Genomic DNA, 236180 nt, shown 5'->3' with positions numbered 1-236180 from the left:
CACTGTCTTATACTTCCACTTATTAAAAGGCTATACTGGCATCCTTGTGGGAAACAAGACTAGTCCAAAGTCTGAGCAATTCAAGCCTGATGAACTGCTGCTAGATCCTAGGAAGCCAAACTGAAAGAAGGGTCATGCCCTGCCAGGCCCTCAAAAGCTAGGACCTACTTAGCAAATTGACATTTTTGGAAGAAGCCACATCTGTGTTAATAATCATAAAGATTGTCTGACCATGAATAACTACAACACTATGACTGTGGAAGACTGGAATGTTGTAGGTTTAATTATTTTGGGCTATCTTAGACTTTTTTTTTAACGATTTCAATCTTTTAATCTGACCTAACAGCCCCATGACTGTTAGGTAAAAACACTTGGATTTTATTAACAAAATTAACATACCTCTAGCCTCACTAACCCTGCAATACTAAGAATTAATGCTATAATATAACATATGAAACTTATAGAAACCTTTCACTTACTCTTTTCTAGTTCACTAAACCAATGCCCCCAACAACATGTTGACTTGTTACTTTTTTCCCTTTGTATCTATGAAAGTTCATGTAACATCTTTGATTATAGAACATGCATTAAAGACAGTGGAATCCATGTTCTTGGATCCTAATAACTCATATTTAGGACATAATGAACATATTATTATTTATTGTAATGTTAATGGTTATCTTATGTTACCAGTTAGGAATTTAACAGCCAGGAGACGTGACTGATGAAAATTATCTATAAGGTAGAAGCGTTTAAGAACTGGAGCTGGAAACAATCATAGCTGAAATCAAGAAGACAGAGGAAGAAGCTGACATGTTAAAGGAGCTGCAGAACAAAACATAATGAATAAAAGTTCAACTTCCCACAGTGCTGGTCCAGTAACTACACCCACTGTAGAAAAGATGAATGCTGGAATGGATTATATCTGTATTGTCAATGTGAACAATATCAGGAAACACTTTCTTTTTTCATACAATATATGCTAATTATCGTTTCCCCACTCTTAACTCTTCCCTGATCCTACCCACTTCCCTTCCCATCTGATTCCATACCTTTTTTGTCTCTGTCTCATTAGAAAACAAACAGATATCTTAATAATAATAATAATAAATAATAATAATAATAATAATGTAAAATAATAACAAACAAACAGAATAGGACAAAATAAACAAACAGAAGAAAATGAGCCAAAGAAAAATCACAAGAAACACAAAGACACACATATTTGAACACACAGAAATTTCATAAAAACACAAAATCAAAATCCATAATATATATGTAAAAGATCTGAAAGGTTTAAAAGAAGAAAAGAAAAAAGAACCTCCAAAATTGCCATTGGGTTTAATTTGTGTCAACCATCTACTACTGGGCATGGTACCTATCCTTAAGAGTAGTTTACATACCCAGTGAGACTCTGTTGGAAAAAATTAATTTTTCCATTGTGAGCAGTTATGAATTGGTGATAGCTTCTGGGTTAGGGATAATGGCTTGTGTCCACTTCCCTTCTAAGTGCTTGGACCCCATCCGGTTTAATGCAGACTCTATGCATGCTGCCCCAGTCTCTGTGAATTCATAGGAGTCCTATTATATTTAGAAGTCCTTGTTTCCTTGGTGTCCTCCATCCCTTCTGGTTTGTACAGTCTTTCTGCCTCCTCTTCCATAAAGTTCCCTGAGCCCTGATGGGAGAGATTTGATGGAAACAACCCATTTGGGACTTAGTGCTCCAAGGTCCCATACTCTCTGCACATTGTCCTGTTATGGGACTCTGTTTGTACTGAGGTACTATAAGAGGAAGCTTCTCTGATGATGACTGAGCAAGGCACTCATCTATGAATATAGCAGAATGTCAGTAAGAGTGATTTTATTGCTTGTGGTGATACTTTATTTGTGCATTAATAAATAAAGCTTGGCTGGAGATCAGGGGGAAAAGGCCAGCCATTTTAAGTAAACAAAGAATACAGGCAGCAGAAGCCCTTAATTCCTTAGCAGGCAGGAACTCTATGTGTCAAGGCCACACTAGGGAACAGAGTAAAGCGTGGTGACACACTCCTTTAATCCCAGTACCAACCATGGAGACCTGGATGTCTATATAGACAGACAGAAAGTGACAGAGCTATGTAGGAAGAGGAAGTGAGGTAGCTGGGCTAAGATAGCCAATGAGAGGGCAGAACAGCAAGGCAATAAAGGCGTGAGTAGACAGGAAGTAACTCTCAATTTGGAAGAGTTGGTGAGGTAAAGTTGGCTGGTGGCTTTCCATATTTCCCTGATCTCTCAAAGGCTTTAACCCAAATTTCTGGCTCCACGTTTTTTATTTAATAAGATCATTTAGAAATTCATCTACAATTGCTATGTTAATTTAATGGAAGAGTAGCATCTGTTTTTCCCCTCAACCTCTGGCCTATCTAGTCAGAGGTTCTTGGCCACATGAGCAGTGTTGCGGATGTCTTCCTTCTCATGGAGCAGGCCTTAAATCCAATCAGATATTGGCTACTTACTGCCATAAGCTTTGTGTAACTATTGAACCAGAATATCTTGTAGGCAAGTCACCATTGTAGATCAAAGGGTTTGTAGTTGGTCTGGTTTTCACTTTTCTACTTTGGTAGCATGCAGAGGACCTTCTAGTACCATGAGCATTAGCCCATATGGGTGAAGACACTAAGTAAACAGCAGCTTGACTTCTCCAAGTTCAAAGAGTTGTATAGTTATCTTCAACAAGAGGATCTTACTATCAGTTTGTGGAGGGCAACTAATAGCCTTGGCAGTAGCCTATAATGTTTTGGGCTTTACCTGGGATGCCAATAACTTTGGCCAATAACTCAATGAAATATAATCCATTCCTAGAACTGGAGGTTTTATTTGGTGACAAGAGATGTCTAGTTGGGGTTCATCTCCCTCATTATTTGGCAAGCATATTTAAATTTCTTTCATATATGTGTATATTTTAGGAAGCTTCTATTGTATTAGGTTTCTATAGGACTCCTCTAATGGCCCTTAATTTTAGCTGTCCATGCTCATATTACCTCTCTCCCCTGTTTGCCCTATCCATTTGATCCTCCTCTTCCATTCCCCACTACACACATCCATCTCTAATTCTCTAATCTAGTTCATCTTCCTAGGAAGATCCATCAATCTCCACCTAGTACCTTATGCTATACTCAACTTCTGTTGTTATACTAATTGTAACTTGCTTATCAAATATTTAACAGCTAACATCCACATAGAAAGGAATTTATACATTATTTGTTTGGGGGGATCTGAGTAACCATGCTCAGGATGATTTTTTTCTAGGTGAATTTACCTGTGAATGTCATGATTTTTATCTTTTAACAGCTGAGTAATATTTCACTGTGTAAATGCTCTTTATTTTCTTTGTCCATTCTTCAGTGGACGGGCATCTAGGTGTTGAAGTATGCTTTTAATGGCTCAGTTAAACACATTACCACAACCTATGAAAATTTTAGTGGCTCTATCAAAGTATTTGTATATAACAGAATTCACAGTGAGGATTCCCTTGACCTTAGACGAGTCCTCATTTAAAGGAATAACAGTCAAGGTGATCTTGTGAGCTGACTAGCATGCCAGTACCACCTATCTGCTATAGCTTCTTAAATCTTTAGTAGTTTTATCAGAAAGTTCTAGACTCACACACAAAAGAGCTGGGCTAGTGTTCCATCAATATAATTTTCCCATTGAAAATAGTATTCTATTAGTATGTCTTAGGAGAAGAAAACAGAAGAATAGTAAACAAAAGAAAACGAAAACAAACAACAATAAAAACAGGCAGGAGGTGGTGGCACATGTCTTTAGTCCCAGCACTAGGGAGGCAGAGGTAGGTGGATCTCTATGAGTTTAAGGCCAGCCTGGTATACAGAGTAAGTTTCAGGATAGCCAGAGCTATGCTACACAATGAAATCCTGTCTCAAAAAATGACAGAATATGGAAAAATAAGAACCTCCACAGACAAACTTGTATATTGAAATTAATTCTTAAAAGTCTCTTAAAATGCTAAAATATTGAACCTGCATCAATTATTGTGTTTTTTTTTCAGCAAAGTAAAAACCTACTCAATATTTTAAATGATGAACTTGATTAATTTTGCATTATGTGCCTCTTGAGAAAATTCCTGGCACATACTAGGTTGTGTGAAAATAGCTTTTAATTCTTGAAAGGTTTTGTGCATCAAGAGAGGTCAACAGAAGTGACATACATATACTATTTAGTAGATGGACTAATAAAATCTACAAAGCTACATTTCAGAGGTTTCAGTCATGTCTTTATTAATTACCTATGACATATATGACCTTGAAAAAAGTTATTATAATCACTATGATTTTTTTCTCATCTGTAAAATAAATAAATACACTCATGCACATTAAGGGAAATAATAACTGAGCACATAGTTAAGTTCTCTTTCTGTTAAATTATTCTAGTACTTAGAAGGAAGAATATCACAAAGTAAATTTTTAATAAATGTCTCTTCTTGTTACAGTTCATTCTGTAAGACAACTTGATGAAGGCCTTTAATTTTGATCTGACCACACAATTCAATTACTCTTCCCATAGTATTATCACTTTTGTGTCCACATCCCTGAGTTGATTTGCTTCCTGTGACAGAGGCTACTTTAAGCAACCTTGCAGACATATTTTTCTGAGCATGACCACTGCCTTATGGCAAGCACTGGAAAATAGGTGACTAAGGAGTATGATGTTGGGGAGGAGACAATAGTACTGTTACTTATATGCTAGTGTTTGTGCTATTTTAATCTCCCTTATTCCAAAACTGAAGTTTATAGGAAGAAAAATAGGCCGAATTATTCTGCCCTGCAAATAAGTAAGAATGTTATCACTTTTGGTCTATTGGAAAATACAATTTACTTTACAGCTTTGGTTGTAATGTTTAAAAATACAAAAGTTTGAATAATCTGTTTGAAATAAGTATTCTACTTTTTTTATTTTATTTATTTTATTTTATTTTACAATACGACTCAGTTCTACATATCAACCACAGATTCCCTTGTTCTCCCCCCTCCTGCCTCCTCCCCTTCCCCCCAGCACACCCCCCATTCCCACCTCCTCCAGGGCAAAGCCTCCCCCGAGGACTGAGATCAACCTGTGCTCATTGCATGAGTTGGCTGTTTGAAACCTGGGGCTTATGCAGGGTCACTTGGCTCGGCCTGGGAGGAGGGGATTGGACCTGCCTGGACTAAACTACCAGGTATTCTACTTTTAAATGACATGCCTAGCAGGCCTCTTGTGATTCATTAGATAATATGCAAGGGTTTTCAACAATAACCCTCCATTTTCAAAGATACAAGAGAAGGATTCCTTTCTTTGTATGATTTGCATAGCTAAGTTAGTCTAAACTTCAGAAAACTTTGTTGTTTATACATCGATCCATGTTATTATAAATAACTACAGGGGTTCAGAGTGAAATTAAGGTAACTGGGGGCATTTTCTCAGTGACTTACAAAATAGTCATACTTCTCTGTGGAGGAGACATATCTAGAAAAGCAAGTATAAACAGGTTTAGAAAATCTTTCAACAATATCTAATCAATACCTCTACTTTATGTCTTCACTGTCAGCAATTCACAGGAGCAACTGTTAGCATTTTCTCAATTTCAAGATGGATCTTTCCAACCTCTAATTCCATCCAGTTTTCCATTGGGTGCAAACAATTTGTGCCTTGTGGACTAAAAGGATGAAACACTGTTGAGTACGGCTAGGTACCGAAAAGCCCATTGTAAAAGAGAGAACTCTCACCAAAGAAAATTTTAGTTCGTACTTTTCTGCATTTGAATAACTAAAAGACAATAGAAAGCTTACTTTAGATTTCCCATGCTTAGGTTCCTCTTCTGTACAACAGAAATAACCTTGCATGCTCTACTTCATTAAAGGAGTTGCTATGAAAATAAACTGAGCACACCAGTTGGTTGTCTAGTATGAAATGGTCAGCCCTGTAAACATACACACATGCAACATTATATAAACTTAGCATATTATATTTAGATATATACCTGAATATAATCTGCTAAGTTATACATATAAGAATATACACATATGCATGAAACAATGAAAGAAAGGGCAATAAATTTTAAGAAGAACAGGGAGGGGCATATCAAAGGTTTAGAGGGAGGAAAGAGAAGAGAGAAATGTTATTATGTTAAAATTTCAATAAAAGAATTTAGTAATGGAGTTCTATAATCTAACAAATGATAAAGGCTCAGATGATTTAAATTATAATTTTCTTATGTTCAGTCAATGTGGGGTCCTGCCCCACCAGGAACTTAGGTCCCCCAAGAAGAGAGACCTGGAACCCAGGAATGGTAAGTGCAGGAGACAATCCAACACAGCAGGGAGCCAAGTCAGGCAAGGACTCATTTATTTAAAAAAAAATGACAAGCTCCTTTTAAAGCATAAAGAAAACAAGACCCGGTGGGGCAAATGCCCTAATGGGCTGATTAGCTTAAAGGTTATCCAATCACACGCCTCGTCTACAGTATTTACAGCGTTGTCTATGAGGGAATCATGCACTGACATCATCTTTCTTGACCTGACGCTGCAATCATATTTTTTTGTAAGCAGCTTGGATTGCACCCTCTACACTCTTCCTTGGGGCCAGCTTTACTAGCACCTGGCTCCATAGGCCCTTCCCCCACAGTCAAGATCTAGACCTTCAACCAATATTAAACTGAGCTAATTAGCAAAAAAATGAAAAAAAGACTGACATATTATATGTGAATATTTTTATGAACTGCATTGCTTTATACAAAGTTTATGTGGTATTTCATGCTGCCAAGAATCAAAGAGGCAAAGATCAGGTGAACGTATCCCCTTTTTCTTAGTTCAGGGGGAGAATATAGATATAATAGCAGCTTGAAATCTATTGGGAGATACTGCTGCTGTGACAGATAGAGGTAGTCCTATTTGAATTTTTGGGCCTCTGTCTAATGTCCTTAGACTAATTCATTGTTTTCAAAGAATGTTTATTATAAATAATTTTGAATTGAATTTTTTTAATTTTTTTAATTCTTTTTCTCCTTCTAACCCGTCTCATGACATCTTTACCAACCTTTCCCATGCATGCTCTGGTTCCCTCTCAAGTTCATGAACTTTTCCCTTTGAATATCGTTACTGTATATATATACAACCTGATGAGTTCATTTAGTGTGTCTTATGTGTATATTATTTTATGACTGACCACTTTGTGTTGGATAACCAGTTAGGGAGATCACCCCTAAGATACACTATTATTCCCTTTTTCAGTAGTTATTAGTTGCCTTCTTACTTTGTCTAGAAATTAGACCCCATAAGACTTCCCTCTTCTTCATTATCAAGTCTATTCATATCTCCATGGTTGACATCTTGTTTAGACAGCTGTATTCTTGAGGTATCATAGATGTATGTTTCCCATGATTTCTAGGAGACAATCTCACAACAGAATTCCTGGTATTCTGGCTCTTACACTCTTTCTATTTCCACATCTATAACATTCCCTGAGCCATAGGTGCAAAAGCTGTGTTATGAATATATCCATTGAGCTGAGTTCTCCACCACTTGTAGATTTCTGAATTATTACCACTTGTGGTTTTCTATAATAACCTCTATTTACTGTAGATTATCTTACAAATATCCTAGCACTAGGCATAAGAAACTTCCTTTTGCCAGGTGGTGGTGGCGCACACCTTTAATCCAAGCACTCGGGAGGTAGAGGCAGGCGGTTCTCTGTGAGTTTGAGGCCAGCCTGGTCTCCAAAGCAAGTTCCAGGAAAGGCGCAAAGCTACACAGAGAAACCTTGTCTCGAAAAAAAAAAAAAAAAAAAAAAAACAAAAACAAAAAAAAAAAAAGAAAAAAGAAAAAGAAAGAAAGAAAGAAACTTCCTTTCAAGTTGTTAGTCAGGTTAGTAAAAGTGACTCTCAAGACCATTCCAGGCTATTGCTGTTGCTCTTGATTGCCTGTCAAAGGATGAAGATAAGTCCCTATTGCTGAAGACACCATGCACATCACAGGACTGAGACGATCAATGCTGGATCTAACCTCAAAGCCTCCTCCCAGAGGACTAGATTTCATAATTGCAGAAGGTGCCATGCAAGTTGCCAAGAAAGAAACACAATCAATAACCCTAACCATATGTGACACTTATGTACTATAACAATGACCAGCATGGTAGGAAATCACTAAAGGTGTAATAGTGTCATTCATCTTGGTGGTGTCCAACAGCTGTCTTATTAGACTTAACACACACTGAGTAGAAGGGAAATCCAAAGCTCTTCTCTTCACTATACCCCCATCCACGGTTCCTTTTGACTTTCCTGGTTTCTTGTTTACTCCATATTATGTGTTCATATTTGAAAACTTGGAGCTAAGAATCGCAAATGAGAGAGACTATGTAGCATTGGTTTCCCTGGGTCTGAGTTACCTCACTTAATATGTTTTCTAGTTCTATTTACTAAAAATTTTTATATCTTCATTTTACTTTACATGTGAATAGTATTCCATTGTGTATTTGTACTGTGGTTTCATTATCTACTCATAAATTGAAGGAATTTGTTTCCATTTGCCAAATATTTCAAAGAGAGTTCCAATTAATATGGCTGAACAAACATCTGTGGAATAGGATGTTGCATCCTTTGGACATATGACAAGGAGTGGTATAGCTGGATCATTTGGTATATTATTTTTTTAAATTTTGTGGATTCTCCATACTTTATTTACAGAATGACTGTACCACACTCACCCCACCTAGAGTGAAGAGAGGTTTTCCTTTCCTCATTAAGTTGTCATTTGTATTTTTGATCATATCTATTTTGACTTAGGGTGAGATGAAAACTCAAGATTATTTTATTTTATAATTAATTAACTTCCAAAGACAATGGACACTTTTTACGATATTTTAAGCAATGCTTATAACTTCTTTTGATATATTTCTGTTAGATACACAGACTTTTTTTTTAATTTTAGTCATTTGTTTTCTGGACTCTAGATTTTTAGTTTTTTTGTATATTTGTGATACTGATCCACTGTGAGATGAATAGCTGGCAAAGATTCTCTTCATTCCTTTGGCTTCCGCTTAATGTGATGAGTTGTTACATTTGTCATACAAAAGTTATATTTTAATCTTAGGAAGCCCCAGTTACAATTGTTATTCATTTTTTGAACATCAAATTTTCTTTTCTATCTTTTCTATTCTTTTCTCATACATTATATGCTGACCCCAGTTTCCCCTTTCTCCACTCCTCCCAGTGCCCCCCACCTAACTCCCTTCTCCTTGATATAAGGTTTTGTGCCTACTCTGATGGATGATGTCATTCTGTATGCTGTGAATATGTGTTGCTCTGATTGGTATTTATTGATAAATAAAGATGTTTGGCCAATGGTGAGGCAGAATAAGGTTAAGTGGAACATTTCAACTAGGGAGAGAGGAAGGAGAAAGAGAATAAGCAGAGGAGACACTGCTAGTTGCTGCCAGGAGAAGCAAGATGTAAAAGTACTGGTAAGCCACAAGCCATGTGGCAAAATACAGATTTATAGAAGTGGGTTAATTTAAGATGTAAGAGCTAGCTAGTGAAAAGTTTGCCATGGCCATAGTTTAAAAACAATATAAGCTTCTGTGTGTTTATTTGGGTCTGAGCGGTTGCAGGACCAGGTGGAACACAGGAATTTTATAAGTAGATGTGTGACCTTGGTGCCAGGCAAGCACAGAAAAATTTTCAACTCAACTACTCAATTATTATTCTTAATTCTTGGATAAATTGTGTCCTACTCAGTAAGTTCTTCCCTCCACCTGTATCTGGAAGGGTGTTACCATTTTTTTCAGTTACACATCTAGGTATTTGATCCAGTTTGGAGTTAAATTTTATGGAGGGTGATAGATTTAGATCTATTTTCATTCTTATATATGTAGACATCCAGTTTTCCAAGAACTGATTGTTGAAGATGCTGATTTTTCTCCAGTTTATGTTTTGGCATCATAGTCAAATATCAGATGGCTGTAGTTATAAGCACTTACATTTGGATTTTCTATTTTATTTCATTGTTTTACATTTCTATTTTGTATCAATATATTTATGCTTTTATTGCTATACTTCTGTGATATATTGGTATATGGAATAGCCATTGCTCCAGCATTATTCCTTTTTTTTTTAGAATTATTTAGGCTGTAAAATATATTTCTTTCTTCTATTTTTCTTTTCTTTTTCTATTCCTGTGAAGAATACTTTGGTAATTGTGATTGGGATAACACTGAATCTGAAGATTGCTTTTGGTAGTATGGTCAATTTACAATATTAATTCTATCAATCCATGATCATGGGAGATCATTCCATTTTTTAGTGTCTTCTTCAATATCTTCCTTCTCAGATTTAAATTTTCAATTTTAGAGGTCTTTTGTCTGTTTTGTTATGTTTATTCATGATATTTTATTTTATTTTATGCTATTGTGAATGCAAACGTTTCCATAACCTAGTGTACTTGTTGATGATGTATAGAAAGGCAGATTTTTGTAAGTAGATTTTGTATCTTGTCACATTGCTGAAACTGTTGATCATTTATTCAAGTTTTCTTGTGGAATTTGGAGGATTTCTTATGCATAAAAATCATATCATCTTGTGTATTAGCGATTTGACTTATTTTCCTATTTGTATACCTTTGATTTCCTTCTCTTGTCTTACAGCTGCTGCTTCAAACACTGTTTTGAAAATGAGTGGAGATAATGGACAATTCTGTGTAGTTCCTAAATTTAATTGAGATTGTTTTGAGATTTTAGGATGATGTTGGTTGTGGGTTTGTCACATATAGCCTTCCTTGTAGCTAGAGTTTTCCTGCCTTGCCCACAGTCAGGACAAATCTTTGTCACCCACCAGTCCCACAACCGCTCAGACCCAAACAAGTAAACACAGAGACTTATTTTGGTTACAAACAGTATGGCTGTGGCAGGCTTCTTGCTAACTGTTCTTATAGCTTAAATTAATCCATTTCCACAAATCTATACCCTGCCACGTGGCTTGTGGCTTACTGGAGTCTTCACATGCTGCTGGTCATGGTGGTGGCTGGCAGGCAGTGTGTCCTTCTGCCTTCCTATTCTTTTATTTCTCCTCTCTGTTAGTCCCGCCTATACTTCCTGCCTAGCCATGGCCAATCAGGTTTTATTTATTGACCAATCAGAGCAGCACATTTGCCATACAGACCTCCCCCAAGCACAGCCAAGTGCAGACCATGTCAGACACCTGCACTCAGGCCCGTGGTCCTAATCATCCTCCATGTGTACCTGCTGGGTAAAGCCACGAGGAACCCAAGAACGAGCTCCCACAGGACGTACAGAACATCCCCACAGCACTTCTTTATGTTGAGGTATTTTCCTTCCAATCTTATTCTCTCTAGGACTTTTGTTATGAAGGCATGAGGATTTTTTTTTTGTCAAAGGTCTTTTCTGCATCTATTGAGTAGATGTGATTTTTGCTTTTAAATCCTTTGTATGACTTATCACACTTTAAAATTAGGTATAATGAAGCATCTTCAAATTTCTGGAATAAACCTAAAGATGCTGTTGGATAATCTATTTTACATATGCCTTGAAATTTATATATATATATATATATATATATATATATATATATATATATATATATATGTGTGTGTGTGTGTGTGTGTGTGTGTGTGTGTGTGTGTGTGTGTGTGTGTGTTTTAAGGCAGGGTTTCTCAGTGTAACTACCCTGGATGTCATGGAACTCACTTTGTAGATCATGCTGGCCTTGAACTCACAGAGATCCACCTGTCTCTGCCTCCTGAGATCTGGGAATAAAGGTATGTGCCACCACACCTGGCTCACTTTGAAAATATTTTATTGAGGAGTTTTATATCTATGTTCATCAGATACATTTATTTGTACTTTTTCTTTGTTGGTAGTAGTGTTTTGTTTACTTGGTTTGGGTATTATAGTAATACTGGCTTCTTGAAGTGACTTTGAAAGTATTCCATCTGTTTCTAGGTTTTGGAGTAATTTAAGAAGCATTGGTAGTAGATCTTCATTGAATGTCTAATAGAATTCTTTGGAGAATCCATCTGAGTCTGGGCCATTTAATTAGTAGAATTGTTTTTATTACTGTTTCAGTGTTATATTTGTTATGGGTCTACTTATATTGTTGAGTTTTTCTTGGTGACTTACTGCTTTAGATGAATTGTGATATTTGTCCATTTCTTTTAGACTTTATAATTTAATGTTCTATAGGTTTTTAGACTATCCTGTTATACTAGTGTTGTGTGATATTTTATTTGTGTTCTGATGAATAAAGCTTGCCTAGAGATCAGAGGGCATAGGGTGTCACCAGTTAATCATAGAGACCAGGCAGTGGTGGCTCACACCTTTAACCCCAGCACTTAGGAGACTCACACCTTTGATCCTAGCTCTAGTGAGGTAGAGATACCCTATGCCCTCTAGGGTAGACTTGTTATTATGTACACCTTTATATTGGAGAAATATGAGACTGGGTAGGGATGAGGAGGGGGTCTTGTTGAAAGTTCTAACTATTGACTCCTCCTTCAGATTTAGAAATCATTTAAATGGAATTTACACTTTGAATCCCATTATTATCACAAGCATGTGAACTTGAGGTCAAATATCCTTACATAGTTTATAGAGTAAACATTTTATAGACAATACCAGTAAACAACAGCTTGCTAATGCATAAAAGGCAACGTGACATTTTGTTTGTGTCAGGCAAACTCAACTTCAAACTCCAGTGCTGCCTCATCATTATCATCTTTAAATGGAAAATTGGCTAGGTGGAAGCTCAGCAGTAGAGCACTTGGATAGTGTACATGAGGCCCTTGTGTCCATCCATAGCACAGAAAAAAAGAATCAAAATGAGCAATCCTATTTCCCTTAGAGGGTTGTTAAGGACTTCAAAAAATACATCATCACCTAATCAATAAGCTTTTCTAACAATCGTTATTATACATTTGATTTACATTCATTATTAGTTCTGTTTTCATAAAAAACGATCAAGATGAAAGTTATTGTTAACACTATTTTACTAGCAAAGTAAAACAGGTGCAAAATGATTAAGACATTAAATCAAAAGTCATACAAAATATTAAGATAAATTGAAATTATCTTTTTTTCATCTAATATAAGACTAAAATTCTATTTCAAAATGAATGCCTTGTTGAACTAAACATTCCATAACACCTTTGCTCATGTACAGTCTGCATGTAATTAATGGACAAGCTTCAGAGAGGCTGCTAAAGTATAGAGATTAAAAGATCAGTGTATATTAATGAAATGTGTAAGTTCATAGGTCTGACCCTGTCTTTTATAAATTTTTTGATCTTGTGTAAATTACTTAACATTTCCAAGCCTTATCTGTGTCTTCTATACAAATGAATAATAGTTACTCATCCAATGTCATATGTAAAACAAGTCATATTTAATGCCCTGTAATGCCTGTGTAATGTAACATAATAGATTTGTAGTGAGTTATTATTAGTGGCCAAACACCTGAGGTGTGGTTAAAGTTATCTGTTTTCCTTTTTACAGTTTTGTAATTTAATGCTTTATACCTTTATTTTGGTTAAATGGAACATTTAGAACTCTTAGTCCTAGTGCCTGCCCAAGTACCTGGCACAAACAATTTCCACTTATATTCTGAACAAGCAAAATGTGAATAAATGACATTAACTACAAATGGAGGAATACTACCTAGTTGAATAGAAAGATCTATATCTATGAAATTAGGATAATTATCTGATTTTGTTAAGTATCTTAAAAGAGATAAAAAGAAAGTATCACATAAATGAACTGTGCTTCAAAAATCTATAAAGCTTACCAGATAACTCATTGATTGAACTGTGTTGTAAAAAGTGAGTTACATTTGTTCATGAAGGAAAAGATGACTAAATTGTTCAGAAAAAGAGAACAGTATGGCATAAAGATAGTCAGGTCTGAGCAAATAATGTATGTCCATAGAAAGCTCAAGGAGTATGATGTGACTGACAAGAGAAAGAAGTGGAAAAAGTGGCGGCAGAAAGAGATTGGAGTCTAACTGTGGTGGATGTTTAAGGTTAGAACTGTAGAATTTGGACTTGAACCTGAAGGTCAGAGAGTTAAAGATTTGCAGTCCATAACTGACTTTTGTCCACAGGTATTCCTCAGCTTTGCATGATGATTTTTTTGTTTTGGTTTGTTTTTTCAAGACAGGGTTTCTCTGTGTGTCCCTGGCTGTCCTGGAGGTCGATTTGTAGACCAGGTGGGCCTTGAACTCACAGAGATCCACCTGTCTCTGCCTCCCAAGTGCTGGGATTAAAGGTGTGCGCCACCATCCAACTGCATGATGATTTTAAGCTACCTGAACTAGTAGTCAAGAAATTTTTTAAATTAGGAGATAACACATTTTTAAAATTGGGAATAATTCTGTTCTTGAAAATAATGGAATGTCTGGAACATTGAAGTCATATTTCTGTCTGACAACAAACTCAAATCAAGTATCTGCTCCCTACCTAAACAGCCAGTCTCTACTACAACCCTTTGAATTTTGACATCAGACTTTCTTCAATACGTTTTGTTAAGAAGAACTTGAAAACCCTAGTTTAAGCAATTAAATATTATAGAGTAGAGAAATTATGTGATCATATTTGTTATTTTGAAAAAAACTTCGGTTCTAATTTTTCTGAAAAGAGCTTGTAACAGGGCAATGATTAGACAGGTCTGATTTGAAGTTCTCAGAGGGATAATACAAGAGGTAGGTTCTAATACTGAAAAACTGGGAGAAAATATTATGTTGCTGCTCTTTATGAGGACAAAATAGTATGTGTTCTCACATCAAAAGAAATGTTGACTTCTGAGGACTGTTTTTGTAAGTTTAAATCCTTATCTCCAGCCCAAGTCAAATTTAGTTATTTAAGTGGCTCTTCATATTCTTTCCTAGACCCACACTATCCTATTCAGTGGTGAGTCCCAAGTATCTAGCACTGAGCCTGTCAAATAATAATTACTTAATAAATATTTGTTAATGAATGCATTAGAGGGATTCTCTGCTTTGCTTGCAACTTGATAAAAAAGACTTTTGATTGTTTGTTTTTCTAATCCAAACCAAACTCCAAGTTTTGGAACAGAATTTAACATGTATGAAAACAATTTATTTACTCACTCAGTAGATATTTATTACTTACAATTATTATTTGAATATGAAGTATGGCTCACTCTGAAAAGCTCATGGGAAACAGAAAAATTAAAATGGTGTGCATGAGTTTCAGATGTAAATGAGGAATATATTGTGAACTAGATCCCATTTATGCTACACACTGGTGAATGTGTCTACATTTCATTTATATAATGAAGCTTGTTAAAATGTTGAATTTAAATGTGTGATGAAGTTTGAAGTCAGTGCAACATTAAAGCTATAGCATGTTTTCTTTTTTGCTTATTTCTAAATTTATTTCTTTTTTAATACCTGTGTATGATGTGGGTAGGCACACAGATGCAATGTTGCATATGCAGAGGTCAGGGTACAACTTTTGGGAGTTAGTTCTCTCTTTCTACATCAGGTGGTTATACTTATAAGACCAGTATATTTATATACTGAGCCACGATGATGGTACTCTTGCTTCTTTTGGCTAGGCTTACAGTGATACATGGGAGTAAAAATCAGAGCAAAATGTTTTGAAAATCTTTCATTTTGACAAAAAAAATAGAGTATAAAGTTGAGGCTAAGAAAACCATGGTTTCTGAAGGCATCAGTCTTATTACAAAAAGTCAAGCATTTTGCATCAAAAACTTAAGAAAAATGCCTTAGTGGCATTACAGGAATTGATCAGGCCACATCCATCAAGGCTCAAGAGTCTGAAAGAGTGAACTTGTTTTTAAATATTTTTTTCTTGAGCTGGGAACAGCTCTGGGACACTGTGGTAGTACAGGGATGCCTAGAAATTTGGTGTGTGTGTGTGTGTGTGTGTGTGTGTGTGTGTGTGTGTGTGTGTGTGTGTTTCGGAAATTGTTTCACCATGCTCAACTGCCTAGGAACTCATAGGCTATATCAGAGCTATAGTCCAAGGTCTCTAGTTACTCTTAAAACCAATAGAAGACTACTGCTGTCCATGCAATGGTGACTTTGCAGGTATGTAGAATGCAAGTGTCACAGGATCATGAATGCCTCCACCTAGATTTCCATATCAAAATTCTTGGAAATTAGCCAATATGTGATAGGATTAGGATGTCTGCAGACAGTCCATGAGAAAAGTATTTGTAATGCTGCAACAGTAGCATCAATGATGTAAGAGAGATCTTAAGATTTGGAGATGCTAAGAATTTGGAATGTTTGCAAAGGTAAATCATATAAAATGCTTACAGTCAGCCCAGTAGGTTTGTCATGTGGCTTCCAACTATAATGAAATGTAGGTGCTAGACTCCCATGGCCTTTAGACTTCACATAAAGCCACCATGTGTCTCATATGTTGAACATAAACTGTGAGATCTGGTTTTGCTATAATCTGATCCTTGCTTTCTAGCACCCTATCCTTCTCTCTGGAAATGGAAACTCTTGTCCTGCGCCTCTGTATGATGGGGCTATGTATTCTCTTTAATTTTCTGAAGGTTTACAGCTATATTTTTGCTTTGAGTCCCAAAGAATACTTTGAATGTGAATGTTTAAAGACTGCTGAAACAAGAATGCTGTAAAGGCTCTGAGCGATGAATAATTGAATGGATTTTGCATTGTGAGTTAGGAATGAACATTTTTGAAGCCGTTGCAATTTGAATGAAAATGGGCCCATAGGTTCATATTACTGAATACTTAGTCCCCACTTGGTGAAACTTTGTGAAGAATTAGGAAGTAAGGTCTTGTTGGAGGTGGTATGTTACATGGGGAGCAGGCAGGTTTAAGGTTTCAAAAGATGCCTGCCATTCCCAATCTCTCTCAATATCTGTGTGTCCCTGTATGTGTGTCTCTCTGTCTCTCCCTCTCCTCTGTCTGTGTCTTTTTCTCTCTCTCTCCTTGATGGTTATGTCTTAAAATGTGAGTTCTCAACTACTGAACCAGCGCCATGCCTGTCTGCCTGGTAACATGATCCTGCCATGATGGTTATGGACTGCTCTTAAGGGTGCTGTAAAGAAAGACATACTCTACAGATAACTGAATATATATATATATATATATATATATTTAACTCAAATTAGATTATATATTTAAATGTAATACTGAAATAATGTATCTCCAATAAAAACACAGAGATGGAATATTTGTAATCTCAAGTTAAAAAAGTATTTACTTGATTTGATACCAAAAACATAACTGAAAAGGGAACAAATAAATATAAGGGATTTCATCATAATTTAAAATGTTTAGTCTTTAAGAGACATGGTTTTTCTTATTTGTTTTCAATTTTTTTGATTTTTCGTTTTTGTTAGAGAGATAGGATCTGAGTGGGTAAGAAGGTAGAGAGGATCTGGAAAAAGGGAAAGAATATGATCAGAATAAATTATAAGAAAAAATTAAACAAACAGACACTTGTTTAAAACACACTAAAATAAATAGAATCAGCCTATCAATCAACTAATAAATAAAGGAAATATAGTATTATTATGAGAAATCCACATGAGTCTGTTTAAGGGGGTAATAAGGATTTATTAAAGAAATAAAGGGGAAGATACACTCACGAATACAGAACCAAATGAACAACCACTGTCCATTCTGCCAGGAACAAATGGATCCAGCCTTCTGAATCCACTCCAAGAAGAAGTACCCTGCCCCCCCTCTCCTTTAAAGCGATCACATACTCAGATCAGAAGCCACACTATAAAGGTTTATACCTAAAAGCTAATTGGTGGAACAAATTCCCACTATAGAGTATAAATACATAAAGGAGTTTTATTCAGCCATAACAAAAAATGAAATTATGTCATTTGAAGTAAACTGGGTGGAATTGGAGATTACTATGTGATTAAAATAAGCCTAACTTAAAAAGATAGATATCATAACTCTTCCCTTTTATGCAGAAGCTAGACAAAGGAAAATGAAAGAAAGAAACCCACAAAATTAGAAGGATAACTGGGAAGAAGGGCCAATAGTGGGTGAGAGAGAGTAATGGGGAATAGATAGAACATGTTCAAAATACATGATATGCAAATATTAAAATGTCAGAGTGGGGTCCATTAGTTTATACAATCAGTATGCACTAATAAAAACAAACACCCAAGGAATATGTAAGATTGAAAGAAAAAAGGAAACTATTTTGGAAAGGAAAGTAGAGTAGTTGAAACAAAATAAGATGGGGAAATGAGGGGCAGGGACATAAGTGATCAAATTCTGTGATATACACAAAATTGAAAGTGTTAAAATGAAACACGTTATTTTATAAAATGCATGTATGCTAATAAAATATTAGAAAAGAGGCACAGATAAGACAGTGAAAAAAACTATAGATTGAGTAAAACACCGTTAACTCTTTTATCTAATATAGTACTTGTTTCCATAGTGCACAAATAGTTTTTAAAATTCCGTAATTAAAATAGTAAGTAGCCATATTTAAAAATGATAAAAATCTTAAATCTACAAATAAACAAACAAAGATAATCAAATACAAAATAAGAAATATAAGTGATCAGGGTCTATCCCTGGTGAATGAGCTGGCTTTCTGGATCCCTTTACCTATGGTGGGACACATTGCTCACCCTTGATGCAGAGGGGAGGGGCTTGGTCCTGCCTGAGCTGAATGTACCAGGCTTTGCTGTGCCCCCAATGGGAGAACTTACTCTTTTGGAGGAAGGGATGGGAAGTGGGTTGTGGGAGGGGGGAAGGCAGGGGTGGGGGAGAGGGAGGAGGAATGAGAGGGGGATCTGTGGTTGGTATGTAAAAATGAATAAAAAAATTTTAAAGACAAAATCTTTACCAGCTATCCAACAGAAGATTAATACCAAGAATGTATCCAACTCAAGATTAATATCAAGAATGTACAAACAACTCAAAATAAAAGAATAAAAAAAATGACCCATTCAAAATAGTGATCTGGAAAGAGTTCTTAAAAGAAGATATTCAAATGGCTAATAAATATCTTTAGAAGTGTTAAATATCCTTAGCAATTAGGAAAATGCAAATTAAAATTACTTAGCCATTTCGTCTTACCCTAGTCAAAATGACCAAGATCAAGAAAACAATTGTCGCTGGGCAGTGGTGGTGCATGCCTTTAATCCCAGCACTCAGGAGGTAGAGACAGGCAGATCTTAGTGAGTTCAAGGCCAGCCTGGTCTACAGATTGAGATCCAGGAAAGGCACCAAAACTACACGATGAAACCCTGTCTCGAAAAACAAAAACAAAAAATTGTCAACAAATGCTGGCTGGTAGAGATGCAGAGAACAGTGACTCTTTATTTGCAGTTGGTAGGATTACAAACTGTTACAGCCACTATTAAAATCAGTGTGTAGAATTCTCAAAATACCAAAGTATATCTACTACATGCTCCAGCTATACAAATCCTTGGCATAAGCCCAAAGGACTCAATATCTTACTCCACAAATACTTGGTCAACCATGTTCATTGATGTTGTACTCACAATTACTAGAAAATGGAAACAACCTAAGTATCTTTCAGTTGATGAATTGATAATGAAAACGTGATACACATACACAATGGAACACTATTCAGATGTAAAGAAAAATGGAATCGTGAAATTTGCAGGTAAATGGATGGACTTAGAAAAATTATAGTAAGCGATATAATTCAAACCCAGGAAGACAAATGATGCATGCTTTCTCTTATATACGGATCATATTTCATAATCTTTAGATGAGAGTATATAACTTGGAACATACCCAGAAATTAAGAATTGGTCATAGTGGTGGAGGAAAAATTAGCTCTAGAGCAGTAGTTCTGAAGCTTCCAATGCTATGACCCTTTAATCCAGTTCCTCATGTTGTAGTGACCCCTGACCATAAAATTATTTTGTTACTACTTCATAATTGTAATCTTGCTACTGTTATGAAACATAACATAAATATTTTTTAATTTATATGTAAATAATGCTCACTTCAAGAACCATAGATTATCTTACATTTCCAGGCATGGAAAACATCCCTTTGAGTTGTTGGCCAGGAGAGTCCAAGAGAACCCTAAAACAATATTTGGTTATTACTGTTACCCTTGGTTACCTCCTAGAACTTGAAATTAAGACCTCATTGCTGAAGTTACCATACAGTTTTTGGACATATAACTTGGGGGAATTGACCTAGAAATGACTTGGGAATCTCCTATCTGAAAAATAGCTCTCAGTATCTGAGGAGGCTGTCTAAGGGAGAAGAGCCATCAATAATCCTTCAAATCTGTGAAGCCTAAGAACCACAACAATGACCAGAATGACAAGATAATCTTATTGTTGCAAAAACGGCACTTATATCTTAAGAGTAACCAACATCAATCAATCAATTGGTCTTAAGGCCCACTCAATAAGAGAGAACTTATGCCTGGTGTTGTAGATCTTTTCAGCTACTCTATAAAAACAATGCAGATCACAACTGACCATGGGATACTCAGTGATAACTGATGTATCACCACACAACCTCTACACCTAAGGCTCAAGGGTCATTATGAGAGAAGAGATAGAAAGATTATAAGAGCCAGAAGACCATGAAATCTGCTACAAAAAAGTTGTACCCATGAAATCTCAACAAATGGTGCCCTAGACAAGACCTATACAATGACAGCATCAATTAACATGACATTATGAATGGAGGAAATTTTATAAGGCCTCATCCTTGGATGAAGAACTATATGTATTTAATGGCTGCTGAAAAAGACAGAGAAAATCAGTCTTTTCCAGAACAATCTAAATGACAGGTTAGCCAATTCCAAGTGGTCAGTCCTACACATATACACATATATGCAACATTAAATTGACTCAACAGGTTTCATATATCTGTCTGTCTGTCTGTCTGTCTGTCTGTGTAGATAAAAACAATAATTACAAAAGAAGTCATAAATTTGGTAGGAAGTTGAGAGATATACAGGAAAAGTCGAAGAGGAAGAGGGAGGGATAGAAACCATGATAATAGAATATTCATGTATGTAATTCTCAAAAAAAATAAATAAAATGGAGCAAAATAAACAAAATATTGGAGAAATTTTCATCTAAATAATAAACAAATTCCACCATCACAACCTTAGTTATATCTTTCCATGCTGACCATTGTTTTGGTCTACAGGTAGTTAGGACTACTGATGGCTTCCCTTCCTTGGCAGCTTTAATAATACCTTCTGGCACTATGAAAGTTAGTTCTCAGGGAGGAGGTTTTCAGGTGAGATTCAGATTGTATCTTCTGAGTCCTGCGTCTAAAGTGCATGGTATCTTCAGCAATAGGGATTTACCTTAAACCTCTGGTAAGCAACCTCAAACAAGAGCAAAAGCTTACATTGTTTTGAGAATCTCTTAGACTTATAACAACCAATGGTTCCAAAATTGGACTTATGGCCCACTCAACAAGAGGAAAAAAATGTCTGGCACTGGAAACCTAACCAACCACCAAAGCATAGTGAGGTCATGGATTTTAGAGAACATACTACCACTTCTCTACTAAGCTAGCATAATTCCTAACTATATTTATACTACTTATCCACATAAATGTAGCTCACACCCCTCAACTAAGAAACTTCTCTTAGTAGCAGATGAAGAGCATTATAGAAAGCCACAACTGGTAAAAATATAGAGAATAATTGACTGTGGGGTGCCCAATGACTACATGCACACAACTGTTGCACCTGAGGTTTAGAGAACATAATGGAAGAAGCAACAGAAAAACAAACAACAAAAAACACAGAGGTCCAAGAAATATACTGTGAGATTTTGCCTTTTAAAATAACCAAGAAGCTACACTCATGATACTTCAACAATACAGCTTCCTAAACATGATGCAGACAACTACAACACTAATAGACATGCTAAAATGCTTTTTTTGTTGTTGTTGTTGTTTATTTTTGTTTTGGTTTTGGTTTTTCAAGATAGGGTTTCTCTGTGTAGCTTTGGCGCCTTTCCTGGATCTCACTCTGTAGATCAGGCTGGCCTCGAACTCACAGAGATATGCCTGCCTCTGCCTCCCGAGTGCTAGGATGAAACACATGTGCCACCACCTCCTGGCAAAGAAATCTCAAGGGGTCTCACCTCTTGACAAACATATACAGATACCTAACAATACTGAGAAAACAATCTTCCCCAGAGCCTTCTATTTATTTATCTAGTATCAAGTGGTCTAAAATTGTGTATATCCAAATCACATGAAGTAGACTAGGCAGGTTGTATTTGTATGTTTATGAACATTATATATATATATATATATATATATATATATATATATATATATATGTGTGTGTGTGTGTGTGTGTGTGTGTGTGTGTGTGTGTGTGTGTATTACAATCATAATTAAAGAAAGAGGCTATATATTTGAAAGTGAATAAAAGTGCAATGGGGGTTTGGAAGAAGTAAAGGAAAGAAATCATATAATTATATTTCAATTAAAATAAAAATGAATAAATGAAGCATAAGCAAATATAAAACCTTATTCATAACTATTCATTGGACAAATGCAAATTCAGTCAGAATCCTTCATTCACCTGACTAAAATGTTAATATTAAACATATGTTGGCCATATCAAGTGTTGGTAAAATTTTTATATGCAAACTGGTGTAACTATTTCAGAACACCTTGGCCTTTTGTTACAAAAGTAAACATATAACTGCCCTGTGACTCACCCAATCAAATTCTGAGTTTTTATTTATGTAAGCAAAGTTAAATCATATGTTCAAAAAAGATCTTTTTATTAATGTTCATAGTATATTTACTAGTAATGGCCCCATCCTGAAAGAATATATGTCTTTGTGAAAAGTGAGTAGATAAATAATTATGATACAGGAACACAATGGAAAACTACTTAGCAATAAAGAAGAAATAATTATGTAGTAATCCATATAAGAGTTTGGATGGATATCAAAACATTAGGCTTAGTGAAGACAAAAAAGTACATATTTTATGATTCCATTGCTTTAAATTCTGGGTTAAAAAGGCAAACTAATCTATATTGACAGATCACTCATCAGCTGCCTGAGTGGGAGGCAAGGGAGAAGAAGCTCAAGGAAGCACAAAAGAATGCTTTCATATACATCAGTCTGGTGTCTTGAAAGGAAATATTATTATCTGTAGATGTATATATTGACAAGTTTCAAAAATTAGCAATTTGTACAACTTTAAATGTATGTGGTCCATTGCATGTAAGTTCTATCTTTATAAAGCTACATATATAATCCATTTGCCTGATCAATGAAGGATTGATTGGCAAAGAAAGAGCTGTCCAGATAGGAAATAAGAGTGTCTTGAACTGTATTGAAAGCAGCCAGATTAAGAGAAGTAAACAGATTTGTGAATTATGTCAGCATATACTCCTAAGACTATGCAAATACCCACCATGTTTCGAAGGTTAACTTGTTCTAGTTTTCCAGAGCAAAGGCTAGGGAAAATTTCATTCTAAAAGCCCCCTGAATTTGTTAGAGATACTTACTATGAACTGAAATGACCTGGGAGAACACCATGGATTCTATTCAACAGCTAAAAATATTTCAAAGGAAAAAAAAAGAGTGGGAGGAAGCAAGAGAAAAACATTGTGTAAGTACTAATTTCTGTCATATTCTTCAGCAGTTGTCTCTTGATCGTAAAAACAAAAGTGGGAAAACAAGATTTGAGAAGGGGATTAGAGTACAAAGTTCAAATAATGGATATGCCCATAGTGAGATCACAGTAGTTAACTTTCTCCATCATGATAATTGGTGAGAGTTTGTTTCACTTTAGAAGTTTTTAAAAAAAAGATTGGGAAGACAGCTCAATCTGGAGAGGTCCTGTGTGGCAATCATGAGGGCCTGACTTGATCCCTAGCACACATATAAACAAAAAGCCAGGGAATGGAACTGCACACTTTGAACCCCAACACCGCTGAGGCAGAGACAAGTAGATTCCCTTAGACTCACTGACCAACCTGCTTAGCCTATTTAATGAGTTCTAGGACAGTGAAAGACCTTGTAAAAAGAAACATGTTGGGTGCCTTCTCAGGAACAACATGCAGGCATCCGCTGTAGTCCTTTGGCCTTTATCCATAAGTGTGTGTGTGTGTGTGTGTGTGTGTGTGTGTGTGTGTGTGTGTGTGTGTGTGTGTGTGTCTGTGTGTGTGTGTGTCTGTGTGTGTGTATGTGTATGTGTAAAAGGACATCCTTCAAACTTTCAGAATGCTTCCCTATTTACAAATCTCTTTTATACATTGTATCTCTTTTATCTGTTGCAGCAGCCTTCTGAGGGGAGGTATTTTCGCTTCCATTTTCTGTGAGGAAATCTGTTAAAACAACTTGAATGCTGTGGAAGCAGCATAAACTTCAGACTATTTCATTCTTTGGTTGGAATATTTATTGTGCTTTCACTTTTTGAAAGATGAATTATTTCTCACATTAATTTTTCCTGGTCTCTTTTCTACATACGTCCTTCTTTTCTTTTGACATTGCTCATTCACTTCGATCAGTGGCAGCTTCCACTGTCAATCTATAGCCAAATAGTTCTCCTGGCTCTGAGACATACTCATTCTGTTCTGCTGTCTTGCAAGTTGATTCAATTCCCTTTGACTAGAATAGTGAAAAAGCTTTGATAGATGTGAAGTTGTAATGACCATTTCTCAAGAGATGTGGAGCTGATGAGAGTACAATTAATGTATCAACAGAATGGCAAGCTGCTTTCCATTCTGTTAATATAGAGAGTACAGCGATACCCTCGATTCGATTGTTCATTTGTGAAATAGAGTTGATCTATAGCCTTCTCTTCCCCATTGAGGTCTGAGCTCACTCCTTTGGCCAGGGGAAATTCTCAGTACACAGTTTAAAGCTTTCCCCCTCACTGTAGAGGCCTGTACACACGTGGAAATACCAGGTGTGATGGCATAGTCCACCAGCCCCAGGATTTGGGAAGCTGACTCAGGAGATTCATGAGTTCAAGACTTGTCTGCTGTACAAAACAAATGTTGCCCTGCCTCAAGAGGAAGATAAAACCCTAACAAAAGAATTTAAAAATAAAAACAAATATTTACAACGTGAGTCTCACAAAACAAACTTCGTGTGTCTTTTGGAACAGAGACCTTCCACAGATCCAGATGCATAAGCTATTTATGAGTGAGAGGGTGGTTCTACAGCCTTTCTGCAAGGAAACCTGTGTGGGTCTGCCCTCCACTCTCTGTTGCTCACTTGCTTTCACTCCTACCTGTCCATCAGAAGAAAGAACAACCCTCCATAGTAATTCCTCTATGTAGGATAGGAGTATTCAAGAGCAAACAATTTTGAAATCTCAAGGCATCTATATACAAACAAACCTTTGGACAAAACCAAGGGTCCATTTGCTCAGGACCAGCGTTTCTGTCATTTGTGTTTGCACACTTGTCTAAGCGATATTTATCTTTTTCTTTTCCTTTTTTTTTCTTTTTTTGCCTTTGAAAGTCTGGAGAAGTGAAAAGAGTCAGTTACAGGTAATCCTCAACAGGAAGAAAGGCAGGAAATATGGTAGAAATGACCTCTGATTTCTCGGGCCCAGAAATCCCAGGGCAAATGGCATGGTGTCAAGATTTCCTGTCTACCGTATTGGAGAATCTCAAAGGTTTCTGCAAGAGTTGGCATGGCTGCAGCTTGTTCTTTAATTTGTTGGGACTCCCCCTTCTGCTTGTACTGGTGGACCCTGGAAAGAACCCCTAACAGCTACTGGTAGCTGGTACTTCTAGTGCCCCTTCCACCCTCTTCCACCTCCAAAACTGTTTTGGGATTGGGTTTAGAAATGAAATCGGGCCTGTGCTCGCCTTCTGGAGAGCCGGTAGACTTGTCTGTTAAAAATCACTCCAAATTAAAGCTTCTAGTCTGGAGCCCAAAACCTGGTTCCGGAAAACAGGGGTATTTGGGGAAGAAGGGTCCTCAAAGGCTACAACGAGTCACTCCAGCTTTCACCCACACTACGCCAGCACTTCGTTCTTTAAAGCCACCCTGCGCTGGCTTGTGGTGAGAGGAGGGGAGAAAAGGAAAAGGGAGGGGAGGGGAGGGGAGAGAGAAAGGAGGTGGGAAGGCAGGGAGGCCGGCCCGCGGGGGCGGGACCGACTCACAAACTGTTGCATTTGCTTTCCACCTCCCAGCGCCCCCTCGGAGATCCCTGGGAGCCAGCCTGCTGGGAAAGCCAGAGGGTCCGGAGCAAATCTGGAGGCTGAGAGGGCATCAGAGGGGAAAAGACTGAGCTAACCACTCCAGTGCCATACGGAAGCTAAAGGGACAGACCACGCCAGCCGGAGCTCAGCTACAGCCGACGCCTGTTGCAGCGCGGCGGCTTCGAAGCCGCCGCCCCGGAGCTGCCCTTTCCTCTTCGGTGAAGTTTCTAAAAGCTGCGGGAGACTCAGAGGAAGCGAGGAAAGTGTCCGGTAGGACTACAGCTGCCTTTGTCATCCTCCCCTCTACCCCCTACCCCCTCCCAGGTCCCCTCTCTGGGAGCTGACTAGGCAGGCTTCCTGGCCAACCCTCTCCCCTACACCCCCAGCTCTGCCAGCCAGTTTGCACAGAGGTAACTCCCTTTGGCTGAGAGCAGGCGAGCTTGTTGCAAAGAAGGCTTTTGAGAGCACAGAGACTGAGGAGCAACAGCACCCCTGGAAAGCCCCTGATTCCAGGTTCTCCCCCTGCACCTCCACCTGCCGGCCCCTCACCCTGTGTGTGGAGCTAGAAATCAAAAGATGAAAAGGCAGTCAGAGCTTCAGTAGTCGAAAGCAAAACAAAAGCTAAAAGAAAACAAAAGGAAAATAGCCCAATTCTTATTTGCACCTGCTCCAGTGGACATTGCATGTGGAAGGCAGAGGATTTTCCTTTCCCCCCACGTCAAGCTTTGAGCATCTTTTAATCTGTTCTTCAAGTATTTAGGGACAGACCGTGGAACTAGCAGGGCAGATCCTGTCTAGTGCGTGCCTTCCTTTACAGGAGACTTTGAGGCTATCTGGGCGCTTTTTTTTTTTTTCCTCCTGCAAGTTTTCTTCCCCGGAGCTTCCCGCAGGTGGGCAGCTAGCTGCAGCTACTACATCATCAGTCAGTTGAACTCTTCAGAGCAAGAGACAAGGAGACAGGATAAGGGAATTCAGTGAAAGATACAGACAAGCTCAAGGATGGAGGTGCAGTTAGGGCTGGGAAGGGTCTACCCACGGCCCCCGTCCAAAACCTATCGAGGAGCTTTCCAGAATCTGTTCCAGAGCGTGCGCGAAGCAATCCAGAACCCGGGCCCCAGGCACCCTGAGGCCGCTAGCATAGCACCTCCCGGCGCCTGTTTGCAGCAGCGGCAGGAGACTAGCCCCCGGCGGCGGCGGCAGCAGCACGGCGAGGATGGCTCTCCCCAAGCCCACATCAGAGGCCCCACAGGCTACCTGGCCCTGGAGGAGGAACAGCAACCTTCACAGCAGCAGTCAGCCTCCGAGGGCCACCCTGAGAGCGGCTGCCTCCCAGAGCCTGGGACTGCCACAGCTCCTGGCAAGGGGCTGCCGCAGCAGCCACCAGCTCCTCCAGATGAGAATGACTCAGCTGCCCCATCCACGTTGTCCCTGCTGGGCCCCACTTTCCCAGGCTTAAGCAGCTGCTCCACCGACATTAAAGACATCCTGAGTGAGGCCGGCACCATGCAACTTCTTCAGCAGCAGCAGCAACAGCAGCAGCAGCAACAGCAGCAGGAGGTAATATCCGAAGGCAGTGGCAGCAGCGCCAGAGCAAGGGAGGCCACTGGGGCTCCCTCTTCCTCCAAAGATAGTTACCTAGGGGGCAGTTCGACCATATCTGACAGTGCCAAGGAGTTGTGTAAAGCAGTGTCTGTGTCCATGGGATTGGGTGTGGAAGCATTGGAACATCTGAGTCCAGGGGAACAGCTTCGGGGAGATTGCATGTACGCGTCGCTCCTGGGAGGTCCACCCGCGGTGCGTCCCGCTCCCTGTGCGCCACTGGCCGAATGCAAAGGTCTTCCCCTGGAAGAGGGCCCGGGCAAAGGCACGGAAGAGACTGCTGAGTATTCCCCTTTCAAGGGAGGTTATGCCAAAGGGCTGGAAAGCGAGAGCCTGGGCTGCTCTGGCAGCAGTGAAGCAGGTAGCTCTGGGACACTTGAGATCCCGTCCACTCTGTCTCTGTATAAATCCGGAGCAGTGGATGAGGCAGCAGCCTACCAGAATCGCGACTACTACAACTTTCCGCTGGCTCTAACCGGGCCGCCGCACCCCCAACCCCCTATCCATCCACACGCCCGCATCAAGCTGGAGAACCCTCTGGACTACACCAGCCCCTGGGCTGCGGCCGCGGCGCAATGCCGCTATGGGGACTTGGCTAGCCTACATGGAGGGAGTGCAGCCGGACCCAGCACTGGATCGCCCCCAGCCACCGCCTCTTCTTCCTGGCACACTCTCTTCACAGCAGAAGAAGGCCAATTATATGGGCCAGGCGGCGGGGGCGGCAGCAGCAGCCCGAGCGAGGCCGGGCCTGTAGCCCCCTATGGCTACACTCGCCCCCCTCAGGGGCTGGCGAGCCAGGAGGGTGACTTCTCTGCCTCTGAAGTGTGGTACCCCAGTGGAGTGGTGAACAGAGTACCCTATCCCAGTCCTAGTTGCATCAAAAGTGAGATGGGACCTTGGATGGAGAACTACTCCGGACCTTATGGAGACATGCGGTAAGTTTCTCCTAAAAATGCCGCCTTTTAATCAAGGGCACAGAGCAGCAGTTTGCGTTTTGGGGGATCTAAGCAATCCCGCCCAAGAGAACATTCCGAGGGATCCTAAAACAGCTCAGTCAGTTCCATAGGCAGGACTGTCCTACATCTGGAGCCCTCCTGGGGACTGTCCTCTTGTGAAGAGTTCCACCTAAGCCCAGGAATCTTTGCTGCGCTCCCGGTGCTAATTGGTGCCCTTTGAGACTTCCCCACACTTCTCCCAGACACCTAAAATCCCCCCATTAACATCTTTCTGATATTCCAAGTACTAAGGGTTCCAAGTACTAAAGTTAAATCCAATTGCATGGGCCATTTTCAGAAATGACGCTCATAAACCCTTCACTATTTTTTCCTCTTCTTTCCTCAAAGTCCTAGAAACACGATCAGAAACGTGGGCAGTTTCTTATCTATGGGTTTGTTAACATTCACCTCTCTGTCCGTGCATGGTCTTGGCATAATAAAAGGAAAATAAAAGTAAAAACCTGATTTCGGCCCGTATCCTTCAAAGAGAGATAATAGAATTTCTCAATTCTCAAAGAGAAGCCGCGTCTAGTCGCTGAGGGCCCCGGTGTGAAGAAGTGCAGTTTCTTCCCAGGAAGCAACCAGGGACTTGCTCTCTGGTTGGAGGTCAGCCTAGAGAATCCAACAGGGCACATTTAGAGCAGGTAGATGGGGTAGCTTTCATGGTAAACACCAGGGAAACTTTGCTCTCACGGATTTCTCAGCATTGGTTCACTGTTGGGAGTAATTATATGGGCCAGTTTTCTCTTGAAATGTGCTTATTTTCTGTGTAGATGAGAACACATCAGAATTCTCTATTTTGGGCTTGAATTAGACCTGAAAAGAAAAGAATGTACTGTAAACGAACAATTTAAGCAGGTTTGGTTTTGACTCACAAGTGTTGCAAACAAAACAAAACTGTAAAACATGTCCTGCTACTTGAGTGTGGTCAGAAATTTATACTGGGGAGGGAGGAGTAAGGCACCTCATTACATTTTTCGTTTTAAGGACATATATTTTAAAACATGAGTTTCTCGTGATAACAAATTGAGTAAGAACTGTCAGTGACCTATGAACCATAATGTTGTTCCACGGTTCTAATTAGGACAGGAGAAAAGTAGTGGTCAATTTCGCCATATTAAAAGTATTTACTACTGCTTCGTGAACCTCCTAGAGACTAGTTGAAAAGTTTTCCCCACTAAGTTAAGATAATCTTTTCATCTGATAAGATGAGTATTGACTGAGTAATTAATGCCTAGGCTTGGTTTTCCTGAGGTGCTCATGCTCCCCATGAATTTGTCAGTTTCTCAAACAGTTTTCTTTTATTTGTGACACCCCCCCAATCTCTTTGTTAGATATACTATAATTTTGATGACTTGATTCTAACAATTTCTAATATTTTATTGTTCTTGGTTGTTAGGACAGTGTCCAAAAATTAAAAAAAAAAAAAGAGGATAGATTTTCAAAAAAAAAAAAAAAAAACGCTTTTTCTGAGTTGTTGAAGAAACAGTTTCTTATCACGGCTTATATTCTACTTGGTTTTGAAGGTTTGTCTTACAGGATTTTCAAAGATTCATTTGATATCAGATCTTTTCCAGTTAAGTTAGAGTGTTTATTTTTGTGATGGTTTTTACTGTGGGATAAAAGGTCTTCATTTTATGAGAATAGTTTTACTCAGTATGGTTAATTTTTTCTAGGGTTGTCAACTAGAGAACAGAATCCCTCTTTTACTACAAACTTTTCTTTGGGTGGAACTATCTAAAGTGCCTCCTAAACTAGCATAATGCTAAGACTAGCCACCTAAGCCATCTGGCCTTCTGGATACCCCACCCCAACTTGTTCACTTAACAAGAAGGAAAGCAGCAGTTCTCTGTGTTGGTTTAAGATGTAGTTTTGAAAATTCAGTCTGAATTTCCAGCCAGTGAATAAAAATACTTTCTAGCACTTATATAGTAAGTATTCTGATTTTATCTCAGTTCTTAATGGGAGGGGTACCTTCTCTATTAGGATGAGTATTATACTTTGAAGCTTCACTGACACTCTTTAAATTATTGAGCTCAGCTAGTGAGAATGTACTAGAGTCAATGAAGTTCTGACTAAGTGAGTTGACAAACTCCATTTCTAAGGTCTAGAAAAATCATTTGAATCATTTTCTTGAAAAGTATTCACCTGATCTAATCTGCATGCCAACAACCTCTAAAATGGAAATATTTCCTTACTTTCTATTGTTTCCGCTTACTTTACAGGCATAACTGGATGAAAGGCAAAGGCTTTTTAAAGGCAAGCCCAGAGCTCTTTCCCTCTAGGTGGCATGCACTGTATGCTGATTTTGAGTTTAAAACCTCAAAATTCTGGAAGCTTCTCATAACTTGTTGGGTTCCTCCTTTTTTCACTTGTGTGTTATCATGAACATTAATTATATGAGGGAGACTTCTTTAGCTTTGCTAACTGAAGCATTAACTGTGTCATACATCAGCAGCGTTTCTACTGAGAAGAAGGCAGAAGCTGAAGATAGCCCTATTCTTTTTTTCCTTAGTTTAGCATATGTTTTGAACAGAAGGAAAAATAAAAGTAATGGGTCTTGTTTACAAGCCTGATGCTATTTTATGGCGCTGTTTTCTCTTGGTGATGAAACAAGACTGCAACTTTGCAGCATAATACTGTGGTAAACATTGATTCTTACAAATTAGAGCCCTAAAGAGCCCATGCAAGAATTTGAATTCAGGTTTAGAGAAATTACTTAGAAGCAGAGTAAAAAATTACTATTTTTTTTATTTGTTTGTTCCAGAATCCATGATAGGAATTATTTGAATAGTGCGTTGGCATTGGAAAGTCTTGCCTATTATTATGTTTTCCTAAGTACGGCATTTTATCAGTTCTCATTTCATCTCCATTTTCCTTCCTAGTTACAAAGAAGATTTTTTTCCGGCTATCATATTCTATACAGTTTGTCTTGTTAAGCAAAATTTTGCTTTAGGATCAATGAATGATTTCTGACTCTAGGGTTTCAGAATCAGTAATATTGAGAAGGAGTGTCCGTCCTCTGTAGTCAGTGAGTTCTTCCTGGGTCCCAGTCCTTAGAACCCAATGTCAAATAGCCAAATCAGTTGGCACCCCATTTGTAAGTAGCCCCAAGATGCATTCATGGAAGGACCCTCTTATGTAGGCAATCTCTCTCAGCTTGGTATCATTTTTTTTAAGCAGCTTGGAGTTTTTCAGTTGTAGGGTTGGTTTGGGGTGCTTTCCTGGCAGTGCTAATTTTACTTCATCAGAGTTTCATTCATGGAGCTGATACTTGGAAATAATATATTGAATTTATTGACATGTTAAATTTTCTTTGTTGATTTTTTTCCTCACTGTTTTAATTTTTCATCTGGTTTACATAAATGTTTATAAAACAAAGGATTCTTTCATCTCTTTATTTGCAAACAAACAGTGGCCATTCTTGGTGGTATCCTGTGAGTTGAACATGGACAATTTATTATTATTATTATTATTATTATTACTTATGATGATATTATGACAATTTAGTTTCATTTGGAGCTCTCTTTAAGCAAGGAAGAGAATGCAGACTAGGTGGGACAAAGAAAGAGGCTTAATTTATTATCATATCTGAACTCATGATATTGAAAAATAATAATAACAAAAAGCAAACAAAAAATTGCATTGTGTGATGTTGGTAAGGGAGTGAAAAGGAAATCTTACCCCAACCCCCAACTCCTCCATTTTGTCTTTGTCTGCAGCTTCCTCAAATGCTGCCTATGCCTGGTTTGCGTTTATTTCACTCCTAACATGCCTTTGACATTGAAATATAAACTCTACTTCTCAGAATGTTTTTTCTCATTACACCTGTGGCATGCTCTTTAATTAATTAATTAATCCTTTTAATGAAAATCTGACAGGTATAAGATAAGATGAATCAAGTACAGATCATAAGAAGGAACTGTAAAATGAATAGCCTCACAGGAGGACATTTTTACCTTGAGGTTAGAGACAGGTTCAGCAGTTGCTGAGAAAGTTGTGGGAGATAGCTTGCATAAGTTGAAGATTTAGTGAAGTATTTTGCCCCCATCCCAGATAAGTGTATGTTTGTATCTGTGTCTGTCTATAGTATGTACGTATATATGTATGTATGTATATGTGTATATGTATGTGTATGTATGTATTGTCATGCAGTACTGGGGTTTGAATCCAGGGCCCTCTGAACTGAGCTGTCTACACAGCTTATCTCAACCTCTGTTCTTTTCCCTCTTCTAGCCCTTTTGATAAACTCTAAGACACCGAGAATAATCATACTCTCCCTTTCCCAAAAACTCTGTCTGGATCAGTATTTATTCCCCTATTCTGTATGTCTAGGTCAGTGCTAGTCTTCACATGAGGGTGCTCAGGCGACATGCAAATGATTATTGGTAAACAAAGAAAAAAGTAAGGAAATCACTCTCCTTCAGTTACCCCGTCAGCACTTCATTTATACTGAGTTATCCTCATCCTAAACACAGAATTGACTTTTAAATAATGACTTGTGAATTACCATATGATTACCACCATATGCTGTCCTTTGTGGCATATAAGATAATTGTACATTTTTAGACGTATCCAGTACTTTCCAGTTTATTCACTAACACTCAAATACCTTCCAGTAGGCCAGTAAGGGTTAATGTTCTGTTAACTCCCTCGCTAGCAGTCAGAATATTAGAAAGTTACATTTCGTATACATGATGACCATTTGAGGAAACCTCTCTGAAGCAGAACACAAAGCTTCTGGAAGCGTCTCTCCTGATTCTAATGTTTTAGATTGTTACTCAGTAAGGGCTGCATTTAGTGTCTGCATCACAGAGCTGAGAGGGCACCAATTATGGTTTGCAAACTCATGAATGATGCCACTCTTCTCTCTCATACTGATTGCTGCCAATCTGCCAGACACATCAGGCTTGAGAATAGCTCACTCGGACAAATTTATAGCATTAAAGTGCTGTTGGTCAGTAGAGAATGTTGCCAATTTAGATCATGTAGTATCAGAGTTCTATTTGTCAGCAACAGCTTAATTGAGACATAATTCACAATCCATATAATTCACCTACGTAAAGTGCATATTTCAGTGCTTTATAGTAGTACATCCTGAGTTATGGATCTATTATCATAGTCAATTTTAGAACATTTTATTCAGCGCCCCCAAAATCCTATGTGCTTTGTAGCAGTCACCCCTCTATCCGACTGCCAACGCTGATCTACCACTAATCTGCTCTTAGTCTCTATGGATTTACTCATTCTGCCATTTCATCTAAATAGAACCATATAATACTAGTTCTTTTGTGACTAGGTTCGTTCTTATAGAATAATGCTTCCTAGGTTCATTCATGTCAAATCACATAGTCAATGCTTTGTTATTTTCACAGGTGAATAATTTTGTTTATTTTGTAGATTATGCCACATTTTGTCAGTTTTGGAAATTATTATCACTAGCTAACAATATTATTACTAATATTATTGCTGCAAACAATAAACATGCACATTTATTTAAACTTATATTTATTTATATTATTTTATATGTGTGAATGTTTTGCCTACATGTTTGAATGTGCACCACATGCATGCCTGGGGCATCTTGTTCCTTGGAAATGGAATTTTGGGCTGGGCGGTGGTAGCACATGCCTTTAATCCCAGCACTCAGGAGGCAGAGCCAGGCAGATCTCTGTGAGTTCGAGGCCAGCCTGGGCTACCAAGTGAGTTCCAGTAGAGGCGCAAAGCTACGCAGAGAAAACCTGTCTCGAAAAAAAAGGAAATGGAATTTTGGGTAGTTGTGAGCCACCATGTGGGTACTGGAAACCAAACCAGGATCCTCTGCAAGAGTAACAAGTGCTTTTACACTTGGAGCCATCTCTCCAGCTCCTATGTACAACATTTGTGTGTGTGTGTGTGTGTGTGTGTGTGTGTGTGTGTGTGTGTGTGCGCAAATATGGTTTTAAATCTCTTGGTAGGTAATTAGTAAGAGAAATAATATGTCATATCATACCTGTGTTTTTAATCTTATAAGAATATGCCAAGCTGTTTCAAAAGGGTCCACATTATTTTAGAACTCTTGCAGCATTCTATGAACATGCCATTTTCTGCATTTTTTTTTTGAGACAGGATTTCTCTGTGTAGCTTTGTGCCTTTCCTGGAATTCACTCTGTAGCCCAGGCTGGCCTTGAACTCACAGAGATCCTCCTGCCTCTGCCTCCCAAGTGCTGAGATTAAAGGTGTGAGCCACCACTGCCTGGTCATTTTCTGCATATCTTGCTAACACATTATTATCACATTTTATTTGATTTGATTATGTATATATGTGTCTGTGTGTGCATATATGCACAGGTGTGGGTACCCATGGAGGCCAGAAGAGGGCATTATATCATCTGGAAGAAAGTTGTGAGCCACCTGATATAAGTGCTGAACCAGAGATCCTCTGGAAGCACAGCAAGTGTTCTTTAGAACTTAAATGTCTCTCCAGACTCATTGTATTATTATTATTGTTGTTGTTGTTGATATTGCTATCTAGTGGTTGTGAAGCAGTATCTCATTGTCATCTTAATGTGTACATTTTTAATGACAATATTCAATATATTTTCATATGTTTTTGTCTGTTTTTATCTTTTTTGTCAAAATGTCTATGCATATTCTTTGCTCATGGATTGTCTTTTTGACATTGAATTATGAGTCCTTTAAAATATATGTTTTGATAAAAGTCCTTTAATGGATTATGGTTTGTGAATATTTGTAATTTTAAATTTTGATAAAATTCAGTTTATCCACTTTTTTCTTTTTGAACTATAATTTTAGTATTACATTTTAAGAGGCTTTCCCTAATTCTATGAGTTTTCCAGTTTTAGCTAATTATATTTAGGTCCGTGATCATCATTGATTTAATGTTTATATATGATGTGAAATAGTGGTCCAGTCCATTTTTGTGCATGTAGATATCCACTAGTTGAGCCCTTTCCCATTTAACTGTCTCAGAATTCTTTGTACAAATCCATTAACCATGGATGTGATGTATTTTTTGGCATTCAACTGTATTCACTGATCTATATATCTTTACTCCCCAACCCATTTCTATGTTGTTTGGATTGCTATACATTTTTATTAAGTTTTGAAATTAAGTATGAGTGTTCCAACTTTGTTTTCATTATTGTCCTAGCTGTTTGAGGTCCCTTGAACTTTCATATTTGGTGTAATATCATCAGGTCCTACACAGAACCACCTAGCATTTTGATAGAGATTGTGTCCAATATGTAGATCATTTTGGGAATTATTGCCGCCAAGTTTTCTGATGAATGAATTTGCATACCTCTTATGCCTTTATTCAAAAACTGTTTTCTTGATCTTCAGAATATAAAATTTGCATTTCATTTTATCAGATTTGTTCCTCAGTATTATATATTATTATAAACATAATTGTCTTTTGGTTTTCTTGTCAAATTGTTCATTGCCAGTGCTAAGAAATATAGGAGATTTTAAAATATAATGTTATACCTTGCAATTTTGCTTTATGTGCCAGAAATGTGAATGCTTTAGATGTTTAAATAGCAAGAGTTTCTTTTAGTGCACTGATAAAACATACTTCATTTCATCTTATCTAGGTGAAGGACCATAAATTTTATCCAGCTTAACTGTCAATTTGAACTAATAATGTCATCCATTTTGAGGATAAAAAGAGTATTTGTAAATAACAGATAATAGTTCTTTGTATTACATTTTGGAGTGAATAATTATTAAGAAGTGAGTAAGGAACAATTTTGACTGCTAAATACAAAATTATCATGAAAAGGTAACAAAATTAAACTAGTCTGGAAAAGGCACCGGTTATATTTGGGTTATTTTTATATTTGTGAAAATAGCTGAAGTCACAATATTATGGTTTCTTATATTGTCTTTTGGAGAAAGTAAATGCTTTTTCTCCTCATGATATGTATGCATTTCTAGGTGAGGAAGTGGTATATTTATATGCATATAAAGTAGCTTCCCTTTCAGTGATATATACCACATCCAAGAAACTTTGGCCTCATTAACATGCTATTGTAAGGGTCATACATAGTCAACTTCAGCTTCTGTACCCTAATAGTGGTCACTGAATTGGTAGCAACCCAGAAAAAAAATGGTCCTGTTTGATCAAATAGCTGGCTTTAGGAGATTATCACCAATAAAGTCACTTTTTAAAAAAGAATTCATCAGATTGGGAATTTAGCTCAATGAGAAGCTTCTTGGCTAGTAAGTAGGAGGTCCTAGAGTCTGTTCCCAGGACAAAACCAAGCCTCTGTTAATCAACCACTTTTCATTAAGCACCTGCTATATTGCCAGCACATGTCAGAAGGATGTACAGTTTTTCAAAAGGCGATCCAACTGAGAGATAGTTCTGTAGTCACAGCTTTCAAAGAACTTCAAAACAAAAGAAAAGTAACATCATGATACTGATAAATAGATACAGGGTATACATAAAGTTTTAAATGTAAGTAGTAAAAAAGACCTGAGTCAGTGTAGGCTGAAGGGATCAGTAATATTTACTACCTGTGGGTGCCTTTAATCCTTATAAAATAGATGGAGACATGACTGAAATCAATCAATGGATTATAGGTCTTGATAGATATTTCAAGCAAGAGAATATAGTACTTCTGAAAAGACAATGAAGCCAGAGTTTGCAGTCTATTTCTATTTATTCAACATTACTACTCCAGTCATATTAATTACTAGTTTCTTCCACAGTTTCTTGACTATGTCATTGCATTTGCTGAGAATATGTTTTTTGACATCTTTGACTGGAGAAGCCTGCAATGATATAAGTAATGAATTAAATTCAAAGTAATTAATGAGTCTTAGTGTGGTGTCAGAGTCCAAAAAGGCACCCAGTGTGGTGGTCAGATCAAGAGGAATTCTCAGGCAAGGGATGGGGCCCAGAAATGGGTCCTAGAGCAGTGTGGGAGAATGAAGAGGGAGATACCATGATGAATGAAGACTCCAGGGAATAGGAAGAAGCAGAGTGCTAGAGAGGTCCCCAGAAATCCTCAAAGATACCTCTACTATAGACTACTGGCAATTTTCGAGAGAGTGCCTGAGCTGACCTGCTCTGGTAATCAGATGGCCAAACACCCTGTCATGATAGAACTCTCATCCAGTGTCTGATGGAAGAGGATGCAGAGATCCAAGGCCAAGCCCCAGGTGGAGCTCCAGGAGTCCAATCGGCCAGAGAGAGGAAGGATTATATGAGCAAGAGATGTTGAGACCATGGTTGGAAAAAGCACAGGGACAAATACCCAAACTAGTGGAAACTCATGAACTGTGAACCATAGCTGAGGAGCCTCCATGGAACTGGACCAGGCCCTCTGGATAAGTAAAACAGTTGATTAGCTTGAACTGTTTGGGAGGCCCCCAGGCAGTGGAACCAGGACCTGTCCTTGGTTCATGGGCTGACTTTTTGGAGCCTGGGGCCTATGCTGAGATACTTTGCTCACCCTTGGTCTAGGGAGGAGGGGACTGGACCTGCCTTGACTGAGTCTCCCAGGCTGGGCTGACTCCCCAGGGGAGACCTTGCCTTAGAGGAGGTGAGAGTAGGGGGCGTTGTGGGGGGAAGGCTGGGGGGTGGGAAGAGGGAGGATGGGGGAATCCATGGCTGATATGTGAAATTAAGTTAATTATAAATTAAAAATACTATATAAAAAAAGAGGAATTCTCCTGCTCTGAAAGTTTCAATTGACACAGAGGATTGTTTTGAGCCTCTAAATAAATGAGTGTTTTTCCACATGGAAGGAAGAGATAAACACAAGTGAAATGATTCAAGGAATAAGAGAAAAAAGTAATGGGTCCACTATTGTACCATTAAGAATATTTTACTGGCTAGTCACTGTTGTGGTTCAAAAGTTTTACAGCTGGGTAGGAATATTGAATGTTTTTCTGTCTTTGAAGCTTGCATAGCACCTTTGGATACTATGAATGCTATTCCCCAGGGAGGCTTCCAGCTCATTTCCTTCAAGTCCTGTGTCCAAAGTGTGTGGTATCTTCAATAATAAGCTCTTACCTTAGGGTTCAGGGAGGTAATCAAGGGCAGTAGCAATAGTCTACATTGCCTTGGGAGTCTCTTGGACTTCCATCATGAACTACTCAAGGAGAAATTTCCTTTGGTCAGTCTATGGTTCTTGAGGTGAACATTATCTATATAATTTATATCACTATCTATATTAATATTTATTCATATATTTGTTTTTAAGTAAGCTGATGAAATACTACATTTCCCTATGTCATTTTCAAATTTCGTCGGTATCACTCCTTCCTCAATGGTACCCTTCCTTCCTGCTCTCCAGTTGAAGTAACCACACTCATTTTTCACATTTTTCCCTTTCGTAGTACACATGTCCTGCTATTCTGCTATCCTCTCTCTCTCTCTCTCTCTCTCTCTCTCTCTCTCTCTCTCTCTCTCTCTCTCTCTCTCCTCTCTCTCTCTCTCTCTTTCCTTCTCAGCAGTTCTCAACCTGTGGGTCACTACTCCTTGGGGGTTGAACAACCCTTTCACATAGGTCACCTACGACCATCAAAAAACACATATATTTACATTCTGATTCAAAACAGTAGCAAAATTAGAGTTATGATGTGACAATGAAAATAATTTTATGATTGGGGGTCACCATAACATGAGAAACTATATTAAATGGTCTTAGAATTAAAAACTTTAGAGCATTTCCTCTCCCTTCAGTCAATGTCCCTTTTTCACATTCCTGACTTCTGGGGTTACTTCAGGATACATACTCAAATCTAAAAATTCAGAGCTAGAATTCACTTTCAATTACTCTTGTATCAAAACCAGGTAAAGATACACCAGCAAAAGAAAACTACAGGATAATATCCCTGACGAACATAAACTCAAAAATTCTCACTAAAAATACTTCCAAACTGAATTCAGACATATAACAAAAATCCAAAATTTCTTCATTATAAAAGTTCTAGAAAGAATAGCTCTGGAAAAAGCACACCTCAACGGCTAAAATCATCCTAATGGAGAAAAAATTAAAAACAATCACATTAAAATTAGGGACAAGATAGGGCTTTCCATCATACCCGTTCCTTTTCAACACAGTGTTTGAAGAACTAGCTAGAGGAGAAAATCTAGAAGGAAATTTAAGGAATAGAAATAGAAAATGAATAAGACTACTTTTCCTTATTTCCAGGTGATAAAGTATTATACATAAGAGGTTCCAGAGACTCCACTAGAAAGCTTCCAGAAATGATGACCACTTTTGAGCAAAGTGAGAGGATATAAAATCAATTTACAAAAAATGGTAACCTTTCTATACACCAACAATAAGCAGGATGGGAAAAATAATCACATACTCTCATCCACAATAGCCTTGAAAAAATTAAAATGTCTAGGAATAAATATAATATAAGGAAGTGAAAGACTTCAACAATACTGGAATCTTTCAAATCTCTGACTAAAGATACTAAGAAAGATACTATAAGATGTAAAGGCCTCCCATACTCATAGATTAGAAGAATTAATATTGTGAAAATAAACATTCTGCTCAAGCAATTTATATATTCAATGCAATCCCCATCAAATTCCCATGATGTTTTATTTTTTAACAGAAATACAAAACAAACAAACCAAAGAACTCCTAGCATTCATATGCAAGAACAAAACAAACAAACAAACAAACAAAAAACACTGGATAGCTAAAGCAATCCTGAACATAAGAAAAATACTGGAGAGATTACAATACCAGATTTCAAGTTTTATTTTCATTTTACCTTGTACAAATAGTATAGACTGAAACTATTATAATAATGCTCATGAATTCGTTCAGGAAAGTTAGGTAAGTGCAGTCAACCAGCTTCAAAGGAGGCAAACAGGAATTTCAGTTTTACTCTTATTTCCGTCATTTGCCACTGATTTTGTTCCATAGTTCTTTTACTTTATAGATAGGAATGGTCAAATTCAGAGATACAAAGAAACACAGCTAATGTCAAGAATAGAAACTGGTGAAGCTCTTAAGGCATCTATGTTTCTATCCACTGACTAAACCAATAGATTGGTTATGTGTGATTTTTAGGTATCAATAACCTTGCTATTCTCTCTTACAGAGTACATTTGTCAAACTAATATTTATTGAGCATTTACCACATGACTAATTCTATACTATCAACAAAAGTCCATGAGAGAATTGCACCCTGGAACTGACAGTCTGATGAGGGCATGGAGAACATGACAAAGAATAAGTGTCATGAAGACCAGATTAGCAGACAGAGGAGGGTCGGTATTAATGGTGTGAAGTCACAGTTTATATTTGTTGGTCATCTTAGGTCTTGCTAAGAATGTAATACTTAAAAAGAGACCTGGAGGATATGAAGTGAAGCACATGACTATCTAAGATTAAATAATTTCAGGCACAAAGAGCCTAAAGAAGGGGCACACTAGATATGACAAAAGACACAAAAGATGGAGGCCAATATGGCTAATGTGCCTAAGTAAGGAGTGATAAAACACAACACCATTGTCAAGGTGGATATCCTAAGTATTTTTTAATGACTTTGGGATTTACTTTGAGAACATAAGCAGCACAATATAATCTGGTTTATATTTTAGAATTCTTCTTCATAGCACCTGTTACATTTGGATACATGATACATATGTTTGGCAACTCATCTCTGTGAAAAGGGGACTATGGAATAAATGGGAAGCAGGGATCTGAGTCTACTACAGGTTCCAAAAGGGAGATAGTGGTAGTTCAGACTAAGGTAGCCAAAGATTAAGAAGTGGCTGGATTGGGATGTTTTGATGAGTCAGTAGCACTTATTGACAGATGGTATATTCATTGTGAAAAAAAGAAATATGACAAAGATGATTAGCAAAATGTTGGCCTAGATAACTGGAAAAGCACAACTCATTTTATTTATTTTTTCTTTATTTCATTTTACATACCAATCAGAGTTTTGCCTCCCTCCTCTCCTCTGGCTCCCTCCCCCACCTCCCTTCTACCAATTCCCCATTCACTGCTCCTCACTCTCCATTCAAATGGTGTAAAGTCACCCTTGGGAATCCACAGAGCATGGCACATTAAGTTAAGGAAAGACCAAGCTTCTCCCCGCTGCATCAAGGCTCAACAAGGCATCCCACCATGAGGAATAGGTTCCAAAGAGCCAGCTCATGCATCAGGGACAGGTCCTGGTCCCACTGCTAGGGGCCCCACAAAAGACCAAGTTACACAACTGTCACTCAGATGCAGAGAGCCTAGGTCGGTCCCATGCCGGCTCCCTAGCTGTCCATCCAGAGTCTGTGAGCTCCCACAAGCTCAGGTCAGCTGTCTCTGTGGGTTTTCCCATAATGATCTTGATGCCCCCTTGATCATATAATCCCTTCACCCTCTCTTCAACTGGGCTCCCAGAGTTTGGCCCAGTGCTTGGCTGTGGATTTCTGCCTTTGCTTCTGTCAGTTACTGGATGAAGACTCTATGATGACAATTAGTGTAGCCACCAATCTATTTACAGAGGAAAGCCAGGTCAGACACCCTCTCCACTATAGCTAGAAGTCTTAGCTGTGGACAACCTTATGGTTTCCTCAGAGTTGTGCTGACACCAGGTTTCTCCCCAACCCCTTAATGGCTCCCTCTATCAAGATAACTCTTTTATTACTCTTCCCCTCTGTCCCACCCCCAACTTGACCATTCTGATCCCTCATGTTCCCATCCCCCACTCCCTCCCCTCTACTTCCCACCCCCAGTTTATCCAGGACATCTCATCTATTTCCTCTTCCCCAGGAGATCCATGTGTACCTCTTAGGGTCCTCCTTGTTACCTATCTTCGCTGGGGCTGATGATTGTCTTGTGACAATTCACTTTTTAAAATGATGAAAAGTGTATGTAGAAAATGAGCAAGACATAGAAATCACAAGATTAATAAATTTCATGTCTTCTGGTGAACTTCTTAGCTTTTTCCTCAGATTTTGTGTACAGATTTCAACTTTCCTGTTTTTTAGGGAGATTAAAAATGATCTTCCAGAGCACCCTGGCTGTCTGTTTTCTCTCCTCACTCTTCCCCCAATTTTTATTTTATAGAAACCTTAAAAAGGGATGGAGATGGATGGAGATTTTCTTTTGGATTCCAAGTCCAATTGTTAATGTGTGATTTTAAGGTCTTATTTAAGGGAAAGGGTGAGCCTTTTATGCTTTCCCAAACTTTAAACAAGTAATTAAATTAAATAATAGGAAACCATACAAAGTGACTGCTACACCCAATCGAGCGAATATATATTTTGGGTATAATAGCAAAATAGTTCAATTCTGAAAAGCATGGGTTTTAATTAAAGCTGGAACCTATAGGAAAGCTGAACAGAAATTGCCTGAAATCCTAGACTATTAGAGTTAGTAGTTACTTTATGGATGAGGTGCCTGAGGCCATATATAGAAGACTTGGCCAAGATCACACAACAAACTTAGTGTCTACTCCTTTTCAGAATCTATTCTGAAACTAAACTGTATTTTATTTTATTAGAAAATTCTACATTGGAACTCAATTTTCAGAACAAATAATTACAATAGTAGCAATCACAGTAAGAGCACATGCAAAACTTGGACATTTTCATGGGTTAATCAATTTAATTTTTACATCAACTTTCAGAACTAGGCCCTGGATTGTTATATAACTTGCCTCCATGTCACAGAGGTAGGAGTCAGAGAATCTGTGTCCCTCAGGAAGTTTGGCTTCTAACTGTAAAACAGCTTTTAACCTTCTAGTGCTGCCCATATGCACATGGATGTGGGGTTGTCTACTGGAACATGAGAAACCAACCCACAGGCATGACCTCAAAGAAAAATGACTCTTCCTTCTCTAGTAGCTATCAGCTGATGGTAGCTCCTCAGCCAAGATGTTAACCTCTGTACTACACCAGGAGTTTCATGCATTGCCTAATTGGTTCCCTTTCCTATCCCCAAAGACAAGTGACTATGGTGATTTTGTTGTGCACTTCTCTGTTATATAACCCAGCGCTGTGAATGAGGCAGCTCAGTGGCCTGGATGTTAGAGTAAGGTTTGTGGGATGGAAAGGGATTATGAATAGTGGATAATTTATGGTAGGGGTTAGAAAACAGGATGGTAGAAATTATTGAAAATAGATCAGAAATCTTATGGTGACTGAACTTGGAAGTCAACTACCACCGTGTACAATTGCATGCCTGCTTAAACAGGAGAGCAATTAATGATTAAAGAGAAATGTTCCCATTTCATGTGATTCATAATAATCTCATGACATAGGTGTGTATTCCCATGTTACAGGTGAAGAAACTGCCATGCAGGACTTAAATAACCTGCTTAAGCTGACTGAATATGTAAGCAAAAAAAGCCTGTGTCAGAATTCACTACATCTATGCAAATGGATGCTATTCATATTACAGAAAGTTTGTAAATATAAAACCATTCTATCTGATCTTCAAACATTAAACATTTTTAGCTTAACATAAGCCAGTTTTTTTTTTAAATAAGGGCTCTGATGAAGTAAGACATCTAAAGTCATATGGTAAGTAACAAAGTCAAATCTTAAACTTGAAACTCCTAGCTACTAGTTTGCTTTCTTCTCTATCACTCTGGCTCCCTTTTCACAATCATTTGTCACCTTTTATCCCTCCTCCTTACTTTCTTCATTGCTAGTAAAACACAAATAAATGACCCTATCAACAACATTAGACATACAGGTAGTTGAGTAAGTGGAGTACATCCCTTTTCAGAGAGTAATAAAGTGAAATAAAACTCTGGAAAAGACAGCAGTTTATGTAACTAATATTAAATACAAAGTAAAATTTCTTAGTATTATGCAATGTTATCTGCATCCCTCTAGCTCCAAACTGGTGGCACAGAATCCCTTAAATCATGAACATAGATGTCACATAGCGTATTTGTTACTGTAGAAGTGGAAGCAGGCTGCAAAAATCTGCCTTGCTCAATGTTTTCTTTGAAAGAAGGTACAATCTTTCTGCTCATGCAATTGATAACCACTTAGCTAGTTTTTTTTTTAAATTGGCAGTGCCTGAGTGAAAGTATCTTTCCAAACTTGCCATATTGTGCCCCAGCTCTGAAGCATTGTCTAACTTCTAATTAGACAAAGAAAGCACATAAACTCAGAGTTGACAGTAAAGATGGAAACATTTGGTGTTCAATATTTGGATGTAAAAAGGTTTCTAAACACGTTATATGTCTGTTTATTCTGACTGTATATCTTCTTTCATCTTCGCTTAAAAAAAAACCAAGGTTAGCAACTTGTGGTCTGTAGGAGTTTCCAGTTGTTCATATGAAATCTGTTTGATCAGCCTTTTAAATAAAAAGGACAAAGTTAGACTGAGATATTTTTCTTAGCAATTATCTAATAATAGAACAAAAATCTTAGCCATGCTCATGTTTTTGGATGGTATGTTGTTTGCTTTAGATGCTTGCTGAACCTCAGTGAGGTACTAGGTTGACTCAAAGTATGTCAGGTCAGATGTGGAAATGAACAGAGTGGTCTCTTCTCTAAGGGATCTCTCCCCTTCCAAGTTCAGCATTTTCCATCAGAGATGACCTCAGAGTTTCTGGGAAAAGAAGAGATGGAGTTTTTCAGAATTACAGTGATAAAAGAAAATGTTTCCCAAAGCACTCTCAATCAGTCCATCTACCCGAATTCAAATTCTTATCCCTTCTACTGTGTTGGGAGGCGATCTCAAGTTTCTTCTCTCCTACTCTCTCTGCTGATTTTTCATTTACACTGTATTCATACCACAAAATGGTACTAAAGTTCAGCTAAAATCTTTTTAGAATCCTATTTTAAGTATCCCTGAGAAGGTAAACTCTTTGACGATTGGACCTTTATGCGAATTATCTCCCTATTCATAGCGTTTGTCACAAGGAAGCTTTATTGAATAATTATGTAATGCAGGATTAAAATTTCAGTTCCTTGAGCTAGGATAATAAAGTACTTGCCTAGCATAGGCAACACCATGGGTTCTAACCTCAAGGGTACACATCCACTACACAACCTCCACATAAAATCAGCTCCTCTGCACTGGCTTGTAAGTTCAAGTCCAAATTTATTTAAATCTGATGTTCATGTCTGCTTATGATCTGGCTTATTTTTCCAGCTTGAATTCCCTCAGCTCTCTCTCTTTTTTCTTTCTTTCTTTTTTTAACAATCTAGCCAAATGGACCTAGTCGCTGTCACTTGAAATCATCCCAACTCCTTTGTTCTTTGAACTTATTTGAACTTCTTATTTTTCCTATTATACCTTTGGCCTTGAAAACTATCCCAGTTTCAATACTGTCTGCACTTCTAGTCTTAGCTCAAATACAGCTTCCTACAGGATGAATTTTCTCATTTTCCAGCCCAAGAAAAAGTCATCTCTAACATGATATTGTTGAAAAATTTTGACTGTAGTTACCTCATCTATAATCCAGGGCTAGAAATTTCTAGTTTGTGAGATTTTGAGAAAAGACTATCAGATGGCAGGATGAATGCTTCATACAAGTTAAGAATCAATTTATGCTTACCTTTTTATTCCTTATTAATCAATACACATAATACTTAGTCCCTAAATCATAATACATGTATGCAAATCATTTTGCTACATATATTCCTCTAAACTCTTTTAGAACAAATATTGCTTCTTGGATATTTATAAAATTTCCAAAATGCATAGCTTCTATTGTGATATATAGTGAATGGATAGTCCATATGTACTAAGTGATTCTGAGTTAATAACATTGACTGCCACAAACAACTGGTGAGGTCAGAAGTCCTGTTTCTAGAAATGCATAACAACTCAGAATAAAAAATTTTACCTTGCTCTTATAAATCTAATGCTTGCAGTATGTTATTCAACCCCACCATTCATGTGACAGTATGTTTTGTAAAGCATGGAGGAGCTGAAACACTGGGTATTATATGATAAGGGAGGCAGGGAGCAGTAGACTGTTCCCTCCATACATCTGAAGGATTGCCCTCACATAAATATGTTCAATTTTTTTTTTCTGTAGTACCACAAAGGGAAAAACCAATGAGGGCAGGTTACAGTTTAGTAAAAGAGAAAAGTTGTCCACTAGAACCAGTTATGTTTTGCCTACCCTAAACAGTGTGTCTATGTATGTATTCATTTAATTACTGTCAATATTTTTTTTTTTTTTTTTTTTTTTTGGTTTTTCGAGACAGGGTTTCTCTGTGTAGCTTTGCGCCTTTCCTGGAGCTCACTTGGTAGCCCAGGCTGGCCTCGAACTCACAAAGATCCGCCTGCCTCTGCCTCCCAAGTGCTGGGATTAAAGGCGTGCGCCACCACCGCCCGGCTAATTACTGTCAATATTTTCAATGGAAATTCAGCTTTCTACTTTTGGGTATGAAGATCTAGCAATATAGTTATTCATTCCTACCTGGCAAATGACAGGAGGAGGTGAAAAGCTGCTCCTCCTCCAGATGGTACCCATGCTTCTCAGTTTGCCTAGGGACCCTTGAACTGCTTCAGTCACATAAGTTATTTACTTGGCCCATTATAGGTATTTGAAACTGCCAACGTAGAGAGATCAATGACCTGGGCAAATCATAAGATCCTTTCTCACTAAGAGAGCCTTTGTTCCTTATGAAGGAGGAGCTAAAAAAAAAAGAGTACAAGGGGCCTCACAAATTATCAGACCTAACTTTCAATTGTGACACAATTGTTTACCAGTGGTATCACCTCAAGTGAGTAACTTACCATATTTGATTATCAAGTTCTTTATCTATGGAATACTGTCTTTACAGTGTTATTAATGTAAAGTCTAAACAGAGTGTCTTAACCAAAGAGCATCACATTTAAGTAAGTGCTAAAATGTTAATCCCCTTTTTATTTATCACATCCTGTGTGTCTATTGGCATGGTGGCATAAGTAGTAATTTCACCTCACTAAAGATATTCAGAAAGAGATAGAACCTTTTGGAAATCATGGATGAGGCACAGATTTGGATTTAAAATACATAATGCTCATAGTCAGTTTGTAACCACTGTAAAACCTCTATATGAGTTCAAAACGTCCATCTGGATGATTTTAGGGAGACCCTGTGAAGTTAGAGATTTCTAATAAGTAACAAAGAAGCTGAAAGCCCTCGAGTAAAAAACCAGGATCAGGGCTAAAGTACATGAGTTGGCTGGCATACATTTTGACACATAACAGCCCTTGGGTTAAATCTTTGACTCTTAATAGCTATGAATTTTGAGTAACTTCATTCATTCAAGTTTATTTTCTTACTGATCTTTTTCTCATTGTGTTTTTATGTTAGTGAGTAAAATAATAAATAGAAAACATTTAGCCCAATGCCTGCCTTATAGTAAAAACTTGGTATTCAGTACCATAGTACCTATCATCATCATCATTACTACCATTGTTGTTGTCATCATCATCATCATCAGACCAGACAAATGGAGATTAGCAATACAATTATAGTTGAAGGGAATAGGTTTTTTTTTCCCAGGCTATTCCTGCCTGGTTTTCTCTCGCACAAAGCTTCCTGCTTCTAAAATGCCTTGGCCGGACTCTAAGTGTGAGGTCATTGAAGATAACAGGGACCCTGACTTGCTTTGGTGATTCAAGTTATTAAGTTACTTTCCTCATTCCAGCTGAAATCTTTTACTAGCTGATGCCTTCAGAATACAAGACTGAGCTGGTCCAAGGAGAAACAGAGAGTGAGAAGAACCTTGTTTTCGGCCAGAGGTCATGGTCCTCCACAGAGAACAGAATGAGCCAGTGCAAAGTCTGGGCCCTTGATTATAGTTGGAAGTTTTCCTGTGTCCTGGCCGTCCAGTGGTTGGGACAAATCTCTACAGCTTGCATCCCCCAAGCAAACACACAGAAGCTTATATTAAGTATAACTGCTTGGCCATTAGCTCAGGCTTATTACTGACTAGCTCTTATAATTTAAATTAACCCATAATTCTTATTTATGTTTAGCCACATGGCTTGGTACCTTTTCTCAGTTCTGCCTTGTCATCTTGCTTCTTCTGTGTCTGGCTGGAGACTCCCTGACTCAGCCCTTCTTCTTCCCATAATTCTCCTCATCTGCTTACCCCACCTATACTTCCTGCCTGGCTAGTGGCCAATCAGTGTTGCATTTATCAACCAATCAGAGCAACACATATTCACAGCATACAGAATGATGTCTCATGGCACTCGGTTACTTCATTGTACATGACAAGCCACTTTGCCCATAGAATTACAGAGCAGGAATTTCCTCACTCCTTTGATAGCCTAGAACAACCCCACTTCTCCTGTGATTCACTCAACTGGCAAGCAGCAGGTGACAAAACAAAAGCAAGACATTTAGCATAAAGAGAGGAGGTTCACAGCAGTACTGAATTTTCTAGGGAAACTCATTTTAATGATGGATCTTCCTGACCACTTTGGCCAAAGAGATTGAAATGGTTTTTGTTAATGGCAAGCTGTGTCTCAGAGCAGATCCTTGCCTGGATATATTTAAAGATCTGCTGAGTCATTTGGAAGCAGCCTGAGAAATTGCAAGATGCAAGGGCCAATCCCAAGTCCACAGAGGTAGGCAAATAAGAGATGAATTCTACTTAGTTATCATTCATTGGAACCAGTGACATAGCCTGCTTCTAGCCCCTACTACTTCTCAATTCTAGAGAATACCTTTTAATTTCTCTTTTAAAAATTATTCTGTTTGACAGTTTCATATGTTTATAGAATGAATTTTATTAGCTTACACCCTCATTTTCTTTCTCTCACCTCCCTTCCTCTTCTGTTAGACCTCTGCTTCTCAACAAGCCCCCTCCCCCATCTTCATGTCATTTCCTCCTTACTTTTCCTCCATCCAATCCCTGCCATGTAACCTTCCTTACTCTCTTTAGAAACTATGGCCTCTTTCTCTTTAACTGTTGATTGTACACACATATAAGTATGTGCATACATGCTCCTAAATTCATAAGAACAACCTGATCAGTCAACATAACGTTACTTAAATACACACACACACACACAGACACACAGACACACAGACACACACACACACACACACACACACACACACACACACACAGGGATGTGGCCTGTTATTGGAATTGTTCAGGTCTTCTTTAAGAAGTTATGTTGTTGGGATTTTCATGCATGTAGCTTCCCTGTCATATGTAGAAGGCACAATATCACAGCAGACTCCTAGTCCTCTGGCTCCTACAGTATTTCTGCTCCTCTTCTTTGATGTTCACTGAGGCTTACATATAGGAGGTGTGTTGAATCAAATGGACCTTAGAATCCCATGATTTGCTTTTTGAACAGTTGTAGGTTTTTGTAGTGATCTTCTTCTGAAAACGACTTCTTATTTTATCACATTTGAACTCTTCAGTTTATAAAAGTAAGAGTGTGAAAGAGAGGGAGCTCTTGTACAAGTGGGCATCCTGTCTTGAATTATAAATGCTCTTGCTGTTTAAGGGTGAGAGTAACACGAAAGTATCATATTGATGTGTTCCTTTTCCATTTTCTTTTCAGCCTCTGGTCTCAGGTATTTTTATTATGGTGTGAGTAGATATACATATATTTTATGTATATATTTTCACATTATTCTCCATTGCCATTCAGAATTAGTATAAAAGTCAACAGAAAGTTTTAATTGGGTGTTCTCAGAGCCAAATGTGTTCACTATTTTTGCCTTATAAATCCTAAGTCCTGAATTGGGGTGGGGGGGCAAACAGTGATTCTTGGTATGGGATTCTTTGATATTTCATTGTCCTTAGTCTTCTTTACTGTCAAGTCATCTGTTCCTCTCTTCTGTTACCCATTCCACTTTGTTTCATGTCCTCTTCCTGTCTCACTCCTCTCAGGTTGTGATGCATTCCTGACATTCCTGACACAGTAGTTCCCTGCTCCCTTTACATCATGATGCCTTCTCCCTATTAACTGCTAACCAAACCTACCTCACTGTGCTTGCTTTGGCTAAAACCATTGCTGGACAGTGAGCCCCCAAAGGATGATTCTTTTATGACTTTAAACTTTGATATTAATAAGTGTTAGCAGTGGTAACACCAGTTTATCCAGGCATTCTGAGGACCTAAATGAAATCAGGCAAACTAAGAGTTGCTTGGACCTGACAGAAGATACAGTTCTCACTGTCCTTTTCATGTGGATTTTAGATGTTTTTTTTTTTCAAGGGACCTAGTGCTTAGCTTTGGTAAAGCCAGTCAAAATGATAAATGAAGGAGGACTGGAAAATGGGACTGGAGCCATTGGACGTTTGCGATTGAATTATTACATTCTCTAAGAAGTATAATGTGCCTGAAAGTCCACCAAGTACTTTCAAGTACATTCTCTTGTTTTTCAAAACCAGTTGGGATGTAGGCAAAGGGATCAACATATTTTTATTCACACATGAGAAAACTAAAACTGGAGATAATTAAAGCACATTCGCAAGGCTAGGAAGACAATGTGTAGAAGTGGGATATGAACTATGAACATCTAATTATAGATCAATAGGTTTTAAGCTTACTGACCAGATTTGCTACTTTAAGTCATTCTGGAACTAGGACTTATATGTTAAGCGAGCACTCTACTACTGACCTATACTTCAACCCTGAAGATATATTATCAAATGAATTAATGAACAAGTATATATAAGTTATTTGGAACCATTCTCATTTCTTTGTTAAGGATTTCTTCAAGTCCTTATGTAGGATCATTTCAATTATTCAGCAATCTCAATTTGATTAAATGATGAAATTATATTGTTCTCATTCATCAATACATTTCCTTAATGCCGACTTTATACCTGTCTTTGATCCTAAGGATAGAAAACCTTTTAATTGATCCCAAGGATAGAAAGAGGAATAAAGAAGGAATTTGTTCAAGACTCAAGATTCTACTCACTGGGCATACATCTTACTAATAAATTAGAAATTTGAAATGTCAAAACAAATAAGCAAAATCTTACATTTTATTCTACCTAGCCAAGTGAGCATGGCATCATAAAATGGGGGTGACTTTTTATTTTGAGTATATGAAGATGAAACCTTATGAGTGATTACATTTTGATCTAATCTTGACTTCTGAAGAACAGGAGTGAAATGATTCAGCCTCTGTGAATTCATATGTGTGGAGGAGGGAGTCTTGAGTACGTGATACTGAATAGGAGCTGGGATTTTGCTAAATAGGAACTGTAGGTGGTGTTCTTCTAAGTTCAAACCCTTTATGTATTTGCTGTGTATATATTGAGGTTAGAGGCGAGAGTGGCAAAGATTATTATATGAGCTGAATTTCTAGTTTTTTCAAATATATGGTCAATGGTATTAAAGCATCATCATTATATTTGCTTTGAAAATCTGGCGCTCGAGGATCTCTCCTCTGTGGGTAAACTGTTTCTGGTCAAATACTACATTTTCTTGAGTATTTTTCTCTTTACTGTTAAGTGCTACTACATTTTAATTTTTATTTTCTTGTTTACTATGTACTCTGATTCTAAGTGGTTATTATTAGTTCTACTTTATGAATAAAGAATCAAACTTCACAGAGGTCAACGACTTATTCAAAGACACACAGTGAGTACCTTAGTGGATTTGGGATTTGAATTTTGATTTCTCAATTTTTTTTGTCCTCTGGCCTCAATGCTATTTTCACAATTCCAAACCACTTTAGCTTTATTTTTCATAGAGGCCATTAAATCTACCCTCCATTAGCCAAACCCTCTTGCCTCCCTTCAACATAGCTCTTTTCTAGTATGTTCTTAGTAATCATCTGAAAATGTTTTACAGCCTTTCTGGGTACTGTGGTCCAGAGTCTTAATCCAGGCACTTAAGTGCCTTGGTTAACTGTAAAATGGAAAATCAAAGTCACAGCTAATTCAGGAAAAATGAGTTTGGGATGTGAATTTCCTGGGCAATGTGTCATCTCTTTTTTTTTTATTTCCTTAGCTTCATAAACTTACCCACAATGTTCCCTGAGGACTAGGAGTAATAAAGATGATGGAGAAATGCTTCCTTCTCTTCCATTCCAAGTCTCCATCAGCAGAGTGTCACACCTCCTCCTGCTACCCCATTCTGTGTGCAGAGATGGAGGTGGGTGATAGATAAGTGTCCCCTACTACTCACGCCTAGGCTTTCTTTCCCTCTTGGCTGGACTGAGGTAGGAAGAAAAGTTGAATGGCTAGCAAGAGGACTGGAAGTGAAAAATTGGGCTCCTTCAAAGATTAGTGGACCTACACTTAAAACATCCAGATTTATGTCCACATTTTGTGGGCTGCTATCCATGTTTTCTCATCTGTGTACGGTAATATAAATTCTAACTTTATAGGTGAAAACTTAAGTCTAAAAGTGTATTGTCAATTCAGAAATGACTTCTAGATTTATAGTGTAGCTGTTTTATTATCACAAATAAATGTTATACTTTAGCTAAGAAACCTTATCCATTTTTTCTAAAACCTGAGCATGGAGGAAAGAACTGAGTCTTGTGCCCATATAATGCACTTTACGGTTACATTTCCTCCTCTGTGCATGGAGCAGCTCCTCCAAATGTTTTTTGAGGAATAATTGTGACTTTCCTCTAGATGTGACATTAAAAGAGTAGGTTGAAAGGAGGCAAGCTTAAACAAAAACAAAAACAAAATCAGATGGTGAGAATTTAGAAAATACCCTAAAACTCAATTCTTTTTGTCTGGATTAGGCAAGTCAAAACAGACAGAAAAGGGGGATTATACCAAGTTTACAAAGGACATCTTTTGCATAATTAGATCACAAATGATTGTTCCTGATCCTGAGTCTTTACTGGGAGCCCTCTTTAAGTCAAAAGATCTCTACATACAATGATTTTGATTGTTTCTACTGGAGGACATGGGATCAGCAGTCCAAAGCTCTGAAAACTAAAGTGAGCATTTATGTCCACATAATCTTTCTTTGGTCCTGTTGGCCTATAAATAAGAGGGAATACAATCTCCCCACACAGCTTGGGTTTCCTTACCTGCTTCTTCCCCTGCCCACAACTTACTATGCTCAGGAGAAAGTTTTATCACCTTATATTTGCAAAGCTCTTTTTCCATTAGGTGTTGAAAGCAGTGTGGTTCCTAAAAAGTTATCTAAGTCAAAGTCTGTCCCCAAGCTGCTAGAGAATGTCTTTAGAAAGGATTTTGTACAGACACCAGAGGAATAAATGTTCCTGAAACAAGTGAGAGATTCAGGGGAACTGCTTTGCAAACCAAGCCTGTTGAACTAAATTCAGACCCTGGAACTCATGAAAAAAAGCCATGCGATAGCATGCATTTGTCATCTCAGTACACCTACAGCAAGTTAGATGACAGAGACAGGAGAGTCTCACAGAGCAGCATCAGAAACAAGAGAGACCCTGCATCAAACTAACTGGAGGGTAGGCTGTAGGCTGCAATCTTGGCATTATCTATTAGAAATCTAAACCAATTTTCTTGGTTTTCTCTTTTGGCATATAGCAATTTGGGGCAGTCTACATTGTGAGTGGGGGTATGGAGGGGTTACCAATATAGTGATAAATAATTTAAAATAATAAAATTTAAATTAAAAAATTGTATGTACTGATTGTAATGTTAAGAAATAGTATATACAATGTAAATCTTTTCATGATCATTTCATTGTTATTGAATTAAGTGTGAAACTTTATGTTCTGATATCATGTGATTATAGAAATTCAGAATATTGATGGTAGAGACTACATTTCTTTTACCGTGAAGTCTCATTTATATTGTTCATTGCCAGTTGGAGGAGTAACTTCTCTGATTTGTTTGGCTATTTGCTTTGAAGAGTTATCACAGATATATCTTATAGGATATGGGACTTGTAGGTTGACTTATAGAAACAGAATACAGAAATAAATGACAGAAATGACAATCTTCTTTACTTGTGTGGCATTAGCTAGGTCCAAAGAAGAATTTCACAGGAAATAGAGATATATAAATGTCCTGGAGAGAAGCTTCCAGAGCTCCATGCTTCTATGTCAGGGGCTACTGTGGCCATCCAAGGAAAGTAGTAAGAGAGGGGTAAAAATGAGGAGGAAGCCAACTGTCACTTTTCTTTCTGGTGAAAGTTACCCCTTGTAAAAATTGTTTGTTTGTTTGTTTGTTTGTTTTTTTCTTTTGGTTGATATGAACTTCACTTGATATGTCCTTTTCTATTTCTGCCATGGAAAGAAAGAAATTCTAAATGTGGTTTGCTTATTTCTTAAGTTTGTTTCTTTGTAAAGTATTAAAAATAGATTAACTAGTGTCAATATAACTACCATAAAATCCAGTCATCTGATATGGGCAGGGATCCTTTGTGCCAGAGATACATTCACAAGGTATGTCTGATGCTTACTATGGACAGCCATAAATTTTATTATGACAGCTTGTATTCAATTAATTGTTCAATATATATGTAGCATTTTAGGTATACATTTTCTTCAGAATTCTGACCTGAGAAAAGAAACCATCACTAAGGTATACAGTTGTAAGAAATCAGTTTGCTACTAAGTTTAAAGGCTCCATTTCTCCATGCAAAGTTTGATTGAATCTGCCTTTAAGATTATAGGGGGTATATTTAGCATATTGAAAACCATAATATATTCACAAATTCTCTAGACATACTATTTACATACAATTGAAAGAGCTTACTCTTTGTATCATTTATAAAAGCAAACTTTCTTAGCTTCATTTGAATAATTGATTATTAAAACAATGCAAAAAAACAAGCCCAGATGGTTGAGGCTGGGGAAATCTACCTTATCTTGCAACTTAAGCAGTTTTGGGTTTATTATTATTATTATTATTATTATTATTATTATTATTATTATTATTTTGTTATATTGATTTAAATTCAGGGAAACCTGTGATTTTGGATTCAAACCAGGAGATGGAGGTTTGTAGGTTTGTTCTGTGTTTTCAGCAGACTTTTGAATCTCAAATCTCACCAATTTCGAATCTCAGTTTCCTTTTGTATATAATAGTAACAATTAAATCTATCTCAGTTGCTACCTCAAATTTCTCACTTAGTTAAAGGAAAAAAATAAGAAAAATTATCACCAGAGTGAATTTTGCACAATGCAAAATACCCAGTTACAATATTAAAAGACTTTCTTTTTTTTCCTTTTATTTTATTTTACAATACCATTCAGTTCTACATATCAGCCACAGATTCCCTTGTTCTCCCCACTCCTGACGTCAAGGCAGAAATAGACTTTCTTTTGCAATAAGTCTCAGCCATTTATTTTGTTTATGTCAAAGGCATTTCTCAGGCTTTATACTGCCTTTTCTAGAGAGCGAAGGTGAGTATTGTGCTGAGGATGAGAGGACACATTTCTGAGATGATGTATCCATGGTGAAAGCCAGTGATAATCTATACACATGGCATAAAGTATTTTGTCTTATCCATCAATAAATACTTAAGTTGTAACTATCATGAGTTCCATATTTTCTTTGTCTGTAGTAACTCTCATATTTTCTCTTAATTTGACTGTGAAAAATAAAATCAAAATCATTATGTCTGCTAAAAATCTCATTAAAACATTGAGATACTTTTAATATTCTCTGAGTAGTGGTCCTAGTGTTGCCCCTCATATTGATGGAGCATTAGATTTAAAAATTCTATAAAAGAAAAGAGAGCTTCTTGGATTTTTTTTTTTTTTTTTGGATTTTTGAAACAAGGTTTCTCTGTGTAGCTTTTCGCCTTTCCTGGAACTCACTTGGTAGCCCAGGCTGGCCTTGAACTCACAGAGATCCGCCTGGCTCTGCCTCCCGAATGCTGGGATTAAAGGCGTGCGCCACCACCGCCCGGCAGCTTCTTGGATTTTATGGTATTTTTTTGTGAATTACCATTTTTTTCTGTTTTACTGCTATGTGAAATTAAGGATTTGGAGTTGTAAGCAGATCACTAGACTGTAAGACAAGCCTTAATGAAGCAAAGTAATCCAACCGGTCTATCAAATAATCACTTCCCTGGCATGAAAACCTGCAATGTATTTGCTTAACACAATATACTAGTTAAAAACAATAAAACATGCAAATCATCATTCTCAAAATTTTGCTATTGTGATTAAAGTGCTTTTTAGAACTACCCTAGCTTCTTTATGGAAAAGCTATTCATCCACACACAAAGTACTCTGATGTTTTCATACTCACAACAGTCCAGGGTGCTGCTACCAAGAGGTAGCAATCTTTAAAAACTTAATTTTATAGAAGAAGAAATTGAGACCCAGAGAGATGAATTAATTTGATTAGAGTACTGCCACTAGAATGTAAAAGAATGAGAGTTACACAGAATCAACTAACCTGGGCTCATAGGGGCTTACAGTGTCTGAACTGTGACAACCAGGGAGCTTGCATAGGACTAACTTTGTCACTCTGCATATACCATACAGTTGTGTGGCTTGGTCTACTTGTGGGACTCCTAACAAGAGGAACAAGAGCTGTTTCAGATTCTTTTACTGTCTTTTGGGATCCTACTTCTCAAACTGGGTTGCCTTGCCCTGCCTTAATACATGGGAAGGTGCTTAGTCTTACTGCAACATGATATGCCAGAGGAGATAGGGGGTGGGACTGGGAGGAGAGAAGGGAGGGGAAACTGTGATTGGGATGTAAAATAAATAGTTGATAGATAGATAGATAGATAGATAGATAGATAGATAGATAGATAGGTAGGTAGGTAGGTAGGTAGGTAGATAGATAGATAGATAGATAGATAGATAGATAGATAGATAGATAGATAGATAGATAGATAGATAGATTTAAAAAAGAGTGAGAGCTAGAGCCTAGCACATCATTGTCTTCCTTCAGTTATTGGTTATATGATTTATGTAAGTCTCATGATGAACCTTAGACTCTGCTTTCTGATATTACCTATTCTACAAATCAAAAAATAGAAAGTCATTCAACTCAAGTGTCTATACTTCCAGAGAACAATACTCAAGCTAAAGAAAAGCAAACAGAAACAAGTAAAATGCTTCAAATAAAGTACTTCAGAAAGTACTTGTGAAACTTTTACCATTAGATAATTTGGCTTTGAGTTAACAAGGTGGAATAAAACAGATGAACCGGTTTTTTTTCTGTGTCGATGTTTATTTATCTTGTTCTTCTGACATCTAGGTCAACAGTAATATTTGTTCTGAATGTCTTCATGTTTCTCCATTTGAGGACAGCAGATGTGGCATAAATGGATGGGTTATCTAAAGCATTATACAGAGTTTGACACTGATTGACTTTTAAAGTTCCCTTTCAACTCCAGACTTTGGACATTTTCTTAGGATCTTCTGAATCCTTTCATTTGTTATACAATTTCTGTTTTCTTTCTAATCAGCAGAAGTAAGCAAGCAGTCTGGCATGGTGGAACATACCTGTGGTAATCACAGCATGGGGGAAGGGAAGGAGGCTGAGGCAAGATACTTTCAAATTTAAAGCCAATCTGGGTTACCTAGTTATATCCTGTTGCAAAAACAGCTGCAAGATTGGGTATGCAGCCCGAGGGTCCTTTTCTGCTTTCCTTCATGGTATTCAACACTCTTCATACATAGGGATTGTTGAGGTCCAGATAGGAAGAGAGACCTTCTCAGTGTCACAGAGATATTGTCAGATTATCAGGTTTTAAAATAACAATGTAATAGTTTCTTTGGAAAGTTCTGGAAATGATAATTCATTAAATCTAGAACTTCTGATGATTAATGTAAGTACATAACTCTTCTAATTTACTGCAGAGTCACTTAAACACACATTTCCTAACTAGGTCAGCATTGCTCTGAATCTTATGGCTATTGAGGAGGTATACAAAATCACTTACATGTTCTGAACTCCATTTCTTACCATTTGAGAGAGATGATTAAAATGTAGGGAAGATGGGAGCTGAAGATATCTAAGTTCCCTGCCAAAAGATTAGGACGTTATTATTCTAAATGGTAGCTTACTTCACTTTAGCTGTGGAAGTCCTGTGAGACACCACCCATAGAGGGTAGTCTAAAAATACTAATGACTAAGTTTGTTTCTTTTCTGGTGTATCTTCTCAAAATTTATGTCTCTGACTTTTACTGGGAATTACATTTGGCTCTCTTTTCCCTTTTTGTCCCAATCTCCCAAATAACAAAGACATTTATATATTTTTCCTAAGATGTATATTCCTGAAAATACATTTTTGTCAAAATGGAAAGCTGCACAAGTGTCCTAATGTTCTGTTAGGTTAGTTTGAAAATATACATGTACTATGTTCTCAGTTTTGGCTTACATCCACTCTTTAATTTGCTAAATCCATTTATGTCAAATAGCCATGCAGTCCAAGGAAATGATCATCATCATATTTTAGTCCACCAACTCTCAGATTTGTAGTAAAAGTTTAGTCTGCGATCCCATTAATTTTGGCAACAGTGTTGAGTCAAAGAAAGCTTGAATCAAATGTAGCACTTAGATTTCTTCCAATTGCTCAGTCTTCATAAGACAAATTCTAGAGAAGTAATATAGCTGATTCAAGTAAAGGAAGAGACTGCAATTAGGCTTTTCTTCTTCAGTTGGACAAGACAATTTCTGCCTTGTATCATTAAGAAACATAAAGAAAAGTGATTGATTTTTTTATCTGAAACATTTGGATAGAAAATGTATTATCTGCTAAACGCACTTAAAGTATTTTTATGGACTTTGGTACAATATGTGGAGGAGAAAGACAGGACATCTAAGGGTGTAAAAAGTGGGCCAAGAATGAACACATTTTCAAGGTTGATAATGAAACAATGTGCAATGAAGGGGACAATGTAGGAATAGTGAAGTATTCATTATTTACTTCAACTGGTTGTCCAGTGTCAAACAGTCAGCTCTGAGAACATACATAAAAACAACATTATAGGTTATATTTGAAAGTATGTGTATATACAAACACATATATATTTATGCAATAACAATTGATGAAAAAAGAGACCATGAATTTGGAAGGGAGCAGGGAGGAAGGGTTTGGAGACAGGAAAGTGAAGAGAGAAATGTTATAGTTATACTATAATCTAAAAAAAGGAATAAGAAACAAAAATGTAGAAACAGAAAGGTTGAATAGTTCATCTATTGAAAAGAAACACTGAAAGAGGTCAAAAAAGTTTTTCTTAACTTCTTATAAGTAATAAGTAGTTGTTCGTTGGTTGTTTTACTCTCTACACATTGTCTGATATGATGGACACAGTTCAAACATCTTTTTATTACATTTAATTAGCTAATAAATGAGTGAGTCTTCATAAGTCTTCTTCATACATCTTTAGCATTGTTTAATCATGCCCCCTTTGTGATCTTTTCCTCTATTTCTTGTGGCCATCCCCTTGTAAGCTCCCAGTATGCCCGCCCCCATTCTTTCATATCACCATTCTATCCCCTTACTATACTTATTACTTGGGTTGCAAGATCTTAAATTTCCATGTGTCTTCTTCATGAACACTTTATTTTGGTTAACTCCTCTCATATCACCTGATTTCCCCACTTCTGTCACACCACTACCTGCTTGAACCTTTTTACCTCATCCCCACGGTATTTCCTTTATTTTCATTTATCCTCACTCCCTTAATTCATTCTCCATGCAGTGTTCCTTTTCTAGATTCCTGGCTTCCACGTGTATTCCAGGTGAAACACATAAAGCAACAGATTTGAAGCTATCACTCACATATGAGAGAGAATTTAACATTTCTATTTGGGGATCTGCAGGTCCTCACTGTCATATTATTTTCCAGATCCCCACATTAACATAAAAATGTTATGATTTCATCCCTTTCACATATCAGTAATATTCCACTGTATGTATGTACCACATTTAAATTTTTTATTTATTTTATGAGAATTTCATATATGAGTACCGTATTTATATCATTTCCCTCACTCTCTCCTTTCCTTTCAATTCCTCTCCTGTCCCCATCCTCTTTCATTTGGCAATTCTTCATCTCTTATTTTTTAATTATTATTATTATTACAAATAAATAAATATACACACTTATACACAAACATATATATGTATATACTTATGCAACAAGCTTAGTCCATTGAATATTGTTCATATATATTTAGGGTTGACCACTTGGGATTAGAAAACAAACTAGGAGGCTTATCCCCGGAGAAGATGGCTTCTACCTCTCTCAATGGTCATTAACTGTCTTAGCTCAGCATTTAAAGGTGGAGCCTTGTGAGTATCTCATCATGCATATTGGCATATCACCTGGTGTGGTCATTGTTCAAGTCTTGTTTAGCCAGCAATATTGTTGAGATTTCATGGGTGCAACTTCTCTGTCATATACAGAAAACACTGTCACTTTCAAGTACTCTAGCTCTTACAATGTTTCTACCCCCTCTTTCACAATATTCCCCAAGGCTTTATCATAGTGGTTGTGTTGTAGATGTATCAACTGAAGTTGGGTACCCACAGGTCAGTTGTTCTCTGCTTTTTCCAGTTGTGGATCCCTGTAATGATTTTCATGTGCTACAAAAAGAAACTTCTCTGATGAGGTGCGAGAACCTCATAAATCTGTGGGTAAAATGAAAAATACTTAGAATGCGGTTAGGAATTACACTGGTTTAGAAACATGGGAGTAATCTGTTCTTTAATATTCTTAGCCTCACTGGCCAAGAGTAATGATCTAGGGTTACCATATCAGTTAAATTCCCTCTTATTGAGTGAGTAGCCAGGATACCAGTACTATGTTGCACTTTTCAGAATATCTTGCCATTCTAGTCATTGTTATGATTCTTAGGCATCACAGCTGCATAGGTCTACCGATTGTTTTTACCCTTGGCAGCTTGCATAATTCCTTCTGGTATTATAAATGCTAGTCTTTGGGAAGAAGTCTTCAAGGTGAGTTCCAACTGAATTCCTCCAAGTCTTATATCTCAATTGTGTGGTGTCTTCCATTTTTATAATCTATTCATTAGTCAATAGACATACAGATTTATTCCGTTTCATAGCTACTGTGAATACAGCTCCAGTGAATATGGATGTACAGGTATTTATATAGTAAGAACTAAAGTCCACTAGGTATATGCCTAGGAGTAGCACATGGCAGGTTCATTTATAGTTTTTCTGTGAAATTCCCGCTCTGATTTCAAAGTAGCCACTCTCGTTTACACTTCCACTAACAGTGCATAAGAATTTCCGTTTGCCCCACACTCACAGCAGCATTGTTTAATTTTTACTCCTGATATTGACAATTCTGACTGGAGTCAGATGGAATCTGAAGGTAGTTTTAATCTGTTTCCCTGGTGGCTAAAGATGTGGGACACATTTTAAGTTTGTATTAAATATTTATGATTCTGCTTTTGAGAGATTTCTGCTCAGTTCCACAGCTCATTTTTAATTGGGTTGCTTTCTTGGTTTTTGTTTTGTTTTGCTTTCAGTTCTTCATATATTGAAGACATTAATTTCCTTTCAGCAGTAGAGCTCTCCTGATCTTTGGTCTGTCTCTTCACTCAAGTGACACTTTCCTCTGTTAGAAAAAAAAAAATCTTTTAGTTTCACAAGATCCCATTTGTAAATTGCCTTAGTTCCTGCTCTATCTCATAGCCATTCCAAATGTCCTTATCTACACCCATAAGTTGGAATATTATCTAGACTTTTCCCACCAAATGTTTTATAGCATTGGGTTTTACAATTCACTTGTAATTGAGCTATATATGCAGTTTGAGAGGTAAGGATCCAGTTTCATTCTAATGCATGTTGAAATGAAGTTTCTAGGCATTTGTTGAAGATATTGTCCTTTCACCAACACATAGTTTTGGCATCTGTGTCAAAGATTGGGTAGCTGTAATTGTGTAGAGTTATATCTGAGTTCTCCATACTGGAGATTGATTTTGTGTGGCATTGCTTTTGCGCCATGCTGGTTTTATTACTGTGGCTCTATAGTATAATTTGAAATAAGATATGATGATACCTTATATAGCATTTAGGTTTTGGTCAGGATTGCATTGATTTCTTTACTCTTTTGTGTTCTCATATAAAATTTGAGATTTTTTCCTATGAATGTTAAGAAATTTGTATGACTGTGAACAAATGCTATCAAGTATTTTTGTTGGTCTTGAATTGTATCTATAGATTTATTTGGTATGGTGGCCCTTTTCCAACACTAATTCTTAAAATCAATGAGCATGAGATGATTTACCTCTTTAGTGCCTTAAGTTTTCAGTGAAGTAGGTCATTTTCTTTGTTAAGTTTATCCTCAAGTATTGTTTTGGTGTGTATATATCTATTGTGGATACTTGGATACTTCGTTTTTGTTGTTTTGGTACAGAGACCAAACCCAGGGCATCAGGTATACTAGGTAAGTAACTGCAACAGTACAATAGTGATGTTTTTGTTTGTTTTATGCTTGTTTTTGGTTTTGTTGAGGCATGAACTCACTTGATTGCCCAAGTTGACTTTGAACTTATAGAAATTTTCCCTCAGCTTCCAAAATTCTGAGATTATAGTAATGAGCCACCACTCCTAGTTCAATGGTGATATTTTTTATGCAATGGTTGTGGTTGAATGGTTATGAAGGAAATCATTAAAGACTTTCAGAGATTCTGACTATATGTACTATATTGATACACTTGAGCAAGTCTAAAAGAATATGACCTTAACAATATAAAAGAACCACCATATTTCCACTAAAAATTAGACTTAAGAGAATAAGGAAACTCACATTGCATCTCAGAATTATAGTGATTTCTGATGTTATTTACACTTGTAGTAACTCTGAGGTATACTGCATTGCTAGTCAGGTTTATGTTTGTCTGCACATTAAACTATTGTACAGTCTATTTTGGTAATAATAATATTATCTCTCCTAAAAATTATTAGTTTAAGTTTTACATGGAGAACACAAAATATAGCAAAGAATGAGAAAAAATTTCTCCAGAAACAGAATAATGGAAAGAGAGTCAAGGAAACAATGGAAATACTAGAAAACTTGTATGAGTTGTTTCTATTACACAGAAAATATACATTTTAGCTGGTCCACAGACAGTAGAGCCTAGAGACATATTATACATGTTACAAAAGTATTTCTTTGGACTGCATACCATGGAGTTCTCAAAGATCTAGAATATGGATATTTTGGAATGTATAGTTTGGCTGGGCTTTTGCTTTAGGCCCTCCATGTACCTTTGGATTTTTCTCACCCTATGAATGTGAGTAACAACAGTTTCTTTCAAACAACCATTTCTTGTATGGTTTCATTATAGAGTCATCAAATATTTAATTACTGTCTAATGTCTAATGTATGTGTTTTCTCCTGTGCCTATGGAAGAGCTGCCACACTGAGTGTGCACATAGACAAGGCCACAGAACAGTGTCCAAGAGTCAACAACTTGTGCCTTGAGAGCTACTGCTGTCTGTCATTTCTTTCATTTAATAAAAAAAATTGCTTTGAAAGAAAACCACAGAAAAGAAGAAACACAAGCTGATATATCTTTACGTGTTTAGAAATCTTGACCTTTGCCGCAGAGTTTATATTTACAGCCATTAAGAGCAGATATTTTATTTTTTTGAGTTTAGTCATTGAGGCTGATAAGCTAAGAGAAGCAGACAGGGTTCAACCAACTGTGCTGAAGTTGCAAGTGGAAATGACAAAGGGACTTTTTATTGCTCTGCTCTCTTCTTACACATACAGGGTATATGCCCGGTGTTTTCTCATCTTCTTTTCTCTACTTCGAAAAACACTGATGATAAGGTTTCATAGTTATATTGAAAGGTATGCTGGCTTTCTTACAGTTGTGTGGACATAACATTCATGTAACGAAAGTTGCCAATTTAAGATGCCCAATCAAATGTTTCTTCTGCGTATTCATGTAGTAGTTCAAACATTTTCAAAATCAGTTTTAGAACATTTCCATTACCTCACAGAGGTAGCTTTTTTCCTCATCAGATACCTCTAATCCCCAGCTTCTCCATGTCCTCCTGTCTTAGGCAATCATGAATCCCCTTGCTCTCTCCATGTTTCTTCCTATTTTAAACAATGACCAGGAAGACAATGGTTCTTCCTCTCCCAGAATCTATCCACAGCCATTAATTTATAGAGTTAGAGAGCATGAGCCCCTATTCCATCCGTGAATTATTATTGACAGGGATAGTCTTATGCAGGCTCAGGGCAAGTAATTCTGGCTGCTGTGAGTACATGTCTATTGGATGACGTTTTGTAGCCATTCTCTTTACCCTTCAGATCTCACATAATTCCCACTCCCTCTTCTACAATGTCCCCTAAACCTTAGAGGGGGTGACATAAATGTCTTGTTTGAGGCTAAGCCCTCAACTGTCACTTATTCTCAATATCTGGGGGCAGCCATAAGTCTCTGCATCCTCCTACATTCACTGCAAAGAGAACATTCTCTCAAGGTTGGAAGTATCCTTTGTCTATGGCTATAAACATAAATAAAATGAATTTTGATGCTATCTCAATTTAATTAAACAACAATAGTAAGATGCTGCCCCCCCCATTGGGTCTGTGACCTCTCTGGGAGTTTGACCAGGCTTAGAGGATCAGGCATGGGTTTCCTCCTATGGAATAGGCCTCAAATCCAGTCAGAGGATGGTTGGTCTACCTCTCAAAGAATCCTGCATCTTTTGCACTAGTGGGCACAGCTTACCTGGCACCTTGTTTTTGATTTTCAAAGGAATCACAGCTGGGTAAGACCGTTAACGTTTCTCCCTGAGCAGTCAGCTCCAGTACATTGAAAGCTAGTTAACAGAAAGGAAGTTTCCAGCTCAGTTTCTAGCATGTTTGTTGTATATCCTGAAGTTGAGATGTGTGGTGTCCTTGCCAATAGGATCTTGTTCTCTAGTTCAGAAGACTGACAAGAGCATGTATTATTTTGGAGTCCTGTGGGGTCTCCCCGACTAACAACTATTATAGAGATATTCTCCATCTGGCAATGGAAATTTTCCTTAGGGAAAAAAAAAGTTCCCCTAGTAGCAGAATAATCTAGCCATGCAGGATATCTTTCTTCAATATATTTTTAATTAGTCTACAATATAGTAAGTTTTCACATGGCTTTTTCATAGCTCTGTTTTGTTTCTACCTCCTTCCATTTGCCACTCCTCTCTCCAAATCCCCTACTCCCTCTCTCATTGCCCCCAAGTATTCTTCCTCTCTGTTTTACTTTTACCTATGATCTACCCTTCTTCCTCCCTTAAGATGACTCCCTCCTGCAATGTTGTCATTTCATGGCTTCCACAGCTACTCCAACTTAAATAAACAAAAACTTAATGAATTGAAGCAAAAATCCCTATATGAGAAAGAATATGCATGTTTTGTACTTCTGGGCCTGGATAAATTTACCAAGTATATTTTTTCTAATTTCATTCATTTATTTGCATATTTCATAATTTTACTTTTTTGCAACTGAACAAAATCCCATTGTGTACATGTATCTCATTTCCATTGTTTTCTGTTAGCTGACAGACATCTAGGCTGTTTATATTTCTTAGTTATTATGAATAGAGCAGCAATGAACATGGATGTGCAAGTATACAGGCTGAAGAATGCAAAGTTTCGGTAATATGCTACAGAGTGGTACAGCTGGGTCATATGGTAGTTCTGTTTCTAGTTTTTCTAAAGAGGGTGCATTAACTTATACTTGTATTTTTCTCATGATTCTTACCTTATTTTCAACTGTGTTGGCTTTTAATTATTAAATTAGAAACTTTCTCCTTTGTTTTGGATGTTTGTCTTTTAAGGGTGATACCTTAAAATTATACATTGTTTTTTAAGCGAGCATTTGTGTTGCCCTACTAAAGTTACATTTTAGATGCATTGGCTACTTTGCTAGATATGAGTGCGTACAGAATCCGAGTGACCTTGGCTTCCCTGCTGAGCATGCAGCCCAGGCCCAGAAATTAATCATAAATGTTTCAAAAAATTACCATTTGATTCACTGTCCCCATGATATTCTGGAACATGGAGAATTCACGTGCAAAAGTTGATATTTTCAGCTGTGATATTTTACTTTATCTTATCTGGGTCAGAGACCTTTGCTTTGAGTCTTGTCTTATACAAACAAGTCACAGGCAAGGAAAACAGGAGATATGCAATTATGAATATGTGTTGTTCAAATTGGCATACATACTCATTACAGTCTGTAGGATGGGTCACTTGGGGAGAAATGCATTGCTTTTTTCCATTACTCATATAAAATTTACTTATTTACGTATTTCGTGTGTGTGTGTGTGTGTGTGTGTGTGTGTGTGTGTGTGTGTGTGTGTGTGCATAATCTGTGCTTGTACGCAGGATATATGTGTGTGGACATGATCATGTCAAGGTGTACCTGTGGAGGTAAGAGGACAACTTGAAAGATTCAGTTCTCTTCTCCCACCATGTAAGTCCTATAAATTGAACTCAGGTCTTCAGACTTGGCAACAAACACCTTTTTCCCATTAAGCCATTTTTCCCGTAACAAAAACCTGTCATTTTTAAGCTTTTGGATACTCTGAAGTATTCACAAGGTTCCAATTAGAAAGTAGCTGATTATTCCCATAATATTTGTGCCACTCTTATACTAATGGGCGTATCTTGTCAGGTCTGTCATTTTTGTAGCTATTAGGGGTTCGCAGCTGGGTAAATTGTTAATTTCTTTTTTTTTTTGATACAATGCATAGAACTTTCTAGAACTATTAAATCTACTCAGTAGGAATGAAGCTTCCATGTTTGTACCAGCTTGATTTCTCTATTCCTATGACTCAAATATGTGGTGTCTTTAGCACTGGGGTCATGCCAACAAGTTCTAGAGGGTGTAATCCAAGAGGAATCGCAATAGCTTGTAACGTGGTGATGGTATATGGGACTCCAATGAACAAACACTTGAAAGAGATAACCCATATATAGTACTGGCCTTTTATTTTATAGTGTATGGAGTCTAAGAGGGTCAGTGTCCCTCCATTATAGGGCAATTCAATTTAAAGTGATTTTATTTATGTACAAGTACATATCTTAAGAAGCTTCTACAGTAGTAGGTTTCCATGTGGCATTTCCAAGAATCATTAGTGTTAGTTATCCTTTCTCATATTCTTTTTCTACCCTACCCTCCTATTCCTCACCTATTAACCCTATCTTTTATACTATTTTTCTTTCCCTCTTCATACCACCCATGTTTTATCACCTTTTCCTTGAAATCTCCACCCCATTGCCTATTACTCCTTTCCTGACTTTTATTAGTACTCCAATTTAAACACATTCAAATCTAGCATCCACATATGAAAGAGAACACGTAGTATTTTACCTAATTCAGAATGACCTCCCACTCTGTCCATTTACCTACAAGTTTCAAACTTCCATTTCTTCCCTTTTTGTTAAATTTTGAGACAAGATTTCTCTGTGTAACAGCCCTGACTGTCCTGGAACTCGCTTTGTATTCCAGGCTCTCCACAAGCAAAACATCCACTTGCCTCTGTCTCCTGACAGCTGGGATTAAAGGTGTGCACCACCACGCCTGGCACAAATTTCTAGTTTTCATGCCTCATTTTCATTATCAGTTCCTCAGTTGAACATCTACCCTGTTTCAGTTCCTAGATATTGTGATAGAAAAGCAATGAACACAGATGAGCAAATACCTCTGTAGTATGCCCAAGAGTGGTATAGCTGGACCATGTAGCAGATCTATTTCTAGTTTTTGAGGGTCGAGCCCCAACCCTGATTTCCAAATTCCCACCAACAGTGAATACATTTTCCTCTTTTCTGACACTCATGCCAGCATTTGTAGTAATTTGTTTTGTTGGTCTTAGCTATTTAGACTTGGTTAAGATAAAATCTCAAAATAGTTTAAATTTGCATTTCTATGATGGCTAAAGTTATTTAGCATTCTTGAAACCTCTCATTCATTTGTATTCTTTTGGGAATTTTTTGTTTAGTTCTATACCTATTATTTTGTTAGTATTTTTTTTTTGATGTTTAGATTTTGAGGTCTTTGTATATTCTAAATACTAACTCTCTGTCAAGTGAATAAATGGTAGATTTTCTCATATTCTGTAGGCTGCTTCTTCACTCAAATGATGGTGTCCTTCACTTCACAGAATCTTTTAAATTTCACGAGTTCCCATTTGACTCTTGTAGGTAGGTCTCAATGCCTGCGCTACTGGGGTCCTTTTCAGAAAACCCTTACTTGTGCTGGTAAGATGAAATACATTACCTACTTTGTTCTCTAAAAGACTCAAGGTATTAAGTCTCCTGTAGTGGTCCTTGATCCATTTGGAGCTGTTCTGTTCAGGGTGAAAGACAAAGATCTACTTAATTATTCAACATGAAATTATCAAGTGATTCTGACTTCACTTTGCTCAAGATTCTTTCTCTTCTCCACTATATATTTTTGACCTCTTTGTCAAGCATCAGGAGGCTGTATAACCATGTGCTTATATCTGGGTCCTCAGCTCTATTCTGTTGAAAAATGTGTTTGTTTTGTGCCCGTACCATACTGTTTACATTACTATGGCTCTGTAATGTGACTTAAAATCAAGAGTGCTGATACCACTAACAGTGTTTTTATTGTTCAGTATTGTTGTGGCTATTCAGAATATTTTTGCATTCCCATGTGAATTTTAAGTTTTTTTCCATTCTTTTGTGATTAATTGGCTTGGAATTTTTAACGGGAATTTTGTTGAACCTGTACAATGGTCATTGATACAATATTAACTCTAATAATCCATAAGTACAGGAGTTCTTTACATTTTCTGGTATCATTTTAAATTTATTTTTTCAGTGTCTTAAAATTTTCCTTGTACAAGTATTTCCCTTCCTTTTGTTAAATTTATTCCAAGATATTTTGATATTGTGATTGCATCATTTTCTTTCTTTCTTTCTTTGATGTGTCTATCATTTGTATATTGGAAGGTTGCTTATTTCCTATGTTAATGTTATGTCATGACACTTTGCTGAATGTATTTATTAGCTATGGAAATATTCTAATGAGGTCTCTAACTTTATATATATGGTGTTAGTTATTCCTTAAATCTCTGGTAATATTCTGTACTAAATTCATCTAGTCCTGTCCATTTTTTAGTTGATATGTTGTTTTTTCTCTAAGTTTTTATACAATCTGTAGTTTGCATTGCTGTTGATCTCTAGCTTTATTCCTTTATTCCATTATGGCAATAAAAACATAAAATGTTATTTCAGTTTATATATATAATGTATAATAAAGGATACTTTGACTTCTTCTCTTCCTATTTGTATTCCTTTTATCTACTTCTCTTGTCTTATTACTTGAACAGAGACTTCAAGCACTATATTGAACCCAAGAAGAAAGAATGGACATCCTTTGCCTGGTTGCTGGTGATAGAGGAAATGCTTTAGGTTCTTCTCCATTTATCATTACAAAGGCTATGGTCTTGTTTTTATTGCTATCATTATGTTGAAATGTGTCTCCTATATCATGGAAAGGTGTTGATTTTCTCAAAATACTTTCAGCATCTAATAAACATGAGGTTTCTTTCATTGATGTGGTGGATTACCATTATGGATTTATGTATGTTGGACCATTCCTGTATCTCTTAGATGAAGTTGACTTGATCAGGATGAATAATTTTTTTAAAAAAAAAATATGTTCTTGATTCGGTTTGTAAGTAATTATGATGAAGGTTTGCATCTTGTTCATTGGTGATATTTTCCTATAATTTGCCAGCTTTCTTGGGCCTTTCTCTGGTTTTGGTACCAAGGCAAAACTGGTTTGTAAACAGCATTTGTAATGGTTCCTTCCTTTTTTAGTTTACAGATTCGTTTGAGGAGTATTGGTGTTAGTTATTCCTTAAAGCTCTGGTAGTATTCTGTACTAAATTCATCTAGTCCTGACATTTTTTAGTTGATATGTTGTTTTTTCTCTAAGTTTGTATACAATCTGTAGTTTGTGTTGCTGTTGACTCTAGCTTTATTCCTTTATTCCATTGTGGCAATAAAAACATAAAATGTTATTTCAGGTTTTGTATATGTGTCCAGATTTGTTTTGTCTCCTATTATGCAGACAGTTTTGGACGAAGTTCTACTGGTTGCTGAGAAAAATGTGCTCCTTTAGTAGTAAAGTAGCATATCTGTAGATGTCTTTTAGGTTAGTTTGACTTATTTTATCATTTAACTCCATTGTTCCTTTGTTTAGATTTTGTTCAGATGATATGTCTATTTATGAGTGATGGGTATTCCTCAGGGAGCAGAATTCCAGATCAATTCCATCAGGTCATGTGTCTGAAATGTATGGTACCTTCATCAATTGGGTATTATATTCATGTTATGGGAGGCAACCAAGAGAAATGACAATAGCTTATGTTGTTTTGAGAGTTTCTTGGACTTCCCTAACCCAGCTACTTGAACAGGAGTTTCTTGTGCAAGGCACTGGGTTTTTCCTTTAGATAATCTCAGCCTCTTGAAAGACACATCATCATCTCTAGTGATACAATTTCATTTAATCTATCTACCTATCTATCTGTATGTCTGTCTATCATCTATCTATGTATCTATGTATCTATCTATCTATCTATCATCATCATCATCTATCTATATCTATTTTATATATATTTGTGTTACTATGGATATATATAGACAATTACTGTGGGTAACCAAGGGCAATGGCAGTATTCTGTGTTGTCTTTAAGAACTGTTGAGCCTCTGTGACTAATAAGCAGTAGGAAATCCCTATACCTTATATGACACTTTTCACTGACTAATCCACATCTTCTGGGAACACTATCATTCAGAGTAATTTCATTTGAACTTTTGCGTTTTAAGTTGCATTTTGAAATTAGCTTCCTAAGTAATGGGTTTCTATAGAAATTTTTTCATACAACCTTAGTTTTGGTTAACTCACCCATAACTATCTCCTCTCCCTCATTCCTCCATACCTATCACTGTCAGTATCCCCTTAGGTTGTGAGGTTGTCAGTTTCTATATGACTGATTATATACCCTTCCTCCTTGATTTCCTTTGTTCTCCCACACTCATCGCTGCTTAAGCTTCTCCACTTGCCTATGTTCTTTCTCTGTGCTTTTGATGCTACTACAATTTTCTACTCCCCCCTCTCTTCACATGGTAAACCCCAAACTTTCGTTTCTATTTTACTGGATTCCACTTATGTTACAAGTTAAATATACAAAACAGATCCACATATGAGAGAGAACCTGTGGCCTTTGTCTTTCTTGGCCTGAGTCACCCCATTAAGTTTTATTTTTCTCCCAGTTTTAACCATTTAACCTGCAGATTTCATTATTTAACTATTCCTTACAGCTGAGTGATATTTCATAGTGTACATGTGCTGCATTTTTCTTATTCATTCATCTGTCACTGGATATATAGCTTGATTTCCTGTCCTAGATATTGGAAATAGAGCATTAATGAACACAATTGTGTCTCTATAGGGTATAGATACAGAAGTATAGCTTGGTCATAGGGCCATTTTACTTCAAATATTTGAGAAATGTCCAGAAGTATTTCAAGTGGTAGCACTACCTTACACTCCCACTAACAGTGTTGGAGTGTTTTCTTTTCACCATGTCTGTGTAAACACTTTGTTCTTTGTATTCCTGATGATGCCCATCTGACCAAAATGAAGTAGAATCTTAAAGTAAATGTGACTTGCATTTCCCTGATACCTAAAAATGTTGAATACTTTTAAAAGTCTTTCTTAGTCATTTGCATTTCTTCTTTTGAAAATTTTCTATTCAGTTCTATGGTCAATTTTTAAATTTCTTGTTCATTAATGTTTAGGGTTTTTGTTTTTGTTTTTGTTTGTTTGTCGTTTAGCTCTTTGTATAGACACCAATCCTCTATCAGATAAGTAGTGGCAGAGATTTGTCCTCACTCTATGGGCTGCTTCTTTGCTCACTTCACAAGGTTTACTTGCTTGTTGCTTTTGCTGTACAGAAGCTTCACAGTTTCATGGGATTCCATCTATTGATGGTTGGTCTCATTTTTTTTGTGCTACCAGACTCTTATTCAGAAAATCACTATGTGTGCTTTTAAGTTGAAATGTGTTCCTTATACTTTCCTCTCATAATTTTAGAGTTTTTGTTTCTATGTTCAAGTCCTTGATTAATTTGCATTTGAATTTTGTGCAGAAGGAGAGATAATGGTCTAATTATGCTATTCTGCATGTTAAAATCCATTTTTTCCAGCACCATATGTTAAATGTTGTTTTTCTGTTTTGTTAGCTGCGACCATGTACAAGGTATTATGCTTCTCTGGATCATCATTTCTTTATTGTTAACATATATAAAGACCTATTTCCTCCAATTCTTGTGATTACAAAATAAAGTAATGAACATAAAAGTGTCTGCCACATAATAAAAGTGCAATATGTAATTACTATTTTTGTATTTGAAGATAGGAGGAAGTGGGCTTACAAAACTATATTTATTAAACAGTTATGTTCTACAGGGGTACTAGAGTCTACAGAGAAGTGTAGCCTGGGAAAAATGAAAGGAATAAAGCATTTATTTTCTTCTCTATGTAGGCCTAAGGCTTTTTAATTACTAATAATCATTTTATCTTGATTATTACATTTAAAGTTTCTGTTGAAATCTGTTACAAGTAAAACAACCAATTACATTTATTTACAAGTTTTGCCTTTAGAAAATCTTTTAAAACTCTTTTGTTTACTATTTATAAATGTCTTATGAAATAGATATATATTGAATATCTGTTCTATTTTTCAGATCCAATAGCTTAAGCACAAAAATATTTACTGAACTGTCTGAATTCACATTCCTAATTTAGTGATTGAGTCTGAAATAGAGCAAAGACATTATCTGACAATGTAACTTTTTCTATTATATTATGTCAATCATTTTTAAAACATTTATAATATATCATAATTATAGATGAACATATATTATTCTTCTCTTTGTTACTCTTTCTTTTTAGGATATAACGTATTTTTAATTTATTTTTATTTTTTGAGAATTTCATAGATGAGGACTATATTTACATTATTTAAACAGCTTCCACTTCCTTTCCTGCTCCTCCCATGCCTCCTCACTCCCTCACAAATTAAAAACCTCTCCTTCTTTAATTTCCTCCATCCATGTTTGCATGTCAACCAGTGTCATTATGTAGGTCTTATTTAGGAAACCATATTTTTGAGATTTCATGTGTACAGCTTCCCTGTTATGTCTAGAAGATACTGTCTTGTAGTAGGTATCCCAGTCCTCTGAATCTTACAGTATTTCTGCTACCCCTTCTTCATGATGGCTCCTGAGACTTAGGCATAGACATTATATTATAGATGTGTACTCTGGAGTTAGGCATTCCATAGTCATTTAGTTTCTTCATTTTGACTAAATGCCATTCAACTAGTGAATGGATAATGGGACTGTGGTCTGCATAAAGAAAAATAAAATCATGAAATTTCAGGTAAATGAATGGAACTGAATGAATGAATGAAATCTGTTATACTGAGTAAGATAACCCAGACCCAGAAAGAAAAACATCATATTTATGTTCTCTCTTATTTGGGAACCCTGTCTCTAAATCTTTAGATTGAGATACATAACCTGATGTAAACGCAGACATCAGAAAGAAAAAGGGACCATGTTAAGATGAGGTACAATGGGAGCTCTAGAGAGGATGATAGTTGGACACAGGTGCAATGAATGGGAAAATGGGAAGGAGGACTTTAGGGAGGGAGGAGGAATGGTACTATGAAAGGAGAAAAGGGAAGGAAGGATAAGTAACACTAAGAATGTTTGAGAAACCCATAGGGAAACATTATTTTATGTTTACTTAAAAATACAAGTATAATATTAATGTGTACACACATGCATATAGAAAATGATGTCATGACAACAAAGGATGATAATGCCTCCCTCCACAAGAACCATAGATAGTTGGCCGGGCATTAGTGGCACACGCCTTTAATCCCAGCACTCGGGAGGCAGAGCCAGACAGATCTCTGTGAGTTCGAGGCCAGCCTGGGCTACCAAGTGAGTCCCAGGAAAGGCGCAAAGCTACACAGAGAAACCCTGTCTCGAAAAACCAAAAAAAAAAAAAAAAAAAAAAAAGAAGAAGAACCATAGATAGTTGTCAAAAACTCCAGCTCCATATATGGGAAAACTCCCTTTTAATTGTTAGGGGGACCTAAGAGACTCTGAAAAAATAAAGGCATGGCCATTGCTCTTAGTTGATTCCCAACTAACTTGAAGGTAAGACCCTGTTGATGTATACACCATATATAGCTCATACAAAAGACTTAGAGGAAATCAATGGGAACTGATCTGGAAATTTCATGCCTGAGGACTAGCTCTCAAAGTACCAGAAGTCGCTACTCAAGCCCCCAAAAGAAAATAGCAAAGGAAAATTCTACCCAGCTGTAAAGTCTATAAGCCATAACAATGACTGGCTCACCAAGAAAGGTCAAAGGCTGCAATAGTGGCGCTTTTGTCTCGTAGGTCACCAGTACCTGTCTAATTGTACTTCTAAGGCCTACTCAATAGGAAGGTATGTATGCCTGGTATTTTAAATCTAGTCAACTATCCATAGATGGAGAAGTCATAGATCCTAGAGAAGAATCTACTTCTGCCATTTTCCTAAACAAGTTTTATTTCTAACTAAATTCTAAATACTTATTTTTTTGCTTACTTCCTTGTTTTTTAATTACTACAGTTTTATGAGATTATAATATAATTACCTACTTTCTGCCTTCTGTTTCCTCCCTCCAAACCCTTTCACATACCTCTCCTTGCTTTGTTTCAAATTCATGGCCTCTTTTTTTTCATTAATTGTTGTTGCATACATATAAGTATATGCACATATTCCTAAATATTTAATATACCCTGCTCAGTTAGGTAATGTTACTTGTATATGTTTTCAGGCATGGCATTAGGAATGGATAACCAAGTTCCCTGAGGGGGACTATTTTTTCTGCTCTCAGCATTCCCTAATTGTCTGTAGACCTTCCGTGGGTTGAGGTCTTGTGGTCTCCCACACACATGTCCGCTTTAGCTTTAGCATGCCTATTGTTGTTCTAATGGCACACACCTTTGATCCCAGAAATTAGGAGGCAGACAAGGTGGATCTCTATGTGTCTGAGGCCAGCCTGGTCTACATAGTGAGCTCCAGTCCAGACAAGGGTTATATAATGTGACAGTTGGATGCTGTTGCAGAAAGCCAAGGCTTATCAAGATGTAGAGAATCATGCTTTTAATTTTAATTTTACCAGTTTTTCTTATCTAAGTTATTTCAAATATTTTTCTTCATTTTCCTTTTTTTTTTCTGAGACAGGGTTTTGCTTTGTTGCCTAGTTTGACTTCAAACTCATGATCCCCCTGCCTCAGTCTCCCAAGTGATAGAAATTACAGGCATGCAAGTCTATACATAAGATTTTGAAGTCCTCTTATTCATTTACTTTTGGCAACATTTGTCATTGTCCCATGCTTTTTAGTGTGTTTACCTCATTGTCATTGAATGTCATAACCTTCTTTGTGGTCCTGGTAAGAAGTTTTTATTTCAGAAGGATCCTGGATATTGGGGAAATAGAGAAAACTGAATAGGCAGATAGAAAACATTTTCCATGGCAGATGACATTTTATTGAAACCATTTTAAAAGTTACTTGCATTTATAAAGGCATTACTTCAGAAGAATGCTATAAGAACAAATTATGCACTTTGGATAGGGTAAGTGATGTAAGTATCTCTGGAAATTGTAGTGGTAATAAGCTTTTCTTATTTTCATAAATATCAAACAAGTAGTCCTTGGATTACTAATTTCAGTAAAAATTGAAGATACTGTTACAGATTTCCAGCACAATCATAAATTCGTGGTAGTATAATGTGCTAGACACCTTGAGAGAAATTTGTGAGCCTATTTTATCTGCTCACTCTGTCATCATACCTTATGCCCTTTCTCACAATCTTTCCTTTTTAGTTTGCATTAAAACACTGCATCGTTTTCCTTTAGTGTACAAGGACAAATACTTAGACTGTTGTTAGGGATTATACTGGTTTAGTAAAGTAGTGGTTGTATGTTCTCCCACAATAACCATGACTTCACTAGAATGGAGTAACTTGCTAGACTTCCCGTACCAGCCATGACTTCCCTTTTGTTGCGTGAGTCTGAACCACAATGAAAGAGCCACCAATGTATGCCACTACTGTACCCTTAGCATTATCCTGCCATGCTGATCATTGATGTGGTTCATAGGCATCATAACTAGGTAGAACTGTTAGTTGCCACCATCCTTTGGAACCTTGCATGACTCCTGGTACTATGAAAGCTATTCCTCAGGGAGGAGGTTTTCAGGTCAGTTCCAGCTCAGTGGGCTATGAGTTTTCTGTGAGATTGTGTCTCCTAGTAATATCAGAAGCTACATCCATAAAGTCTCACTTACATGACTGCTCAAATTGCGCTGAACAAAGATGACACCAATACACATGCCAAAATGGACAGGGAAAAAACCCATACAGCCTCAAACTTACACTAAGTATTATAGGCAACTGAGGAAACCTAGGAATAGAAGAGGTGGTCTGCCCCAGGGAAGAGCACACCAATTGGTTTTCCAGTGACAAATGGTCAGCCCTGAAACCACACACACACAAGTAACATTATACAGACTAAACAGGTTATATTTGAGAATATATGTATAATATATGCACACAAACATATGCATGCAAGAACAATTAGTGAAAAGAAGAGTTCATTACTTTGAAGAAGAGCAGGAAAGAGGTAAATGGTAGTGTTCAGAGAGAAGAAGAGAAATGAAGAAATAGAAATATACTATAATCTCAAAAATAAAAGTAAATGATCTGAGCTGTTTCCCTTTGTAAGAGGCACCATAGTTTGTCAATTATTTATTCCTCTTTCTTAGAGTTGGCTCATGACTATATACCTCGTGTGTGTGTGTGTGTGTGTGTGTGTGTGTGTGTGTGTGTGTGTGTGTGTGTGTATTTACTGTTCTTCAGTTACCATTCATTTTTAAAGCTACCACTAATTTTTTTTCACAGTGATTTATCAAAAATTTCTTCTCCAACTTCACAAGCTGAGTCATTTTAAGCAGATGGCTAGTTACTCTTTTTCCTTTAAAGATATTTAAGGTAGAAAGATCTCCCAGAAAAAGTACCATGTTTCTTCCCAAGCAATCACCAAAATAGGTTTTATTTTCATTTGTCCCATATCATGTATATTGGGTAGAGGCACAAATACGGTAATAATTATTGTATTGTACATAATGGTGTCTACATGTATTTTATCTTTTGTTAAAAGTATTTTGAGTGTAATATTTTGTTGTTATAATGATTAAACTATAGTTTAAAACTTATTGGAGCTATTTTCAAAATATTTGGGTATACTTATACTGGTAAGTACTGATATTGTAATAATTAAATATTCTAATATAGAAACATATTCTGGGCAAGAGATGGAGAATATTTCTTTAATCACTGATATATATATATATATATATATATATATATATATATTCTGAATTTTCAATGTATATTCTATTGAAATTAAAGGTATCTTTTGCCATTTTTTTTAATCTTTAGATTTCAACTTACAAGCCCTTTCCTCATATAGGTCTTCCTTGACCATTGTATTTGAAGTTAATAGTCTCATTACTCACTAACAAAACACGATGGTTGTTTCTGTCAAGTACTTACTCCATTTGTCATTAACAGATAATGTGTCTGTTCTCTTGTTTATTATTCACTTCCCCCACTGGATTGTCTACTGTATGAAGCAAGAAGCTTGTTAACTGTTTTTTATGCATCCCTAGCACTGTAAGAGTGTCATATACACAGAAGATATTTAGTAAATACTTGTTTAGTGAATTTATCATTAAAGAGTATTCATGTTTTAAACACTGAGGAGATTCCTCAGTCTTGGATGCACAAGGGAATCACTAAGGGAGCTGTAAAACAATGCCAAAGCATTTCTGTGAAATTGACAATGATGATTATCATCACACTAATATTTAGTGAATATTAATGCTGACTATGTTACTATACATTTGACATATGATAATTAATGTAAGCAACATAAGCAATACTGTGAATTATCATTTTTATTTTTTCATGAGAATACTGAAGGCAAAGAAAAATTATTTATCTAATATCATCTAGGCCCTAAGTTGATTCTACCCCATATAAGCTTTGTTTTGGGGTCCTAGATATACAATAGAATCACGTACAGTTTTTAAATCTTCATGCTAGTGTTTAGATCCATTGACTGTGAAGTATAGAATTTAAAATCACCAAAATATATACTTCCAGATAAGTCTATGAAAGGGTTTTCAGAAATGCTTAACATATCATGGAAGTATTATGAATGTGTCATCCTCCCATGAAAAAAGACCCTATGCCTGAACAAAGAGGAGAAAAGGAGGTGAACACTAGCACTTGTCTCTTGATGCTTCCTGAATGCAGACACAATGTGACCACCTCCCTGCCTACATGCCTTCCCTGTCATGATGAAGCACATGCTCAATCTGTGAACCAAAACAAACAACTCCTTAAGTTGCAATGAGGAAAGGAATTTTTACAATTAGTAGTAATCAAGGAGAATTAATCTGCTCCCTCTCCCCTCACACCTCTAATTCTTCTGTTTTCCCTTCTTTTCTTTCCTATCTGTTCTTGTAATTTTGAGATTAGTGTAGCTCAAGATGGTACTATTCATTTCATAAATGTATTCTTTGGCATTTAACACAGAAAATCAGCAAAATTTCACTTAAGGCTTTAGGTACTTCTTATAGAGTTTAAGTTTTCAAGAGTATAAGTTTTCTTATATCATTCATTATAAGACACTTCAATGTAGAAAAAGTCATTACTGAATATTCATAAAGTTTCAAATAAAAATTACATTATATCCAAAAATAAGAAGTTATGTACTATTAAGTTCTTGTTTCCAGAATGTGGTTCACAGACATTATACTGTCATCTTTGTAAGAACAGGATTGCTGTTATTGTCATTGACTTAGAAACACATAATAACTGTACCAGTTATAATTGTTTGGGACTGCATACATACCAGCCACTGTGGGGGTTATTTTGTAGCAACCCTCACAATAAATCTTCAACATATGAAATCATGCCCATTTAATAAGTGAGGAAAATTATGTCAGGGATAAGTGATTACATAGGCTGCACATAGCTAAGCCTAGACTAAGACAAGGATAAAGATGAGAGGGGAAAAAAAGCAGACAATATCAGAACTAATAGACAGGATTTGAATTGGTACAAAATTGTTATAAAACTCTAGCAATGTAAAATGTGAAAGATATAGTTATCAAATAACATAGTGAGTGAAAATGTCAATACTTGGGGTTCCTTGGGGCTTAGATTACTAGATTTAACATCTTTGCTACTTAAAATATTTGATTAAACTTGTTCTTGACAATTACATATATATATCATTCTGATTGCTGCCACTCTCTCTTGTCTTCCCTCTATACTTATTACCACCCCCTTCTCCTTACAGGTCATTTTCCTCATTCATCCCTTTTGTTATGTTTTGTAAGCATTGAGTTTCAACAGACTCAGTGTGACCATGAGTTTGAAACTATTCATTGAAGCCTTGTGGATTATCATCAGGTATAAAACTAAAGCTAATTACTGCTCCTCCCTCAGAATCCATCTGTAGCCCATATTTCTGCAGGGAGGAGTAGGACTGTATGGGTTCGTGTGCAATCTATGTTTAACTATCAACAGGCCCAGTCTTGTGCAGTCAACCGCTGCTGCTGTGAGAACATGATTGCATCAATTATGTCATATGCAGGAGATTCCTCTTCACAAATCATCTCCCTATGCTCCAGTTCTTACATTCTTTCCACCCTCTCTTTTACAGTGTTTCCTCACCCTTACAGAAGGTACTACAAATATCTTATTTAGGGATGAGCACGTGATCATCACTTATTCTCAGTAACTTGAACAAGATATGTATCCCTTCATCTTCCACCATCCATTGCAAAAAGAAGTTACTTTGACTAAATTAGACAGTAGCACTTTTCTATGGATTTAAACATAAGAACTCAGAAGAAAACATGACATTGTTTCAGTTTTGCTAAATAATAGTAGTAAGTTCCCCTTTCAGGCATAAAATATCTTCAGCCATGAGGTTTTTGTTTTTGTTTTTGTTTTCTATGACAAAACCAGGCATAATTTCCCTCTTGTGGGATGGGCCTCAAAACCAAACAGAGACTAAACATATTGGTGTGTGTAAGCACAAATATTTAGAATGTTATTAGAGACTTTGTTGTTTTAGTACAGTGGTGATTGTAGGTTCTTCTCCAATATTCATGATTTAACTAATGCTGTGTAAATAGCTGAGTTTCCAGTAATGAACATGGTTTCCTTCCTATTGAACAGGTCTTAAGGTCAATGAGAGTTATTGGTTACTACAAAGGTATTTGTGCCACTATTACACCCTTAGGGTGAACAAGGAGGACATCAATAGATACACAAAAGTGATTGGGGAAAAATGATAATACCTCAGCCCCACACAAAGAACTATAGGAAATTAAGGAATGCTGAGAGCAGGAGAAATACTCCTCCCCAGGGAAGAACATACCAAATGGTTATTAAATAACAAGTGACCATCCCTGAAAACATACATATAAGTGCCATTATAAAACTTAGCATGTTATATTTAGGAATATATATACATATATGCATATAACAGCAAATAATGAAAAAAGATTCCATAATTTGAAAGAGACCAAGAAGGGTATATGTGAGGGTTTGAAAGGAGGAAAAAGAAGGCAGAAATGTTATAATTATAATACATTCTTAAAAGAAACCGTACATTACTACAAATATAGTGATAAAATAAGCTATACTTGGTGAGTTGATTTCTTATGTAAAGCTCATTTTTTCCTTATGATAATATTAAAAATAAGAAATGGACCCTGATTCCATTTTTCCAAGTAAGGCAACATGTTCTTTACCATAGACAAAGAGAGAAAACATGTAAGATAATTATCATTGTTGGATAACAAGTAAATGATAGCTGTGATGAAAATTCAGATCTTTCTCCCCATAATTCATTGATAATGCCATTGCTAGTTGACTACTAAGAATGCACAAACTGTGTCCTTGTTATGGTACTAATAACATTCCTGTATTTTATATATCCAAAATTCAAAAAACAGCAAACAGAGAACATCCAATTGCCTTCATAAGTCTTAGCACTAGTATCCTGGTATGTACATCTTGCTCGATCTTATTTTCTTTTTAAAGCTACCATTCATGAGAATGTATTTCCAACTTTGAGAATTATGACAGTGTCAAAATAGATTTAATTAAAATTTGATGTCCTTGAAATACTTTAGAATCACATCTGTCACATCTGTTTTTTTTTTGCAAATTTATGGTGATAAATGTATGCACACATAAATACATAGCATGTATTCCTAATCTGGCTTTGATTTTTCTCTGTGGAGAAAAGTTCCAACATACTACCAATCCCAAGACTGACTTTCTTTATCTTTGTTTCTGCTCCTTTTGGCTGATGACCAAAGTAGCACCACATAGCCTTCTTTTGTTGAACCATTATCTCTTCATCACACTGATCGGGAGACCTGGCATCTCCAGAGTCCTGGCATAGGAGGATGTTGGTTATCAGGAAAGATCAGGTGATTTTTTTCACAATAGATAGAGGGTACTTGATACATGTCAGCTTTGGCAGAGGAAATTTTATGGACTCAATCCTAAGTATACAGAATGACATTTGACCTAAACTGTTTCAGTCATTGTTCTTGCCTAGATAGTCCTCAAGGAGAGTGATGTCTTAAGCCATTGCATCTATTTTTGTGCCTTTTGTACAAAGCTGAAAGTGTTATTTCTCACATCAATTTATTTCAAAACCTCCTAGAGAATCATAGACCTGAACCTTGCAATCCTCTTGTCTTAGCCTCCTAAAAACTGGGATTACAATCCATACCACTACATATGGCTTTAAAACAGTTCTTATTCTCAGAAATTTTGATTCATTTGCTGTTGCATAAAGGTCAGGAATCTGTATATTTAAATTACACTAAAGTAACTTTGCTTGGTGGTACATGCATTTGGGAGGCTGGAACAGGAGAATCATTAAGTTTGAGGCTAATCTGCACAATATAGTAAAACCTTGGAATTTTCCTCCTTCCACTTAAACATGTCTTTTTGTAGCCATTTCTAGGACAGACTGTTCCACAGCAGACTTCCTGGCATTCTTACTCATTAAAATCCTTCTGTCTTCTCTTCTGTGATACTCCTTGAACCACAGACGCAGAGCTGTGATATAGATGTATCCACTGAGGATGGGCTTCCCACACTCTTATGACTTCTCCATTGTGTCCAGTTGAGATTTTCTGTGATGGTCTCAGTTTGCTGTAAAGAGTGACATCTTTCATGAGGGCTGGTAGCTGCAAATATCTGCGAGTATAAGGATAAGATTCTGAATGTAGAAAGGAGTTATGCTGGCCTAGCAAAGTGGCAGTAGTAGATTCTTTTCTAAGATCCATGACCTCACTAGCCCTGGGAAACTGGCTAGGTTTCTAGTACTAGGCAAGATTTCCCTTCTGATGAGTGAGCTTAATTCCAATTAGACAGCTGCTGGCTACCACCAATGTGAGTGCTATTTACTGCACTTATATTGATATTTTTGCCATATTGGCCATTACTGTTGTTCCTAGGTGTTTCATTTGGATAGGACTATTTAATTGCTTCCTCCCTTGGCAGCTTGAAATTTGTATTTTATGGTACTCTGGAAGCTAGACTACAAGAAGGAGGTTGGCATGTTAGTTTCAGCATGAATCATTGTGTGTCCTAAGTATGCAACATCTTCATCAATGGGAGCCCTCCTTCACCCCCTCGCTCAACCTCTGAAAGACAACCAAGGGCTATATGGATAGTCTATATTATTGAGGAAGTCACTTGGACTACCCTGACCAACTATTTAAAAGGAGGTTTCTCATGCCTTATACTAGTGTTTTTTGTTAATTAATGATTTTTGTGGGGAGCACTATCAGCCCATGTGGCATAACTTCCTTTAAGATATGTATATAGTGCATGTGTATAAATAATTCTAGGTAAATATAAAATAATATGATTCATCAATGCTTTATCAAACAACCTTGGTGATATTTATCCCTTGTTTCTCCTCCTTCTTCAGTGACCTCCTTCCTCCCCAGTTGGAGACCCCCTCATATTTTTCATTCATTTTCTTGTGTAAGCATTTGGTCTAAGTGTGATAGTTTGTGATGCCATGTGCTGAGGAAATACTGGGATGGAAAAAAATTAATATCATTGCTTGACTGTTGCCTAATGGTGTGCCTTCATAATCTGGGAAAACCACTGATAACATTTTCCCAATTATGAAGTTCTCAGAATAGAGATTTAGGGAAATGTATCACACTAAAAAACATAGCCCTAATTTTATCACATCGTCTTTCAACTCTTCCAGACTTTTATGTTTGAAATTCTGTCCCATCAAACTCTTTTCGGGGTAGTGAAGGTCCTATTCCATTTTGTTGTTGAGAGTCAAACTGAACAACATTTCTCTGTTATAATTCCAGTTCTCTGCAAAGTTCATTCCAAGGAGCTTTATTGAACTCACTTCAGATGAATTATTTCTTACATAAAATATGTGAGAGTTGGGGCTGGGGAAATGGCTCAGTAGGTAAAGTGTTTGCTGTGCAAATATGAGGACCGAAGTTCAAATTTTCAGACTCCATAGAAAGCTGAGTGGTAGCTTGTGCCTGTAATCTCAGTGTTCCTGCAGTCAAATGGGTGGCAGATACAGGAGACTCTTCATAAAGCCATGAGACAGCTAGCCTTATGTGTGCAGTGTTCCACACCAAAGAGACCCAGTGTTAATCAAGGTAGAAAGTGCAGATTAACACAATCTGATTTCCACAAGCACCCAATGGCCTGCATGAACCTATTCTTAGACACATGAATTCACACAGTCATCCATGTATAGACATCATAACACACACATACACATACAACATAGACAAAACACAAAAATATTTGATAGAAAATAAATATATCAGAGCCTCAGAATTGTTTTTGTTATGTAATATTAGCCTGATTATCTACAACAGTAAGCTATATGGATTGAATTTCTGAGAAATAGGACAATAAAATGGGTTATGGTGTGATATATTTGTCATTTGGTTTCCTTTCCAGCTGTTATAAACAATGTTAGATCTGTCAATTACTTGGTAGTCTATGCTAACCCATAATGTAACTAATGCTACTCAAATGTCTGTCCAATCGATGGCTTGTCCACTTAAGGATTATCTCTACAGTGAGAATTCTGAAGTTACCATTTGGGTTGTAGTCAATCCAGCTCTTTGAATTATGCCTGAAACAACTCATTTCCTTTTTGCTCTACAATCAGAGCCTAGTTCTGCTATCAGTAGGGAACTTTAGAAATCAATTACCAGGATCTGTTTCAAGTTTTTGGAAGATGGGAGGAGGGAGAGTTGAGAATGGAACAAGTTATCACATTAGCAGTGATTAACCTTCAGCTCAGCCAGTGGGCTATGTTGTACCCGAAGTACATGAATTACCAAATATACCGTTTAAAATCTGTAAGTCTGCACCAACCCTTGCCTTCTGCAAAAAAACTTAGTAATATTTGGTATCTACTCATTTCAACTTTTCTTTCCAGACTTTTCTTTCCTTTGCATACTTCTTGAGGCATTATAGAGGTACACAGTTGTTTTTAATATTGAGTTCAGAGCAAGTAAAAGCCTATACTAGACCTACTTATTCTAGAGTTGATGCGAGCTATATTACTTCTCTTTAAAGACCGTTTAAAATGATACTTCTCGAGGCAGGGGAGCAGTGGGGTAAAGAGATGGCTCAATGGTTAAGAGTGCCTGCTGCTCTTGCAGAGGACCCAGGTTCAGTTCCCTGAACCTGTAACTCCAGAACCAGGGGATCCAATATCCTTTTTCTGCTCCCACAAGCACCTGTATGCATGTGGTACACATATAAAGTAGGAGACACATGCACATAAAATAAATAAAATTCTATTTTTCTACTTTTTGACATGTCACAAAAAGGATTCCTCACTGTCAATTTCATCATATTGTTGATTCCTTTGGCTTGCCTGAAAATTCAAATATTTCCTTTTGCTTGGGCTTTGTAACTTACAAGATCTTTCTTTGATACTCAGAACAGGCATTTTTATTTTTAAAATGAGAGAACTAACTCAGTTGTGTGAAGTTGGTTGTTTTGGGTAATAGAGCTGGGAATTAGGAGCAGTAGGAATTGAAGCAAGGTCTTCCCAGGTCCCAGTCCACTGCTTTCCCTACTAAGAAACACTAGGTCAACAATTAGGCAGTGCAGAGCACTTTCCGTATGTGCTATTGGTCTAAACGTGAACAGGCTCCCTGGAAGACAGGCATGATTTATGATACATAAGTATTCTGTAATGTTCCTTTCATTTCTTCAGATATTCATATACTTTCCAGGGGAAGGCAAGCTATGGCAAGTTCAAATAAACAGCCATAAAGTTCGAGTGCTTGTTTCCAAAGCTGGTTTGACTGCTTTAAAATACCCATTTGGTAATAGAAGATTGCTCCTACATAGATTTTATTCATTAGTACAGTAATATAGATGGATTTTTTGCTGAAAATACTTGAGAGTCTGGAATACTCTCTGACTTAAACACACTCTTTGAATCAGAAAGACACCACCACATTGTGCATATTAGAGAATTCTACTGGAATGTTTGTAGAACAGCCACTTGATATAATGGGAGGGAAAGAATTATCTTTGAAATTGGTTAGACATGGGGTTATGGTCACCTAGAGTATGATTCCAGGAAAATGATTTAACTGCTCTGAACTTTGATGTTCTTATCCCTTAAGGTAGAATTTTGAAATGCCACCTTGTACATTTGTTAAAAGAATGGAGATGAGGGGAAGGGCGGTGGTGGTGCATGTCATTAATCCCAGCCCTTGTGAGTTCGAGGCCAGCCTGGACTAAAGAGTGAGTTCCAGGAAAGGCTCCAAAGCTACACAGAGAAACTCTGTCTCAAAAAAGCCAAAAAAAAAGAATGGAGATGAGATCAAGCACTAAGCAAATAGGAGACACTTGGCTTATATCCCTCCTCTCTTTCACCCCACTTCAGGCTGTGCCCCCCAGCCAGAGTTGGAAATCTTTTTACTGCTTGGTCCTTGCTGAGATGCACAGATCCTGTAAGGACTGATTAGTTTTCATTCTTCCAAGGCTCTGTGTGTTCTGCCCCACCCTCCCAGTTCTGGGGGCTTCCAAAGTGGACAGGTACAGGATGTTCTGTGATGCACCAGAAGCTGATACTCAATCTCCTGGCCAGCAATCTCAGTTGCTCTTTGCACACATTCCATATGAAGGCACACTCTAGCTCTTGGTGCCCATTTTTGTGTCACTACTTCTTGTACCCAAATCCGTTTCAGATTTGAAAAAAACTAAGCTCAGGCTTGCCCTGGGAGAGATTTCCCAAGTTTTCCTTGCTCTCACACTATTTGATTAAAAGAACACACTTTGAATTTGTTGGACTATCTATATACTAGAATCAAGGTAATCAGTAGTGTCTTCTGGTCTCAAGGAATCCCAAAGCACTTTGCAAGGCAATGTGACTAGTGCTGAGGCCACCGAGGCCAGTAAGCAGCCGCAACCCAGCACTTCACAATTAGTCATGCTCAGCCTGAGATAATCAAGCCTGTTTTTATTGGAAGAGCAGATGAGGGAGGGAATGTCAGTTGGCATTTTCCCCACATACCCTTTCTGAAAGCGTCCTTGGCTCTTCAAATTTCACTTAAATAACCAGCTCAAGAAAATTTTCCACTACCAGAAAGCAAAATGTGGTGGTGCCAAGCTGATGACAGGGTGATGTCCCCGGACGTTGAGTAAATGGGAGTGACCTCACGATTGGCTTTTATTCTCCATCTCCTTTTGCACCTTAGGTTCTTTCTCCAGATTGCTTCTTTCCCCTTCCCTGTCTCCAATGTGTTGTCAGGTTGAGGTCAGCAAAGGCATGGAGAGTGTAATTTTAGGATGATTCTTATGTTTTCTACATTTATCATCTCTAATCATCACACCATTAATTTTATATTAAAGAGAAATTTGGAAATAAAAATACAATAGCAGCTGGGCTTCTTTCCCACTAATAACACTCACTATGCTTGTAACTTCATGTTCAAACTTGTCTTTCTGGTTTTACTTAGATTCACAAAGGCAAGGGCCATCTCTGCATTGCTCACTTTCTTTTGTCAGGGCCATATACCAAGTCCAACAAAATGTTTGCTGACTATAAACTAAGATCTATTTAAGAACTCCACTGCCAGTATCTTATTGTCTACCTTGCTCGTAAGTAGCTGACCCAATCTAACCAACCACCTTGTCTTCATTTCTACATTTTCCAGAGCAAACTTTAGCCCAAGGGCCTTGTGAAGATTATGTCTGCTCAAATGGAACCAACTGCTCTTTTCCAGTTGTTCTAACTGATATAAATTTGAGACAGGACTTACGTTGACCTTCCTTCTGTAGTTCTCTTTCTTGTGGTATTGACGACTGTGTCCCACAAATGTCCATTAGGAGAAAGTTTCTTATTGATACACATTTTAGAAGCACATTCAACCTGAGTAGACCTGAGTAGATTGAGCTTTCCTTGTCTGCTTCCCAGAAATCACTGCCTGTTTCCACACACAAAAAAAAAAGAAAGAAAGAAAGAAAAGAAAAGAATAGGCATATTCTCAAGAACAAGTCCTAAAATCAAAGCTGGCAGATGTGATTTTGGGGAAGCAGGTGGGCGGGATACAGCCAGTCAGTTTCTCTGTACTATTCTAGCTTATTTACAAAGCTGAGGGGTGGCACTGGGACTGGGAACAGAGCTGTACTGTCAAGCATTCTTCCTGGTTTTTACATCTTACTGAATGAATATTTGATATTTTACTAAAGAAGCTTATAGCACTTGAAGGAACTTTATTCTGAAATTGACTTTTTTTTCTATTAGGTACAGGTTAAAGGTATATTTCTTTTATGTTTTATTTCCTCCATCTTTCTAGATGTTTGATGATCTGTGAGAACCCTGTTATTCCAACCCTGACCAGTTAAAGAGCCGGGAGTTTGGGTTAGGCCATAAAATTGTAAGAATGGGACTAGAGAGATAACTCAGCAGTTAAAAAATCCTTTGTACTTTAGTAGAGGATCTGGGTTCAGTTTCCAGGAAGCTTACAATTGTCTGAAACTACAGTTCCACTGGATCTGACAGCCTCTGCTAACCTCCGCAAGCATTGTACAGGTACATACATTCAGGCACACATACATACACATTAAATGAGCTAGTGGAGTAATTCATTAATCTTCAAAAACTGTGAGAACTTGTGAACTAAGTTGAGATGAGGTGGAAAATTCCTTTTCCTTTTCAAATGATGAAGAAAGTCTTAAACTGGAAGCCATAATATTATACATATATCACTAGGAAAGACCAGGTGCTTATGGCAACAGCAATTCTTCAAGCTCTCTTATCAAAAGAGCTGGAGTCAAGGCCTGGCTGCACTATTTATGATATCAAGACATGTGACTTTACCTCTTTAAACTTTAGTTTGCTTCATCCATAAACTGGAAATAATGACAATAATTACTACCTCACCGAGACTGGTTAAGTACTTATCTCATTAGGGAGAGAATTAAGTTAGGTAAGTGATGTGGGCGAATTTTGTAAATGGTGAGATATGAATTTAAAGCTACTTGCCCCTTCCTTTCAGTGTGCTCTCATCACTTGTATTTTCCGCTTTTTGTATGCATGGATAGCTAGATGTGACTTTGGACAGAGATGGACAGAATGACTGCTTAAGATCTATTCAGTTTAAGAGTTTGTACACTATGCTTCCCTCCTGTCCAGACTATCCCAAGTTAAAAAAAAAATTTGTAAGACAGAGCAGAAATCTGGAAATCATCAATTTTGATAATGTCTCTTAAAGTGTAATGTGAGACCATGCTCCTCCATTAAGTGCTGGTGTCTGCCTATTGTTCAAATAAATAGTAAAATGCAAATGACAGGAAATTGGCTGAGTTCTGAATCCTATTTTTACTTGGGGAAACAATAAGCCTGCAATGGTCACCATGACCTTTGATTTTCTGTTTCTGTAACTTCACACTTGTCTGGGGATTTTCCTCCCAAATTTTACACTTTGTATTGGGAGGTTCTTCCAGGTATAAGATTAATCTTTAAACCAGCTCACTGTAGGTGCATGAGTTGTGGACCTAAAACAATTTATCCTAAGAAAGAAAATATCATAACTATGGGGGAGAAATATGAATGTTACCAAAGACAGAAATTGGTGGCCAGAGATGTAGCCTAGATAAAAAAAATACCTTGCCAGTTTACTATAGAAGATCTTTATATGTACAGAATGAATATGTGGAAAGTTTTTTTTCAATTAACTGGATAGAAGAGAATATGAATGCTGTCTGAATAAAAGTCTTTTGTGAAGCTGGAGAAAAAAATGTAGGTGAAAGAAAACATATAGAGAAAATGATTTTTTTAAATGAGCAGGATATCACAGGTTAAACCATTTAAAAACTGAAGCTTTTGGCTTCTGAATATATTTCTGATGAATTTGTTTACATTAATTTTGAAGTTTTTATTTTTAGAATTTCATACAAAAGTACTGTATTCACATCGTTTCTACTATACCTCCTTTCCCTCCAAATCTTGCTGTATCTCTGCTCACACTCCCTCTCAAATTCATGACCTCTTTTACTTACCCCACTACCAAAGTACATGAAAGCATCATTAAGTTAGGCTTCGCTGAGTAGCTTGTTCTCATTTTGAGTATTGTACCCCTTCTCCCACCCTATTGAAGTTGAACGGGACTCTCCAAGAAAACAGGTTCCCAATTACACAGTTAAGTGAAAGTAAGCAAGTCAAAACAGGTCTTATAATGAAACAATTGTAAGTTCTCCAAAGGCATGGAAGGAGAATTCCTAGGGAAGAGCCATAAGTTGAATACCCTAGGTTTGAAAAGCTGTGTTGTAACTGCCATCCTTCAGTTTCCCCCTGAGTTGATATTGCCTCCTTCTTTGTGCCTACTGCTGACACTGTGTGTGAAATATTTTCTCCCCTTAAATGGTAAAACATATTATCCTGTGAATGACCAAGGAATAAAAGATTTTTAGTACAGAAGCTATATAGAAGAAAATCTTAGTTTGTGTAGTTTATTAGCATAAGGTATGATTCTTTTTACAAAGATAGGGGATGTACAAAGAGGTATAAACAAGATAGTAATAGTCAAAAGATTTATACGATCTGAAGAGAAACCAGAGGCTAGGCCCCGGGTGGAGTTCCAGGAGTCGAATTAGCAAGACAGAGGAGGGTTTATATGAGCGAGAATTGTTGAGACCAAGGCTGGATAAAGCACAGGGACAAATAGCCAAACAAATGGAAACACATGAACTATGAACCAATGGCTGAGGGGCCCCCAACTGCATCAGGCCCTCTGAATGGGTGAGACAGTTGATTAGCTTGATCTGTTTGGGAGGCATCCAGGCAGTGGGACCAGGTCCTGTGCTCATTGGATGAGTTGGCTGTTTGAAACCTGGGGCTTATGCAGTGTCACTTGGCTCAGCCTGGGAGGAGGGGACTGGACCTGCCTGGACTGAGTCTACCAGGTTGATCTCAGTCCTGGGGGGGGGGAGGGGGGAGGGCTTTGTCCTGGAGGAGGTGGGAATGGGGGGAGGGGTTGGGAGTAAGGGGAGGGGAGCGGGAGGGGGGAGAACAAGGGAATCTGTGGCTGATATATAGAACTGAATTGTATTTTAAAATAAAATAAAATTTAAAAAAAGATAGTAACTATATGCTTAATTTAAAATACACTATATCTAATTATGAAACTAAAATGATATATTCAAAAGCAACGTCTTGCTTATATAGAGCCATCATGGACTTCTTATTCTTACAGGTGACTGGCCATAGGCTTATTAATAAGAATCATGTGGTTGGAATATTCACTGAAATCAGTCTGTTTTTGGAGAGCTTCTCTCCAGGTCCTGCCAAGCCCTCACAGTCCCACAGCCCACTTATAAAATAAATACACAGGCGCTTATATTATTTAAACTGTTGGGCCATTAGCTCAGGCCTACCACTGACTAGCTCTTACACTTAAACTCAGTCCATTTCTGTTACTCTGTATGTCGCCACGAGTTCAGTGGCTTTACCTGTTGCCTTTACATGTTGCTCCCTGGATGGCGGGCTGGTGTCTCCTCTCAGCTTCCACCTCCCAGCCTCTCTTCTCTCTTTGTTCTGCCTATCCCATACTTCCTGTCTGGCTACTGACCAATCAGTGTTTTATTTATTAATCAATCATAGCAACATATATTCACAACATACAGGACATCCCACAGCATCAGTCACTTTATGTTAATGTGGAAATTTGAAGATCTAGGTTCCCCCACTGTGGCTTCTAGGTGGAGCTGGTAGAGACTTGGGGTAACCAGTGGATAAGGACGTAAGCACCACAGAGATTTCACCTTCTAAGTAAATATAATATAGGACCATGCAGATTTATACAAAGGACTGCCACATTTTCATTTTTTTTAAAAGAATTTTGGATTAAATCCTTTTTAAAAGGAAGTTCTTTGATTGCTCTTAAATGTGTTTTTACATATATCACTTACAATCCAGGAGCCTTCTACTACACAATGAACACTCAGTTTTCCAAGTTCTAGAGGAATTTGGGATTCCCTTCAAACAACTGTCATATTTGAGAGCTTGGAAAAGGAAGTTATTGTATTTCACATCATGTTCCTTCTTGATTTCTGTACTCATTTTAATAATATTCTTAGGGGAAATATTTTTATTTACTCTACTAGATGTTACAGCAAGACTGAGGATTAAATTATACCAGTATCAATTACTTTATAATTACTTTCAGGTCCACTATCAAGTACTTTTAAAGATTGTCATCTTATTTTTTTATCACAACAGAGCCTTGAGAGAATCCTAAAGAGAACAGTGAAATTGCTACCTCTTTAAACCGTATTAATGAATGACTGAGTCATTGTTAGTAACTGATTTGTGGTGTCTCTTGTTTGGATAACATAACAGAATTGATAAATTATAGAAGACCAAAACTAAAAGTCCAAGGAAATCAGACTCTGGTGTTTCTTTCCTTAAAAAAAAATAGATGCCAATGAAATAGAATATATAACTAATGACAAAGACTGCTAACAATTCTTCTTTGATAATGCTCTTCTGACCTTATCTGCTTGAGTACATTCCCACACAACAGATGTAGGAACCAGAGCTACACTGTTTCACCATTGTTAACAATGTTTACTTCTTGCTTTAGCTTATTAAAGGCCAAGGGTAATAACTGAGCCTCTTTCCTATGTGAATTCTTTTCACATTTTTTTTTTACCTTTTCATTGAAGCACAGATGATCTTTCCTTTTGTGGATATTTTCCTCAAATCAAATTTTCTGAACTCCTTAGTCTGTTTTGAAGTTGTTTTTTTTTTTTTTAGTAAAGGTAGGGGCTTTTTTTATAAAATATATTCTGATTATGATTTCTTCTCCCCCAACTCTTCCCAGACCTTCTCCACCCACCCAAATCCACATCCTTCCTTGTAAATTATTAATAATCTATGTAAAAGACCCACAGTATTTTGTCAGACTGATAACAGAATTGTAAAATCTTTCAAAAATATTGAAAAATTCAGATTCCTTCTTTGTTATAAAGATTTTTCTTCAAAAACAGAACTAACAATATCTTTATAATGTTGACTGTATCCTTACAACTCACAGATATATACATGATTTTTATTTTTAGAAAACACATAATAAATTAAAGGCAATGGATAAATAATTTATTTGGAGTAATTTCCAAAGAAGCGTTGGTTTCTGTCTATTAACCCCTGACCTTTAATCAGACAGTTAACAATAATTTGATGATTTCAGATCTTTTTTAGATTTTAGGGGGATAATCATTTTCAGTGTAATGGAGAAGTTATGGATATTTTGCCCTGATTTTATATGATAAAACATAGCCTTTCTCCAAGAAATCAAGTCTTTGTAACATTTTTATCTTAGAATAGGTTAAAATATTGTCTTTATTTAATAAAAATAATTTTATTAAGTCTGAGAATTTCATACAGTATGGTTGGATCATATTCACCTTTCTACCCAAACCCTTCCAAGAACCTCACCCACCTCCCTATCCACCTAAGTTACTTTGTATTCTCTCTCTCCCTCTCCCTTCTCTCTCTCTCTCTCTCTCTCTCTCTCTCTCTCTCTCTCTCTCTCTCTCTCTCTCTCTCTCTCTTTCTCTCTCTCTCTCCCTGCCATAGTCCAGTTTCTGTTGGCTAACTCCTTCTCCTGGATGTGAGACCTACCCTGGAGTTTAACATACTAGATAATTAGTTAGGTTTCTATTTCTATGATAAACACCAAGACTAAAAACAGCTTGAGTAGGAAAGGCTTTATTTTAGCTTACAACATCACTGAGAGAAGTTGGGGTGAAAATTCAAAGCATTAACCTGGGGGCAGGAACTGAAGCAGAGACCATAGGGAATCACTGTTTACTGACTTGCTCCTCTTGGCTCGTTCAGTTTGTTTTCTTATACAGCCCAGGACTGCCTTAACAACTGCTGCACCACCTACACTGGGCTGGAATGGGACCTCCCATATAAATTATTAGTTATGAAAACGCCCCAGAGTCTTTCTTATAGGCCAATCTTAGGAAGGCATTTTCTCCACTGGGATCCCCTCTTTCCAGATGACTCTAGCTTGTGTCAAGTTGACAGAAAATAAACTAGGATACCAGGTGTCACTCCAATGGAGAAAACACTTTCCCTCTCCCAGCAGCAATCAAATGTCAATAGCACCTCACCTAGGAGTGGAACTTCATGCCCACTTCCCCTCCCCCATGCTGAGATTTTTGTCTAGCTTGAGCTTGTGCAGATCTTTTGTATCTTGTCACAGTTGTTGTGATTTCATATGTGTTTTTGCCCTGTTGTGTCCAGAAAACAGTATTTCACTCAACAGTCATCATTCAACACCCCTAGCCCTTACAATTTCTCTATGCTCTCTTCTGAATAGATCTCTGGGTCTTGAGGGAAGAGAGATGATATTGACATTCAGTTTAAGACTGAACATGCCACAGTCTCTCACTCTCTGAATGTCATAAAGTTGTAGGTCTCTGTGCTAATTCCTATCTACTGCAAGAAGAGGCTTCTCTGATGAGGGTTGAGTGGTACAGTGGTCTGTGGATATTGTAATACGTCACTGGAAGTTGCTTAATTCCTATGTCCACGTAGCAGGATAATAATAGTCAAATCTTTCCTAAGCACATCATCCATCTAGCCACAGATTCTTGGCCTCATTGAGGGTGCCAGGCATGGGTTCCATCTCATGAAGCAGGCCTCAAACTCAATCAACATGTACTTGTGGGTAATCATATAACATTGATGCCAATATTGTACCCGTTGACATGTTTTCCCAGGTAGGTTATTAGTGTTTTTACTAGACAAGCACCTGGACATTAATATTACAAACCAAGATCAAACACTTATAGTAGTGGCTGTCCTCACAAATGATGGCAATATATACTTATTAACAGTTAATAAGTAGAGGCCATTAATTTGAAAGAGACCAAATGAAGGGTGCATGGGAAGATTTAGAGGGAGAAAGGGGGGTGGGGAAATGATACAATTATATTTTAATTTGAAAAAAAAATAACTTTTAGAAAATTTGCAAAAATAAAAAATAAATAAAAAGCACAATAGACCCAAGAAAATAACCACATACATTTTCATCCTAGCATGATAAACTACAAGTGTTGTCATATGAGATTAACTCAGTGTTCAGCTTCCTCTTCCTATCTAATGTCAATTTAGTGAAAATCTCTTCCTTTTAAAATTTTTACAAAATTTTTAAAGTATAATATGCAATGGATTCTAAATAATTATTGCTATTTAAAACCTGCAAAAATTATGATTTTGATATAGACTATAATGTGTATTAAATTGAAGTGATTTTCAACAGTACTTCATTTTGCCACTAAAACATCCTGAAACAAGTTTCTTTAAAAGTTTTAGCTCTGATATTTAATATAGACCCTATTGGAAAGATTACTAATAAGTACTGTCAGTAATAAAAGGTTTGAAAAAGTTCATATTATATTTTTAAAACTTTCCCAACAAAGTAAGCTGAGAAATAAAATCATGACTTCCTATGACCTGTTTTATAAAATACCTTTTTAGAACATTTTATGAGACTGTATTATCTATAAGTACTGCACAATTTGTATGTACACAGTTTTATAAAGCTATCTTTATCTTCATTCTAACTTAGGTAAAAGTTATTTTAAATGATTTTTTTCTCTTTATTATATTGTTGCATATATCCCATGGAGTTAAAAATATTCATTAGAAAAGTTTTTGTTGTTTGTTTTTTTGTTCGTTTTTTATTTGTTTTGTACTCTCATGGGTCATGAAATTTTTGGTTTGGTATTTAAAGTCATGGATCTGAGTGTTTTATCTGTTCACATAAATTCAAACAGCAAATGCCTTTGTTTATTCTAATTATTTAATTCTTAGCATTTCATACTGTACTATTCTTAGGGAGCTGGAGAAACTTCACTCTTTTCCTTGTTTTTCTCTGGGTACTGTGAGTCATGGGAAACTGTGGTTGGGGTGTATTGTGTGAGAGAAGAATCTATTTTCAATAAAAATGAAAAATTATCCCCTTTTATATTTTAAACTCCCTGAGTCCAGTTATTACTACCCATACAGTTTAGAGGGAAACGAGACATGAAGAAGCTTCCTGGGAGAAATTGAAGCAGGGAGGGATGGATATGTTCAGATACATGTATACATGTATGAAATTTTCACAAAATGAAAAAGCACTCATTTGTTGGAGTCAAATGGCTTTGCCCTGGAAGAGGTAGGAATGGGGGGTGGGCTGGGGAGAAGGGGAGGGGGGCAGGAAGGGGGAGAGCAAGGGAATCTGTGGCTGTTATGTAGAACTGAATGGTATTGTAAAATAAAATAAAGGAAAAAAAAACATTTTAAAGACAGAGACTAAAACTATGTTATCACTATAATACTACTATAATAGTGTAGTTTAGTGGTTTAATTTTTTCTCCTGCTTTTTCCTGTGTCTGGAGTTATGTTTGTCAAGGCCTGAGGTTACTGGCTTCCAGTGAGTAAAGACCAAACATGCTACGAAACATCCTACAATTCAGTCTCAATTTAGAAATTGTCTATATCAGGTTGGTCTCTGAGCATTTCTCTGAGTGACTGCCTTGATTATTAATTGATTGTAGAAGCTCCCAGCCTACTGTCGGTGGCACTATAGAAAGAAGATGGTCCTATCAATAGGGAAAAAAGCTAGTAAGCGTTAGCCAGTGAACAGAACCAGAGAACAAGTCAACAAACAGAATTTCTCTATGGTTTCTGGTTTGATTTCCTGCCCTGACTTCCGTCAATGATGGACCATAACATATAACACGAAGTAAACCCTTTCCACTCTAAGTTGTGGTATTTGTCACAACAACTAAAAAGAAACTGGAACAACAAAATAGTCCAAAACCAAAGACTGGACGAACCTCAAATCCCCTTCCTGTGGATCTTAACAGTTCAAACATAGCAGTCTAGGAAATCCAGAACCATTTCTCAACTCTATCAACATCAGGAAATTCAATTAACATGCCTATATGATCTCTTCACTTGAAAAAATGTATCTTCAGTTGTGTGATCTTAAAGAATTATCAAGCATGAAAATTGTATAAATGTACAAAATAATATAATCACTTCTTTCTTCTCTGGACAAAAGATTTTTTTGCGACCCTACTTCCTTTGTATGTCTTCTAAAAAATGCATTTTATTTTCTATTCTGATTAATTTCTGTTGTTTAACGTACATTAATAATACACAAGCAATAACATTCAAAAATCCATCTTATAGAACAATTTAAAGTTCTATGTTTGATTATTTTGAATGTCTTATTTTTGGAAATGATTTTAAAAATCTACCTTGGCCTTTTTCAGCTATTAAACCAAGACCACTTGTTAAGTAAACTGTATACTTTGAGGAGTCAGCTTTCTTCAGTATGTTCAGGGTATGTGTATACAGTTCTCCTAAACTGTAAGAAGCTTCTCAGATAATTAGATTATCATACTACATTTTCTTATCACACTCATTTTAAGCATAAGTAGATAAGTGAGTAATATACATTAAAATCCATTTCTCTAGAGAAACTGTTTGGTCATAGCCACAGGACATTCACTTGAAGATTCATAAGGAATGGTTTCTTAGGTAGTTCAAGACATAAAGTAATCCCTGATTTGCACTGGAAAATGAAAATTCCTTTAAGAAAAGCAGTTTAAATGCCTATCTCTCCAGGTACTGTACACCAAACACTAAAAGTATACAGATGAGATCACACAAATTCCACAGGGATAGAAACAGTTAAGTATCCGGTTCTGATTGCATAACCATAAAAAGGTTTACTTAGTGTGGCAAATTGTTCAGAACGTAATTTTATTGAAATGTAGGAAAAGCGTCTGTTAAGTGTCTTGAATAAGAGTCAACAAGTTTTTTTGTTTTGTTTTGTTTTGAGTTTTTTGTTTTGTTTGTTTGATTTTTTTTTTGAGTGGCAAGTCTAGTTAATATTTCAGGCTCTTTAAGACATTGCTCTGTCAAAACTGCCCAATTCTTCCCCTGAACAGTTGTATATAACACTGAAATGAATGAATGTGGCTGCTTCCCAATACAAACTTACAGAAAGATTGAGCTACTGTTTGTAGACTCAGGTCTTAAATATTCGTGCTGTACCTCCAGACACACACACACACACACACACACACACACACACACACACACACACACACACATATGCTTTTAACTGCTTGTGAGTTCAATTCAAAATTGCATACATACCCATAAGAAGAATACATATGTTCTTGGGAACCATAAATCCTTAGGTCATCCAAAATTAACTTCCTGAATTTTTTTCACCACAGCCTAGCCTCTGTTATGGTTTGCTCTCTTCGAGCCAAACTTTGGGTTCCTTGACAAGTAGAGATGCAGGTTTTTCTAGAGATCACACTGAATAGAGAACAGTTCTCTCATACTGGCCTGTGGAATATCTCTAGTAACTTTTCCAGGGACTAGATGCTTTATCCTATTTTATAGAGAGTTCTTTGTTTGTCATGGCCTAGAAACTGTAGATATCTTCTGTAGTTAAGCTAGATTATTTCAGTACAGCCAGCTATAAAAAGGGAAAGTAGAATTATACAACTACCACGTTATAATTGGGTATGTGTTGCTTTGGAATAAAATTATTTTAATATATTTAACTAAATATAGCATAATTCGGGTAAAAATGCAACCTGTTTCAGGAATAGAACACTTGAATAACATTTTGAGGTCCTGAGTGTCTTTAATATCAGCTTAACAAGCGTTTCAGCAATTCATTCTCCTTTTGAACCTCTATTAACCTATGAAATGGGGGAGGGGTAACAATCATGATAATGTTATTGGATTCTGCTAATACCTGAAAGAAATAATGGATGTTAAGGAGTTTTATTGCCCAGCACTGTTCCATATGGACATGACTATAAAAATTGAGATGAAACGAATTGTAGACAGGAATAGAAAAAGTGCTAAACATCGATTATCTAAACAAATACTTCTTGTTGCCTTTGCAAGATTTGATAATAGTTATTGTTTACTCTAATTAGAAAAGTAATCTGCTAGGAAGATAGAGGTATGTGGATTCCTAGAGTTTGCTGATTAGCTAGCGTAGCCAAATAGGTGTGCTCCAGGTTCAGTGAAAGATCCTGTCTCAAAAGTTGAGTTGGAGAGTGATTGAGGAAGACACTCAATGACAACTGTCAACACCTGTTCTCCACACATGAATACACGCATACATACATTTACAGTACATGCACACACACACACACACACACACACATACACACACACACACACACACACACACACACACACAGAAAGAGAGAGACAGAGAGAATAATTTCCAGTTGTGTTTTGTATTATTTTTTTATATTGATACTTTTATTTATTTATTTTTTGTTTTTGTTTTTCGAGACAGGGTTTCTCTGTATAGCTTTGTGCCTTTCCTGGAACTCACTAGGTAGCCCAGACTGGCCTCGAACTCACAGAGATCGTCCTGGCTCTGCCTCCCAAGTGCTGGGATTAAAGGCGTGTGCCACCACCGCCCGGATATATTGATATTTCTAATTGATTTCATGACAATTTTGGTTGTTTTATAATTTTATTAGTGTAATATCACAAACCTTTATGTTTTACCATGACATTATATAATGTACATGGATTCTATCCTGTCCCATACTCCCCTGTCTTGTTATATCTCCTTCCACAGGTCTGTGTCTTTCTTATAGTCTCCCTTCTACTTTCACTTTTTTTTTTTCCTGGACCAAGGTTGCTTTTTATTCTTAGTATATTATTCTTTGATATTAACTATTCATTGTCACGAATTTGATTTTCAGAAATATACAAAAGAAGTATTATGCCCTACATTTAGTAGTAATCAATAGGTATATGTTTGAATAATTCATTTCTGAATTTTTTCTTTTATTCTTTATTTAAGAAAAGTTTTATTCATTCTATATAGCAACCACAGATCCCCTTCTCATCCCTCTTTCTGTCCTCCCCCCCCCGTCTTTCTTTCCAGCCCACCCACCCCTTCCCCTGCATCAAGGCTGAGTAAGGTGCCCTACCATAGAAAATTGGCCCCAGAAAGCCAGCTCATACATCCTGGGATAGATTCCCAGGAATCCACAAGGACAACCCCAGATGAGACTACTAGCAATAGTGGAGAGGGGCCTGAACTGGTCTACCCCAGTATTCAGACTGGTGAATACCCTAACTGTCATCACATTTTCTTTTTTAGTGCTTGTTTAACATAGAAGAGAAAACTATGCTATTTGTTCATTTTTGAACAAAAATATTTAAATATTTATATGTTATATTTCTCTAAATCAAGAATTTTTGTTCAAAAGGACACAAGTAGGCAATAGAGAAGCTAACTATCACCTGTTCCAGTATATACACATTATACATATAAGAGTTTGAAAATCACAATATTAATGCTACCACCTCAATACTAAAAACAGCTTTTTCCCCAGACAGCAGTTTTTTTCTTGATTATTATTTCTTTTCTTTTTAAATTATTTATTTTATTTTGAGATTATAATTACATTACTTCCTGTTTTCCCTTTTTCCTTCCCAAACCTTCCATATGCTCTTCCTTGCTCTCTTTAAATTTCATGGCCTTTTTGTCCATTCATTGTTGTTACATATACATAAACATTATATTGTTCCTAAATACATAAAAACACCCTCATCAGTCTGCATAATGTCACTCATATGTATGTTTTTATGGCTGACCCTTTGGTATTGGATAACCAGTTGGTGTGCTCTTCCCTGGGGAAGACCATCTCCTGTTCTCAGCATTCCTTATTTGCCTATAGTTCTTTGTATAGATTGAAGCCTCCTGGGCCTTCCCCATTCACAGTAGTATGTCTGTTTGTTGATATCCTTGTTCAGTTCATGTTTCGGCAGTCATGATTGGTGAGACTTTAAGGGTGTAGCTTCTGACATTATAAAGACACAATTTCACAGCAAACTCCCTGATTCTCTGGCCCCTCTTCCACAACGTTCTCTGAGGCTTAGGTGCAAGATTGATTTGTATATGAATCTATTGGGACTGAGCTTCACAACTCTGCATTTTGATTGCTTGTGGTTTTCTGTAACAGTCTCTGTTTATTGCAAAGAGAAGTTTCCTTGAGGAGGTGAGAAGTACACATATCTCTGGGGATAAGGACAGATATTAAAAGTGTGCTTAGGGATTGTGCTGATTTATGTTTAAACAGTATAAGGGCACTGCTTATCCTTGGGAATTAGTTCAAATATTGTTTTATGAATAAAAAAAATCATTTGGTTCCAACCTTTGCCTTAGGTACATTCTTGTGTTGCCTTTGCCTCTCCTTTCCTCTCTTCCTCCTCTCATTTCTACATTCATTTCCTTCTCTCTTTTTTTCCTGCCTTTTTGTGATTTCAAAACAAGTGTGATGGCATTGACTTACCAAGCATTTCTTCAGAGCCCCTATGATAGATGGAGTAGAATTGTTACCATCAGAGAGCGTAATCCATGCCTTTTAATTATACAGCCACTATTTTGAGGGAAAATCTGAGAGATGGGTGTGGACATGAAGGTAGAAAACCAGAAATGGATATTCATTATAGAAAGTACATATTTATATTTGAGGAGGCAGAGGTGGTATGTGTACCATTACTTACCCCTATATATTCTGCTTTTTTTAATGTACTTATGGTTTTGATAACTATCAACTCTAACTTATGTTAGCTAAGGTTTGTATGCATTTAGACTGAATACAGATATGTATCCACATGCTGTACTGGATTATAAGTATAAACTGGTCTCTTTTTTACTGCTAGTACACTGTGTTTACTGCTGAAATCAGACTCTGAGAATGTATTTGATTTCAGAGACTATTTTGGAGGACTAGATTTGGGCCCTTGGGCAATTATTAAACCAGCAGCACTGTATTTGGAAGGTTAAAATTTCTATTTGTTTTCTACATAACATTATGTATGTTCTTGAGATGAGAAAGAAATGAGCTTTGTTTCTCTCTGAACCTACACATTTTTCTATCCTGTGCCTAGTCTGGTACCTAACCTCCATGTTAATTGATGGTTGCATCAATATTTCCTATATAGTACAAATAAGAGTTCAAAATGTTTCAATTTGACCAATGAATTCCATGTTAAAGCCAATTTCTACCACAAAGAACTGCATGTACATTTTTCTTTGTAGAGATTTCACAGTATTGATTAATACATTTGAAAATAATTTTGAAGCTAAATGGAGTATTGGTAGGAACTATTTATTTACTTTTAAGACCAAACTTTGGATTTTCCCATGCCATTGCCTGGGAGAAGTTGTTGAATAAATCACAGAATGCTCATGTGGGGTCTTTATGTAACTCTTAAATTAAGAAAATGTGTATCTAATTAGATGCTATTCTATAGTCAAGTGAGAAGGTTTTCATTGTTATTGTTTGTCATTTGTAAACAGAAATTGCTATATTTGAAAATACATATAGCCATGTGTTTATACATTTACAAAAGAGTTAAGGCAAAATGTGCCTCAGGTTGTAAAAGGGACATCCTCCATGGAAGGGAAGGAAAAGGAGTTAGGTAGAAACAGGTTTCTCACTTTTCACATCCTGTACTATTTGATGTTTTAAGACAACAGTTATAAGTTATTTGTGTAACTTTTCAAATACTATTTATAAATTTTCATACTAAAATATTCTGATTCATTGCCAGTTTTAAATACAATTGGGGATGTGCATGCCCATTTCAGGTAGAAGTCGCTTAGGATGGAGGTTCTTTTACAAACTGCTTACACGTGGAAATTTTTCTGATAACATGTAAGCTTTTTTTCAAAGATGTATTTTTCTGGTTCACATGATATTTCAGTTGTAGATTCTGTGTTTTTAAAGAAACTAAATGGGTGGTTTCAATCATATTGTAAAGAATACATGTGATGACCAATCATGTAGCAGCTAAGAGTCTGCTCCTTTTTCTTATTATTCATAAGCTGGAGAAGAAAAACAAATTTTAGACCATTTTCTCCTCAAATGATTCTTCTTCTCCAGTACAGTTATATTTTAATTGATAGTAAATGCTAGATGTCTTTCTTCAGGATTATAAGAAATCTGAAATGTCAACTATATATCATACAATCTGTCTTATGATGATTGAAAGTCTCTTGCAGTAGGAAATGTTAAGTACACAGTAGACTCTCAACAACCTCACTACTAAATTGTTCCAAAGATTTCTTGAGCCTATAGTTGATACTTTCAGACTTATCATTTTATTCTTCACAAATTTGTAGAATACTGGAAAAGACTTTATTCACACTCAATAGTTTATGTGAATGAATACCTCCTTCATTGGTTTTACTTTTAAAATTCTTGTCATGAAATAAAGATGCTTTCAATATTCACCCTTATCCTAGATTATAGTATGCAATAATGAATATAAATTAAGACCACAAACTATTTTAAAGAAGCAGGAATTTATAGCTAATTCAGTTCAGTCTCCTCACCTTATGGGTTTGGAAACTGAAGCTCCAAGAGGGGTTAAGGTTTCCATACACTCAGAAAGGTACACCTTATTGGCACCTCAGCTTAACATTTTAGAGACATTATGGTGATAGTCATAGCAATGTCCAATCTCTTTTATCTGTTATTGCCCTGACTATAATAATGCATCCTATAGAATATGGTAATAAGTTAAATAGGAGACAAAGCTATAATTTTTTCTAGAAAGTTTAAATGATCATACATAATTATAAATATAAAGGACAGCTGTTATTTCATTTTTCATAATATCAAACCATTTCTACCAAGTGAATGAATACTTTTTTTTACCCAAGTTGAAGTTTCTTTTTAAGAAATTTTTGTCTGATATGGACAGTTTACAGCTCTAGCTTCACTTTATTGTAGAAAGCAAAATTCTAGTATGAACTTAATTACATTTTTCTGTATGATTTTCTCCTCTGTAAGAAAGGGTAAGACTGTGAATATAATATCACTCCCGTGATTGCCTATGAAATATGGCACAGTTTTACTTTATTTTTACTTTATTTAAGAAATGACTGACCAGACAAGTTCTATAAAAGAAAGTCTTTACTCAGTGATGGAAAAGAAATTCATAGACTCAAAACTTGGGAGGTGATCTTTATTGTGTTAATATTAGCTTGAAGATATAGGAGGGGAATATGGACAATTATATTTAGAAGTACCCTCTAGCGACATCCTCCAAAAAGAAAAGAGACCACATAGCTATACCTGTGAAGATGACCCCAGAGCCTTTGGATGAAGGATATATATATATATATATATATATATATATATATATATATATATATATATATATATATAATTTTCTACATCTTGAACAGTTGTGAATCTCTGTATTAATCACCATCCATTATGAATAGAAGCTTCTCTAGTGAGAGTTGAAAGATGCACTAACAATAAATCAATGTGAATTGGTTTAATACTATGTCCACTTAGCAAAATAATAATAGTAATTTCTTCTCTATGGCCTATTACCTGTGTAACCACAATTCTTAACCAGGATAATGGTGCCAGGTATTGTGTAGCAGGTTATAAATCCAACCATAAAGTGTTTGGTAATTTCCATGACATTTGTGTCACTACTTCACCAGTTGGCCTGCCTTGCCATGCAGGGTTCAAAGCTGGTTAAGACTGATGATTACTTTTCTCCTCTGGTATCATGCATAGCACCTTCTACTATTATGAAAGCTAGGTAATAGGGATAAAGCTTCCAGGTCAATACAAGCCTGAGATCTTCATGATGTATGGTTCATGGATGTGGTATCTTCCTCAGTAGGATCTAATTGTCAAGTTCTAGAAGATAGTCAAAAACATTAGCAATAGTCTGTAAAGTTTGGGGAGTTTAGGGGACCTCACTGGCAAAAACTCTGAAGAAGGTAGCCCACTTCTGGTATTGGGATTTTTATTTGTTAACCTGGCATATCTAGTGGAGGAATCAGTGTCTGAGTATAGGATAACTCCATATTTTACTCATCCTCTGTGTGTGTGTGTGTGTGTGTGTGTGTGTGTGTGTGTGTGTGTGTGTGTGTAATATTTTCTACATTAGTGGAATTTCCACGTGATTTTTTCAAAAAGTCTTTAATCTCTTTATTCTTTCCTCTGCTCTGCCCTCCTACTAATTCTTTCATTTTTTTACATGCATATAGCACAATACATTTTATGCAGCTTGTCTCTGTCTGCCTTTTGAGGAAAGATCTTAACATAGTCATGACAACTAGGTAATGAGATAATGTGATAACTAGTAAGAAACAAGACAGTATTTCTAAGGTTCAATGTCATAACACTTTTAAAATAATCCATCACTCTATTTCCTTAGTGATCAGTATCAAAATGGGATTTTGTGGTCTGAAACTGATTACATGAAGTCCAGAAATAATTAAGAATCCATTTCCTTCCTGGGAATGAGTTTGGTAGGAAACTTGATGTATTAGAAAACACAAAGGTCGCAGCCTCACACACTCCCAAAGATTGCTCCCAGTGGCCTGTGTTAGAGAGGACACAGTTGGAATTGCCTCCTAGTTTCTAGAGTTGTGTACATGATTATGGGATGAGTCACTGTTTTTACTTAGATGATTCCATTTTCATTGTGCACAGACTTTCTGGAGGGCCAGCTTTGCTTGCATGTGTGTATCCATTCCACCCTGAAGCATTTTTTATGAGAAAGCATTTGTAGAGCAGTTTGCCATTTTGTTTTACAGGCACTCTGCAGGCTATGAAATGGTCATCTGGCCTGTTAATTTGTCTGAGAAAAGCAGTTTTCCCTTTCTTATATCCATGGCTGATACACAGCCAAAGGGGTAACTCAGGAAAACCATATAATATCCATCTGTCTATTCAGAAATGGGTGAGGGCTTAGGCTTGACTCTCCATCAAATCGAGTTTTACTGGTTCATATTTGTCCCAAAGTAGACATGTCATAGTGTTTGCATGGTAGGGTGATAGACAGATCACTGGCAATACTTCATTGAAATGAATCATTCCAACAAGTATGTGCCGGGTGTGCAATATGTACCAGGCATTGTGCTGGACATTCTGTTAACAATGATGGAACCAAAGAAATGTCATGATATATGCAATTTATAAGATGGTCAATATGTGACTAATTCTGAAGGGAAAAGTGGTAAGAGAAGGATTTTAGAGAGTTGAGGGAGGAAAGGAACTTGATAACACCTTGAGTTCCAGGAAATGGAACACAGTCAATTGTTTATGCAGGTAGTTAGCAGTGTTCCCTGAAGTTACAGGGTCTTGACTGTCACCTTGAAGTTCTTTTATTATTTTTTGGCTAATTTAAAAGTTTTATATTGTGGGGTATCATGTAGTGTTTTGATATTGTGTGTACATGCTGAAATTGTATCACTTCATATACTTACAACTTTTAGTAATGAGAACATTTAGAATGGAATATCAGTTATTTTGAAACATACAGTATAGTGCTATTGACTGTAGTTCCTATGCTCCACAGTATGTCTCAAAATGTATTCTACCTGACTGTAATTTATTACTCTGAAGATTGTCAACTTTTTTTCTGTAAATACACTCAAAAGAAATTTTAAAAAAATATTTTGCTGCTTATTGATTAAGATGCAAATTTATCATGCGATAAGTATTATTCTATCTCATTGAGACCCGGCAGTTTCTCCTCTATTTTAAATCTAGTTTATTCAGAGGATTTTAAACGAAGGCATCACCTCATAGAATTTTCAGTTGATAGTGATAACTTGGGGGAGAGATACACAGAATGCTAATCCAAGAGATAGTGAGGCAATTGTCCCAACTAAGAAGTATTTGGGCAGAAAAGAATGAATGCTATGTGTTTGAGATTGCTCTAGGTATTGCAAATGTCTAAGACCAGGACTAAGTTAGTGAAAGGATCTAAGCCTTCCACCAGCTCATTTGCATACTAGCAACATACAAAACTACAAAGAGATGACATAGTGTTTTTGGAACAATTATAAGCTTGGAATTAGAACACTGGGTTCAGGACCTAAGACTACTGTATAACTAGTAAAGCCACAGTAATCATCTTTGCCTTCTTCTATCTGCGATTCCCTCAGCTATAAACTGAGGAATTGAAACTTTCTAGACACTTCCGTGAGTTATGAGGAATAAGTGAGATAGTACTTTTGAAAGACAATGTGTTATACAAACATCGGTCTCTGAGGCAGCTGTTGCTAATGGACTGGGTATTGTGCCTGCCTCACAGGGTTGTTGTGAACATCGAATAGGATAATGGGTTGAAAGCATTTTTCAAGCTTTAAAGTGTGATTCAAATGTTAGGAATTAGTAAAAATAATAAAAGAGAACAATTCATTCTCTTTCCAGATGTTCTGGTTCCATTGTGACTCATGTGCTCATTCAGAGCTGTCCAGATGAAATGCCACTTCATTTCTACTGGCCTGAGTTCCACATACAACTGAATCAAATAGAACCAAGAGATTCTGGGCATTGGCTTCTCCCTGTCTGATTTTGGCTCTAGGATTAACAGGACACACATTTGTGTGTGAGCTGCTACCGCCGTTGTACTCACATGTAGTTCTGTTGCCCATGTGTATGTTGAATTTGGCCTCAGGGCTCCAGATCCAATAGGAACTTGATTTTTATCAAATGGCTTAACATATAAGCCTTCCAGTCTGGTGCCCAGTAGGGCCACAGGTTTTTCATAGGTTACTAATCAGCATGAAATCAAACTTGATCTGTAAGTCAAGTTTCATATTGCTTGTGGTCAGTGGAAATACCTTAACAACTACAATGAGCTGTTTCCAGTGGAGTTAATCACATGGAAAGTTTGCCTTTTGAATCTGTGAGATGGAAACTAAAATTGAGAATTGGAGCAGTTCCCATTCCTATCATTAAAATTCCAAAATAAGGAGGATTGAATACCTTTTTATTACACTGTTTATTAATAGAAGCATGTTACTAGCTATATAGTTACTCTATTTTAGTAGAATCAGTTTAACATACTAAGGTTTTGGTCTTGCATGGACAAAGCTATGTTTTTAACTTGGTATTATTTGGAATAGGAATGATGGGAGGAGACTGGTTCCTCATCTCTTTGCTCCTGTCAAAGAAGTGAAGTTGTAACTAACAAAGGAAATTCTACACTGACAAACTTAATGAAGTAATATTAATGAAATTAATACATATTTGAAAATTCTATACTATGAGTTAAAATTTAAACTTAGCATGTAATATAAAGAATTAAAAATTGAAAAAAGTGAAAAATCCAAGAAATTATATCACTAGCTAATCATCCTGTCAGATTCATTTTTATTTTCTTTTTCATGAATTTATATTTCCATGTGTTATGTAAAATGTGGTTTTCTATCATATTTATTTTAAATTTAAAATTTTCCTTTTATGTTTTATGTTGTAGCTTCCAATGTTAATGGTATTTTGAATACCAGTGTCCTGTTCAATGAAAGTGGCTGATTGAACTTAAGTTTAGACTAATCAAAATTAAGGAAAATTAATTTTTCAGCTATACAATCTCCTTAACTGCAAGATAAATGAAGAATAGCCACACATGTCTAGTGTGCCCATTTTTAATAGTGTAGAAATAGAACATTTCCATCAATATTAAAAGCTATGTTGCAGATTTTTACCATAGATTTAGTATGCCATAATGTGCTGACCAGCTTTTTTCCCCTGTTAAACAGCTGTTATTCTTTTAATTTTGAGATATTATGGATACAGTGACAGTGTATGCTCTGCTCATGGTTATTTGTTTTGGCTGAATTGATTTTAAGGATCAGTTTCATAAGTGGCATTATTAGGCTCCAAAGTATGAACAGACATTTTGGAACATGCCGTAGTTCTTTTAAAAGATTTTATAAACTTGAAAATGGTTTTAACAACATATGTGACTGTATTAGTTTCAGTGTGATCTTACTAACACTGGCCATTATAAATTTTAAGCTTTTATTCTATGTTCTTCTCATTAAACATTGTTTATATCTGATTTACTGTGTTTGCTCTTTGTTTTATTATTAATGATAATGTGCGTTCTTAGCTTCATTTCTTTTTGCATGGAATTATATGTTTATATTTTCCTGTTTATATTTTGATTTCTTGATGCTTTACTATCAAGATCAATGAAGTCTCTCCACAGAATACATTATTTTTATGCCAGTGTAGTTTTTGTCAGTTAATTATTTGTACTCGCATGCTTTTGCACATCAGATAAGTTCTTAGATGCTAAATAGTCAAATAAAAGCATATGTACATTTTATATGCTGGTTGATATTACCTCTTCCTTTGACAAAATTATAAATATTAGACATTATTAAGCCTCTTAATCCTTGTAAATATGAGAGGTAAGAACAATACTCTCTTGTCATTGTTCGTTGCCTTTCTTCAACTGTGGGAGAAAATGAGCATCATTTCACATGTTTATTGGCCATTTATATTTGTTTCTATGTTCCTGTTCTTGGCCTTATCCCAGTTGTTGTTGTTGTTTATTTGGTTCTTCATCTGTTTCTTATAGATTTATGGAGATCTTTGGATAGAGAAGAATTTGTTCCTTGTCATATGTATTACAATAACATTTAAGTTTATTCGTAATTTTTCTTATCCAACAGTCTTAAATTATAAACTACATTGAAATCCATCATTCTTGTCCTCATGGTTTCAGAGTTTGAAGGTCATACTTCAGAGACTTTATAGATAAATTTGATTTAAATCATGTTCTGGAGGGCCTGGTCCAGCACTGAAACCATCTGGTCCTTGGCTTTTTTTGGTGGGGAGACATTTAATGACTGTAAAAAAAAATCATGTTCCTGAAGTATTGTCACACACACACACACACACACACAAGACTCATTAATAATGAGCATGAAGGATAAAAGGGACCTTAGAGATGACATAATTCAACATTCATTTCCTCATGAACATTCAATTTTTCTTTATAGAGAAAAATAAACTTAGTCTCAAGGAAAAAAAGAGAGTCTAAATTAAATGTTACATAGTAAGTTATTTCACAAGGGTTAACTGCAACTCCTTAGCTCCTGAAGTCCACTTTGTTCCCCCTGTTTAACAAAAAGATACATTTTTTAAAAAATACACATTTAAGCAACTCAGAGAAAAAGATGCAACACATTTGAAAATAAAACTATATTACATTTCAGATAAAATTTTCATGTATAAAAACATGAGAATATCTATTATTTCAGTATAATTATATAAAAATATATAAATATTATAGTTACTTAGCTGAACAAATATCTAAAGGAACATAGCCTTCTTAGCTTCTGTACTTACAAATAGTAAGTGTGGGTTTATTTTAACAGTCATTAAGTATATTTCTTAATCTTATGAATATGAGAACTGAAAGGAATTGGGTTGGCTGCTGATTGCATTTTCAACCTTCCTTTCTGTGCTTGGGCAAAGTATTGAATGAACTCTAAATCCTTTTAAATTGTTCAGCAAACTATCTTGAATGCAGAACTTCCTACATCATTATCATTCTAGTGTACTCTCAGGGATCCTTGGTGTCCTTAAGATCAGTCTAAGATCACTAGGACAGTTTATACACTATTGCAACCTGAATCATACAGCTGTATTTACACTTGCTTTTGCACATGCAGTTTCCTGGCATGGGACAAATTTCTTGCTATATATTTTATCCAGCAAAACAGTGATTTTTTAACTAATAAAAATATTAATACAATCATTATAAATTAAAATCTGAAAAAGTATTTATAGGAAAGGACATGTAGGAAAATGTAAAAATTTATTCAAGAAAATATACTAAATTTGACTAAGAACAGGAAGTCTGTCATATTAGAACCATGATTTACCATGATCCCCATTCTTAGCTCCGTGTGATATAAATTGTTCTTCAAACAGATGAAACAAGAAAAAAGATCCTTCTCCTTTAAACTCCTACTGATGGCTATGGTTCCAGCCCAAGATGGCCTGCCACCAGCATTTGTCTTTAACCCTGTATTGCAGAAGCACATCTAAAAGAATGGGAGATAAGTTTATTCATCTTGTTTCTACTTATGGGAGCTTCACCTCTGTTGTGATAAGCCAAGAATACTAGGATCCTGACTGTGTTTGCCCCAGCTCACATACAAGATGAAAAATCTCCATACTGGAAAAAAAAAGCCAAATGGACTAGCATCTACCATCAGTTCAGATGCTACTTGTTAAGCAGGGCAAAGAATCAGTCTGGGAGAAGCAAACCACTGTCCCTGACCTTTCACCACACTGCAGTGACATGGAAATGCTGCTAGTGGGATGACAGGAAGACCATGAGAATGGAGAGCTCTACAACCTTTCATTTCATTTTGAAAAAGCATGCAGAAGTTTCTTGCTAAGGACTTTATTGAAGACAGTATCTACACTGGTCATCATCAACTAAGAATAAATTAAGAGCTCTTGACTAGATAGTGGACACAACAAGGAAAACAGAAGAACAATGAGAGGTTACCAGATCATTAATGGATCACACTAACTGGTGTGTGTGTGTGTGGAAAACTATACATATATGCTCAATTGTGCTCACTCAAGAATAATCTCGGAAAGATGTAAGGTGGACTCTATCCTGAAGCATCATTCAAGGTACATATGAATCCATTAGGAAAACAGACATAGTTTAAAACTGAAAAAACACACAGTGACCAAATATTGCTTGAACAATATAATACCTTGAACCAGGAGCAACTCTTACAATTTCAGCCTTAACAAAAAAAATTGTTTCTAATATAGTAAAAGATTTTTACCCTATGAAAATAAGCTAGGGGAAAAGCTTTGGACTTTGAAACCATGTATCCTTAGATAAATGTGGGGCAAAATTTTAACATCACCATACCATGGAAATAGTATTTAAGCCACATGCACATCCAATAATAAAAGTTAAAAATCTAACTAAGAGAGCTTAAGAGCAGCCTTTGAGTTAAAAAAATAAATTTAAAGCTAACTAATTGGAAAGAAGCCTAAAAGGCAAAAATAAGGTAACGTGAGCAGAATCATCAGAGGTTCCACAATATTTTGGAAACAGAATTCCCAGTAATTGTTCAGCCAGTTCACTAAGTAAACAAATGCCCAAACAGGAAAAAAAAGGGCAAGTTTCCATCCCATGTTGTTACAATGTGTAAAGTATCTCTGAAACCTGCATAGCAAGGGGGAAATATGCCATATACACAAGAATTAAATATAAATTGAATATAATATTTATGAAATATATTTTATATAATGAATATTAAGTATATATAAAATAATATAATATAAAATAATTAAATATAAATAAAAGATGTTCAGAAAAAAACCAGATGCTGAATTTAGTAGTAAGGACTTAAAATAGTCAATTTTAAATACACTAAAAATATAGCAACTACCTAAATAAAGAAATCATGAGAATAATTTTCAGTAAGAACACAATGTCAATCAGGAGACAGAAATTCTAAAGAAGAAAATAGAAAGCCTGTAGTTGAAATGTATAATAGTTGAAATTTAAAATTTACTAGAAGTGCTCAAAATTAGATTTCAGTTGACAGAGAAATAGCAAATTTGAGTACATAATCAACAAATGTTATATATTTTATAATGTAGAAAGGAAAATGATAAAAAAAATAAAGAACCTCAAAGAATGATGGGGCACCTTCCTGACACCCCAGCATGCATGTGGCAACACTATCAGAAAGCAGAAAGAGTATTTGAAAAATGGGTAATGAAAGTACTGAGAAACTTGTTGAAAAGAATAAGTTTCACAGCAAAGTGGGTAAGAAAATACTTCAAGAAGGAAAATGAAGAGACTAATACTCAGACAAACTGGAGTCAAAATGTTAAGCCAAATATAAAGAAAACCTTAATATCAGCAAGAGAAAAATAACAGAGAAACCACAACAAAATGAAGCTCTTATCTAACAATCAATTAACAACACAATTAGCTTTTGATTTTTTTTATATATTGACTTGGCTTTTATAATTAAAACTTCATGAGAATAACTTGCAAAAAATGTTACATGGCAAGAACCAAAGTTTACACATCTGAATGAACTTTTGTACAATGAAAATGGGAGGGGGGGCAATTCCCATCCAAAATTCCATGCTGGGAAAAGGAAAAGGTGCCAGCCATAGGGACAGCTTGTCTCCTGGAAAGATATTTCAAACAATTCTAACAGTTTGTCAGAAGCCCAGTCAATGATGGGTCAATGATACGTGGGACACCTTGACCAGGACTGCTTGGATGTGCATATCCTGAACTCTCTTTTTTAAACTTTTGTCTCATCTTAAGACCCCTAAGACAAACTTGGAGTTCTACAGGATCTCTTTGCCTGTCTTCTCAATGTGGCCACATTTAATAAATCTGCTTTCTACTTTTATTATCTTACTGAAGATATAGGCCAGACTTAAGATTTCATATAGGTTGCAGTCCTTATGTTAGATAACAGTTATCAAGTCAAGTCAAAAGACAGATTGTTAGCATGAATAAATAAGAAAGGATATATTTGGATACCAGCTATAAGAGGTTCACTGTAGATCCTAAGACCTAAATAGTTGGAAAGTGGAAGGATAGAAATAAGTATTATACTAGTGACCAAAAGAGAGTTTGCAGTGATTTTTGCTAGTATCAGACAAAATAAAACTTTCTGATAAAAGTTATTACTATAGCTAAAGAATAACATATTCTTGTGCCAGTTGGTGGTGGTGCACACCTTCAATCCCAGCACTTGGGAGGCAGAGGCAGGCAGATCTCTGTGAGTTTGAGGCCAGCCTGGGCTACCAAGTGAGTTCCAGGAAAGGTACAAATCTACACAGAGAAACCCTGTCTCGAAAAACCAAAAAAAAAAAAAAAGAATAACATATTGTAATAATAAAGGGTCACCCATCAGAAAGACAGAACAGTTATAAACATATACACAAAACAAGACCCTAAAGTATACAGAGAAGATTTAAAAAACAGTTCAATAATAATAATTGTAGAGCTTAATGCCTTGTTTTCAATAATGCATAGCACAACCAGAAAGGAGACCAGCAGGGAAACGGAATAATTGAACAACACTGAAAAAAAAAAGCTTGATCTAAGAGATGTCTAACCAGCCCTCCACCCAGCAAGAACCAAACACAAAGTTAACATGAAATGTTCTCTGAAGTAAATCATGTAACAAGCCACTTGAAAACCCTTTTGAGCTTCAAATTATAATAGTAAGAAAGTAAAAATCCAACCTATATAGTGGGACATCATCTTTTCAAACCCTGAATCTAATAAGAATTTGTAGGAAAGATATGTAAACTCTTTAAATCTCATGATAAGTAGACAAAAACATGATTTAGATATTTCTCCCAAGCAATCGAACAAATAGAAGTTGTTAAATGCCACTCATCTCCATGGAAATTTAAGTCAAGACTACAGTGAGCTACCATGTCATACTGACTGAAATGATAGTAACAGTAACAGCAACAGTAAATAAAGTACCGAGTGTTGTTAAAAAACGTTGGAAAATCAAAGTTGGCATGCACTGCTAGTGGGAATGCCCACAGGCACAGCTGACTTGACCAAACCCTCTGGGCACTTTATGCAAGTCATACAAACACCCTACCACAATTCACAATCAGGCATTATAGACATTAGTAACTTCATTCTTAGATACATACACATTGGAATCAAAATATATGGCCACCTGGAAACCTGAATCTGAATATGCATAGTAGCATTATTAATATTAGCCAATAGTAGAAACAAAACAAATGTTTATCAAATGATGAACTAATAAACATATCAAGGCATGTCTATATAAAGAATTGTGCATTATTGTTATAAATCATTCAACCTTGAAAACTATGTGTTAAGAGAGTCAGTCATAAATATCACATATTGCATGATTCTATTTACATAAAATGTCCATAATTGACCAATTCATAGAGACCAAAGGGTGTATTCAGTTCACAGAGGTTGCAGGAAAGAGAGAATGAGGAACAATTGCTAATGGTGTAGGGTTTGACTTTAAGATAATAAAACTATCCTGGAACTAGATAGTGCTGATAGTTGTCCAACTCTGTAAATACGCTAAGATGGATCAAATTCTACACTTTGAACAGATAAACATTTTGTTACAACAGTTATGTCTCAATGGTGCTGCTAAAGACACAAAATACTGTTTCCTTTCTCCTGTATTCCTTTATTACTCTATATTAATCTCATTTGTAATTTTTTTCAAATTAATTTCAATAACCATCTTGCCTGTCCTATTTGGCTATGCAATGTATACATGTTATGTACCATGCACTGTGCTGAATACGTGACTTGGAATATCTTCCTTAATCTATACAACTACTGATAAGAAGATACCATAAATGAGAAATTGTAGTGCTTGCTCAGTAAATGTTGCTATGGATACTGCAGGTGGCAGTGATTAAGAGCTAGTGCATATTTGCTTTCTTTTTTTGTCCATGGGACTTTTTTTCTCTCCAACTCAATTGTAAGTACTATTTGAATACCACAAACATCTAGTCGAAGTAAATGTACAAAATAGAATATTTATTTTAAATGGAGCAGAGGGCCCTAAGCACCCAAGTATTACCTAGACCTCCGAACAATTCTAGCTCTAATCCAACAGAATGCTGTTCTTCATAGCTTCCAAACTGTACAGAAGGTAAGAACCACCATGTTGTATATTGATTGCTTCATCATTAGCTAAGTGCAATGTACAAAGAATAACTTTCTACACCTTAGTTGGGGGATATCTATAAAAGCCATCCCTTAACTGTGTCTTAGAGAACAGTTCACTTTCTAGCCTGATTTTACTTCTTATATGATAATGTCCCACTCCCTTCCTCCTCCCTGGCAAGGTCCACCGATTTCTTGTCACACCTCCTTGTTCTCAGGAGAAAGCAGCTGAGGCTTCCCTTTGCCAGAAACATGAAGACCCAGATTTCTGAAAGTTGCATTTATTTTCCCTCATTCATTCATTCACAGATTCAAAAACAAAGTTCTAACAAAAGACTAATTAGATGCCAAGGTATATGCTAAGTACCAAGGATAGAGTGATGAATAAAACAAGTCCTGGCTACTCTCAAGGAACTCTAGAGCCAAGCAGACCAGCAAACACCCTGGTGTAGCTGAAGTTTTCCTGGACATCCCACAGCACCTTAGTCCTGTTTTAAAGGCTATGTGCCTAGTTCTCCTGATGTTATGGTCGCCAACCATTTTGACTAAGCCTCATCTTCCTTCAGAGACAGTGTTAACCAATGATGTAAAGAATAAGATATCCAGACACTACTAGGAACTAGGACCAGAAGCAAAGCCATAAAGCAGAATGAACATGGCCTGCTTAGTCAGAAGTTGTGCTTTCTTAGGTCCAACTCTGTTGTTTATTGGCTGGCTCAGTTGCTTAATTTCTCTGCCTTCTTTTCATCTGGAAATGGAATGAAAATATTTGTGAGAGGAATGTTGGACTTAGCAGTGTCTGAAATTATTTGTTTCAACATTCTGTACTTGTTTCATATACCACCCATACAAGTGGAAACCTTAAGATAGTCAGGAATTTTATCTGACTTGTTTGCCACTGTATCACCAGTTTAATGATACCTGGCTTATGGTAGTGACAAATAAAATTTCATTAACAGAATGGATGAGTATAAATATTCAAGCATTTTTTTTTATTTATGAAATGCTATAAATCACTGTTACCAATTCTTTCAAATTACAGTTTGTTGCTGGAGGGCTTCTCTCCAGGTTCCACCAAACCCCGTAATCCCACAATCCACATATAAAATAATCACTCAGACGCTTATGTCACATATAAACTGTATGGCCGTGGCAGGCTTCTTGCTAACTGTTCTTATATCTTAAATCAACCCATTTCTACAAATCTATACCTTACCACGTGGCTGGTGGCTTACCGGCATCTTTACATGCTGCTTGTCCTGGCGGTGGCTGCAGTGTCTCTCCTCCTTCTTCCTGTTTCCCCAATTGTCCTCTCTCTTTGTCCTGCCTATACTTCCTGTCTGGTCACTGGCCATCAGTGTTTTATTTATATAGAATGATATCCACAGCAACAGTTTCTAGTGAAACCCCTTGTTTTATAAGTATAGGGATGCAGGCTGATACATTGTAAGGAATTTACATTGTAACCCTATTTCTTTCTATTCTACTTTAGAGGGGACATTTAACCTCCTCAGGCTTCTTTGGACTCAACTCTTTCCTTTATCAGGTGGTCATACAGACCCCATGACTACACCTTATGTACTTACACTGCCTTACAAATATGGGTTTTAGAAAATGAGAAAGCTGAGGATCAGGAACTATGGTGACTGGTCACACAGTTGGCTGGGGAATCCTTAATGTCTTATCATTTTTAATCTATATAGTAAGGATAATTCCACAGCAGAAACACAGAAGGAGAGTAGACCCTGTCCATAAAGGGAAAGCAGGCTCTCCATAGCAGCAGTTTGTCTCCTTATATTGGGGCTGATGAAAGACGAAGGTAGCATGCCAGAGGGCACATGATCGATTTACAGAATGGAAACTGCTTCTTCATCAAGTTGAACAGTTTATTATTGTTTATTTAACAATGACAATTTACCAGCTCCATGCCACTTTACTGGTACCTGGTTCCGAAGTACATCAAGCATGACATATGTCCTTTCCTAGGTTTTATCCTAGATTACATTCTGTTGACCTTTGTGTCTCTTTGTAATTTACAAAGAGAGATGTCTACTTTAAGAGCACAGAAAGTAATTATTCTCAATTTCTACCAACTACAGAGAAATAAATAATCTGAGAGACATGGTTTAGCTACGAGTGGGAACTTCATGGCCAAGACTAAGACTGAATGGATATTATGAGTCTTTGGTGTTTTCTGGAAAAGAGCAGTTTTCATTTGTTTGATATGGTTTAACAGCATCTTGAGTCAGGACTCCAAAGTTGTTCGGTGTCTGCCTTAGTCTTCACCTTTAGATACTGTTTGAGAGATAACGTGGCTGGTCCTAAATAAGCACTTTTCTGTTCCTTGAGAGTCATAAAAGGTGAAAGAAAAGCAGCAGCATTTGGCCAAATGCTTGGTGGAAAGCAGACATTTGCATACGTTATGTGATCTGGAGATACTGGTTCTTTGACAGAGTTCTACTGCACAATGAGGATACAGAATCAGAGGGGGCTTCCTGGAGGAGTTGTTGGCCTCTTCTGCTGAGGCCTACATAATGATGTAATGCTATGAAAGAGACAGCTGGTCAAGGGCAGGGTGAAGTTTCCAGTGAGAGGGTGTGACAGCGGAAGTAAAAGCAGAGAGGCTTGAAATGGCAGTTATATTAGGAACTGCAACATCTTCACAGCACTGGAAGATCATACAGAAGAGGTTGTGGAAGGTGTGAACTTAAGAACTAGAAATAAGCCTTGAATGCCAGGAGAATACTTTGAATTTATATCCTATAGGCCATGTGATCTTCACTTAGGCATGTAATAAAATTACAAGCACTCAGGTTTGACCTGTAACTCTAGACTGAGAAGAATCTGGATTCAGTAATAATATTGATAATAAGGTCCTCTTGTGATTCTAATGTAGCAACGAGATAGAGCCACTCCTGTGAGTCATGAGTTGTTGAGAGCTGTTAGAGAGAAGAGCTACAGAGACAGATATTTTCGATAGACTGCTGCTGGGGTCCTGTGTGAGGATCAGACAAGAAGCTGCAGGACTAAAATAAGATAGTTACAGTTATTTTGAAGACAAAGCTGCGTGTGTGTGGTAACTATTTCAGCTGTAAAATGAAGAGATATTAGTCACTGATCAACTGATAGGAATCGTGGTGGCAGGTGGGATGCATTGAGGAAGGGTAATACATTAAGTCCAGAATGACTCAAATTTTCTGTGTTGAGTCACCACAGATTAATACACACTGTAAGAGACTGCAGCCTAATGGGTAACCTTGGAGTCAGAAAGACTTGAGTTCAAAGTATAAGGCAACCATTAACTGCTTATGTGTCTTGGGCAGAATTATTAATGAGCAGTACCACAATATTTCTTTCTATAAAATGACAATGATGATACATACTCACTGAATTGTTCTGAAGATTAGATGAGGTTATATTTTAAAGTCCTCCAGCTTGGTCTTAGAGGCACCTACTAAATGTCAGGTGTTACTATTGTGCTATTTATTGTAATGTATCATGGAGTGAAATGGGGTCAGGGAATTTTAATCATTGCCAATAATCTCCCTTACCACAATAAAAAGAAGTCTATTATTTGGGGGGAAACAGGGTTCTTTCTTTGTGTTGGAGTTTAAGAGATCAAAGTAAGTTCTGTTCTGTCGTAGGTCAGTGATACAATAGACCTATTTTTCTAGCTCCTGTATATTCCTTGAGCCAACATGAAGTATCTAACCTTGGCTTCCTAGTTTCAATTTGAGATTGAAATCTAATCAACATTTCATTGTTAACAAATTGTGTCTGCTCACATGGTGCTGTCTTCTCTAAGTTTCAGTGGCACATAGACACGTGGCTGAAATTTTTTTCAAATTTCTTATGCCACGTTATCTGTGTTTCTCTGCCTCAAACAATGTCACAAAAGGGCTTTAAAGACAGACTTTTCCCACAGTTTTTCTACTGGCTGCTGCTAACTACTGTCTGGTAGAGGAGGTAGCATAATTACCATGCACTTCACTGTACAGTATGAGATTCTATAGCCTCATTTCCAGGGAATGTTGAAGGGAGATGGTGAGAACAGGTAAAAGGTACAACTTATTTGGGGTATGCCAGGCCCTTTCCCATATATTGTCTGATGTACTTGTCACAATAATCTTCTGAGCCTATAGTTAAAGAAATTGAGTAGATGACTAGTGATCAGCAATAGTGACATTCTAGCTCAGAACTCTCTGTTTCTTGGAGTCTTTGCTTTTTATCTCTCAGTGCTACTACAACTTACAAAAAATGTATTTAACTTTGAGCTTCATTCATCTCATCTGTGGATTTAGGGTCTGAGGAGACTTATGGTCATTCAGAGCAAACATTACAGACCAGACTTAAGAGAGGAGTCAAGCATAAGTGCATCCCTGGATCCCTATGCCTGGTATCTGATACATACTAGGGAGCTCAGTGACTATCAAATCAGTTCCATCTGTCTTGGTAGCACTTCTATTGCTTAATGCTTCTAACATTTATTAAAAATTCTCTGGGATCTAGCTATGTGACTGTATTATGTGGGTTATTATATATAGTTTTTCTTTTTTGCAGTTTCCTTGTTTCTCATTCACAGAGAACTTAAGACTATAGCTCTTACTCTAAAACAGAACTCTAGCATAGGAATTATAACACCTGAATTCCACCGTCAGGCCTGCTTCTGAATAGCTGTTTATGCTCATCAATTCTCTGTACCTCTCTAGGCCCAAAATTTTACAATGAGTGTGGACAGAGTTGAACAAGATGACTGCCAGAAATTTCTGGACACTAAAGCATTTGGGTAACTTTGGTGAAAAGTGGATGCCCAGATACCACTGAAGTTCAATTTCATCGGAGTAAGGGCATTGGTTAATTTAAGGAAGCTCCATGTGAGTTCAATATGTGGTCAAGAGTAAGAAACACTGGACTAAAAGATCTTTCATTGCTATCCAACTGTGATAGTTTAAGGAGATGGTGCTATATCACAAGGGATAAACCATGGGATTTGTAGGACTGTCTTAAGGGGTTTGATGCTGTGATAAAACACTAAAACCAAAAGCAACTTGAAGAGGAAAGGATATATTTGGCTTACTCTTCCAGGAAACAGTCCATCACGAAGGGAAGTCAGGGCAGGAATTCAAGTAGAGCAGGGACCTAGAGGCAGGAAATGAAGCAGAAGCCATGGTCAAATGTGATTTGCTGCCTTGTTCTCCATGGCTTCCTCAGCCTGCCTTCTTATATACCCCAGAACCACTTGGCTGGGGTGGGACCACCCACAATCAGCTGCCCTTTCTTGAATTAACCCCTAAATTAAGAACCTTCACTCACAGGCTTGCCTCCTGTTCAGTCTTCCAAAGTCGTTTTCAGTTGTTGTATCTTCTCAGATAACTTTAACCTAGGTAAAGCTGATACTCCAGTTAGCCAGCACAAAGATCATAAAGTGAAAACTCCCAGCTCTGCCACTTACTGATTGTGTGATTCTGGTTCCCTCCTTTTTAAAATAGAGATAGCGTATGTACCCTACAGTAATAATGGTGAGAATTAAGCACTTTTGCTGGTGCATAGCACATGGCAAGCCCTCAATAAATTGTCTTCTTTTTATTCAAAATTAAAATGAAAGATGTGAGAAACATTCCAATCTAAAAAGATTTAACATGTAAGCTGAAATTAAGTGTTTTTTAAATTGATTGCTTGCTTTCCATTTCCTGTTTCATTGGCAATGCATTTCGGAAACAAAATATGGAAACAGATCTTGCCCTAAGATTTGATGACACTGCAGGAAACAATCTGGCTAATTCTTCAATGGCCGATTGGCTATGATGGCTTGAAAACTGTTGGGAAAAACTTGGCTCAAAGAAGATAGCAGATGTGGTTTGGGAAATGCAAGGATATGACTATAATAAGCATTCATCTGTTTAGCTCCATTTCTAAGGATAATAACAAGAGAAAAGGATAGATCTGTCAAATCAAATCGGCAAGACATGGATATTAAAGTCTTGCTGTCATTATTCCAGCTATCTTGATGTGTTTTTCAGTGGTGTAAGATTTACAAAAATGGAAACAATCACAAAGACTATAAATATCTGATGCATAGTAGTAGCAGGTAATACTTTTATTCATCTCTGTATACTTTATAAAGGAGTTACTATATATCAAGCTTAAGGCTTAATTACAGTTTATAATCAGAGATACCACTATCTGCTCTCTGGATTCCACAGTAAAATATCTAACATAATAAATAGTGAGCACACCCTTGGACCCAACCTGGCCCCTTTTACAGCATTTCTCTTGCAACATTTTGCATTTTTCTTAACCCTAATTGAGATTATGAAAACTCCCTGTAAAGGGTCCAGTGCCTTTATCATCCTTGCATATCCATAATTCATCAGAGTTGTCCCATATAATGTCAGTTACTGAATAAAAAACTTAATAGATGAATGCATGAATGAAGAGTATACTTGACCTCTTTTCTTTCAAGATATTGTATATGTGTAGATCAATTTTGTATCATGCACACTATAGTGCTATTTGGATGTTGAGATATCCAGAATGATTGAATAAGGATATTTATGTATCTTCCCTTTTTTAAAAACAATGAAAATATAAGCAAAAATTATTAGACTCAACCCTTCCAGAACTCTGGAAATGAAACAAAGAGAATATAAAGAACATTCATTAAAAAAAAAACAATGCTGTAAGTTCTATTACCATAATTGAAATAGACATCGACATCAGTAACAGAGGGAGAATTGGGAAATTCACAAATGAATAGAAATAAACAACATACCCCGAAATAAATGTGGGGTCAAAGAAGCAAACACAGGTGAGATGAGATACTCTAAGATAGATGGAAATGAAAATGTGTCCCACCAAAACTTAGAGGATATACCTAAGGAAGAAGATTCAAATTATTTAGTTGACCAATGAAAGTAGAGGTTACTTTAGAAAACATGTTTGGAAATGGGATTAAGCTTATTGTGGTAATGCATGCCAGAAGGATATGCTAAAGGGGGAGGGAGGTTCATGGAATCATGAGTTCCAGGCTTGGTCTACACCTTGGCTGGGAGTATGACTTAGCAATAGAGAACTTGTCTAGCATGTCTAAAACCTTAAGATAAATATTGTATTTTAATTGAAATTTTCAACTTGTTCATTTATTGTATGTGCATGGGTGTTTTGTCTGCATGTATGCCTGGTGCCCAAGGAGGCCCAAAGTGGACATCAGATCCCCTGGGACTAGAGTTATAAATGGTTAGGAGGCACCATGTGGGTGCTGGGAACCAAACCTTGGCCCTCTGAAAGAGCAGCCAATAATCTTAATGGCTGAGCCATCTCTCCAATCCCTTAACTTAGGTTTAAAAAAGATCAAGAACAAAGTACTAGCAAATTGAGTCAACTAAAAGTAAAACATATCACAAACAATAACAAGAAGGAATTTATCACAGGGTCCTAGTGAGCTCCATTTTACAAATGAAATCAACTGATATGATATAGAAAATCAAAAAGAAAAGATTCTAGGTATCTAACTCAGTGGGCATGTGCAAGGTCCTGGATTCAACCTCTAATAGTGTCAACAAAACAAACAAAAATAATAAAATATAACAATATCAGAATAACTTCAACAGACACCAAAAAAATTTTAGCTGAAGTTCAATACCAATTTATAATTAAACAGTCAGAAAACTAGGCATATCAGATAACTTTCCTAACCTAACCTAATTGATGTCTTACGAAAACTGCAAAGCTAATATCATACTTAATAATCAGAGATTGAAATCCTCCCAAGTAAATCAGACACAAAACAAAGATGACCACTCTCATATTTGTATTTACGATTCTATTAGAGATTCTAACCACAGTGAGTAGGCCAGATAAGTGAGTAACAAGCATCAAGATTAAAGAGAAAGCAGTAAATTATTTTTAATCACGGATCTCATGATGCTACAGAGTAGTTTTAAGAAATCTACAATAAACTATTAGAAATAATCAAAGGAGCTCAGCCAGTTTGCAGAATAAAAGAGTGAAGTCTGAAACTCAACTGCATTTGTATCCTCTGGAAAGAATAATATAAAAATGAAAAGAACAGATCATTTCTTATTATCAAAATAGAAAGAAAAATACAATTAAATTAAACAAAAGAAGTACAAGGCTGGTCCACTAAAATCAGAAAACACTGTAGAAAATAATTTTGAATAGAAATAAATGAGAAAACATCCCATGTTCATATATCAAAAAACTTAGTATTGCCGAGGTATCAATAATTCCTAAGGAATGAAGGAACTCTAGCAAAATATCAGATAAGAATGAGGAAAAATAATTTTAAAGGATGGTCAATATGATCAAAGCACAACATATGTAGGTATGGACATGTCACAGTGAAACCTAATTACTTGCACGGTATGTACTAATTGTAATTTTAAAATCCTAGTTGTCTTCTTATCGGAAGTTGAAAAACTGGCCCTGAAGTTCGTATTGAAATATACAGAGCCTAGAATGGAGAAAACAATCTTCAGAATAACAAAAACCTTACTACAAAGCTTTGAAAAATGTTTAAGATAAAATAATTTAAGGAAAATGAGATGGGGAAATTGAGATAAAAGTGGTTGATAGTCTCTCTCTCTCTCTCTCTCTCTCTCTCTCTCTCTCTCTCTCTCTCTCTCTCTCTCTCTCTCTCCTCTCTCCATTCTCTACCCTGATTATTATCATCTTAAAATTATATAAGTTTAAAAAATTGTGTATAATGCAACAGTTAACCAAGAGGTAAAAAATAAAAAAGGATGATGGTCACATGGATAGGAACACTATTAAGAATCTGAGAATAATCAACTGTCTCACCTATTCAGAGGGCCTGATCCGCTTGGGGGCCCCTCAGCCTTTGGTTCATAGTTCATGTGTTTCCATTCGTTTGGCTATTTGTCCCTGTGCTTTATCCAACCTTGGTTTCAATAATTCTCGCTCATATAAACTTTCCTCTTTCTCGCTAATTAGACTCCCAGAGCTCCACCCGGGGCCTAGCCGTGGATCTCTGCATCCAGATCCCTCAGTCGTTGGATGGGGTTTCTGGCACGACTATTAGTGTGTTTGGCCATCCTATGGCTTGATCTGTTTGGGAGGCATCTAAGCAGTGGTACCGGGTCCTGTGTTCATTGCATGAGTTGGCTGTTTGAAACCTGGGGCTTATGAAGGGATACTTGGCTCAGTCTGGGAGGAGGGGACTGGACCTGCCTGGACTGAGTCTACCAGGTTGATCTCAGTCCTCGGGGGAGGCTTTGCCCTGGAGGAGGTGGAAATGGGGAGTGGGCTGGGGGGAAGGGGAGGGGGGCAGGAGGGGGGAGAACAAGGGAATCTGTGGCTGATATGTAGAACTGAATGGTATTGTAAAATAAAATAAAAGGGAATAAAAGAATTTGAGAATAAATCCCTACATTTATGGTCAACTGTATTTTTTGTTTGGTTGGTTTTGGTTTTGGGGTTTTTTGTTTGTTTGTTTGTTTGTTTGTTTTGGTTTTTCAAGACAGGGTTTCTCTGTGTAGCTTTGCACCTTTCCTGGAACTCACTTGGTAGCCCAGGCTGGCCTCGAACTCACAGAAATCCACCTGTCTCTGCTTCCCAAGTGCTGGGATTAAAGGCGTGCGCCACCACCGCCCGACTGGTCAACTGACTTTTAACAATGTTTGCCCAAACTTTGGTCGTGGAAGGAGACTAACCCAGGTCTGACTGGCTACAAAGCCAAGATTTGTTAACATAATTGGAGGGATTGCTCAAATGAGTCCAACTTTCAAAGATCTCAAAATCCTATGTGGGAGCAAGAACGGAGAGGAAGAAAGAGGAGAGACAGAGACAGAGACAGAGAGGGAGAGAGAGAGAGAGAGAGAGAGAGAGAGAGAGAGAGAGAGAGAGAGAGAGAGAGAGAGAGAGAGAGAGATCTATGTCCTAAGGGCTCCCGTGTCCAACTTCCCTCAAGGTTAACCTGGCATTTTCAGGCTGACAGTTTCTGGCAATCCACTTCTATTTAATTAGGTGTGCATCTTAAGTAAGCATGTAAACCTTGGCAGTTGGGGAGAAACATGATGCACTTGTTCTCAAAGCAAACCTTTGTGTTTGTGTATAGAGTACTATTTAGAAGATATTAAAATGTTTCATAGACAAGAATATATGCATAACAATAAAATAAGTGAATGCTTATATACTCTAATTAAAGATTAATAATATTATTAATAATAACAATATTATTACCACCTTTACACTAAACCTACTAGAATTCAAAATCAGTGAGGGCATAACATTTTGGTTTGCTTTGTTCGTTGCCCTGTCCTCTAACACCTAGAATGGTACCTTTACATATGGTAGGTGTTATGTATCTCTCTTCTTCAGATCATCACCCTCTCTTTTTAAGATCATCACCCCAACAATACCTTAGAGCTTAGCACTGTCCTCAATTCAGGAGCTATTATACTCTTAAATTTTGATAACTCTTTCCACATATATTTCTAAACAATATTGTTGCTTTTGGCTCTTTTTTAATTTATACAACAGAAGTAGGTGCATCCTGTTATTAGCTAGGTCTGTTAAACATCAGCGTGTAAGATTTACCTGTGAAGTTTCACTCAGTCCTTGTCATTTATTGAATCAATATGCCATAATATAATCTCTCTTTTGTCCTGTCAGTAGATATTTGGCATTTATGCGTTTATAAACAAAGCTACTATGAGAATCCATGCATGTGCCTCCTGATCACATGTGCAAATGTTTTACTGGAGAACGAATCTGGGAGAAGGAACTGCAGGAAGAATTTTTATTTTCATCTCCCAGTGTTTAGCCCATGAGTCAGAACTACAGCATGCCCTTATGCACACTAAGATAGAGTCTGTAGGAGAGCTGCTGTCCAAAATATTTTGAGAACTCAGTAAAGGATAGGGAATAGGAAATAAAAAGAGAGGTGAAACTTGTCTAGTGGGACCTATTCGAGCCTTTAATCAAAATAAGTTGTAGTTTATAAAAATCTAGATTCTAAAATCCTCTTCATTATTTTTTCTCTATTTTCTTTTAGTAATTTTAAGGTGTCCTTTATTAAGTTCATGTCTACTCAACAAAATGGTGATTGTTTTAACCTTTTTTTGAAGATACATTTGATTGGATTATTACCAATATCTATAGTTTAAATTTTGATGTGGATAAAAAATGTGTATTTCTTTAACTTTGTAATAATAATACCTTACCCTCGTAACAAAATTGAAGTGTGCAGCACTATATTAACTCTAGATAGAATTTGCATAGTACAGCTTTCAAACTTACCTTGCTTAAGTAACACTTTATATCACTTTGTAGGCCGGCCTCAAACTCACAGAGATCTACTTGCCTCTGCCTCCTGGGTTCTGAGATTAAAGTCGTGTGTCACCACATCCAGCCTCAACTCTCTCTTCTTACAATCTTTTTAAAAAGACCACTTCACTTATCTATTTTCTCACTTTGTTAACACTACATGTAATTTGTACCTAAAAAAAGGCATTTGTTGTTGTCACTTATACTCATATCTTTTAAAAACAATCCCATCTTTCATCTGTTTTCTTATATGTAGCAGTCAGAAATCATTATTTTTACTACATTATTTTACTTTTATTTGCTCTTAAATTTCTGTCTAGTAGATGGTGAGCTGCAGAAGGGAAAGAACATATACTAATGACCACTATTTCTCTAGATTTTAGCCTTGTGACTCATCCATGGGCCAGTGGCTATAATATACAAATTTCCAACTTCCAACCATATTACGCAGTTTGTCAGTCATATAACCTAATTTGTCAGTATTTAAGGATCTTCTTTTTGGAGTCAGACATAGCAGATATGGAATCTTAGCATTTCTGTTTATTAGATGTATGATTTTGCATAACTGTGCTTAATTTCTCTAAGCATCAGAATATAAAGATAATCCAAAGTCACCTGGAAAATTTGGGAGGGAAATTAAATGAGATAATATGTATGAAATGCCCTGGCATGTTGACTGCCTCCCTACATGTATTTTTTATTTTATTTTGCTTGTGTTAATCATAGAGGATTTAAAAAGGTGGAAAGCAGAGGGGAAAAGTTATGAAAATTTCCTTCTGCTTCTTTCTGGACTGAGAATGGAGGCACAATATTTACCCAAGTGAATGACATTTTCACGAAAACAGTGAGTGATGTTCTTTGAGCTTGGCTGAGTTGTATATTTGAAATGGTCTCTTTTTTTTCAAACACATGGATCTGCTATCCTTGATTCTGTTTACTTTCTAGTAATGGGCCATTTGATAGAGAATATAGACCATGATAGCTAGTTGTTGGATTTTCATATTTATAGGACAAATATTTTCAATTTGTTCTGTTTTACTCAGGTCTTGAAGAAAGGCTAGTATTCCTGTCCTGGAGACTTAAAAAATTATAGCTTAAGTTGTCTTTGCTTATGCCTTGCCAGGGCTGCTCATTTGGAGTGGGAGGGAGAAGAACTTTTAATACTTTACTGGATACTAGGGGCTATGCTAAGCATGAAAACAAAGAGCCATTAGTAGATAGCAAAGGTGAGTAGTGAGAAGAATTTAGGAAATGAAAACTATTTTGGATTTAGAATAAAATAAATGTGGCTCAGTATCAAATCATTTTAACCTTGTCATTTCTTATTCTTCCTTGTTTCCGCTGTACAATAGCTATACTAATGAAGAGAATAATCTTGTTTTGTTTAGTTGTTATGGGGTGATGAAACCACTAAGCACAAGAAATAGACTCCAATTATGGCTCATTTTTCTTCCTTTTTTGGTAGAGAAGTACTGATTAAAAAAAATGGAAGTTGTAGTCTTATGGCTCAGAGTGTGGACAATTGTCATTTATGTGAGGCAGATTAATATAGGCAGTCACTTGAACGTTTTCTTTACATTTTGACATAGGACATGGAACATAGACAAAATTTGACGTTTAGTTAGCAAGAAGCATATTCTATTTGTACAAATGAGTTAAGTACTAAAATAATGGGAAACTAACATACAGTAAAGAGTTTAAAATTGCTTTTCTGTCTCTTTTCCTTCACATCTACCTATAAGAATTTAGACACAGGTCTTGGAGATAAGCAGCTAGACTAGTTAGGTAAGCAGTTAGACTTCTAAAGCATGATCCTCATCCTGGGAACCTGTAAGTCTTGTAAAGTTCAGGTGTTTTGGCAGCATCCCTCAAACTATTGGACACTGCTGTGTATCATTTCTCAGTATAAGCCTCTGGCAGAGGGATTCTGTTACTTTTTGTTACAGAGCAGGGCCAAGTACATGCCCATGTGATACAGAGAGGCTCAAAAGCAAAGCAAAGGAACTGATTTTAAAAAACAAATGAAAAATGGTGTGATAATACTAATTTATCTTTCACTTGTATATTAATATCATCAAGAGTAACTCCACAGTTGATTCATGTTGTCACTCAAAGCAATAACTCAGTACTAGCAGTGACAATATTCCTGTTTTAGGTAAGAGTCCAAGAGCTAAAATACATAAAATTCTTCTGATATTTCATATGGTTTGATCATAGGCCTCCTTTTGGGAGAAGTAAGGTATAGGGTTAGGTTCATGCCATTTAATGACTGAAAGTGTTGTCTGAGTATTACATTAAGTTGACACCTTAACTTCAGGGTTCCTGCCTTCTTCCTTCCTTTACAAATGCAGAGCCGGTGAGATTGGCTACTCCCTGAGAATTGGTTTAATCCCTTGGCAGGATCCAAAGTGCCCTTCCAATACCATGGGAAACCTTGCAAACACCGTGCTCAGGAAAAGTCTCAAAAAAGCTCTGCTTCACACTGATTGGCTGGAGCAATGCGTAGAATAATCATTGATATGTACAGGTTCTCAGAAAACCATAGACTTCCGATTGATTTCTGCCACCCACTGACATGTGCTGCTTTGTTTTGTGTGTGTGTCTTTTCAGTTTGGACAGTGCCAGGGAGCACGTTTTACCCATCGACTATTACTTTCCACCACAGAAGACCTGCCTGATCTGTGGCGATGAAGCGTCTGGCTGTCACTACGGCGCTCTCACTTGCGGCAGCTGCAAGGTCTTCTTCAAAAGAGCCGCTGAAGGTAAAACCGTCTTACCTACTTCCTGATATTTCTCTTTTTCTTCTGCCTCCTACATTAGCAAGGGCCCTGTCACTGAACCTATACTAAAGACACAAACGGTTGTATTTGCTGAGCTCCATTGACTGCCCTGGTTGTGCAAGCAATGTTGGTGATGAAGGTGGTCCCAGCTGGTGCTTGGTGTTCGGTGGATCCTAGGAATGAAAGCAAAATTAATGATTTGAAAAATTAAATTTTCTTTCTGCTTGTTTTCAAGTCTGCTGCATAGTGAGGAAAAAAATTGTCCTTATTAGAGAGGTTAGAATTCGAGAAACCTCAACTGAGTCTGCGGGCTGTTCTATGTAGTGAATACAAGACTGTTCCTTAGCAAAAGCTTCCTGGCTTTAACCCCAGAAAGGAAGTGTTCTCAGTGTTCGGCAGACCATCAGTGTCTGCACCTGCTCCCTCCTGCTTGCTGCCTCTTTGGGTCCTGTCTTTGCAATAACAACTCCAAGGTAGATAAAAACTCAGAGGAAAGCAACAGTTTTATTCTTTTCATCAGAGGACTGCCTTCAGGGCAGGACAGTTGGTCTGGAATCTCCAGACAAGTTGCATTTTATATCCGGCTGAGTGGGCTGAAACCTACTTGTTATCTGCATAGATTTCAGATGTTCCTAGCCTACATAATCTAGCAGAAACTCCCATTCTAGACCTTTAATTTAGTCTAGTAATCCCTCCCTCCTTGATCACCAAGACTTAAGCCTTCTATTCATACACTGTACTACCCTTCCTCTGTCTGGAACTCTTTTCTTAAATAGACACTGGGAAGCTGCCCCTAGATGCTCTAACTGTGGCACCAGACCCAATTTTAAGTACCAATTTGCCCCCCTGCCGTGGCTTCCCACAAAGGAAGAGCTTCCTGCCAATGAATTTTCCTTCCTTTTGCCTTGTCTGGAAGAGTTGAATTCTAAGTCAGAACCAAACAGAGAGCCTATCCTCATGCAAAAGAACCATTTGAAAAGAAATGCCTTTTCTGAGGACTCTACTGAGCACAACAGAAGCACCAGTGAATATTTGGCAACAAGAGAAAAGGTAGAAAGTAGGTGCCCTTACACTGCTCTCCCCACTGATAGCCATTCTTCATGATTTTAGTTGCAACATTTTAGTAGGTGGGAGAAATACATTCAAAACAGAAAGCTATCATTTTCTTTTCTTCCATTTCCCCAAAAGTGCAAGGAGGTGACTAGCATTTGGTATTACTAAAATGGGCTGCATGTTTTACCTTTACTCCCACATGGAGCATTGCTGCTGTTCATGATAGACTAGCATGAGATCCAAGGTCCTAGGGTATAAACATAGACATTTAGAAAGAGCTTTAAAGCAGTGCCTTCCTTTCTTAACCATACTGATGAAAAAAACAGCTATCAGAAAATGAAGTGAAAACATGTTCCAAGGACTTCAGATCACTCCAGCTTCTCCAGGAAAACACCTGTTTTCTAATACCCTGTCACAGACCACCCTGTTTTTACAGCAGGGAAAGAAGCAGAGTAGCATTCTGAAGCTACTATTGGCAACAGGCCTGGCACTAGAGTAGTAGCCATACCAGATGCAAAATGAGTTCAAGTGAGCAAATGAATAATCAGTAGATTATATCATGACCAGTGCCACTTTTGGGTCTTAGAAATCAAGGTGACTAAATGATTGCTTTTAGAAATCAGGAGAAAGATCATTATATTGTAAAAGTGAAGATCTTTCTCAGCCATACTATACTACCCTACATGGCAGTTTTCTGGAGAATTTAGAACTAAAAGAAGGTATAAGGGCAGCTGCCAGGGCTGCATGACAGGATCTCTACCATCCTATAGATTCTAGACTATTAGACAGCAGGAAAGAAAAGCAATGTGGGCTGGAGGGGATCATTCAATGTTTAGAACAGAGAAACCCAGCAAGGTCCTAAATTGATTCAGACCCTGGAGTCTTGGAAGTTCCTGAAACTCAGTAATATTTTATTTAATAAAATCAAGATCACCGATGGATATTTGTCTTGTTTTTACTTGCACAATATTATACAAGTTTATTTCACCATTTTTTCCATAACACAAATTAAATGCAGTGTAATTGCTTAAAGACCATAGTTTGCACATCAGAAGTTTATGCATGAAAAAGCATTCTGACTAGCGAATATGCTCCATGCAAAAATTCTAGCATGGGGCAAATTAGCTATTTTATTTTTATTTTTTACTATTTTTTGGAGTATCTCACACATGAGTACTGTGTTTGCATCATTTCCATTCCCCACTCTCCCCTCTTCTACTCCTCCGCAATCTCCCCCTCACTCCCTTTCAACTTCATGACTTTTTAATTATTGTAGCGCACTCATACACACATACACACACTGTCATCATACAAGCAGCCAAGGAATGGATGGAGATATATATGTATATGTGTGTGTGTATGTGTGTGTGTGTATGTATGTGTGTATCTGTGTATATGTGTATATGTATATGTATGTAGATATGTATATATATGTGTATGTATCTATGTATATGTATGTATCTCTCTCTCTCTCTGTGTGTGTGTGTGTGTGTGTGTGTGTGTGTGTGTGTGTGTGTGTAACCCCACTCAGTGTTGATCATATGGATATATATTTAAGAATGACCATTTTGGGGTAATAAAGTATATTGGCACATTTGTTTAATCCCAATACTTGGGACATAGAGGCAAGAGTATTCTAAGCCATTTTTATCTATATAGTGAATTCTGGAACAGCCAGTAAAGCTATGTAGAGAGACCCTGTCTCAAAAATACCAAAAAAAATGACCACTTTGGGTTGGATAATCTATCTCCCCACTCCATTTCCTCTTGTGTTCCTACTACTCCTCTTCAAATTCATGACTTTTTCCTCTTGAATTATTATTAACATATATACATGTATATAAATATGTATATAAATACATCTTGTTGAGTTAAATTAGTGTTGCTCATATATATATATATATATATATATATATATATAGCTAACCACTTGAGATTGGATAACCTATCAAGAAGCTAGTCTTTATAAATTGAATCTTTCTGTCTCAGCAACCATTAATTTATTTAGTGGTGTGGCTTTGTGAGATTTATACAATCTGCATTGATATGGCACCTGGTGTTGCCATTGTGCTGGTCTTGACTAAGCAACCATATTGTTGAGATTTCATGAATGTAAATTCCCTGTCAAATATAAAAGATGTTATCTCACAGAAGATGTCCTGCCCATGTGGCTTTTACTAATTTTGTACTCCCTCTTCTTCTGTACAAGAGCTGTGTTGTAGATGTGTCAACTGGGGCTGGGCATGCCAAGGTAAGTTGGTCTCTGCATTTTGACCAGTAGTGACTTTCTGTAATGATCTCACTCTACTACAAAAGAGGCCTTTTAAAAAAAAATGAGGAGTGAGAGTTACACTAATCAATGGGTAAATTAGAAATTATAATAGTTTATCAAAGAAGTAGGTTCTCCTCTAGGGTCCATAACCTCACCAGCCACAGATAACTAGCCAGGTTTGCAATACCAGGCATAAATTCCCTCCTAAGGGTTCCTTAAGTCCAGTTTGGTGGCTGTTGATTACCCCTCCCAAGATATGTGTCATCATTGCACCCTTGAGGATATCTTTCTGTTTTGGTCATTGTTGTCATTCAAAATCTTTACAGCTGGGGACGACTATTGATTGCTTTCCTCCCTTGGCATAGCTAGCTCCTTTGGATACTGAGAGTTACTTCTCAAGGAAGAAGCTTTCAGGTCACTACCAATTCAATTCTTCCAAGTCCTGTGTCCTGTGTATGTGGTGTCTTTAGCAATAGGGACCTACCTTCAACTTCTGGGAGGGAGCCAAGGGCAATGACAATAGCCTGTATTATTTTAAGAATCTTTTCAACTCTTCTGACAAACAACTCTAAGGAAGGGTTCTCATGCCTAGACTGAGGATTTTGTTAGATAGTCTATGGCACCTTTGGATGTCTTACAGAGCTGTGGAATGTACATAATCTAAGCTCTTTGGTTACTTTGGAATGTCGGCCCCAGGTTTCAGTTGAAAGATGTAAGAAAAGTATGTTATAGGTAAACAAAATAAGACTAAATTATTACTATTGCAGTACTCAGGAGGCTGAGGCTAGTGTATTTGTATGCTTGAGGTTGCTTGGTCTATACAGTGAGTTTTAGGCCAGCCAAGAATACCTAGTGAGGCCCTATTTCAAGAAGATATTACTGATGACAATTACCTTTGATGGTATTTCTTTTCCTACCTGGATAAGACAGGTGGCTTTAAGTTTACTAGGATCATTATCTCTATTGGAATGCAGGGGACTATATTATCACCCCAAAAGAACATTTATTGATTTTTCAATATTTTAATATGTATTTATACTGCCTATGTGAAGATGTTGAAATAAGGAATTCTACCTGCCTTGATAAGAGCAAGGTCATAAATATTTCTCTTCCTCATTCATTATCAGTTAACTCAGACTGAGTATTCAGCATGTTGACTATCACTTTATACACATTTTTCAAAGATCTCTGGGCTGGGCAAAGGTACAAGAGTTAAAAGCCAGGCATGTCAGACAAAAATTCATTTCTAGCTTTAGAGGTTCATAAAGTATGACTTTTTAAAGCTGTCACTGGTAAGGGACTCTCAACAGAGTTGATTGTAATCTGGCCAGGTTTTCTTGTTGGAAAGGAAGAGAAAGGTGAACCCCATATTTTCTCATTGCTGTTAATACTGAGGGGTAAATGAAAATAAGGCTGTGCAAGGAAGGCTCTATATAGTCTTGAAAGAATAGACCCTGTCCAGTTGAAGAGAGAGAAGAGGGATTCTATGAGCAAGGGACATCAAGATCATGATGGGGAAACCTACAGAGATAACCAAACCAAACTAGTGAGAACTCATGAAATTTAGACCAATAGCTGTGGAGCCTCCATGGGACTGAACTAGGCCCTCTGCTTAAGCAAGTTATGTAGCGTGGTCTGTTTAAGGGGGCCCCTGGCAGTAGAATAAGGATCCATCCCTGGCGCATGAGCTGGGTTTTTGGAGTCCACTTCCTATGGTGGGACAACTTACACAGCCTTGAGGCAGGGGGAGGGGCTTGGGCCTGCCTCAACTGAATGTACCAGGCTCTGCTGATTCCCCATGGGAGGCCTTGCCTTGTTGGAGGAGGGAATGGGGGAGGGAGAGGGGAGAAGGATGGGAAGGCAGGAGAAGGGAAGAGAGGGGGATCTGTGATTGGTATGTAAAATGAATAAAAAAATTCCAAAAATAAAATAACAGACCCTAGAAGGTAAAATCACCAATGGCTAATTAGGGAAAACAGTGAAACAGTAAAGGGCATGTGGGTTTGAAAGCAGGAGTGGGTATGTTTGGGGATGGTCTGTGAGTTTGAAATAGGCATGAAAAGAAAACGTGTTTGTCGGTGGATAAAGTAACTGTGAAAGTGAAAGCGAACGCACATTGAATACTTAAAAGACCAGGAAGTCAAAGAAAGCTTGTGCCTTTATATGGGGTTCAAAAGACTTAGTTGGATAGCCTTATATAAGAAATTTCCCCCTTGGGGCTTTAGTTTTCTGTTTGTAGAATAGATGTTTTTAGAAATGCCCTTCCAGGGGCTGAAAGCATGACTCAGTTGATAGGAGATTGTATTTCTTTTGCCAAAGACATGAATTCAGTTCCCAGCACACATGTCTGGTGGCTCACTCCTGCCTGTAACTCCAGCTCTAGGAGCTCCAGCACCTTCTTCTGGACTCCATGGCTACCTTCACTCATGTATAACTCCTCCCCCCACATGCATACATATACATAAGTGAAAATAAATAAGTTTTTCAATAAATAAACGTCTTCCCAGCTTAGAATTTTGTGACAACTCTACAATTTATAAACATCACTATTGTTTCAGCAAACACAGATGCATTTTATACCTGTATGTACTTGGAGTTTGACTTTCTAGCAGATGGTAAACTCTAGACCCGGATCAATAAAAACTCAATCTTCAAACAGGGCCAGAAAGAGCTGAGAGAGTGCCTGTGGAAAGGCTGGGTTAACATCCAGGACAGAGGTTCCCCTTTGTGACCATGGCTGACTAACTTCCTTTCTTTTCCATTTTCTCATGTGGAAAGTCAGGATATGAATCCCCATCTCTATTATCGTGTTTCAAAGAGGGTTAATTAATTCATTATGCACATTATGTACTTGAGAATTTACTATTTTTCAGACATTTTCTAGTAAAACATTTGAGACTGCACATCCATTTGTTTTGTACACATGGAGCACTGTTTGGTACACATCATAAAACTGAAACTGGAGTTTACATTCTGAACTCAAGGAATTACACCATCCTCACTGTTGTTTACAATAGGTCCCAATTTAGTTTCCTTGGCAAATTTTATATAAGTATGGCTTTGATTTTCTCTCTTGCCCCAGGTTTTTGTGAGAGAAGAAATATAAGTGAACCTTTATTGAACTCGTTCTGTCCTTTAAATCCACTTTCCCACCTCAACTCATGTGGAATTGAATGTTACCTCGTTTGGAGTTTTACAGCAAGTTTTTGGTGTATGATAGTGTCCACTTCACTCCCTGACTCTGAGTAATGTTTCCCAGGGGCAAATTAATTCAGCTAGAAACATCAGTTTGTAACAAAGACTTGATCAGGTATTACAGGCCAAAAAGGTGACTGATTCTGGCTTTGTGAGTCCCAGAAATATTCCTACAAAGCTCTGCTTCTCCTTTTATTTCTCCTTTTCTTAAATGTTACTGCCAGACATTAGATGAGAGGCAGATAAACTTTTTGTATAAAAGGACAGGTAATAAATAGTTTAAGCCTTGCAGGTAACATGGCCTCCATCTCAACTGTTCAGCATTGCCTTTGTAGACCTTACACAAACTAATGGGTGTAGCTGGATTCCAATAAAACTTTATGGGCACTAAAATTTGAACTTCATTTAATTTTCACATGCCATTAAGTATTCTTTTTCTTTTGGTGTTTTTAGACCAGTACAAAGGAGATTCTCAACTTTTACCCTGGATTTGGCTTGTGGATTGCAACTTGTTGACTCTTGCTTCTCCTGGTCTCTCTTGAACTTGCAAATGTGCAAAAGAAATTTGACACATTTCTAGCCTCCTTATACCTATGTAACAATCCAGAGTACATTATCTTTTAAAAGTTACTCCCAGTTGGCAAAATTGTATCGAATACTTAGTATGGTGGCTTCTTGTACTGTATTACTAAACAGGAGAAAAAATAAGTTTGAAATTCTAGAAGAGAGTATTTTTTTTAATGAGCTGTTAGCTCACTCCATCCTAAATGCTACTCAGAAGAAAAAATGAAAATTTTTACACATTTGTCTAAACTTTCATAATCTTTTGAATAACCATGAAAACGTGTGTGTGTATGTGTGTGTGTGTGTGTGTGTGTGTGTGTGTGTGTGTGTGTGTGTGTGTGTGTGTTTCAGTATATTCCCCAAATGGTTTACAGAAAGGGCTTTGGGAATTATCTGGTACCAAATATTATGGCTGAAGAACTAACTCACCAAAGTAGAGCCTGAGTGGCCATCTGAGTTATGAATCTGTCATATAATATTCTGTGATGGCCTGACTTCACAAATCTGGCTTAGTTTTGAGTTTCCCAATCATAAGACTAAACTACAGGTTTACAGAGTAAATAATGTCGCTCTGCTACCCAGTTTCTACTACGTCTCTATCAGTGCCAAATTTATGAGCTAAGCAAAGAATTTGCCACTGGTGCTTTGTAGTAACCTACATCTGCCTAGTTACAGAATGTTCATTTTTAGCAGATATTAACAAGAAATTGCCATAGTATTTATGCCATTATTTACATATCTGTAGTGTTTACATAACATTGCTAAAGTAAGATTCCTTGTGTCTATTACCTCCTTCTCTCATATCTAATTCCCTCATCCTTTGTCATCTTTTATGTGCTTATGCATATGCTATATACATAAGTTTGTTAAATCCCTCAGGAGGATCTCCTGGTGATTATCAAACATCATGTGGTTCATTTTCATAGATGGTTTCCATTGCAAGGTAAGTGTCTCTTCAGACATAGCATGTTAGTTATGTCTGTCTTCTTTGAGATCTAGTCCTATAACAAGAAACATACTGACCTTTAGATAACTAGCCTCTGCAGGAAGTCATAATGACTTTGTGATAATGAATATATGTGAACATTTTGAAGCCAGTTATTTGAGTGTTCATGTTCCCTCTCTGTCCATTTTTAGAAATGTAAGCGTTTTAAGCCTGCCAGAGAGACAAGTGAACTTTGTTAACTGAAAATCTATGAAAAAAAAAAACAAAGTTAAGGAATGGATAAGCTATGTGTGGTGGTGGCTCATGCCTGTGATCCCACTTTGCAGGAGGCAGAAGCAGGAAGGTTCCCACAATTTCAAGCAGCCTAGTGTGGGTTACATGTTAAGTTTCAGATCAACCTAGCCTATATAACAAAACACTAAGCAGAGAACTAGGAGAAGAATAGAATTCTTTCTAAAGTGGACAAGGAACAGATTTCTCATCCTTTCCTTTCCGTCTGTGCTGTGATTACTGAGGCCCTCTAGCGAAATCTTAGGAACTCCTGTCTAAACTAGTGTCTGTCTCTATGGAACACCTCATAAGAGTAGGCCCAGTTCTAAAACTACTCAGGCATACAGTCAGTAAGCGTTTGCAAAATACTTGTTATAGATAAGTAAAAGGTTTGAATACTCAAGCCATAAAGCCTGTTTTCTTCATTTGAGGAGCTGGAATTTGAATCTTGGTCTGCCTAGGCCAGAGTCAACATTCATTTTAACACAACAAAACTTCCCCCACAGACATTTAAATATATTGAACCAATGCAGAAAGTAATGTTATGTCTAAGGAAGCAAGCAACACAGCAGTGAGAAAGAACAAGATAATCTAGTAAAACTGAAAGAAGTTAGGAAAGACAAGACTATTGTGGAGAGAAAATGAAGAGCCATTAAGTAGTATGGGTATCACAAGGAAGATTGCTTTCCTAAGACAGTGCCCCAAAGCTGAAGCAGCTGGTATATCATCAGCAATTCTCTTTATTAGAAGGGACATATAGACCATCATCTTTCTACCATCTCCTACCCTTCAGAAGTTAGAGTTCTGCTCCTGGTGAAACCAAACTGGGTAAATGTTAAGTCATTCTTATCGTACAACCACAAAACAGGAAGCACAGTTTACCATCTGTGCTCATGTGAATTTTTGATCTTCATTACATAGCTAAGAGGAGAGCTCAGAGACAGGATGTATGTATATAATAGACACACGGGTCCTTGGCCCTTTCCTCTGAACTGTCCCAGGGGAACACACTGTAGAATTTTCCACTGGGCTAGGAACAAGAGAAATCCATTTTCCTCCTAATTTATGTCAGGAAACACAGAACATTTTCTTTTAGGAACCAAAAAAAAACATGGATAAAGTATTGATTTTTCTTTCTCATACTTTTTAAATTCTATTTTTCCTTCCTTTCTTGGGATATGTCATTATGTGAATGGACCTTGGTTTCACTGTGATATATGGATGAGGAGCTTTGAAACTGGGAACCTCTAACAGTTTGTTAAGTTAGACAACCACATTCCTACAGATCACAAACTGGCTCATTTATCTGCAGGTCAATTGATTCAGCCTCACGTTTGTTGTTGTTGTTGTTGTTGTTTTAATGATAATTCTTACAAGGTTTGTAGTGCTTAGCATCACAGCAATTTTCAATGTTATCCTATTAGACTTGAAGAAAATGAACTTAGAAATAAAAATAATCTAGTCAAACCATTACACTGTTGTGTGAAAGAGAAAACTAAGATCTACAAAGAGCAAGTGGCGTTTTCAGGTTTGTTTAACATATAATTAATGGCACTGATGTTTCTTGATTGAGATGCTCTCCTGTCTCACAGCTGCTCAGCAGAGATATGGAGATTGTTACTTTGGAATGCCCAGGAACTATGTGAGGCAGCCTAATAAGCATTCAGCACAGCTTCTAGCTCCTGGAAGGCATTTGGTATCTGTTAGCACCCTCTGCTTCAACCATCTTCCTATGTTTTTATTTATTCTTTAAGAATTTCATGCAGTATATTTTGTTCATATTATTTTCCCTCCCTCAACTCCTCCCAGATCCTTCCACATGGCTCTACTCACCCAACTTCATGTTCTTTCTTTCTCTTAAACAAACAAACAAAAACTGTGGAGTCCAATTTGTGTTGGCCAAATCCACCATCTTTTAAAAGCATCTTCTGTAACTGTAGGCATTCTTACATAACAAGAAAATGAGTGATGGTGATGATGGCCTATGGTAGGAGGGCTTTGTAAGGTATCTTTTGACATGACTGTCAATTTGTAGTAGATCTCCTTTGTGGATATATGAACTTTTTAGGGAGAAATTTCAATGCTTTCATATGATTATCAGAGGATGTATAACCCAGAGAAGATTTCAGAATCCTGGTCTAGATTTTAATAAGGACTTTATAAACACATAAGGTAGTATCCTAACAACAATGACATGCAACATATCTATTTGATGACTGATTTTTTTGCCATGTTCATTTACTCAGGAGTTCATCCTTCTGTAGTTGGGAATATATAAGGCACAAGTCTAAGAGACACAAGATAAAGACACAGACTATTTATTGGGTACTCAATACATTAGATGATCTGCAGACAGCAACACTGTAGTATTGTTATTGCTCCCAATTTAAAGCTCGGGGAGCAAAGGCACAGAAGAGTTAAGTAAGTTGTCCAGAATCATAGTTAGTGACTGTGAGGTGAACATGTCATATATTTATCATTACAACAGTGGGATCAGTACTGCCCTAGAATTAAGTACAAAATTATTTGTGTAGACAGAATATGAAAAAGAGTTAATTTTGCTTGTAGAATTTCAGATGCCACAAGGGAGGTAACAATTGATCTAGGTCCTTAAAATGATTCATAAGACTTGTCCAAGTACAATAAGGTAGTAAAATAACTTCAGAAGGAGGGGAAATACTGAACTAAGAATATGGTGTTATATCAGGGCAAGGCTTGTTTGGAGGAATATCGAGTCTGGAGGTCATTCTGTGGAATCTCACCAGATGCAGCAAGGTTCTTGAGAAGTTTTCACTTGGCCTTTTGTGCCTGGCTCCTTCCTCATAGCTGCCCCAGTTCAGTCTCTGGGCTTTTGGGAAACAGGCTCCTATCTTGGTAGAGAAAGAAAATGCAATGTAAGAGAACCAGATGGGGTTCTGGCTCTACCATTAACTTACATGTGGTCTTAGGTGTAATTTGTTTTCTTTTTCCACATCAATACTCTCATCTGACAAATAAATGGTTATACTGAATGGTCTTAAATATTTTAATATATATGAATCGATTTTTAAAACAGTAATTTTAAAAATTATTCTCTAAAATGTACATAGCTGTCTCAAATGTGTTCATGTCCAGTGATGTTCTTTTCCTGAAGCATCCTTGGGAAGTAGGCAGACTGAGTTCAATTTTTAGCTTTAAACTGGAATAAATACGTGGCCTTGAAGAAATTGCTTCATATCTCTGTGCCTCTGTGAAGTCAATAATATCCCATGAGGCTATTATAAGAATCAAATAATGTGTAACTACAGTTTCTATTTCCCAGTAAGTTTTAGTTCCTTCTTGTAGAATAAAATATTAATCATTAAGTTACAGACACTTAAGGTCTTCCTGGGCTAGACAGGAAACAAAGGTAGAATGTGGTAGCAGTGGTAATCCTTTGGATAAAGGAAATGGAGAATGAGTAAAATTCCCAGACAACTACTTGTCTTCTGTGTTGCTTAATTAGTGACCAGAAAAACCACCAGCATCTGTAGTAGAAACACTAAGATCACTCTCTTTGCCTTCATTCTTTGGTTCCCAGGACTTTATAAGTAACACTCCCCAACTTCTGCGAGTTCCCAGATTTTTGACTTTAAGGTATTTGTACTCTCTGTATATCTTTGACCCTGGAAGAATAAGTCTGGACTCCCTAGAATATCTAAATTTCAAACTACAGGCCAGGAGAAAAGCTAACAAAGGTCATAAATTATCCTACATATTATTTAGCCATTAGTTTCCCTTGTCCAGTAAGAGGCATGTCTGAGGCTAGATTCAATAGAAATCTGAGCCAGCACCTGTGCAAATAATTTTAAAGCTCCTTTTCCTGAAGCCGGATGAGTATTTTTTTTTTAAGTAAGCCAGATTATCTTTTATCTGAAGTGCCATCTCTTACATTCCTAGTGCTTTAGATCTCTTGGAGGTATGTGGATTAGTTACAGCAATATTGTTTTGATGGCCTTTTAAGCAGGATGGACACATTTCTTTCAAAAAGGATAATGCTTTGATATAACCTATGACTCTACTACATTTAAAATGAATCTTTAGTGATATACCACAATTCATACAGTTACTGTTGATTAGCTTTATATCTTGCTCTCTAGGATTCTTTTGGGAGATAAGCAAAGGGACACATGACACAAGAAAGAGGAAAAGAGACTGCAGAAGAGGCTACAAGTGAGGATTAAAAATAGCAAGAGGTAGTAGACATGAGGGAAAAAGAGGTTCTACTAAAATTCACTTTGTTCAAAACTGTCATAATAGTATCTAATATCTACATGCTAATTTTAAGAATTAAAAACTTGTAATCAGGATAAATTATGTGAGGAAAAAAATCTATTTTCAACACAAGGAAAAAATTCAAAATTCACAAAATCAGTAAAACGCAAACAACCAAACACAGCAAGCACATACCACATAAGTGCAGATATTACCTGGGTCAGTCATGGTGTGATCTTTTCCACTCCATGTGGCCTTGAGAACACAAAAGTAAGCTGATGTTTAGTACTCATGATTCACTAAACTCTGAAGCTGAACTTTAGAATACGAATAGAATTGACAGTTTATGTGTGCTACTTATGACTAAAACCCTCTAACATCCTACTATACTGCATAGTCTTTTCTCCCATATCATCCTGTGTAGATTCCTTGACTCGCCAGAGATTCCTCTATAGATCATATCATTTTAAAAGGTTGTCTTTGTTGCCTTTGTAGTTTGATAAGAATTGGGCAGAAAATTTATCAATAGATTTGTTGGGAGTATTACTTTAAGGTGTGTTACTTTTGTTTATGGTGCATTTGTTTAACTCTGTGAAGCTGTATTATTGTGCCTGCCTTAAACATCTGATAGTCTAACAAAGAGATGAACGGCCAATAGCAAGGCAGGAGAAAGGATAAGTGGGGCTGGCAGACAGAGAGAATACATAGGAGGAGAAATCTGGGTGGGGGGGGGAGAGCCAGACAAGGAGAAGGGCATCAGGGGCCAGCCAAGCAGCTACATAGCAAGCCACACAGTAAAAAAATAAAGAAATATATACAGGAATAGAAAAAGGAAAGCCCAGAGGCAAAAGATAGATGGGATAGTTTAAGAAAAGCTGGCTAGAAACAAGCCAAGCTAAGGCTAGTCAATTATACTTAAGAATAAGCTTCCATATGCGATTTGGGAGCTGGGTGACAGGCACCCCAAAAGAGCAAAAACAAACAACAACATAGATTTTTACTCTATAGGCACAAAGACAATGTAAGAAACAAATGTTTTGGAAATGTGGAATGATTTTATTGCCAAACTTTTGAGCCCTATGTAGATGTTATAATATTCAACTACTTGGGAACCCCCTGGATATGGCACTAAAAGATTTAATCTGAAATTAATACCAATGTCATATGATTTATGATGATTTTAAAGGGCATTTTATACACCCAACCCTCCAAATACAAAATTTACCAACATAGGCCACTGTAGAATATCAGTGGTTTACTCTTATGATGGAATGACTGACTGGGAACTGTGGCTTCATGACACTGCTCAGGATTACAGGAGAATATCTCCCTCATTCCATGGTGTAATTTTTTCCCCTGTAAAATGGGAACAATGGTGATCACCTCCAGAGAAGTTACAAGGACAATATGAAATAAGGTGAAATCTCCTAGCAGAGTGCTAGAATTTTGAAAATAAATTGAACCAAACTGTTAGCAATGTCTCCTAGTATAAGAAGGAAAAATCAGTCCGTCATCGAATGGTAGCATTTTCTAGGTCCCCAATGATGCCACTATAGAGATATTAGTATGAATTAAATAACTCACATGTTGCTCTTTACATAGATAGCAATCAACTTCAGACATGACCTGATTTATAGGTGAGTCTATTTAAATATATCAATAACTAAGGAAGGTAGGCTGAAGGCTATGAAAAAGTAGGCAGCATAGAGACTTCTGGCATCTAAGCCTTTGGCTCCATCTAAATGGAATGCTGGGCATCTTAGATTCCCATGTCAGAGAAGACAGGGTAGAGGTGAATATATTTCACTCTCTTTTTTTCTTTTGTTTTGTTTTCATCAAGCATGTTTATGTCCTGTGTAGGCCTAGAGATGAATGTAAACCAACTCCATTCTCAGGTATTTCTGGTCTATTTGGGTATATTTTCCAAACTTTGCTGCAGATTTAACATTTCACAAAGTATCTAACCACTGCAAAGACAATATTATGGGGTATCTAAGATAGAGATACTATTGCTGTAATGAAACACACCATAACCAGTGCAAAATGGGGAGGAAAGGGTATATTGGGGTTGTATTTCTACACTGCTGTTCATCACAAAATGGAAGTCAGGACAGGAACTCAAACAGCGCATAAAATGGGAGGCAGGAATTGATGCAGAGAACATAGAGAGGTGCTGCTTACTAACTTATTTCTCTTGCTCAGCCTTCTCTTTTACAGAACCCAGGACCACCAGTCCAGGGATGGCACCACCCACAATGGGCTGTACCCCCAACCCCATCAGTCACTAAATAAGAAAATACTCTATAGTCTTGTCTACAGCATGATCTTAGGGAGGCATTTTCTCAATTGAGGTTCCCTCATCCTGGATGACTTTAGCATGTGTCAAGTTAACTATCCAGCATAGGTATGGGGAATGAGAGAGAGAAGTATATGCCCCCTTTTCTCCAGGACCAGAGATAACCCTGAATGAGACTCATCAGAAGATCTGTAAACTTTAACAGCAAGGCACAATGATATTAATTACAAAACTTAAAACTATTGCATCTTTTATCTGTATTAGGCACTGTACTAAGAGATCACTTAATCCTCACAATGGTCCCAGGGGATAATATTGTTACAACTCTATTATACAAATGAGAAAATGGAGTCACAGAGGACTAAGGGTACAGGAAGGCACCCAATTCATGGAATTCCAGCAAGCATCATGCACCTGTTATATGGAATGCCTTGTGCTGGATGCTGGAAAAAGATGACTAAAGTGTGGTTTCAGTTCAGTGAGAGCAGCAGACAGCAAATGGTGAAGCAAGTATATTCCAGGCATTCTGCCTGATAGTGAGAACTCAATAATGAATGATACAGAGTCCTCCTCACAAATATCTCTTAAGATTATCACCACTGTAATAATTTTACTTAGAGAGATAAGTATAACAACTGATTTATATCAGAGGCCCCAAAGAAAAAGTGTTATAAAGCTATAGAGCAACTAATTTAGATCAAAACCCAAAGAGAGAGCATTTTGCAATTTTATTTCAGTTTATTTGATAGTTCTTCTTTTTGCTCTATCTTTAAATTAATGTGATTGGCAGGATATTGCAAGAGATAACTGTAAAAGATAGTTAAACTATACCTTTATCCCAATGCATGCCAACACTGTCCCTATTCCTTACATGGACCTGTACAAGCTATCTCTCCTGCCTCAAGTGTATCCCCCCATGTCTATTTCATTAGGTACGGTCACTCTTCCAGGCCCCACTCAAGGCCTTCTTTTTAAAAAATGCTGTACCCCATTGAAAGCTACCATGCGCTCTTTAATATTCACACAGTATGCCATGGGTGTGTCTCTCTTGTGGTTTTTACCACTTCCTGCTATAATCTTCTAGTAATGTACTTGCTGATCCTTCCCCTCCACTAGTCTGAGCTGTATGGTAGAATGTTCAGTTTTCTGAAATCATGATTTTCTTTCAAATGCATCACAAACTCTTGAGTGCACTGGGCCCGGTGGACTTCACTTTTCTATATTATGTAAATGAAATTGCATCATATGACTACAAATTTACACTTTCTACCACTGTAGCACAGCTAACAAAAATTGTCTTCATTTCTTCTACATCTGTCTCTCACACAAGCTTAATTTCTACAATTATTGCTTTGTTTTGCTTTACCCAGGACTTTATTCTCAGATACTCGACGTTTCTCCATGAACTTAGGTTATATTGATAAATGCTCCATTTTTCTTTTTCAACATTTCCTTTGAATTCATTTCTACTAGTGGAAATTCAGGATCATATTTAAATCAGACAAATGCTTACAAAAAACAGGATTAGAGGTGGAAGTATATAATCAGATATTATGATTTAGGAATTAGAACAGATTTTAAGAATTAGAAAATTCTAGAAATTACTTGATGCCCATGATTTGTCTGCTTCTGAAACTCCTATCACTTGTAGAGTTATTTAGGAAAGCTTTCCCTCTTGGAATACATTCATTAATAAATAATATCAAAAACTGGATTTTTAGAGACTGGAGGAGAGTCTCCAAATTTGGAAGGGATGGAAGGAGTTTAAGACAGGTTCTGAGTAGAAGATGTTTATGAGGAATAGGGAGGTATAAGTAGAACATCAAAGTGGAAACCTCTGGAGCCTGGAATAAAATGGGAACCCTGAGCACTTGATAAAAGAGTACAAGAAGAGGGAAGTAGAGGAAAGGGTTATGGAGAGAGACAGATGTGTTTTAACTTGAGAATTTTATGCTTGTTTGTGAGCGTAGCAGAAACAATGTGATTTGCTTTAAACAAAACAGATAACTGTGTTCTCAGTAAACAAGAGTTAGGTGGGTTTTTGGTTTTGGTTTTAGTTAGCCTCAGAGTGACCAAGCCCTGAGCTTCATTCTGGTCAAGGTAATCTAGGTTGGGATATCAGAACATAATGGGAAATTTGAAAATTAGAAAAAGAGTAGAAGCAAGAGAATTGAGGACAGCATGGCAGACTCAGCAGGTACAAATCAGTTCATGCAAGTCACCAGACTGTATCATGACTACCTCTGTGGGACAAGGGCCCTGCCACAGAAGGGCAGGCTCTTAGGAATGTGTTGCGAATTGGAGACAGACAGAAGGCTATGTTTATCAAGTGTTTGGCATCATTGGTATGTTGGAGACTGTAGTTTCCAAACATTCAGGTCTGCTTCTCTGTGTAGAGACTAAAATCTATTAGAGAAATGAAAATTACAACATGGAAAAAATAGGACTAATTTTGTTAACACAGAGAAGGACTAAGAGTTTGCAGATTTCCTTCTCATTGAGACTCCTTTTGTTTTATTTCACTCTAGTGCCTACTGCCAAAACCTACTTTTATCCCAGTTGTGAGACAGAAACTGTTTCCACTTCCTCCTCATATAAGTCCAACAGACCAAAGTATAATTCCACCAATGTTCATCTTAGATAACCAATGAGTTCATCAGGCTTAACTAGAAAACATGGGAGTCAATTACAGGAACATGGTGAAACTCAAAGCTTCTTCAATGGAAAGTCTTCACTCAGCATGCATTATGGCTTCCCATAGCAGCATAAATGGTGCCCACCACTACCATTTCATTTAACCTTACCAAGGCTATATCATCTAGCACTTGCCAACACCCTGAGGGAGCATGCAGTTATGACACAATTGTACGCAAACAGCTTTTCAGAATGGCTGAAATCTCAGATGAAGGTCAAATGATATTCTCTGCACAAGCAGTTTGCAACCTGTGGGTAGTAACCCCTATGGGGGTCAAACGACCTTTTCACAGGGACCACCTAAGACCATCCTGCATATCAGATATTTACATTATGATTCATAACAGTAGCAAATTATAGTTATGAAGTAACAAGGGAAATAAGTTTATGGTTGAAGATCACCACAACATGAGGAAATGTATTAAAGGATCACAGCTTTAGGAAGGTTAAGAACCACTGCTCTATTCCCTCCTCCGCTGAGAGAAGAGAATACCACAATCAACAGATACCATCTTGATGAACTCTTAGAAGGAGGCACAACTGGTCTGATTATTTTTCTTACAAGATCACATTCTCTAACATTACCCATCTCTATCTTTAGTATATAAATATTGGCCACATTCTCTAGATTATCAGAACACAATATAAATTAGCTCATTCTTAAAATTTTCCATTAATATGTTAGTGAGAGAGAACAAAATATATAAAAACACACTATAGGAAATAAAATTGGGTTTCTGTTCCTTAGAAACTCAGCTAGAAAAAGGAGGAGCTTTATTGGGGTATTGGATGCCTTCTTAAAAAATGAATCACTTTTAACAATGTCAAATTGGACAAGTTTTCATTTGGTAAGCTTTCATACCTGGTTTTTAACAAATTCACTATGTTCTTATGCAATCACTGGGAAATGCCAATAATATACACATGTACCTAGTAAAAGGAGGTCACTTTCTAAAGGATCCCCCTTTGTAGTGTGTGAATGTTTAACATTCTTGTTGCTAGTAACCTAAGTTAATGACCTAATGTTTTCTTGCAAAAGAGCTTGACTGATTATATAGCCTCACATTAACCCTAAGTATCTAGGAAATAAACTCTAGGCTTTGCTGACTCACTCTAGGGAACATATACAGAGAATGGATCCTTAAGCTATCCCCTGAGTAGCTTCAGAGATTTTTAAGCAGTAAAGATGTAGTTGAAGGAAGGGACACTAGAAGTCAGGAAATACACCCATTCAATTAACATCTCTCAGTTTTAGTTTTACCATATGAAAAATGGAAATAACATATTGCCATGTAAATGTGAGTGCTTCTAGGAGGTCACTTTGCCATTGTACAGGAAAATTATGCCTATTTTAAAATAAATACACACTTGTCTCTACCCTCTCTGCAAAGAGTTGCTTTTGATGAAATAGCTTTACTTGCAATTCATTCCACTGTTTTCTCTGCACACAGCTTATTAGCACATAAAGCACACTTCTTTCACTCTTCACAATAATGACTTTGTCTTTGAAGTACCTCCAAGACTCTTAAATCTGTGTATCCCCCTTCAAAAAATAATATACTACAAAGATAACTTCAACTAGAGTGATGCGTCCAACCATATTTGTATAATACAGAGTAGATAACTGATTGTATTATAGATATAATTATTGTCTCCCAGCAAATAAGTCAGGGTCAGAAATGGCTGAGGAACCATGGAGGGAGGATTCCTTTCTATCACAGCTCAGCTTTGGATCTTAGTTACAAAGTCACTAGAAGCCTGTACAGATAAATTACAGAATTTATGGTGAGAGCAAACCTTTCTACAAAATAAAGCCTTTGTTTCATTGTCTGGTGTTTCTTAATCTCAAGCAAAGAATGTCATTTGGCATTCTGCAATGTCATATTCTCAAGTTGTGCACAATTGTGGCTATAGTGGTGATCTTATTGGGATGAGTTTATTTATTCCAACTTATACATAGTATAAGTATATATACTCCTTAAGAAGTATGTCTATTTTGCCTTTGTTGTGTCTGTTTTGAATTCATGGACAAAAACTCCTACTTGGAAGACATATGTAACTTAGGAAATTATTTCTAAAGTCCTTTTCTTTCTTTACTCCTAATGCCTAAACTGGCAGGGCCAGTAGTGGTTGTGTTCTGCTGACAATGAGGTGACAGCACGCTGATCTTTGTTCACTAGCTTTCCCTTGACATGACTGATTCACAGTTTGGGAGACTAAAAAGCAGAATTCTACCTAGTGGACTAAGATATATGGACAGGGTTCCAGTCAGCAGTTATCTGGGTGGTCAGCCTTAGATTTTATAAAACAATGGAGCTGTTTCTGTTGATTGCTTTTGCTCCAGAAAGATGCTGCTTTTATTTGGTAGAATATTAAAACTGAATGAATCTGTCAGAACCTGGGTGTTTCCCTTACAAGCATGCTAAAAACATGGACATGAACCAATCAAAGACCAGTCAGTCATTAATCAAATAGGATTTACTGACAAATTTTCAAAATGCTAGCCAGGAGGTAACAGAAGAATATCTATTACATTGTGTCCTACACATCTGAATGGGAGAAAGAACCATTCTTTTCAATTTACAATGACCTATATGACTTCATATACTGCTGGGCATTGTCACATGGCAATATCAAAGATAATGATTGAAAGGTGGACAGGGGCCAGGGAAAGAAGGATTGAATCATGGATATAGCCTCTCTCAGGGATCCATTTTGAAATACTGGGATTGAAGTTTCAAAAGGCTGTTTTGAATTCCCACCCAGTGGCACTGCAGATAATAGCATCTCGATGTCACCAGAGGTGATAGAATGGGTAATAGAATGAAATGAATGAGATGAGAAATCGTGAAGAGTTGAGTTCATTTTTATTTTGCGAAGAGCCTACTTTAAGGACCATGGCAAAGTAAAGGCACTATTAGACAAAAGAACACTGCCCACTGAACTCTAGGCAGGTCTCAGAGGCTCTTTGGACTTTTGCTTTTGTCTCCACAAAGGCATTAATGAGATTTGCTTTTTCTACTTCATGGTTATGCTGTAAGATGATGCATGGCAACATATCTTAAAAATGTATGAATGCCTAGCATAGCCTCAAAGACTTCTGTGTGCTTTTACATTAGGCCAATTATGCTACAATTTACAAAGTTCTTTTTATTTCTTTTTCAGATTTCTCTTCCTCAGAATTACTGGCACCAAAAAAGCACTCTAGGATTTTTTTGGAGATGTATTCTACATGCCACATTATTCACTCTTTTAAAGTGTACAATTTTGTGGCTTTTAGTGTATTCAAGAAGTTTTACAAACATCACCACTATCTAATTCCAGATGGTTTTCATTACCTCAAAAAGAAATGCTGTACTCATTAGCGCTTACTCCTCATTCCCCTCCTCCCAGCCGCTGGCAGGCAATACTTTACTTTCTGTATCTGTAAATTTGTCAGCTCTGGAAATTTCATATAAATGAAACAATATAATATGTGGTCTCTCTATTTAGATTCAGCATAGTGAGCATATTTTGCAAGTTTTATCTACATTATAGCATGTAGCAGTTCTTCAGACATTTCTCTGGCTAACTAATATTCCATGTATGGATATACCACTTTTGCTTACCTATTCATTGGTAGGTGAATATTTGATGTTTCTACTATTCCTTTCTTAATGAATAAATTTCAATGTGTATTCATGAACAGGTTTTTTTGTGCTCATATATGTTTTCATTCACTTGTGTTTATGCCTGCGGATAAATTTGAAGCCCATATGGTACATTTACATGTAACTTTTTGAGAAACTGACAAATGATTTTCTTCAGTGACTCACTCTATCACATTTCTTACTAGTAGTGTATCAGGTTCTAATTTCTACGTATCATTTCCAACACAAATTATTATTCATTTCTACCCTTATTATGCTAATCTCATCCTATCCTAGTGATAGAATTCCATGGTGTCTTAAACTGTGCATTCCTCATGTTCTTTTTAACCATTTATATATCTTCTTTGGATAAATAACTACTCATGTTCATTACTCATATTTTAATTAGGCCATTTTTCTTATTGGGTTGTATGTATGTTTTCTGACTTATTGACAAAATCTTTGATCAGATATGAGATTTCCAAAAAAAATAATTCTATTCTCTAAGCCAAAGAAAATTTTCTTTAATTCATATAAAATCAAATGCCTCTCTTGTCTTTTTATCTTTGGTATTTTGTTGACATATCTAAAACTATTGCTTAATCAAGTTCATAGGTATTTATCTCTGTTTTCTTTGAGAATCATAGAATCAAATACCTTCAGCTGTTAAATCTGGTACTGTGCTTCATTTTCCTAAATTATTACAAATGACGAACTGTAGGGGTCCTAATTCATTCTTCTGCTTATAGACATCCTGCTGCCCTATTAACATTTTCTGAAAAGAATATTATTTCTCCAAAGAATTTCTTCATATCCTTGTGAAATAAACTATTGATCATAAGTGTATTATGGTGGTATTTTATTTGTACTGAAATGTGATTTTAATTGTATGTTAATAAATAAAGTTGCCTGGGGGTCAGAGCTATTAGCAAGCCATAGGAAAGCAGGGCAGTGGTGGCGTACACTTATAATCCCAGCACTTGGTAGGCAGAGATAGGTAAGACTCTGTGTGTTCAGGGATACAGCCAGCATTGGAGACACATGCCTTTAAGACCTGGAGGGCTGTACATACAGGCAGTGATGAAGCAGTCATGTGTTTGGGTTTACAACCAATGAGAAGGCAGAACAGAAAAACTATATCAAGACAAACATACAGGAAGTAGGTCTCTTTTGGAGAGGTAGGACCACTGCAGGAGGAAGGGTAAGGTTTTAGCTCTGAGCTCTGACCTCTTGGCTTTCTCTTTTACATTTGTTCTGTGTTTCTTATTTAATAAGATGGTTGGTTACATCTACATTTGGCACCCAAAGTGGGGCAAGAGTTTCTACCTAAAACCTGAGCTAAAAACAGCTTCCTAATTATCTCTCTCAAATGAGCGGCAGCTTGCCGGTTTGAGCTTTGTCCTGACTGTGGACAAGGCAGGAAAACTCTAGCTACAGTGTATGACCTTACATGTAGATTCTCAGATATATTCCACTGAAACATACTCTGGTTTTTTGTTTGTTTGTTTGTTTGTTTGTTTGTTTTTGCAGATACCACATTCTAGTTATTGTACCTTTATAGTGAGGTTTGAAGTTAAGAAGTCCAATTCCCTCTAAACTTGTCCTTCAATTAAAAATGATTATGGCACTTTGGAAATCATTGAATTTACATACAAATTTAAATTTTCTTTTGCCAATTTTGAGGGAAATTGAAGCTTTTTCTTTTTGAGATTACATGGGATCTATAGAACAATTTGATAATAATTGCCACATTAACAATCTAAAGTTTTCAATTTCAGTAACATCAGATTTCTTTCATTTGTGTATTATTTAAATTATTGAATTTTGTAGTTTTAAATATATTGCTCTTGCATTTCTTGTGTCAATTTCTTTTTTTTTTTTTTTTTTTTTTTTTTGGTTTTTCGAGACAGGGTTTCTCTGTGTAGCTTTGCGCCTTTCCTGGAACTCGCTTTGGAGACCAGGCTGGCCTCGAACTCACAGAGATCCGCCTATCTCTGCCTCCCGAGTGCTGGGATTAAAGGTGTGAGCCACCACCGCCCGGCTGTCAATTTCATTTTAAAAGTATTTTATATTTTTGAAGCTATTGTAAATAAATATGTTCTTCATTCCATTTTTAATTATTATTATGTTATATAACAGCACTTGCTATTTGTATATAGACCTAATAGTATATAACAATCTACAAAATGTGTCTACTAGACTTAATAGTTATTTTGTGTGCTTTTATTTTTTTTCTTGGTATAAGTTAATGTCATTTGTGAGTACAAATAATTTTACTTCTTCCTTTCCAACATAGCTATATTTTATTGCATTCTCTTGAATCATTGCACTGTCTTTGACATCTACTACAATACTGAACAGTAATGAAGACAGAAATCGTTCTGTTGATCCTGATATGAAGAAGACAGCATTTTATTTATCCATAAACATATGATTAGTATTAGAACTTTTAAAGATTTTAATTCTTTGAGAATTTTATATCCTGAAATGTTCTCCCTACCCATTCTTCTGGAAGTTTCAGAGTTTTAGCGCTACCATTTAGATCTTTGAATACATTTGGAGTTGATTTCTATTCAAGGTGAGAGAGAGGAATCTAGTTTTATTCTAATACTTGTAGATATCCATTTTTTCTCAACAGTGTTTGGTAAAGATGCTGTCTTTTCTCCAATGTATGTTTTTGGAATTTTTTCAAGCTTAAGATGGTTTAAAATGCATGGGATCATATCTGGGTCCTTGATTCTATTTTCTTGATCAATGTCACTTTTTTCCCTTCCCTTCATGCTGTTTTACTACTGTGGCTCTCTAGTATGAGGTAAAATCATGCATGGTGATAACTCCAGCCATGTTTTTATTATTCAGTACTGTTTGGGCTATCTGGGGTCTTTTATGATTCTATATGCATTTTAAGATTCTTGTCACAATTTCTGTAAAGAACTGTCTTAGTATTGTGAATTGGTAGATTGCTTTGGTTAGGATGGCCATTTTCATAATACTAGTTCTACCTGTCCATGAGTTTGGGAGGTCTTTCCACCTTTGGGTGCCTTCTTCAATGTCTGTCTTTAGTGTCTAAAATTTTTCACTGTGAAAGTCTTTCACAACTTTCACTAGATTAATTCCAAGATTTTTCAAGGCTATTGTAGATAGGAGAGTTTCCCTGATTTCTTTCTTGGTATGTTAATCATTGCTATATAGAGAGAGTACCTGATTTTTTAATGTTAATTTGGTGTCCTTCTATTTTAATTAATGCATTTTTTCAGCTTTAGGAGATTTCTGGTGAAGTCCCTCAGCTCTTTTATGAGAAGAATCATATCACCTTCACATAAGGATATTTGGACTTTTTCCTTTTCCATTTCATCTTTATTTTCTCTTGACTTACTGTTCTAGCTAAGACTTCAAGCATTATGTTGAACACGAGCAGAGAAAGTAGACATTGTTTGTGATTTTAGTAGAAATTCTTCAAGTTTTTCTCTACTTAGCATGTTGTTGGCTGTAGGCTTGCTGTTTATCACATTTATTATGTTGAGCTATGTCTCTTGTGTCCCTAGATTCTACAGGCCTTTTATTTTATCACAAAGAGATATTTGATTTTGTCAATGACATTTTCTGGTTTCTGTCATTTAATCTATTTATGCAGTGGATTATAATCATTGTTTTACATATGCAAATCATCCCTACATCTCTGCGATAAAGTTGACTTAATCATGAATTATATTTTTTATGTAATCTTGAATTCTATTGGGTAGTTATACATTGACAGATTTTGTCTATGTTCATAAGGGAGATTGGCCTATGTTCTAGTTAGTTTTTCTATTCCTCTGATAAAACAGCATGAAGAAAAGAAATTTGGAGAGTCATGAGTTTATTTCACCTTACAGCTTACAGTACATAATGAAGGGAAGTCAGCAAAGGAACTCAAGACAGGAATCTGGAAGCAGAAGTTGAAGGAGAGGTGGTAGAGGAATGTGGCTTACTCTTCATGGCTTGCACAGCCTGCTTTCTTATAGAACTCAGGACAACCAGTCCAGTGGTGGCACCTAAAACAGTGACCTGGGAACTCCCATGTCAATCATCAATCAAGGAAATGTACCATAGGCTTGCCTACAGTCAGTCTGATGGAGGCATTTTCTCAATCGAGATTCCTTTTCCCGGATAATGCTTGCTTGTGTAAAGTTGAAAAAATTAACAGGAATAATTGACTCCTTGTCAACTTGACACACTAATACATTGCTATCAAACCATAACATCTCTCTTCTTTATCGTCACAATCTTATATAGATATTAGTATCACAATATTTAGTCCCACAGTCTTTAAAAGTTTAATCTCTTTAAACTATCCAAAGTCTCTCTAAAAAATCCAAAGTTTCGCCGGGCGGTGGTGGCGCACGCCTTTAATCCCAGCACTCAGGAGGCAGAGCCAGGCAGATCTCTGTGAGTTCGAGGCCAGCCTGGGCTACCAAGTGAGTTCCAGGAAAGGCGCAAAGCTACACAGAGAAACCCTGTCTCGAAAAACCAAAAAAAAAAAAAAAAAAAAAAAAATCCAAAGTTTCTCTAAAACATTTAAGTCTATTAAATGTGGGCTACTAAAAAATAAAAAAAAAATAGCTTACATACTTCTTGTTCTAAGAACAACAAATCAGAGCCAAAAGAAATTTGGAGAGGAGTTTTTTTCACCTTATAGCTTACAGTCTGTTATGAATGGAAGTCAGCAAAGGATCCAAGGCCATGAAGGAATCATGATTACTGGCTTGCTTCTCGTGTTTCACTTAGCTTGCCTCCAGTTGCCCCTCCTATGCCAATTAATCGATGAAATGCACTACTGACTTGCCTATAGTCCATCTGATGGAGGCATTTTCCCAACTGAGGTCCCTCTTCCTAAATAATTCTAGCCGTATCATGTTGACAAAGAAAAACTAACCAGGACATCTTATAATTAATGTTGTACGTTAAATCTTTGGTTTGGGGATCAGGGTAGTACTGGCACCATATAAACAATTTGTTTTTCTGTTTTATGGAATAAGTTGGGAAGTTTTGGCATTAGTTCTACTTTTAAGAGCTGAAAGCATTCTGTGATGAATCCATCAGCCCTGAGGTTTTTATAGTCAGGAGATTTTTTTGCGTCTATCTCATTTATTGATATGAGTCTGTTTAAATTATTTACCTCATTTGATTTAAATTTGGTAGGTCAGATACATTTGGAATTCATTCATTTCTTTTAGATCTCCCAGTTTAGTGTTCTCATGATTCTCTGAATTTCCTCATTTTTTATCTCTCCTTTTTTTAATCTCTAATTTTATTGCTTTGGGTTATTATTTAGTGATATCTTAATTTTTTTGATCAAGGCACTTAGTGATATGAACTTTCATTTTATAACTGCCTTCATTGTACCCCATTGATTTTGGAATGCTGAGCTTTAATATTTGTTCAGTTCTTAGAGTTTATAAATTGTTTTGTGATTTGTTCTTGACCCCTTTCTCATCCAGTAGAAAGTTGCTTAGTTTCTATGAATTTCCTCCAGTGGCCCCTCCTCTGCCAATCATTTCTCTAGTTTCTATTATTATTGATATCCAGTTTTATCCCACTGTGATCAGAATGTAGGATATTATTTCAGCTTTCCTGTATTTGTTGAAATTTAGTTTCTTTCCTGATGTGTGATCAATTTTGCAGAAAGTTCTATAGGCTGTTGAGTATGATGTGTTTCCTTTAGTGTTGATGAGCAATGTTCTGTAGAATAATTTGTTAGGTTCATTTGATTTATAGGGTTATTTAACTACAGTTTTTCTCTGTTCATCTTTTACCCAGATAATCTGCCTATTGGTGACAATGGGGTATTGAAGTCATACACTATCACTGTGCTGGGGTTAATCTGCATTCTCAAATATAGTAGTATTTCTTCTATGAAAATGGATAAAATTGTTTTGGTGTATATATGTTTAGAATTGTAATATCCTCTCAGTATATTGTTCTTATATTTAGTATGAAGTAACCTTCTTTATATATTTTGACTAGTTTCGGTTTGAGTCTATTTTATTAAATGTTAGAAGAGCTATATCAGATTGTTTCTTGGTTTTATTTCTATTGAATAACTTTTTTGGGAATTGAGTACATTAACACTGAGTTATTACTAAACATTGCATATTAATAACCGTCATTTTTTGTGTTGTGTTTTCTTAGACTTCCTTTTATTAACTGTGGTGAACATTTATTTGTTCTCTGTGGCCTCTTGGATGTGTTTATACTTGTCTTCAAACTGAAGTATTCCTTCCAGTATCGTCTGTAGAACTGTCTTAGTGATCATAAATTTCATTAATATGTTTCAACATGGAATGTTTTTTTTGTCTTTCAATTTTAATAGATAGTTTTGCTGAGTATAATATTCTGGGTTGACATTTTTTCTTTCAGAACTTGGAATTTATCTTTCTAGGTCTTTTTGTCTTTCAAAGTTTCTGTCATAAAAGCAGATGTTATTCTGATGGACCTGCCCCTGTAAGTGATATGATCTTTCTCTCTCAACTTTTAGTACCCTTTCTTTATTCTGTGCTTTTAATATTTTAGATATAATATGTTTTGGACCTCTCTATTTGGAATTCTGTGTGGACCTGTTTGGACATTCTTTACTCTTGGTTTAAAATTTTTTCTTCTTATTCCCATGGGGTCTTCATTTATCATGGTCTCTTCTTTCCTTGTTCTCCCTCTCTGTTCTTGATCCAGCTGGGATCTCCCATTCCCCTAAGCTCTCTTTCCCCTGACCTTTGCCTTCATTACTCCCCCTCACATCCAGTTTGCTCATGTAGATCTCATGCATTTCTCTGTTGTTGGGCAATCCCTGTGTCTTTCTTAGGGTCCTCTTTACTAGGAATAGGAAGAAGCAAAGAGCTAGAGAGGTCCCCAGAAATCCACAAAGACACCTCCACAATTGACTACTGGCAATAGTCGAGAGAAAACCCGAACTGACCTACCCTGGTGACCGGATCCTAACTGTCATGGTAGAACTCTCATCGAATGACTGATGGAAGTAGATGCAGAGGTCCACGGCCAAGCCCCAAGTGGAGCTCCGGGAGTCCAATCAGCTAGAAAGAGGAGGGACTGTATGAGCGAGTGATGTTGAGACCATGATTGTAAAAAGCTCAGGGACAAATAGCCAAACTAGTAGAAACACAGGAACTATGAACCAATAGCTGAGGAGCCCCCAACTGGATCAGGCCCTCTGAATAAGTGAGACAGTCGATTAGCTTGAACTGTTTGGGAGGTCCTCAGGCAGCGGGACCGGGACCTGTCCTTAGTGCATGAGCTGGCTTATTGGAGCCTGGGGCCTATCCTGGGACGCTTTGCTCAGCCTGGGTGAAGGGATGGACCTGCCTTGACTGAATCTACCAGGTTGAGCTGAATCACCAGGGGAGTCCTTGCCCTGGAGGAAATGGGAATGGGGCATGGGTTGGGGGAAGGGCGGGAGTGGGAGAAGGGAGGACAGGGGAGTCCGTGGCTGATATATAAAATTTAATTATAAAATTAAAAAAATTATTAAAAAATAAATAAAAACAAGAAATAAAAAAGCTGAAGGCTTCTTGAGAAAAAAAATTCTTCTATGACTTTCTTGAAGATATTCCCTATGCCTTTGCTATGGTGTTCTTTTTCTGTACTCATAATCAGAAGGTTAGGTCTTTTCACGATATCTCAGAAACCCTCCAAATTTCCATTCCTATTTCTTTTAAAATTTGTTGTTTACCTTTACTGAGTAATATAATTCCTCAACCTTATCTTGCTTCCCTGATAACTCTTTTCCACATGATCCATTTTATTGGTGAAGATTTCCATTGAGACTTTTATTAATAAGTTTTTCATTTCCAAAAAGCATTTCAGTTTGTTTTACTCAGAAATTCTGTCCCTATTTCCATATCTTAAATTGACTTCTTTTTAAATTGACTTCATTTTACTCATCTACTTATTTTTGTTCTGTTAGAGTATATCCCTGTCTTCTTTGAACTGTTTGAACAGAGTTATAATCATTCTTTTGAATTCTTTGTCTAGTTTCTTCCAAGTCATTTTTATTAGGTATATTTATTATAGAATTATTGATTTATAAGGGAGACATGCTGTGTTGATGTTTTTCCTTTCCGTTTTTTGAGAAGGGATTTCTCTGCAAAACTCTGAGTGCCCTGGAACTTGTACTGGACCAGGTTAGCCTTGAACTCAGAGATCTGCCTGCCTCTGTCTCCTGTGTGGTGGGATTAAAGGCAATCACCACTACACCCTGATGTCTTGTTTTGGTTTTTATATCAATTTTGTGCTGAAACTTGAGCAGCTAAAATTAGTTTCTTGATTTGATCTCTTAAGCTTTTGTTTTTTGTTTTGTTTTGTTTTCAAATTTGGCCACCTTTGTTCACCCCTATGTTCACTGGAGGACTAAGTCCTAGCTCACTTAAAGTATACTTTCCCTCTGTGGGACTGGTATTAGGGAAGAGGTTCTATCTCAACTTTTCTGATGACCAGATATTGCCCTACCAGATAGGGTCTCCAACCTAGGTCTTCATGATTCCAGGTGAGTTTGTGGATCCCTTCACATGTCTGTGAGACTTTACTAGAACTAGATCCAGTCTCTACCCTGGATCCTCAGCAACCCTGCTGGAGCTTCTTGGAGGTGTGGAACTTCTCATATGCCTATGGGCCTAACCTGAAGTTAAATCAGGCTGCCACTCTTCTTATAAAGCTGCTACAATATGTTATACTCCCCAAGTTCAGATAGGACTTACCTGGGCTTAGGATTGGTCTTTCTATATGATTCCAGATTTAGCTTGCTAATATTTTGCTCAGGTGTTACCCTGTGATCATAAGAATTAGTCTGTAGTTCACTCTTAGTACTGTCTTTGTCCTGCTTTGTTAATGGAGTAACATTACTATTATGAAGTGAATAGGGAAGTTGTCCTTATACTTTTTGTAATCTGCTGGTGAAAGATTAATATTAGATCTTTAAACATGTCATAGATTTTCCTAATAAAACCAAATGGTCCTGGGATACTACTTGACTAATAATTCAGTATCTTTATTTGGTAGAAGTCAATTTTTATTTTTTTAATTTGTTTTTATAAAGTTTAAGTAATTTGTATCTTTATAATAATTTCTTGATTAAATAATTAAAGTTGCCCTATATTTGGATAAATCCACACATTTATAAATGCATAGGGAACAGAGGAGAGTAAATTTAATATAACAGAGGCTAAGACAGAGAAATACTGTTGTTATTTGGAAGTAGTTTTCTTTAGTTGGAAGTAATTTTCCATTCCTGATATTTGTGAGTTAGTCTTTTTCAACTGGAATGTCACAAGCCTCTTTGCTCTGGATTACTAAAAATTATTGATGATTTGGAGCCAAAGATGACCTTTCTGTTTTCCAAGAAAATGTCTGGTACCCCATTGTTGTAAATTTTCTCCAGAAAAAAAAAATCACTTAGATTCCTAAGGACTTTGGGGATAGTGAATATTACAAGAGATGAAGTAACCTTGTTTGTCAGCTGTTGTTACTCAAGTTTGCCTTGGTGTGATCTGGTAGAAGGATTCAGTTTTAGAGGATTTTTCCCCATCAATTTACCCCTAGTATCATGTGTCTTTGAGTTCTCTTGACTTTTGAAATCACAAATGCAAGGGAAGGCTTCATCCACTCTGTATTGTGAAACCATTTTAATCTCCTAGTCTTGGAAGATTTGTCATTTGGTCAGTAGCCATTTTACTTACAGTGCAGTTGATATCAACATTTCAGGAGGATTCATCAATAATATTTTTATTTAGATTTGTTAATACAAAATGATAGTAATATATCTTTATGGAGTACAATATGATTATATGCATGTATCAATCAAACGAATAAGAACTTATATCTCATCAAATGTTAAACATTTTCATGTATTGGAAACATTGATACTTATCTTTTCTCATAAGTTTGAAATCGAATGTAGATTTTATAGCCTACTGTAGCATAAAGAACCACAATTAATTCTTTGTATGGAACTCTTTTAAGAAACTCAAATACATGGGAGGGTAATACATTATCTTCATTTCAAGTAGATAGTCTAGATGAACCTTTCCCTATGGATGCAGTATCCAGGCCCCCACCATGCTCTGATGCAAGGACAGAAAAGACTAGGAATGCATTCAACATACCAACACTATCTCACAAATTTTCAAATGACATTATCCTAGTCACATCTGTTGGTCACTTCCTTCAGTTGTTTAACAGATCATAGTTACTCAGTTATAGAACAAAATAGAGGTAGGAAACAAACAAACAAAAACAAACCTATTTGTCTTATGATAGTTTTAAGAAGAAATACTTTTTTCCTTTAATCCCAGGATTTAGGGGACTCAGGCAGAAAGATTGTAAATTTGACACCAACTTTAGCTTCATGGTAATGCTATACATTCCAAATATTTTTAATTTTTATAAAAGGGAAAATGGTACAGATGAAAAAGTGTCAGTATGTTTGATCAAGGCTAATTGAATATTTTGTTTTTGATGACTAACATAACATAAATTTCACAACCTGTTTCATGTGTCAATCTTGGCTCTTTCCAACCTCCATTCCTTTTCAAACACATCATGCTCTCTGTCTGGAACGCCCTCCAATGCTTTGTTTACTTAGAAAAAAGTCTGTTTTTACTAAGAATACTCTTTCTGTGAAGGGAAATTTCTACGAAATTTTTTATCTCAGGATTATAACATTTGTTAGTTGTTAGAATTTTTTTTTGCAGATTATTATCCTGTCATTTTATCTTCTGATGTATTGTGTAACAACTGCTACCATTTTGCTCAGTTTTTTATATCTTTTATTCAGTCCTATCAAAATTTAGTCATCTACATTGCCATATTTGCATATCTCATGAAATATTTACTGAATGCTTACTGCTTTGCAAATAGTATTGCATTTCAATTTTGCAGCAAATATAGGTGTTCTCTCCATTTCACAGAAAGATGAATTCACATCTAAAGAAATCAAGTAGTTAATACCAAGTTGCAGCTAGCAAGAGAGAGAAGGACTTGAACACAAACCAACCAAGCTACCATTCTCTACTTCTTACTGACTATAATAGTGTACTGACACTTCTCTCTTTCTGTACTTTTCATTGACTCTTCTCTGCGTGTAATATCAATCCTCAGAAGTATTTGTGCAGCTTCCCTAGAGTCCGAAATTAATTTTAGATTCTTAGTGTTTTGGAGAAGCATGAAAGCATAGAGGAAAAAATAACTATGAAATAAATATGGAAGGCAGACTCCTACTCCTCTCTCCCAGTCATTAGTGAATATATTCTTAGTGGAAATGCCAGTGACTTGTAATGCAGGTAACATCTTTTAGTTTATCTTGATGCTGTCATAGATAAACATTATTTTAATAGGGCTGCACTTAGGCTTCTCTATCTGAATCCTCTCCTCCTGACTTCTCTTCCTCTCTTCTTTCTTTTTTCTCTTCTCTACCTTCTCCTCTTCCTTGCTTTATTCTAAAGCCCTCGTATATTCTCATATATTTGTAATATTTCAGCTTCATGTGTGCTTACATTATCTCCTACTAGACTACAAACATCTAAAAGTCAGAAAATAATAATAATCCCCCCATGGACATTAGTGCTCTTCAACAAGCTTGTTTTAACTGACTAATTGATATTTGGGATCAAAATAAAAATTTTTGAACCTTTTAAAAGAGTAGTTTCCCTAATTCCTCAGCGTGGTGAACAGGCAACTCAACTGCTGGGAGTGGGGTCTGTAGATCAGAAACTAGGATGTTCTGGGAGCCTCACGGAGGTGTTACAGACTGTAATCTTTTTAGTATGTGTATGGATGTATCTACTGAAGCCCAGAGAGAGGAAAGGATTTTAATCCAAGATAACACAAATATTTATACCCAAATTGGGTAACTGTAAAAGGTTAAATAGTAAATAGTGCCCCTCCCTGACAATTCCACAGAAATGTAGTGTCTCACAGTAACCATTATTCATGAAATTGTGTATACTGCTTCAGCTGTTACATACATTTATGAACATAAGCAAAAATACAACAGTTTTATTTACCAATTAATATTTTGTGTTTTCCACAATATTACAGCAGATCTTGGTGATTATTCCATATTGTTATATATAAAATTGGTTTTAGTGGGTGAAATGTTACATAATAATTTAACTATTTTTATACTGATGGGTATTCATGCTGTTGTTAAACTTATGCTGTTATAGGAATGTTGTAGTGAATGTCCATATATATGTCATGTCATACATGTGAAAAACAAGTACTGAGTCAAAGAATGTGCATGTATATTTTTAATTTAAAATATTTTGTCTAGTTATACTTCATGGAGATTGTAAGATTGTCAAATAAAATATAGATTTAATGAAATTGATAAATTATAATTACATGCCATTTTGCTAAAAGATTATCTTGGGCTTGAAGAAATATTCAACACAGAAGTCCTTTAAATGATTAATCTCTCCTGTACATTTAAATAAGAATTCAATAGAAATGCATGTAGTAAGTACACTAATATCCAGAAACATATCAATTGGGTAAAACATGGAGAGATGGCAACATGTTTTTAAAGCATCATTGATTCTGCTCAGGCAGTGATCCTAATAATATAAACAAATCCTGGAGGTACAACTTTGACAAAACTGTAGAGAGAAAAATACAAAGGAATCAGACCCAGGTAAGAGGGAGTAAGACAGAACCTTACTTATTCTTAGGTTAATAAATTAATAATATAAACATATTATTTATATAATATGAGTTCTGCCTTTCATTACAGCTCAGGCTGTGTGCCTAGACCTATCTACATTATTCTACAAATTCAAGACCAATAAACTGGTAGAAAATCCTAACTAGGACTCAACAGGATTTGAAGAGCTTTTCAAAAAAGTGTTCTAGGTTATGCTCCTATTGTATCTGTTGCACTCATGCTGACTGACACCAACCAAAGAGCACAAATAAAATATAAATATAAACTTCAGTGACCTAATGCACATCAGGGTGACCAGAAATAATAACCCCGTTTTCATGTTTTAAAATACTCAAAGTATAGATATGTAATATGCTTACAACAAAAATAATAATCAGATAATGCAATGGATTTTAGTAAAAAAATTACGTATATTCTTACTTATTTAAAATAGCCAACAAATATATCCCTTCACTCATACTTAGCATTCAATCTGACCTGCAATCTAGCATGTAAAAATGCTATTTAATTTGTGTTTCTATTATTTTATGGAATTTGACCAATTTTTATACACTTAGTGGTTATTTATTTCTCTTTATGTTTGTCTACTCATTTTCCCCTATTTTTCTATTGTATTGTTTTTCATCTTTTACCAAATATACAGAGAATTAAAGTAAGTGAACTGCTAGAAATCCAACAGTTCACTTGATCAATGAACTAGTGAAATAGCCACAGTTCTCAAAAGATGAAATACAAATGGTCAGTTGACATTTTAAAAAGTTTTCTCCCTTCCTGAACATCAGAGAAGTGCAAATTAAAACTAATTTCATCTCACCTCAGTCAAGATGGCAGTCACTAAGTAAATAAAATCATATGCTTGTGGGATTTGGACAAAAGAGAATACTTATACAATGTAGGTTGAAATGTAAAACTAGTTCAGCAAGTATGGAAACCAATATGCAGTTTCCTCAGAAAACCAAAAAAAAAAGAAAAAAAAAGATTTACCATATGACCCAACTACACTGCTCCTGTATAGTTAGCAAAAAAATTCTAAATAATATATTACAAATATGCACATCCATGTTTATTGCAGCACCATTCATAATAGATAAGTTCCAGAATTAATCTGGGTATCCAACAACAGAAGTTTGGATAAAAAAAAATGTCAAATACACAAAGGAATCGTTTAACATAATGAGTGAAGTTTTTCTATTTGCAGGAATATGGATGCTCCTGAGGATTATATTAGGTGAATTACATCAGTCTCAGAAAGATGAATATCATTTTTTTTCTCATTTGTTGGTTCCACAATTTATATTGATACATAAAATGATTAACCATTCAGTCTGAAACAATATAGTGAATAAATTTTAAGTTATTTATTTATTCACTAAATTAGAATGATGTATTATATAGGCCATATATGTTTTAGGTTTTCTTGTTTCTTTTACAAGTTGACCTATGCTGAAGCCAGTATCAAGGTATTATAATTGTCATGTCTTAAAAGTAATTTAAATGGCTGGTAGAGAATATCTTATTATTGTTTGTTTCAAAAACTATATTGGCATTATCACACATTTTATTCTTCCAGATACATTTTGGGATTATTTTGGCAAGATTTTGTTTTGATAGTTTTAATTTTATATACTTTATTGGGAGAGAATGGAAATCTCTAAAATACTGTATCTTCTCTTTGAAGATCACCACACATCTTTTTATTTAATTCAGACTTTCTATTACATACCTCAAAATTTCTCTAATTTTACCTTATAAGTTCTATATTAAAACTTTCTATACAAAGTATGAGAAATTGTATTCTTCAGTCTTCACTATAGATTAATGATAATCATATTCACATGATACAATGACACTGATAGTGGTTAAGTCACCTACTTTATTCCTTTACTCAAAATGGTGTGGTTTTTTTTAGTGGAAAAGAATTTAATTAGACATTAATGTGAAGTCAAACTGGGTGGAAACTTTGTGGGTCTGACAGAAAAGAACAGGAACAGGGAGGTTGTGGGGGAAAACTGTCTTGTTACATTGTCTCAGTTCCTGCTGAGGCATGGAATCATATTTAAGATCTGTGATTTAAAAAAATAAGAATATGACCAGAAAGAAAATGTAATACATCAGCCAGTCAATAATTTAAGAGCCAACATGCATGCAGAGTACTTCATGCCAATTATATGACCATGCTGAGTGTTATAAAGCATTGAAATGAATGTTCTCTTTGCAGTTCTACAGTGTATCCTTATATGCTTTAACATGAGAAAGAATGTATTTGCCAATCATTTCACAATGACTTTTTAAAGCACTTGATAATATATTGTTGATATAATTTGCTATTGAAAAATAAACAGTATCTAAGTGTGGAGGTTAATGTTTAGTCTCTGATGAGCAGGAGCTGATAGGTATTTGTATTATCTGTGCTAATTGTTCTGCCACCTAGCCTACAACGTGGAATTATATGACCTTCTAAAACTAAATTGGAGCAGGCCCAGATCCCACTTCAATTCCTCTGTCAACTGAAAATACAGAAGCTGGCTATAAACAAACAATGGGAAAAAAATCTGACACACTTGGAATGCTTTTTCTTCCAACTCTAATTTCCATTGTGTGCAATTTTCAAGTGTTATGCTGGCTCTACCACCAACTTGTGGCTTGGTACATCTCCATATATTTTGTTCATTTCATAACTTAAGAACTAAGAATCCTATTAAAACATTTTATTGGAAAGCTTTTAATGTCCTTAACAGGTCAGATTTTGTGTTACTGTCACTGATGGACCAATGCTATAAAGAGACAGTAATACATTTCCTGGAAAAAATATTAACAGAGTCCAGAAATATTACAAACTGAGTCACAATTCAAGAATATTTGGGGAAAATATTTTGCAAGTATGTTACAGAGGTAATTCAAGCTTTGCATAGAGGAATAAGCTTGATGACCAAACAGAATTTTAAATTCTTTCTCATTCATTGAATTAATAGTCTTAGAGCAAACCAAGGATGTAATTCCACACAGGTCAATAGTCTTGAAGAACATAGATGAAAGAACACCTTTAACAAACACTATAAAACTCAATTCAGCATCACATTAAGAATTATCCATTATGATCAAAAAGGATTTATTATTGGGATCCAAGGCTGGTTCAATATATATAAATGAATAAATACAACTCACCACATCAACATAATGAAAAATAAAAATCATATGATAATTTCAGCAAAGATAGAAAAAGTATTTGACAAAATTTATCTCATAATAAATACTCTGAATAAACTAGGTAAATGTTCCCTTAGCAGAAATTAAAGGTCATATATAAGTCTGTAATTAATATCATACTTGTAATCTAGTAAAAAGACAAGGATGTACATTGCCTACTATGTTTCAACACAATGCTGAAAGTAGAACCTGTTTCATCATAATGACCCTTATTTTTGTTATCATAGAAAGGGGTATAAATTCCATTACAAGTATTTTGCTCAGGGTTATTACTAAACCTGTTAACAAACCAAATATGCTATCATTATTCTGATATAGAACTCTAAAAATTTCATCTATATAGTGAAACAGAATAAATAATAAAGAAGTAAAAGAGCTTTAAAAGACTATTTTCTTCCATCTTGTTTTATCCCTAATCCACAATGTGCAGAGTACTTGAAGATGTATTTTGAACTATTTCTTTGGTGACTGCTTACTTATGCATCTCTATGTTCTGCATACATACATGTTTATCAAAGGCCTACTATGTGTTGGGTTGATACTGGGAGCAATGTAACAAAAGCAAATTACTAAGCAAATCATATGTTTTTGGACCACATCTTCCTTTGAGTAACTCTTATCCTGAAAAGAGGGAGGTTAGTTTCTCTGTACATCTATAAGGACTCAAGTTATACATGATTGTGATTTGTTCTCTCTACTCACTTGAGACGACTTCCTTTTGCTTACTGTGATTTATCACACAAAGCATGGGCTTTATTTCTGGCTTACACAACTTACAGGCCTGAGAGTACCATCACTAGCAATGTAAAAAGACTTAGGGATAACATAAAAAGTACTGTACTGTTTTTTAAAGCATCTAATTAGCTAAAGTATGAATCTATGTATGATTACAGGTGTCAGTAGGAGGATGCATTGACTAAGCCAACATCTATGCTGTGCCAAGCTAACAGAGTGATAGTTTCCACAACTGGTCATTTTCTTAAGGGCACTCTTGGGTTTAGTCAAGCTGAAGCATCTTGTTTTCAAACGCAATAAATAGTCCTAATAATGGAAGTATTATGAGGATCTTATTTCCTAATATCTATTAAAACATCTATGAAAAACAAGCAACATAGCACAGTATTAAACCATCTTCTTTAAATGGCTTGATTCTGTATGATCAAATTGTTTGGGGCCACTGTCTCTCAATTTGTAGTATATATTACTGTCCTTTTGCCCAGAAATATGCAAGGAGAGAAATCTGGAGACACATTAACAGATCTACTATTGCATTTTTCTCCCAGGGAAGCAGAAGTATCTATGTGCCAGCAGAAATGATTGCACCATTGATAAATTTCGGAGAAAAAATTGTCCATCTTGTCGACTCCGGAAATGTTATGAAGCAGGGATGACTCTGGGAGGTATGGATATTTTCCTCTTTTATCTTCTTGTCCTTCTTCTGCTTGCCTCCATCCTTTAAAATTATTGCTTTAGATCTGATTCTCCTCTGTAATGCTTCTAAGAATATCATATACTCAATAGATTCAGGCCGACTTTCCCATGGTGCCTTCTTTATTTTTACCTATAGCATTCATATATTTGGAATTTGACATAGGACCAAGAGGCATGAAGTAAGGATCAGAAACTAACAGAAGATGAATGAGGGTGTGCTTTTTGGATTCAGTTCCTCAAGTGATATATTGATACTGGCCTGGTAGGGATGAAAGAACCAAGTAATCAAAACTGTCACAGGTGCAAGATGAGCATGGCACAGGCAGGCTCTGAACACCTGGGACTATCCGTCAGCTAACTGCTGCGTGTACAGTAGAGACAGCCAAATGGACTGTAAAGCTGCTTCTCTTTGGATCCTGTGACTAAAGTACCAAACAGAGCCAATTTCCTATCCTGTGTCTCCCAGAAATCAGCAGGCTTTTTAATCATTTCCTTTTCTTTACAAATCCATTGATCATTTCCAGAAGCATTTTTCCCCAATGGCACAGTAGCTTCTTAGAAGACATAGCCCTCTCAAGGGTGACCCTTTATCATAAGTCTCTGTGTCCCATGAGCTTGTATCTACCATGAGCTCTGTTGTCCTTCCATAATGGCTTCATACTATTTGATGATACATATTCTCCCTCTTCTAATTCTTCATATCTTCATCTGCCCCATGCCAAAATCCACGCTGCTGCCTGATGCTTCCAAGCAGATGCATCTTTCATGAGAAAAATAAGCTCATTAGTCTACTTTTATTTAGAAAAGGAACTCAAAGGAAAACAAATCTATTTCTGAGTGCCTAAAACTATAACCTTATATTTGATTACTGAGTATCAATTGGGAAAACCCAAATGACTGGATTTCAGCCCACTTTTCTCCCATATCAGGGCTAATTTGGAACAGTTGTTGTCTCTGGCTTTCTATAAGGCACTCAATGCCTATATATCATTGTAGATAACTACATCCTCCCCACCTCACAGACCAGTCGTGCTTTTAACCAGACTATAATACTGCAAGCAAATTGTTTCAGGCTTGATCTGTGACAATTTCAACATGAGCATCTCAAATAATATGTGGCACGCTCAGTCATCACAGGTAGATGCTCTGTGAGTTATTTTCCAGGCAACCACATCAAACAAGATTCAAATATTTGACAAAGTCTGACCTTGTTTTTGCTTCTTTGGTCTACTCTAAGGACATCCTATAGTTGTGACATGCAGTGGGGAAGAAGCCACAAGACCATTTGGTGTGGGGTAGAAAGAAATCCAGGCGAGGTAACAGAGGGAATGATTGAAAAGAAAGGTTTTACTACATGGATAAGTCCTGAGCAAGTATTATGATACACTCTCCTCTTAATAATTTAACCTCCTGTGAATTGTGCATAATATAGAGTGGCTTCTAGTTTGAGGATCCCCTGTTAAGACATTGGTTTTATGTCAGAGCCCATATCCTCCATTAAGAAATAAAGTTCTTCTGACATTACTACAATGGACCTCTTTGGAAGAGAAATCTGCATATGACTAAGATTTTTACTATACAGTTTAGCACTGTGACATAAATATATGAATTCAGTTCTTGAAGAAGTGGTACAAAAAAGCTATCTGATTGGTTTACTGGAAAAAGTGGTCAAATTGAGTGGGCATGGGGAATACAATGTTGAATTGCTATGGGCAGTTTTTAACCTCAGTTTCCTTCCCATGATATATTAGTAAGTATCATATACATACAAGACAGCACATTGGGCACAGGATGTTCAGGCTAAGAAACTTCAAGAAAACTAGAAGATAGATCTTCACAAAATGCAAGGATTCTTGTTTTTTGCCTTTTGCTATGCAGGAAATTGAACCTAGCACCTTGGGCATGCTAGGCAAGTACTATACCACAGAGTTAGATATCCAGCCAACTCATAGAAGGATTATTGATGTTGTGTAAATGGCTTTACCTTTGAAGTCAGACATACCTAGATTAAAAGCCCAGATGTATTATTTACTCCATGCCCCCTGTGAACTTCATTTTCATTATCTGTAATTTATAAATATCATCCTCAGAGTTACAGTTAGGAGAAATGAAAAGGAGAATAAGAGCATATTTGAGAAAGTGCTAGACAAATGTGAGGAGTTCTTATTACAATGAGGTCACCAGCATATTAGGTAGACGCAGGCTGTTCTTAGCACTTTCCAATGAGTTTCTCCATAATAACTAGCTTGGCTTGCCATGCAATATGTGGTATGTAACAACAGTCAGTGGATCACAAAAAAAAAATCACTTCTGATTACCTTGCACTGAAAAGTGCTACTAGCATAATGTTTAAAATCTGATTTCAGTAATTTAGAAAAGTTTATGTTAATTTTGAAGTACCAAGTCAGTGAAAACCAAAGTGCTTATTCTCTTTGTCTTAAAATATAAACATTTGCACATTGCTGGATTTATCATCACATCCCCTACTTTCTAACATAACTTCTTCCAAGATTTATTGTTAATTTACGGTATCAGTATATAACACATTTTTTTATTCAGTGGAAAGATAAAAGAAAGTATCAATACATAGTGGCCTTTGTGAATACATTGGCAATAGCTCCTCATTTTCATAAGATTTGGGTTTAGTATTAACTTTTTGGTCACCTTTAAAAATAATTTACATAATTTTGGTTCCTTTTCTGTATCACTCACACTACAATTATGTAATATATAATTAAGCAGCAATTCAGAATGTGGTCTTGTGCAAGTCCCTTGTCCCTCCCAGGATGATCAGATTTATCAAGGACCCTTTTGCTGTTATTATTTTGTCATTTGATGTCAAAATCTACAAAGAAAAGATTGTAGGATTATCACCTTTTTCTTCAATTGCCAGTCACCTGCTCATAGAAGTACTAATACGAGAGATTGATTTGCACAGCAATTTTAGCTGCCCCTATTCACACCTATGTAAGGTATATGCCAAAACCATACTCTATGAACAGACTGTTGAAGAAGTGGAGGGCAAAGCAGATGTTTTGAATTATTGGAGAATATGGCACTCTATAGCTGATGTCTGCTTGGGCTGGACATTGTATGATCTCTAACATGGATGTGTCTATAGTGTTCCATTTGCTAATGATGGGAGCTCTTAAATTAGGAGACACTTAATAGGTACAGCCTTTTCTTCATGTTTCTGTGCCTACCTTCCTACCCCCTTGCTTCTTTTCTTAGAAACTATTGGTATTTATGAAACAATCCCATGGGTGGTGAGTTCTCAGGATGACCTTTCAGGCTTTTAAATGCCCATCCATGGAAAAATAGATGCCTTTCTTTGTTCTTGAGTGATGTCTGGATGATTTTGAAAACCATACATCAAGAATTGCTTAAAAATTTTAAATGCCTTGCCAATTTGTTTTTTTAAGAAAACCCTTGACTGTCTGGATAAGGACCTTACCTCCAGTGAATTGATAGTGATTTTATATAGCACATAATTCAGATAAATGTACCGGCATCACTCATTTTGTTTTGTAGTTGCCAAGAAACACTTCCAGTTTCCAAAATGAAATCAGGAATAAAGAATAAGCCTTCCTGCCATCTTCTTTCCTGACCCTTTCCTTTGTTCATGTTCCATTTGTCCACTTATTGCCCTGGCCAACTGTCATTTCGTTTTGTATTCTGAGACTAAGTTCTCAGTATGTGGTAAATGGCATGGACCTAAGTATTTCTTTCCCTGAACCATACCATGCTATAGACTGTACAGGAATTGCAAGTAGCAGCTATCACCTACAAGAAGGAAAAGACTATGGGGACCCAGAGCATGTGAGCATTGATAAAGTGTACATTTATTTCAAAGGTTATTTGAGCCTCTTATCCCAGTGTTTGTGGAGCTGACAAAGGAATATCCTAACTTTAAGGCTAGTTGAGCTACATAGTAACTTCCAGGCCAGCTAGGACTATAGTGTGGGACATCTTCAATAAACAAGCAAGCAAAAGATTAATTGAGAAGTTTCTTTACTACTAAGAGATTGAACTTTGCCTCTAAGGATAAAAATCTTAATATGTATGCAAGTTTTAACAATGACTATGAGTTCTGTAGTTAGGAAAATAGTTCAGGGAGTCCTGGCAATAGTCTGATGCCATGATAAACAGTAATTTCCAATATTCAAGACAATCCCTTTGCCACAACCTCCAAGAGAAGTACAACATTGCTCCTTCCATATCATGTATCCTAGATGCAAGAAAAGGATGGCAAAGGTGAAATACACTTTATGGCATGGTTCCTTATGTATTTTTTTAATTCATTGGTATGACTTCATCTTTCTGTGCACTCACCCATCTACAAATACATTTAATGAGTACCTATTGACTGCTTAATATGTACCATACTCTATACAAGACATCTTGGGAGGACAAGCCTAATAATTGAGATTTAAATGTATGTTTTAAAAATTACATAGGGACAAGGATGTAGCTCAGTGGGTTAAGGCAATTGCTGCCAAGCCCCACATCCCATATTTGATCTTTGGAACCTACATTGTACAAGGAGGTAACCAACTTCCTCAGATTGTCCTCTGACCTGTGGCACTATCACACCCACATGCATGTGAATATATGCGTACACACACTAAATAAATATATTTTTTAACATTATGTCACATGAGGGGGACAGCAATTATGGTTACACTTTAGTCTTAAGTTATAAGGAGAAAATGATTGAGGATAAATTTAGTGAGATGCAAGGGAAGGGACACTTAAGTCCATGGGCACAACTTGAATAAAGGCACAGAGACATTAAAAACTATGATGAGGCTTTAAAGAGCAGCGAGTGATTTTAACATGGCTAGAGATAGGAAAATAGGGAGGCAAGCTGGGACCACACTGAAAGTGAGCCCAATTTCAAGCAGTTGAAGATTTATGGTTGCCAGACAGACATGACCACATGTCATATCATTAATTGTGCATTTGTTTTAAGAGAATTTCTGGCAGCTTGAATGTTTGGGGGCTGACAATTTACAAAATGAAGAGTATCAGGCCATACAGAGAGAAACAAACTTTCTAGCATCAACTTTTGCTAAATACCTATGCTTTATTCCTGAGACTACTTAGCTGCACTTGGAAATCTGCAATTACTGACCATTCACAAGAAGAAACACTGACCTAGACCAAGGGAACTGGCTTGTATGAAGAACCTATATGTACATCAAATAACAGTTGCTTTGATCTTGACCACAGTTTTCCACTATGAGCTCATAGAAAACTATTTCTGTGTATGCTTTAGAGAAACCAATTTTTAAGTTCAAATGAGGAAAAGAAACCTGCATATTACTATCCTTAGGAAGATTTGCACTGTAAATCCTGTAATAAAATAAACTGAGAAGCTTTATAACTCAGGATTCCCAAACTAAATTAAATTTCAGGTCCCCCTTTTCACGTAACACCATTTAATATCCTACCAAAATGCTGCTCTCTGGAAAACACTGTAAAAAAAAAACTTGGGTATAAATACAGACTTCATTCTGTGAGCAAATGTTTTACCTACTCAATATTATCCATTTTCCAAATGTATGTGTCATCACTTACTGGGTAAATCATTGAAGTAACAAACAATAGCAGACCATCTTCAGCACATCTCTGTACCAGTGGCTACCTAATCTACTAAAGTATACCAGAGAAGATCTATAGCATACTTAACTTTCACAAAGTACAAGAAGCCAAAAGCCTTAAATTGCCCATCACAACTGATATCCATAGGCATATAATCCTAACCAAAGGAGCATGATAGAAACATTATTTTAAGAAATAGAATGACTTCCAGAATCAAAAAGGGTGATCACTAACAGTTTTGTTGAATACTGTCTGATTAACATCTCCATACTTAGCCAGAACACCAACATTATGGTACAACTCTGTATCTCATGTTTGACATTCAACAAAGTGTTACGAAGAACACTTAACAAACTGAGAGCTTGAAATAGTGATGTGTGCCTGTAGTCCCAGCATTGAAGGAGTTGAAGAAGAAAAATTATGAGTTCCTGGCCAGCCTGGACAAACACAGCAATACTCTATTACCAAAACAAATATAGCTCAGTGGTAGGATGCATGCTTAGTATACACATGACGTGACCAAAGAAATAATAATAATGAAATGTGAAACTCAGGGACTGGGTATTTTTATGTTTTCCTTAGACTCTCTAGACTTAGAGTATAAAAAGTTCTCAGTCTGGAGATGCAAGCATAAAGTCTCAGTTCTAAGAAGTGTTGTTTCCATACACAATTCTCATATACCTGAGTGTTTTAACAGCTCTACATCACAAAAGGATGTACAGAGTAGAAAAGTTACACTATGTGTTTGAGCATCAACATGTACAATATATGGTTGACACATAGAACTCTAGGATATTTTTTGTGGTGTTGAGTATGGAATTTAAAGACAACATATTAGACAAACACTACCAGCTATAACACTAGTACTTTTTTGTAAACCAAAGTCCTGTGGTGGCTCTAGTAGAAATAACACAATGGACTTGGACTTGTTTCTAGTCCTAATTCTGCCACTTACTATTTTGGTGATCTTATGAAAATCTGTAGATCTCTCTGAGCCTCATTTTTCACAGCTATATGGTAGGAACACCATTTCATATAAAATTGTTACACATGTAAATAAAGAGTCATGTGGTAGGTACACAGTAATTATCATTTGTACATTCTACTCCTTTTTAGGTAAAGACTGATCTTTGTTTTCCTATGTTCCACTACAGACTTTTCTTTCTCTGCTGTTAAATATGGCTTTTAAGTATTGGATTACTGTCCCTTGGTCCTTTGGTTTCTGATCTTTAGTCAACACTAGAAGCCTTCTATCTGTTGCTGTCATTGCCATTTCCCAGTTGGACACACACACACACACACACACACACACACACACACACACACACACACACACACTTTGATAGGAAGAAAGTATGCATCTTCCAGTTGTGCTTTCCAATGGAACTGGTGTATGGGGAGACCATATATTTTCTCTCTTACCTCCAAACCAGTTATCTGAGAAATCACATAGATGTGCTCCATTTCCAAATACTTGCTTTTTGTGAACTGTATTTAGAGGTAAGTAATATTTTTCTAATCATCAAAATTGATGATACTCCATATCTAATACTTGAATCTTGCTTGTAAAATCTCTCCTTAAAATCTTTGAAATTTTAAAATGTGCTAGCCTTAGAAAGATTTTATTGGTGTTTACTTTTGCTATGAGACATCCAAAATCCTACATTTGCTCTTTCAAAAAACAGTGTCCTAGATAATATTTTTCCAATATATTGAACAGGAAATAGAACACACAACACACAACAGACTATGCACATATAGAGAGCCAAGTATTTCCCAAATGTAGCAATCCAAGAAAAAGTTTAATTTTTTTATAACTTAACTGCTTGTTTGAAATCATTCAGTTTGTTGTTATAAATTGTAATATGTGTTCCTTAAGACCACACAAGTTTCAACTATTTTCTTATTGTACTGAACTCAGACAATTTACCTAGGTAAGATGCCTTTTTAGAGATCTTTGAACACCTTTTGAGGTCATGTTGTTTAGAAGGAAACATAAGATGTAGTTATTGATATTTCCATGATAACGTATATTTAAGTAGCAAACTGTAAATATAATTACGAGCCTGGATGACCTCTTTTGTCATCAGATTCCATGTTTCTTAGTCCAACTAACTGATGCTAAATATAAACCTAGGTGTGCCAGTTCCTTCTTTTCCTGCTGGCTTACCATCTCATTGAATAATGTCTTCTGAGGTTGAAGTGGGAATAAACTGGTAAGGTATAATTTCAACCTTCTAACAGTCTGCAGCTAAAATTATGTGAGTACTAATCACAATCAGAAAATTTGGACTGGCATTTGAAACTAAGATGAAATGCAGATCTTGATCAAGATGAAAGGTTACCAACCCAAGCCTACACAGTGAAGTGTCATATTGGCTACTCTGAAGCCAAAAGCAATTGAGGATTCTTTCTCCTTGACAGGCAATAAGACACAGAAGCCTTGATTAGTGAACTATTACACACAGAGATATTCATTTTTAAATGATTTCATTTCCAGCTGTGTAAGGATAGTGGGATTTTTATGAGACAGTTTAGCAAACAAATTCAGAATACCATCAATAAAGAATTGTTCTTGATCTTTGGGCTGTAATGGAAACATTCCTATTGTGTATGAAGAGGTGCACAAACATGTACTCATATTGAAGTTCTTAAGTACATTTGTCACTAACTAGAAAAGAAAAAAAAGTCTCCAAATAACAGTTGTCTATTTCTTCATCTCACTTCTTTCTTACAAGATGATAAGAAAAGAGGTATGGAAACCCCTTTCCAAAATGGCAACCACCTCTTTCTCTACTTGTGCATGATTCCTCCTATGTCAGAAGACCCAACTCAGGCATCTGATTATTGAGCATATTAGGAATAAACCCATCCTTCCTAAGCCACTACTTTCAACAAAATCATTCTTTCATATTAAAAAATTCCAGTTTGGCAATTACATATATCTCAAATGACCAGACAGTGAAAAAGGCTTTTCTGGATTTCTGCCAAAAATCCAGTTTTCAACCTCAGGCCATACAGAAGAGCTGAAGGAAGTTGCTGATCTACAGACAAGAAAGAAGGACCAAATTTTTACTTCTCTTGGAAGAGATGCCAGCCAGCCCCTCTCTTAAAATACTGGAGGAAAAAAATCTAGATTCAGATAGTCCTTTTCTCTCCAAAGTCAAGGTGACTCTGTTTGCAGCAGCCCACACAACCTGAACCTTTCATAAGGCAGAAGAAGGCAAAATCTGAGCTGCAATGATTGCTTCCTTTGTTTCCTGCCAAGGCTAAGCTAATAGAGGAAGTGTGTCTACCCTTCTTCTTCTCACCTGAGTGCTTCCTTCGCTTCCCACTACTCCTCACAGAAAACTCTTGCCTCTAATCAGATCGTATGTGAGACATACTGATGTAACAGATGAGACATTGAGCATTTGCAGGTTTTTGTTCTGTCTTCCCACAACCTCCATATTGAAAGTAGTTTTCTCCTGTTGGAGGCACAATATACAAGGCCTGGACAGACAAAAATGAAAGTAAAAATGCTCTCTCTGTCTTGCTTGGGACCTGCCTTTCCATTTTCCAGTCACCACCTACACACATTCACGCACTTGCGCATGTACACACACACACACACACACACACACACACACACACACACACACACACATACATGGCACTCTTGCATGTAGACATACAATCTTTCTCTTTCCCTTTATTTAGCCATATTTGGTGGGAGACAAAGCCAACTTTGGGCGGAAGGGGGGACATTTCCTCCTTCTCAGGGCAAAATTTTAATCTAGTCAACAAGAACTTCTCTAATGTGGATTGAAAGGCTAATGTGGTTTATTTTTTTTAACTGCTTTCTATTTGCTTTGAATACTTAATATTTCTGCTAGTGAAATTTTCCTGTAATAAAACCATTAACACACCAATGGTATTTCTTTATTTACAACAGACTGACATAATTAATCCTGTTAACATTGGGCCTTTTTTCCCCTTTTTTCTCTTTTCTTTCTTTAAAAAAAATAAAGAAAAAGAAAAAGAAAAAACTCTCATTTGCTTTCCAGGTCGTGCTGACCTGTTCAGCATGGACTGTTTCGCATTTGTTTTTAATGTCAGTTTAAATGTAATTGTAAAAGCATGTATGCTCTAAAGTCATGTACTTACTTTTTCCAGTGGAAAAACCTGGTATGCAAAAGCATTTCCAGGCTCTACAATTTCTCATAAGCAGGTTTGGGGTAATGACCCTATGCTCCTCACTCAGGATGGCATTTGGACAGTGAACCCCTTTCTTCTGGCTCAGTAGTCAGAGGAGGGAGACTTGGAAATAGTTTCTGTGCTTTGGCAAGGATGTGCAGTCTTGCATATCATTCTATTATTAATTATGTTTACTCCTCCACAAACTAAAAACCATTAGACTAAATAGTCCAACATAAACCTTGAAAGATAAAATTTGATATTCTTTCTCCTGGCTATTCCCCTGACCAAGAGTTGGGACTGGGAAGAGAATGGGAGTGAGCAGGCAGGGGGGCGGGGGGCTGAAGAGCCTTCTTGCCTGAGAGGGTATTTATCATACATTTATTAATCCCACTTGGTCACATTTCCCTGCTAAGCTCTTACTTCATGCTTGTCAAGGACTGGTTTTGTTCTCTACCTATTGTCTCTGTCCTAATTTTCCCTAGTCCAATTCCAATGCCTGCTTCTGACCATTCTTACTAATAGCACGGTGGTCAAGCTAGCAGGAAGGCAAGCATACTACCCTGCAAGCTAAGACATCTGTTTCTGTCTTTTGTTCTGCCATAACTATGTGTTTTGGTATGACTTACCTTTGCACTTTAGTCTCTCCGTCTATAAAATAAGGCAAGAGAAAGCATAGATAGCATATAGGTCCCCAAACTCTTTTGTTGAAAATAGAATATTTTCTTCTAGTAAAATCTGACATAGAACTCCAAATGTAGATATAGATACCACCGCAGCTCTGATCGGAAAGCAGGTGGGGCCACAATATTAAAGTCCACTTTGATTTTCCACAGGGACCCTTGAAGAAATTCATAGGCTCCTAAGGGCTCTAGTGGTATACTAGACTGAGAGCTAGTAATCCTTTGAACTATCATTCTCTTTCCTATTAGATTTTAGTCATTGTGGAAATTATAAATTTCAGAAAGTAGTTAATTTCTTCTTAGAAAATTTACCTGTTTAGGATAAAGAGCATGAATATGGGGTAATGTAGGGCTCAGTAAGAGTGAAAGCCATCATATATTGGCCTACCTAATTTACTTTGTACTGAGCAATGTACACACATCTCCTTTTGTAAAATCACAACCCTGTGAGTTAGATCTTGCTATTATATAATGACTCTGAAAGCTGTCAGTATGGCCTTCAATCTTTCACCCAAAATGAAAACTGATACTCCTCACAATTTGCCACTGTAATCAGCTTTTCAAAGTGTTTCTTGCCAGAGATCCATTATGGAGAAAAGTCACAGCCTGTCCATTGGATTATACTTTCACAGGATTCAGAAAGGCCTGGCTAAGCTTTCATCATAAAGTAGTCATATAGAGTAATCAGATTGGATTTTTACCAAGTAGATTAGCAAACTAAAATATAGGAGACAACAAAGGATTTGTTTATGAGCATACGTACCATAAGACTCTAACATTACCACCAAGCAAATAATAAGCCCTTTATAATGACATTTTAAAATTTCAGTGTCACGTTTTTCTTCCTCCTCCTGAAGCTCAGGGCATATTTCACCATACATGTAAGAACCAGCCAGTTAAAACTTACATCATGGAAGATAAAAGACCACTGAGACCATAACCCTAGCTGAGGAGCTATGGGTAGTTGATGGTCGCTGTGGAAGGAAGAGTTAGATTTCTTTTCGGGCAACCTCACTTTCAAAGCCAGCTACAGAGAATCTTATTTTTGTTGAGTCCCTCAAATGGTGATGGTCTTAATGGAAAAAGCTCAGTATTTTAAAAGCTTCCCTGATTCAGCCAAGCCCTTCACATTCAACTGAATTGGGACTTGAATACCATTTTCTCAGTCCTTCACAACAGCAACTACAGTACTACATGACTGCATAACTGAATGACGATACACAAGCTCATGGGACTCAGAATCTTGGAGGCCATTCTAGAAATTAGTCTTCCAGAGAGGATGATTCTTTGATATTCCAAATTCTATGATGAAATATCAGGAAGAGAGGCATCCTTGACCTTGGGCACAGTAATTCAAAGTTTCAATGACTGGAAACATCACCTACACCTCTCCACTGCCTAAGAGTGAGAAGGTATATAACCCAGGAAACAAAGACTTGATCTGGAAACATCTCTAAAGGTCATTGAGGTTAGAGAAGTTACAGATTAAGCACATGTAGGCCTCCTTAGGAACACATCATGAAACATGATTTGAAAAGGCTCTCTTTGATGCTATGGAGGTAGTTTCCATAGAAATCCACTCTCCCAGGGCTGATATACCAGATTCCAAGCTTGCCAGGCTCCAGAACAATAGATGGGAACAAAGTCATACCTTGTGAGGATTCTTTTTTGCTACTACTGTAACCAAAGTCTAAAAACAGTGATGAGATGTAAAACAGTTCATATACCATTAGAACTACCCACTTTTGATGCTGCCTCTCTCTGGTTTGCCCCTCAGTTGAGGTAAGGCTCTGCTTTGACATAGTGGTTAGTTTGTGTGTATCTCATATAGAGAGTTATCTGACTCTGGGGCTCAGGTGCAGGGGAAGGGAGGAGCATGGGGGTGGCCTTCATGGAAGAAAACAAGGCCTTGGGCACTGAGTAACAGCTGAGACTAGCAAGCTTCATTGTCTAGGATTCCAAGTCGTCTAGCAACATGCTGGCCTCTGCTGCAGAGAGAGAACAGCGGATCCCCACAGAATGAATGGAATCCGATTTCAATTATGTTTAGTGCAGCCACCCTCTTCAGGCAGCTAGCTCAGAACACCTGGTGCGGCTTGAGCCACGATGATCACACAGACAGCACATTACCAGGGTCCTGGAGGTAAATGGGAATGCAGACTTTCTTCTTCAAAGCAGATGCCTTATAGCTCTGGAAGAAGATAGGAAAATGCCAGCCAAGTTCTGATTGGTACATTTCAAAGAAATGGGAATAATTTTGTCTTGATGGCTTTTCCCCACAGTCCCCATGCATATTGATCTTGCTTGAAATGAATCTGTTTAGGCCCACAAGTCATCACTTCAGTGATTTGAGTCACTGTATAGAATAATGGTGACAGACTAAATCTCACTGATAGTAACAACACCAACTACTCTCTTTGTCCCTGCACCTTTTGAATATAATCCAGTGGATCCATCTATATATCATTCATTTTGGATTCTTTCCTCATCAATAGCTTTAGCATAGTATGACAAATAGAACAGCTGCCCCAGAGAGCAGGCCATATTCATAGCAATATTCAACAGAATTCTCTGAGATAATGGAAACGTTCTATGTCTGTGCTGTTCTGTTTAGCAGTAACGGGCTGCATGTGGTTTTTAAACACTGGCAATATGTCCAGTGAGACTCAAGCATTACATTTTTATTTCCTTTATCTTAATTATTTTAATAGCCACACAGGACTAGTAGCTACTATATGAAATAGAATAAGCCTAGAAAGGATCTCAGAGAGACACATACTGGAATAGAGCAGGAATAAGCTAGTGAAAGAGAAGCAATGAGTCATAAGGGATTTTAAATGAAGAATAAGATCCCTGGTTCCAATCCTGGCTCTGCCACTAGACTGCTTCCCCATCTTTGACTTGAAACTTTGGACTAATACAAAAATTCTCAAAGTGATAACTAAGGGTTGAATTCAGCTTAGAATACATGCACTTCATGGGAGATTTTACATGTTACATGGATGTCTTCTAGGGAAAGAAAGGCAGTAAGACATTTTATCCCAGTTTGCCAGGTAGGATGCCAACCATTCTTCTACACACATATCGATACACTATATTTCCTGGGTACAATCTGAATATATGTGAACATGTGAACATTGGACAAGATGATTTCTAAGGACTCTTCCTATTTGCCAAGCTGTGACTCTTTGTACCACTACAGTATCCCAGATATGTTTCCATTTAAGGCAGGGAACTATTTCAGAACTTCCTGTTTCTCCACTTCTACATGTGATGCTAGCTACTAAAGGAGTAAAGATTATAGTCAAAGAAGATAAGACCTTAGGGATTCAGACTCCTTGGAAAAGCCACATGATAAAGTACAGGAATGTGGGTTTTCTAGGTAAGGCAGGTTCAGATCAATGAGGTTATTTTCCCTAAGCTCAAGACTAGAAAATATCAGGGGTCTGTATGGGAACTGCACCAGGGACATTCTGGAGGCACCATCAGTTTGTAGTGCCATGTACATGAAAAAGACCAGTGTAAGAAATGGATTCCCCAAATGGCAAAACATTGTGAAGACCAGGCCTCTTGCTCTGGGAGTAAATTGGCTAAGTTCATATCAAACCCCCAGCCTTGTGCCTTTAAGTGGGAGGCTAAAGTTGGCAATGGAAGTGTCTATCTCTTTATTACTGACTGTGCCCAAATCCTGTAAAAATTATTGTTGGACAAGGTCATCTTGCAGCCAAGGTTGGGATCTCAGGCTTACTTATTATTTTCCCCCTTTTCTTCTCAATGCCATTAGACACATCATTTTCTTCTCCCTGTCCTATGTGGTGATGCAAACATGCAATCTATTATTACTTTGGTTTACTGAGCAAGAGTATGATAAAATTTGCAGTAAAGGCCTTACTTTTCTAATTAGGGTTTAAAGTCTGTTCCAGATATGTCATTTTTCTGTGGAGCCAGAAGTAGATATATAGTAGGTTTTATCAAATTTATGCACTTAAATTGAGGGATCAACTTCTCTTTGTTTTTTACTTATTTATTTTTTAAAGGATTAAAGAAAAATACAGTTTATGTTCTACTCCCAGTGCATCTGCTTGTGATAGATCTCAGAGTTATGACCTCTTCAATTATTTATACTTATCAATATAAGTGCTAGGGAAAACAGAACAAAGTAGCCATTGGAATGCCAGAGGACCTTTAAAGTAAGTGAGCATATGTGTATGTAGGGGAGGGGGGGCATGTGCATGCCCAAATGTTCACGCATATGTGCATATGTGTGTTAGTATGTCAGGAAAATGGTTCTTAATGACTGAGTTTGGGATTACTGTTGTTGTTTTAAACAATGTTATATCGAACATTCTACAGCTCTCTGCTAGTATGATTTCCATTTTTTATAGATGGATAATAGAGTCATGGACATTATATTATTTATTTAATACTATTACAGGCTCTGATCCTTTACCTTCCATTTCTTCCCCTCTGCTAAAGAAGAAAATCAATATGTGTTATGGTACATGATCAACTATGAATATCATTCAGACAACATCTCAGGCACTTTATAGTGTGTGGTGGGAAGCAGCACACCAGAAAATTCCTGCACACTATTCCCAAGATGGGATGATTTGGTAGTCTGAAGATATAAAGGATTTTCAGACTATTTTCTAAACTTCATTCCCATCTGATATGTAAATTCTCAACTGCTGTAAATCTAGTCTCTGAATCTCCATAACGACATGAGTGTGTGGCAACCTTTCTGTCCTCAGAGAACCTTAAGTACCAATATATGTGTGTGAGCTAAACCTAGTTGCAATGACCTATACTTCCAGCTACTGGGAAGCCAAGAGAAAAGAATCACAAATCCAATGCCTGCCCAACTTACAGAGTAAATTCAAAGCAAGCCTGAGCAGCTTGGTTAAATGCAAGTCTCAAAGTAAAAAAGAGGACTTAGGATACTGGCTAAGTGAAGAGTATTTATTAAGTATGGACTATGTTCAATTCCCAGTGCTGAAAAGAATGCATGGATAGAGAAAAAGGACCTGATTCCCAAACTAGTATACTTTTTGTTACCCATTTAGAACCCACAGAATAAGTCCAGATCATCATTTAACAGTTACTTTTGGTCACTTTCTCTAACATAAATGCATTTGCATAGCTTTCTCATTTACAATATTCAGAATTTGCCTATAACTTATAAGTTAGAACTTCTTAATATCAAATATAGACACATTTATATTGTTGTTTTATTTACAGTGTTCATTATTTGCTTTTACCGGTAAGACAAAGCCTGTACTTAATACAATACACATCATCCATTAAAACCAGGCCACAGTTTGTTTATAACACTATAGATGGCCAGTCTTTCCAGATATACAATATAAACTATAGGCACACTGATTTCTAGTTTCTCCCATTTCTTTACACCCTTTCTACCCATTTCTACCTGGTGGAATTCTTACCAGTATTTAAGCTCTAGATGAAGTATTCCCTAACCTCCCCATGCAGGAAGATTGTTTTTTCCCTCTTCATGATGCATCCATTGTAGTTTGTACTATACTGGCACTTTCTAGAATTGTTTGTGGGTATTTATTTCTCTTCTACAGAGTGGAGCAGGGACTATGTTCTTAATGTTACCTGAAAACAAATATTCGCCAATGGAAGTATAGAGAATCGATGAATAAACAAATCAGCCATGAATGTTTTTGTAAATGAATCAATTGAATATCCCAGGAATAAATACTGAAGTCTACACTCTGGCATAAGGATATACTAGAGTGGTCTGGAACAAGGATCAAAGGAGAAAGCAATGTATGATACTTTGGGGTTTAACAGTGATGGATGCTAACTTACTCATCCAACTAGTGTTGAATAAATACTTGTCCTTAAGAAACTTAGACTCTATGACAAGAGAGAAAGATCTAATTTTTTTTTTGGCTCAGTCACTTTTCCCAACAGGGTAACTGTAGTGTATATTTTTGGCCACTGATAATAAATTCATGTTTCTTTTACTTCTCCATAGCTCGTAAGCTGAAAAAACTTGGAAATCTAAAATTACAGGAGGAAGGAGAAAATTCCAGTGCTGGCAGTCCCACTGAGGACCCATCCCAGAAGATGACAGTATCTCACATTGAAGGCTATGAATGTCAGCCTATCTTTCTGAATGTCCTGGAAGCCATTGAGCCAGGAGTGGTGTGTGCTGGACATGACAACAACCAACCTGACTCCTTTGCTGCCCTGTTATCTAGCCTCAACGAGCTTGGTGAGAGACAGCTTGTTCATGTGGTCAAGTGGGCCAAGGCCTTGCCTGGTAAGGAAAAGGAAAATAAGGATGTGGGATAAGGGATATCATATTTATTGAGTGGTTCTTTGGGCCGGTACTTGTTAACTCAAGCGGTATTCAATGCCACACTGTAGATAAATGATTGTCACAGAAAATTCTCACTTTAAACATTGAGGAAATTGAGAGTCAGAAAGCAAGAAGAAAGAAAGCATGCCAGGATCCTCTATGACTCCACTAATGCACAGTAATTATACTTTGTCATTTAACCGCAAATCACATATCCTAGAGCTATAGCTGCATATATAAACTTCAAGATCTTCTTCTATATGTAACATGTAAGTTCATGCCGGAGGTAGTATTAAGTCTGAACAAGCCCACAGGCATTTCTATATGGTATGGTAGAAAGAAAGTTGGAAGCCAGAACACATTTGGTTTCTTGTCTTAGCTCTGCTCAAAACCAATTTGTGAGCCTTTGCTCTTCTGGATCTGTTTCTCTAGTTGTACATATCAAGAGCATTTTGGACTAACCTGATAACTTTTAAACTTCACTTCAAGGAGCCCTTAGTAGTTTCTTTTTTTCAGTACTTTAGAAATTACAGTGGGAAGAAAGGTTAGGTCATGCTGAAAGAATTACTAAGTGATTATTTTACTTCTCTAAGATATCTCCAGTAAAGAATGGGAACTCACTTAGTTGACCATTGTTATTTAAATGTCTTATTATTTAGCTATAACAGATTAGGGAAGCTTTAGATAGCTGCTATCTATGGATTCACAAACATTCCTTTAGTAAACAAATTGTTTATTTCTTAAAAAAGCATTGTGCACAGATACAAGTGACCCACTCAATTGATTGAAACCAGAATCTCTGCCTAATCCTCACCACCTCACCATCTTATCTCCCTAAGTACCTACCCCCAACTAAGCCATAGCTGCTAATCACTGGCACACAATCTTGGGGCTGTTGGGAATTCATTTTGACAGGCAATGAAGCGTATGCTCTTTAAAGATTCTCCCAATCCTGAGACTGTATGATTCAAAAATTCTTTTGAAATTTCAACAACCAAGTCTCTTCCTGTGAAGTCAAAGATTAACCTACCTTTTAATGAAAACTGCTATTCATTATAGTGGGGGGAAAAAGCAGTTTTCTGATTGGATTATCATAAGAATTCCCTGCAAAGTAGGTGCCCATTTCTCTATTTTATATGGAATTAAATTCTGACAAGAGTTGTGATTATCTTGCAGTTAAAGACAAAAGTACACATGTGCATATATAAAATAAAATAAATACAACTCGAGCCCAGGCCCTCCTAATTCCAAACTACCCCCAACCTATGAACTCTAGCTATTGTGTGTAATAGTTCTCTGTTTCTGTCATTCTTGGCTTTAAAATGAGGGGTCCAAACCTCCTGAAAGGCCACTTGAATCATGTAGTGGGCTTTCTGCTTATGAAAACTTTGCATTTTGATTGTCAAGAACTCATTTTAAGGCCCCAGTCCCAGCTTCTAGAACTTCCCTACTACTTTCTCATATCAGAAAACAGAGTTTAAGTAGCCAATAAGATTACTGGGCAGGAAGCCCAAGGACTGAGGCTGGATATGCACTGTGCCAAAACTGAGAGTTCACACGGGGAGCAAGAATACAAACAAGAGAAAAGACATTATTATCATTTATCCAGCTGGATGTCTTGATGCCATTTTTAATGGAGATTCTCAATTTCCAAATATTTAACATCTCTCATTTTATAGGATTCACAACCTTTTCATATATATGAGTCTCAAAAATGATCTTGTTATTTCTCTCCCACATACCATAGCTCAAAGACTAGCTTATTATATTGGTTACTTAACAATGGAACTAGAGCTTGAGCTCAGATACTTTGATTTCTAATTTAGTGACCTTAGAAATAACCTAGTGCCAATGGCCATGGCAGAATTTCTTTTACCTGGAAATACTAGCTGTCCACGGCTCAACCCTCAGCATGGGAAGCCTTCTCATTGCATTAACAAATCTGTGAGCCAAAATCAGTTTAGCGTCTGTCTTTCCAGAACAAATGACCTCTGACACTGAATAATTTAGAAGAATAGCTCCTAAAGGAAGCTGATTACTGCATTCATAAGAATGGCTATTCAAATTGTCCATAATCACCTACTAGTTCATGTAATTTGCACATTCAACGTGTGAGTTTCTGTTCTATACAAGAACCTAGTCAGATGAATTTTGTTGTACATTTTCTGTAATGATGATAACACCTGGGAAATTTCTCATAAGGTACCTGGCACACTAATAATTATAATTAAAAATTGGAGACACTTGAATCAATTGTATATACATAGCTTATTTAGAATCAGATAGATCTGGTTTGGAATCCTAGCAATGGCTTGATATATAACCTTAAGTAAATCACCTGTCTTTGGGCAGCTTTTTCCTCATTTTTAGAGATGGTAAAACACTTTGAGAACTGTCATCAGCATAAAGTTTGTGTATAAAGAATACCTAGTACAGGAGGTGAAACACAGTAGCTGCTCTCTAGATGGTAGCTTATAATTATGATGATTGAGTGTTAAAGCTATAGCTTGCATTAAGCTCAATCTAACTTGCCACCAGCCTTTCTTTGACACTGACCTCAGTTTGAACTGCCTAATGAGAAAAGAAGGAAGCATCATCTACTCCTTGTTGGTTGTGTCTCAAAACCTGAGCATAATTCCTTGTATTTCACAATAACAATTGCCTGAGACTGCAGTTTCCCCCATCTTCCCTTGTTATCCATGTAGTCTGAACAGGCTACTTCAAAAGCTATGCATTAAAAGAACAGTCAGGTATCGCAAACAGAGTGCAACATGATGGAAAATTGATGTTATACATTGTGTGTTCAAAGGTACAGTGTCTGAATACTAAGCAACTCTATGTACTATTAATTAGTATTGCAGCTTAACTGAAATGTTCCCCTTTCACCTTTTTGTTAATTATCTGGTGTTGGAAAATTGGGGGGCGGACATCTGTATAGTTTCTTTGATACCTGCACAGTTTAATACTTACCCCTTCCACATAACTTCAGATTCACATATTCCATCAGAAGAGAAAAGCTTACCAACCAGGGCTTTTTTTTCCTGTATACTGCATCACACCACAGATGCTCAGTGTTCAAACTCCCAGGACTCTTTCCCCATGTGAACCTTAACTGTAGCCTCATTAAACCTGGCCTCTTGTCTTCTATGGGGAAAGATCAGACCCAGGGGTTCTATACTATAGAAGGGTGCCAGGAGAGAACTGCTCTGTAGTGTAAGGCTCCAGCCAGTCTGTTCATTTGTCAATACAATGAAGAAAGAAACACTGAGCTGAGAGCTAAGATTACAGCCCAGGGTGATGATATGAGGGATTCTAGAATAGCATATGACTAGGAGACTTGAGATCTAAAACAAAATGAAAATGGAAGGGTGTGAGTGGGTGGTTGAGTGGGCAGAGAGCATTCTGATAGTGAAGACCTCACACTTGAGCCCATGGCTAAGAAAAGCAGATGACCTTCTTAATCTCTGAGCTGTGACCATCAGCAGATGATTAAAAGAAAGAATGGATCTGGGCGGTGGTGGTGCACACGTTTAATCCCAGCACTCGGGAGGCAGAGGCAGGTGGATCTCTGTGAGTTCCAGGAAAGGTGCAAAGCTACACAGAGAAACCCCTGTCTCAAAAAAAACAAAATAGAATGGAACAGAGAACTAGAATTCCTGGATTCCAGTTCCAGTTCAGCCATACTGACAGCATGACCTTGGGCAAGTCACATAACTGCCCTAATTTTCAGGTTCTATGTTGATAAAATAAGTGTCACATTGCCTCTCATCTGGGGTCATTAGAATCAAATGTTCACAGATGCTTGTTCTAAATTCAAAGAAACATTATTAATGATAATTCTGAATGTTTAGTAGAAAATAAAGGAGGTACTAGTAAGGATGATCTGTGGGGTAATACTTCTAAATTTTTTAACCATGCAAAGAATTGGAAAGTTCCAGGAAACTTGGCCTGAATGTTCTACCTATATGATATTACAGATGTAACTTTTGGGAGGCTCATTCCTGCACTTAAGACAAGCCATCTGGAGGAAATCAAATTCCCCTTCTATAAAAATTGAATGTAAAATATTGAGGAGCCATACCTTATATGTTTGATTAATGTTTTTCAAATGTCCAGTCAAATACCTAGGGTACACTATGTATTAATGATGAATAGAAAGATAAGCTTGAATTCTTGTAGAGGAGAAAGATGTGTCCATTTCTAAATCATGATATTGTGAACTGAGTTCTTTAGTTGTCTAAAGCTACTCCAGGTTCCTTGAAAAGATAAAGGAACAACCATTGATCCATGCTCTTGAATAAGTAGGAAAATGCTTCACAGAGGAGGTAGTTTTGGAAAAATACTTGAAAGATATGTAAGTGTTACATCCTAAGCAAAGGCATCTGCCTAGGCAAAGGCCTGGAAAAGCATGAGGCATTCAACAAATTGTAAGTTTTAAAGAAGGGATGGGCCTTAATTATCAGAAGGCAAGTGACAGGAAATTAGTTTAGTAGTGCAGGTCATACAGAGCCTGCTTCTGTATAACAGCAGCAGCTTAGGTGTGAGGAAGATATAAAACTAGGAGGGTCAGAGCTAAGTAGAAAAAAACATGGAAAGGAAGTTTGGAGCAGAAAGAGATTCATGGATGAAAAAAATCCTAAAGAGGGTGTAGAGAAAGCAATGCTTGTTAAACACCCATAATTTGCAAATATGTAAGAGTATCCTCCGCCCAGTTGTGGCATGGCTGACATCAGATTACAACTAGAAGACAGCTTTGTAAAATGAGAAGAATTGTCCACATAGGAGAACTGACAATTAAACTGAATCTTGCCAAAGGTGCAATGATCAAGAATGTGGGCTTGGGAAATCAGTCTGCTAGATATAGGCATAAGACCTTGAACATATTCCCGAGCTTCTCTGTAAGTCATTTTTACTGATGCACAGAAAGGGGATAATGAAAGTACATTATATATATATATATATATATATATATATATATATATATATATATTTGTGTGTGTTATATTATAATATATATAATATTCCATCTAAAGATTAAATGAGTAATAGAAGTAAAGGGCTCAGAAAAGAGTCAACTCACTATAAGTAGTGTGAGATTGTGACTCTCTTCCAAACATCAGTACTCTTTCTGATGCTATCATGGTCTCATTGGAAGAGCTCAGTGAAGGAGAATGGGTCACCACCATGCAGATTTTTCTTCTTCACAACTCTTCCCTCAAGAGCTGTCAGTGTTGTTGTTTAGGGCTCCTCAGTGGCTGTGTAGGGGCCAAGTTTTCAGCAAAGCAGAGGCCCAGACATAACTCAGCCCACCAATGGCACTCTGACTTTGCCTCTGCCCCATCTTCTCCAGGATTCCGCAACTTGCATGTGGATGACCAGATGGCAGTCATTCAGTATTCCTGGATGGGACTCATGGTATTTGCTATGGGTTGGCGGTCCTTCACTAACGTCAACTCCAGGATGCTCTACTTTGCACCTGACCTGGTTTTCAATGAGTAAGTACTTCTATGACCAGCCTTGTGTCCCTCTGCTACCAATGAGGACTCTGTCAGTCACTATTTGTTGAGCAATTACTTTCATGCCAGGACTTTCAAAAACCTGTCTCACTGAATTCCCATGGTAAATTTATATGTTTTCATAGATAGTCATGTCTTTTGGGATGTGGGAGGTTATATGTGTCAAAATCAAATGGCCCTGCCATTTCCCTTTTCTTAAATAGATTGAATTCATAACTGTCTTCCTACTGGCTATATTTACCTTTCATGAATTTAACCTAGGGGCTTAGATTTCGGAATCATATTCTCTCCTAAAGTCTTACTTCTGCTATAATCCATGTCTTGATCTTTAGACAAAAGCCCTTAACCATTTTAAATGGAAATTGATGGGTGTAGTCTTCCTGGCCCATGGTTTTAAAAATAAGATTTAAAAAATCATTTAGGCCAGGAATGGTGCCTCAAAGAATCCTAGCATTCAAAGGACTGAAACAGGAGGATCAGCAGTTCAAGATTAAATTAACTTGTGTAGGATATTCAAAGTGAGCCACTAGCCGAGGCTGCAAAGTAACATCTTCTCCCACTGGATAAGAAAGAAATGAAAGAAACTGGAAAAATCAATGGAAAGGGTGGGAAAGGAAAGGAAGGGAACAGTCTAGGGATCCCATTTTCATGTCCTTTCCCCCTTTCCTGATAGTGGTACTATGAATGGAGCTGACCAGAATAACTTACCCAGGAACATTGAGCTAGTTTCATTACAGAGAATCCCTTCAGACAGGGAAGGAATTAAGCTTCCTCCTCTTTCAGGTCTTTAAATAAAATCCACAGGTTTCTGGTTCCTTAAAACACAGCTGTGCCATGAAAGGCAGAGTAAGTGTCCCCAGCTGCTCTCTTTCAACCTGGCCAGCCCTAGTAGTCAGAAGCTAAGAATAGCCACCAGGACTTTGGTTTCCAGACCTTCCAAGAGTTACCTTTGATGCCATCTTCTGGGATAGATATTGTAAAGCCCTATAACCACTGCTGCTACTGACTGAATCAACTCCTCAAACTCCACCTTCCTCAGAGCCCTATGACCTTTAGGGGTCTGCACTGTGATCAATTTCTAAATAGCCATTTCCTTCTCTCTCCAAGAATGCCTATGGCACCCTACCTCAGCTTTATAGCTAGGGCTCACTCATCTCATTAGAAGATGCCACAGAGCTATCTATCAAGCTACAAGGCTCCTTCACATTTGTAGGAACCAAATGCAATACAGCCATCAGAGTCCTTACAAATATCTAGACCAGTGCTTCTCAATACAGATATTCTTGACATTTTGGGATGTTTTCATGTACAAGATGTTATGCAGTTTTGCATAATGCGTTATGTTTAGTATCATTGGTACCTGCTTGATAAATAAGATTTCAGTCATTTTGAGACCCAAACTGACACCATACATCTCTACTGTCCACTGGGAATGCAGTACTCCCCAGTTGAGAACAATAATGGCTGTCAGTTGTGGTCCAGAGAGACAGAGATGGTGACTTGAAGCTGAGAAAAGCCATATGCTGCTCAATGGAATGCCAAAACTCTGTTCTCAGTAAAGTTTTCTTCATTCTTCCCTTCTTTGTGGAAATCCATGCTATAAGGATAATGGGCTTAAATTCTAGCTCAGTAGCCATGTGAGAATTGCTGCAGTTCTCTGAGTCATACATCTCTCACCATAGAATGATGAATAATAATATAACAGCACCTTCCTTACACATCATTAACTAAGCACTTACCATGTACCAGTCACTATGTTCAGTGTTTTCCAAAAAGCTTCACTTTTCCTTTAATCTTCTCTTTCATCAATGCCTACTTCTGCTCCTTTTTTGGATTCCATCCCTACCCCTTGTTTTTACCCCCTACTGCACTTCCCCTTTCCTTCCTTTAATTCTCTCAACTCCTTCTTCCTGCTTCCTGTCTATTTCCTCTGTGAATTCCTTTCATTGCTTTTTCCTCCTCTCTCCTATCCACTCCCTATATTTTCTGTCTCAGGGGCCTACAGCAATATTCTAGGAATCCTTTATGCCAGGACCATGATTTCAAACACTGCAATGTTGACATCAAATACATCATCAGAGGTATGCAAATACAATGGAAACCAGGACAGAAGCACTGCTAGGTTCCAGGGAAGGCAGAACTTACTCAAATGTCCTCTAGGGTAAAAGAGCTTAGAGCAGCACTGTTCTGCTCAATTGACTTGTGATACCATCTAAACACTTCCCTTGTCCAGCTGTATTTCAGCCTGGATTGAATAATTCACCACCTGCCACCTTCTCTCCTCCAGGGCAGCCAAGGTCTCTAGGAGATAGGCTTCAGAGCTTCTGCCCAGGCAATGATAAGCCTGCTCAGGCTAGTGGCTTGGGAACCAGAATATCAAAACATGGTCTTTATAGTCCATCTGGGAGATCTTTGTCCTCATCACTTAGGCACTTAAGCTGGTGTCAAATTCCTCTTTCTTCCTTCACACACTACAAATGAATTCTCTCCTCCCCCTACTTTCTCTCTCTCTTTTCTTTCTCTCCCCCCCTCCATGTACACACACTTCCCAACTTAGAGGCCTACTAGTTGGAGATACTGTGTCTTTTCCTAGAGAGCTTCCATAGCCAGACATGGAACAGAGAGGTTGTCTCCACCCTAAAGCTGTCCAAGCCTTGGCCATTTTCCCACATAATTTATAGGTGATAATGTGATAATCTGTTCACAACTCACCATAAGAAAGCAGCTCACAGATGTTTACAACTCCCAAACCGTGGTCAGGAACAGCCAGTTTTTGAGGGAGTGGGCTCCTCTCTGCAGAGGACATCGAGAATAGACATTGCACAACACCCCAAGCACATTTAGAAGCACTGGAACTCATTGTGAGAGGACAATGTGCAATTTCTATCCATTGCTAGGTGTTTTTAAAGAAATGATTACATTTCTGTTACAGGAAATGGCAGGCAGGGGTGTTGACAAGATAAACACCTGTGGCTACTTGCAAACCCTGGCATTCTTACGTTAAGAGCAGACTGCCTGGTAGTCTCTCTGAGAAATCCTGAAATGGGCAGCCTAGATGGCAGGTTCTGGCTCTGGCTGTAGCTGAGATCCTAACACTGTAGTCAGGGAGACCATGTCCCTGCCCCATTGTGTTCATTCGGTTATGCTTTCCTGTCCCTGACTCAGGAAACAGAAAGGAAATGCAGACCTGGAAATTCCATGTGCTAAACCATATCCTGACCAGAGAAGATGAGTCCTTATCTGGATATCAGAAGTTTGGGGGACAGAGAGAACAGCATAGTTCCTTGTGACTGAAGTCCTAGCAGGACAAACAGCCAGCTTTTCTTGGAAAATCGTGGGAGGGAGGGGCTTCAAGAAACATTTCCTGTATGCTGGTTGGAAGGCTCCCCTCATTACTCCTTTTCATCTCTATGTCTCTTGCTTAGGTACCGCATGCACAAGTCTCGGATGTACAGCCAGTGTGTGCGGATGAGGCACCTGTCTCAAGAATTTGGATGGCTCCAGATAACCCCCCAGGAATTCCTGTGCATGAAAGCACTGCTGCTCTTCAGCATTAGTAAGTACCTGGGCCTGCAGAGGATGCCACTGGGAGCACAGAGGCTCCAGGGGGGCTACATTTTCCACTAAACTGTTATTAGGGAGATACAGCTCCTGGACATTTCCCTTCTTCTCTCTCCCTCCCTTCACCCTCCATGTCCTCTCAGCATCCTTTCTCCTTACAAAGACCAATTTTGTGGGTAGAGATGAGTTTCATGGGTAGAATTCAGCCTCTACCAGATTCTCTACCCTCACTCCCTCACTGGGATAAAACCTTTAATGATGTTGTAATCAGCCTCTGATATATCCTGTAGTCTCTACTGTAGTAACAGGCATGAGCTAGCCTGCATTCCTTGCAGAAGAGTACAGCAGGAGGGATCACCTCCTAGAGGACATTTCCTTTTCTAGCTACCAAAGGAGGCTGAAGCAACTGAGACAGGTCTTGCTTGGCAGTCAAGGAAGCTTTCTTTAATGTCTTCTCTAAGCAGAGTGTAATGAGGGAGAATAGAGGCATTTGATATTTGATAATCCAGGGTTTTTTTTGAATGTCTAAATCACAGTTTGATAAAGAACAAAAAAGTTTGGGACCTGAGAAATGGGTACATGAAAAAACTAGTCCAAAAGAAAGTTCAGTCTATTTTAGCTAACTCCTCCATGTTAAGGACAGAAAATCCTTTACTCTGAAGGCCCCAGGCACACAGACTTCAACTGACAGAAAGCCAAATAGATGGTTACCTCTGTGTGGGGGTGGGGGGTCAAGTTTGTGGTCAGAAAACTTGGTGCTTTGTCTAATGCTCCTTCGTGGGCATGCTTCCCCTCCCCATTCTGTCTTCATCCCACATCAGTTCCAGTGGATGGGCTGAAAAATCAAAAATTCTTTGATGAACTTCGAATGAACTACATCAAGGAACTCGATCGTATCATTGCATGCAAAAGAAAAAATCCCACATCCTGCTCAAGGCGCTTCTACCAGCTCACCAAGCTCCTGGATTCTGTGCAGCCTGTAAGCAAACTACAGAGGGTGCTTTATCAGGGAGAGCAGCCTGATAGAGCCCAGTGATAATAGGCTCCTCTCGGGTCTGGCACCACCTGTTGGGAGGTGCTTCCATTTGCCTCTGGCTTTGAGTATGGTCCAAGAAGAAAATGCAATGGAGAAGAAAGGAACACAGGTCACAGTGTCCCAGCTGGATGTTGTGAAAGGGGTGGAAGAGTTGAGTACAGAGAAGCTGGGTTGCAGGGAAGAAGCTTAAGGCAGATGAATTTCCCAGGCAGACAAAACAGGCCTAGATATTCTTCTTTCCTCTTTTCCTTGAGTGATGTACATGTGAGTGTGTGTATGTGTGTGTGTGTGTGTGTGTGTGTGTGTGTGTGTGTGTGTGTGTAGAAGGAGGAAGAAGGAAGGAGGGATAGTGGGAAGGACGGAGGTAGAGATACAGAGAAAGATTGAAAGTGTGTGTGTGTGTGTGTGTGTGTGTGTGTGTGTGTGTGTGTGTGTGTGTGTGTAATGGAGGAGTCGAAAAGAGGAACACTCAGTCCTAAGTCAGAGGACTTGAAATGGTATAAATGATATTTAGGAGCCCTCGGTGCCTCCCTGGAGATCATTTTTCAAACACACAAATGGGTAGATACACACAGGCACACACAGGCACACACACACACACACAATCATTCACTCACTGGGAAGGATCAAGGCTAGGCCTTGGGACAAAAATGCTAAAGGTACTGGAATTCTGAGGTGGGAGGAGAGCTGGGCAGGAGCCCAGCTTTTAAGAACCACATTTGCTCTGTCTCTTACTCTCCCTACAGATCGCAAGAGAGCTGCATCAGTTCACTTTTGACCTGCTAATCAAGTCCCACATGGTGAGCGTGGACTTTCCTGAAATGATGGCAGAGATCATCTCTGTGCAAGTGCCGAAGATCCTTTCTGGGAAAGTCAAGCCCATCTATTTCCACACACAGTGAAGATTTGGAAACCTTCATACCCAAATGCACCTTGTTCCCCTTTCAGATGTCTTCTGCCTGTTATATAATTCTGCGCTACTTCTCTGCAGTGCCTTGGGGGAAATTCCTCTACTGATGTACAGTCTGTCATGAACATGTTCCTCAATTCTATTTCCTGGGCTTTTCCTTCTTTCCTTTTCTTCTTCTCTCCCTCTTTCACCCTCCCATGGCACATTTTGAATCTGCTGCTTGTTGTGGCTCCTGCCTGTGTTTTGAGTTGTGTTGTATTTCTTTGAATCTGTGATGATCCCCATGTGGCCCAGTGTCAATCGTGTTTGTTTACGGCACTGTGCGGTGTACCAACCACGCCAATGTTTACTCACCTTATGCCATGTGGAGTTTAGAGAGATATAAGTATCTGGGGAAGAAACAAACATAGAAAATAAAAAGCCAAACCAAAAAAACCATGCTAGCTTTGTTTCTTCACAAGAAATAAATAAACACATAGGGTTCCCAAAGGAGCCAACAGTGACTGGAAGAAAGTTAAAATCACAGGTACATGAGTAGTCACTGTTGTTGTTCATCCTGTCTCTCTGTGGGAAACTTCAGTCGTTGCTAATGGCTATTGCCATTAAAGAGCAGGATGACCCCAAAGCTTACTGGTAGGCTAGAGAGAAAAGAGGACAAGGAGGGCAGATGGATGATCATTGCTTCCCCCACATCCTTTGTCCCTGAGTGCTAGAGTGCTCAGTTGCAGTACGATCCATTGTGCTTAAATGTGCTTCTCGTCTGAAAACTTGTCTGCATGGGAATGCCTCCTCCTTCAAATCCTTTTCTCTTTCGACCTCTGCTTTTACCCTCAACTGACTTTCCCTTGCTTTGCTAACAGCTTTGAACTAGATGTTCTTTTTAGCTGAAACTTTGGCCACTTCCACTGAAGTTAGGTCAATGAGAAGAAAGCAGAGAGATCTGACCCTTTGGGAGGCTCCATTCAGATCTAGGTCTGTATTTCCATATGTGAGCCATAGAGGAGCTTTTGTGGCTGGAATCAGAGGAAAAGGAAGTGATGGCTTAGCCATTCTCCCTTTAAGGACAGTGACTAGTTGATGCCTTAGAGCAATCACCTTTTCCTCCACTTTTAAAGGACCTATAGACTCCTTGAAGCCACGTTGTCACTCCACAGTTCTTCAGTGTTTGGTGAGCCTGAACTTCACTTTAATGCATTTAAGCCATGGTGGTAAAGCTTATTCACTTCTGTGGATGTGTTTGTAGACATTGCTAATATCTCCCTCCCACTACCACCATAAAGGCTAGCAGAACAGCAGCCACAGCATCTGTGTTTAGATGTCAACTGTCTAAAAGACATCTCACTCAATGTCTTTCATCAACAGTCAGATTTCTGGAACCCTTAGACAAATTGGAAAGAAATCATCAAAGGGACCAGAAAAACTGGGCGGGTATCTTGCCCTTGTCCTCCAGAGACAATATATGCTCATCAAGTGGAGAAATGTCAATTTCCTCCTCAGAGTGACTAAAGGGCCTACCCAGACCATGGTGGAGGAAAAAAAAACTAAGTAACCAAGCTGGGAAGAGTGAAGATGCTAAAACCAGAAGGCATAAAATGCTCTCCTTTCTACCCAGCATACTCACCTGCAGAAATCATGGGAAGAAGAGAGAAGGCAAAAAGAGAATACAGACTGCCAACATCTTCAGAGGCAAAGTCTAAAGCCAAATAAATGAATGCCACCTGGCTAGATGGGCACCAGCTTGCTCATCCTCCTCTATTGCAGTTGCTGGGCTGACCTTGGCCAAAGTCACTCAGACGCCCCACCAGAGTTGTTGCCTCTCAGGCAGAGGGTGCAGGACCACTGAGACATTCTGTAGAACCATGATTCCCATTGGACAGATCTTGCTGTTGTGGCTACAAATAGACTGCACCCATAAACATAAACAGTGACCCATGCCCTGGGTCACTGGTTTCATGTAGTCCATTGGTACCCTTCTTTTCTGTGGACTCTGTTCCTGAAGCTTGGGTGCAGGAAGAATTCCCACCTACTCTTACATTTGTACAATTCTTCCTCACTCAGCTCTTCACTTTACTGCTGAGCTTAAGAATTTAAGGGCCAGCCCCCAAGCTGCCCATTTTAATTGGTATACTATGTTGATTGAGAAGACAGTTTCTGAGTGACATGATATGATACACATGAGTTTCCTTCCCTAATTTCTGTATTGATATTAATAGCAAAACAAATTTGCAAAACAACTTCTTTAAATAACAAGGGACGGAGAATGTAAGATAAGCGATATGACAATCCAGCGCTGCTGGACAAAAACTGAAGCTGACAGGTTCCCTTGTTGAGCTAGGATAGGTAGATTCTGATTTGCTTTGTGATGACACCATCTGGCTTATGTACAGGATCTCTTTTAGCTGTGTCTTAGAAAAAAATCACCACTCTTTTCAGTTAAACTATGTTACATTTTAATAGTTCCTTTACATCTCTTTTGAAGCAATTTCCATCTTCTGTGGTACATGCATTTTATTATAACATTCTAATATTTGTCTTTGTAAATACTAGAGGCTCTTTGCTCCATTTCTCTATGAAGTTTTTCATCTTATGGAGTTCCAGATCATGACTCTTGTCTTTATGAATGTATATGTTTTTGTTTTTATTTTTACTTGCAAAAGCCAAAAATCAGTGAAACAGCAGTACAATTAAAGCAACACCAACTAGCTAACCCCAAAGTTACAGAACTAGAGAAAACAGCCTACACAAGGCCTTATGCCTACTGTTTCTGCATTGGGATTTGAGTAAGCAATGAAAGTTATAGCTTGACTGTGTTCTACCACACAGGCAAAGAAGAGGTTGGTTTTTGCTTTGTCTTTTCTTTCTTCTTCTTTTTTTGGGATTTTCTGTTTCATTTCTTTTTGTTTTCTTTGGCCATCAATGTTCTAGCTAGTGTGACTGGCAGAAGTCTCATCTTGTAAGCACTCTATTCGGCAGAGTGAGTGTTGCTGGTACACTGTGCTTACCTGTGAATGACTGGCCATTGCTCCACTCATCTGGTAAGATGGAAGATGAAGATCACTCACTGGACAAGTCAAGGTGATCATCTCCAAAGAGTTTTACAGTGCTCGATGGGAATGGAATGTGAGGATGAGAAAAAGAGGAGCACCATGGAAAAGGCCCATCTGGGCTGGGCAGCAGACAGCTGCCTAAGTCACGAACTCTGTGGTTAAAGAAAAGAGTCGTGTATCACTTTCAACTCTCATTCACAGGGCAGCTCACTGTGTGTGGACTCTGAGCTGACATGGGAGTTGGCTTCTTTGTTCTATAGATTTTCTATGCCACGGGCAATATTATTGTTCTTGGAAAGTTCATTATTTTTTTAAATTACCTTACTCTGAGAAAGGGATTTTTTTGAAGGATTCTGTCATATATCTTTGAAAAACAGAAAATCAGTAATATGTATATTTTTATGTATGTTCACTGGCACTAAAAAAGAAAAAAAGAGGGAAAAAAAGCTTCACTCTGTCCTTTGGGTAGGTTAATTGTCCAGGTCGAGAAATGTGCTGATGCTAATATCCTTCTCTGTCCATACTCTATTTCTAAACACATATAGGTATATATAACAAAATATATTCAACACACTTCAAGAAAAAATTATGTCCACCATCCACATAATAACCTGATACTACACAAATTACCTGACTTTAAGCTTTGAATGGCTTCTAACTGTTTCATTCAGTACAGGTGTGGTCTTGCCCCCTTCTTTCCCTTAAATTTGGCAGGGCACAAAGGTCCAAGCCATCCCTTATACCTCCCCAAGACCTATGACAGCATCTCACTTTAGAAAGTTTTCTGGAAACAACTGACTATCCCTGCATGATCCTAGCATGGCCCTGGACAAAAAAAGGCTGACTATAATTCTCCTATATTAGTTGCTCCAGTAAGAACTCATTGGCTGAAAGGCATGGTTCTCATACTTGGGAACCATGAATGGTAACCTTCCGGATCAAATCCCAAATTGAAAGTCAAAAGAAGCCATTAAGCATGTGAAATTTCTTGGACTAAGAATTTTCTTTCCTGGCTGCCTTTATTGACAGGTTTGTTCCTACCACTTATCACTTTGAAAAATCTTTGAAAGCATTTTTTAAGTAGAAAAAGAGATGAAAGCATTACATTATGTAACCAAAGATTATATTGTATCTGCTAAGATACCAAAATTTTTAAGGGCAGGGAAGGAGCAAGCATTAGTGCCTCTTTGGTAAACTATCCAAAGACAGACTGAAGGACTTTTCTGATGACTTACTTAGAAGACTTTGTGGGGAAGGGTTGTCTCACAATATACATATTTAGAAATGTTGAGGATAATTTGGAAAAAAATGGGATTACAGTGTCCTTCACTAGCTGATTTTATAAGCAGAATTAGCTTTCCTTTTTTCTAGTAGTTGCAGAGCAAATTCTTGAAGCTCCATCTTTGCATGGTTGGAAATGGAGCTGGTCTTGGCCACTGTGTTCGCTAGTGCCCATGTTAGCTTATTTGAAGATGTGAAACCCTTGATGAAAAGGGGTGTGTTTAAAGGATTAGATTTTGCACTAGAAGGAGGGCAGGCAGAAACCCTCATTTCTGCCCAGTTTGGACAGCACAAAAAGTTCTCTGCAGTTTAAGGCAGAAAGTTGAAATATATTGTAAATGAGTATTTGTATCCATGTTTCAAAACTGAATTATATATATAGATGTAATGTGTTCTGATAGCTTTACCTTTCTCTGCACCTTTATATTTGGTTCCAGGTCATATCTGATGCCATGTACTTGTAAGAGAGGTGGCAGTTTCATTTTGGATGCTCTCTCAGAATGGATAAGACACCTGGATTGATCAGATAATTGATAACTCTTCCCATATTGGGCCTGGTGTTCAGGCCTTAAAAGGGGTGGAAGAGGAAAGGGTAGGGTACATGATGTATTGCACTTTACTAGCTTAAGACAGATGAATGTGGAAAGGGTGGTGAAATCTCATTGAAATTGCCTGGGAATTGCAATAGGGAGAAATCCAGATGTGGAGCCAAGTGCTCACCCAAAGGAGTGGCCAGCATCCTCTTTGTGAGATGTGAGCCATTGGGAGAAGGAAGGTTATTTCTTTGATTCTCACCATTCTTGTTAGAGAAGGGCAGTTGCCTGATCTTGGGAACCTGGAGCAAATGCTCCTTCTGTCACATCAATTCTTTCCCCTGCAATTGAGGTGCTCTTGCTACTGGGTGTCCGTGTGCTCTAATTCTGGTTTGGGATATGTTCTGTAAAGATTTTGATAATTGATAATGTATTTTTCTCTGTTAAAATTTGTTAGTGTACTAGAAGTCATATCTCTGTAGGTACAGTTCCATTGCTACTCATGAGTAGAGGTATTTTTCTTCAGTTAAGAGTTTGACACTGGGGTCTGTTGCCCAGAGCCTCCTCCTTGCTCCCTCAAGCATTCTAGGTGAAGGCAGAAAACCCACATCTTGTCACTTTTCTTCTGAAATTTCATCCAAGGTAACAAATCACTGGGAATTCGTCTATCCCTCTAAAGATCAGTAGATAATTAAATTCAGCAGGTGCTGTTTTAGAGCAAAAAAAAAAAACCCAAAAAACAAACAAAAAAAAAAACAGCCTTTGACCCATCTTTAACATGATCAATTTATTCTGTCCAGGAAGCAGGTAATGTGCACTAAGTGCTTTTCAGTCCTTGTTCAGCATAGCAGGGTTCCACTTCCTTTCCGTGTTCCATTTGTCTCTTGACCTTTCATAGAATTAAAGGAGAAGCTGTGAAGTGGGCAGCACATGTAGCCTGGAATAGTTTCCATGTAAGCTACTCAGTAAGACTGTTGTTCAGCTGCAGATATTATTGGCTAACAACAACTGGATGACACACATATACAGTACCCCCCTCAAAAGAACCAATTCTGAAATGTTACTGTTTCTTTGCAGGCACTCTGTCTGCCGCCTCGTAGTTTGAGTCATTGTACTTCATATGAGAGACAGACCAGGTTTGCAGTATCTCATGACTTTAGCACTTGGTGCTAACTGTCCTGCAGGGAAGTGCCTATGGGGTTGTCCTATAAGTCCCTTTGACCTCTGAGAGTAGCCACCATTGGGATCCCCAGGTTAAAAAAAAAAAAAAAGAGTCCCCTCACCACTTTTTGACACACCATTCTGCTTTCCTCTAGACAGATATAATGTACATTGATTAGGGAGGGCATTGCAGATGACATTCTTATACTGTCCTTGAGATTAATTTGGCAGTAGGAGGGAATAGACAATGTAACCAGAGATAAGAATTGAATTTTCATGTGGAGAGAGCAAAGAGAGAAAGCATTATTCAAAATTTTTTCAAAAGAAACAAATTAATTTTGCTTGAAACTTCTTTCGATGGGGCTTCAGTTCTCACAGCGGCACTTGGCTTCCACTGGGCAGCAGGACCAGCCCCAAGCGCTAGTGTTCTGTTCTCTTTTTGTAATCTTGGAATCTTTTGTTGCTCTAAATACAATTAAAAATGGCAGAAACTTGTTTGTTGAAATGTGTGTGTGACTCTTGGTTTGTCTCTGTGTCTGGCTTTAGAAATGGCATCCATTGTGTAAAATGTTGGCTTGTTGGTCTGCCAGCTAGAACTTGGCCACAGCCCCTGTTGTGGCTGCAGGCTCAAGTTATTGTTAACAAAGAGCCCTGAAAAAAGCTGCTAATGTCCTCTTATCACCACTGTTAATTTGTTAAAACATAAAACAATCTAAAATTTCAGATGAATGTCATCAGAGTTCTTTTCATTAGCGCTTTTTATTGGCTGTCTTTATTGGAGTCAAGAATTGGTATCATGCCCAGTGGCCTTTTATGCTACTTTGATTTTCATATATTTTTAAAAACTCTTAGCCAGGGGTTATAAATTTGCCCTGACTTAACCTTAGCATAGGTTGACCCGAGACCACCAAAATAACAAAGCATCTGTGTTAGAAAGCACAGATGGATACCAAAAGCCCATCGCAACCTTTTGTGAGAAGCCCCAAGTTTGTGAGCTAAGGGAAATCTGCCCAAAGCTCAGCTACTCACATTCATGTGCTGCTTCCTATAAAAGAACGGAGCATCACTACTCAGTCTGAACCAAACTTCAGACAAAGAATGAGCATATTCTCAACCTCCCTGTTTTGGGGGCCAACTTATCCTCAATCACTCAAGTATAAACTGAGCCAGACTTCTTGGTTTGTCAGTTCAAGTAAGAGCATTTCCTGTTGTATCCCAATGTTAATACATATGAAATCCCAAACTGAATAGTTCATATTGAGATATGATCTATCCGTCACTGAGGTAATGCAGGTATCACAGACAACAGTAAGACTGTTCTCTGTGCCTCATATCCTCAAGTGTAAAAGGAATTGTTCCAAGTCTCCACTCTGGTTTGGGTTGGGGATTCAGTGAAAACATATGTCACACAGCTGATGGACTATTTGTTTTGGTTCTATTCCCTATTAAAATTCCTGAACCCCATGAAAGGGATCCCACATTGAGCCATTTTTATCATTGTACATCTCAAACTACATGGATTTCTCAAATCTTTCCTCATATCAATGCATGAGCAAAAAGAGAGAAATATCAGTAATTCTTAGGATGTGTATTTGTGTGCCTACAATGAAGAAGAGGAATGTGCATGTTTGTAGGTTACATAAGTCAGAGCCTGCATCCAGAATAGGTCACTGACCATCCTGCTTAGGCTGTCCTGCCTTGCATCTACAACAAATGACTCAACAACTGTACTACTTGATTTTACTCACCACTTAGTTCCTGGAAAGGTGGTTAACATCTACCACAGTTTTTTTTTCCAGAAGTAGCAACTCCAAGTTCAGAGACAAAACACCTAATAGACTTGAAAGAGCTTGCAGACAGAAGTCCTGTATTGACTTGCTTATGGTCATGCAATTAATACATAGCTATGACCCAAGCCTACTTACTTAATGTATGAAAATGGAAAACTCACCACCCTTTTCTGGATCTGAGTTGATTCATCAGTAAAGTAAATGTCTATAAGAAGATATTTGGAACTACATGCGATAGAAAGTCTTTTCCAGCCCAAACACTATAGTAACTGAAAACTCCAAAACTACTTTTCATATTTATGACATAAGATGAAAAGGAAAAGAACTTTCACTATCTTCAGAACACAATTTTGAACTAGCATATCCATGGTTTATACTCAACAAATATTCAAAGAACAAGTGGTGGGAGGCAAAGTGTCAAAACAACAACAGATACTGTTGACATCTTGATGTTTGGGAAAGGGCACAAAAGTGAAAACATGTATTTATCATAGAGATTATCATGTAAATGACAGAGATAAGTAGCAGCTAAATAAATCCTAGTCATGCACCACGGTTTCAGTAAGTTGACAGTCTATTACATGCCCTAGATTATTATTTTTTATAGTCTTTTTGTTTGTTTGTTTGTTTGTTTGTTTTATAATTTAATTTACATATCAGCCATGGATTCCCTTGTTCTCCCCCATCCTGTCCCCTTTCCCCCAGCCCACCCTCCATTCCCATCTCCTCCAGGGCAAGGACTCCCCTGAGGATTGAGTTCAACCTGGTAGACTCAGTCCAGGCAGGTCCAGTCCCCTCCTCCCAGACTGAGCCAAGTGTCCCTGTATAAGCCCCAGGTTCCAAACAGCCAGCTCACGCACTAAGGACAGGTCCCAGTCCCACTGCCTGGGTGCCTCCCAAACAGTTCAAGCTAATCAACTGTCTCACTTATACAGAGGGCCTGATCCAATTGGGGGTTCCTCAGCTATTGGTTTATAGTTCATGTGTTTCCACTAGTTTGAATCAAGAACAGAGAGGGAGAACAAAGAAAAAGAGACCATGATAAATGAAGACCCCACAGGAATAGGAAGAAGCAAAGTGCTAGAGAGGTCCCCAGAAATCCACAAAGATACCTCCATGATAAACTACTGGCAATAGTCGAGAGAAAGCCTGAACTGACCTACTCTCGTGAAATGATGGCCAAACACCCTAAATGTCGTGCTAGAACTCTATCCAATGACTGATGGAAGCAGATGCAGAGATCCATGGTCAGGCCCCAGGTGGAGCTCCAGGAGTCCAGTTGGTGAGAAAGAGGAGGGATTGTATGATTGAGAATTGTTCAGACCATGATTGGAAAAAGCACAGGGACAAATAGGCCTAGATTATCAAACCAATCTGGGATTGTAATCCATTAACACTCATCCCACAATTTTCTCATATCCTTCGACTCAAATAAATAAGGTTGATCTTCAATTTAGAATTGATAAGTTTAGTCTGGGAGGTGGTGTATGCCTTTAATCCCAGCACTCAAGAGGCAGAGGCAGGTGGATTTCTGTGAGTTCAAGGCCAGCCTGATCTACAAAGAGAGTTCCAAAGATAGTTGGGCTGTTGTATAGAGAAACCCTGTCTTGAAAAACAAACAAACAAACAAACAAAGAAACGTAAATTTCCTGTTAGAATTGCTAACCTTAGGGCTAGAAGGGCTTTTAGGCATGTTCCAAATTTCTACTTTACATAGGAAAGCTGAGCCAAAATGTGTAATGGTATTATGGCCTAGAGCCTGTAGCAAGGGACCATCCTTAAGACTCGGTTTATATTCCACTCATGTGTATGTGTATGTGGGAAGCATTTCAAGGTGATGAGACATCCAAGAGGACTTACCCTGCCCCTGCATGCTTATTTGGAACCTTAAATAGTGAGAGCCTCAGCCTCTTGTTCTATGGCTCCTATGTACACAGGCCAAGAATTTCTACCCTAGTAGCTGAACCTACTTTACCTTCTACCCATTCAAAGTGGCTTTCTTTACCACTGTAAAGAAGAGACACACTTGATGAGCTCTAACAGGGACTGCACAAGCAAATGAGAAATATGGTTATGGGGATGGCTTTCTGAGGTAACAGGCAGATATGGATGGCTTAAGCATCCCAATAATTTTGACACACTTTAGCCCATAACTTCTCATCTCCCTTCAATGGCTTAAGTGAAAACATCATTTGGGAGAGTTGGTCTAACTGCTAACCAGCAAGGCTCCGTGAAGAACAAGCTGATTTAACACAGACTATGTAAACATTCCTTCACATCTCCTCATTGCAGTGTCTCAAATAACAAACGAGAAAACAGACCATCAGAAGAGGCAGACTGTGACAACACAGAGCAGTCACTTAGCAGTCACATGCATACCCAAAGTAAGAAACACTTTTGATGTCTCAAAAATAGGTCATTACAGTGTTAGAGTAACTTTGAAAGAGAATCTCATTGACTGTAAAAACTGCAAGGACCTTCACAAGCACATTATACAATGTTTCCCACAGCCAATGACTTTCAGTTGTTCAGAAATATTTATTTGTACAACCTTTCTGTTTCCTTCCCAAGAATAATATGTAGTTCTACCCTGATAAAGAGCTGAGTCTACTCAGGGAGACAAACAAAGACATAGATCATTGTAGTATCACCTAATCGATGCTATGACAAGGAGATCACTGGGTTCTGTCATTGTCACAGAGGAACAGTGACTGCCTAGTCTGGAGGTAAGGTCAAGGAAGACTTCTCAAAGATATCAAGACCATAACTCAAATTGGATGAAGATGAGCCTGGGAGTGAAGAAAATAGAATCCTTCCTAAGGTGAGAGTTGGCAGGCTTGTAAAGGAAACTAGAAGTACTTGAGTTGAGATAATAGGGAGAATTGAAAAGAGAATGGCTGTAAGTGATGTAAGTATACAAAAAGAATCACACACACATACAAAATGGCCTCATAAAAGAGTGTAGCCTTTATCTTATGAGTAACAGGGATTCGTAAAAGTCCTTGCCAACACTTTAATTCCAAGAACACTGTCAGATAATTGACCTAATCTAAACATCATAACATTCTAAGAATGCAGGGAGGTCAGCGATCAACCAATTTACAGAGAGGCAAACTGAGGCTTGTGAATGTTATTTGCCTAAAGGTTGCTGCAGAATAATTGGTATCTTTAAATCTAAACAGATAAACCCACATTCCCTGATTTCCAGTATTGTTCTTCTCACGTTATATCAATTTAGCAAAGAACTCAGGACTTTATAATGCAAATATTGAAATGCAAATGTTCAAACATCTCTGTAATGATAGCACGTATTGCCTGCTACCCCACCTGCACGTGCCATGCATGGCCTTAGCAGAGTGACTCTGACACCAGGCTCCCAAACAGTAAAGAAGAAACCCCAGAGAAAAAGATTAGTAACATTAACTTCAGAAGTAGTAAAGGATGTGTGTCAGCTAAATTGGTGCTCAGTTGATTGTGAGAGCTCATTCACTCGTCTAAACAGGAAATCAGAAAATTCTAGAGAAATGACAACTTTCCAACTTTTTACATGAAGTAATATCTGACTCTGTCCTTGAATAATCAGCTAAAACTTCACAAGAGAGGAAGGCGAATAGGTAGACAATCAGGGCAGAGAAAGCTTGTGCCTTCTTTTCTGGGAAAAAAGTCAAAACGAACAGAAACAGAGAAGAAAGGTGAAGATGAATCTGGTTCTGAAAATCTTCATTGTTAAGAATTGTGATTGTGATTGTGAAAAACTTCATTTTTAAGAATTAGAATTTCTTCTGTAGATCATTCATTCTCAGGTGCCATGTGTGAAAGATAATGGCCTTGTATATGCCATAGTGTGAGAAAAGGCCACTAGGATTGTGTGTGACACCTAATACAGAGCTAGCTCGCCAAGCTTCTTTCCCTCCCTTCTCTCCCATTTAAGAAATGAAATATGAGTGCAAATGAGATAAACAGCCTTAGAAAGGAAAAATCTAGGCCTTTCATCATATATTTAAAAAAAATTATCTATGAACTTTAATATTTAAACCATTAATATATGCCTTGCCACAGCTCACAATTGATTTTAGGACATCATTTGAAATAACTAAGAAATTTTAATAAAGCTATAACGTGATAGAAGTTAAGCTAAAACTTGTATGAGAATCTAATAGAATGTGAAGCAGAGATTGATTAAAGAATAGAATTGACAATAATAATGATAGCAACAATAATAAAATATCTGGAAATATTAATGCTACATTCCTTCCACTGTGTATGTTATGAAGCTCTTTACAATATGTGTTATGCAATCCTCCTATCAACCATTGGAGTAGTGTTACCCTCCTTATATAGACAAGCAATCAAAGACATCTTCTAGCATAGACTAAGATTACTTCTAAACAATACAGCCTAACCTCAAACTCAAGTAATTGAATTGCCAAAGCCTACAATCTTGATTACTGTATCTGTTTTAAAAGGCTGGTTGGTTTCTTTTTTTGACGGCTTTTATAAAGAGACCCAAGTAACCCCAAAGCATAAACAGGAGGGAAGACGGATCTATATCATAATGCAATTGTCTTCTTACTCACCCACTTTGAAAGTGTCAGTTATATCTGGTATATATGAAGTCATGATTTCCACATAGCCTCATGCCCAAACTTCATATGACTATAGTTGAGAACCAAGACTATTCCTCCCCATTCCTGTCTGGTTAGGAGTTTTGTGGAGGTATAGCAGTTCATTTGGCATCCAAGTAATCTACAAACATATTTGTCTGCTAAGGAAGGCAGAATAAACAAGCATTGGGATTTATCAGCTTTTGTTATTAACTAACAAACTCATATAGCTCCTATACCTTTTTGGGTCATCATCTCCCATATGTAAAACAAAAAAAAAAAAAAAAAAAAAACTAAAGACTCTCTGGCTTCCTTTTTACAGCTTTGCAATGCTTTCTTGAGCTGTGGGGAAAACGGCAAAAACCCAAAATTTTATGAACCTGGGATTTTCTCACTTTGATTATACTCATACCTGTCATCTTGTGCTTGCATTTCAGAAACCTATGACCTAGAGCTTCCTCTACTGCAAATATCTAGCCATCAGCTGTGTCTCCACACATCAGTAATCTGTTATTCATAGCAGACTCTAGCACATAGCATACCACTCTTCTTTTCACTCATATGTATGTGTCCATCTTCATGGGAAGGTGTTTTTGTCAATGTTTCTTAGGCCATTCTACAGTTCACATATATTGATGTAAGCCAAAGATACAAATAACTGATACATATAGACACATGTAGTCAATTTTAGGTGCTCTGAGGTATTGGAGGATATGGACTTAAAAAACCAGAATATGGGCAATGTGAATGGAAAAGCATTATTCTTCAGGATAAGTCCAAAAGTTTTCTATGGGGAATGGGAAAATCCTTTTTAGTAGTCCTTGCTTGGGTGGGTCTCCCATATTAAGTGCTCTTCTATATTTCTGCTAGCAAATCCTTCCTGGTCATTAATGCTAATCTTTTTTTATTTTAGATTTGATTTTTTATTTAAGATTTTATTTAATTTTACACATCAGCCCCGGATTCCCCTGTTGTCCCTCCTCCCCCCCTTCCCCGAGCCTTCCTCCCAGTCCACCCACATTCCCATCTCCTCCAGGGCAAGGACTCCCCTGGGGATTCAGCTCAACCTGGTAGATTCAGTCCAGGCAGGTCCAGTCCCCTCCTCCCAGGCTGAGCCAAGTGTCCCTGTATAAGTCCCAGGTTCCAAACAGCCAGCTCATGCACTAAGGACAGGTCCTGGTACCACTGCCTGGGTACCTCCCAAACGTTCAAGCTAATCAGCTGTCTCACATATCCAGAGGGCCTGATCCAGTTGGGGGCTCCTCAGCTATTGGTTCATAGTTCATGTGTTTCCACTAGTTTGGCTATTTGTCCCTGTGCTTTTTCCAATCTTGATCTCAACAATTCTGGCTCATACAATCCCTCCTCTTTCTCGCCGATTGGATTCCTGGAGCTCCACCTGGGGCCTGGCCGAGGATCTCTACAGAACATTCCATCCTAACAAAAAAGAATATACCTTCTTCTCAGCACCCCATGGAACCTTCTATAAAGTCATGTTAATGCTAATCTTAACAGCAAGATTCAGGACCTTATTTTTATAATTTCCAAAACTGGTAATAAAGATCTCTATTTTAAACTTTGAATCTCCCCTTTCTAAGCCTAAACCACTGGGTGGGATTGGAGTTATGTGTACGAGCAGCACACTTCCATTTTTACAATTTTGTTATCTCAATGTCACAGAGAACTCACAAAAATCGAACAAGATCAGGAATTACAAATAAGCTTTAAGAAACTAACTGAAATGCTAAGTGAAATATAAAAATGATATTTTAAATGTCATTTAAATTGTTGAACTGATATGTTAGTGAAGAATGCAAAGAAGCCAAAAAAATGAAGTGAAGTAAAAAATCACATATAGTAAGCAAGTAATACAGCACAATTTTGCAATTAGAATCTCGGGAGATGCTAAATTTCTGTTTTAGTGACTACAAGAAATGGTGAAGAGGGCAAGAAAGCTGAGAATCAGAGTCCCTCTGGAAGCTGTCTTATGGTGTCTGGCCAGCCTGCCTAATAAAGCTGCCTAGGAGAGAGCAGAAGAATCTGCCAGGAAGTGCCACTCCTCATGTTCAGGGATGATCTGTAGGATCAGAAGAGGCCATAGTGGGGTGCAGCAGTCCAAGCAAACTATCAGGAAAGTACTCACAGCCTCCCCTTCCTCCATACCCTGCCCCAGGAACACTGAGGTTGTGGAGACCATGGCTCACATTTGTCCCTTACTCATATGGTACCCCATGAATCCTGCTGGAGTCAGAGGGATCTATGAACTTTGCCTTTCAGTTCAGCACAGCTGTACCAGCAATTTACTCTCTAAGCACTCTTTTTTCTTACTTTGTATCATTTAATTTCCAGTCTTGCATATAACTCATGATGGTTTTTCTTTTGTGTGTATATTGCTCAATTATGTTTGTTTCTCTTCCAGTTTATTATTAGGCATTTTTCAGTAACATGTGATATATACTCTACTATAACTCATATGTCATTTTTCCTTCTCTCACACTTATCTCTTCTTTTAACCTATAAGTTATACCCTTATATAGCTCTAACTATCTTTAAAATCTATGGATGCTAAAACTATTCCTATTTTCTACTATTTTACACCCCTTGTTTTTTGTTTGTTTTGATTTTACTGTTCATGGTATGCTTCCTCTCGATACTTCTCTCTCTCTCTGCTGATCTTATTAACTAAAATCTGAATATACTCCATACAAGCCTTGGTAGTTTATCATAAATGATTATTAAAATGAAAGGGATTACTGTTACTAGTTGGCTAGTATGACATCTGTGTTGTGATAATATTGACTATCAATAATCTCTCAAATAATATCTTACTCAAGGAATAATATAAATTATACACCAGAAACCTTGAGCTCATGAGCAACCCACACAACGTAATCACATCAAAATCTCATATGAACACTGAAACTACTTCTACTGAAAGAATATAGCAGATAAAATATAATCCATGCAATTAAATCGCAGCAGATTATAAATTTCAGTGAAGCAATTTAAGCAGAAGGAAAAACAACAACTCCTCCAAAAATTATTAACCCTATGGTAACAGCATCTCTCAAGAGAAAGTTAGATGGAATTCCAGACAGAAAACTCAGAATAATTGTAAGTTGGTTCAACGAAATCAAAGAAGAAAGGAAGCTCCTATTTGAGAACATAAACACTGAATGTAATAAGGAATGGGTTGCAAGACAAGAAAAGGGAATTCAACAGAGTGAAATGGTGAAGAAAAAACTGAAATTCTGGAGATGAAATAATAGTAAATTAAATGTAAAAACTCTGTGGAAATCTCAGCAATAGAATGGACAGAACAGCTGAGTTTGAAGATAAAGCAGAGGGACTGGAGCAACCCAACAAGGACAAAGATAAATTAATAAGAAAGTATCAGTGCTAATTCCCAGATGACATCCCAATAGAAAAAAAATGATTGTATGCATAATAAGCATAGAGGTGAAGAATCTAGTTCTAAAGGCATAGAAAATATTTTTTTAAAAACCATAACAGAAAATCTCCCACAATTAGGAAAAGAGAAACCAGTTCAGATGCAGGATACAAGGGACACCAAATAGACAAGGTAGGAAAACAAACTCTCCTTATCATAGTAAAATTAAAATATTAAATATACGGAACAAACAAAGTATGTTGAAAGCAGCAAGGGAGAACCACACAGTTATGTATAAGGGCAGGCTGCTAAGAACAACAGTATATTATTCAACTGAAACTTTAAGAGGCAGGAGGGCTGAGACTTGAAAGTTCTGAAAGACATCAACTGTCAACCTAGACTACAAGGCCCAGCTAAGCTGTCTGTCATAATTGAAAGAAAAAAATTTCTGTGATAAAAATTAGCTAAAGGAATTTATGACCACTAAGCCAAATCAACAGAAAAAATATATATATAAGGAATACTTCTTTTTTTTTTTTTTGGTTTTTTTATTATTATTATTATTATTATTATTATTATTATTATTATTTTACAACACCATTCAGTTCAACATAATAGCCACAGAATCCCCTGTTCTCCCCCTCTCGCCCACCCCTCCCCCCAGCCCACCCCCCATTCCCACCTCCTCCAGATCAAGGTCTCCCCCGAGGACCGGGGTTGACCTGGTAGACTCAGTCCAGGCAGGTCCATTCCCCCCTCCCAGACCGAGCCAAGTGTCCCTGCATAAGTCCCAGGATTCAAACAGCCAACTCATGCAACGAGCCCAGGACCTGGCACCAATGCACAGCTGCCTCCCAAACAGATCAAGCCAACTGACTGTCTCACCCGTTCAGGTGGCCTGATCCAGTTGGGGGCCCCTCAGCCTTTGGTTCATAGATCCTGTGCTTCCATTCATTTGGTTATTTGTCCCGGTGCTTTATCCAACCTTGGCTTCAACAATTCTCGCTCATATAAATCCTCTTCTTACTCACTAATTAGACTCCCAGTGCTCCACCAGGGGCCCAGCCGTGGATGTCTGCCTTCAGATTCCTCAGTCCTTGGATGGGGTTTATGGCACCACTATTTGGGTGTCTGGCCATCCCATCACCAGAGTAGGTCAGTTCCTGCCGTCTCGCGACCATTGCCAGCAGTCTTTTGAGGAGGTATCTTTGTGGATCTCCGTGGGCCTCCCTAGCTCTCTGCTTCCTCCCCTTCTCACCTTCTCATGTGGTCTTCATTTACCATGGTCTCCTATTCCTTGTTCTCCCTCTCTTTTCTTGATCCAGCTAGGATCTCCCACTCTTTCCCTTGACTGTCGCCCTTCATTGTTCCCACTCATGACCAGGCTATTCATGTAGATCTTGTCCATTTCTCCGTGTCTTTTTTTGGGGTCCCGTTTTCCAGGTAGCCTCACTGGTGATGTGAGTAGCAGTCTAGTCATCCTTGTTCCACATCTAGCATCTTCCTATGAGTGAGTACATACCATATTTGTCTTTCTGAGTCTGGGTCACCAGACTTCAAAATGAAAAGAAAAATGAATCCTTCTATGAGGCCTCAGGAAAGAATAAGTCCCACTATAGTAATCATTAATCAAGAGAGGAAAAAACACTACAAAATCAACAGAATAGCAGAAATCAATGCACACTCTTTGATAATAACCCATAATACTAATGACCTGAATTCCTCCAATCAAAATACATAAAACCACAAGACTGAATACAAAAGCAACCACAACCACCATCTATTTTCTATGTAATGACAACACCAGTTGACATGACAGCATGGATAGGGACATTTTATAAGGTCTCCCACTTAGATGAAGAACTATAGGTAATCAATGACATCTGAGAAAGGGAGAATCAATTTTTCCAGAGATGAGCTCGCTGATAGGTCAAGCCCTAACCCATGCACATACAAACAAAATTAAATGGATTCAGAAAACATATTTAATATTATATAGACATATATATGCCTTTATATAGTATACACAATATATAAATATTATTATATATGCATATATATGCATATATATATGCCTCACATCTGTCTGGCTCTGGTTCTCTGGCTCTCTCTCTCTCTCTCTCTCTCTCTCTCTCTCTCTCTCTCTCTCTCTCTGTGTGTGTGTGTGTGTGTATGTGTGTGTGTATCTGTATATCTGTGTATTTAAAGAAGTAGAGATCATTAATTGGAGACGGAGTTGTAGGGACATGGAAGGAGTTAGATAGGGGAAGGCAAATATGTGTAAATGATAAAAATATAGTTATCACATTGTGACTGTTCATCAGTTGATGTACATTTGAATTATTTTGATGGTTTGACTATTGTGATTAATGGTACCGTGATCATTCATATACAAGATACGGTGTGGATTTTTGTTGTTGTTGTTGTTAACTTTTTCTTCAATATATACCTAGGAGTGGAATTGTTGGGTCTCAGTGACTCAATGATTCAGCATTTTGAGGAAGTGCTAGCTTTGTCCAGTACTTTAAAAAGTTTGTATCCTCATCAACAGTGTATGAGGGTATATTTATTCTACACACTCAGCAACATTTATTATATTTTAGACATTTTTCCTGTTGTGTGGCACTTTTAAACCCATTTTTTATTTGCCCACGTCACTCTTCTCTATCCTTTGCTTCCCTCTATTTCACCCTCTCCTCCCCGACAGCTTTCTTTCTGCTTTGATGCCACGTGTAGCCCATGGTTCTCTTGGTTTGTTTGCTTCTTCACCTCCTCATGCCCTTGAAATCTAGTTCTCCCATCTCATAGTCACCATTTTAGTTCTCTCTTACACAAACAGTTTATTGGCTTTTGTCTGAACTTTGACTAGGCCACCCAGAGGTGGCTTCTAATCTCTCATTTTACCTGAATATTATCTGTCATTTTCTTCATTGCCGTCTCAGATGGTACAAACTAACATTTCAATTAAATTTCCAATTTCATTTTTTATCTTTTCAGGAGATATATTGGCCTGGAATGAACTCTATAGTCTAAGCTGACCTTAAACTCATGGATATCCTCCTGTCTCAGCTTTCCAAGTGCTGGAATTAGAGACATGGGCCACCATGCCAAGCTCATTTGAATTGTGTTCATATCTAATGATGCTGGTAATCTCTTCATTACATGTTGGTTATTTGTTTATTCAGAGTGCTATCTATTAAAATAATCTGCCCATTCTCAAATTATATTAATTCTTTTCATTATTGAGTTACAATGTTTATATATATATATATATATATATATATATATATATATATATATATATATATATATTAGAATCAGGCCATTATATTATTTTAAATAGTTTCTCCCTTTCTGAATGTCTTCATTTAATGTACAAGAGCTTTTCATTTTGATTATGTCCATTTAGCTATTCTATTGATTGCTGCTTTTGCCTTTAGAGTATTGCCAAGAAATTGTTGTCTAAAACAAGACTTCAAAATACTGTACATATATTTTTCCATACAAATTTTATAATTTTAGTTATGTCTAGTATTTGATAACCTTTCATTAATTTGTGTACAATGTGTGAGATAAAGGTTCATCATTCATTCTTTGCATGCTGATTTCCAATTCTCTCAGTACTATGTGTGGTAAAGATGTTCCCCATCAAGTCTTATAAGTACTCACTTTAAAAATAAATATGATACTTAAAGTAAGAATTTATTTCCAGGTTCTCAATTCTGTTCCATTGCTTTATTTGTTTCTCATTTTATCTTGTCTCATTCTCTTAATTACCAAAACTTTATGATAAGTTTTGGAATTATAATATGCTAGTCTCATCTTTTTTCTTTTTTAGTCTATATGGGATCCCTTGTGCTACCATATGACTTGAAATCGCTTATCAATTTCAAGAAAAATGATACTGAGAATATTGATAGGAATGTCCACATATCTGTTATTATATTAAAAACAGTAGGTCTTCTAGTATATAAACATGTTAATGTAATTCCATCTATTTAGGTCTTGTTTTCTTTTTTTCAACAGTACTTTATTGTTTTCAATGTATACTCCCTGAGCCTCCTTGTTTAAATTTATTCTTAAGTATTTAACTAGTTTTGATGCTATCAATTTGCATTTTACTGTTTGCTTCCTCATAGCATATTTAACAAGTTTCTTTGTCTTTTAGAGCTTCTGAAAAATCGGTCTGGAACTAGTGGCTTGATCAAAAGGTTCAAAAAGTTTTGGCACAAAACAGTACTTCATAAATGTGTGTTTTTGTATAGAGCAAAGTATCTGGACTTCTTTCGATGGTAGCAGCCATTGATGACCACTGTCTAGACTTACTAATACATTAAAGGTAACAAAATAGTAAATCACTCATCAAGTATGGTGACAAATGACTATTATCTGAGGACATGGAAGTCTGAGGACTACATAATGAGACTTTCTCTTTGAAGAATAGTAATAGTTTACTTTCATCAATTTTTACTTACTAAAAAGAATACTTCTATAAAGGAAAAATGTACTTTAACTGTTCTATTAATTATCTTTCTCAAGGCTATTCCTAAACACATGACAAGAATAAACTTAAAGGACGAAGGACTAATGCTGGCTCACAGGTTGAGGGTACTTACCTTGTTAAAAAGAAGACATATTGGTGGGGGAAACTCTTAGCTGTGGTGACAAGAGGAGAATGAGGTTTCTTGCTCACATGTGAATGGATAAAAAAAGCACAGAGAAACAAATGCTGATGCTCGCTCAGCAGACGTTCTCCTTTTGGTATTTTTATTCAGTCTGTGACCCCAGCTCTTGGGATTGTGCCATTCACATTCAGAACAGGTCTTGTCATCTCAGTTAATCCTCTCTGGAAACACCCTTAAAGACACACCCCAAAGTGAGAGTCACTAATGCACCAGATGTTCCTTAATGCAATCAAATTGGCAATCAAAATCAGACATTGTATCTATTATGTGATGACTCAAAATACTGAGGTAAGAAATCCCTCTATTGTAAAATTTAATTATTAAAGGAAATAATAACTTCTAACAGGGTTCTGAAATTATAGAACATTCAGTTGAAAGACATTTAGATTATCATTAAAACATACTTGTTCAAAGCCATAATAAAGACAGTAACTGTCTTAAGTTAGGACTAAAACTCACGTCTTTGACTTCTAAATCTTCTATTTTTTCTAATTGAATATCTTGGGAAAGACAGGCTTTCATTCCCTAGTTGTTCAACTGTGTGTCACAAATGGAAGTTTAGTATCTTCATCTGTTAAACTATCTATTGTCTCTGGCACTGGATGCTATTGATAATGCCTGGAAAATAGTTCTACTGATAATTTTAAAGGCTTACATTATGTTAAATATTATGTTTGATGCCTACAAATACATTTTCACACAGTTTCATAGGTAATCAATATATATGATTTTTATCAATTTTTGGTGAAGATCATACAGAGAATCTATTATTATGACTAATGGGTACTGAATTTGAGTTATAAACAAGCAAATAAGTAATAAAGTCAGTGCTAATTACATAGCTCCTCAACTCACCAACTATACACTATTTTATCAAATACACTAGACATACAAGCAAAATTAGAACATTTATTCATTCTTTCATACTTTCAAAAATTCTAATCAAAATTAGGTGTTTTGGCCTTTGTGGTCGTTGCTGATAAGGCAGAACCAATGCTATGTGGACTTAGAAAGAGCACAATCCTCGAAAATAGAAAGCAGCAGTACAGTGTAGTAATGGCTGTAATGGGAGGAAACAAAGCATCACTCAGAGACAACTGTAAGAAGATCACTGAGGCTGAATCCAGAGGATAAAATGCTTGGTCTGTCAGAACCCATGGAATATATGGAACCTATACACTTCCAAAATAGTGCAGAAGAGACATGCTTGTTTTTACTGCTAATGAGCAATTTAGAAGCCTATCACTTTGTCATCAACCATGAAACACATAAAGCCTCTCTGCTCTTCCAAAGGAATAATTACCTTGATTTCCCTATGCAAGGTCTGATAATGTCTGTATAGCCGAGAAGAAAGAAGGTTTGGGGATTCAGGAGAAGACACACTGCAAATATTAACATCTGTTTTCTTCCTTATCAGTGCTTGAGTCTGGCACTCCTCTTTGGGATGCTAAATAAAGAAAATGTCACCTCTTGGATTTCCATGTGGAAAAGCAGCAGACAACAAGGCTTGAGGAGAAGGAAGAAGATTTTGGTGTATAATTTGTAGGAAAAACAAGTCCTTGGATGAAGTGATATGAGAAGCAGCTAACAGTATGAGGCTCTCTGCCACACAAAGTTTGTCTTCTCAGATTAAAACTAAAGTAGGGTGGAGTATGAGGGAGCAATTTTCCTGCTATCCCTTTATTCCATCAGCTAGACTAGAACTGCATGACATATGTTCTGTCAAAATTCTTTTTGTGACTCACTTTCCTTCCTAATCTTCTTTGAGTCTCAGGGTAGGACATACCCAACGGGCAATTTAATTTGAATTATTCCAAGCTGTCATTAATTTTCTTTCTCATTTTCTTCATTCTGTTTCCCTATTCCTCTCTTATTCCCTTTCTTTCTTCCAATCTTTTCCTAACCTTTCCTTCCCTCCTAATTCTTTTACTCTCCTTTTATCCACATTTTCTATCTCTATCACCTTCAAAAGAAAGTGATGATCACGGTTTTCCTCCATTCACTCCTAATTCTCTCTTTCAGCTCAGCCATATTCACCCTCTAACGTCAGTATATCATTTTTTTTTCCTTTGTCTTAATCTTATACTCTGAGCTTTTGGGTTCTCTAAAAAGAGACTTAAAGAAAAAAAAAACTTTGGCTAGTTCCTTGTAAGTGCCTGTACAAACCCATTCAAAGAGTACAGTTATCTTTGGCTTGCAATAGGATCAATATTTACACCAAATAGGTCCCAAATTTGCCTTAGATGCTCACATTTAAGAAATACATACCAAGAAATCTCTTTGAAACAAATATTACCTTTATTTCATTATGGAGAATAACTTCATTACTCTTGACAAGAACTTTGCAAGAAAGGGGTTATTAGTCTCCTTTATAATCAAGAAAGCCCGAGCTGACCTACTCTGGTGATTGGATGGCCAAACACCCTGTCATGATAGAACTTCTCATCCAGTGACTGATGGAAGCAGATGCAGAAATCCACGGCTAAGCCCCAGGTGGAGCTCCAGGAGTCTAACCGGCGAGAGAGAGGAGGGATTATACGAGCAAGAGATATTGAGACCATGATTGGAAAAAGCACAAGGACAAATAGCCAAACTAGTGGAAACACATGAACTATGAACCAATAGCTGAGGAGCCCCCATGGAACTGGACCAGGCTCACTGGATAAGTGAGACAGTTGATTAGCTTGAACTATTTAGGAGGCACGCAGGCAGTGGGACTGGGACCTGTCCTTAGTGCATGAGCTGGCTTTTTGGAACCAAGGGCCTATGGTGGGACATTTTGCTCAGCCTTGGTGTAGGGAGGAGGGGACTGGACCTGCCTCAACTGAATCTACCAGGCTGAGCTGAATCCCTAGGGGATACCTTGCCTTGGAGGAGGTGGGAATGGAGGCTGGATTGGGAGGTAAGGCTTGGGGATGGGAGGAAGGAGGACAGGGGAATCCGTGGCTGATAGGTAAAATTAAATTAATTATAAAATAAAATAATAATAATAAATAAAATAGAAAAAATAAATGGGAATTGGGAGGTAAGGTTTATAGAGACACATGACTAAAGTCACAGGCAAATATAGGACTAAAATTTGTATTTATTTCAAGGCCTATACTGTTCTTATTTTATGTAATGCACATTATAGAAGCTTACGCCAAAACTATTAACAGAGAGCAGAAATGAAGGGTGAGTGTCAGGAAGGGGATGAGAAGTGAATATACAAGTAATATAATTATCCAACTTGGGAGTCACAGCCTATGCTCCAAATCAATTTTGGCTATTTTCACTAAGTCAATCAAAAGAATCAAATTAATAGCAAAATGAGATTTATTCATTATGGTCCCATTAGTAAGAGGAGCAAAGAAATCTAACAGCCTTTCCCTAAGTCCATCTTCAGGTTCCTGAAGTGGATTAAAGTTTAACTAGAAGGTCAGAATTTGTATATCTAAACAGTCTCAGTGAGAGTGTAGTTGCCCAGCAATGATTCATCCTTGTCTGGATTTCAGAAAGGTGATCTGACAAAGTTGTTAGAACTATATGAAATCTTTCTGGAAGATCGCTTTCCCCTTAAGCTAAGGCCTTTTCTTTCTCCTAGAGTGATATTTCTAATAAAAATTCCCATTTCTTTGGGGTCAATTGTTTCAATAGTCTCATGGTGAGATTGAGAGACACGAGTGTCTTTAGGACATCTTCATTTTTTCCTTCTGCTGGGTCTGGTACAATATAAGAGCCAGATCCTTCCCTGTTGAAGTTCCCATCAAAACTTCATCACACTTATGGTATCATTAGTATCTGTCTTCACTGGTTTCAGAGCCAGTCTTCAATGTGTCAGAGAAAATCCCTTCCATTTAACTGCAATATAGAAGTGAGTTTCATTCCGTTCCCTGAAGCTGACATGAAGTGACTATATTCTCACTTTTCCTTACTCATCGTCACCACAGTTAACTGAACCAGGTAACTGCTGAGTGAGGAGTGAGACAAGGGAATTGGTATAGCATTCTATTTCCTCAATAAATCCATCATGTTTGTAAGGCTGCTTCTGTTACATTGAATAGATTAAGTACTGACTATCCATTCAAAAATCTCATATAATGTAGCAATCCCAACCTTTTCATATGATGTAGCAAAATCATGTTCTACAAAGCATATGGGTAAAGGAAGCCCTCTTCCATTTTTCTGGGACCCTTATTGCAGGAAGAGGTATATGTTATAGTCATTATGTTTATCCAGTGCAAAACCTTGATGTCCTGCCTGATTATTTTGCCTCATGTAATTCTAAGCATGTGTATCTGAATACATACTCACAACCTCAACTCTCACCTCAGCCTTTCACTTCCCAGAGAATATTTCACTCCTGTGTCTCATGGATTTCCCATCCTTTAAAGGTGCATCAACTATAATGCAAATGAACTAAGCTATAATGCTTCTGTTTTGCCCTTTCCGTCTCAGGCCACTACAGCTACTAGATTCTCACTATAGTCATAATAACCTAGGCAATTTCTTTCCTATCAAGGCCATGTCACTAAGGTCTTGGAAACCCAAGGAGTCCTATATCTGTGTCACAAATAAAGGAGAATTTAACCTCAAAGCAAATCAGAGCCTGATCTCCTCCCCCATCACATTATCTTGCTTCTGCACTTACAATCTAGACTAGAATTAATTAGGTAGTACACGTTTCTCAGGTACAGCATAACCTTTCCACAGAGAACTCTGACTGACAGATTCTAATTTATAAGCTTTATTCTGGTGCATAGACAAACACTGCCATGATCAGACTGTATCTTTTGAAGGTTATAGCATTTAGACCCCAAAGCTCTTAATTTTATTGGAAATGCAAGAAAAAATGTCATACAAATATTTCATTTTGAAGCATAATGATTCCAACACACACCTCATACTGCAATAATTGTCACCCTCCCACTTCTACCAGTTCTAAAAACGAGCCACAGGAAGCTCCAGATTCATGCTATGTCTGTATTTGGGATCCCAGAGAAAGATGTTAAGACTTCTTATCTCAGTGCTTGTAGAGTATCAACTTGTTGTATCACATCAACTAGGAGGCATATTTGAATGAAAGTTTAATATTTTAATATATCCAGTGTAAACAAAAGCATCCTTACAAATATAATGGATTTCTAGACCAAAGTCCCTTGGTGGGCAGGCTGGTAGAAGCACCCTGATAATTCTACCCCAGATGGAGTAAATGGTGCCTGGAAATAAAAGTATGAAGGAAGAATGACAAGATCATGGTATAAAGATGGTTTTCTCATGGCAAGGCTTATCAATTACACTTCAGATGTGCTGATCCATTCAATTTCCCAAAATGTGGGAAACTTAGGATAGTGGGAGACTGAGTACACACTTTCCCCTTAATTAGAATAAAAAAATTAGGAAAGAAGTAGGTCAATACCTGGGGGAAAAACAGGCAAAAAGAACATGGGCAATTGCAAGAGGGGAGAACAGGGAGGATTCTAGTAATAAGTAAGTGGATTTCATGTAGCCATAAATGTCTTGTGCTATCAGTAAGAAGGCAGATACAAGAAATCTCAAGGGACTGTAGAGACAGTTCAGATATTAAGAAAATGTACTCTCTTACGGAGGACCTGAGTTTTGTTCCCAGCTTCTAAGGCAAGTGACTCACAACCCCTTGTATTTCCAGCTCCAAGGGATCTGATGCCCTCTTCCAACTCCACAGACAACTGTCCTCGAATGTGCACATACTCACTCCCAGACACATATCTACAAATACTTCAAAAATAAAATAAATCTTTGAAAAATAATTTCAAGATGGCTGCTGGGGATGGCTGACTACTTCCTCTACTAAATGAATAGGACAGAGTTCCAGTGAATCTTTTCAAAGTAAAGATAGGATAGATGTCAGGGTAGATGGTTACCAGAGTTAAGGCTATTCCCAAGGAAACAGAGAGAAGATGGCAAGTATAAGGATTCCTAAAACAACTATGAAGTTATCCATCACTAGCTCTCCATCTTCAACACTGAAGTGAAAAATGCCTTTGACCTTCATCAAGTGCAATTTGTCCCTCTCTGAGTCATCTGGGGTTTTTGTCTCAGATCATGACACTATCCATCTCTCCTTTTATCTTTTTTAGCTCTACTTCCCACCATCAAAATGGACATGGGGACCATCTTTTATGGATCTCTTAAAGGCCTCCAGAGTTTGACCCTTTATATCAACACCTATGACTATATTGGAGAGAATACATAACCCCAAACCTTATCGCACATTATTATGGGTATTAGTAAATCTTGGTTGGAGCTGAGGTGCTGAGAATTTGTTGAGTACTAAGCATGTACTTGATACGTTTCTGAAAACATTGGCAAACATTACGTTTGTTTTCACTTTTAACCAGAAAAAAAAGTCTCTAACTGTTCTCAAGATGAGAAAACGGAGTAAAAGGTAGTAAAGTCATACAAGGTAACAGATAAGATGCAGCAAAGTCAGAGCTGTGGCTTTCTAACTCCAAGCCCAATTCCCTTGCCATTAGGAGTCCCTGTAGGAAACGTTAACTTTTTACTTTAATCGAGTTTATGTGGCAGAGTCTCATTCTGGTTTCCGATATGCAGGGACCACCATTTTGGTATATATGAGAAACCATTTACAGGTGTCCGTCACTCACATTCATATGGGTATACTTTGGTTGCCACATTTCACTCCCAGATAATCAGGGAGCCATACTATTTCCACTTGAGCTCTGTAAGGATGCCTCAAATCACCTGAACAGGTTGACTTTCATGGTCTGGAGCTGGTCCCAATAATCAGAACCCTTTTTTCTTTATAACCATCTTGATGACTACCCCCAGTAATCCAACTGTCACACTTTTTCCCAGTTTAACATTGCCTCATGGGAAGACTGACAGAACAGCTCTCAGACTGATTGGCATACATGCTGCAGGGAAGGGAAACAACCTCAGTCCTGCTGCCATGGTAGCCACACACGAATGCTTGAGGTCTTCCTACTATGTCATCTGTCGTCGTCTTCCCTCTAAAATGCTAATCAAGATTTCAAATCATATAGGCCAACAAGTTCAACTATTTTCTGCAATTTGGCTGTGGCCTTGCCCAAATCTGCACCTTGGAAGGAATGGGAGCCAGTCAGGCTCAAGAGCTCAGTCGCAGCTGTGCTGGGAGTCCACAGCTTGTGCCTGGCCCATTCTCTAGCCCTGCAGTTTTATTAGCTTCATTTTTATATGCTTTTTAGCTCCCTGAATGCAGCCAAAACCAACATCAAATAACATCAAGGAACACAAGGTCATGACTTCCCCACCCCCTCAGCACTCAACCCCCCTCCCCCACCCCCCACACTGCACTTAGAGGTGGGGTATGCAGAGCAATGCAGCACAATTTTCCCCTTGCCTGCCTTTTTGGAGGTCGGGGAAAGACTGCTGCTGATCTGTGAGCTATTCTCAGGCACTGCTGCCTCAGAACTGACTGTGAGAGATGTTTCAGGTCACCATAACCCAAGGAGCAGAAGGAGGAAAAAGGGAGGGAGGGTGGAAAACCCAGTTAGTGAGCAATCGTCAGATCTCTCCCTCAGGCTAAAGGAGTTAGGCCTAATGCTCTTGCCCAGTACCTGCTAGAAGACAGTTGCAGAAACTAATTCCCTGCCTTTAGGGCTCTTCCTGGCCCTCCTCCCCTTTCCTTTCCCTTTTCTTTCTTTCTTTTTTTTTTTCCTTCCAGAGACAACAGGAATGAGCATTCCAACAGAGCTCCCTGGTGGGTTGCAAGTCCTCTCTACCCCAAGGGATTCACCAACCCTTTCATTTGAGCTCTTAGGTAGGAAAGCCAAGAGCCCAAAACCGGTCTGGGAAGTTTCCCAGTACAACAATCTGGGCACTGGGCCTGAGACCAGATGCAGGAGCCAAGCTGCCTGGGTGAAAGGAGTTCCCTAGTCTATGGATGGTCAGAAAACTAGTTTGGATTATAGTTTTACTGATTCACGGTGCTAGAAGGCAGAGGCAGGGCTCTTGGATCAATGGGACCAACAGGATTGAGCTTTTGCCTTCTACTCAGAAGCCCCAAGTTCCAGTTCTGACTGTATTCTTCTAATCCCTCTCTGGAACCCAGAATATCCAGAAGCATAGCAGCTGCTCTCACAAATGCCTTCTTCCAAAAGCAGAACATGTCTATTTTCTTTTCAAAAGTTTTTATTTATTGACTGTGTTTTGTGCTTGTGTGTGTGTATGTTTGAGTGTGTGGATGCCCACGTCACACCATACGTGTGGAAGTCAGAGGACAACCTGTGGGACTTGATTATCTCCCACCATCATACAGTTCAAGTATCAAATTCAAGTCATCAGGCATGGTGCCAAGCACTTGTACCTGTTGAGACATCTCACTAACCCCATATCTACTTTTTAAACAGATAATATATTAACATTTTAACTGTCAAGACATTAGGGAAGAAAACTTTGTGGTAGCCATGTGGAAGCAAGACCATTTGAAAGCAAGAAAGCAATTACTGTCTGCACTTGCTTCTTAGAAAACTACCCTACAAGGGTTCAGACTACCCTGTGACCCCGTCCCCTCCAATCTTAACCATTGTGTTAGAATCTGGTTGTATCTCTGAGAAGCCTATGTATAATGTTGACAGAGAATAATTGTTAGGATTCTGTCACTCCAGCTACATGACTGCACATGCAAAGTTCAGTAGCTAAGTAAGGGGTCTTACGTCTTACATCATCAGTGTGCTGCACGACTACGCAAATGCATGCAGCACGATCACGCCATCAGTGCATGCATGGCTTAGCTCTGTAAGCCCACCTGTGCATGTGCAGGGGAATCCTTAAAAAGCAGACCCAGACTCCTCCCTTCTCTTCTGCTCTTTCCTCCCCCTCCCACTCTCTCTTTCTCTCCTGCACATGTCTCTGCCCCAGGCCTAGCCACACTCTCTTCTGTCCCCCCACTTCCTCCTAATAAAGTTCTGATACTGGTTTTTGTCATACCTCTGACCTTTCCTTTCATGGTAAAAGTGCCTTATTTAAAACCAACACTCATTACATGACCACTGTAAAATTCTAGAGTATTTATTTTATAACATTATGCCTCTGAGTTTTCTTTCCTACCCATCTTGATAAGAACTTTTGAGGGCTTAATATTGAGGCTGGATAGATGGTTCCACAGTTAAATGCATATTCTGCTCTTGCAGAGGATTTAAGTTTGTTTCCCAGCACTGTATAAACTGATGACTTGAGTGCTACAAGGTATGGTTAAGCAGAAGGGTTTTTTTGTAGCTATAAGGGAGAGAACAGCCAGAGGCATCTGGAAGAGTCCAGAGCAGAGGGAGAAAATAGTAAACTGAACATGGACAGAAGAGAAGCAAGAGCAGAGTGTATGAGGAGTGGGTGTTGCTGGAGGGCTTTTCTCCAGGTTCCCCAAGCCCCGCAGTCCCACAATCCACTTATAAAATAATCACTCAGATGCTTATATCACTTATAAACTGTATGGCCGTGGCAGGCTTCTCGCTAACTGCTCTTTTATCTTAAATTAACCCATTTCTATAAATCTATACCTTGCCACGTGGCTGGTGGCTTACCAGCGTCTTCACATGCTGCTTGTCCTGGTGGTGGCTGCAGTGTCTCTCCCCTCAGCCTTCCCCTTCCCAGAATTCTCCTCTCTCCTTGTCCAACCTACTTCCTGCCTGGCAACCTACTTCCTGCCTGGTCACTGGCCATCAGTGTTTTATTTATATCGAGCAATATCCACAGCAAGTGGGGGAGAGATGAAGACAAAGAGAGGACCAACAGAGAGATGTAAAAGAGAAAGGATAGCTGAGATAGCAGGGTTATAAGGAGGAATGAGTAGCTAGGGGTAGGGAAGCTCTTGAGATGGAGGGAGTTTAGGGTAAGGGGGAAGGTGAGAAAAGCCAGGATGCCAGCATGGAATCTAAAATGTATAACATGTACCTTTTATACTGAGGGAGACTGTAGGCCAGCATGGACTTTGGTGTGCTAAGGTACCACAGACAGCCATTTGCCCTTTCTGCCAGTGGTAAGAGAAATGGCTCCTTTTGGCAGAGTGCAATTAGCTTCACAAGTTCCTAAGGAATATTGGCTTTTGGGTAACCATCAGAATTTGACAAATGGAGTTTCTTTTGGACCTGGCAAGCACCTACATTGGGTGGTATGGTTCACAACTACTTGTAACTCCATCTCCAGAGAATTGAATGCTCTTTGCAAAACTCTCCAAGCACATGCACTGACATGTATACACACACACACACACACACACACACACACACACACAAACACACACACTTGAAAATAAAATAAAATGTCTCCGTTTATTTCCTGACCCCTGTGGACTTACGCACAGTGCTTAATTTTTAATATTGCAACCATAAAAAAATGTAGTACAATCTACTATTACACCTGTGAACCACCTCAAGCAAGCAGGTTATGGGATCCTTGACAAATGTTAAATATCATGGTGTTTTTCTTTAAAATTTTAAATAACCCCAAATGTCCTTGTGAGTTTATTGTGTTGCTCAGAGAAAATTGTGAACCTATGGTTAAATGAACAGATTTCTGAACATTCTGAGACATAAATTCTTCCCTTCCTTGGTCAAAATATGTTTCCTTAGTTCTGTTTCTGTGAAATTTCATTTGTTGTAATAGAAATGGAAGATGGAGGTATCTCTATGTCATCCAGAGGTATGTCTATGTCATCCATAAAATCGCTTGAGGCATGTTTCACATTGTAACTAGAGAGAGCTTTTTAAAGTACACATCTAGAATATTAACCAGAGCCAAAGTATCATTTAGAATATTGACAAGACTGAGTGCTGGTAAGAATGTAAAATAATGGTTTCTCTCATATATTATTAGTGGCAATGTGATTTGGTCCAGTCACTTTTTAAGAACTTCTGTCATTATCTATTAAAATTGGACATGTGTATATTCTCTGAGTTATTTATTCCACAAGAGTATTTTCTTTTTTATTTTATGTGTGTGGGTGTTTTACCTGCATGTATGTATATGCACTATGTGTATCCTTGGTACTGTAGAGTTCATAAGAGGGCATTGTATTTCCCAGAACTGGAGTTACAGATGGTTGCAAGCTGTCATATGGGTACTGGGAAATGAACCAGTGCCCTTAACTGCTCAGCCAACCCTCTAGCCCTCTACACCATTTTTATGACCTGAATATTAGCATAACTCTGGCACCAGAACGGTCATAATAGTACACATGCTGTCTTCAACTTAGCATGCTTTGTGATGTTGAGTTGCCTGACATTTTTGTAGGTCCGAGTCTGCTTTTTGTAGGTCTTGTAAAAGGGATGAGATATTAGCAGAATTATCAGGAATGTATACACAGCATCTCAAACTCGGTAATGACACAGTTACCACCCTGATCTGCTGTGAAGCCTAAAGCTGTAGACTTTTGTATATTTCCTTTTTCATCATTTGAGCTTTAGAATTAAGAAGAGAAAGTCTGTTAGTTGTGTAAAAGCCCCCTCTAGTATCAACAGGGTCTTGAAAAAGTGGACTTTTCACTTCAATCTAACAGCAACTCAGTAATTTGAATTAGCTTCAGGTGGGAGCAATGGAATTAGTGAGTGGTTTATTTGATAGCTCCCCAGTACTAGAATAAAAAAGATGAACCCCCACACCCAACTTGCAAAGGTTATTGATAAACTGATAAATCATTGATCAAATCTTGACTTTATAATATACCAGTTGTTGATCTTGAACAGAATTCTTTACCTCTCTTACTGTGCACTTAACAATCCACAAAACAAGTCTAATCCATATAAAATAAGATTATCACAATATTAAACAGCAGCAATTCAAGCCAAGATGTGTACTACTACGACCAAGGAGTTAACTCAGTGGATAAACATACTTGCCTCACACGCCTGATTGCCAGAGCTCAGATCCCTGTAACCTATATAAAAAGCCAAATATAGTGATGTGTGTCTGTAACTCTAGTACTTCTGCTATGAGATTGAAGATGGAGATGGGAGAATTGCTTGTAAACTCATGGACCAGCTATTAGGAGTACTCTGTGCAGCAGGAGAAATAATAAGAGACAATGACTCAAAATATGGTGGAAGGTAAGAACAGACTCCTAAATTGTCCTCTGACCTCTACAGGAATACCAGAGCACTTGTGAACCCTACATATTTTTATTTCCTTGAGAATTCCATACAAAATATTTTGATTATGTTCATTCCTTTCTTTCTCCAAGATCCTCCTCTACCTCTCTACCCACCTGACTTTATGTTCTCATTCTCTCTCTCCCTTCTTCCTTCCCTCCCTCCATCACAACCCCCTTCCTCTCAATATGGAATCTGATTTGTGTTTGCTTGCTACTCATGGTGCCTGGCCTGGATTGTGGTCATTATATGCCAGGTGTCACTCCATTGAACAAGAAATCAACTGCCAATAGCTCCACAGCTTGGTGGGGAGGTGCATGTGGAGGTGGACTTTATGCCCACTTCTCCTCCATGCTTAGATATTGTCTGGTTTGAGTTTGTGCAGATCTTGTGCATGCTGTCACAGTCCCTGAGAGTTCATCTGTGCCTTGCTATATCTGGAAAACATTGTTTCCTTGAAGTTATCTCTCACCTCTTGCTCTAACAGTCATTCTGCCTCCCTCTTAGACATAAATCTTTGAGCCTTGAGGAAAGGGATGTGATATAGACAGTCAGGGCTGAACAGTCCAAAGTCTCTTATTCTCCACATATTGACAAGCTGAGGTCTGCGTGTTGTTGCCATCTACTGCAAGAAGAAGCTTCTCTGATGATGGTTGAGTAATCCACTGATCTATGGGTATAGCAATATGTCATTAGGAGTTATTTTATTGCTATGTTCATTTAGCAGAATTTAATAGTAGATTTTCCTATTGAGCCCATGACCTATCTAGCCACATATTTTTGGCCTTACTGATAGTGTCATATATAGCAGTGGTTCTCAGCCTTCCTAATGCTGTGGCCCTTTAATACAGTTCCTCATGTTGTAATGACTTCCAGCCATAAAATGATTTCATTGATACTTCATAACTGTAATTTTGCTAATATTATGAATCATAAGGTAAATATCTGATATTTAAAATATCTGATATGAGACTCCTGAAAGGGTCATGACCCAGAGGTTGAGAACCACTCATATATAGGTTCCATCTCATAGAATGGGCCTTAAATCTAATTTTAAAAGTGGTTGGTTACAACAACATGCAATTTTGTAATATGTGTACCATAGTGCTGAAACATAGAAGGTATTTAACAGACATTTCCTTTTTTTAATTAATACTTTTTAATTTTAAAAATTAAAATATAATTATATCATTTTCCCCTGCTCTTTTCCACCTCTAGACCCTCCCATGTTCATGCCTCTTATCCTCTCTCAAATTCAAGGTCTCTTTTTCTTTAATTGTTGAGATAGATAGATAGATAGATAGATAGATACATACATACATACATACATACATACATACATACATATCAGTCCATATAATATTACTTGTATGCATCTGATTATAGGGCTGCCCACTTCTGGGTGGCTCTTACCTAGGGCAGACTCTTTCTCCAGCTCTTAGCATTCCTGATTTGCCTGTAGTTCTTTATCTAGGGCTAGGGCCCTGTGAAATTTCCCCCTTTGACATTAGGGTGCCTTTTAGTACCATCCTTATTCAGATCTTGTGTGTGTAGTCACATTGTTGAGGATTCATGGCTGTAGCATCTCTAATATTTCTATGATTTGAAATCTCATGGCAGACTTTCTTTTTATTGTTTTATTTTTTTCTTTATTAAGAAATTTTCTACTCACTCCACATACCATCCACAGATACCCTCTACTCCCTCCCCCACACCCCCAGCCCTTTTTCTCGAGCCACCCCGCATCCCCACATCCCCCAAATCGAGGTCTCCCATGGGGAGACTGCTGTGGATGACTGATTGAAAAATAAAACACTGATTAGCCAATAGCCAGGCAGGAAGTATAGGTGGGACTAACAGAGACGAGAATTGAGAGAACAGGAAGGCAGAGAGGAGGACACTGCCAGCCACAGCCAGGACAAGCAACATGTAAAGATACCAGTAAGCCACAAGCCATGTGGCAACTTATAGATTAATAGAAATGGGTTGATTTAAGATATAAGAATAGTCAGAAAGAAGCCTGAACCATTAGGCCAAACAGTTTAAATAATATAAACATCCGTGTGTTTATTTTATAAGTGGGCTGTTGGACTGCCAGGGCTTGGCAGGGCCTGGAAAGAAAACTCTCTAGCTACAAGAGTCAGCAGAACCAATCACACTGAGCCTAGGCAGGTCCAAGCTTCTCACTGCACAAAGGTTATGCAAGGCCCCACACCACAGGCACTGGATTCCCAGAAGCCTGCCCATGCACCAGGGACAGATCCCAATCCCCCTGCCTGGGTGACAAACAACTGTCTTCTATATCCAGAGGGCCTAGTCCAGTCCCATGGGGGCTCCACAGCCACCAGTCCACAGTTCATGGGCTTCCACTAGTGTGGCCAGTCATCTCTTCATGGCAGACTTTCTATTACTCTGGCATTTACTATCTTTCTGTCAATTCCTCCACAATGTTTTCTGAGCCTTGGAAGCAGGAGTTGTGTTGTACATGGACCAGTTGGTGTCGGGTACCACTACTTATATAATTTTTCTTTTCACTTAATCTAAGGAAAATTTGGAATTGTTATTATGGTTTGGATATTTAGTAACTCCCCCCACCCCCACCCCCCGCCCAAAGGCTCACATGCTGAAGACTTCTTTCTTCTTTCTAACCTGATGAATCCAATCATTGAAAGATTATTGTGGCATGAGAATGCTTATAAAATCAATGGACCCATCCACAGAGTGATTTAATGAAGATGGTGGAAACCTTCAGAGGTGGGATTCAGTGGAGAATGTAAGTCTTTGGGGACTATATCTTGTCATAGGCCCTTTTTGCTTTTTCTGTTTCTTCAATGTCATGAGATAAGTAACTTTTCTTTAATCCATTATTTTGCTTCCCCATCCCATGTTCACTCTTACCAAATGACCACAGAAAAAAAAAGTAAATGGACAATAGACTGGAACTTCTGAAATCAGGAGACAAAATAAATCACTGCTCCTTGTCATCTTTACGTATTTGTGATAGAAATATGACTAATATATTTATTCTTCAGAAGTATTTTGCCGATACCCTGATGCCCAGCCCACACCTCCAGCAGAAGCAACTCAGCTCCAGCAGAGGCAACTCCAGTACCCAGATGCCCAGCCCACACCTCCAGCAGAGGTCCCATCCTCCAGCAAAGGCAACCCCAGTACCCAGATGCCTAGACCCTCCTCTACTTGTCATCATATCACAAGCCCACAACTCTGGTAGAAGCTCCTTACCCCACTAGAGGCCAAACCAGCACCCAGATTCCCAGCCCACATCTCTGGCCAAAGCCCCCTTGCTTCATCAGAGGATACCCCAGCATCCAGACACCCATGTAAGCCCCCTCCAATACTCCCCCAGAACCCACCCAGCCTAACCCCAATAGCCTCACCTCTCCTTGTCATCCTATTGGGGGCCCATACCTCCAGTGGAAGCCCCCTTCTCCATCAGAAGCCATGCCAGCACCCAGATCACTAGAGATCACACCAGCATTCAGATCCCAGAGGACCCTCAATTAGACCAAAGCCCACTCCAGCTGCCAGAACTCCAAGTCCCAAACTCAGGAAGAACAGAGACCCTCTACTCAACCACAGGACACTCCGGCAAGAAGACGAGAGAGAAAGTATAAACCAAAGAACAAAGTATCAATCCAACAAAGACAATTTCAGAAATATGTACCAAGACCTATTATCACCCGAACTCCAGATACCTAGATACCAGGGTTAGAGCACAATCTCCAATAGCCAGGGCAATGTGTCATCCCCAGAGCTCAGCCATCCTGCTACAGCAAGCCCTGAATATGCCAACACAGCTGAAGCATAAGAAAACAACCTTAAAAGCAACTTTCTAAATATGGCAGAAGTCCTTGAAGAAGAAATGAATAAATTTCTTAAAGAAATTGAGGGAAAGACAATCAAAATATTGAAAGAAATTAATAAATTCTTTAAAGAAAAAATAAACAATTGAAGGAAACAAATAAAACTGTTCAAGATCTGAAAATGGAAATAGAAATAATAAAGAAAACACAAACTGAGGGAATTCTGGAAATGAAAAATTTAGGAATTCAAACAGGAACTACAGAGGTAAGCTTTACCAACAGAATACAAGAGAAAGAATAGAGAATCTCAGACATTGAAGATATGATAAAAGAAATAGATATATTTGTCAAAGAAATTGTTAAATCTAAAACCTTCCTGACACAAAACATACAGGAAATCTGGGACACCATGAAAAGACCAAACATAAAAATTAATAGGAATAGAAGAAGAATCCCAGCTTAAAGGTCCAGAAAATATTCTCAACAACATCATAGAAGAAAGTTTTCCTAACATAAATAAGTTCATGCCTATAAAGGTACAAGAAGTTTAAAGAACACCAAGTAGGTTGAATCATAAAAGAAAGTCCCCATGCCACATAATAATCAAAATACTAAACACAGAGAACAAAGAAAGAATATTAAAAACTATAAGAGATAAAGGCAGATCTGTTAGACCTACACTTAATTTCTCAATGGAGACTCAAAAAGTCAAAAGGGCTTGGACAGATGTCCTGCAGACTCTAAGAATCTATAGATGCCAGCCCAAATTACAATACCCAGTAAAACTTTTAATCAACATAAATGGAGAAAACACTACAAGATAAAGGCAAATTTAAACAATATCTCTTCATATATCCAGCCATACAGAAGATACTAGAAAGAAAATTCCAACCCAAGGAGGTTAATTATACCCACAAAAATACAGGCAGTAAATCTCATACCAGCGAAACCTTAAGAATGGAAACACACACACACACACACACACACACACACACACACATACACACATACACATAAGACCAACAGCATCACCACCACCACCAACAACAAAGTAACAGGAAATAACGATCATTGTTCATTGCTATTTCTCAATATCAGTGGACTCAATTCCCTAGTAAAAAACACAGACTAACAGAATGGATATGAAAACAGACTCTGTCCTGCTGCATACAAGAAATACACCTCAACATCAAAGAAAGATATTACCTCAGGGTAAAAGACTGGAAAGAGATTTTCCAAGCAAATGGACCTAAGAAAGAAGCTGGTGTAGCCATTCTAATTTCTGGAAAACAAAATAGAGTTAAAACAAAAGTCAATCAAAAGATATAGAGAAAGACACTTCATACTCATCAAATCAGATATTAGAATCTATGCCCCAAACACAAAGGCCCCCAAGTTAAAAAAAAAAAAAAAAAAAAAAAAAACAGTACTAAAGCTTAAATCACACATCGACCCTCACATTGATAGTAGTAGACTTCAACACCCCATTAACTCCAATGGACAGATCATCTAGACAGAAACTAAACAGAAAAACAATGGAACTAACATATGTTATGATTCAGATGAACCTAACAGATATCGATAGAACAATCAAAAACAAAAGAATATAATTTCATTTTTAAATTAAATTTATTTTATCTAGCATATTGTGCTATATTTATTTCATTTAGTGTGATCCACACAGGTGGATCAATGGAATTGAATTGAAGAACCAGACAAATCCTACATACTTATAGATACCTGATTTTCAACAAAAAAGCCAGAAATACACAATGGAAAAAAGAAAATATCTTCAACAAACAGTGTTGGCCTAATTGGATGTCATATAGAAGAATTCAAATACATCCATATCTATCACCATGCACAAAACTCTAATCCAAGTGTATCAAAGAACTCAACATAAATCCAGATACCCTGAAAGTGAGAAATAGGCTTGGCTACATTGGCACAAGAGACAACTTTCTGAACACAACACCAATAGCACAAGCACTAAGATTAACAATAAATGGGACATTATGAAACTGAAAAGGTTCTGTAAGGCAAAGGACACCTTAACAGGACAAAACAGCAGCCTACAGAATGGGAAAAGATCTTCACCAACCCCACATCTGACAAGAAGCTAATTTCCAAAATGTATAAAGAACTCAAGAAATTGGACACCCACAAACCAAATAATCCAACTAAAATTGGGTTACAGATCTAACCAGAGAATTCTCAACAGAGGAAACTCAAATGGCCAAGAAACTCTAAAAGAAATGTTTGACATCCTTAGCCATCAGGGAAATATAAAGCAAAATGACTCTGTCAGAATGGCTAAGATCAGAAATACAAATAACAGCTCATGCTGGAGAGGATTTGGAGCAAGAGGAACACTCCTCCATTGGTGATGGCAGTGCAAACTACTACAGCCACTTTGGAAATCAGTATGGTAGTTTCTCAGAAAAATGAGAATCAATATACCACAAGACCCACCTATATCACTCTTGGGCATATACCCAAAGGATGCTCAATGATACCACAAGGACACTCACTCAACTAAGAATGCACTTTCTTTTCAGCACTTCACAGAACATTCCCTTTCTTTGTGTCCCCATAAGATACAGCGCCCCCCTCCAGCAGGAAGTAATAAGAGAAGCTACACCCAAATTCCCAAATATACCAAGCTGGCTTTGGAGATGTGTAAAAGTTAAAACCTTCCTTTTTAAAAAAAGAAAAGGGGAAGTGCTGTGGGATGGTCTGTATGTCAAATTGCTCTGATTGGTCAATAAATAAAACACTGATTGGCCAGTGGTCAGGCAGGAAGTAGGTGGGACAAGGAGAGAGGAGAGTTCTGGGAAGCAGAAGGCTGAGACAGAGACACTGCAGCCACGGCCAGGACAAGCAGCATGTAAAGACGCTGGTAAGCCACCAGCCACGTGGCAAGGTATAGATTTATAGAAATGGGTTAATTTAAGATATAAGAACAGTTAGCAAGAAGCCTGCCACGGCCATACAGTTTGTAAGCAATATAAGTCTCTGTGTTTACTTAGTTGGGTCTGAGCGGCTGTGGGACTGGCAGGTGACAAAGATTTGTCCTGAATGTGGGCAAGGCAGGACAACTCTAGCTACAATTCCCTAAAACTGACTACATATGCAGTCACAAAGCCAGTCTCAAGGGATACAAAAACAATTGTAATAACCCTCTGCATCCTATCAGACCACCATGTATTAAAGCTGGATTTCAACAACAGAAACAACAGAAAGCCTATAAACTCACAGGAACTGAACAACTCTCTACTGAATGACTACTGTGTAACAGCAGAAATAAAGAAATTAAATACTTCCTAGAATTCAATGAACATGAATGCATGACATACCCCAAATCTATGGGACACAATGAAAGTGGTCCTAAGAGGAAAATTCATAGCACTAATTGCCTTCATTAAATTATTGCAGA

At 37.4% G+C, this 236180-nt stretch overlaps 1 protein-coding gene across 1 annotated transcript; it reads left to right on the top strand.

Moving 5' to 3' along the window:
* Positions 1–26183: 26183 nt before the first annotated feature.
* On the top strand, positions 26184–199560 carry Ar (androgen receptor). Its single transcript, XM_006981175.4, has 8 exons — positions 26184–28717; positions 129839–129990; positions 168360–168476; positions 184975–185262; positions 190652–190796; positions 194243–194373; positions 195200–195357; positions 196161–199560. The coding sequence occupies exons 1-8, from the start codon at positions 27183–27185 to the stop codon at positions 196314–196316; spliced, it is 2682 nt and encodes an 893-aa protein (XP_006981237.1). The 5' UTR covers positions 26184–27182; the 3' UTR covers positions 196317–199560.
* Positions 199561–236180: the final 36620 nt, after the last annotated feature.

The sequence above is a fragment of the Peromyscus maniculatus genome, chromosome X (genome assembly GCF_049852395.1).
Source record: "Peromyscus maniculatus bairdii isolate BWxNUB_F1_BW_parent chromosome X, HU_Pman_BW_mat_3.1, whole genome shotgun sequence".
Lineage (NCBI taxonomy): Eukaryota > Metazoa > Chordata > Mammalia > Rodentia > Cricetidae > Peromyscus > Peromyscus maniculatus.
This window is presented reverse-complemented; position numbering and strand designations above follow the sequence as displayed.

What these genes read in the sequence shown, in the direction of transcription:
- Ar (XM_006981175.4), top strand. Translation starts at nt 27,183, where the DNA reads ATGGAGGTGCAGTTAGGGCTGGGAAGGGTCTACCCACGGCCCCCGTCC. An exon ending in GGACCTTATGGAGACATGCG is followed by an intron (nt 28,718 to 129,838) that starts GTAAGTTTCTCC and finishes GTGTCTTTTCAG; the next exon opens with TTTGGACAGTGCCAGGGAGC. An exon ending in ACTGCTGCTCTTCAGCATTA is followed by an intron (nt 194,374 to 195,199) that starts GTAAGTACCTGG and finishes ATCCCACATCAG; the next exon opens with TTCCAGTGGATGGGCTGAAA.